The sequence below is a fragment of the Prunus persica genome, chromosome G6 (assembly GCF_000346465.2).
Source record: "Prunus persica cultivar Lovell chromosome G6, Prunus_persica_NCBIv2, whole genome shotgun sequence".
NCBI classification, from domain to species: domain Eukaryota; kingdom Viridiplantae; phylum Streptophyta; class Magnoliopsida; order Rosales; family Rosaceae; genus Prunus; species Prunus persica.
The window spans coordinates 19,376,367-19,652,412 of record NC_034014.1 but is presented as its reverse complement, the minus strand read 5'-3'; the positions used below and the strand labels follow the sequence as shown (position 1 = coordinate 19,652,412).

Genomic DNA, 276,046 nt, shown 5'->3' with positions numbered 1-276,046 from the left:
TAACAATTCCCAAAATATATTTGAGGAGTCCATAAACATATACACAAGCATAGCATCCTATGAAAACATAGAGAGTTAAAAACTCAAACAATAGATGCTTCTCCCATAGAACTAGCCATTAATCATCTGGCACGTGGTTGAAATACACTATGAGTAGTACAAAAATTTTAATGTGCGAATGACTCTCAAGCCTTCATGATTTGATTGAACAAGAATATGGTACACATATAATGCCACGTGCATCAATCAAGTAAGGTGCTGTGGAGGGAGCGGCAAGAGATTAGGAATAGGCAGAGGGAGGACCTGTCACCTATTCTATTGTGGATTTGACCTTTACCTGGTTCTATTGGCCAAAGAAATTAGGCAGATGTTATTAGCATTGTAATATATGTGTCATTGTGGTTGTTTTTCCTTGGACTTGCGTGCCATGCATATGCATGTAGTGAGATTTCAAAGCATTAGGTGATAATAAAGATGATGATGATGATAATAATATTAATTAATCTGCAGGAATGTTGGGTTGGTTCGGTTTCTTTTCTCCAATTGGGAAAACATGTAATTAAATATTAATTAATCAGCTAGTAAAACAGATTCCTCTTGCATGAGACCTCAGAACGATTAATTATACATATAATTAAACGATTAATTATACATATAATTAACGAAGAGTATACACATATGTAAATATATATTATCAGAAAGTACACATAAATAGTAAGTGATCATGCAATTAGAAACCTTTAGCACACATCTCTACCTAATTAATTAAGCAATCTCATTGAAAAAAGAGTCCTCAAGAAGAAGCTCAGACCAAGCCGAATTAGCCACTCCTCCAAAGCTTGAAGTACTGCAAGCATCTCCCATGGTGTTGCTTATCGAAGTCTCTGCCACCGGAGGAGCCATAGAAGTAGGAGATGGAGTGGTGTTTGAAGAAGAAGGAATGTTCCATGGATTGTTGGGAGAGTTTTGCCCTTGGCTCAAAACTACAGCAAATTGATCTTCAGCTTGGTTAACCATGTCCTTGTTGTTGTTCAGTGAAGGTGTTTGATAGGTTTGTAAGTCAGGCAAATGAGAGAAAGGGATTGAATTATGATCTTGGACTGGTTCGAAATTAGCTCCAGGATATTGTGGTGGGTTTTGATCCAACTGATATGAACAGAGAGAGCTCAAAAGATTGATGGTCTCCATGTCAGTGATATCATTTAGGTTGCTTGGGCTACCAGCTCCAAAGGAATTATTAGCAGGAGGAGGTTGGAGGAGACATTGTAGGTATTGGAGCCTAGCCATTTGAGCTGCTTCTGCTTGTAGTCTCACAGCTTGTTCATCCCAAGATGTGTGCCCTCCATGGTCCAGGAGCTCTTTCAAATTGACAAGAGCTAGAAGATGAGGCAAGCTAGAGAAGATATCGGTCCGAGGCCGGTGAGTCATCGGATCAAAACCCATCTGAATCAGCTTCTTCTTCAAATGGGTGTTCCAGAAATTTTTTATTTCATTATCCGTCCGACCGGGTAGGTGACTTGCAATTGCTGACCATCTTGTCAAGAACCAAAACAAAGAAGGGTAAGTTTATACATACATCAAGCAACATGTATTTTTTTTTATAATAATAAAAATGGATATATTTTCTTGCTAGATACCATATATTAGAAGAATAATCTACCTAATAATGATCTTGCTTGACCAACAATATATACTGTCTCAACATATACAACGTTATAGAGGATCTGATTGAGTAATAATATATGCCACAATATATAAAATAATTAAGTTTGTGAAAAAAAATAATATGAAGCCTACTTGTTGCCAAGGATGGAATGGAGGTTCAGAATTGTTTGTTCTTCTTCTTGAGAAAACTTCCCTCTCTTTATATCTGGCCTAAGGTAGTTTGTCCATCGTAACCTGCAACTCTTGCCGCATCTGTTTAAGCCTGAAATTATTTCAAGAAAAAAAAAACATAACCCAGTTAAGAGAGAGAGAGAGAGAGAGTTTTATGTTGTGTACATGAGAGGATCAGTACCTGCAAGTTTTGGAAGGGCTCTCCAGCTTCCATGGCCATTTTTCTGAATGTAATTCATGAGCTTTTGATCTTCTTCAGGGGTCCAGGGACCTTTCTTGAGGCCACTCTCATCACAACAAGGAGACCTTCCCATTTTCTTTACCTAAGAAGATTTGGTTGCCTCCCTCCAATCCAACCATTGATAACTCACCACTCTATTTATATACACCATCTTCTTGTCGCCTCCAATCACATCGAGGCTGACTGACGTGCTAGTCTCCTATTTGCTAGCAAAACAACTACACCCTTTTTCTTCTTGAAATGACAAATTTACCCTTCTCTGTGCTTCATAACTCACTCGACATTATTTTCGTCTTGACAATCTGTCTTGATATTGTCTTGATTAATCATAAGTGGACCATGGTTTTTTTTTTTTTAAATTTATTTTTCATTTTCATTTTTTCGTGGGGGGTATATGGCCCCACTGCAGACATATAGCGACTAAAACAGTGGTGATAGAATTGCCATAAAAAAAAAAAACATTACTCGTCAATGATGAGGATTTTATAATTCGTAGTGTGCTTGATTCACCAAAGCTTGCTTTGATAGTCTTGGGCTACGACAAATTGGAAAATGTCACATGAGCAGGTTATAGCTTGAGCACCATTAATCTTGGAATATATTTTGATCATGTATAGTGCGGCGGCTCTCCCCTTCCTTGAATTATATTTTGAAAAAAGACATATATATATATATATATACACATCAAGCAAAAAAAACAACTTTATATATTTGTATTTAATCTATGAGGAAACATAAAAAAAAAAAAAACGAAAAGAAGCAAGTCGCCCACATATCATATATCCATTTAGTGTATTTATCACTAAGTTCCGACTACTTTCACTAATAAATAAACAGAGTTTGATGTCTAGATGCGGAGAAAAACTAATTTCTTGCCACATACAACACATATTCTGATTTAATTAGGCGATAGCCTGTCAAATTCCCCACACAATTTTTTCTCTTACATTTGGTCAGCCTAATATGACTATCCAATTTCTTCCATTTTTGCTTCTTAACAGTCAAAATGAGGAACCCGATCTAAGTGTGGGAAATGGAGAAAAGAAAAGGAAAACAAAAGAAAAGAAAGGGGTGAGCAAATTTATGAAATTAATGTATTATTATATAAGTGGCTGAGTAGCTAGAAGTCAGCAACAAGGAACAGGTGGCACGTCATCGGTGGTTGGAGGAACTCATTCCATGCACGCAACGAAGAAGAAGGCCCTTATTTCGTCATTGATTGCAGTGCATGGAATGGAACTTGTCATAATAATTATAAACTCACGTATAAAAAAGAAGGAATTAAATTAATGGGGGCCCTCTCATTTCTGAAATATTTGGCCAGCTTACGCATGAGCTCAACTCAAATATATACCCACTCTCCTATCCATTTGCCTTCACCACCTTTCTCTATCTCTATCTCTCTCTCTCTCTCTCTCTCTCTCTCTCTCTCTCTCTCTCTCTCTCTCTCTCTCTCTCTCTCTCTCTCTCTCTCACTTTCTCACTTTCTCACCGGAAAACAAGAAAAAACCAAAGCTTATTATTAAAGGGGTTTAAGTACTACTTTAGTCCCACTTAGATCACGTTGGCCCAGATTAGCTACTAAGTTTTTTGGTGTCTTTAATTCATTTTTATCTTATTTTATTGCTGGGACAATGGATAGCTTGCAAGCTCCAGCCAGGTTGTGCGAATAGATTAAAAAAGAAGTTCTACAGAACCATAATTAGGTGAATTATTCTTCGTTATTGGGATAGGTTAGGATATAATGTAAAAGAAAGAAACTGAATTGAAAATGTTAAGATGGAAGATAACAATAAATAAAAGAAATATATAGATATGGGATATTTATTTATTTATTTATGTTAAACGATAGAATATTATTGATGTGAAGAAACTAATACAAGAAGTCTAAATTCGTATCAAAGGCCAAGGGAGTTTTTTTTTTTTTTTAATTTTATTATTATTTTTTTAATAAATGTATATATGCATGGTATGCATATATACAATATAATTTTACCCATTTGAAAAACATTGTCAAACATAGCCTAAGTACTTGTCTACCATAATTAATGGTATCACCCACTGATATAAAGTTTTGGACCAACTAATGAGCCATATACATGTGGTGACAAAAAGATAATTCCAAAACCGGATAAGAAACTTAAATATGAATGTTTATTTCCTAATTTCGAGATATTAATATGCCTAAAATAGATACAAGTTAAGGTTCATATATATAATTTTATTTTTTCATCACACCATTTTTAACTGTTATTTTAAACTATTCATATTGAAAACCCTAGTCTCATCTTAAAAAAAAAAAAGAAAAAAAAAAGGAGCATCTTTGCTCACCACTTTAACCCAAGATGTATGCTCACTACCATTCTTAACACTTGACATGTGTTTATAAGCATAATCATAGTCACATAAATCAAAGTAAAAAATTAATCATGGTTATGCCTATGGATACGTGTCAAGTATTAAGAAAGATAGTGAGCATACACATTAGATTAAAGTGATGAGCAAAAATATTTCCTGGAAAAAAAACATCTCTAGCACCACATACCTTAAGGGGGGAGGAGGTGATTGTTCCTTCTCCTCCCATCTCCCCTCTTCCTCCCCTCCTCTCTGCTTTGATACACAAATCCTCCTTCCCTCCCAAACTTTTCTCTCTCTTGTTCTGTCATCTCCTTCCCACCCACCTCACCTCCCCTCCCTTCTTACCCACCCATCCCCTCACCTTCCCTCTCTTCTCTCTTTTTTTTTGTTGCACATATAGAGTTCGGGCTTTTGATTTGCTTGGGGACAACGTGGCTGCCTTTGTTGGTTTTACTGGGTCATTTTGTAGATCTCGAGTTCCAACTCTTGATTTAATTCGTGTGTTTTAGTTTTTGTTTGTAACAAGTGCATCAACCTTTTTTGAGTTTGTTGTGTGTTCGTAGTCTCTTCTTGTAATTTTTTACTTGTGAGAGTTTAAAGATTTTAGTTTGCAGTCGTAGTTCTATGTGTTGTGGTCTATGCCCAACTCTTACAAGCTTTCAACTTTTTTGTCGGGATTTATTTGGCCCTTTATGGCTATGTGTAGAGGTACAATTGTGTGCCTGAGGTTGCCGATGGAGTTCTCCGTATGTGGATTAACCCTTTATAGTTATTGTGGTTCCATATTTGTAATAAGATTGTGTGATTATCTGTATTTATACTGACTTTGTGTCTGAATTAAAAATGCAATCTATTGTCTTTATCTATATTATAAAATAAAATAAAATAAAAAAAACCGCCCATACTAAATAATATCGAAATATATGAGTTCTAAAGCAAAAGCATTAATTTAACTTTATCTTTCTCCATCATATATGAGTTCTAATCCTGAAAATTTTTATATCTATAATATATCTTAGTATTTTTGTTATCACAATGAGTCTGACAATTTAACACTAGTTTCTGTTAATTATTCTAGTATTATATGGAAATTGCAGCTCGACACAAAACGAGGGCAAAGCGTGTATTTGATTTTCTTTGTGATAAAAAATAATAAAGGTTTAATCTTTATTGAAAGAAACGGGGAACCTACGTACGGAGCAAGTGATGCAAAAGTAAAGTAGAAATGCAGCCACCCCATGTTCTTTTTAATTTTTCTTGGGTTGGAGGAAACACTGTTTTCTAAAGAGTTTCAGATGAGACAATACCGAGTTATTTACATATTAATGTGCATTATTTTTAGCAACCCTAGAGAAACTCCCCTAGTAGCCTCCTAAACTTTTTTTCATTAAAAAAATAACTAGGTAAGCACGAATCATATTCTCCCGAACCCACGACAAGATATATCAGAAAAAGCTTTAAATCACAGTGGATTTTAATGATTGAAATTAATCATAAGGTGATCTTCATGCAAAAGCAAAATTAGAAAGAAATAGATTAAAAAATATCTTTGTTGTTTGTTCAAAATACTTACACAGAGAAAGGGACATATGGATGGATGTGACCCCATTTGACCAGTGAGTTTGTTAGCCAAGAAGTTGGTGCGGCAAGCGCCCTAAATTCCACCACTTTGAAACCCTAAAGACATCCTTCTTTAGTTAACCTCGATGAGAATGCGTCAATGGCATTTGTTAATGCCTTGGTCGTCCTCTATCCTTTGTCCTGTTAGGAAAAAAAGAGATTTCATTGCAATTTTCACCCAAGAGGGAAAGGAACATGCATGAGAAAGATCAGTACAGGTGAAGAACTAAGTTATTAAAATCGATGAACCTCACGAGGAAGGCATGTCTTCGCATTGGTGTTTCTACATATACGAATTAAGATGTATAAATATCATTAATTACCAATAGATTAAAACCCTTTATACAAACTAATCCGATGCCCGCAACCTTTAATTTCTGGAACTGCTTCAAAATTGATCGGTTCTATCTAATTCAGAGTGTTTGATGAGAGCCTTGTACCAGATGGAAAGGATATTTTCCTTATGAATCTCCCTCAACCATGGGCCAGTTAATTAAGGTTCTTGCTTCTTGCGAGTGGGTTATACCTCAATTAGTTGAGTTTTTCCACCACCACCCATCTACGCAGAGGTTACCTAGTGAATATTTGTGTAAACCTCCTTCATCCAATCGCTTGTACATATACTATGTAAAAATTCCAGGCATGTATATTATACTATTTTGTAAAATACGTACGCATTTAAGGATGGCACAATAACTAATTTCAAAGGCTTCTCGAGGGCAAAAGAATATTAAACTAAACATGTTTCTTATCAGTTAAGCGATCGAGCTATGTTAAACCTAACTCACAGTAGACATTATAATTATCAAATTATCATGACCACGTACGTAGGTCAAAGCAATAAGGACGACAAGTCCATTAAAATTTTCTTTGTCTTTCTTTCCCCCTCCTCTGACCTCATTTTGCTGTCGGTACAAGTTTCACTCCTAAAAGGGTTTCTCGAAGTTGAATTAATAACCCTATGAACACTAACACCATCTTCACGAAAGCTAGCAACGAAAAAAACGATTTTTTTCTTTTTTAAAACAGAGAAAATAAAAAGATTGCTTCTTGAATTCAACTAAGGTTCCTTGTCGGGTGGACCATCACATATCATTATAAATCTCACATCAGAAAAGAAACTAATTTGAAACGAGGCAGCTGGTTTGATTACATAAATAATTTAATATAGGTCTAGTGATGTCACCCAAACAGACCAGAGGGAGCAAATGTCCATTAGAAAAGATCATAGCTGTAATGTCAGCTAAACAACTGAATTGCTTGCTCTCTCAAGTTTCTACCCGATACATCTAAACTCGGACTTTCTATGCCCTCTCTCTCTCTCTCTCTCTCTCTCTCTAAGGCCACGTATGGCCATTTCCCATCTGTCTCTCTCTTCATTGCTACTCCATCTCCACAGTTAGGACCACAAAGCAGAAACCAGAAAATAATAAGAAGCATCGATCGCTTCCATTTTAATAATCTACATGCAATTTATAGTCGTTTTAATCGCATGCAAGACATTAATATTATGAATCATTGACGACGGATCGTTTGGTTTTTCGAAAGATCCAGAAAGGAAAGGATTTGACCTACTTGAAATAATTGATGTCTAGGTTTTCCATCAACATTTCCTTTCCCTTTCGCTCACATAGAGTAATATAGTTCGTTTCTAATCGAAGAAAATAGGATTATCAAATAGATATCCAGTACACACATCATGTAATTCATATAGTGACAGTCCGTTTAATTAATATTATGACCAAAGGAAATAATTAATAAGAAAACTGCTCAAGTTAGAATTACTGATGCTTCAAGAATTCAACAAAGACCCATTCGTCAGATTTATTTATGCCATGAACGAAGAACACAGAAAAGATCTCGACTGCAAGATGACTCAAAACTCAGCTGTTAATTTCTGTCATGTATTGGCTATGGAAAACCTAGCTAGAGCTATATTATTAGTGGGGTTTCGAGATCGTCATCTAATTGTATTAGTTGTGGTTGATCTCCTTCCTGGTAATATGAAATCTTTTTTTTTTTTCAAAACAAACAAACTGAGATTGGCCACCTGAGCTTGTGGGGTTTCGATCTCTCATCTTTCTAACATTGACAATGACAGTTAGAATAGGTTTTGTTAAGTGCTTGAATTAACAAATAGAGACTGCACCAGAGAAGCAACCACGATTGGTTCCTAAAAAAGAACAACCTCCATTACGTCTAGTACACGTGAATGCCAATTGAGCCTTCATCGAACAACAACTTCACTCATCTTTTCAACCATTTATACCCCAACAACCCTAATACAAACCACAAAAGCTTATGTGGGGTCTCGAAATCTATGCTAATTTCATCATATCTTTACCGTTTGAATGACAAAATTACGTGTCGAACCCTAGGTTTTTCTTTCTTTCATAATTGTGTTCTTGTGTAACCTTTGAACCCTATTGGTTTTGACTCAAGCAAGGGCAGTGTGTCATCACCTTTTTTTTATAAGATGCCTGCATTACTATAATAAGAGACTCAACATAGAATATGTTTTCTTCCTAACTGATAGTCTCAGACAAGGACCCCATTTCTGCGTTCAAATTTATAAACAATCTCGATCAACCATTGCTGAATTCTTCTTCATCACTCCTCACTTTCATACTTTCAAGGCATCCAGTTTTCTCAACCATTATGCCTAACATTGTGGAATATAATATCTATATATTATATTGTCATGAAGTACTCTACATATATTATATTGTCGCGATGTCAATCAAAAACAAACATTCACACATGATTCCACACACTCAATGGTCTGAACAGACGATGTGCATGTGTGTAGGATAATTTTATCTGACTTGATATATACCATATATCAATCTAAAAACCATTAACCATATGGAATTTTGCATAAATGTTTGGTCAATCATGATCATGGACCATTAACTAGGTGAAATTACGTATGGATGTACAAATTAGATTATTAATTTAACAAATTAAAATGTCAAACTATCAACAATAAATCATTTCCATGCACATATATCTATATGAGTATAGCCTAGTCACATGATCTCCTTATTCCAATCGAGGGTAATGAAACCTTTTTCATCTCACATATTCTTGGATTAAAAGTCAGCGAATCACAGTAATACACACACAAATATATACATGTGCTTTTGGTGAGCATGAAATTCATGTTCATCAACTATTTGATCAAACCCAACAACGTTTATTGAAAAATAAAAGTCTATAGAGAAGATATGGGAACATGAATCCAAGATATTTTTTCATATATATATACACAGACGATACAGGTAAAGATGTATGAGAGTTTGGAAGGAAGTTGAGGTTCCACTCCAAAACCAATAGGCAATAGGAGGAGAAGCCCAACACCTTATAAGCCTTTGCAAGGTTTTCAGACTTTCCAAACATTCTCACAATAAGTTTAACCTTGCACCTTTGAACTCTTGATGACCCTTTAACCTTGGACCACCAGCGCTATTAGTTCAACATTTCCCCATCTTTTTCTCTTCTTCTTTTTTAAGGGTTAGGTTATGAATTGAATTCATGTTATCTATCTATCGAAAATCCAACGAACATAAAGATAATGACACAGATAACATATGATCATCTATATCTAATATATGGGGTGGAGGAGGCGCAAGAACTATAATGATGATGTTATTTATCTATTACCTATATATTACTACTAGTACTACATGGTTTGAGTTTCTTAGGGCTTCTTCAAAGAGTATAATAAGAATTAGGATTTACACTGCATGGAGCTGCATGCAGGAAAACCCTAAAAATGACACAGAATCGCTGCTGGAAAGGAAATCAACATTGAAAAATATGTACGAATAGTATCTTTTAGCTCAAAACATATACATGGACTGCAATCAATGCTACGACTGCTAATCTTTGGCGGGAAAAGGAAAAACTCAATTCTAAATTGAGGAGTTTTAATTTCTTTTTCTTTTTTTGTTTTTGTTAATTTCAGTTCTTTTTAAAGTATAAATTGCTAGTGTTGTACTTTAGAAAAGTCAACCCTTTTTTTTATTATAAAAGTATTGGACAAGACCAACACATGCACGTCGCATATAGAACCCTTATCTTGTCGCCCCTCCCAAACTTGCATATCAACTTGTATACGAGCACAGTTGAACCCTAAACCATGAAACCGATGATTGTGTTAGACACTAGCTGCAAGGTGCATTAATGTTGCGTAACTTACATACATAGAGGCTCTAGGGGTGAGCACAGCTCAGTTTGGTTCTCTTCAAACCAAAAACCAAATCGTGAAAAATTACTGGTCCACTTCAGTTTGATTTTGCACAAAAATTGCCATTTGATCTGAACCTGTCCAAGAACGGTTCAGTTCATGGGCTCACGACCATTTGATTTTTTTATTTATTTAAATTCTTGTGTTTTCCGAGCATAAAAACAAAAACACAAGAGACGGTATATTCAACAATGAAATCCATCAAGCACACACCCTAGTTTAAGAAACGATATATACGAGCATTTTCAAAACCTTACTATAGAATCACGCAAACACACCCGAGGTCAGTTGGTTAAGAGCATTTACCCATGCACCTGTGGACCTACCATCCTAAATTCGATTTCCCCCTTTCCTGAATATCGCTTTGTATTATTAAAAAAATAAAAAATAATTGTACAAGTTATAACCATTTGGTATTTGCACAGCTTGAAATCAACAACGGAGAATCTGAAAACAAATTATTCATGGGTGTCATAAATAGTCACACTAAACATACTTTAGAGCCCTAATTGCAATGCAACCTATGAGTTGGATCGGCCATAGAGGCCCAATAGCAGACTTGTCCTATTCCTATTGGAGAGCACAGCCCAGGAACACTAAATACAACAAATGGACAAACGCTTTTACGAAAAAACAAAACCCTTTTACAAACAAACAAGAAAGCCTTAAGAATCCATTTGACCAACATGGACAAACACTAGTGGTTCCTGTGTTTCAGTGATTTCTCAAAATCAGAGAAAAAGTAAAAGTAAAAACCCTTTTCTCTCTTCTTTTAAGGTGTTTGTCAGTTGTCAAAAACCTTAATTTAAAGGCAGCACCAAAAGAACATGTACTTCCAAAGAAGAAATGGACATATAAGAACTAGTACTATGCTTCAAAAGAAAAATTCCACAACAGGATATGTCAGAAACACAAATCCAATTTCATTTACACAAAATGTGGAAGGATAGGATGTAGAATTTGCTAAGAATTCATGCAGATATAAGCTTATCATCTAAGTATCCTGGGATGCATACAACTAACTCGATCCTCTCATCAAAAATGGTGATCTCCAAGGAAATGTGGAGTGCAAAGGTAAACAAGAAAATAGCTTTGACAAGAAACCTCTATATTCTAAGCTCTTCAGTTTCGTAGCATCAGGATCAAGATAATATATACATGCATCTAACAATCAGGCTTCAAAGTATAAATGGATGTAGACATACCTTAAGCATTTCATTAATCCAGGGAAGTCTCGATCTTTTCACACTCCGTACGAAAAACAAGCATGGAGCTAGGCAATGACCATCGAAGAATATTGTATCAGAAGATGATGTAACAAGTCTAAAAACAAGACTGTAGGAGAGACAGGGAGGGAGGGAGAGAAAGAGAGAGATCACCATCAAGACACCAACTAGCTCTCCTATAAATATAAATATCTCAGTTGATTGGTTAAAAGATTAAGACAACTTAGTCAATGATTGAAAAGCTTTCTGCATGGAAAGCTTTAAGTCACATGATATATATATGGAGTAGGAATAGATTACCATCATATAGATCTGCCCCATGAATATATATACCAGATGATTGGCTATGATATAAAGAATCTAGTCAAAGCTCTAAATTTTCTGTGCAAAGCTGATAATCACATGGTTGGAGTGGGTAAGATTGAAAAGAAGTACCAGACCAAAAAAACAAAAATAAAAAAAAGAAGAAGTCATTATTAACAGATAAAGGTATGAAGGTATCCCCATATGCTTTGCCTTGTCATCTCTTTCTTATATACTATATATAAGACATAAGTCTATAATTACAAACGGCAATTCATATTATGAGGACCCACGTGTGTAAACATAGACCTCACAATATATGGTGCTTACTTTGCTACCAAAACTAAGTTAGACCATGTCTTAGAAATTAAAATACACATGTTAAGTACTTGTAACTTCTGCTAAGAGACAAACTAGGCATAAGCTGGAAAGCTTTGCAGAGTTCCAGATTATGACTTTGTTATGTGGAAATGGCAGAGAAAGTTAATGCTGCCAACCCCAACTTTGACAGTTCTGAGAGAGGAATCATTAAACAATTAATCAAATCCAGATTTCACTTTTCTGGCTCTATATAATATCCAAGACGGTGATCAATCCTTCAAAAGCAAAAAAGGAATCTTTGACTTGTTCTTTAACAAATCCATGTTTGGTCAAAATTCCAGCACAAACTACTATTCGTTTTCCACGCAATCAATTCTTAATTGGAATGATAGGGCTGAACCTAGCAATATTCCAAACGGTATACAAGACCAAGAATGAAGTCAAAGAAAGCGTCAATGTCCGTTGTCATGCTATCAACAGCCTAGCTGCTAGCCAGGACCAAACACACAGAGAGAGAGGGGGTAAAATGGTCATCCTCAAATTTCTACATTTTTTAAAATTGGCAGATAGATTTCAAACTATGGAGTCGTCCCTGTCAAATCCAAAACAAATTTGGAGGCCGTGTTTTCCATCTGATTCAAAAGAGTACATGATATATAAGCATTAAGAGTCATGCTTGAAGCATTAGACACCAAGGCAGACAGCTAGCTGTCACATATGAATAGAAGCTCATTACCTACTAAGCAAACACGATTCACGTTTGGATTATTTGATTTAAAAAGTCAACAAAATAGGTTTACATTCAACAACAAAGTGGACTTTGTATTTGATTCCAAGATAAGGTGTAACCAAAGACACATTTAGATAAGAGGATATATTACTACAAATACAGTAACCTCTTTGAGATTTTGTGTAATAACACATGCATCCCCGTAGACTAACACTTACCTCCTTGATCTAAATCGTTGTGAACATTACAAACTTACTCCAATGCAAGGTTTCTCTCCATTGTTTTTGAAATTATTATTGTCATTATTACATGCCGCATTGGAGAAGTATATTCTGTTTGTTCTTAACAAAATCTCAGGAATGCCACTGCAATTTACTCAAAAATATCCAATCCTAAGTCGTAAGAGAAGCTAGTTATAGAAATTAAAAGGAAAAGTAAATTTGAATAACCAGTTCTCACATGCTGACTGACTGACAATTTTATGCAGTCAAAATAAACCACATTCTTTCAGCACTGTTTATGCAGTCCTAATACAATCAGAGTTTGCACTGTACAACAGAATCATGAAGCATCCAATCCAATGAGCATAGATGCATTTCCTAGAAGTTTAGCAACTACAAAATTTCTGCATATGAGTCATGATTTCATTAAGTCCATTGGGACTTTTCTGTAATTCCTATACAAGAAGCTAAGATTGCTAGTCTTCCATTATTGTCTCGAACATGGGACAGATCTGATGTTTATTAAGTGGAAGAGTATAAACATAAATCCCAAGAATTTAAGCAACCAAATCGAGCATCAAAAGAATAACCATGCATTCAGTATATACTGTGCATAAGCGTTCATACTGTCATTACTAAATTGCCATCGCACAGCAAGAAACTTCCTATTTGCAAAGAGAGGCACTAGTTACTGAAACAACCAGAGTAAATAAGAAGAGCCATCTACAGAAGAGAAGTTAATTGACTCCAACAGGAAGTCATCTCACAAATATGCCCACTAACTTCAAGTCACCATCCTACCTTTTAGGTTGCTATCCACCATCTTAAGAGCACCAGAGGAAGTTCCCATAGGAAGGATTGTTGCAGGGGAAGGGAAATATCAAAAACCATTAAAAGCTCAATTGATAACAATGAAATTTTTTTCCTAAAAGAGAACCTTACAGACAATGATATCCACATTTATTCTGCTTGATGAAAATGAACTGGAGGTGGTTAATCAATCGGGAATTTATAAAAATTCAAAACGAAAGAAAAAGTATACTTATTAAGCAGGAACATATCTGAAAATTATCATACTTAAAGGAAAGAAATTAAAGTTTTTGTAAACTTACAACAATTATATCAGAAAGAGAAGTGAAATGTACAACAAGCTCAATTTATTCTATGAAAATTAATTCTTAAAAGGAACAGAACGTTAACAACTTTAATCAGTACCGATCTAGTAACATGATTCCCTTTCCACTGGATCTCCTTGTAAAATGTTTATCTCAAATAAGGGCAAATACAAAAGTCTGTTAAAATTCATAACGGACAAAAAATGGGTGTTCTATCAGGAAATGACTAACATTCAATGAGAAAGAAACTAACTTTAATTTACTTTTTTTTAAAAATAGTAAAATAACAAAGAAAAACAGTAACATGTGCATTAGAGAAGAGCGAAATTATATTTTGTCTAAATTATGTTACAAAAGAATCAAATCTGCAAAAATTATTTTTCATAAAAGTAGCACCAGTTTAGTGAGAACAAAATACATAGAGAGAGATGAAAAAAACCAAAGAAAGGTGAGGAAATCTAAAGGGGCTGCTACTATTCATGCTTCCCCTGTGAACTCTCCAATATTGGTGTCTTTTACAATCCCCACTTGTGCACGACAGTGTGTTCCCCAATCTAATTCAGTTTACTCAAAATAACATGTAAATATACACATGTATCCTCAACCAGTTCAAGGAAAACTTGTCTGTAACATGATGCAAAATGCTACACGGATCACTGACATGAGTCGCACAACAGTTAATATAAGCCTTTTCAAACTCAATATTGGCTTCTGATTTCCTTCCCCATTGCTTTACATCTATTTGTTATTTTTGGCTACTGATAAACCACCAGGATTCAAACTACACCTCACCTAAGTAATCAGCTTAGTGTGTCAAAAAAGAAAACTTTTTAATTTTATGCTTCGTGTTTACATGTCTAAACATCAATCAATGAACAACCTACACAACAGAAAATCCAGATTCCAGGGCATCAAACTCACAGCCAAGGCAATTTTTTTACAAAAGAAGGTCCCATATCTCCAGAACAGAGCAATAAAATAATGTATTTCAAACAGACATTTCAAATCAGCAATGAGATTGGCCTTTGTGTCTTTTCCTCACTACCCCATCCAGCATCAATCTCATCCACCAAGTTCCCACAATTTCACATTGCAACATCATAATCATCTTGGCAGCTAAATTCGGAATGACGAAAAATATAAAAATAAATAAGCAAAACACTTCAAAAAACAGGACACTAATCAGCAATCAGAGAAAGGTCAATCACATCCAATCCACTCAAGATTTTCATAATCCATATCTAAATACCAAATACAACAAAAGAATGTTACCTTTTACTCCAAGCACACACACTAGTAACAAACAAAATGGGTAACAGCCTAACTCTCCTCGGAATTTGAAATATCAACTAGACCAACTCTCTCATCCTCCGGCAAAATTGACCAATTTGGCGACTGAACCGCCCGCAACCAGAGGAAATCATCCACATTGCTCCAATTCTTCGTCTCCCCATCAAGACTGGCCTCCCTAAGCTCGTCCTCAATCCCTTGATAGCTCAAACAGTATGGCGCAAACCTCACGCCGCAACTGTCCTCAATTATAGGCCGGCTCCTCACCCTCAGATAAAAATCACTCCTTTTTGCATTGTGAATCCGAATTTGATGCGACGCCATTATAAAAACACATCTTTCAACCCCATCAATTAGAACCGAACCCGTTACAGGGCCTGTATAAACCTTACAGTTCCTTAATCTATGAACAAAAAGCGCTCTCACAGAACCTGTTAGCCTCACCTCACAGGAATCAAGGTCCGCAATCGTAAATTCTCCCAATTCCGATCCCTTAAATTTATGCACCAAAATCTCGCCTTTCTTGTTCCAAAAACCCGGGGACTCCGGAACCCTGAAACCGGGTTTCTCAGGTTTCTTCTCTTCCTCCTGCTCTTTGGATTCGAAGATTGGGTCTTTTCTGGTGGGTTTGTTCTTGAAAGCGAATTTCTTCTTGGGTAATAACTCGGAGCTCAAAATCTCGAGACTTTGCCTCAAATCTGATATCGTTTTGAGCGAGGACCGAACTTCGTACGAGGGTAAAAAATACGAGTTCTCGGCGACGAGCTTCTCGAGATCGGAGATGGAGGAGGAGATTTGGTCGAGCTGGGGTTTGACTTGAGTCGACTCGGAGAGTCCGAATCGACATTGAGCGAGTTGAGACTCGATGGAGCTCTTGGAGTTGGAAAAACGGGAAAGGAAGGTTGATGTGGACTCAAAGGAAGGAGAAGAGGACGAGTCGGACTCCGCGGATCGGCGGGTGAGTGAGCTGCCTAAGCGAGTTTGGTGACGGTTGGTGAGACGGTCGAGCATTGATTGGTGCTTCTTTTGGAGGGCTGGGTCCACATCTAGGGGATTAGGGCTAGACGAGAGAGCTGCTTCTTCTTCATTTTCCATCGATGGCAGCGATGGGTCTGATTGAGAAAGCTTAAATTTGCAGAATGAGAGAAAAAGAGGGACTTGGCGATTTGGCGATTTGGCGATTTGGGTTTTGCCCTTTTATACCTTTTCCTTTGGCTCCTTTTTTTTTTCCTTCCCTTTTTTAATATATATTTTCTTTTACAAATGTGGATTAAGCTAGCGTGGTCAGGTCAGTGAAGTCCCGCACCCAAAATCGAATTCCCCATTGTTTACATATGGGGGGAAAAATAAAAAATAAAAAATCTTATTTTATAATTTTACACCATTGTTTTCTGGAGAGTTGCGGTATATGAAGTTTTCTTGTAACCCTGAAAGATCATTTAGACTTTTAATTTCCACAACTATCGACCTTGGGACCGAAATTGCTTCCTAAAAAATTTGTGGTTGAGAACGAAAAATCATAACACTATGGTCCGAACCTCTAATAGGAAGTTACTCCAAATAAACAAGAAAGAAATATGGAACAGTAGCAGTAGATGAACAAGAATTACCTGCAAAAAAGTATTTCTGAAAGCGTTTAGCAGAAAATCTTAAAAGTGGTTCCGGTTCGTGAAGAAGAAGTCGAGAAAAGAAGGCATCAACTGGGACTTTTAAGAGAGACAAAAGTACAACACCACCCTACCCGCAACAGATCCATACTTCACAATGCCATTCACCATTTTAGGGATTAAAGAAGACATCAAATGGACTTGAGAAGAAAAAAAATATCACATTATCCTACCTACAACAGATCATTATAAACAAATTGTCTGAAGGAGCACTTGGGCAATGATTTAAACAAAAAAAATTCCAGATTTCTAATTTTCATGGGTGGACTACATGGTATTTGCCGGATACATATGGATCATGCAGCCTTCTCAGCTGCTTCTGCAGCTGCTTCTTCCTCTTGCAACTTAATCAATGACGGAGGTGGTCTGACAACAATGCTCCTCTTCCATTGTCGATCGAACTTCCTTGACAACCTCTTACCGATTCCCTCCTCAATCTCTCTTTCTCGTTTAACAGTGAGCAAGCGAGCAATCTACAAATCAAAGCCAACTTCACATAAGTACAATCCCAAGCTGATCCGAAACATTAACAAGGGTAGCCTCCCTAACAACCTCAAAAACTCAACATTTGCACAAAGAGATAGCAAACAAATAACGGAATTATAATAAACTAGCAATCTGTACTCAGATGGCATCAATGAATTGAAAATGCTGTGAAGACATCAAAACTCAAGCCCATTAGAAGTTGCAACTACAAGAAATAGAATCTAAGTTTTTTTTTTTTCTAAACAAAGGGCATGCTTAGTAGTTGTAGTCTTCTACACATTTTGCAGGGTGAACACTACAAGATGAAACCAAAACAAGAAACAAAGAGAAATGACAAAGAACCAGCAGCACAATGATCTTAGCCACAAGTATTTCCAACAATCTAAACATCATAAAGTTTATTTATACTATCAAATTCATAAGCTCCTTCAGATTTCTAACACAACGCATACCGATTCAATAAGCACTTTACAGTGAATTGGAATCTGGAAATCCAATGTTATCTAAGCCAATCTTAATCACTACGCCCTGACAATGAAAAATAATCAGAAAATTCCCATTTCCTTCCCCATCATTTTCTCTCCTAAAGCACTTTTTTTTGTCTTCTGAAAAGCTAAGGAAAATAGAACCCACATTTCATAACTGCGTTCAATCTATGAAAATATATTCTTTGAAGAAGAAATTTTTTACCCTTTTGCGCATTCGACGGAACTCGCTGGATGTGAACTCGTTGCGAGCCGATTTCTGGAGGCGAAGCATGAAGAGCTCACCTTTGAGCTCAACCACCTCCTCGTTGATTTCTTCGGTGGTTTTGGTTCTGATTTCCTTCATCTCTTCTTCTCTCTTGGCCATCATCACCACCGAAGACGACGAGCAAGGCCTCCGAAACGACGCCGTTGGGAGACGAACGACAGTGTTCGGGCAAGCGCGTTGGAATCGCAGGCCATTGAACGAGGACTTGGGGATTGGCGAGAGCAGCCTTGCCGGGAATGTAACCGTTGAAGATGGAGCTATGGAGATTGCGCCCAACATCGTTTTTCAGCTTCTCTCTGTCTATCCAGTTCAGTGCTTTTGGCTTTGGGATGTAGATAAGGCCTGATGAATTTTATTTTTTATTTTTTATTTTTTTGGGTGCTGCTTTGATTTGAAAGCGAAAAATTCATAAGTAAATTCAACCAAAATACTTTGTCAATGAAATTCCCAATTTAACCTTATAATATTTTTATTTTTAAATTCATCAAACCCACTGGCCTAGGTATGGATTGGTTCGGTCCCAGCGAGAGTCCAACTCGTTCATTAACCAATAATTTTTCGTTAAGAAAACTTTGGGCACCTAAAATAATTTGATGGGAAATCAATCCTTATGTCTTTTTCCTATATTTAATTTTGGCAGTAATTGAACAAGTTTGTTTAGTTTTTTAATTATACCCTTAAATTTAAAATCTGCAATAAATAATAAAAGAAAGCCAATAGTCTTGTTATTGGATAAAATTACGAACGAAAAAACCTTTCCGCAAACTTGAACTTGCAAACATTTCTTGAGAATTAAAAGAAATGATGTATCCTTACACCGAGGTTCTAGGTTTGATTATTCTCTCTTATATTCTTAATATCGCTTGTATTAAAAAAAAAAAAACAAAACAAAACAAAAAGAGAGGGAGTCGTCATTCAAGTGCTTGGGCTAATAATGGGTAAGTAGATGATATGAAAGCCCAACTGGGCCGGATTACTAATTTTATTTATTTTTGTTTCAGGCCGAATTGGTATTGAAAAGCAGCTTGGCAGAGCACGTGAACGTGATGAGGTGATGTGGAGTCAATATTTGCTTAATTTATCCAATTCTATTTTTATGTTTTTTCATGAATATTAAAATCAGTTTAATTTTACCTCCATTTATTTATCGATTTATTAATTTCGGTAATTTTCTCATTTCCGTTCGTTCCCCTTCCTCCTCTCTCTCTCGAAAATAAACTCAACCTTCATTCTTTCCAAGCTCAACTTCCGAACGAAACCCTAACAATTCAGACGCACAGAGAGAGAGCAAACCAGTTGAGCAAGCGACCTAGTTGTATATGGCATGCGAGTCGTTGAGTTGAATCAGGGAAAGAGGATCTGAGTGGTCGGCGATAATTGATATTGGGTATTGACTTGGTCTGATGGGTGCTGCGGGCTCCAAACTCGAGAAGGCTCTCGGCGACCAGTTCCCCGAAGGCGAGCGATATTTCGGCCTCGAGAATTTCGGGAACACTTGCTATTGTAACAGCGTTTTGCAGGTTTCGTCCTCATCCGTCAAATTGTGTCATTTCATTAGCAAACTTTTCAAATTAGGGTTTTTTATTTTATCGGTATGTATAATTCTGTGGTACAATGAGAATGACATGAAGTGTTTGCAAATTATGAGCTGTGATTGTTTCTAATTCAGTAATGGTTAAAGTTAACTTAATCGGATTGGATATCGTAGTTCAGTGGCTGATTTTTGTGGTTGTTCATGATCGTTTAGATGACTGCTTAGCTAGTTTAGCAAGTGCTTGGTTTGTGGTTGATGTTTTTCTCGCGTTCTTTAATAACATTAACAGTCAGCATCCCAAGGTTTTCGCTGACGTCAAAAAGTATGACCATTTTCTGCTTTGCTGTTCAGCTTTCCAGTGGCGGTTCAAAGTGTATTTCTGGGTTCCGGATGTACTTTTTGAAATGTTAGCGCATCGTGCAATGACATGCTGCTATTTTCTTTGTCTAAATGGATGCGCGCTGGGTGAAATCCCTCTTAGGCGCTCTTGTCTTCTCAATTTACTACAATTGATATTCTTTGGATTAAGATGGTTTCCGTAATTATTATATTTACTCTGTAAATTGAGACTCATGTATGAAGAGAAGAAAGTGTTTGTCAAACACAATTATGAGTGACTAGGCTAGGTACTTGGGCTGCATTTTAACTTAATATTGTAACTAAAATTCAATGTTCAGTTTAACCTTGGATGCTTCGGGAGGGAGTTCACATGGTCTTTCAACATATCTAATGTGTAATTGGGTTTTTGTTAGACCCTCAGTATGTTTACCACTTCTATCTTTGTTCCATGCATTCTGAAAGTATTAGTGCCAATATTTTTCAACTAAATATGTGTATTTTACTATTGGGTAAAACCATTACTTAAAATATAAATCAATGTCTTATCCTGTTTAGGTTGTTGGAATTCAATTTTCTAAAGTTATCGTCAATGCCTTATCCTTTTTATTTCTTCATGCAGGCACTTTATTTTTGTGTTCCATTTCGTGAACAATTGCTCGAATATTATTCCAGCAACAAAAGTACTGGGGATGCAGAAGAAAATCTCTTGACATGCTTAGCGGACTTGTTTACACAGGTAACAACTATACTAGATATGTATGGTACCTGCACATTAATTTGATCATCTCAGGTGGGACTTGCAATGTTAGGGTTGATCTTTGTATTTTTGTAATCTGTATGCCACTGTAACTGTACAGCCCTCCTTCCTCTGCTGTTCTGCCATGTCTAATCTATGGGAAACAACTGAGTTATCTGTTCCAGTTTCCCTAATACAGGAACGTTTATCTGGGGACTAACAGCTTTTGCTTTCCTGTATATGATCTGTCAAATATATTTTATCTTACCTCATATACAAGAATTGAAATGTAAGCAAGCCCAGTATATATGACTCTTGAGAATTGTGAAAAACAAATCTCGAAATATGTGATGCTAGTTTCCCAAATGTTTAGTTTTTTGTGCTGTGATCAATAGTTTATTATTTCTTTGTTGTAGATAAGTTCCCAGAAGAAGAAAACAGGTGTCATTGCTCCAAAGCGTTTTGTTCAGAGATTGAAGAAACAAAATGAGCTTTTCCGTAGCTATATGCACCAGGTATGTCTTTCCTTCTAACCACCAAAATGTGCTTTTTCCTTTGTTATGAAATTTTTCTAGAAATTTATGTCTGAACATTAAAAGATTTATTTGAATAATTGTAAAACAATATTATTAAGGATTTTAATTAGAAAAAGTATCACCATCATCTGTTGAAAGCTTGAGCATGAGCCTTATGGGATGAGTAATGCTAGTGTATCCATGGTGAGGGCTACCATTTGGCAGTTAAACTGTGATTGTGTGTATTTGAAGTGGCTGTGTATGATTGAATCATGATGACAATTATATGACGTGGTTGTGTATAATTGAACTGTTATGGCAATTAAATGAAGTGATTGTAAATCGTTATATATAGCTGGACCTCTTTCTATACCCTGAACTACGATTTGAGAAATAGCTAAAAACTCACAATTTTGAAGTCTCATCATTGTTGGCGTTTGTGCAGGACAGTTGTAATGTTGTTGCACATTTGTGAATGTTATACACAAGACCAGATTTTGAATTTGGAGATTTTACGGAAGTTCCATTATTTTGTATAATGGTTGTGAATGTAGTTGCAGATGGCCTTTGCTGATACACAAATTTATATATGTGATGTAATGATGATACTCTATCCCTCTTGGTATATCGGTGCATGTCTCCTTGTTGCATTGTTGTCAAATCTTTCTGTCGAATATTTGAAGAGCATGTTACTTTTTTCCTTGCTTGTTGATCAAATATCTTTCATTTCTCATTACACACAAATATAATGTTGCATATTAATAAATGTTTCTATCAATTTTATTCAGGATGCTCATGAGTTCTTAAATTTTTTGCTTAATGAACTTGTTGACATACTGGAGAAAGAAGCCCAAGCAGCAAAAAGTGATCAAGAAACTTCTTCACCTCCTGAAAAGATGGTAAATGGTCCAAAGAATGCTCAGGCCAATGGTTCTCATAAAGATCCCTTAGTTACCTGGGTACACAAGAATTTTCAGGTGATTTTGCTCTGCCAAATCATTTAATCATAGCAGTTTCCATGTGGTAACTTTTATGTACGTGTGATAATCCCAACTATATGCCTTTCTATTGCATGCAGTTTTTGTACTTTTGATAGTTTTGTGGTTGTATTTTTGAATTGATTCCTCAGTTATACAAGAAATGTTTTGGCTGAGATTAGTGGTAGTCTTTGAATTCATCAACTTCTCCTTTTATAAATATAACAAGAAGAGAAGGCAAAACCCCCAATGTTGTGGCCATTATTGACTGATTCTTAACTCGTTACCGCATTTTACATTGTCATACAATATCACTACTCTCTTTGGTTTTATTATTAAGAATCTCATAATTTTCAATTGCTGTTTGAGCCAGGGAATACTCACCAATGAAACGAGGTGCTTACGGTGTGAGACAGTGACTGCAAGAGATGAAACATTTTTTGACTTAAGCCTGGATATTGAACAGAACAGTTCAATTACAAGCTGTTTGAAAAACTTCAGTTCGACAGAGACATTGAATGCTGAGGACAAATTCTTTTGCGACAAGTGCTGCAGGTAGTTGTCTATCATTTACTTGCCTATGTTAATATATGATTTTCTGTTTTCTGTTTTCTGTTTTCACCTATAAACTGTGGATACCATCACCTGATACCATCAATGCTTATCCGGGTTCTAGCTTTACTAACATAAAGCTCTATGCATCTAATATATTGTCCCAAGAGTATTTTTGAAGTTCTGGGAGTTCAACCATAGAGAAATCAGAAATGAGCAGCACATGGCTTTAGGCTGTTGGTGCTGCTGCAATCAGTCTCTAGTACCCTTCTGCTTAAAGATTGACTTAATTGAGCAAAGTACGAAATTTTATTATGCAAAAGAGGAATTGAGATCTATCCTCCATTCCCAAAAGAGTAAATGCTAAGCAATTTGCTTGGCATTTGTTAACTCCTCAAATGATAGGAGCTGGTTGCCAGGTGTGTGTAATGGGTATAGATAATATTTATGAAGAAAGCATTGATTCAATTTTTTATTTATTTAGTAAGAATTCCCTTTTCCAGCCTGAAAGCTGACAAGGTAAGCTCTTTATTTTATGCAGCTTGCAAGAAGCGCAGAAGAGAATGAAGATAAAAAAGCCACCTCACATCCTGGTCATCCATTTGAAGCGATTTAAGTACATTGAGCAGCTTGGCCGTTACAAGAAGCTATCTTATCGGGTTGTATTCCCGCTTGAGCTGAAACTGAGTAACACGGTTGAAGATGCAGAATCCGAGTATTCTCTGTTTGCCGTTGTTGTCCATGTTGGAAGTGGGCCAAACCACGGACACTATGTTAGCCTTGTGAAAAGCCATAACCACTGGTTATTTTTTGATGATGAAAACGTGGAGATGATTGATGAGTCTGCTGTGCAAACTTTCTTTGGATCAGCGCAGGAGTATTCAAGTAATACAGATCATGGATACATCTTGTTCTACGAGAGCCTAGGCACCAGTAACAAGAGTTAAGAAGACGGCGTTGGATTTAAGATGGTTGGGTATTTCTAATCATTTGGACTTTTGCATTTCTTCTGTTTTGTGTTTACTATTTTCCTTTTTTTCTTTTTTTCTTTTTTTCTTTTTCCCCCTTTTTCAACCTGTGGGAAGAGCTGTCAAATATCAATGAGATGATGTGGGTTGTGAAAAAAAAAAGAGTATACTTAGGTGGTTCGCATGTACAGCGGATGGTCGAAGCACACCATCCTTTTTTCTTTCTTTTTCCTTTTCTTTTTTTTCACTTTTTTCACAATAAGGAAAAGGGTAGTGTATATGGTGAGAAATTTCAGACCGTCAGTATTCTTCACGGTTGAGAACATTAAACACTAGAAATGCCATGCAATTGGAATTGCTCATCACTATTTTTCTTCTTGTGAACCTTGTCTTTATGAGGCTTAGGTTTTGCAGGTGTTCAGGGGTCGTTTTTGAAGTAAAAACCTAGTACTTGATTGATGTAATATTCAAAATATTTAAAGTACCCTCTCGTGCAACATGGTTCAAAATAAGCCAATAATTTTGTAGTGTGTTTCCCATACAATCTCAGAGTGCACGGCTACGGTGAGGGTTTCTGTTCAAACAAGTTTGTATCTTCAAAAGTATAATAACCCAAAACCCAAAAAGAAAATTCTCAAATTGGAATCTCGAATGGTTTTTGTACCAGCCAGACTCAAAAGGCATTTTTTGACATGGCACTGATCTATACTTTACCTACATAGATGCCAGAAGGATGTCACGAGACGCGAGCTAACGAATGTCATGCACAACTTCTTCGAAGAAAACCCTAACATTTTAAATATATAATGAGCTAAAAAATAGCCCACCTGGTATCATCAAATATGAAAAATAGCCGTTAACTTGATGATTTATAACTTTAAAGTTGTTTGTGCCAATTTTTCGAAGATAGAAAGAAAATGAACTCTCACTAACGCCGAAATCACACAAAATCCATGATTTGAATAATTTTGTTTTATAAACTCTAAGACTGAAATATGAGTATTTGAAGAAACCGGATTTGGATCCACGGATCAATCCTCGAGTGCAAGTAGGAGCCCCATGATAGATTTGTAGCACTAGGGCCATATTTCCATGGCTATGGCAAGGTGCTCTTACAACATTTTTCTCAGAACATTAAACGGGAGGTGAAAAAACAACATGCAACGCAATGAGGTGGACAAAAATTAACAACATAAACTCATTATGTTTAACTTTCTTAGATAAATAAATTTTCTAAACATATACAAGAGCATTAAAACATGCTTCTAGACCACCGGTGAATAAATTAAATGCCAAAGCATGTACTGATACTAATGCACTGCAGATTTTACAAGAGGATATCATAGGGTTAACCAGAGATCACTATGGACCTGCTGTAGGCATGAAAATGTCTTCATCCAACAATTCTGCAAAATCTATGAGATCATCATCCATATCAGCTCTCCCTTCTGAACTATTCGCAGCACTATCACATACCACCTGCAATGTCATTGAAATTAGAGAATTCATTCAACAAAAAACAAATGCTTTATAGCCCAAGTGGGCAAGAAGAGAGGCTCTTCTTTACCTTGGTTTCCTTTATCTCAGTAACAACATTAAGTAGCCGACGGTATTGATCTCTTGCTTCAGGATATTGAACCATGGACTTCACCCTAGCAAGGGCCTTTTGCAACCTTTCCTCATTTTGCTTCCTTCCTTCTTTCAGTAAATCATAATCATCATCCTTCGAGGATGAAACTTGTATGCTGGGGCCCTCAATAAGTGGCTCTGACTTGAACCCACGCAATCCACTTCCTTTTCGTCTCCAACGCAAAATAATCTTCTCTACAATTCCTACGGACCACACTATCTTTCTGTAGTTTTTCCTCACCTGGTGGCCTCTTACATGAGCCTTTTATCAATAAATTAGAAGTTAGATTTCAAGACTGGATTTGAGTAAGGAACAATGCCTATGTGAGAAATATGGGGAAGATAAAACGCCTGAAAAATTGAAGTAGACCACAATCCTTATTAACAAGAGAATCATGACAAATACCTGAATTTTGACAATACGTTGTCGGATTATCAAATAGTCTTTTCTACCCTTCCAACTACGGAACTTATTTTGAATTCGTATTGCAGCAGCATCAACATGCTCATCACGTTTCCCTGGCTTATGTGACTTCACTGCAATGAGTGACAGTGCATGTTCATCTGAAATTCCAAATTCATTGCCACCATATTCTTTCAACTGCTTCCTCTGAAAAGATTTTACCCTGAACACTTGATGAATACGAGCAGCAGCTTGGGTGGCATTACAGACAGCAGTTAAAGTATCCCTCAGGGAAAGCCCATCCGTTAAATCCCCATTCCCGATAGGAGTTGCAATTCGTTCTGAAACTGTTTGTACTGCATTGGCTCCTGAAATCCCAGCATTATTGCCTTCCTTGATGTCCAAATTAAGAGATGAAAGGTGGGCGCTCAAAGCAGATTCTGCAAGATAACCAGCAATTCCTTTGTGGCCCTCTGCAGAAGCTAGGTCTGCAGGTGTTCTGCCAGTAGGGTATTTGGTACTTGGATCTGTTAATGCTCCGGGAGCTGCACCAAGAGAGATGAGGGAAGCAACTGTGCGTTCTCTGATATTAATTACAAGAAAATAAGGAAACAAAACACGTTAAAATCAGACAAAACTAAATAAATAAGTCAAGAATGAAGATAATATCTAATAAACTGAAAGAAAGAGTTTATAAGGTGCTCACCTGCCACAAGAAGCTGCCCAATGAAGAGCCGTCCATCCATTCACATCACGAAAATTGACACTGACTCCGGCAGTTATTGTGGGCAGCAAGACCCAATCATAGCCAAGAGCTGCTCCAAAATGTAACACACCTTGGCCATCCTCGTCTAGTACACTAGGGCCTTTCCCACCAACAGCCAGCTTCTGTAAGAGCCACACATGCAACTTCTCTTTAAGTAGCTGATGAAGCAACTGCTCCTCTACTCTCTCCGAGGAAAAGTCTTCATCTGAGGTAAGCTGTAGCATCCTGTCCCACTCACCATTGTCATTTTTCAGCAATGAATCAATTTTATTGATCAACACCGAATTCTCTGCCAGACTGTTGGGATCAAAAGTTGGAGACGTAGAGCTTAGAGACAACAATTTTCCAAACCGCATACTAAGTATATCGTTTGTGCAGCCACTGTTATCATCTTTAGCATCATAATCCGGAATTTGGCCAACTCGGTATTCAAATTCCCTCACTTCACTACACGCTAGCCTATTGGAACATGTCACATAGAATGGAACCCTCCCAGCCTTATGGACGGGTGTATAACAACGAAGAACACCATCTGCTATAACCTCAGCACGAACTTCAACTTCCCCAAACATACATGACCATTTACAAGCTTCTGCTTGTTGACTCTTCAAGAATCTTCCTGTGATCAGAACCTGCACAAATTGAGGACTAAATGAGACAATTCTGTGATACTTGAGAAACTAAACTAGAATATAACTCTTACACAAAAGTACAGCTCTCTTTAAATCCCTTGGTTGTTTCCCACCAAGATCAGATGATGCATTCAAAGATGTATTTGATACAGTTGCAGGGAAGATTAAATTATACATTACCTTGATTTCAGAGTTTTCATATGCCCAGTTTGGTGAAAAATCAATAATGCTAAAGAGCTGGTCTTGGGAAAGAGAAGGCCCCAGCATATAGCTATCCAAGCGTACTTGCAGGGGAACACTGGACTCATCAACCCCATTCTCACTTTCAACAGTATCCCAGTAGGTCTCAGAATTGGACTGTGTTTGTGTGTCATCCACATCTCCAAGTTCTCTACTCATCCATCGGTTGAAACTGTCAAGCTTCTTCAAGCCTTCAGTGAATGGGCCATCTAACAAAGGCTTTATAGCAGAAGCGTGATTGGCTTTTCCCTCTATGGTCTCATTTCTCTTTGAAATGGACTTTAGATAATATTCTTGCTCAGTGGTTGAAGGCTGTATTTGAAGGTCATTTGGTATAGAATAATCATTTGTCTTATCAGAATTCATATGGCAAGGCGCTAGAGAATTGAGTAAATTAGCAGCATTGAGTCCTTCATGGAAGCTGGAGACATCATCTACTGTATTTGAATGCAAGTTCCGATCCATAAGCCAGCTGGATGAACATGATGAGTTTTCTTCCAAAGTCTGTTGGAAAGTCAAACTAAAGTATGAACAAACAGAAAAATTTGGAAAGACAAAAGTAATCCATAAAGGAGAGCACTACTAGTGCTCCCCATTAAACGTGCTGCAGGGGTGCTAAGTGTTGGAAGGGGAACCCAAATAGCGCTCCCCTCCATAAACTGTGTATTCTGAGTATGCTTATATAACCAACTATTGCATATAATATAATTATTTAAATTACCAGTACCAAGCTACACAATTTTGAAATCATTAGGTAGGATTTGAGGACTTTGGCAACACTTCCCATACCTAATTACATTGATAATTTTCATCAATTTATAATTTCATTCAAAATAAGTTCTAGAAACTTGGCAATATCAGAAATAATTTAAAAACTGACATCTCAAAAATTTGTTAGTAACAGTTTGAAACAACGAGACATCAAATATTTGTAGAACCCCCTGCCTAATTAGGTTTGACCATGTGTATAGCTTTCTTATGCATAACCAGAATCAGTATAACTTGCTTCCATGATCTTTAATATTGTCACTGTAAATTAATTCTAAAAATATAAAAACTCAAAACTGTTGAGAAAATATCTTTTATGGTGAAACCATATAAAACAAATTCCATCACCATCTATATCTATCCATGTCCCACCAGATTTCACTTGTGAATGAAACATCAGATTCCCAGACGTATCTACCATCCTTAAATACACATGAATTTGCAATTCCATAGCCCTAGAATTAAAAAATTTGTTGCCAGCATTAAATGTGTAAGTAACTTATCCTTACCTGCCAACCTTGTTGGACCCTTGGTTTACTCTCACACATCTGCTTTTTCTCAAAACTGTCTGTGAAAAGGTGCCCAAGCATCCCATTTTCTTGCTTAGAGATAATCCCCATCGTATCAGAATGTGTTGCTGAAAATGATGGCTGAAAAGACAAAGACTGAAATCCAGTAGCACTGTTTTCCAGGGCAGCCTCCCATAGCGAAGAGTTAAGATTTTTGGTGGGCTCATAGTTAACACCAGCATCATTACCATCTTCCCTCTTGTATGCTTGAGTAAGTGAGCCAAAATTCACCCCAGGAATGGCTGACAATTTTTCTTGATAATTATCTGTTATCATACCATGAAGTTGGTATTCCATTTAATTCAACAAATAGTAGCCATTTAAAAGCACTCATCCATTGAGACGGACAGATTTTGAAATATAAGGAAAAAAGTTTACTTGAAAACGACATTGGATAGAATGCATCAGAGAATCCAGCATTGATCTTCTCAGCCTTAGGCTGTAGTAATTCGAGAAAAGGTTGTAACCGGGAACTTGCTTGGTGATCATATGCTGCACCATATACCAAGTTAAAATATTGATAACAAGAAGAAATATATATAATGTGCAGCTGGAAAATGAATTAAAAGGTTTAGTTCCTGCAAAATATTTATAAAAATAAAAGGAATTTTGACAAACTGCAGAAAAAGAAATGTACAACTCACCTGATTCAGCATCTTCAAATTCTGATGCCTGAGCACTACTCAAGCTTGTTGTATCTGTAGCTTGGGAACGCATTTGGAAAGTATTTGGATTGAAACTAGAAGAAACAGAATTTTCCATCTCAGAATTGAGTGCAATTTCTTCAGTTTCATGGGAATAAGGAACAGCTTCTTCAGTTCCCTTAGTATGGTTAAAGTTTGTCCTATTTCCCTGAACAAGTTATAAAAATAAAAGTGAATACCCAGAACATGGATATCCATTAGGAAAATAAAAAATTAACACGGTAATGAAATTAAGCTTGTATATTCATATTAATTTGTAAGCACATTAAGGCCTGAATCACACAAATGACAACAAGAAATGCACAAGTATCCTATAGTCAAACACTAGATAGCATGAGTGTAAGAATTAAATCCATGAATCAGATATTTCAGATTGATTTGGATTTAAGCAAGTGGACCCACTTTTACTAAAGCCCTTGAAAACTTCTCATTTTCTTCAGATGATGATCCTTTTACACTAAGTGCCTACTTTATCAGCATTGATTCAAACATGGATCACATCTTGGATCCAATTATTAAAAATACACTAGGTTTGTATAACATCGTCAGTTTTACCTTGAAATGGTATAACGATAACTCCTATGTTAAAATGATAATAACATAAAGGGTGGAAGGATCTCAATAACTAAATGGGAAAACCACAAGAATGAAACGATAGAATAAAGCATGACCTTAACTTCCCGGTAGTGGACGAGAACTATGTGTTGCAGATCCCTGCAGCAATGACCAAGTAGGTCAGACATGCAAATAAAATTTCACCATTATTGAATCATTAGCATATGAGACTAAATGTTCATGTTCAAATGAGCAAGCAGTCATGGGAGCATGCCTGTACATGCAAACACATCCACAGAGAGAGAGAGAGAGAGAGAGAGAGAGAGAGAGAGAGAGAGAGAGAGAGAGAGAGAGAGAGAGAGAGAGAGAGAGAGAGAGAGATATATATATATATATATATATGCAAACTCCTAAGGCTTGAGAACAGAAATCTTTGATAGCAAAATACAAACTCACTCTTCAAGCATCCAATAACTGCGTCTTTGGAAATTTTCATTTTCTTCTCCATGGGCATAGTAGCAGTGCAACACATCAACACTTCCGGCCTGAAAGAAAGTCCAATATTATTCAACAAATATAACTAGAAAACAAAGGATTCCTAAACAAAGTAACTCTCGATGCAAGTTACAAAAAGTTGAGAAATCTTTAGTATCTAAATGTTATCACCTACCTAATGAAATTCTAAACCAAATTTCTTTCCCCACTGTTTTCCTAAGCAGCAATTTTATTCAGTTTGGTATCATTGCTTCTATGTACTTAATTTTGGCATTAAATAAGGGCGCAAGTGAGCTGCAGTAAGTTGAGCTTTGGACTGCACAGACTTGGCTAGCAAGATTTTTGTTGAACTGAAGCCTAACACCAGCCTTGAGGTTCAGCCCAAGCTTGGCTTTCTGAGAAATAAGAGTTTGAACTTAATTCATTGACTTTGATGATCCCATAATGGAGTGACCTCAATCTTAAATTCACCAAAAGACCTTCATGATACTCACACTCACAAGTGGACGGGCTGTTTGCATCCCTAACATCAAAGTTTATTGTTTTACAGAGAATTCGTGAATAATATAATCGCATAACCCTTATATACTTTAAATTTAAAACCACAATCTTGATTCAAATTGTAGTTTTTGACATTCAACATGACTGTTTTTTCCACATCAATCTTATCCCAGAGCTCTTCCTCCCTATGTAAGTTTGGTATCATTACTTTCCATCTTATGTCAAAATCCTTGGGTCATACAATAAAGTTACCCGAACAAAGCTCTTCAATATGCTCCAATCAAATTTCAAGCGGAAATTTGGCGTAATATATTTATATGTGCCATTTAAAACCTATGACACCATTCTTTGATGATTACCTTAAGCCTCTCATGGGCTTCCTTCACTGTCTTTCCATCTTTTTTTTTCCTCCAGTTATGGCCATCCTTCCTGAAATATCTAAGCACCTTCCGATCAAAAAGAAAAAGTGATCCACCTAAAACAAATTATGTGTGTCAAGCCACAGTAGGTTTTCATACATACCCAAATAAAACTAAAAACAATACAATCAAAGCAAGACGCACACCATATCTCAGCATACATCTCATAAAATTTAAAATTTGTACAGTATATGCAAAGTAAATACAATTACAACTTCATGCAATGCTAATATATATGACCTTAAAAAAAAAGCAACAGTTAGCCTTTATGCTAAAAAATAAATGCCAGTAACACCTACAAAAATCAAACCAAAAACAATACAAAACACAACTCCCGTGCCAGACGACAATGCAAAAGAGACAACTCCCATGCCATGTTTCAGAATTTGATTTTTCAAAATAGAAAACCAGGCCTATCCAATACTTTATCACGTACACAAACATATAGTAATAGCACAGCTGCACAATCTCAGATAGATCATTGTGAATGCAGAGGAACTACCACACAATTTCTACATAACAATAAGCCATGTTTGATGAAAATTTTTACAGATTACTAGCAGTTGAATTGAAAGACTAGCTTCATTTCAAAACTTTTCTAAAGTGCTACATTATCATGTGGCGGAAAGAAGGGACTTCAATAACAATATTTATTGCCAAATCTAATGCAGCTGAAAAATCATACCCGGTGGCATACTTGCAGGCTCTGAAGAAATGTGAAATTTTTTATAATTTCGAAGAATTTCACATATTTCAGCCGGGCGTAGCCAGCGATGTTTTGCTTCTAAGAGTATCTGTGCAATATCTGCATCCATCATATCACAATTAATAAAAATCCATATAAAATAGATAATCATATTTTAATGCTTCATTCATTGACATAAGAAAACCACATGACAACCAAGTGAGACACACAGAGAGAGAGAGAGAGAGAGAGAGAGAGAGAGATGATTTTAGACACTTAAAGCTAAAAAAAAGATAGATAATTTACAGGATGGAGTCCTCTAGACCTAGAGGCACACTTGTGGACACCAACTTCAAATATAATCATCAAAAGGGTTCAGTCATCATGAAAAAGACCATTCACTCCACCCCCAAGCAGAAAATGTGATCTAAGCACCCTATTTATGGAAGCTGCAGGGGTGGGTTGGGGGGCCATGGCCAAACCTAGCTTTTACCACCTTCCTGCCTTTGCAATTTGACCCACCCCTCATGTCAATTTTAAATACTTCGACTCACCAACTTTGTTATATATTTCAAGATTACTAAGAAGGGTAAAGGACATGTTCGGTAGGTTTGTAGAAATGGACTTTAAGAATTTGGTAGGATAATTCAAGAAGGTGAAATAAAACCTACAATATGACTGACTACCAAAAGATTATCTGAAAAGATGAATGGATTGATGATAGTCTTTAGAAAATGTGAAAGGAGGATTGCTAATTTCTAGCTTCCTTAGGCTTAAGGAAAAAATAAGAAGCATGGAAGAGACGTTTTACCATGTCACACTCTCTCAAGCAATCTATTTGGCCAAAATGTAAGAAATAGCATTAGAGGGAACTCAAGTGCTAATCCAATGGTCAGCATCAGTAATAGACAATTCTGCTTGAGAACCTTGGTCACTCATAGTGACCAAATTTCCTGATTTTATTCTTGCGGACTCGGATAGTATGGACGGGTGAGGTACCTTGTCATTTCCTAAAGAATTAAGAGCAATTAGAAATGGCTAGCTGCTGTTGTTGATGCGGATGTCATGTCAGAGCTAGCTGCACTATTAAGCTGTGTCAGTGGTGAGTGACTACTTCTACTGCTTTGCATTAGGGATGCTGCTAAAGGATCTAAGAGCCTATGTTTTGATTAGGAGCTACGAAGCTTTCTTCTTGAATTCCTAATCGATGCCAGGCTGAGTTTTGCTGACTTAAATTTGAACTCTTGATTCAAAGTTTTATTAGTCCAACTCAAAACCCTTGAATAAGATTAGAATAGAGTTTTAGATAAGATGAGTTCGGAAAAGTTATCTTGCTACTTGATTGGTTTCTGTGCTAGCAGATTTTATAAATTCACTGCAGCTCTAGCCAATGATTTCCAATGAAAATTGAGATTTTTTTCCTCAAACTGAAGCTTCCTTCCAAAGGAAAATAATACCAAGTATGTGGTACTCAAGACCGGATTAGACTCAATTGTGACCCTGATTAGATGAAACAGTCTACACGCTGGCTGGAATTGAACACCGTGTTTCAATTCTCAATAGCATTTTCATGGCTTAGCAAAAGAAAAACTATAAATCAACAATATCTTGAAAAGAAAATAAACAAATATGTTTACTAGTAAAAATATCATTTTCCTAAGGAAAACGAAAGTAGCAAAGGACACAACAGAAAACCAGAATTCAACTTGGATCAAAATATTCATATAAACAAGTAACACATGAAAATGAGAAATAAATCACACACAAAAAAAAAAAAAAAACCAGAAAAAATGACTACAGAAAAACATAACTGACCCAACTGATTGCCAAGACCATAGCGCTTGGTATCCGCCATGAACTCGATGCGTGTTGTAGTCACTGAAATCCCACAACCAGAGCCAACTTGTATCTCATACATAGGCCATAGCCAACAAGCCAAAAAAAGTGACTGCTCTTTGATCTGAAGGGTGTGGCAACAAAAAGACAAAAAGGCTTAGCCTTTAGGGAATGATGAAAGCGTGTGATGAAGATTGCAAAAATAGAAGGAGAAATTTTTAGAGTGAGTTTTGGGAAGAAATATGAAAGGAAAGTTTAGAAAGAGAGTTCGTAAAGGAAGGTTCTGAGGAAGGTGAATGAAAAATGCAGGCACGAATGGAAAGCAGAGCAATTTAGGACAGTAATTATTTGACTCGTTACCACTCCACTCAGCCACTCAGTCACTCTTTTGTGTGTGAATGAGGACAATGACTAATTGACTATTTATTTTACTCTGTATGTTGTGTTGGGTTGTCAATATAATACTTGGCCCACTTTTTTTGACGTCAATCCTGGCTGGGATTTTTTCGTCAATCCGGGATTTTGCGCTTCTCTTTCCTTTTGTGCCTTTTCAAATTTATTTTTCTTTTCAAATTTATCTTTTTTGAATACCAATGATAGATTTTGGGATTTTCTTACACACATATTATCAAAAGTTATAGGAGTTCAAACTTGAAGTCATTGGTTTAGGACTCTTTTCTATTGTGCTAGACCCCGTTGGCAATATTTTTTTTCATTACTAAATGTACTAAAACTTCAAAGCAAAATCTATATTAGTTTAAGGGGAATGCATGCGTAAGCAACAACAAGCTCAAGGGGAATGAAGGCAGCGGCGGCGGCATGGAAGATCTGGCAGGACGGGAGAGGTCCTTGTATATATGTTCAATGGAGTTGAAGCAAATGGTTGTTTCTTACGTTAACCATACCATTGCATTGAGCGATTTGTTATCATCGTTATAGTCCTACCTTAGTCCCAATCCTAACTATTTTAGGAATTTTTCATTCAGAGACAAATGCTTGAGTTGTTTTAAAGGCAATAGTAAATTACGATTTATGGTTTCTATGGCTAGAGAGTATATTCCCGACTTTATGGGTTACAGTGTCTTCTGATCCAAAATTCTTTTTGCAGGCAATGTGAAACCCCATACCACTCGCCACACTCATCTTTGGTTTTTCAAAAGATATCCTAGCTCCTTATATGAGTGATTTGGACCAGCTCTGTATGAAGAAAATTCATGAGTATAAGACGGTGTCCACTTATCTTATGCAACTATGGGCCCTAGAATTCTTGTCTTCACCACTCTTCATTTTCCTGAGGTGCTTAGCTTTGACGTCAAAAAAGACGACCCACAATAGGAAACACTCGCCGTTCTTAGTCCTTTGTTCTCTAATGGTCCTTTTCCCTTTCACGGAACATATTTATTTGTGGACTATGACGAAGAGTCTTTCATGTTTACCTATCAGTATTATCTATGCTCACCTAATGAGATTATAGTATACACCGTTTCCGATGATGATTCTTCAGAAACAATCACAACTTTGCAGCTGCCAATTATTCTTGGTGAATTTCATACGCCGTATAATACTATAGTTATGTGCATGTATGTGGGCCAAAAGTATACTTTATAATCACTTTATTCTCCTGCCTAGCTACTTATTCCAACCTTAAAGTGATCAAGAGGATGTGGGTTATTATCTTAACATATGAACTCACACCCAAGATAGAAGTAGTCAAAAGGGACGTCAAACTTGTGGCTACTCACTTCTTTGTGCACAAAATTTAACGTTTATTTTCTTATAGTAGTGGTGGTATCATCATGTGTGATATAGTGGGGTTGATAATGGTAAGAAGTTGGTGAGGTGATGGTGGCATTAATGCTAGTGGGGTGGTCGCAATAATGGTAGTGGGTGGTGGTGGAGTGATGGTGATGACATTGGTAGTAGGGGGTGGTTATGGTGACAATCATGGTGGCGGTGGTGGCCATGGGAAGGTGATGGAAGGGGTGGTGAAGGTGGTGGTGACAGCGATGGTCATGGAAAGATCGCAGTGTTCGTGACGGTGAAGGTTGTGGTCATTGCCACGTCAATGTGATGGTGGTAGAGATGGTGGAGTTGTGATGGCATACATGATTATTTTATTGTGTTAAGACTCTCACTCTCTTGGAAGTTTAGAAATGACAACCATTTAGATTGAATTTAAAACTAAAATTATGAGCTCCAAATTCCATATTTTTTTCCACATGTAATTTCTAAATTTCTTTGTTGCTGCCATTTTAAAATGAACTAAAAGCTTGAGTTGTGTCCACAAACAAACCAAGGCGATCCAATCCTAGCTTGAGATTGAAAAAATCATTTGAGTTAAGTTTAGGCTGAATTGACACCGCTTGGTGTTGATTCTGATGAATTTAATATTGTATCTATGAAAAATTCTTTCCAAAATGGGCATCTCGTTGTTTGTGTGGCTTCTATGGTTTATGATCTCTCTTTAACATTGAAGCAAAGGAATTTCGGTTTAAGGTTTATGATCTCTCCTTTGGGGGGTCAATCCTGATTACTGAAAGGGTTAGAGAGCGTCTGTTTCATGTGTCCCTCGAGCTTAAGTGTGCGAATTGGTTGGTCAAATAGTTGAAGGTGCTATTGGAAAACAATGATTTGTGTTTTTTCCGTCAGATCAAAGGAGACTCATATCAGGTGTGGGTGGAGAAGCTTCTTAACGGGAAGGGTACTCACATGCGACGGACAAAATGTGTTTGCGGTGTTGTCAAGTCAATGGTTGTTCCTCAGGGTCGAAACAACTTTGGTTGGGCTTTGATGAAAGAAAACTTAGAGGTCATTTTGATTGGGCGATCCACCTCGAACAGAGTCAACCCATCAAACGACTTTGATTGCATTATTTCGTGCGGCAATGACAGGGTGTTTGGCAAAACTTACAAGGAGGCGGTAGAAAATGTGATTGGAAAGGTTTCAAACAACAACTCAAGGGTGAATTCCGTGGAACCTCAAGTGACTGATGAGGTCTCTGGTTTTCCCTGGGGCAAGTGTGGTGGTTTGTGAAAGACAGGTGGTTCACCAGTCTTGGAATGACATTGCAAAGGCTGTATCTGGTTGGCTTGAGAAAGAGGTTGGGATTTTCCATTATCAGAATAACAGAGCTTTCTTTGTTTGTGATAATATGGAGGAAGCTCAGTGGCGTGCAAGGGTGGGAAAAGTATTGATGGAAGGGTCTTTTGACTTGCTTCTGTATTCTTGGAAATAAAGTCTGGGAAATAATTTGAGGAAGGTGGTGAGCAATGGGGGATGGATTGCAATAACTGGACTACCACTCCATTGGTGGTCCTTAAAATTCTTCAACCGAATTGGTGAGGCGTGTGGAGGGTTAATTGAAGTTGACTTGAGGACTTCAAACTTTGCGTATCCGATTAATGCAAAATTAAGAGTTAGAACTAATGAGATTGGTCTCCTTCCTAGCGACTTGAGAATTGCAAATGACGGCGAGGTTCACTTCGTCCAAATTAGGCCATTGTCGCCGGCAATCCATTCTCATCTCAAACCTAAGCCTCATCTTGCCGATCGGCGTCATGGCCTGAAGATGGCCTCTGATTTTTCCTTACCCACTGGGCGACGGTTTCTGACGCACGAGCAGTCATGTCATGGGTCAAGAAAGGCTTATAATTTCGGAAGTGACATGGTGGGTGGGGTTCGAGGCATTGAAATTAGAGGCATGGGGAACCATTCTGTGTCTCCTCTGGGCAAGGGGGAGGCCGCGGAGGAAGAGGGATGTAGGGAAGTGGGCATTAATGAGATGGGAAGGAATTTGCAGATAGGAAACCACGATAAAGCAGAATATTTAGCTAGGGGTCAACATGAAGGTATTAGGGGTGCAACACACATGCGACAGCTTAAAGTGGGTGGGCCTACTATGGCGGGGAGAAAGGTGGGCTTTCCTGTGGGTTCAAAATTTTTGACTGGGCCATGTGGTTTCAGGGGTTATGAGGGCACGACATTAATTGGGGACTGTTCTTGGGATGTTTTATTGGACATACCCAATAACTTTGGGCCCATACGTAATTTGGCTAAAGGGGGAGCTCTTTTGGGCTCAAACTTGGTTGTTGGGTCATTAGGTTAAATGGCTGCTAATTCGAGTATAAATGATATTGCTAGACAAAAAAATAAGGGCATTGTAGTTCTACCAACTTGCACCGATTCTATCTCTATAGGGGACTCGACTTTTTTCTTAAAGTATGGAGCTTCATCTGTCGGGGGACGACATCGGAATAGGGGTGACTCCCAACTTCGAATTGAACCTGTAGAGTATGGGGGAGATTCTAAGGCTGGGTCTTTCAACGCTGGAGTCGAAGACGAGGGTAAATCTTTTTACCAAATTATGTCGATTTTGAAGTTGAGGAGCTGTCTGCGTCGGACTCATCTGAAAGCATCGACATGTCTTCTGAAGATGAAAGGAAGAGAATGGATGTTTTTGAGAAGGACCCTGGCCTTCTGGCTAATTTTTTCGCTAATCGCGCCATCCCCATGGGTGAACCGAGTAAGGAGCAAGAGGTGGACTCTATCGGTATCGGCACCCAGATGTCAAAATCCATGAAAAAGCCGAAACTAAAATACTGTAGACGACAGCCAGATCGTCATAACAACGACAAAATTGGAGGGACAAAATCGAGGTGCTTGTTGTCCAAGTTGAATATCTCATTGGTCCCCCTCAAGAGAAACCTTTTCTAAGGGAACGGTGGGAAGAAGTTGGACTGTGCTGCTACTGGAGGTAGCACTAAGGCAAGGAAAGGTCGTGGGCATCCTGAAGTTGTTTAATAAAGATCATAAGTTGAAATGTCAGGGGGCTTGGAAGCAGGTCCAAGAGGTTGGCGTTGAAAAGTGAGTTAAGGCGTCTTAAGCCTGATATTGTTATCTTGCTTGAATCTAAAAAGATGGTGGTTGATCATAAGTTGGCTGCTTCTGTTTGGGTGGACAAAATTTAGACAGTGGGTTTTCTCCCCCTCATGGGGCAGTTCAGGGGGCATCGTTGTTTTTTGGAATACGTAAATAGTTTTTATGGTGAATTCAGTTGTGGAGGTGTTTTCGGTTTCAATCCAAATTGAAGAAATCGTAGGGAATTGTTGGTAGCTTTCCGGTATTTATGGTTCTTGCAAGCAGAGGGACAAAAGAAGTTTTTGGAAAGAGTTAGCGGACCTTTATGGTCTGTGCGGAGACAATTGGTGTCTGGGAGGGGATTTCAACGTCGTTAGGTTTAATTCTGAGAAATCTAACGGTGGAAGAGAAACAGTGAGTATGCGCGATTTTAATGGTTTCATACAGGAAACAAACCTGCTCGAACCTCGTCTACTAAATGCCTCTTTCACCTGGTATAATCTCTGAGTGTGAGTTGTTTGCAGAAGGTCAGACCGTTTTTTATTTACGGAAGGTTGGGAGAATTCGTTTTCCTTGGTTCGGCACAAGGCTTTGCCTAGGATTTTTTCTAACCACTACCTTATTGAATTGGATACTTCTAAGCTAAAGTGGGGTCCAGGGCCTTTTCGGTTCGAGAACTCTTGGTTGGAGCATTCGAACTTCAAGAGATTCCTTAAAGATTGGTGGAAGGAAGATCAAATTTTTGGCTGGGAAGGCTACAAAATTATGACTATACTCAAGTTACTAAAAACAAAGATGAAACTCTGGAGCAAGGAGGCAATCGGAAATATGGAGACTGCTAAGAGGGAGGCTAAAGTTAGATTGGCGGCCATTGATTTGCAAGAGGAGAGGGATGGTTTGGATGATGAGCTGAGAAAAGAGAGGGAGGATCTTCAATTTTTGGTGGGGGACATTATTTACAAAGAAGAAGTGAAAGAGAGACAGAGAGGCAAAGTTAAGTGGGCAAGGGATGAGATGGTAATACCAAATTTTTTCATATGATGGCCTAGGGTTATAGGAAAAGAAACTACATTGAGCAGTTGGAGAATGAGGACGGTGTTTCCATTGAGAATGAAATCGAGATTAAGTTGGAGGCTATTAAGTTTTTCAAGAATCTTTATAGCAACAATGACGAAGTAGGGTGGGGAGTGGAGGGTCTAAATTGGTGTCCCATTAGCTCTGAGAGGGCTGCTTGGGTCGAAAGGCCCTTCGAAGAGGTGGAGGTTTGTAATGCTGCGTTCGATTGTGGGAAAGATAAGTTTCCCGGAGAGGATGGGTTCACTTTATTTTTCTTTCAATCTTGTTGGGATATTGTCAAAGGTGATCTCATGAAGGTAATAGAGGACTTATATAATTCTGGAATTATCAACGTGGTCACTAATGAAATCTTAATCTGTCAGATCCCCAAAAAGAAAGATTCTGCCAAGGTTAGGGATTTTAGGCCAATAAGTTTGGTGACAAGCTTATATAAGGTGGTGTCTAAAGTTTTAGCTACAAGATTGAGAGAGGTGTTAGAGGAAACAATTTCAGCTACTCATGGAGCTTTTGTGAAAAATAGGCAAATTCTGGACGCTGTTTTAGTTGCTAATGAGGTTGTCTTGAAAGCCATGAAGCGGGATAAGGTGGGTTTGGTCTTTAAGATTGATTTTGATCATGCTTATGATCATGTAGAATGGAAAGTGGTCGATGAGGTTATGGATAGGAAGGGTTTTGGTGGGAGATGGAGGAGTTGGATTATGGGCTATCTGCAATATGTCAATTTTTTTGTCATGATCAATGGTCGGCCGATGGGCAAATTTTTGGCTACTAGAGGGGTGAGACAAGGGGATCCGTCATCCCCCTTTTTGTTCACTCTAGTTATTGATGTTTTGAGTAGGCTTATGGAGAAGGCTCAAGAGTTTAACTTGATTCATGGTCTGTCTACTGGAAGGGACAATGTGGAGGTTTCTCCTCTCCAATTCGCTGATGATACTATTTTTCTTATCGGGGATAAAAAGGAGTACTGGTTTAATTTGTTGGGCTTATTGGATTTTTTTTGCCTTATCTCCGGCTTGAAAATCAATAAATCTAAGTGTTCTCTGTGGGGATTAGGCGCAGTCCTTCTTACCTCAATCGCTTAGCTGGTGGTCAGGGGTGTGCTGTGGGGGACTGGCCTATGAAGCACTTGGGTCTCCCTCTCGGTGGTAATTCCAGAGCTATTGTTTTTTGGGACCCGGTGCTCGAGAAGATTCAAAGGAGACTCCAAAAGTGGAAAAGAGTATTTCTCTCTAGAGGGGTAGGTTAACGTTGATACAAGCTATGTTAAGTAGCATCCCTACTTATTATATGTCTCTGTTTAAAATGCCAGCCAATGTTGTTAACAAATTGGAGAAGCTTATGAGATCCTTTTTATGGGAAGGTGTGGAGGAAGGAAAGAGGGATCATTTGGTTAAATAGGAGCGGATGGCTAATTCTAAGGAGGAAGGTGGGCTTGGTGTGGGTTCTTTGGAGGAAAAGAATGAAGCTTTGCGTGCTAAATGGTTATGGTGCCTCCCCATGGAACCTAACTCTCTTTGGGCTAGGGTAGTTAAAACAAGTACGGGTCAGCTACTAATGGATAGGATGCTAATCCCGCTACTACGGTTACCGCTCTTAACCCATGAAAAGACATTTCGGCGGGTTATCAAACTTTTTTACAGTGCTGTAGATTCGAGGTGGGAAATGGGAATAGGGTCAGGTTTTGGGAGGATAGTTGGGTGAGGGAGGGGTTGTTAAAGGACTCTTTTCCGCATTTGTTTGCACTATCTTCAAAGCATTCCTTAAGCATTGACTGTTTTGTTGATTCTCAGGTTTTTCCTCATAATGGATTTTGGGTTTAGGAGAAATTTGAATGAAAGGGAGACTGTCGAGGTGATTAAGTTGCTGGAAATTCTGGAAGGCTTTAGATTGTGTGCTTATAAAAGGGATAGGAGAAGGTGGGATCTTGAGGAGTCGGGATCTTTCACTTGCAAGTCCTTTCAGTCATTTTTGCGCAACAAGGGGAGGGTTGTGACCTTTCCTCCTTTCTCTCTTGTGTGGAAGGCCAAGTCTCCCCCAAAGATCAAAATCTTTGTTTGGTTGGTGGCGCTTGGGAAAGTTAACACTTCGAATCTTGTCCAAAGGAAAAGACCTTTTATGTATCTGTCTCCCCATTGGTGTGTGTTGTGTAAGCATTGTGAAGAGAGTGTGGACCATATTTTCTTACATTGCCTTTTTTCCTTAAGTCTTTAGGGGCTTTTGTGGAGGGAGGTTAGGACTGTTTGGGTGATTCCGAAAAGGTGCTCTGATTTCCTTTGTTCTGACTTTGTGGTTTGGGGAACGGGGAAGCGCGTTTCGACCTTATGGGGCTGTTTGGTCCACTCTATATTCTGGAACATTTGGATGGAGCGTAATATGAGAATTTTTGAAGACTATAAGGGAGTGGGAGTGAGTGATCTTTGGGATAGAGTTAAGTACTGGGCAGCTTTGTGGGCTTCTGTTACAAAAGATTTTAAAGACTACTCTTATTCCACTATTATGAGGGATATGGCAGCTGCGGTTATGTGAAGGTTGGGGGGTGTGTTGTTTGTGGTTTTTCAGTTTTGTTCCTCCATGTTAGTTTGGAAGGGGACAATGCGTTTGTTAGTTTCTGTGTTGTTTTTGAACTTCAGTTGTGGTTGCCTTATCCACCTCCATGTTCGTTTGCTTAATAAACTTCGTTTCTTCTCAAAAAAAAGTTTGGGCTTGAAAAAATTCATTCGAGCCAAACTTGAGCATATTTCTAGCTTTGTTTGAGCTTAAATAAAAGCTCGTTTGGGATTGCTTCTCTAGGAAGCACTTTTACTTATAATCACTTCTAACAAAAGCGCTTTTATTATAAAGAAGTTGAAATTTTCAAAAAAAATCAAATTGCTTATTGGAAAAGCAATTGGGATTGCTTCCTGATGAAGCACATAGTAAATGCTTATCCAGAAAGCACTTCTATGACCCAAAAGTACTTCTATAACCCAGAATCACTTCTAGACTAGCCCTTCTAGAAGCACTTCTAGACGCTGTTAGTCACTTTGACAAAAAAATAACGTCGCCCAGAAAGCAATGCGATTCAAGGCAATACTCAGAATTTTTGCTTCCAGCAAGAACATCAATCAATGGGTATCTAAAAAAATGTTCATGTGATTCTAGAAATTGAAAAAGCTCTGTTGTTTGCCATTTGCTTTGTTAGAAATAACGTCTCCCAAAGACCAAAAACCATTGCAATCTTCTATCCAATAAATTCACACCAGAAAGAAAAGAAGACCAATATTTACGTTTTTCATTACCCTTCCAGCCGAAAATGAACCACACCAACTAAGAATTCCAACTTTTAGACCGGGAAAAGAAAAAAAAAACTAAGAATCCCAACCTCTATACTATTTCCACAGCAGAAAAAAGACACAAACCCTTTTCTTCAAACACCTCCGTTATCATACTCATGGATGACAACCCAACCACCCTAATACTTCGCAATTCCCACAGCTCCAAAAATCAATCTTTTTTGTCAAACACACGCGCCTTCGTCCTCATTGCAGGGAACCCAAAAGCCCTCCGATTTTACTCCCTCCACGCCAAACCCTTCTCATAACCCAGTACCATTCCCATCCTCATCCCAGAAAACCCAAGATCTCAAACAAGCTCATCATGACGATATTCCATAATCAATCACAATAGCAATCAATTGAGTATTTTCATTATATTTCGGCTGATGACTAAAGCTTCCTAAGGAAAAAATAAAGAGATTTTCTATTTAAACCTCACACTTCTCTTAGTTCACCCCATGTTCTAAGTTCACCTCAACTTTTAATTTAAATTTTCACAATTTCTAAGAAAACCTCACTATCTTCCCAAACTACCTTTAAATACACCACAAACTGAAAAAAATAAGAACTAAAAGAGATTTTATATTTAAACCCCACAAATTTCTTTGTTCCCAACAAAACAAACACAAACAAATGAAACCCCAAATCCGAAATTTAATACTTTCTAGAGAAAGAGAACAGTTTTACCTTTCTCTAAGAACTGTAACTGGAATTCTAACACTTGGGTATTGTTGAGTTGAGAGAGAGAGAGAGAGAGTTTGTAAACAGGAAGTTGAAAGGAGGCTTTTAAAACTTAATATGAAGAGTGGTGGGGTGTGTGTATAGAGCTACTAGGGTTAATTATGAAGTTGGATGACCTTTTTTGTCTTTTTACACAATAATAAAACTTACAGCTTAATGATTTAAGTATTAGGGTAAACAAAGAGAAGTGCGGGATTTAAATAAAAAATCTCAAAATAAATAAATAAAAGAAAGATCAAGGGAAGAATGAAGAGAGCGATAGGCAACTAGAGATGAAGATGAAGATGAAGTTTTTTTTTTCTTCTGTCAAAGTGACTAACAGCCAGTTTGAAAAACAAGAAACAAATGTATTGCAGCGGATGTGGCACACCCACAATCGTTCGATTAGTTAAATGGTCCAGATTTTATGAAATGTGGCAAAGCCTCAGTTCCGACTTCATGATTCATCAAAAATAAAAATAAAAATCTTCCTCAAGGGGGAAATAGCGGTTAGTAGTAGCAAACAAGTCGAGTCTCTGTGTGTGCGCGCCTCTCTCTCTCTCTCTCTCTCTCTCTCTCTCTCGTGATAAAGTCTCAGCCTTTGGCCTGTGGAGCGATGGCTTCGGCGGCAGCCGGGCAGATAAACACCGAAGAGTTACATTCATGGGGATCTCGAAGCGTCGACTGCTTTGAGAAACTCGAGCAAATTGGCGAAGGCACTTATGGGTCAGTCTCTCTCCCTCTCTCAGCATTATCGTTCTTTTCTTTCAAAGAGCAGAAAAATTGAAACAACGTGCACCGCTTAATGATGAATTATGATTGCCCTTCTACTTCAATTAGGAATTTATGTGCAAATATTTCATAATAATTGCCAGATATGTTTGTTTATTAATAACTCGGGAACTCTACCGTTTAAAACTGTAAAACTGTGTAGATTTTATGTTCTCGGTGCTGAAGAATTGGCCTTTCTGTTGTTCTTGCTATAATGATGGTTCTTTTCTTTTCTAGTTTACTTCTTTGTCATCAGTAATATTTTTTCACTGATAATATTCTTGTGCAATTAGTATTATAGAAAGTAGGAAAAATATAATTTCAAAAAGAAAAAAAAAGGAGGAGCGTAAGAACATTAGTTAAATCTTGATCCTTAATTAATAAAATGGGTTAGAAGTACTCATATATTAGTTTGTTGTGGTGGGGGAAAAAAGTCTTTAAATAAAACAATAGTGATGTAATAGAGAGCACATGATGTCACTAGAAAAATTTGCATTTCATTCTACTTTTGTTAGTATAAATGATGCACTGGATGTAAGGGTTTAATGCAGCTTAGGTAAGGAACGAGGAGTCCTAGGGAGGGAGAACTGTTTTTCTTTTTAATTTAAAATCTTGATCTTTAATGGTGGGATTGGTAATAATGTGCATTTTGGGATTCATGGTGGCTCGAGAGGTGGTTCTTTGAGTCTTTCTTCTCCCACTCATCTTCAATGGAGATGAAGGATCATGTTTTGCGGTCTCTGTAGGAGTGGACAGAGAAGACACTGCCTTCTTCCTTTCGGCTCCGTTAGACTTCTTGCTTTCTCTCTTTTCCCTTTCTTTGCAGGAGCATAAGTAAAAGCACAAATTGCGCAAGTTTTAATGGTTCCACTAAAATTGTAGTATGTTATAGACCCCCCTCCCCAAAACACAGAAGAAGGAAAGAAGAAAGATCAAGTTTCTATAAGTTTGAGATTATTTTAGGTGGGGGCGGCCAAGGATGGTATGGGTAGATAGATTTTGAGGAACCCAAAGTAAGACATATTTTCATGGTCAAACAGTGTGGAAAATTATGTTTCTTATGAACAAAAATTAAATTTCTTTCACGTAATGAAACACTAGTATCCCTGTGGTTTTTCTTAATCCTGAATTAATTGAGTTACTTTTCCCCCCCCTGGATCGTGTTTTCTTTTGCAGTCAAGTGTTCATGGCCAGAGAAACCCGAACTGGGGAAATTGTTGCTTTGAAAAAGATACGCATGGATAATGAAAAAGAAGGGGTACTGTTTCTTTAATTTACCATGTGTTCTTATTAAATGGAGAACGGTAGTATGTTTCAACCATTTTGATTAAGTGAAACTACGGGTATTTACACATGCACGCACAACCAGGCACACTCCCAGACCTATTTGCACACACATGTTCACATCTTATAATAAATTTTATGGGATTTTTGCTTTGTTTATGTAGTTCCCAATTACAGCAATCCGGGAAATTAAAATTCTGAAAAAGCTTCATCATGAAAATGTTGTTAAGCTGAAAGAGATTGTAACTTCCACAGGTACTTGAATTTCCATCGTTCAAGAATTATATTGTATCACAATTGACAAATATGTAACATTTATATTGGTTCTGTTTGCTCATACCTTAAATAACTTTTTCTGTCTTCAAGGTCCTGAAGGGGATGAGCAAGGGAATCAAGGTACCAAAAGCTGTTACATGAAATCTTAGTCAGTTGTGTGTGTTACATCTGCGTGTCTGTGATCCATTTAATGTCATCTGGTGACACATGCTTTGAGAGCGTCACTTTGTATCAAAATTTATTGTAGGTGGTAGTTCTTCTGACATGTGTTTTGTTGATTACAGATGGTAATAAGTCCAAGGGTGGCATCTATATGGTTTTTGAGTATATGGATCACGATTTGACAGGCCTTGCTGATCGTCCTGGACTGAGATTTACAGTTCCCCAGATAAAGGTATAATATATTCTTACAATTTTGGAGAAAGAGAGTTATCTGTTACATCAAGTACCTTACAGTTTTCTCACGTTTTATTCTCAAGTGTTATATGAAGCAGCTATTGACTGGGCTACATTACTGTCATGTTAATCAAGTACTTCATCGTGACATCAAAGGTTAATCAACAAGTTTATCATCTCCTTTCTCAAATATGATTATTAGTATTGTGCACCTGGAGCTATATCAGAATAAAGCCTATTCTTGCAGGTTCTAATCTTTTGATAGATAATGAGGGGAAGTTGAAGCTAGCAGACTTTGGGCTTGCAAGGTCCTTTTGTAGTAACCATGAGGGAAATCTTACAAATCGTGTCATAACTTTGTGGTATAGGTAAGCATTTACTTCATAATTACCATTAGAAATTCACTTTGCTAAAGCATTGATTCTTTCAAAGAGTATGCCTGATGTTTAGATAGTGCATATAACTGATATAATTGGAGCAGGCCCCCAGAGTTGCTGCTTGGAGCCACAAAGTATGGTCCAGCTGTTGACATTTGGTCTGTTGGTTGCATCTTTGCTGAACTTCTGCATGGAAAACCAATTTTGCAAGGAAGAAGTGAAGTTAGACATCCTCTCCAATTCTTCTCCACTCTGATAATTGGTTTTAGAATTGATGAATTTACCAAATTTTGGCTAGTATTGCAAAATGAAGTCTGATGTCTTATTTAATTTACTATGGATTGCGTCAGCTTTTATTTTCAAATATGTTGATGAAAGAAAGAATTTTTCTGGCGTAATCTAAGGTTCAATATCTCATGCTTTTTAGAAAGGGAGCTGATTTTCCTACTCCTCTTTTGTCCACTTGCACTCCCTTTGTTGGAAATTGTATGTTCCCACTCCTCTTTTGTCCATTTACACTCCCTTATTGGAAATTGTATGTTATAGTAAAAAGTATTAAAAAACAAAAGGGAGTGTAAGTGGACAAAACCGGAGTGGGAAAATCAGCACCCTTTAGAAAATATGCATTCTTAATCAAATATTGGTTGAGGGGCACGTGTGCGAAGGATGTGTTGTGGAGCTTACATCCAACTTGTCTCATCCTATATGGTGTAGAAGTTAGTGCTGTACCCTATTAGAGACTGTAGCTATCCAGGAATGGCTGTTTTATGTTTAAATTTTTTATGTGGCTAGTGATGAATATGTGGTTGGTTTAGGAGAATTTGGTTTTTCTTTTTGTTTTTGTATTTGTATTTGGTGGTAATTGGTGTATTAGACATATTTATGAAATAATCACAAACAATGACAACATGGACAAATTATTTCTTGAGGCTCAGTTTGTAGTATTTATTTTCTTCATATTTATTGTAGCCTGACCAACTGAACAAAATATTTGAGCTCTGTGGATCGCCTGACGAGATCAACTGGCCTGATGTGTCAAAAAGTCCTTGGTATAATAACTTCAAGCCAACAAGGACCATGAAAAGACGAGTCAGGGAAATTTTCAGACAGTAAGTAAATGATTGATGAGTTTCTCAAGTATTATGATTGAATATTAATCTGTCACAAGCTATTTGATTCTGTTTGTTAATTTGTTTTTCAATATGCTTCCAGTTTTGACTCCCATGCTTTGGATCTATTGGACCACTTGTTAGCTCTTGATCCAAATCAGGTACTACTTGAATTTTACATATTTGTTCTTGCCATAATTTTATTATTTACTAATATACTGGAGTCTAGTTTTGTTTAAAATTCATTCGAGGTTTTTTTATATTTAAATATATCAGCTACACTAGCATGATTCATTTGTCACCTTTCTTTGGTTTGTAACCTGAATCCAAATATATGCTGCCTCAAACAAATGATTGAGCTGAATACTTGTTTGAAGACTATGTATGCACATTGTCAGGATGCTTCAAGGAAAGGAATATGATTGTATATTGACAAACACTATGGCACATCACTAATAGTAAATCAAGCTTTTTTGTCCTTGTTAGCTACTATTTTGGAGGAATGAACTTGATAATGCAGATTGAGCAGACTGCCACTTCTGCTTTTGCAGTAAGGGGCTAAAAATATTGGGTGCTCTTATGGTTTTTCCTGCTTATCTACTTGTTTCCTTCTATGTAGAGATGGACTGCAAAGCAAGCACTGGATGCAGAGTATTTCTGGGCTGACCCTTTACCCTGTGATCCGAAGAGGTGTGTTTTTTTGTTTTAAATTATCTGCATTTCCTTTGAGTTTGCTAGATCACATGGTACATTCAAATAGGTGTCCAACCTATAAACAGTTCTCACAGTTGGTGATAAAAATCCAGTTGTGTTGTGCCTATCGTGGATGACTATTCGTACTTTACTCCCTTTTGTTTACATCTCTTTTGCACTTGGCTTCCTATAAATTAGCACATTTAAGCGATCGTTGCTCATCACATGTGCATCACCAACCAGCTTTTAGCCTAATACTTGTCTCCTTTTCTGAAAGTGGTGGCATAGGGTTGGGCCTGTTATGGTGGAATTTGAGGGGTTGTGGTATTTGGGTCTCTTCTGAAATGTGTATGGTTCAAGGCTTCTCTTTGTATTTCTATAATATGTTGAACTGTGCTTATCTTGTATCGTACAGCCTACCTAAGTATGAATCATCACACGAATTCCAAACAAAGAAAAAGAAGCAGCAGCGGCGGCAAACTGAAGAAATAACAAAGGGATCAAAGTCACAGTATTATCATAAGCATTATCGCCTGCCTCCAATTCAACATACAGGGCAAGCTCCTCCACAGTGGTACGGGCCCAATCATCCAATAAACGATGCTCAGCCCCCATTATCAGCTGGACCAAGTCACCACCACTACGGAAAACCGCACGGTCCTCCTGGAGGTCCAAGCAGGTACCCTCCTGGAAACCAGGGTGGACCTTACCACCTAAATCGCGGAGGTCAAGTTGGAGGTTACAGTGGTGGACCATATCCACCCCAAGGACGAGCTCCACCATATGCTGGGAGTGGCATGGCGGCCCCTAGCTCTAGAGGAGCCCCTGGTGGTTATGGAGTCGGTCCTCCCAACTACTCCCAGACTAATCAATATGGAATTCCTGCTGCTGGTAGGGGTGTTATTATCCGAAATCAACAGTATGGTCGGCAGTAGTGACAGTGGACACTAAGGCTCTGTATTAGGACATTATATGTCGCAACAGAGATGGTTACAGGATTGGAGTTGTGTTAGGCTAACTGGTAGAGTTAAAATTTGACATAAACAAAATCTGCCGTTGTACATTCTTTTGGGAGGCATTTTTGTTCCCTCATTTACCTCCAACGGTTTTCATGAAATGTTAAACCGAACTGTAGAGCCTAACCATGCCAGCAGGGTTGTGCTTTTAGGAACCCAATCTGCTGGTTTCAACTAGTTTATGCCTGTAGATAACCATGCTGCTTTTGTAAGAGTCAAAGTTGTCAGATGCTCCATTTTCTTTGTTTTTCTTGGTTATTGTTTCTTTCATTGTATAAACACCTTGTTTTCCGATGTTTTATTGCACTAGTTAGAATGGATGAAGAAACCTGACATCGTTAATAGATTGACAAGTCTACTCTCTACACACCCTTATCGCTCATTGATAGAGAGAGAACATCTCGAAGTGACTAAGGTAAAAGAGGTGAGCTAAATGTAGAAAAAATACTGAAGAAAACACAAAGTTGTCCAACCATAACAAGCTATCTTGCATTGTTACCGTCAAAATGATTAACCAAAGAATGCCCTCCCTTAGCCGCATCCAATCTCCCCTTTCTCCTTGCTGACAACCAATGGCAAGGAAGCTAGGGGGAAGGTGGCCACTGCCTATCCACCCATCTCCCCCTTCCTCTCCTCCTCTCCCTTCCTTCTCCCATCTTTTCCCTTCTTCTTATCCCTCCCTAGATAACCTAGATCTGTTTGGATCTAGGTCTGTTTATGTATGTGTTAGTTTTGTTTGGTTGTTTTTGCAGTGTTCTAGGTGACTGATGTTGTCTATGTCTTGGCGGTGGCAGCAGTAGTGTACTAGTGATGTTGGGTTGTATCTCTCCTTGGGAGAGTTGTGCTATCTGGTGGCAGATGTTTTGTCTTTGTTTCGACGACAACGATTGCAGTGACGCTGGTGGTAGTTGTTGGATTGTGGTTCTTTCTCTATTCTGCACCTACCGAAGAATTATGCTTGGTCATAGGAGTTTTCTTTGTCAGGTTCTAAGTTGACGTGGAGTGCTTCTCAGGGGTCCTTTTATTGTTGTTTCTATGTTTATTCATCCATGTTCTCTCCTGGTTTCTGTTATGGCATGCCTTGCAGTTTGTGTATGTGTCAAAGGACTATGATTTTGCTCATAGACGGCCTCTTTTGACAGTTGGGATGTTTTGCAGTCCTCTCATGTGGGTTTACTATGTTGGTCTCTAGTTGGGGTTCTCTTTTCCTGTTCTGTTTTGGTTTTGTCATGTTGTATTGGACTCTCCTGTTAGTCCAAGACATGTATGGCACTCTTTCCTACTCTGGAATCTGTCCCATGTGGTCTCCTAAGAAGGTTTTAATGAAGCTATTGGTAGCATGTCGGTTTTTATATGCCTTTTTGACACATGAATGAAATCTTCTTCTAAAAAAAAACAAGTTATCTTGCTTTGTTCTACCGACTATAGCCTATATCTTACACCTTTTAGGTCAATTAGTGTCACAATCAGGCCGGGGCAAGTTGAAAGTGGATTAAAGCAAGTCCCAACTTGATCGCATGAAAATGACCATCAATTTGACAAATAATTTACATAACTAACTAACAAGGGCCACATTGGCATGAATGAAAAGTTTACTAGTACTTAGAACGAGATTGAGACTTCATAGGGCAGAGTAGAACACGACCTATAATTCGGGGGCATTGCTCAATTTTTCAATTAAACAAAAACTATTACCGAATTTGTGTGTTCGGCATTGGGTATCTCCTTTTAGGAAATGAAACAAGTAATATTCTTAGTTAATTATAGAAAAATATAAAAGAAAACACAAAAAGTTCTCCAAGCATATAAGCTATCCTGCTTTGTTCTATCATCAATATATTCCTATAAATTTTGCAAAAGTTATCAAACCATATAAACTATATCTTGATACAACTGGAGTTTGTCTTAGGCTCGTTGTTAAGAAACAAGCCAAATTTGAGCTTTCTGTGTTGAAGTCCACTTTAACTACATTGATTTTCTTTTGTCTCAACTGAACCACTCTTTGCACTTTTCAGATGCCAACGGAGAACTTATGGGGGAAAAGAAAAATAGAAAACGAAAGGCGAAATTTTCTGTCCGCTTGTGCCTGCCTTGCGCGTCAGGATAAATTTCTTGTCTCATCTCACAGCAAAGCCAACCGAAAACATTGTGAAGACCTCCTTTGAAAATGCATGCCTTTTTTTTTTCTTTTGGTTCTTTTCCAAGTATCAACAAAACAAAACATGGAAGAAAACAAAAACAAAAACAAAAGTATTCATTCCCAACCAGTCAACCTCGACAAGAACCTCGGGTCCTTGCTATTGATTGAAAAATATTACGTGGACTCTACTTTGAGAAAAATCTTCATGAACTCGTATACAAGATAACTGATTGCAGCTGATGGTAAAACCTGCAGAGTGACGACAAAGAAAAATGTTAAGAAACTCATAATAAAATGATGTAATGACAACTGCTCAACTACTCTTAACAACCAAAATAAAACCACATCCACATTCACTTGCTCTTTTCACTGGGTTAATTTCGTTTTAACCCCTCAAGTAGACACTTAATTTGACGTTTATACCTCATCTTAGACAAAAAAAAATTACTATTTCGTATCCGAAGTTTGGTTAGTTGCAATGGTACACCTCTCTAATTATAATTTCAACACAATTAATTACACAGAACCCAGAAGCGTTTCCAACTAAAGAATCGTCAGAGTACCATACCTGCAATAGGCTTGGTGTTAGCCCTGCATAAAGAGCAGGTACACCTCCTTGCTCAACAATTTTCACACAAGTTGCAAATGCACTTAACTTAGTTGCTCGAACTTGCAATTGAAGGTGTCTCCTCACAACTTCAAAAGGATATGTAGCAGCTTCAGAACAAGCTCCGGCAATTGCCCCATACAGTAATGTTCTAATGGGACCTAACTCCAGTTGTTCCAAAGCATTCAGTTTCTCACCTTCTTGTTTCATGTGTTGGATTCTTTTCCTCCCTTCAGGTGAGTGCAGATAAGCCGATTTTAGTATATCATAAACACCATAGAAAACTGCACCTGAAGGTGCCATGCTCACAATAGAGGGTAGTAAACCCTTGTAAAGAGAAAAGAACCCTTCAGTTTGGATCATGTGGCGGAAAGCACCAATTACACCACCCAAGGCTTCTCCACCAGGTGCTACCATCTTTGTCCTGATCTGAAATAATTGAAATTTTACAATGTGACTTGGCTTGCAATGCCACTGTAAAAATTGTTGACAAATACCAGCTTTTTAATCTATAAGAGCTGGGGCTCCAAGCAATGGCCACCGCAAAAACATTATTTCATTCAAAATGGGGTTACCAAAACAGTTTACATGGAAGCCAACGCAAGTAATTTTTTTTCAGGTGCTATGTAAAAGACGAAAGAAAGGCTTGCTCCTACTGTATATCCAAATAATCTTTGAGGTTTGCTACATAAAATAACACTGAATAAAACTCAACTGGTTTCCATTAAACAATATATGCATCCACCTCAGGGTCTCATTGGAGAATTAACCTGTGCTAAGGCCATGCCCCTGCCAATTTCTTCTTATTATCCCATTTGAGTAAATTTGGATTGTTTCTCGTGACATAATTTTACGTCTGACGAAATCAGTAAGAGATAAGGGTGATTCGCGCAGCCAGCTGACTCCTTTTCAATAGAAAGGAAAAGCTAAACCAACCCAGCTGGCTGGTCAATCTCAAAAGAGAAAAAATGAACACAAAAATTCGAGCTGGAATGAATGCCAAGGTGTGGAAACTCTAATGTGATACACACAGATACTGCCCCTCCTGCACACACACACACGCATGCTCACATTCTTCTTTCTGGCTAGAATTTATTAAAAAAACCAGATTAGAGTTCTCAAGTGCAAGCAAAAGAACTTAGGTCATGAAGACTCTCAAGGAGTGATCTATAAAAGTGTGGATTATGGTGACCTCCCATCCTGCACATTGCACTAACTGTGAAGTACAAGAAGAAATTAATTTGAACACAAAAAATTGGAAAAAGGCACCAGGAAAATGTATGCTCATGGGATGAAATTAACTGAACCAAATAGCAGTAGTAAGTGGCAACATACAGTGTCCATAGGTAAGCAGAGCAAGGTAGCGGTAATTCCAGCGGCAGCACCAGCAAGAAACCTCTCATAATTTGTGGATTCCTCATTCTCAGACAATTTCATCAGATGATTTCTGTAAGTATCATAAGCATAGAAATTGATAGCCTTAAAGGGTGCTGTGCGAAGAATATTGACCAAGTTTCCTTTCCAAAATCCTTTCAGCCCTTGAGAAGCTGCAATCGTCCTGATGAGCTCAAAAAGGTTCTTCTGTTCACCACGAACTATATATTCCAGCTTTAGCCTTTCAAGAGGAGCAACAAACGTCCTAATACACCGGCATCCATAGGGGCAGGTGAAACACCAAAAGTTTGAATGTCAGTGCATAAGCAGAAGAGAAGCATATGATGTACCTTTTAGCCAATTCAAAGCATAACCAATAATTCAGAGCCACAATCACAAAGAAATCATAATTGGACGCTCCTTTTTAGTTTCTTCAAAATCAAAGGATAGGAGAGAAACTGCCAATTGGGTTTTAAGATTTCCATCATTGAGGACTCAAAGATATATAACCTGGACCTAGAGTTAGTTCTTCATATACTCATATATCTATCTGGGTTAGCTTAAAAACAGAAGCTTTCCTTTCATCTTTGGAAAAACCAAGACTTTACATCTACTCTTAATCTCATAGTCTCTGCCAATTCACAAATAAATGCAAACAGTCATTCACCCGCCAAAAGAAGAAAGAATTTTTTTATAAAATGTAATTGTTTTAGAGAGAAGGAACCTGGAAACCATAGCAGCAACAGCTCCAGACCAGAGATGCTTTGTTGTGTTCATAGCACCTGATCCCTTTCGTACAGTCTCACTCTCACCCTTCTCGAACACCACGACGGCCTCCTCCGACGAAATACTTGTATTCCCATTTTGCCCCAAGACTTGCCCAGATTCCCCAACACATCCATCGTCACCATTCCCTTCACTCCGCTTTATCGACAAGCTCACAGAAAAGAACAGAGCACCGCCACCTCCTCCTCTCAAACCTCTAAGACGCACCGTTTTGCCACGGCGCGTGAAACTGAAACGGGTCTTGGGGGGAACCAAGGAGAGGAAGGAAGGAGGGACGGTGTCATTCGGTTGGAGGAACAGACCACCGAGGAAGAGGGGACCGGGATCGGGATCGGGATCGGAGGGCTGGGATTTAATGAGATGGGTGAGGCTGAAGTCCAGTGGGTGCATTTCTGGGGACATGAAAACGGCGTCGTAGAGTGGAGGTGGGGTTGCGGATGAACGACATTTAAGGGTTAATAAGAGAGTGGAGAATTGGGGACGGGGAAGAAGCTTGAAGAGGACGAGAGAATGGAATATATATTATTTGCAGAGGAGAGTGACATATGGGAGTGAGTTGGTGATGGTGGATTTTGTGGGTCTTGACTCTTGCTTGCTGTGCTGCTTTTGATTTTGCTTCTGCTTTTGCTGCAGCTTCTGCTTCTGCTTCTGCTTGGTTCCCATCGCCTTCATGCAGCCGCTATCTCTCTCATCATCGCAAAATTCACATGGCTTTTTAGTTTAGCTTTCATCGAGCTTCTGCTGTTTTTCAGCTGCTCTTGTTTGGACGGTTGCTGCTTGCACAGTCTCTCCTTTCTGTTTATGTTTTTTTAATTTTATACGAAGGGACATTCTATTGTAATCTAACTAGCGTGCGTCAATTGGTTTTTTAATTTTTTTTATTATTTTATTTTAGAATTAAGAAAGATAATGGGTAATTGTATTGCATAAAAAGAAAAATATGACTCATTATCTTATTTTGTGTTTTAATTTTAATTTTAATTTTTTTTAATATATAAAAGTGTGAATTTACTATATTATCTTCATTTAAATAATAATTTCAATCATTAATCTTTGCCTTATGGTATTTTGAATGTTTCACAATTCTCATCCTTTTACTTTATATATATAGATCTCAACTTAAGATAGGGGGATTCGAACTCGAGTAGGGAGCACATCAGCTCTAGTAAACTTGGCTGCCCTTGTTTGCTTATGTTTATGTTTGTTTAAATGACTGTGATGGTATTCTAAGTCAATCATGCATTATTTTGTGTTTTATTTTATTTTATTCTACTTTTTCATATGGGAGTACGTAATTTGCTTAAAATATCACCAGTGTTATGTGAGTTATTTTCCTCTTAAGCACAAGTTGTGGTATTTCAACACATTATTTACCAATGTGGTCTTTAGCTCAGTGGTAGAGCTACTAGCTTGCAAGCTAATGGCATGCGGTTTGATCTCTCATGGCACAGTGCGTGTGTGTGTGAGAATATCCCATCTTTCCCTTCCTAATTATGACAAAAAGAGAAGAAGATAAAAAACACATTATTTTCATACTTTTTTTTTAAATTCACATGGCATTATAACGGTGAATTTATAGGCCACACATGCATGTTACGGCAACATACTAATAGGATGATACATGTAGAAAAAAGAAAAGATAAAGGACTACGATAGTTTAGGAAACCTCATAGACGTTTTGAGATAAATAAATAAAAAAACCCTTTGAAAAATTAAAAACAATAGCATGATATTCACATTTATTACTAATGATATGTTCTGTATGTTTAATTAAAAAAAAAATCTTTTGAATGTATATACACAAATATAATACTGATCATGGCTTTTTGATGGACTTTTTTTTTCCATGAAAAAAATAAAAGAGATTCCACATTCAAAATCTCCCGTTCTCGATTAGGGCAAGAAAACACACTCACAGAAAGTGCAAGATGACACATAAGGAGTAGGAGTAGCATTGGTGTACCTTGTATGGTATCATATCATGCTTCATATTCACCTTCTTCACTTTACTTACTTTAATATCTACTATTTAGATACCAATAAACATAGATGGTATCTATCTCTACTATATATGGATCATTTCAGTTCTCATTTGTATACTTTGTTATTTTTTTAATAAGTGAAGGGCCAAAGGCTAAACAAAACAAACTGACTAATAATTAGTTTGTGTCGGACAAAACCTCTAAAGATCTTAAAACATTAGACAGCACGCTTCATTTAGGGAGCCTCAAATAACCGACTGAGCTCCAAACTAACTCCAAGTTTGTCATTGGCAACAAAGTTGCCTTCTCTTGGCATACTCCTCCATCCACAACTCTATTTTTATGTGTTGCATTTGAGTTAAGAAAGAAAAATAAATTTTAAGGGATTTGTAGTTGAAGTGATTATAAGTATTTATCTTTGCACTCGAGGTCCTAAATTTAATTCCCCTAACTCTAATATCGCTTTTATAAATAAATAAAAATTAAAGACAAATAAATCCTTGTCATTTCAAGTTACGATCTAGTTTTTTTAAGGACAAATAAAGGAAAATTTTTGTTAGAAATAAATTAGGGTGGTTCAATCTTCACCAACTTGCGGGGCTTGCAAACAAGGACAGAGTCGTGTTTGGGCTTGACATGGCCCTGGACCCCCAAAATTTTTCCCATATAATATAATATTTTAATGTTATGCTATGGTATATTACAGAAAATGTTGTTTTACTCTTATGGCCCCTCCAATATAAGCAACTCTTGAATTTTGCTCTCTTTTTCTGTTTTTTGTTCCTTTTACCATTCTTGGTGTTTTAAAAAATAGGCAGATTTACTATTATATGAAATGGACTTTAGAAACACACTCAAAACTCATTTATAACATAACAGAAAGGTTTTTAACTTCTTTTAAATTACAAAAACTGCCATTGATTATTTAAAACAAACTCAACCCAAAAATCTCATAAAAAAGACCAAAACAATAGGGCATCAAAGTAATTTAATAATTAAAATTAAATTCAATAGGGCTAGTTGTCATTTTTTTGGTTTTTTTGGGTTTGTTTATGGAAATTAAATAATGTAGGGTTTATTTATAGTTTTAGTGCTAAGAATGAGTATATGACTAAATATCTCTAAAAAATATACCTTGTTATGTGCTTTGAACATTAAAATATATTCTTTTCATTAGAGCATTAAGTTGTGCCACCCCAACCCACCCCCCAAAAAATTATAAATTCTAGTTCCGTCCCTCTCTGCAAAGATGAAATTGGGGTTCTTTGTGTTATCTATCCAAAAAAAAACATAAGTTGCCTGCACTGCAGACGTAACGAGAATTATGCTCTTATAAGTGGATGTATTTTATATGCAACTTGTAGCTCTAGAATATGTTCACCTCTCAATGCCTCAATGCCTCTTTTAAGACTTTTTGTGCCCAATAAGTAGTAAAGCATGCATGCCCAATACAAAGGACAGTCCTACTAACTAAGACACGACTTATATCTATGTCAAGGGCCATGTAATACAAGCCATGCCAAGCCCATACTTCTGCTGGAATGGAATATATTCTGCCGGAACACATCTCCATCATCCATCATCTTAATCCCACACCTCTATAAAAGCCAAGACACCCCATCCAAATCCAACCCTCATGTTATCCACAAACAAGAAGCATCTCCACTCTAAGAAAATCTCCAGTTTTGAGTTCCCTTTTAAACATTCTTACCCATGCATGCACCCATCCGAATTTAAATCCCCAAGCATTTTAGAGTCTGTCAAGTATAGCCATATTACTAGGATGGCAACGGGCCAGTTCAGGGACAGGTATGACAATATCATTCTTATCTCCGCTCTCCATCCTCGATAAGAATTTTCAGGGAATCTCCGTCCCTGTCCATGTTTGGAGATTTCCCTCAAACCCACCCCGAATCCTTGATTTTTTTTGCTTTTTAAAAAATTTTTTTATCCTACATTATAAAACTAATTTCACCTTCTTTTTTTTGTTGAGAAATTCTGTGATTACTTTATAATTCAGGCTTCAACCAAAAAAGCCACTAGCCACAAATGATCATTACAATAATTGAGCGATCTAACATCAAAACTAATTTCATCTTAAACTATCAATCACATTTAATTGACCTATAAAATTCAACTCAAGTACTCACAATCATCTCAATTCAATTTTACAAAACTAAATAAATATTAAGTTATATATTTATTGATTATATTATATTATATGTATATTACATAAACATAAATATATTACGTATCGGGCACGGGTTTGGAAATGGGGATAACAATACCATTCCCAACATATACCCAATTGAAAATTTTTTAAATTCAGGAATCCCCGTACTTGCCCTCGATATTTCCTCAAAATCTCCCCCCGTTAGGACCAGGAACCCAATGGGAGTTGAACTCGACAAAAATTTGTGCCATCCCTACATAATCCTCACCAAGGCCGAAGCCCATGGAAGGGAACCATGTCAAATTAATTATCCATCTTAATTCACCCATCAGAATTTAAATCCCCAAGAATTTAGAGTTACTATCTTATTGCTAGATTGCATCATCAACCAAGCCAAACTTAAGTTGTTGCTCAAACCCAAACTTAAGTCACCATTGCCAATACCCACGGACTTGTCGTAAACTCCAATCCAAGCTTGAGTGGTCGAAAATACTTTGGTGGCTGGCCGGAAGACTTAGAGGAAGAGTGGCCGGACACCATTTTAAGCCATTGCAAGCACCTAAGCAAAGCAACCCCAAGAGCCGCAACAACCACAAAAAAATTAATCTTCATTAAGGATTACCTCTTATTGTCCCCTTCTATTGAGAACACCCTTTAGGGTTCCTTACGAATTTTTTTTTTCAACGATCCAAACCGTTCATTTTTCAAGTCTTCATTCATAAATCATCCATGCAAAAAATCAGGTAACTTGAAAATCATTAAGGCATCTAGTTGGGACCAACTCAATAGACGGACACGATGCTTCAAGAAAAAAACTATAATAACAACTATCTAATTAAGTGGTCAAATGGTTTCGAATTCAAGTGAATTTTTACAAAGATGATCTTTGAGGTAATATCAAAAACTGGACAGTTTAGATCATTGAAATACAATGTCTGGTGAGCTCTAGAAAGATGTCCCTCAACTGTGTGTGTATATATATAGGCTAAGAGATTGTATAAAATTGTGAGCATGCCACTATTAGTAATGCAAAAACCCTAATAAACTTGAAGGAATAATAAAGTAACTTGCACACCAAGAAACAAACTTATAATCAAAAGATTATATAGTGAATGGGGAACTCGTTCAATATTAGTTCTTTTCTATTCCTGAAGACAAATGAAAACTTAAATTTCTCTAATACAATGAAAAGGAATAAAACAACAAATAAGAAGTAATCAAAGGATGAGACCGATGGATCTGATTAGAAATGGGACCACTACCACCTTAGAGAACTTTCTGGATTGATTTGAGCACTTGGGAAGACTTGGTGGCAGTTAGAACTTGCACTATACTACTGTGCTAGCTAACTATTTTAGTAAGAAATCATACACATGCAATCCATATTTCATATATATATGTTTCTGTGCTTATGTAGTGCTTGAATTCTCATTGACCTTTTAATAAAAGTTTGCAATCAGTTCTATCATTCAGAAATCAAATGATGGACATACTTGGTGCTATACTTCTTGTTGAGGTTGGCTCACATTGGATGCAGAAGGAACGAAGGAAATAAACAGACAAGGGGTTGCAGACCTAGTGACTGGACTCTGGCGCTCAAGTTTCAGAATGTCAAAATCCTGATGTGCTCAAGCTCCTGCTTGATTAATTTCTGAATCCAATAAAACTCCTCAAAATCCAATGAAAAATGATCCTACTCGTTTTACGATAATTTTTCATTGAATTTTGGGAGTTTTAGGTTTCCTATTCCGTATATGATTTTACTACCTATAAATAGGCATGTTAGTGCTAGGGTTTTTAAGGGGCATCAAATTGGATTTGAGCAAGGGTGAGCGAAAAGAGAGCTAGGGTTTCTTGTGAGAACTAATGGGATTCTTCATTATAACCAAAGTTGTTTTTGTATACTAGTAAATTTCTTGGGTGGGTCACCAAGAGGGCATAAGTACAACGCCGAACCTCTATAAATTCTTGCGTTCTCTATGTGTTTGCTTTACTTTGTGGCTGTGTGTTTGCTTTGTTCTCGTGTGGCTTGTGTGTGTGCTTGCCGGTTGTGTAGTACATCAACGATAAGGTCTTAGAGTGTTTTCGCACAACACTTGTTTCATAAGTGTGGTCTAAAATGAATCGTTGGGCTAAAAAAAAGGTAGTTAAAATGAAATCTTGAGCCTCTACATTTACATATTGTGCATTTACACATATTTGACTTAATCTGAATCGTCACAAAAATCCAATGGTTGAAGCTCAAGCCACGTAAGCTACACTAATTTTAAATTATTATTATTTTTTAAATTAATGGCTAACTCCGTTCCATTATCCCTTTTACCAATACTTTGGCTCCCGATGCTCATTTTTTTTTACCTTCCAAAAAATTGATTTCAATTCATTTGTGAGTCTTTTTGGAGCATCATATCTCTGTGTAGAGCAGCCAAAGAACCTTATCGCCCAACAAAATTAACTTGGATAAGAGAGGGAAAGGGAGAAAACATAGATAAAAAGAGGCGAATTAGAAATCCTTGAAGAATCTTTTGGACTTAGGTGGATCCACAATTCAAGTCCATCACTTCTCAATCAACAATAAATTATTCTTTCCTTCACCATTCTCCGTCTTTAAATTAACACTAAAATTAAATTAGCTGATGTGGCTTGCTTTTTATAATTGAATTATTGTAATGATTCATATTAAACGAAATGCGTGTAAATATGTAGGTTCGTAATTCATTAAAATATATGATATACAAATTGTACCTTTAAAAAATAATAATAATAAAAAGAAAATACAGGTTGGCATTGACGCCATTCATGAAAGTTGAAACAACCAAGCAAAAGGAAGTCCCATAATTTCGAAAACCACATCCAAACATGATTGTATGTCGAAGATGATCATTAATTCCCAGCAGCAGAGCAAAACCACATAATCACAAAACATTAGGTACCAGCACACTCACAAGAGGGCGGGTCCCACTGCTCTATGCAACAGCCCTACACAACAATGTCCGCTACCCAATACTCTCTCCTATTTTAGACTTCAGCGCCGTACCACGTCGCAGTCACAATGTCACCGCCTCAAAGGAGGGGAGCAGGGTGGGGTGGGACCACTGAAATAGTTAAAATGAGCCCGTGACTGCCTCTAGTCCTACCTGTGATTAACTTTTTGTCTGAATGTCCGTGCCATGCCATCAAACCTTTTCCCCACTTTTAAGCTTCACATGCGGCTAATCTTTTATTTTTTGGTTTTACATATAATAAAAGAGTTAATTATATTTTTAGTCACTAAAATTTATTTCGAAATTAAATTTGAATTTCATCACTGTAATTGCAATAATTAACAAATTTAGTCCCATATTTCAATTCTGTTAATTTGCTTAATTAAAAATATTTAATATGGAGTTAAAAATAATTAACTTAAATATAAAAAAACATAAAAAATTAAAAATGTAACAACAATTAAAAACCCCACACCATTAATCCGACCAAACTCCCCAGCCGTCACCAACCCCCAACCCATACCCAGCATCTCCGCCGCCCCATCCTTCCTCTTCTTTTCCACCATCCCCACCTTCGTTCCCTACACCCATCCCTGTTTTTACTTTTTAATTTTTTGTTTCTTTTCCAATTACAGTGTAGATCATAGATCAATTAGATATACCCAGATTTTGAATTTCTTTGTTCAACAAAATCCTCAGTTCATAGCTCAATCAAACCCATTTTTTCTTTTTGTCAAAATTTCGATTATTTGTAGCTCAATTGTGGACCATTTCTCTCAATTTCTGATATGGACGAGTTTGGTGTCTTAACCGAACAATATGGGTTGCAGCCCCAAGGAAAATCGGCTCCAATGGCAGCATCCAAACGATCCACAAGCACCAATGGCACCCAAGCCTGGAGTTCAAACAAAGGGAAATCGGGGGGATGGGGTCTGGGTTGTTGGATTCGTTTTGGGGTGGGGTGGGGGTGTGTTGGGGGGTTTCTATGGATGATTTTTTTCTCTCTCTTTTCTGTAGTTGCTGGGGTTCTGGGTTCTGCCGATGATTTTTTTGTTTTCTCTTTTTTGTAGTTGCCAGCTAGGGTGGGGGCAGGTGGTGGTCATGGGAATGGGGGGAAGCGTAGAGGGGAGGGGGAGAATAAATCGATGGGGGAGAGGAGAGAGAGTGGTTTTTTGATTTTGTTTTGGTTTTTAATATTTTATTTATATTTTAATCAATTTAAAATTATAAAAAAAAAAAAACAAGAGATCTCTAATGCTACATAGACAGCTAACTGAGAAATTTAACGAAAATCATAACGGCAGAATTATATTGTAATAAATTTAAAATATTGGGATATGTGATTATAAAAATTAAAAAAAAATAAATTAATATGTCTTAAGTATGTAACTACTAATATTAAATTATAATTAATTCTTTTATTTATTAGATTTACTAATATTTTTATGTGAAGGACTAGTAGCTGGAAAAGAAAAAAGAAAAGAGAAAAGAGAAAAAAGCACTCCTTCATCCGATGTAAGTTGTAACGTTAACTTCTCGCTCTGTGTGAAATTGTGAAAGTGTTTAACTTCTCTCTGGAACACAATCTCTCTGCAATGGCTGTAAATGCCTCCGACGAGGTAAAATCCCTTCACTTTATCTTCTATTTTCCAAATGAATAATCTCATTTCTCTTCTGCATTGCGAAGCTTACACTGTCTTTGAGTTTACAGACTCTTGAATTTGAAGTTTTGCTCACTACATATGCTCTTCCTGTCCAATTCGACTTGCTTCTAGGTTCAACTTCAAACTGTACGTTTTTTCTCTTACTAAAAAATTTAACTTCGAAGGCGGTAAAAAATTGGTCTTTTCAACTAACAATCTCGCTAGAATTTTAGATGCACTACAAAATCAAGCGCATAATTCTAAGCCTTTCTAATTTTTCATCACCCAGCAGAATCTGGTATCTGTTGGGTTCATGAATACTAGCTCATTGACTCTCAGTTCACTAACAATGGTTCAATTCAAGGCTGATTGTCTCCGAAATGAAGTGGGTTTCGTTGAAACTGCATTACAACTCTGATTTTCTGATGGGCTTCGTTGTAGGCATCGGTATCGAATGGGTTTAGAGATGTCCCCTTAACCCTTCTTCTTTCTTCATGCGGATTGGTGGAGATTTTTATGTTGAGCTTTCTTTCTTGGTCAAGACTTAGCTAGCTGGTTGATAGAGACTTTTATTATACTGTTGGTGGACTGATGGATAATGCTATTATATTTTCTTCACTTCATTTAGTAAGTCGTTTTATTTTCAATGAAGGAGAAAAGAAATGTTAGTAGAACTAGAGTAGTCTTTACAAGTCATGGCGTTGATACCCCTTTCTAATCAAAGGTTGCTTACAGCTTTCCTAAATTTTTTTGTTGAGCTTGAAATTCGGCTGTTCAACTTTTGAATTGCAAGTCAATGTCGTCTTTCTTTAGTATTAAGATTGTCTTATATTATTTTTAGGTACCTAACCTATCAATAATTCAGGAAAAAGTCTCCTAGCTATATTATTTTGAAGTTAAATGCTTGCATTCATCATATAGAAGCGGTCTTGTTCCAGTTTGCAGTTCCAATCAATACCATATGTTAAATGTCAAATTTTATTTTGAGGTACAGTTTTATGCATGCATGAATCTAACACATACATTACTGGCCGGGAAAACCTTACATCCAGGGAAGTGTGGATCAAAGTTGCAGCATACCTGTTAGCTGTTCAAATTTTAAATTGCTAAAGCAAACTATTAATGAAGTCGACCAGCATTGCTCTCTTGGTATCTCTCTCTCTCTCTCTCTCTCTCTCTCTCTCTCCCCTGTGCTAAAGAAAAAAAGATAATTGTAGATAATTAGTTCATGTAAGCTCTGTTAGCTCCTTCAATATTTATAATGGCATTTCATTCCAGATATTTTGCCTCTTCTTTTAGAGAAGGCTCCACTTCCAGCAAAGCTGAAATGTCCCTTTCACAGCTCACATGTAAGTTTCCACCTTCCAATATTTAATATTGTGCTGGAATAATTTTAGGCTTTTTTTTTTTGTGTGGAAGTTCTGCTGTTTTGATTGCAAATTTAATGCTTAAACACGGAATACATACATAATTTCACACCTATATACACTAGTCCTTTCTAGTGGGATCCCGTTTTCTAAGAAGTACACAGGATAGCATCGTTGGGTCCATCCCTGAATGTGGTCCAATGATCTGAACCATCTAAATTTTGGATCATTAATTAGGGAGCATCCATGGAAAAAATTAGTAACTGGTAAAAGTTTGACCATTTGACTATCATGTTCAGTGTTTATCTGGAACACATTGGGTGTCTATTTGTTTGATCATATTTAGATGACTTAATAGTTCCTGGTTTGGTTATTATTATTTTATTTTATTTTTGTTTTTTGTAAGGTGTTCCTTGAATAGGGTTTTAACGAATGGATGATTTGGATTATTAGACCACATTGAAGGCCTCCTTATAAGTTTTCTACATATGCATATATTTTGTGCGCATAAATACACCTACTGCTGTATGACTTTGTCTAATAATTTACATTAGAAATCGAAAACGTGTGTACAATTTGACATTGAACTCGGTCTGGCTTTCATTTATTCAACAAAAGGGGATACATATCTATGTGTATGACTAATTGACGTTTTCATCTTACACCTGGATAGGACCTTTTGACTTAACTCACCTGGATACATTAATAAAGTCATTTTTATTTATTTATGGATTCTCCATTACTCTTTCAGTTATTACTATTGGCTCCTACTTTAGACCCATTTTGGTTATCGTTAACTAGTTAACAAAACATCAGTGGTGGTTTCAAATAAGACTTTTCTGTTTCAAGTTCACAGCATTTTGAAGTCTTCTGTTGTGCAGGCCCCAGATGTCTATAGCATTTCAATGTTGCCCGAAGAAGGCAACAGTTTACGATGTGCTTCAGTATTGGGCTATTTGAACTTTTTAAAAGTTTATAATTCATCTAAAAGTCAGATGTGCATGGATGCTCAGTCGAGTTGCCAGAACGGCATTGATTCACAAGCAAACATGGCAGATTCTCATCCCCCATGCATCATTGAGATAGATCTTGAGAAGGGATGTATTCAAGCACCAGAATCTGAAGAGGAAGCTATCGAAAGTTTGAAACGTGAGGGTTTACTCACTGTAAGTTACAAGTGGTCATCTTTTAATGGTTTATCCTTTATTTATCTAGAATAAACTGCAAACTAGAGATGTTCCAAAAATTTCTTTTCATACATTAATTTCCATCACTTTCGACATTTTCTGTTTTCTGCTATTTCTAATTTTAATATCAGTGGGTTACAACACTTTCAGAGGGTGTTTCGCAGACAGGCAAGCCTAAAAGTAGGTGGGAAACTTATGCATCTTCTATTCAACCATGGCACTTCAAGAGGTGTGTAAGATTTGTTCTGTTTGTTTCTAAATTATTATGTTGTTTGAGTCATTATTTTTCCGTACAACTTTGCAACCAAAAAGAATATAATGATAATCCCTGGTGATAAGTCATAACATATAGATTCTTGTACCGAGTTTCCATGTACCTTGTGGGATGCCTGTTAAAGAGATTTGGGACTTATTTTAGCCCAACTGGAGCCATAATGACTCAGTAACAAGTTCAATCCTGAGTGAACTTTAAACTATTCTCATTCTCCGTTTCAACGGCATTCTTCTACCTTTAAAAGTATTTGACCTGAACTTTAAGATAGAAAACCTAGAAGGTCTGACCAGAAAAAAAGAAAGAAAAAATCTGGATTCTATGTTTTCCTTTTATTTATTATTTATCTTCTCTAACACGACAATATTTTGAATCTTCTGGGGTTTTCTGCTTAAGATGCATTTTGCATAAATATAATAAATTTTTCTAGAAGCATTACTTTGAGGCTCTGTCACTTTTATCTAAAAGATGGATGACTTGTCCACAGAAGTCTCTCTCACTAATATGTTTACACTTTTCTACACTGTGAATGAGAAGTTGATTTGATTCTCATATTTTCAACAGATAACCCAGTGCCTGAGAAAGTTCATGAAACACCAAACAACCGGTGGAGAAGATGCAAACGCACTGCCTCATTTGATTCCAGAAAAGTCGTTTTCCTGTTTTCAATCTTGTAAGTAGTAAAATAAACAAGCTGCTACTAATATAATTTTTTTTTTTTTACAATTGTGAAATCTTTCTTCCAGAATACTATGGATTTTATGTCATGAGACTTTTTAAACAAGAAATTGACTTGATCAGACAAACTGTGATTACCAACAATGGGATGAGGAACAATGACATATAATGTTTTAGTTGGATTGATGTGAATTCTAAACTTTAATGTTTTACATTGACACACTTTCAGTAGAAATCGTTATAGTCTCAAGTTAGTACTTGATTTGATCTGACACTTTGTAACTGTCATGAACAACAGTAGGATGGAGAATGGTGGCTTTTTGTCATAGGGTTTAATTGATGTGAATATTAAAATTTTCAAATATTTCAAATTAAACTAGTTTGTTGAGTGCTCAGATTCCATTCTAAGTATCATGCTTAATGTTCAGGTCTTCATTCTTCACATAGGGTATAGTGTGCAGTCACCAAGTATCATAATGCAGCAACAATTAATCTAAACTACTGAATCTTATCATGACATAACTTAAGACTCTAATGATTCACCAACAATTAATCTCAGGTCTCGTATAGTCATCTTATACAGTCACTAAGTATCAAGATTCAACATACTGGGTCTTAATTCTTTCTAAGTGTCATGTTTAGATTAATCTTAAAATTAATTTAAACCTATTTGACTAGTTATTGGTTTCTTTGGAAAATCAATTTGGGGTACTATTCTTTATGTTTATTTTTTCAAGAATATCAATAATCTAGTAAGAAAGACAAACAAATGTACCAGAAAAACTTTTGGCAAACTGAAAAGAGAAGCCAAAGTATTCACCTTTGGCCTGAAGGTGGCTCAGCCCCTGAACATGATTACATCACCAACTACGTACACTGTCAAAACTTCATGTCCTTCATTTGGGAATTCTGCAAAACCTGTTCAGTGTCTCTAGTTCTTTCTACCAAGTTTGGTGCCTAGAAAGCAGAAAGGGACTACATGGCAGCCAATTATGAAAAAGTTTGGCATCAGAAACAGGATGCTTACCACTAAAAATGTAAAGCTGAACCTGTGCCATTTATAATTCAGTGAGCAGGAGAATTGCTAGAAATAGAGGAAGATAAAGTTTTGTGAGTGAAGCCATGATGGTATGTTGAAGATTACTGGTCAATATTTGGTTGAAAGAGTCAATATACTGTGTTGTTTTTTTACCTCCTGTTTTTGTGCAGTGTGTCTGCTTTTGATGTTGAGCTTCAAATTTCAAAAATTGTGCAAAAGATGGGATGTAGGGACAAAACACGATTGCAGTTTTTCGGATGAATCTGAGAGATATGGGTAGTCAGTATCAGTAGGATGGTGTGGAAATTGCTAGTAAAATTCATGGTCAACCAATTAAATTAGGGACAGTATATTACAGTGGGATTGTTGTGCAGCATGCAATAAAATCCAGAATACTAGAACCAGGTTCCCGATTTACCCAAAATTTTAGCTACAGAAAATCTGATTCTTCTGGGTCAAGTGCTTGCTAATTGGTGCTCTCTGTGTAAGGCACCAACAGATTCTGTGGCCCTTCTTTTGTCTACTGTCCTATACCTGGACTTATGGACCTTCATCTTTTGCATGACAGTAGTTGGGTGTTCTAGCTCTAATAGTGATGTGGTTTGGAATTGGCCTGTTGCCTGCGTGAAGAGGCGGTAAAAAGAGTAGTGGAAAGTTTTCCCTCTTTGCATCGTTTGGTGCTTGCTATTTAAGTGGAATAGCAGAGCTTCTTTAACTTGTTTCTTTTTTCAGTCAGGTTCTATTCTTTCCTTTGGTTTATAATCTTTTGCATTCAGCTTTGTGTTGGCTGTCACCTTTTCTTTGGCTTGGTACTAAGTAGGTTACTTACCACAGAACGAAAAAAAGGAGCAAAACATCAGGACATTAGATGTGAACTAGAATGGGAAACTGCAGAAAGTTATGGAAAAGAGGTAGGTTGCAAAGGAAGACGTGCATAAAGTATGGTAATCACATGATACATCTCCAGTAGTTGAGATGATGTTCATTTTAATCTAATGCTTCATCTTCGTATTTGACGCTGGAGGATATTAGTACTTTGTAACAAGATTTAGTCATTCCATGTATTTTTAAGTTTGGTTGAGTCATGTCGACAGAACTTGGCATTCTTGTTTGATATTTTTAATGTGTTTGGTTATTCTACTGCTTTACTACAAGTGTACAAATTGTGCTTTGTGGTCTGGAAACTAGATCACCCGTTCCACAAATGGCAATTGCTTTATTTTTGTTCCAAAACAAGTAAACAAACCTGAATTCCAAAGGTTAAAGAAAGGTGTGCTTCATTTTTAAGGGTCATGATGCTTTTGTTGAAACTGCATGTACAGATACTGATATGCCTACATTTATGTTCGTAATATATGTTGTAAACCCAGGAAATTTGGTTTTCCTTTTCTTCTCTATCGTTTTTCTATGAATGACAATCATCAATTTCTGTTTTCCAGGTCAAGTTTGGGGACATTGGTTTTGATATATCTGACATTGAGAGTTCGGCAGAGTGCCGATGGTTTCATTCATGTCTAATTCGCTGCCACCTCATTCATGCTTCAAATGACTTAGTTGCTGTTGTGTCTTGAGGGCTACTTCTGAATTAACCTTCTTTGTAATGTAAATATTTGGCATTTTCTGGTGTCTTCTGTATATGGGTAATTAGCTTGTGTTGTTGTAATAATGCTATGTGGTTTGCAGCTATTGAAAGCTGATAGCAGACTTTTTAATTTGGATAATCTCCCATCTTGTTTAGTGTTCAAACCGATAAAAGTACATTAATGGGTTTCTGAAAGAAAAATCTTTGGATTTCTTGAAAGTAAAAACAAAAAAATCTTTGATTTCGAAAACTGGTTGTTGTATTCCCTTCACCCCACTTTCGATAGCAGTGTTGGTCAATTTAGGGGTAATATGGTCATTTCAAGTCCAACCCCATCACTCATACTAGTTCAACCATTCCCACTCCCATTACCACTCGGTACTCCAACCTACCATTCCCACCACCACTAGCGAAGAACAAAGAACAAAGGCAAAAATTTAATATGGCAGCTTTGTCCCAATTTCTAAAAACAAACAACAAAGGCAATGACAGGCAAAATGAAAAGTAAGACGGTGTTTGGTATCCTAAGTTCCTAACCACGTGGGGAACTCAAAAGTTTTTATTTTTCTTAAACAATTTGAGCAAGAGAGAAGACATGAAAAAAATTATAAATAAATAAAAAAACCATACTTTCTGTTCTCAAGTATTGAGTTTGGCTTTTTACTTATGTGGATGGAATGGGAGTAACTTTCTCCATATAATTACTTATGTATAATTTATTTTATAATTGATCAAATTAGTGTTTTTATTAATCAAAGTATTTTTGAGTTTTTAAATGTTTTATCATTCTCTATTTTTTGCTTTATATTAAACAAACGCAATAAAATGGAAGAATTGTGAATGCAAGCAACCAGCAATGGCGACTTTGAGATTTTAGAGGCCTTGTGCCAAAATAACAAGAGGACCTCCTAAAATAAAGTCTTTCACGAACAATTATAAAAAAGAATCAAAGTCTTGTGATCATCAAATTACTAATTATCAATAATCAAAATAATAATAATAATATACAAAATATAGTTTTTAAAAAAAAAAATTGAGAATTTGAGAGAGAGAGAGTTGAGTGGTTTATTTTTTAATTATTATTATTTTTTTTAATCAAGGAAAGATAACTTTATTGAAACAACAATGTCAGGGATATGAAAAGTAAAAACCGGACTTCAGTGATGCAACAAGAGAGTTGAGTGGTTGAAGGGTGAAACTTGGAAAAAAAAAATGATACATGCGGTTGGAAAAAAAATTATAATTGCATACAAAGTTGTATGATGGAGGTCTCAACATGAAAATCAATATTAAATAGGAATAGGAAATTCAACATTAATTTTATTCTATTAATATAGGAGAAGCCAAAGGAATAGATTCCAATATAATAAACTCACATTAATACAATAATATTTATTATGGAACCCAGCTTTTCTTATTTTGTATTGAAAGAAAAATGAAAAGTGAATATTAATGTTATAAAATTAATATCATTACTAAGCTATAACAACATATTAATATAAATTAATATTTAATATGAGGCGCCTTCAAAGTGGGGCTTTGTGCGATCGCTCGCTTTGCTCCCCCAAGAACCATAAAGATACACAACTCTTTTCTGTTCACTTCTTCCCTTGATTATGTTTGACTTAAAAGTAAAAAGGTTCAAGTTTTCTCTTTCGTTGGTTTCGCTTTCGCAGGAACCATAGTGCACTCCCATTAGAGAGCACGATGAAGATGAAGGGTCTTTTAGGTAATCAATATCCAAAGTCAAAGCTAACGTACTGCAAGTTCGCCGCCGAAATAATTCGTACAAGCATAAATGGACGTTCATGTTAGGATTTGTACCTATCCACGGTTCCGTTAGACATAAAAGAGGAGGAGGAGAGGGGCGGGGGGGAAATCGAATTCTGTTTGTTAGCGCATGGCTCTGCTAACCATCAACCATTTCCTTTCTGTGTCTATCTGTATCTGTTTGAAAATCATTTGGGGAACATTTTGCATGTTCTAAGGGGATAAATATGGTCATGGAAATGTAAGAAAAATTCAAGCTGTCATTTAATTTCTAGTAGGTTAGAACACAAGAGTTGCTACCTTCAGTTTCCTATGAACACTGAAAATTGTACGATTACATAATGGAACAGAAAGCATTAGATCTATGTCGCTAGATCACTATGTTGGCTGAATTTGGATTATGCTAATTGCTTTCTCTTTTTCCTTTGAATAATGAATAGCCGGCCACCTAGCATGCACACCCTCCTTGCTGCTCTGTGTGGGATGAATTAGTTGTCGGCTTCAGGTTTACATCGACCATGTCTTCCTGTTTTGTTGAAGAAAGGGCTTCCATCCCTGGTAATGCAGCAGCAATCTTGCGGAATAAAGGCTGCAATTTTGCAAACATAGTAGTCATATGAAAAACGTGAGCAACCAAACCAAAACAAACCAAGAAACACTTGCATAGATATCATGTACCTGTACTTGGTAGAAAAAGTCCTAGTAGGAAATATACCAAAAATAAACTATATATATATATTTATGTAGATTTTCCGTACAATGCCCATCACACAGTTAAATTTCATCTTAAGTTTATTTATTTTACCTTGATATTAAATCCTGCTTTTGCACTAGTTTCAATGAACATGACTCCAAATTCACGAGATTTGGAATCCCCTTCCTCTATAGAGACTTGTCTGTTTAATCAACAAAACCACAAGGTCACAACACTTTCAAAATTGATAATGAGAATAAATGAACTATTGTGTTTAGTTTAACTTTAATTAACTGAATAAACTCAACAAATCACTAACCATACTTCTATTCATGAATTCCACTGCACTGATTTCCATGATGGTGAAACAAAAAGTAAAAGGAAATGCATTACAATGGAATATTTTCTCTGCATTGTTTCTTATGCTTGCAATGAGGGCTGAGTCAAGAAGTTCAGAAAAGGTAATAAAATACAGCAGAAATTGTTGGAAGAAATGAAGATGTTGCAAATGCATGTATTCAAGACATTGCTCATGGGATGCATGTATTCAAGACGTTGCACTTGAACCGCAGTTTAACTAAATCCGGACGTCCAGAAAATAAAAGGATTTTGTGTATATGTAGATATATATATATATATATATATCCCAGATAAATTGCATGGTAATAACAGGAATTTTATTGTATTACAGAAACCACGACCAAAGGTGTCCTGTATTTCTTAGTGTCTTCACTATGAATGGTAAAGGTTCACTTACAGAAGAAAAAACTTATCTCATCCATGTTTGATGAGGTTTTGGGTCTATATAGAACCAAAGGAGATACATATGTCAAAGTGCACTAAGATGGATAGAAACTGAAATTATTAATCAGCACAAGTACTACATTTTTGTTTGCACAATAAAGAGGAGGGGGGTATTAGTTTGGTGCATTCCTCACCTTTTATCAACGAGATCAGTTTTGTTCCCCACAAGCACGATAATGACATCAGTTCCTCGTTCTGTTCGTACTTCCTCTATCCACTTATTAGTGTTCAGAAATGACTGTCTATCTGCATGCGACAATTCAGTCAGGAATTTGGAACACAAAATGTCTGTACATGGAGTAGAGATTAAGGGTTGCATAAATATAAATGAAAATTTCATGTTGTAAGGGCTATGTAATGAGACAAGAGAGCAAATGTACACGGATGTGCACCCATGCATACAGAAGCAGAAGGAAAGAAATGGTTTTCTGTCTATTTAATTTCCAACCATCCATTTCTTTTTCCTGTCATCGGAACAAAACTGTTTAGTGTTTACTAAAAAAAGGGATGAATAATGACAAGAGTTTTCTAGTTTTCAATTAGAAAATGAATTTCATATTGAAAAAGGAAACTTTTGAATTTACAAAATGATTCTAAAAGGCCCAACTTCTCTTAATCAAAACTCACTAGCTACATCATAAACAATCACTGCAACAGAGGAATCCCTGATGTAGCTTGGAATGAGACTCCTAAATCTTTCTTGCCCTGCAGTATCCCTGTAAAGTTAAAAAGCCATGTTTCAGGAGGGAAAAAAAAAAGATAAATAGCAAACAAAAGAAATATATACATCATGTACACAAACATGAACTCACAAATCAACAAGTGTGTAGCAGTAACAAGCCCTAAAGTTTGATCTACCAAATGGTCATCAAAAGAACCATGAAGCAGAACACACACCTTTTTCTGTTGAACTTTGTATAAATAAAAAATGCACTAATTGGTTTACTAATGGGGAGCTCTATTCTTTCAAGCAGAGTTGCCATTCACTTTTTGACCATAGATGCACCACAATGAAGATCTTAACCATTGTCATAATCAAGATTTCAGCCCCATGCAAGCTTAGTGTAAGAAAAACTTAGAAAACTTGCCACCTTCCCCCCAACTCTAATAAATTTATCCAAATTGCTCCTCAAGATAATTTCAGAATAGAAAGAAACAAATCATTTTTGTGATCCATATGGATGCGATGCAACCGCCGACTCACTTGTAAACAACAAACAATTGGATCAACCTCAAACAAATTGACACCCACCCGCCCACACACACACATATATGTATATTGTCATTAAAACCTTCATCCTAATTCACTACAAAACCATTTACTTAAGCAACCATAAATCACAAGGAACCTGGATGCATCCTTACCAAAGCTGCAAACGAACTGTCCGATCTTCAAGGTACATCGTTTTCGACAGAAAATCAATCCCAATCGTAGCCTGCAAATCCAATATACCCAAAATCACACAAAAGAAATTAAAATTGGGCGATCGGAACAAGAACTCACCCAAATAGAATGAAATGATGAAGGGGATGGAAAAAGACCTGATAGGTGGTATCGAATTTGTCGTACATGAAGCGGGTGATGATGCTGGTTTTTCCGACGGACTGATCGCCCAGGAAGACCAGCTTGTATTTAGCCAGAGGAGACACCGTCGCCATTTTCAAGATTGTTCAGCTCCCTCCCACGTTTCCTTCTTTTGTGGATGTTTGGATCTGAATCTCAGAAGAGCAAAGAGGAAAATGACTTAACGCTTTTTTTTTTTTTTTTTTTCTCTTCTTCGTTTTGCCTTTTTCGTGTTTTTGAGTTCAGCGTTTTATATAGGGTGCCGAGGAGAAACCGCCAACCACAACGAAGACCAGCAAAAGTCAGATCTTTGATATTTGGTTTGTGCCCGAATTTGCCCCTCTCTTTTTTTGAAATTTCGGCCGTGTCTGGCATTACCTTTTGTTTGATTTTTTTTATATAAATTTACAATTGTCGAGATTTTCTTAAATAAAGTGAAAACTGAATGAGACTAACACCAAATTAAAATTAAACATATTTGGTCAAATCGCAGTTTGAAAAAGTTATTGAGTATAGTAGGAAAATGGTTCATGCATTCCACAATCAACTTCACATGCCCTCATGTATTTGTACATGTAGGATACAGAGCTAGTTTTGTATATGTGGGCGGCTGAATCATAACAATTTTTGTGTAAGACACCCTTAAAACTACAGTTCTACATCTTAAATTGATATGAAATTATAGTAGTTATATACGCACTCAAGAATGTTTTATGGGGATCCTCCCTCTAAATTTTTGTTTGAATATTTTTTTGAGGGCTGAAATGAAACTCATGTGACCGTTGCAGTTAAAAATCCACCCATAAAAAAGCGAGTCGCCCCTCCCTCTTTTAATTTCTTATTAATTTTCTCTCTCTCTCATCCTTCCTTTTCCATCGAATCCTGAGAGTGGGGAGGAGGTTCTGAGACACCAAGGACTCGTAGATGGTGGGAGAAAGTGTAAGAATCGGAGGATGTTGGAGGCTAGCAGGTGTTACAGATGAGGTCGCCTCTTATTACTTTAACAAGCCGTCAACGGATTTTTGTTACATTATTTCATAGAGAAGTCATAGGCAAAAAGCAGGAAAAACATTTCTTAGAATGAAAACCAATGTTAGCCTTTATGTCTTTTCAATTTTTAAAAAGAAATCAAATTTGAATCTAATCTACCCGTGACTTACATATAACAACAAAATAATAATAATACATAAGTCACATCAACACCTTAGACGAAAAATTTGACAAACTTCACAAGTTGAGGTAAAGTAAAATATGAAACTTCAATTTAAGGGGCGAGTTGAATCAAAGTAACGTTCACAGGGCAAAGTGAGATTCCGGACATTTTTCCTCAGGACAAAACATTAATTAAGCATATGCCAAGGTTCTCTTTCCAAACCTTCAATTCTTGAGCTCAAAGAAAGGTCATGTGTATTTTACACCAACATGTGCATGGATGTGTCACTACGCGTCATGCATGCACGACAAGTTAGGAGCACATGCACAAGTACAACTCATCCACGAAAGTGAAATCACAACACACTAAAGAAATAATACACAAGTTAGGAGCGCATGCACAAGTAGAACCTCAAACACATAAACATACAAGGGATACCTGTCAAAAATCACATTACACTTAAAAAGAAAGAAAATTTTATTCAAAATTTCTTCAACACAGTTACTGTATTATTCAAAATCTCGTCACCTAATACCAAAAACTAAAAACAAAAAAATGGGCAACGAAACTGAGCCCAATAAAAAATGACCTTAATTTGCATATCAGTGATCTCAAGTTCGAACTCCCATAACACCTTGATAGTGTGTGAAAACTCCATCCCCTTTATAGTTTAGGCCATCGCTATTCACCAAAAAGAAAAAAGATCTCGTCTTGAAAATCCATAAGGATAGCTATATAGTATTGTCCGCATTCAACTAAATCTGTCATAACCATTTACAGTAAGGATAGCTATAGAAAAGGGCAATGCTTTTGTGGATACGCGTATTTGGTTTGGGAATTTTTCTGAGGAGGTGTTACATAGATTGTGTTGATTTGTGTGGGTTAAAATTCCATCGAGGAAATATTAATCCAACTTCTTTCGCATTGTTCTAGAGAAGTGTCATCCACATGCAACATTAGTACTAGATGTTACATCAACTCATACTTAATTATTCTTTGTGACCAAGAGATACACAAAATTATGTAAGAGGATTGTCTATATTCATAACCACACAACCACCTGTTGGTTGCTTCCATACTTACATGGCCGATAACTGACCTCTAAGAATAAGAGAGCCCACATTCCATGTCTCTTTCATAACACATTCACCAAATTAGTCTCGTGTCACAATCAGATGATGCAACAGTTAGAGGGCACTCCACCAACCCTCTTAAGAGTACATTGATCACAACCACAGACTCACTTCTCATGCATTTATTCAGATCACATCCCATTTCTTATATCATGTTATTCATCCAAAGGAAGTGTCACTCAAAAACATATCCAGCGAAGGAGTCAAGTCACCATGAAGAAGTCTCAAACTCTACCACAAACTCCTGAGAGCGATTACGAGGGCACTCAAAGACAAAGCATCGTAATTCCTTCCAAACACATCACCATAGCAAATACCTTCGAAAAGAAAGAACACTCCTGGTACAACTACAATTGCATCATAGAATTGGCAAGAAACCCAGTTTTATCATTAAAGATCTATACTATACTGCTCCTAGAGAAAATCTAGGCTAAAATATTATTTCTTTTGCAGAACATTCAATAACAACAGATTTGTGCACCTCCATATCCTATTCAACTGTTTCTCATCCCTCTCACTCTTTATTTTGGTGAATTCATGCAGGTTTATCACTTCTCATGTCTCAACAGACCTAACAATTCAAGTTCAAGATGTCACCTTTAACGTTCACAAGGTAACTACAGAGCAAGACAACACATACTCAATAAGTTGATACCTAAAAGAGCTCATAAAACTTTGCATACAAGAAGTTTAGAGAAAATTGCAAGCAAAACCAAACTTCTTACATAATACACAATTCCAGTACAAATAAACATAAACAACTTATGATCATAGTTATTAACAACCAGAAATATTAAGTTCATCACATGCCTTCAATTTATGATCATAGTTATTCTAATAGAGATGCTAGGTTACATTCAAGATGATGTTTTTCCCAAAAGGAACTGTTATTTGATCCATGTATTATAATTCAGAACAGATACATACACCACATGCAAGAATTTTCCAGTGAATTAACCAGTACGTCCTGTCATCAAGGTACACTGAAACAACAGAGTACTTAGGAACCCTCCCTTTCTTTCTCCTCTGTTGAATATATCTTTGTGTGGTTTCATAATATCAGAGCCATTTATTTTCCTCTTCTACATCAAAGCAAAACTAACCGTTGAAAAGCACATTTTCAAGTGAAGCAACTAGACTGTTCTCTTTCTCCCTTTCTGCTTGACCATGGGACAGTCATAACTCTTTCCTAGTATCAATGCCTATAACTTATGTGCCAATCAAGGTTAAAGTCAATCTTAACAGTACACGCTACACAATACTCGGTGCTTAAATTGAATCAACCAATTTGTTATTTTAATCATAATGTTTATGCCTTCCTATTTTGCACATACATAATGCATGCCATATACTTTATAAAAGAAAATTATCTACAAAGAGAACACACAAACCCAACAATTATAAAGCAATGATAGGTGACTGCATCACTTCCTACATTTGGACTTCATACAAATTATTGACATACTTGCACACTAGCTTGAATGCCACAGCATGAACTTTGTCTTATGAATTCAATTTTGTACAGTACATTTCAGAGGAACTAAATAATAATATGCAACAAGGGGAAAACACACGTATACAAAGTACTCAATTGGTTCCTGTTTCATTTCTATTTCTTTTGACAGTATCCCTTGATATCAAAATGTGGCTACATTGGTCGATTGGAATTTCAGCCTTCAATTTCAAATTTTGGCTATGACCTCAAGCTTGAAAGCTTCCCAGGTGGATCGGAAACCTTCGAAATCATTTTAAAATTTTGTTATGGTCTTCCAATGGACTTGAACCCTAACAACATAGCACCACTAAGATGCGCCTCAGAATTTCTAGAAATGACAGAAGATCTTCAAGATGGAAATCTCATTTCTAAGACTGAAGCTTTTCTCACATTTGTAGTCCTTTCTTCGTGGAAAGACACCATTACTGTACTTAAATCTTGTGAAACTCTATCTCCATGGGCTGAAAATCTTCAAATTGTCAGAAGGTGCTGTGACTCAATTGCTTGGAAGACTTCTAAAGTAAACATTGTCGGAGATACAGACTGTCAAGAAGGCTGGTGGTTTAATGAAGTGGCTACCTTTCGAATAGATCATTTCATGAGGATTATAACAGCAATAAACGCAAAGAGTACAAGACCAGAAGTTGTAGGTAAATGTATCATGCACTATGCAGAGAGATGGTTGCCAGGCATGAATGCGGAGTTTGAAGGACTAAGAGGATACGGGTTTGGAAAAAATGACCTCCAGTTCAGTATATTGAGTAGGAGTAAAGAGGAAGGGGGTTACGTACACAGCAAGGAGCAAAAAGCAATTATTGAAAGCCTAGTGAGCGTACTTCCTCCTCAAAATGAAGCTATTTCATGTAAGTTCTTATTGAGGATGTTAAAGATGGCCATGCTGTACTCTGCATCACCAGCTTTGATTTCAGAGCTTGAAAAGAGAGTGGGGATGATGTTAGAAGATGCCAATGTGAATGATCTGTTGATTCCTAGTTGCAATAATGCAGATCAAGGGAAACTAGTTGAGTGAGTATTCTACATTCTTTATTTAGTCAGATTCAACAACATAATTACAATAGAATCTTTGAAGAAGTCAATTGATAACCAACACTCTTGTTCTTGTTAATTTTCATAATGTGTAGTACAGTTCACCTGAAGAATGCACAATGCACAATGCACGACACTGAAGTCGTGCAAAGGATTGTGGAATATTTCTTGATGCATGCACAGCAAGGACAGCAACAGAAGACTGCTAGAATCAATGTTAGTAAGCTGTTAGACAACTACCTAGCAGAGATTGCAGAAGACCCAAACCTCTCCATAACCAAGTTTCAAATATTGGCTGAATTACTGCCAGAAAATGCACGGACGTGTGATGATGGTCTCTACAGAGCCATTGATACCTACCTCAAGGTTACTTTTTCACCCGTTTCTCTAGTTTACACCTAAAGCAATTTATAACCTAAAATCTAACCCTTTTTTTCAGACCCATCCTTCACTACCTGAGCATGACCGGAGAAGGCTATGTAGAATAATGAACTGTGATAAACTATCGCTTGACGCATGCATGCACGCTGCACAAAATGATCGACTGCCTATGAGAACTATTGTCCAGGTAACATTTAAGAATCACACAAGAGGTTAAAACATAAATTTTGTATCATTGGTCCCTGCTGAAAATTAGTTAAAGATTTAAAGATATTTTTTTTTGAATAGAATTAAAGATTTTAAGATATCAGTTATATCCTTAAGGAATCTAGGTCTTTTATCAAGACATATTTAGTGGCTTGCGTTTGAATTAAATTATAAAGATACTTATCTAATAACAGGAAAAAGAAATGCAACCCAAGAACCTCTACCAACCACAAGCTAAGGTATTTATAATTTATACGCAGCATCACAAGGACACTTTTTTTTTTTGAATAGAAACATTTTTATTCAAATGAAAGATCAAAACAAGGCCCTTTAGCACGCAGGTTAAAAAAAAAAAACACTAGCCGGTGAAACAGACAAGGCCACTCAACACATAAACAACCAACCAACCATAAAACAAACCCTTAAGATACTACAGCCAGCAGATTGCGCATAATTATAGGATAGGGTACATCCTTAAAGGCAGGGGAAGTTGATGCCCAAAGGGCAGCCCAAAACTTCACTCTATCCCATAACTCTGCCACTCCCACTCCCTTATAATCCTCAAAAATTCTCCTGTTACGTTCCATCCATAGGTTCCAAACCACTGCCTGCATCAGACTTCCCCAGAGAATTTTGGCTTTCTTTCCCCTTCCCAAAGCATCAAATCTGATGGAAAAAAGTTCAAAGCAGCCTTCTGGTATTACCCACACCGAGTTAACTTCCTTCAATAGTGTCTCCCACAACTTTAGAGAGAAAGGGCAATGAATCAGGATATGGTCCACGCTCTCCCCTGCCTTATTACATAGAGCACACCAGTGAGGGCTAATGCACAAATAGGGACAACGTCTCTGTAATGTATCACCTGTATTTAGTTTTCCCAACACCGCTTGCCACACAAAGATCTTAACTTTCGGAGGAGTCTTGGCCTTCCAAATTTGAGTGTACGGGGAGAATATCTCCCCCTCATCACGATTCTGAATATGAGAACAGAAAGAATGACAGGTGAAGAGACCAAAGGGGTCAAGCTTCCATCTTCTCTTATCCAATCTGGAAGAGAACACCCTCACACCCTCCAATAAATCCAGCAATCTAGCCGCCTCCGTTATCTCCAATTCATTGAGATTCCTCCTGAAACCGAAATCCCAACTGAGAGGGAACCCATCTAAGCCCGTAAAAGAGGAAATATTGTGATTTTGCTTTCTGGATAGATTGAAGAGTCTAGGAAACACCTCTTTCAAAACACCACCCCGGCTCCAATCATCCTCCCAAAATCTGACCCTAACTCCACAACCTACCTCGAAAACACAGCCTTGAAGGAACAAATTATAGCCGCTAGAAATGTCCCTCCAAGGGCTGCGACAAGATCCCCGAGTCGCAGGTTTAGCATCCCACCCATTTGTATCCATTCCATAAATACTTCTGATCACTTTATGCCAAAGAGCATGAGGTTCGTTAGGAAACCGCCAAAGCCATTTTGCCCGCAAAGCCGCACTCCTAGCCCTCAACGAACCCACCCCTAACCCTCCACAGAATTTTGCCTTGCCCACAACCTCCCAACTCACAGCGTGGTTTCTTTTCCCATCCAAACCTTCCCACAAGAAATCCCTCATAAGCTTCTCAATTCTATTGGCTACTCCAATGGGAATCCTGAAAAGGGACATGTAGTAGATCGGAATACTACACAATACAGCCTGAATCATTGTGAGTCTTCCCCCTTTGGATAGGCAAGCTCGCTTCCATTTTTGTAATCTATTCTCCACCTTTTCCACAACGGGATCCCAAAACTTTATCGCCCTAGGGTTCCCACCTAGGGGAAGACCCAAATACGACATAGGCCAAGCCCCCACTTCACATCCCCAAGCCCCAGCCAGCTCATTCAGCAGCCCATCATCCAGATTAATGCCAACTAGAGAACATTTTGATTTGTTAATTTTCATACCCGACACAAAACAGAACAGTTCCAGAATTTGAAGTAGATTATTCCAATACTCATCTTTATCCTCTATGAAAAAAAATGGTATCATCGGCGAACTGAAGGTGGGACACCTCCACCATCCCAAGCCTTGGGGAAAGTCCATGGAACTTATCAGCATCTTGAGCTTTCTCCATAATTCTGCTTAACACATCCATCACCAAAGTGAACAGGAACGGGGAGAGCGGGTCTCCTTGTCTCAGACCCCTAGAGGCACGAAATTTACCCCTTGGTCTTCCATTAATCATCACAGAAAAATTAGCCGTCTCGAGGCAACCACGAATCCAGCTTCTCCACCTGTCCCCAAATCCTTTTCTAATCAAAACCTCATCAACAAATCTCCATTCCACGTGATCGTAGACAAAGATTAATGAGAATAAAAAAGGAAAAAGATTAACTATTACTACAGACTGTAATAAGCCCCCTTTTTGTTGTTGTGTAGCAGTATTTTTTATGCACATTGAATTCATACTACAAACACATAGCCAAATTCATCCAACAAGGAGTAATCCCTAGTCCCCCAACCCCCAAAAAGAAACAAAAACGAAAAATAACTGAAAGACATTTATGGCCCTGTTACGGTCTTTTTAGTAAAAATCACTAGAAAAATGCAATTGCTACAGATAAAGTATGCAAGAGCAACCTGAGGGGCTAAACTACAATGGAGATCACAGTGGAATCTAACCTCATTTCACTCAGATATGTGCTAAATGGCAGGCATTGTCACATAACTTCAACCACCTAGATCACATGGCCCCTTTTTTGTTGTGTAGCAGTATTTTTTATGCACATTGAATTCATACTACAAACACACGGAGTAATCCATTAGTCCTCCAACCCCCCAAAAGTAACAAAATTAAAAATTAACTCAGAGACATTTATGGCCCTCTTACGGTCTTTTTAGTAAAACCACTAGAAAAAATGCAATTGCTACAGACAAAATATGCAAGAGCAACCTAAGGGGCTAAACTACAATGGAGATCACAGTGGCATCCAACCTCATTTCACTCAGATATGTGCTAAATGGCAGGCATTGTCACATAACTTCAACCACCTAGGCACTAACCAAATAAAACGCTGTGAGATAATTTCTGCAACATAGAATAAAAGCCTATAACTTGCCCTTAGGCTTTGGGTTAAGTGATAAAGACGTGAGATGCGGCAGGGCAGGGCAGGTCTCAGGTATGAATAATTGCTAGAAATTGGAAGGAAATAATTTCAATCTCCCACCAAACATGCTAGAACCACATATCGTCTTACAAAAGTTCGTCTACACTTTGGAAAAAAAATCACTTAGCAACTGGAGAATTCATACTAAGAGTTTTCTAGCAAATTAGCATTACACCAGCATCATACAAAATTGGTAGAAAACAACATATAATTATAAAAGTCAATCAGACTCTTACAAGAACTCAATCACTTCAATCTTGTATGGTGCCAGTTTGGACTGCTGTATATTAATGGTTACAAAAACGTATTAATCATTACTTAACTGTTCCCTGACCTTCAAATAACACTTATGCCCTTGCTCCCCCTTTTTATGACACCAAAAAATTTCAGAAACCATAATGCTTCTGAAAAATGGATTTCACAAAGGCATTGCTCTCAAAAGGGAAATACAATTAATAGAAGATAGACCCTTAACTTAAACAGATGTAAAATCCTCACAAAGGCATACACAATTAACTGAGCATTTAAAGACCATTTCATTTATCAAACATGGACCCCTTAATCTCAGTGCCAACCAGTATGTGTTCCGTCAAAATTGGCATTTCTCACTAGAGGATGAGAATATGAAACATGTGCAGGTGCTTTTCTCAGAACAAGTAAAGATGAGGACGGCGATGCAAGAGAAGGAATCACAAAGTGGCAATAACTCTGAACAGGAAGGGAACCACTCATCAACAGATGCAGAGATTAAGAATCTAAAAGCAGAACTTGAGAATGTAAAGATAAAGATGGCAGAGCTGCAGAGTGACTACTCTGAGCTGCAGCAAGAGTACGAAAGGATAGGCAGCAAGCAAAAGAATGTGTCGGGTTGGAGTTTGGGATGGAGAAAAATTAAGAACTCTTTCCATGCAAAAGTTGAGGGCAATGAAACTGGAGAAGGCCAACAAAGACCCAACCCAGCTGGCAGAAGACCGCCCTCCAGACGAAGGTCATCCATGTCCTAAATTATATTAATCTAGGAAGCCAAGACACCCCACACCATATGAGAGTTAAGCCTTTAAGAACACCATATCAACTGTCTTAGGGATAGTTGATAGTTTGTTATTGCTTGCCTATCCATAATGTATACACAAAAATAAATAAAAAGTAAAAAATGTCTGTAGTTTTCCTATTCTTACACATTAATTTTCTCTAAAATAATTCTGCCTCCTATAGAACGTCTGGCAGACTACATCCTTTGCTACAACTACAAGCCTACAAGCTTTCAACAATAGGTCACACGAGATGCTCAAGCAGCAACAAGTTTCTTCAGTCGAATATAATTAGAGGACAAACAACTTTTATGCTAAACTTTTGGAGGAGTACTTGGTCATTTTTTCTGGTTACATTGATTATCAATCAAACAAAAACAAAAAATTCGTGCATGTCACATGTCATAATAATCCTATTAGAGGAGATAGGAAACATACTCAATGCAAGTTTCCAATATGCTTCTATCCTCAACAATTTCAAACTTCACAAGTACTAATCACATATGAGCTTGCACAATTATTGGTAAAATAAAAGATAACAACCATAAATATTATACTATTCTGCTAATTGAAAGCTAAATGCTCCAGTCCTATTGAAAAGTCTTCAAACATGGCCACAAGTTTTCACCAAACTTCAAATATCATAAATTTCAAAATCCCAACAAAAAACATAAACCCAGTTCCAAAAGTCTTCAAACCTGCCTAGCGAAACCTCATGGTGCTCCAGGGAAATTTGGCCACACCGTCGCCGAAAACAGCAGAACCCTTGTCGTTCTTAACCCTCCAAGGTTCCTCCTTGTCCTTCCCGTAAAGCCAATGCTTCTCAGTTTCACCTTCTTCGACGACGCTGGACTTGGATTGCTTGCTCGTCTGCTTCCTCTCCTGCTCGACGACTCCAATAGGGTAGAGGTCCTGAGAGAGCGAGAGTGGGTTCTTGAGCGTGACGTAGGCCTTCTTGTAATTGGGTCTGGCGAACAATAGGCCACCGCGCTTCTTCTTCTTGCCCTCCATGTTGAGCGTACGGACCTTTTCGACCTGGAAGCCGTAGAGGGATTCGAGGACGCGCTTGATTTCGACCTTGGAAGCTGATGGGATGGTTTTGAGAGCGATTTCTCTGATGTTGGTGAAGTTGGTGGGCATTAAGAGCTTGATGGGTAGGTTTGCGAAGTGAATTACCCTCCTCCCCAATCTACTTCCCATGACTGATTTTGTTTTCTGTCTTCTTGGTTCCCTTCTCTGTGATTTTGGAGAGTTTTTTGGATTGATTTTGATTGATTTTGAGAGGAGAGTGGAGATGGCGCTGCCCTGCCCTTGTGTCAATTCTTCACTTCCTCACTCGGTTGCCATTTCTCTTGATGACCACGGCACTGGGCCGGGCCTAATTTGGTGATCGGCCCTAAAACTAAATCCGAATCCGATACGAATTTTATTCTTCAATTAAATACAAAAATTCTTCATTTCTTCTTTGGAGAAATGCTACAGTTAGGTTATCAATAGAGCGTTAGTTGGATTGACCTAGGTCTTAGTGTGCTCCCAAGTAGTCATCGATTCAAGCTTTTATAACACCTGTGTGTGAGTTCCCCTTTGTCCTTCCTAACTTTGACAAATAAATGAATAAATAAATACATATATTTTGCTATAGTTAGGATGGGCAATGGGTAAGCATTAGGTGTTAGGAGGTAGTTGTGGTAGTGTTGGTGGAGATAATGGTGGTGATGGGAATCCGGTAAATTGGCAATTATGTCCGGCGTATTTTATTATCATTGCGGACTTCATTGTCACATGAATGACCGTACTACTCTTTCTTCCTTCTTACGATAACTCACGATGTTACCGTCTAGGAATTTTTAATCCAACACCTTGGACGGACACAACTCCTTTCTCTTTTTTTTTTTTTCTTGTATTGGATTGGATAAAATTAGGGGTGGGCATCGGGACCGGAAAACCGGAACACCGAACCGAAAAGGTGAAAAAAAACCGGTTGACCAAAAAAGCCAACAAACTGGACCGGAACCGGACCGAACCGGTTCCAACCGGTTCCGATTCTGGTTTTACATCTCTCCGCACCGGACCGGACCGAACCGGACCGGTCATATATTTTATATTTATATTTTTACAAAATTTTAAAATCTAATGCCATTTTTTAACTTTTATAATCACTAATTTTCCAAGTTCAACTTCAAAAAATTTCTAAATGTATGAATTGGATTATTTGTTCATTTTTAAGCTAAAAAAATAAGTTATTTATTATAATTTTTTTATTAAAAAAATTTAAATATATTTTTTTTATAAAAAAATTAAAAAAATAATAAATTAATAATCCGGTTCAAAATCGGAACCGGTCAGAACCGGACCGGAACCGGTTAGAACCGAACCGGCCGGTTTTCGAAATTTTTTTTGCCTAAACCGGACCGAACCGGACCGGTTAAATAATACCGATTTCGATTCCGGTTTGAGGTGAGAACCGGACCGAACCGGACCGCGCCCACCCCTAGATAAAATCAAAAGGGTAAATTACTCAAATGGTCCTCAAACTTGTATGCGATTTACATTTTGGTCCATAAATTAAATTATTAGTCCAAATGGTACATAAACTCTATGTTAATCGCCCATTTGATCCAACCGTTACATTTTCTGTGAGTTTTTAACAAGTCAACGCCAGTGGTGAGGTCTAGGATGGGTATATGCGTCTTTTTAAGCCTGAAAGGGTATATGCGTCTTTTTAAACCTCAATGTCTTCTCCGATTAGCCAAAACGTCGTATTCAGTTCGTGAAAAAGGAGGTGCAAAGGCAACAACAGAGATTTTGGAGTTGTTAGGGTTCCTATTTGGGAGTTTTGCGGGAATTTCTGGATTTCGATCATTATGGATGCTCATCACTAATGGAGTTTGAGTTCCGTTGCGGTGGAGAGAATCCCAAATATGCTAAGGGATTCTCTATCTGTATTTTATATTCATCTTGTTTTGCAAATCGATGCTTTTTGTTTGCAAGTGTGTGGTCCAAGGTCAGTTTCTTTATGTTGAAAAGATACTCTGGCATTTTATTTCTTTATGCTGGGATTGACTGCAAAGTATAGGTTTTTATGTTTGGTGTGGTCCCTTTGTTGTCTACTTCACACTTAATTCACTATTAGCATTGAGTGAAACGGTAAAAAAAATTAAAACCCTAAACCTGTAGCATTAGATAAAGGAGATGTGTGTGCAGCTAACTCTGAAATTTGATATGTACTGTTTACAGCTATCTCTGACAGAGTCACTCTTGAACTACACCATGGGGGTATGTTTGAAAATGGGGTTTATAAAGGTGGTAAGGTCTGTTATTTAGATAATGTTGTTGATGACTTTCTATCATTGCTGGATTTAAGGAAGATAGGGAAAGAGTTGGGGTATATAATAGATGTTTCGAAAATTGAGCAAAACTATGGAGATTAGGTATAGAAAGGCTGGAGAAAATGATGGTAACATATTGGAGCTTTACCTCTGATACTAAAGTAGTTGAAATGGTTGGATGCATGCCATGTAATAGGGTTCTTGTGTTGTACTATACAGATTTGGAAAATTCGAATGGTAATGGGCTTAGGAGTCAAGCATCTGCTGCATGGCCTAGTTTGGATAGTGCATAATATAACTATGATGCAGATGTAGAAAATGATGGGAAGGGTGTCACATCACATGACACTCTTTCAATGAACTAGGGGATGCAAATGCATATGTAGAAGTTGGAAATGAATGGGAAAATGAGGTTGCAGCAACTGAGAATGGACAGGAAAATAAGGCTGCAGCAACTGAGAATGGAGAGGTTGGAAATGAAGGGGAAAATGAGGAAAATGATGCAGAATTTGTGGATAGTGATTATGAATTCAGTGAACAAGAAGATGAGGTGCCTGTAGCTGAGAATGTGGTAGTTGGGGGCCCAAGTGGTGAGCCCAATGCAGGTGAGAACATTGGGCCTACTGTTCAGGCCAATGCAGGTGAGAATGTTGAGCCTACTGTTCAGCCCCATGGACATGAGAAAGTTGGGCCTACTTATGATGCTCCAGGAGAGGTTTCATCAGATGGTGCTAACACATCGGATTTGGACACAGGAAGTGATGAAGAGGATCAGGATCAAGGTAATGGTGAGGAAAAGGGCAAAAGAAAGAAAAAGAAATTGCCAAAGTTGAAAGAGTACAGGAGAGAGGTGGATTTAAGGAATCCAGAGTTAAGGATGGGAATGCGATTTGCAAACAAAAAGGTATTGAAAGAAGCTATGGAGGAGTATGCAATTCTACATGGTAAGTTGATAAAATAAAATAAAAATGACAAAGTGAAGCTCCAGGTAGTATGTATGGGAGGACTGAAATGTCCATTTTATTTATATGCTTCAAATATAGATAAGAGTGAATCTACATTTGTAATCAAGACTATGAGCCTAGAACACACTTGTGGGAGGGTCGACAAGTTGAAGTATGCCTCATCTAAGTGGCTTTGCAATAGGTATTCTAAGAAGCTGAAGAGAGACACAGACTTGGATGTGAAATCATTGCAAGAGGATGTTTTGGAGGATTATTGTATGAATGTCACAAGACATCAAATATATAGGGCCAAAAAGAGGGCCAAAGTAATGATTGAGGGGAGTTACATAGAACAATATGCTAGGTTAAGGGATTATGCAGAGGAATTGAAGAAGGCAAACAAGGGAAGTACAGTTATAATTAAAACTGAACAAGTGGGGGGCCAAGCTATCTTTCTAAGGATGTATGTTTGCTTCGCTGGTTGCAGGCAAGGATTTTTAGATGGATGCAGACCAGTTATTGGTGTTGATGGGCGCCACGTAAAAGGTACTTATCCTGGCAAGATTTTGATAGCAGTTGGGGTGGATGGCAACAATGGCAGTTTCCGAATTACTTATCCGGTTGTTGAGATCGAAAGCAAACAATCGTGGATCTGGTTTCTTAGGCTGTTGATTGAAGATCTAAAGATTACAAATGGTTTGTTATATGTGTTCATTAGCGACAAGCAAAAGGGACTCATACCTGCAATTGAGACTCTACTTCCAACTGCAGAGCACAGGATGTGTGTTATAAACTTATGTAATAACTTTAGATCATCACACTCTGGTCTTGCTCTAAAACACATATTGTGGGCTACAGCAAGAGCCACAACTATGCCTTGGTGGGAAGCAGAAATGGAAAATATGAAACAATAGGATGAGGAAGCGTGGAAATGACTCAGTAAGAGACCTGCAAAGAATTGGAGTAGATCTCACTTTGCTATACGGTTTAAGTGTGATCTGTTGTTGAACAATCTTTGTGAAAGTTTTAATTCAGCAATAGTAGATGTAAGAGATAGTCCATTTTGACTTGCTTGGAGAGGATAAGAGTTCTTGTGATGCTTATGATGGCAAATAGAAGGGCTGCATGTCCGAAATGGAAACATCCAGTTGGGCCAAGAATCTTCAAGATAATTGAGAAAAACAAGTTAGATGCCTCCACATGCATTCCTCGACTAGCTGGCTTGCAAACATATCAAGTGACCCACATGTATGGTGGAGAATTTGTTGTGGATCTTAGGGCAAGGACATGTTCTTGTCGGAGGTGGGATTTATGTGGGATACCATGTGGCCATGCAATTTCTGCAATTTTTCAAAGGGATGAAAGCCCAATTGATTATGTGTATGAATGTTACAAGCCTGCAACTTATATGAAGTCTTATGAACCAATGATTTATCCTATCCCTTCAATGGATCAGTGGGCTAAATATGGGCATCCTCCAATACATCCCCCAAATATTAGGGTACAGCCAGGAAGGCCCAAAAATACTAGGTCCAAAGAACCTGCTGAAATTCTGGTACCACCATCACCCCCACCACATCCAATGCCTCCAAATTATGTTCAACCAAGAGACAAGCTTAGAAGACTTTTTATTAAGATCACATGTAGGAGATGTGGTCAAAGTGGCCATAATAGGGCAACTTGTGACAGACACAGCTCAGAAAATCAACAGGTAATTATTTATTATGCAAATTTAGAGTTGTTACATGTTTTGGAAGTAATAATTCTTTGTGCTCTTGCAGGTAAATGCATCTTTTGCCCAAAAAGAGGTCCACACTGAGGGAGGGACAGTTAGAGTGAGGGGCAGAGGACGAGGAAGAGGAATAGCCAATAAGGCTCCAGCTGTTGCAAAAGAAGTTGCTACTTCTTCACAACAAAGTGTACGTTTTTTGGGGTATTTTTCTTCAAATATGTTTCACAAATCTGTAATTTAGTTGCGAACTTATATTGGTCTTCTTTGTTTAGGTGGCAAGAGGTATAAGAGGTTGGCCAAGAAGTATGCTAAGAGATATGAGAAAAAGGTTGGCTAGAGGAACAGGAAAAGCTAATGAGGCTCCAGCTGTTGCAACTGAAGCTGCTACTTCTTCACAACAAAGTGTATGTTGTTTGAAGTTTATTTTTCAAATATGCTTACTTATTTTTTTGCAATATAGTTCAGAACTTATATTGGTCCTCTTTCTTTAGCTGGCAAGAGGTGTGGGAAGAGGTTTGCCAAGAACTATGGTCAGAGGTTTGGCAAGAGGGGGCACATTCAAAAGGACTGCTATTAGAGGAGGAACATTCAAAAGGGCTGCTATTAGAAGAGGAACATTCAAAAGGCCTACAGAAGTTCTATCACAACCATAATCATTCACAAGGCGGGGGGAATCATATATATTTTGTGTAATTTGGGATGTGGATTTTGTTCAGGATATGCATTTTGGTTATGTAAAGGCCTTGCATTTTGGCTTACAGTACAAACAATAGGATCATAGCTTTTGGGATGTTATTTTGTGGATTTACATCTTCTGGATTAGAGTTACACTCTGCCTTTTGATTTAGGTTATGTAATTTGGGATGTAATTTTATGGAATCACAGCTTGTGGATTAGAGTTAACTCTACATATTGGTAATGGAATTGGTTTATGCTGTGCAATTTGGTTATGGAATTGGTTTTTGGCTATGGGATTGGTTTTTGGTTATGAAATTGGTTTTCATTTATGGAATTGGTGTGGTTTTGGTTATGGAATTGTTTTACCTAAAATATTCCACAAACTATTTCATAGCTAACAAACACCACATTACATTCATACCTATAATCCCATTACAAACCTAAAAGGCCATTACAGACCTAACATTCATAGCTAAATCTTTCTACTCATCACCAAAATTACAAGCCATTCAAAGAAATGATGTCTTCTAAGCAATCCAGGAAGCACTTCCTTTCCTCTTGGACATGTTTCATTATCCAGCCATTCAAAGAAATGATGTCTTGTTTGGCTATTCTGCACATCATTTGTTGCACACAATCAATCAGAGCCCAGCACACCATTCAATTCTTCACTTAAACATAACAAAACCCTTACTCTATCTTACCCGATTTTGGTCGCATGCCTCAAACCTTCTTCCCGGGTTCAGATCTGTCCATGAAGTGCGCCGTTTAATCTTCATCCCACAAAAGCAATACCGATTGGATCGAGTTGAATTTGTTGAGCTTTCAGACATCGCAGCCTTCGTTGAAGAAGAAGGTGAATTCCTCTAATGACGCCTTTGTCGCTTCAAGAATTGGCTATTCTACATGGTTTGGACGGTTTTACCCTTAAATTTGACGACAACATTGACAGAACCTAACGGTTGGATCAAATGAGCGATTAACATAAAGTTTATGTACCATTTGGACTAATAATTTAATTTATGGACCAAAATGTAAATTGCATACAAATTTAAGGACCATTTAAGTAATTTACCCAAATCAAAACCTAATAACTTAACACATTACCGCCACCCTACCTCGCCACTTAGACTAACCGTAATGGCCTTAAACACAACTCGATGGACCCTTCACTACTAGGCCTGGGCACGGTTCGGGTCGGGTCAAATTTTGGCCAACCCGCGAGCCAAACCGAAGGAGAGCTCGGTTCTCGAGTCGGGTCGGGTCTAAGATGAAACCCGAAAATGGGCCAAACCGGCAATGGGCTCGGTTCTCGGGTCGGTTATGAATTCTTCTCGGTTTGGGCTTGGGCCCATTTTTTCAATTTTCCAAAAGCCCAAATCTTATTTATTTTAGGCCAAAAAAGCCCAAATCATATTTTTTTAGTAAAACAAAGCCCAAATCCGATTTCCTTTCAGCCAAAACCCTTTTTTTTGTTGTCAAATTGCCAAAACCTATTAAATTCTTATGAACAAGCCCAAAACACTTTTTACTTCTCTTTCAAAACCTGAAATTATGTAAATTCAAGCTATAAAAATCCATCATTCCAATCTAAGTTTCTAAACTAAATAAATCTCACATACACACATTCAATTCAACCAACCAACCAAGGAAAGGAAATATAATCTCTTACAAACCATTACAAAAAATAATACACAAACCAAATTAAACTTATGACATTAAAGATTACAACCCATCACAAAAATACACATAGAGATAATATCCTTGCAAAAAATCTGCTGCATCCATTCTTTCAAAAGCCTTCACAAAGCAACCTACACAACACTTAAAAGAATTAACACAAAGTTTCACCATCAACAAATCATAATTAAAATAAGATGCAATAAAAATACCTTCCAACATATCTTAATCACACTAAGAAGGGAGAGTCTTATTCAAATTTGTCATGGATGTTTTACTCCCCATTTCTACAAAATATAATAAAATAAATCAAACCAATTTGAGTTAGAACACATAAAAATAAGAAAATAATCGGATTCAAATATACTTATAGAAATGAAAATATTACCCATTTCAATTGATTCATAGAACTCCATCTCCTCAATGCTTGGCACATATTGCAATGAAGCTATATCTTCGGACCTTATCCAATTTTGGGAACAAATCAAAGCCTCAACCATCCAATTTACAAAAACAGATTACAAAAACAGATTACAAACACAGATTGCAAACACAGATTTAAACAGATTACAAACACAGACTTAAACAAAAACAGATTATAAAAACAGATTACAAAAACAGATTACAAAAACAGATTATAAAAACAGATTACAAAAACAGATTACAAAACAGATTACAAACACAGATTGCAAACACAGATTTAAACAGATTACAAACACAGATTTAAACAAAAACAGATTACAAAAACATATTACAAACACATATTTAAACAGATTACAAAAACAGATTACAAACACATATTTAAACAGATTACAAAAACAGATTTAAACAAAAACAGATTACAAAAACAGATTTAAACAGATTACAAAAACAGATTTATACAGATTACATAAACAGATTTAAACATATTACAAAAACAGATTTATACAGATTACAGAAACAGATTTAAAGAGATTAGCAGCAGCAACGAATATTTACCTCCATTTAAACAAAATTTTCCAAACTTTCAAAGCTCAGAATACCAGCAGCAGCAGCAGCAGCAGCAGCAGCAGGAGGCAGCAGCAGCAGCAGCAGCAGCAGGAGGCAGCAGCAGCAGCAGCAGCAGCAGCAGGCAACAGGCAGCAGCAGCAGCAGCTGCGACGCTAAACAACTGTGAATGAAATCAAAAAAAGGGTTAGGTTACAAACAAGCTTCATTCGTTCCATAAACAAGCTTCACTCAAAACAGCAACAGCAAAGATAGATATACATTACAAAAAGTAAATCATATGGGGACACAAATGAAAGACTGAAATGAACTTAAGTGCAATAAAATAGGGTCCAACAGAAAAGTATGAATCAAAAGAGAGCAGCATAGAAAAGCATAAACGAAATCAAACAAGAATGTTCCATCCACATATCATATTGGCCACCACAGTTTTTGCATCACATGTAGCAATCATCATTGAGCATATGATTTAATATGATAGTCCAAGAATGTGCTTTCTCATGTTCTTTTGTTTATGATTTGGCGGTTTTGTAGTTCACATTTGAATGAAGACCAAACCATTTAAAACCTTTGTTAAATAAGTGAGAGTGTATCATCTCCATTTATTCTCAACAGACCAGAAAATAGCTGTAACTACATTACATTCGGCTCATACAGATTTCCAAAGATTTTGGTTGTGTTCCGACAAGGAATGAGAGAGAGAGAAAGACAGCTAGTCGAACCTAGTCGGGAGGGTGACATGTTTTATTTACATGGGCGTTGTATGCTTTCTCATGTGCTTTATTGTTCTGGAGCTAAGTTTAGGAACCAAAATACCTACAAAGAGGAATCCACATGATAGTAGATTAGATGAAGAGGTGCAAAGTAGCACGACCCTTTTGGCCTGAATCACCTATTGCTATATATATATATATATATAACTGATAAGAAAAATCACAGATAGAGGAGTAGAATCCAATACAAATAAGAAGTTCGGTGCCACTGGGTTTAGCTTCCCCAAACATCCATGCAAATGACAGTGCCATTGTTGCAATCAGAACCGCGAACACTGCTTCCAGCTTCCTCACACCATAATTTTCAAGAAAAAGAAAGATGAAACTGTAGCAAGGAAACAAATGAAATTATTTTCGAGTTATCAATTTTAAAATAGTTGCAAGTTCAAGGAAAAAAAAATTTGGTTCAGTTCTAAGACAATGCAGGAAAAGAAAGAAACTACAAGCTTGGACTATCAGAAACTTTATTCTTTTGAACCTTAAAAACTGAAAATTAGTCAGCGAGAACTAATAAATCTATTCGGCATGGTTGAAATGAGCTTCACTTTCCAGAAATTAAATATTTTTAAATCTTGGATTTTCCAGGCAACCAAGCAGAATTCAATCCTTCACTTTGAATAGACTCTCAAATTCCTGATTTCAAACAACACTACATCTTTCTATAAACTGAACTAAGTCAACTGGCTGACTAAGAACTTCAAATCTTTAACACAACTACAGAAAGCGCCGAAACCAGTGGCCCTCTGAAAATTGTGAAAGAATCAAACATACTCATATCAAAGAAAAGCCACAGAAATTGCTTGCACATTAAATACCAAAAATCCATACATCGAAAGTAAAGCCATGTGGAGCTGATGATATAAAAATATGTAATTCTAATGCACACATTCAATTTTAAGCCACAAATAGAGATTGAGACAGAAATATTTATACCTTCAATTTTGCCTATTAATCCAAACCTACAGAGACTAAGCACAACTACTGCAAAATTAAGAACAAATTGTGTTAATTACAACAGAATACCAAAATTTCAAAACCCTAATAATCTACTAAATTAGGGAAAATGAAAACAACTAAGAATTCAAACCAAATACATACAAATTACCTTAGAATGAACCAGAGCCCTCCAGAATTTACAAGGATTCGCTCCAAAAACCAATAAAATTGGATGATGTTTGGTTCGGTTTGGAGAAAGAGAATGAGTCTCGCGCGACTCTAAGAGACTTAAAGATGTGAAGAGTGAGAGAGAGCCAAGGGACAAGTCGAGAGAGAGGCAGAGAGAGAGACAGAGAGCCAAGGGACGGCGGCCGATGAGGTGAGGGTTAGTCTCAGATCGGGAGAGAAATAGTGTAGGGTTTCGTTTCGTGAGTGAGTGAGAGAGAGAGAGAGAGAGAGAGAGAGAGAGAGAGAGACGGCCGAGTGAGTGAGAGAGAGTCTGAGAGGGTTATTGAAAAAATAATAAACAAATAATTGAGAGAGGTTCTAATATAGTGCAAGCAGACCCACCCAAAGTTCTTATTTAAGCCAATGAGACAACGCCATGTGTCAAATGCATATATAATTAAATAATAGTCGGTTCGGTTCAGGTCCAACGGTTCAAAAAATTTTAGACCCGAAGCCTGAACCGAAGTCAACGGTTCGGTTCAGGTCCAGCGTTGACTTTTTCGGTTTGGTCAAAAAAACCTTATTTTTCGGTTTGATTTGGTTTGGTTCGGTCGGTTTGATCGGTTTATCGGTTTTTATGCCCACCCCTATTCACTACTATGTCAAGAAGCAAAAACAGCGGCAGTCTGAATTGTTATATGGTCGTGGGCCTTGTGGGGACACTTCGTTCTAATCTGAAGTTTCATTTTGTTCTAATTCTATTCGATATCCAGGTACATACTCCACAGAAGCAGAATCTTGCAATGATAATTATCACCCAAAATATCTTCATGTATCAATTGTACTATTACAACAAGAAACAATTACAATTACCTTCATATCAATGATTGTGAGGCAGGTCAAAGAGGTCTTTCACAAAATTAAAGACCCCATTCAAATGTTTAAGCCACATACAATGCCCAATTGCATTCCTTAACTCGGAGGTAAAATCTAATAAATTTCCATAACTCTCTGCCATCTTGGCATCTACCAGTTCCAATAAGTCCAACCATTTAAAGCCCTTAGTGACAAGGGCTAAAACAACTCCGCCGATGTTGCGAAAGGATTTACAGTTCTTTCCTTTTAACTCGGTATGGATACTTCTGGTATATCGAAATGCTGCTAACCACAAGAGGAAGAGCTACGAGACAATACAATGAAGGTGGTTTCCCTTCAAAAATGAACTGCAACAAAGCCGTAACAAGAAGTGCAGAAACAATGACGAACCCCTGCAACCATTGTAGAAAAAGCTTCTGCAGTAAGTATATTTAGAACTGAATTGGCCTTGCAAGAACAAAAAAAATGTACAAGAAATTCATGTAAAGATGGAAACAAGTTATCTTCCCAGCCATGGTGAACAAAATGATCAGTCAACAACACAAGTGTATGCCAAAGGATAGATTGATCTGTATATTTTGTCAGATTTTAAAACAATTATCAATGAAGGTTAGCATGAAACTTAAGCACTAACAGGATCAGATTCAGCTGCCTTTACATGTTCCACAAATAAAGCATATAAGGTAACCTGGCTATTTTTTCTTAAAAGTACATGTTCATTCAAGCGGTCAAGCATAGGAGTAAATCAATACGCCATTTAGGATTTATTTTTTCTTCGCTTTCAGCCAGTCTGTTTGCAACAAAATATCAAACAAAGCTTATAGTGAACTTGAAGCCATCTGATAATAACTGCTCTTGTTATCCTTAGTTGTTAACTTGCCTTTTTAACACCGCCGGCATAGCTTGTGACTAGACCAACAAGAATTCCACCAAGGGCATTGGACATGACTGGGATCTGGAACAAGGACAAAAAACCAAAAGAAACTATTTGTAAAGGCACACCATAACCCATGCAACATATAGTAAACGGAGAAGAAATTACATTTTTTTTCTTTGCCAAGTATAATTTGCAAAAAAAAAAAAAAAAAAAAACATCAATCACCATCCAAAATACAATTCTTTACAATATTTATCAAAATTGTATATCTTCTTATCTTGGCGAAGTGGGGTGTTTCAAATACAATAGAAAAGTAAACCCCAGCATGCACCATTTTGCTTAACATCTGACAATTGTCGCCCACCAATATAATCATATGATAAGATCAGTAAGTAGTGTTTTCAAGCAGACTCAAGAATTGTGTTTTGAAAAGACCATGCAGTTGCTTTATTACAAGCAGATGCACGCAAATAAAGAAAGCAAATAAAATAGGAAAAAGACAGCACCCAAGAAAGAAAGAAAGAAAATGGGAAATAGAAGCTGTGCTGATGGATATCTAAATGACAGCGGACCAGAAAGGAGCAGCATGACCTTCCAAAATGTTTTCCTTTAGATATAAACCATGAGCTGAAGACAAATAATAATTTACTTAATATGAACTAGATTGTGTTGTCTACCTTCCAAACTAAACAATGGCTGTGGTGGTTTTGTTGAGTATGGAATGGGAGCTACTAAGCAATTAAAGAAACTCCAAAGGAGTCAAACCAATATGCAAAAACTATTGGAAAATGTCAATAGCATGATGATCATTACCCAAGTCATTAGAGTCCATCCATAAAAAAGGCCATGCTTTGCAATAGCTTCTCCATCTGGAGACTTAAAGGTACTAGCCAACAAGCATAAACTTCCCACAATAGACATCTCTACAGTCATCAAGTATGATGAGTGTTTCTTAACCTGTAATATAAAAGGAGGCCAAAATGATCGGAGAACCAAACAAACAGACTACAAAATAGTCCTTCAAAGTTCAAAACACAGAAACTGAAATGTTTTGCTAACCTGGGATGCCCATTGACACAAAGTGGATGCCAAACCTGAGAGTACAGAGGCAACCATGACGGGAATAATCCCATTAAACAATATTTGGTCAGAATTGCTAGCACTAGACCCTTTTTTGGAGCCTTCCCCAAAACTTAAAAGAATGGCTGCCAGAATCAACAAGAAGAGAGCCCCAATTTGTTGGATTGATTGCTTCTGCCTACACATGACAGATTGCACCCAAAATCAGTCTAATGGGTACAGTGAGATGCCTCAGAACTCTCAAAATTTTGTCTTAATTAATTTGTTCATCAAGTGTATTCAGAATTGCAATGGTACTGTAGCCTCATACCACAATAAAATCACTCTAATAGGTACTGTCAGATGCATCAGTACTCTTAAAAAAATTATCAGAACTAGTTGATTCATTAAGCATATTCAGAGTTACAACGTGTTGTAGCCTCATACCTCAGTATCAAATATGTAAAGAGAGCAGTAAAAATAATTTTAGTCTGGTTGAGCATTGAGAAGGTAAGTGAATCAAGGTTCTTGTAAGAAATCTGAAGCAAACTATTTTGCAGTGCATAAATGGCAGCGGGAAGGCCCGAAGCAGTTAAGGCACCAACCAAAGTCCACTCTTTGTACACTTTCTTCAAGCTACCGTCTCTTGCCATGAAAATTAGGGCACATACAACCTTGGCTATCTCGCATGTCAGAACAGACGACGTTACAATCACTTCTCTTCTGTAAGTACCAATCACATAAAATACATTCCAATTTCAGACAATATGCTCTATAATTGATGATTTTCTTATACAAATTTGAAGGATCAAGGCGTTGAAGTACCTGGTGCAGCGTTTGGAGATCAGGGGCTGAGCTCCGTATTGCAGAGTGAGTAGAAGAGAAAAGAGCCAAACCCTTGAGTTCATTTTCTCCGAGCTCCGCACTGGAGCTTTGTGCTTGGTGGCCGCCATTTTTGGCGACCTTGAGAGAATTGTATTTTGGTTCTAGTTTGGGGAAGAAGACCCGGCGCTGTTCCCAGTGAAATGGCGTCGTTTCAGAATACAAGGTTCTACTTCAAAGAGCATTTACGAAAAGATAAGTACGAAAAAATGGCGTCGTTTTCACAATCCATGACTGCTTTTTGACCAAAAATACTCCATGACTTTTCTTCTTTTTGTTGGAGAAGACATTTTATTCAAAAAAATGTTTCATAACAAATGCAACGGATTGCCAGGATCCACAACCCCAATGTGAAAAATAATACAAAGTCCTTGTTCCATTACTTGTCAATAAGCTTATGTGACGGGACAATTCATTGGACTTCCTTAGTCCATCTGTTGTATATTAGTTTAGAAATTTTTATTCACTTAAAAAAATAAAATAAAATAAAAAATCAACATTTCTGTTTTTTTGTTTGTTTTGTTTTTACACTAATACGTTGTAGGCTTTTACTTTGGATGTCAATTTTCAGGTAACGCTACCCTCTTCTTTTTATTATGCTTATATGTTTAAACATTGAGGACAATGTTAGTATTTGGTTGGGGGTGGAGACGATGTGTTTATTGTATTATTTTCTTGTTGCAATATGTTAGTTTTTCTTTCGTTTTTGTTTTTGTTGTTTGTTGTTTGTTTTTGTTTTGTTTTTGTTTATTTTCGTCATTTATTTTGAAGAAAAAAAAACTGAAAAGTGTGAAGAAAAAAAAATTGTTTATGAGTGCACTGTGTTGTTTGTTTTTCATAGTCTGTTTGTGACAAGATTACATTGCACTTAGATTTATTTGATATTCATGAATGATTTTAAGATTGAAAACATATGAACTATATGATAATTATCCCACTTTTGTGTCCTTTCATTTATTTCTAGTTAGTGGATAATTCATGAGTTATACTCTAACAATTTACACAAGCACACTAACACTTTTTGTGGGGTATAAAGTTAAAAACCAATTGTGCTTAATTTTGTGTCTTAGGTAAACTTGGATAACCTTGCTTTTGACTCATCTTTGTTTTTTTTAAATTATTATTATTATTAGTGTTCTATTCAAGCTTCTACTTAGTAACCGGGCATCTTGTCTAATTAGCAGTGAGTGTTTGCGTCAAACGGTGAAGTTCTGGGTGTGAATAATTTTGTGTGGCTAATTTAGTTTCGTAACCTTTTTAACTCGAGTTAGTAAGCTCTTAGAGGTGTCTCTATACCTAGTGCCTTAAAGCCTTTTTCGTTTGAGAGTCGCTAGCCTAACACTTGCTATATGGGTTAATTAGAAAGCTTAATGGAGCTAAGCATTGCACAACCCACATAAAGAAAAAAATAGTATATTAAAATAAAAAATTAAAACCTTGGTTTGTTTCTTGCAAGGGAGTTTGACAACTCTTGAGATCAAAAGGTTGGTGTGATTGGAATTTAGCTAATGCCACTCAATTGTGTTGGTTCACTTTACACCAAAGGAAACATGTGAAAAGTTTATAAATGATTTGGACTTCGAGGTGGGATTAACTTGAAATGTTAAATAAGTGTTCTCTCTTTTAACGTTGTTCATGAATTGAAAATTTGGACTTTGTGCTTTGTCCTTTTTGTTGGTGACAGATGCTGAAATTATTTTTCAAATTTTATTTTATTTCATGTTTTTGAATAATTGTGCTAGCCTCATACTTGATGTTTGTGGGTATCATCCCTGAAAACCCTCACGAGACTATAACTCGTCCTTTATGGGTAACCTAAGGGTTTAAAGGTTTGTTGTATATGCTAAATGCAATCGTATCCCGCTAAAGTGGCTTAGCTGTTTTAGTTGTTTTTATTTATTTTATTTTGTCATTTTTACTTAAATTTGAGTTTCTTTTAGTCGCTTGAATTGCTAGGGACTAAACAATAAGCTGGTTGGGGGTTATGATGAGAGTCTCAAATTACATATTTTTAATATTATTTTGGAGACTTTATAATATAATTTTGGCTTAATTATAATTTCACTTGTTGTTACATTTTATTCTCACCAACTGGATTTATGAATTCTTTGTTTTAATCTGGTGAATTTATCTTTTGTAGGAAGTTGAAAAGCCAAAAGATGAAGACATACATTTGTCCAAGTTCAAGCCAAGTGTGAAGAGAATTGCTGGTGGATTTTATTGAAGAATTGATTGTGGGATTATTGTGATTATAAAGAGAAGTAAAGACGGAGAAGAGAAGACAAAACCGTTGAAGCTAAATAGTCTATTTCATGTCATTCATAGCCATTTAACGCCCACTACCTCACCGTTATTTCTTTTCCACTAACTCTCCACAATCAACACATGTTTAATCCAATTAATCCCTCACTTAAACCCTTCATTACCCATCACGAATGTATTAACTTCCCACTCACCTCATTGACTACTATAAATCACCCATCAACTTATTTGGCAAGGGGACCACAATGACAGATTTCTTTATCCATTTCATTTAAAATTTAGTTTATGTTTTCCTTTGTAATGAGTTGCTAGAATTCTAGCTAAGACTAAAGGGAATATTCTTTGAGTAAGTTTGTGAATTGTTCTTTAATCCAATATACGGTATGAATTGCTAAATTCTTTTATTTTTGGTTGTTCAATATTTTCATATCCTTTTATTTTGATTGATGTTAAGTACTACTATCTTTTCATTAGTTCAATTATATTTTTCTCATTGTTAAGAACTGACTTAGCATGTTTTTAAATTAAAAGAGTAGATATTAAGCAATTTTATTTTCTAAACAATCATTAATAAAATATAACTTGAAAAATTAAATTGGTTTTAATTTCTTTATCTTCCAGTTAAAGTTTCTCAATGATAATTTTAATCGAGTTATAATTTGGATTAAAGAGCATGAAACATATTTTGTTTAAAGAATTGAACATTGATGCCTTAGCATTTCCATTATTGATATTTCATTTTTAAACTCAATTTCCACAACAATCAAATCAAATTACTTTTCCATTTTGCTTGTCACTTTTATTGTGGTACGTTTAATTATTTCTTTGTGTGCAGATATTTGCCTACCTATTTCTTGAGGATACGATACTTGGACTTCCAAGATTATTACTGCATGTGACTACTTGCATTTGGGTAGACGCAACAAGTTTTTGTTGTTTCTTTAGCCTTAGCTAGAGTTCTAGCAACTCATTACAAAGGAAAACATAAACTAAATTTTGAATGAAATGGATAAAGAAATCTGTCGTAGTGGTCCCCTTACCAAATAAGTTGATGGGTGATTTATAGTAGTCAATGAGGTGAGTGGGAAGTTAATACATTCGTGGTGGGTAATGAAGGGTTTAAGTGAGGGATTAATTAGATTAAACATGTGTTGATGGTGGAGAGTTAGTGGAAAAGAAATAACGGTGAGGTAGTGGGTGTTAAATGGCTATGAATGACATGAAATAGGCTATTTAGCTTCAACGGTTGTCTTCTCTTCTCCCTATTTACTTCTCTTTATAATCACAATAATCCCATAATCAATTCTTCAATAAAATCCATAAGCAATTCTCTTCACACCTAGCTTGAACTTGGACAAATGTATGTCTTCATCTTTTGGCTTTCCAACTTCCTACAAAAGATAAATTCACCAAATTAATACAGAAAATTCATAAATCCAGTTGGTGAGAATAAAATATAACAACAAGTGAAATTATATTTATTAAGCCAAAATTATATCATAAACTCTCCAAAATAATATTAAAAATATGTAATTTGAGACTCTCATCAACAATGTCATAATCACATTTAAAAATTACTCAATTGATTACTCATTTAAAATAATACAAGTTTGCAAAGAATCTACTAGTGTAGTGGTTTAGAGGAATTGTTCCCCCAAGTCGAGTTCGAGTCCTAAAATCCTTATGGTGTGTGTGATTTTAGTATGTTATCGGCCATCTCAATAGGAATAGTACTAAAAAAAAGTCCCTCGCTCCACAACTTGAAAAATGGTCCATAAATGATAGCTTACTTGATATTATTATAGTCGAATCTACTATGATTTTCTTGTTGGCAAATCCTTATTTAGTTCAAATTTTGGTTCCTTATTTATTTAGTATTTTGGTTACTTACTATTCATTTAGTCATATTATAAATGAGATTTATTTCCTATTGTAATTTAGATTTATTTCTTATTTTATTTAGGGTTGTACTTTCTTATAAATACCTCCATATTGGAGATGAACAAATATGAGCATATATGAATATTTGCGTAAGAAGTACAGACACGGATACAGATACGGTGATACAATATGACACAGCACAGGGATACGGCAAATCTCCAAAAAGTAGGATATGATACGTCATGAATGCGGCAATTAAAAATTTATATTAAAATATAATAATAACAATATATATAATTTAAAACATATTTTAATTAACATAAAAAATTCAAATTCATTAACCAAATTCAAATTTAAACTATAGAAAGAAAAAAAAATAGAAGTCTCAATCAACTACAATATTTGTAATGTCTTCTCCGGTAAATAAAGCAACCTCCAATGATGGTTCACCAAGATAAAGGTTAGCAATTTCAAGCATCTCAACAGCTTCTTCACCCAGGCTATCAAATCCATCTCCTCCAATACCCCACATTTGATAGTAACACCTTCTTTGTAGCTTGGGTTCTTCTTTGATAACAGACGAAGATTATTATGCACAAATACCAAGTCTTCAGCTCTTTGGGGTGTTAACTTGTTTCTTCTTAAAGAGTGAATGAAACTATATGTACTCCAATTTCTTTCACAACACGAGGAGGAACAAGGTTGTCCAAGTAGCTTCAAAGCTATGGATTGGAGAGTTGGTGTTGAAGCTCCATGAACAATCCACCACACCATTAGTTCCATGTGGAACCTATCATTCATAGCATCAATAGCTCCAAAGTCATCTAAGCACATTGAAAAAAAGGCATACTCCACATTGATATCTCTTCTAGCTCGGTCATTTGAAAAGTATTTCTCAAGAGATTTTTTTCTTTCCCTTGTAATCTCGACATCTTGGTGTGGAGCAACATGGCTAGGATCCTCTTGCAGCCATTCTGGACTATAAAACCTAAAAGTAAAGTATGATATTATTTTATAAAATTATCACAATTTGAAAAGTAAATTTCAAATCCTTTAAAAGGAAATAAGCACATAATACTTACCTAGGATTTAAAGAATGTGCCAAACAATGAAGTGGTGTGCTACTCTTAGTCCATCACTCCACTAAAATGTGATACACCACATCAAAAAAGTTGATTTGTTTATGCAGTTGCTTGTGTTTTTTCCTATAGATAGCTGCCTTCACTTTCTCTATCATGGTATCTCACCACTCATAAACCAAGTGAAGAGAAGGTTTATCTGCGTCAGCCATTCTAATCACCTCATATATAGAAGCTGTAAAGGAAAGTATATAATCAATATTATCCCAAAGTATTCATCCAATATATTTTCCTTCACTGCTCTTGCTTTGCCAACATCATCCTCTTTATAGAAAGACCAGTTTGGACTAATCATCATTTGTTATAAACCTTCCTTTACTTCCTTAAATCTTCTAATCATCACAAGTATAGAGGCAATCTTGTTCCGCAACGGAGAGCATCTTCGATTTGCAGTGGTCCTTATACATAACCAATCTCATATTATGCCTCACAATGTTTATGTACCCAGCATCATCAGTAATGACTGAAATCCAACTACATTGATCATACCAATCATCATTTAGTTTTGGTGAATATATGCCCTTCAAAGAAAGATTGAGTGTGTGAACCACACATGGTGTCCAAAAGATATTGGGATATCTAGCCTCAACAAGTAATCCAGTAGCTCTACAAACTGGCGCATTGTCAGTGATTACTTGAACCACATTTTGATAACCAATTTCCTTAATAAAGTCGATAAGAAACTTGGCAATACAATGTTTGTCCTTGTACTCTCCCTCACAATTAATTCCCTTCAAGAACATAGGCCCGCTCTCACAAGTTTCTATAACGTTAATAAGGGGTCTTCTTTGCGAATCTGTCTACCCATCACTACACACACTTACACCTTTAGTGCTCCATGTACCCTTGATTGGTTGTAAACACCGCTCAATGTGGCTATTCTCTTGTTGCAAAAGAGTAGTTCTTAGTGCATTATAACCTGGGGAACATATCCTTGAAGCGTAAAAGCATGAACATAGGAGTTCCGATAATATGGATTCCTTGCGTGGAGGAAGGACAATCCACCTGTATAAAACATCCTTACAACTTCAGCATCACATTGTTCTCTAGCCTCCTTTTGAAAAGCTATATCAAGGGGCCCATTGATTCCCTTTCTCTTCTTTTGCTCAACATTAGACACAGAAGAACAAAGTAAATAATCAATATTAGGCAAAGACACTTGTCTTGGAGCTGCACTTTTCAATCAGTATTCACATTCTCTCACAAGTTCTTTCATTTCTGCAAAAACTTCATCAGTAACCTTTTTGCAAGATGCAATCCCGTTTCCCAACATTTTCGACAAATGAAACTTGACTTTAGAGTAGGAGCTTTTGTAAGATTTATGACAATAATTGCATTCAAACATAGTATTTCCTCCTCATTTTCCTAACTTATCAAGCCTTTTAACATACTTCCACAATGGAGCATGATCATTTACCTCGATTTTATTATTCTTAGTAGGATTAACATTAGCACTTGCATTATTATTCGGATGACTCATGTTCCTGAATATAAATAAAATTCAACATATTAAATATAATATTATTAATTTACCTAACCACAATTTTTTTTTAAAATTCAAATTGCTCGTCACGTGGAAGGGAGGGGGTTGGTTTGATTATGTACTAGCTGACATGTGATACCTGCAAGTTCACATGTGATAGCTACAGACATGAAATATAATAATAATATAAATTATGTGTTGGTTACATACATGTAATATAATAATATATATGCAAAGTGTTGGTCACATAAGGACAAAAAGTGTGAACATAAAGAACCAAAAATAGAGAGAGAAGTGTAAAAAAGTTGGACCAGGGAACACATATCAGAGAGAGAAGTGTGAACATACCGACGACCACACCAAAAACACAGATCAGAGAGAGAAGCGTGAGAAACAGACAAAATCAAAATTCACCAACAATCCCACCACCACCACCACACTAGATGAATTCAAGAACCTGGGCTTCTTTTATATGGGTGAAGAAGAAGAAGAAGAATTGATGATGAAGAAGAAGAATCGATGAGTGGTGGCGGTCGACTTTGCTTATTTATTTATATAAAGAAGAAGAAGATCAGGAAAAGATCTTCAAAGTTTCAAAAGAGGTAAGGTAAACATCCCATGTTGTTCAAGACTTCAAATTTGTGTCAAATTCTAATTTTTTCTGAAATTTTTTCCTAAAACATATCCTAAAATTGGGATACCCGTATCTGTCTTGTCAGATACGCGTATCCTTTCATCATTGACCGTATTCGTTGACTCGAATACGTATCCCACGCGTATCTATGAGTATCCATTACGTATCGTATCCCCCAACGTATCAGATATGGGATATGTTGGTTGAGCTGCGTATCTGTGCTTCTTAGATATTTGCCCTACTTTGTTTGACATGGTCAAGGCAATGAAAAGTGAAGCAGGCAAAGACAACGTTAACGGCAGTAACAGCAGCCACGAACGACAACAGTAGCAGAAAACGGTAGCGAAAAATTCTTCCATATCAACTTTAGCTAATTCACACAGATACAATTTCTCTTCACTTTCCCTCTCCCCATAAAGAAAAAAGGTCGTCAGATTTAAGAAATAGACAATATCTTCATGGGAAGATAAACATATCATTTACACTCCCCCTCCCCTCCTTGAAGAGGAGTGGAGGAGAGCACTTGAATTGTAAGGAGAACGTAAGCACAAGTCACAAGAGAACCAGACTCTGATATCATGTCAAACAAAATAGGGCAAATATTCAGTTAGGCTCATATCTGCTCATATTTGTTCATCTCCAATATAGAGGTATTTATAAGGAAGTACAACCCTAAATAAAATAGGAAATAAATCCCATTTATAATATGACTAAATAAATGGTAAGTAACCAAAATCCTAAATAAATAAGGAACCAAAATTCGAACTAAATAAGGACTCGCCAACATTTCTTTGCCACGATTTACTTGACTTTTATTCTCCACATGACACCTCATTTAATTTCAATCCAAGGGTTAAAATAGTTTGATAAATCACATTTTTTTAAAAACGGAATTGATGAAGTTAGACAAATAATTGTTTGAAACAAAAAACCTAACTGCCTAAACAATTAATGTGAAACTTGTTTTAAAACAAAACAAAATCCTAATCTCTCCCTCTCTCTCTCTCTCTCTCTCTCTCTCTCTCTCTCTCTCTCCAAATAATTAAATAATCTATTTTTCCATGTTTGCCATCCAATTTGAGAAGATGAAGAAGATTGCACTCTCTAGGTAGATTTTTAATTTTGTTGAAGAAAGAAATGGAATATGAGACCATCTAATTGCCATTTCAATTTTACAGTGAGCTGATGTGATTAATTGCAAGTGGACAATATCGCTCAAATTAATATAGTGGTAAATAGAGTATCGTTCTAACAGTGATCAAGTTAATCAATTAAATACTAGAGTGATTTATTCCTAATTATATTTGAATTAAACGATAAAAGAATTATGATGATTAAAATCTAAATAAGAAAGTAAAATAAGAACATGTAAACAATGTAAAAGATGAAACCAAAGGATGATAAATCACTAGGACACCGATTTCACCTAGTTAATCCCACCCAAATCCTTCTATCTTGTTAATCCTAATTTAGCCAACATGTTGATAATCGTTTCCCGGAAATTCTTACCGTCAACCCACTCTGTTTTTAGTAATAGATTTAGATGGCTACGAATCCATTAAGATTTGTAGAAAACACTAATGATTACACAAATCATATACCTATTCTTTCGAGTGGCTATGTAATTTATGGTACTTGTTACAGGAAGCTTTTTATTAGGCATCTCCTTCTAGTCTTAACCTAATTCTTCCAATCATGTAATTAGTGGCAAATTAATTGAAAGCATTAAGAATGGTAACAAGCACTCAACACGTATAGATAAATAAAATTAACAATATCAAAGAATTTAAGTATTCATAGTTAAGCTATATCATAGCCCTAATAAAAGAAATTAGTTCATGAATGACTTATTGAGAAATATGATGGTTGATGAAGACATGGAAGGCACCGAATTCTCCAAGTTGAACACGAAGATTGAGCAAGCTCTCTTCATATTCTCCTTAGGGTGTTTCGGCTATGAGTATGAGTGTGTAGGAATTTGATGGCATAGCGTTCTCTCTAATAGTGGCCAAATCCCCTTATATATAGTTCTCCTTGAAATCCTACTTATCTAAGTTATAATTACAATAAAAATAGGATTCCTACTAATCTAGGGTCTTCTTGATTTCTCATTGTTTGACTTGGTAAGACTTGAACCATTTTGAACTAGGAAATTTGACAACATTCCTTGTTATGAAAGGAATGACTTGGCTTCTTTCCAATTAATCTTCAATCTTCATCTTCTTGCCCCTTTTTAGCTCAATTTCTCCTATTCCACAAATCCTTCACAAATCACACAAAACAAATTAAACAAACAATTTAAATCAAGGATAACAACAAATAAATAGGTAAAAGATGTACAATATATATACGCTTATCAAATACCCCCAAACCGATCTTTTGCTAGTCCTTGAGCAAAATGGGAAATTAAAATAATTTAAAACAAACAAACAAAGCAAAACTACTTTCACAAGTAATCTCGATGGCACTTAGCATGTGCCACAAGCCTTTAAACCTCTAGGTGTCCATAGTAAGAAGAGTTGTGTCTTCTAAGAGTTTACTAGTCACAATACCCACAAACGCTCCGTGCAAAACAAATTCGTTAAAGCAGTACTGTCAACAAACTAATAATAACCAATGAATGTTCATCACAATTCCAAAACTAAAGTTATGTCATTACAAATAAAATGCATCATGGTGTAAAGTGTAAAGCCAATACTCCAAGCCTTTTAACTTAAAGATAACCACGCTCGGCGTGTGTACAAATTCTCCTCGATTCTAGGCCTCACTAGATAACACTCAATTTTCACACAGAACCTAGGGTTACACTTACCCTGCATATGTGAATGAAGTTAGGTAAAGAAATCAACACATAAGACATATATGCATCCAAAATGAATAAAATGCAATTTATGGAAATAGATCACATGGAAATGAAATGAAATACTAAGAACCATATATAATGTACATATCTCCATTTCCGAGAAAGACGTACCCAAATATCCATTAGGTCTTTACTATTGTTGTAATGTAAGGCTAAGTTATGGGTTATGGGTTATAAAAGAAATGATAGGGAATACTAGAACTTGAGACATACCAAGACATTTATTTTGTTATATGGCTTGGCTCTTCAAATTTACTTCAAAAAGGCATTTAGGATTATTAATATGCTTTACTTTCTGGACTTTAACTTTGAATGCAAATTTTGTTGTTGTTGAACTTTATGCATATATTTCCTCGGTATATGCCACCTCTTTTGTTGATGTAGAGTTCAACCTTCATTCTTGTCCTCACTTGTCATGACCTCTCCCAAGTTATAGGGTATGGCTAAAAATAGGGTGAAAAGGGTAAGGAATAATGTGGATAATGAAAGAAAATGTTGAGTGTTTGGCATCAAAAGGGTTGGTGGCACACATAAGGGTTGGACATAAGTTTATTTAGTGTGTAGAACATGCATAGCCTAACATCATCTCTTAAGGTCCATTCAACTCAAAAGTGAAAGTATAAGATGAATCCTACAAAAGAGAGATTAGTTCTTAATATTCAATTCAAAAGCCTAATTGAGATCAATCTAAAAAAGAAAGAAAAAAAAACAGTGAATAAGAATTGTAATGACCCAAACCTAAAATTCATATTTAATTAGTAATTTATTATGCGGAAAGACAATTTTGCCCTTGGACTAAATTATGAACTCAAAGTTGACTTTTTGACCGAAAAAAAATTTGACAATTCCACATACACCGTTGCGTAGAGCACGACGAAACGAGTTCGTAGACACGAAGTGAGCTCGAATCGGAGTTTTAACGAAGAAAAGACGATTAAAATATCATGAGGGGCAAAACAGTAAATTGGAAAATCAGAATTTTTATAAACCTCAGTTTCTTTCTCTCTCTCTCTCTCCCTCCTGTCGCGCGACCACACCCCCCTAGCTGATTTTTTCTTTCTTCGCCACCACCATGTCTGGCCATCAATTCCGTCGGCACCGGTCCCAAAAGAACCAGCTCGTCCTCCTCTACACGCCTCAGCCCTCAGCCGCTCCACTTGGCCGCTGCCGTCGCCGGAATTTGCAGAAAACCGATCGGTTTGGTCAAAACTTCAAACCGTTCGTTCTCCTCCAAATTTGTCGAGTAAGGTATGGATTTCTACCTATTTTCCATGCTCTACCTGATGGTTGGGTAGGTTTGCGTTGATTTTCATCGTAGCTAGCTTAGTTTTCAAATTGAATATTCGGCCGACTTTCGGCCTCTGTGTTCGGCCACTTCCGGTCAGTTTAGTATGTTCATATGGTATTTTCTAAACTTTGTTTTTGGGTCCACTCACCCTTTTTGTTGTTTTGCGCCCCCAGGCAGTAGACGTGCACAGGAATCCACCACCGGGCCACTTCCCATCTTCCGCGCCTTTCTTCTGATGTAGGATTTGTATTTTGTACAAAGATTCACTTCTTTGTAAATTCGTAGTAGTCGCTCTGATGTTGTGCCCTAGACTGAGATTTGAACTGTTGGAATGTATATATACATATGCTGGCAGTTGGTTGTATATATGTATACTTGTTTGGCAGGTGAAAATGTTTTGGTATTGAGCCCGTTACAAGGGAAACTTTGCCGGTTTTTCGGTAGAAGTCAACTTTGTTATTTTATCGTGTTTTGTATAAAAGGACAAATAGGTCATTGGTGCCCGACATTTGCCAGGTGTCGGACACGCACAGGGTCTGACTAGGATTCCAAATCGGAATTTGGAGTGGGTCCTGTCAAGAATAATCTCAAATACTCTCTCAAAGAATGACAATTCGGCTTAAGCATCTAACAAGGGTAGTCTCCACTATTTTTCTACAATCATCCAAATATAGCTATCTTGTCTGTTGATGCCTAAAATTGGTTCAACAGAAGATGACCTCTTTGAAGTCGAGGTCGGGCAATTCTTCCGGACTAGGTTAGCCTGACCAACCAAGTTGTCTTCCAGAACCTGTAAAACAAGATAGCTTCAGTGGGTGACACCAGTGTGGTGCCAGCCAAAGACTCTCCAATGCTTAAATCAGTCAAATGTTTGAGAGTAAAATTGCACAATAAGTTCTAGTGCTTAGAATAGCATACCTTTCATAAAGGATGACCTTAGTCTTTTATATCATCCCAGACTACCTAATTCTTCTAGAAGTGGAACTCTAGAGCAAACCAGCTCTCCTCAAACTAGGACTCCGGTACAACCTAACCCTCCTCGGACTAGGACTCCATTTAGATAGGGGTCTTGGTGATCCCAAAACATCCCTACTTCTTTAGGACTAGAAGTCCTTTGAGTGAACACCACTTAAATCAACCTCATTCGCACTAGGCCTGAGCTCATGGACCAATGGGCCCACAAGCCCACACGAGTCAAGGTCGAAAAATATATGGCTACCGGGCTCGAGCCCAACCCAACCACTAACATCGTGGTCTGGCCCAACTAGACTACTAATACAGTGCTCTAACCCAGCTCGACTACTAACACCGTGCTCTGGCCAAGCTCGACCACTAACACCGTGCTCTGGCCTAGTTCGGCCCAAAGGTATTTTACCTCACAAACAGAAGTCTCCCAAGTCCCCAGACAAGAGAGTTTTGTGTGGGGAGTTGCACTTTGATAATTTGGTCGAGCTGACAATATTAAATCGTATCATAATTATTATTATTTTGATAAGTCACAGATCAGCACCAGGAGTTTCCCAAGTTTCCATTAAAAACAAGCTTGGAAAAAGGACTTGGTTAGTGGCAGGGAGAGTAAGAATTTAGCGCGAAAGAGAATAACAAAACCTGATGCTTGCCTCGTCTCACATTAACTACCGTGTGGCTGCTCACATACAATTATTGTAGTTTTAATTGTATAGCTGATATTGGATTTCGGACTTGGTGTCTCTTTGAGAATAATAAAAGATGATGCTTGAAAATATCCAATGGTGAGGGACGCCACATGTCAAGGCATTGGTGGAGAACTAAAATTGAGTTTTTCAAGACAAAGCCCCATTTTTTAAATAAGAACAACCCAAGAGCTCGGGTCAGACCACAAAAACAAAAAGTAAAAAATGAAAACATACCGGCTCCCACCCTAGTTGTTATTTGGAGAAGAAGGGAATGAAAGAATAACAGCGCAGTTGAAGGACAAAGTCTGAAATTCGATACCAGCAACACTAATACATCCAGGGGGTAAGATCTCATTACCATCCCATCTTTTATTTTGTAAAAAAAGATGCATACTTTCCTTTATTATTATTAAGCATGCGTGTCTTCTTGCTGTTTGGTGGAGGCCATATATGAATTAACAAAATCTAAAACTTTAACCTGCTCCAGTGACATTTTGTAGGAAATCGATGTGTTCTTTTATATATAAATATAAATATATATTTGATGAAATGTATGAGAACCAGGTATGAATTGGATATATATATATATATATACTCGTGCGTATGTGTGTGTGTACATATATTTTTGAAAACCCACGTATGAGAACCCAAACCCAAATGGGTAGGTGTGATAACTAAAACGCAAGAAAGAAGTCCCCAGGCATATGTAAACATGGAGAATTTTATGAATTGCTGACTTCCTTTTTTTGTCATGGAAAATGCTCTTCGTTCATGTTTGTTGTTGCCTTTTGTTATGAAGATGTCTGTTGAAGTAACCATAAACCAAATAGTTCACTACCTTGTGATATTAGGAGGCCATGTGTCTTGATATGCTAAAAAATTCTAGAGTTTTGTCCATCTTTATGTGACTATGTAATGGAATTAGTCTCTAGAACAAGGGGTTGTTCTTCATTTTTCCTCCTTGGAACCCCCTGTACCTTAAATTGTTGACATAGCGCACTTGTGCTATTGAGATCTTGGTATCTCTTGTTCCTCTCTTTTTTTCCTTTTTTTTTTTTGGGGTGGGTATGACTCAAATATATATATGTGAGTTGTTGGGCCCCTGCCATGTGCTTCATATGAACCCCCATACGCCTTGTTGCAAAAAACCAAGTGAAAAAATAGAATTTCTAAATAAGCACAAAGTCCAATATATGCTATTGCATCATTTGCCCCGTCGTCAGTTTTGTCATATTGGTGTGTCCATATCTGTAATAACCCAAAACAAAATATCCTAAAATTAGTATTAATTTATTCTAGCGGAAAGACGACTTTGTCCTCACCTCTTTAGAGGGAGAAAAGTTGACTTTTTGACCGAGAAGGAATTTGGCAATTCCACCTACGCCGTTGCGTAGAGCTCGACGATACGAGTTCGTAGACACGTGGCACGCCCAATTTCGAATTATAACTAACGAGAAAAGGTCTAAAAGCGAAAAGGACGTAAAAGGAATTTTAAATTTCTTATTGCTACAGTATCCCTACAGTACCCGAACCCTTTTTATTTTTCTCTCCTTCTTCCGGTTCGAGCAGCTTCAGCCATTCTTCTTCTTTTTGTTTTTCGACAGTCACTGTAGCAACAGTGACTGTTCAACTTCCAAACCACAAAATTGACATCGTCGTTCACTGGATGGCCACGCTACCTTCACGAAAAATGTTCATCTCGTCCTCCTCTATAAAACCCACCCAAGACCCGATCCAATTGGCTACTGATGAGCTCGAATCGAAGCTAAGAAATGGTGAGGCTTTTTCGGCTATATTTTTCCATTTGCTGGCGACTCCGGCACGAAATCCGTCGAGCCAGGTATGAAACTTCGTCTACTCTTGGTACTCTATCCATTTATGTAGGTATTAGAGATCGATTTTGAAGTTTTACCCATATTATGCCGACGGTTTCAGCTTTGTTCCGGCTGGTTCCGATTAGTTTTTGGTCTTGGTCCAAGAACAAAAGTGACTCTAATTGATGTCCTGGACCTAGGGTAGGAATCTTGGCAAGCAATTTGGAGTTTATCCGGCCGCCGGAGTTTACTCTAGACACCCACTCGCTGCCGGCGCTTGTGGCGGCGTGTGGGCAGCATAGTGGATTACATTTTTGTCCTAAAATGATCTCCTAGTTGTTACGAGCATGTAGGATTTTGCGGATCTCAATTCGGAGTCCGTTTGAGCCCCGAACGAATTTTCCATCATATACGATTCCCGGGTACAGTGTCGTCTAGCCGTTGGATCGCACCCCATTTCTGATATGTTGTTCTACATTGTTTCAGGATAGCGTAGGATTCGACGGATTGCAAATCGGAGTCCCGGATACTCCGGAATCGCGAACCCTGGGGCTAGGGTTAGGATTTTAAGCGATAGCGCGATTTTGGCCAATCCGACCGTCCATTTCGGACCAAACTCGCAGGACATGGGTTTTACACAGTGAGGAACCTCTAGAGAATCCCAGATCGGCCATCGGAGATCGTGGAACCCACGGGGTTCGGGATCGGCCGGTCTAACAGTTTATCGCTTTGTAAGGTTTCCGGTCTTTTAAGGCCATTCTGGACATAGAGTTGACTTTACAATGAGAGCACGTATTTCTAGGAGCCGGGGGTCAGGGTATTTAATTTAATGTTTTTATTGAGCAGTTTAGTAATTGAATATTCATGGTTAAACAGGCATCAGAGGCCAAACTGAACCACAGGAGGGACCTTCAAGAGGTCCAGCTAGCTCGGACCAGCAGTGAGTGGACCTTTCTTTTTTTAAATAATTTTCTGAATCAGTTTTATTCAGTGTGATTTATTCCTATGAATTTAAAGATTCCTTCTATACATTGCTTAGCTGATTTTGCTAAAGTTATTTGGACAGCAGACTTTGAGATTTATGATTCAGAAATATCTAGCTCAGATTTTATCAGAATACAGAGGATATCAGATTTTATCCAAGATAATTATTTTAGACCACCATTAATTATAGAAAGCAGAGTTTGAGTTTTCTATCAGATAAAAAGGGCAGCACAGTTATAGATTGAATAAAGATTCAGTTATTCATTAGATCGTTCAGAAATATTATGATAATTATATTTCATATTTTCTCAGCAGTTAATATTTTCTTAAACCACTGTGGATACCCGGTTACAGAAATAGGTTGCCGTCAAATAAGACGATGTCTACGGACATCCAGATTGCCTTCGGTTTATGTTGCCTTCGGATATGATGATGTCTACAGACATCCAGTTTACTTTCAGTTACGTCAGTGCACTTGACATTTGCCTCACGAGTTTTGGGGACGCCCGGACCGTGAGTGCCAGGATTGCGGATCAGGCTGACTACGGTCTCCTGAATCCTGCCAGTTTGCGGCTCGGATACACTATGTGTCGCCGAGACCTGCCAGGGGAATTGACAGATTTACAGAGGATTTGACAGTTTTACAGGGGTACACCTAGGTGGTAGTTTTAAAGAAATTTCAGTGCTTTTATGCAAATATTGATTTCAGTGATTTTACTCAATATTTCCTTAGTATTGAGCATATCCTACATCTGGATATATATATATATATATAGATGTATATATTATGTGAATGCTTGAATTTACCCTAATTCAGTGCAGTGCAGTTTACATATTCAGTTTAGAGGAATGTCAGTGCAATTATGCAAATATTGATTTCAGTGATTTTACTTGAGTTTCTTAATATCGAGCAGTAACGATATATATATGTTTACCTAAATGCTTTGGACTTATCATAATTCAAGTGCAGTTTAAATATTCAGTCGTATGATTATCATTATTTTTACAGTGGGGGTTATTATGTTCATATACTGTTTTCTAGAACTTTATTTTGGTCCACTCACACTTTGAAATGTTTTGCGCCCCCCAGGCAGTCGAGTGTGCAGGAATCCACCACCAGGCCTTCTCCTAGCTCCCACGCTACTTCCAAGCTGTAGGATTTCTTGTAACCTACTTAAATTCTTGTAAACAATTAGTAACTGCTCTGATATCTGGTTGGATTAGATAACCAGAACTGGTGAATATTTAGTTACCCTATTCTGGCAGTTGGTGTGGATTTATCAGTTTGTTTGACAGGTGGAAAATTTGGGTTTAGTCAAATTACAGAGGAGTCTCTGCCGAAATTAAAGCAGAAGTCCAGAGAAAGTTTAACCATATTTATCTCCAGGAAGGGTAATGAGGTCATTGTGCCCGACAATTGCCAGGTGTCGGACACGCACAGGGCTTGGCTCGAATTCCAAAGCGGAAATTGGGTCGGGTCCTGTCAATATCATTTTCATCATGACTGAATGATAGGTTTATTGGTGCAGGTAGACACAAGCAAGGGGTAGGAGAGCTCATCGCGATTTATCGACGGGGTCAGAATCTAAAAGAAATAAACCTCGCCATTTGAGTTGGGTAAGTCCCCATTCTATAACACGACCTAGTGTATGCGACGTGCCACGTAGATGTCTGAGTTGGGTAGTTCACGATTTAGGATGGAGGATTGGAAAATAGAATGGGATCCAAGAGAGGAGAGCGAAGAGGGTGATGAGGATGGAGAGGTCAAACTAGTAGGAGTGGGCGGTCTTGTTGATGACGAGGTAGATATGGAAGACGAGGCGGTAGCACAGAGAATAGGTCAAATATAGCATTGATAAGGTAAAAAATGAGATGACTGAGGGTGAGCTTGAGAAGTTGAGGTTAGAGTATGGGATCCCAGACACAATAGAGTAGAGGTTGCCAAGGAAGGAAGAGAAGGCAAATGACTCGATCTTCATACATCCAGGGTTCTTTGAGTGTAGGTTTAGGTTGCCCCTCCACCCGATGTCCATAAATTCCTTAGAATCTTAGGGTTGGCTCCCACGCAGATCAACCCGAATGTCTATATAGTATGGTTGAGCATGTATGTGTTATGAAAGTAACTAGGGCTTGGTGAGCCTTCCTTTGCTCAGTTTGCCAACCAATATTATCTGAAAAAGTATCCAGGTAGCACAGGGTGATGATATGTATGTGCTTTCATGAATATAGGAGGTGCCTTGATAACAATTAATCCTTTAAAGAAAGCTTGGAAAAACAAGTAATTCTTTGCTTCCAAAAATTGGGAGTTTAAAGAGGATGATGTGGGCTCTGGTGCTCGAGTACAGACGTGCTTCTGTCGAGCAAGTGGGTACTTGCATGTCATGTAGGTCAACATGTTTTTAATCAGTGCACCTTTGTATGATTGGTTGACGGTCTCATACACGGTGTATATGAGGTTTTGCAGATATGTGAGCTATATCTTCCATTCGGGGTCAGAAGTTGGAGCAAATTATGAGAGTCCAAGCTGAGAATAGCAGCATCGGGAGGTTGGGCAAGAGGTTGACCACTCCTTCCATACTTGTAAAGTTCGAGCTCGCATCCTCCTTACCAAGGTAAGGTTTTTCGTATGCACTTTCCCTATTGTAATTTAATTTGATAGTCAAAACCTGGTGTATGTTGTAGGAAGTATTCACCAAAGAAGAGGGCAAGAAATCTGGGCTCTAGGCTCGCAGAGTCCTTGAGGAGAGCTCTTGAGGAACAAAGAAAGGCAGAGCAAAGAAAGGACGGTGGTGGAGGCAAGGTTGGCCAACCTACAATTCCCATGGATGGTGATCCCGATCCCCTTCGAGTCATCCCTCCTAGCACACCTTCTTTACAACCAACCATTGTGCTCAATGGGGATGGTTCCACGGAGAAAGACAGAGATATGGACACGTCGGCAGTGGAACTTGGTCCCAAGAAGCGAAGGGTAAATAATGGTGACATAAACCAACACCAGGCTAACTTTTCAGGCCTGAGGATCCACTCGGCCTTCACCTTATTCTTTAGGACATGTCAGCTTAGCATTTGCAATTCTAAGCTTGAAGGATTTGAGGGGAAGTCCCATAATGGAAAGATAAATATGACTTTGCAAGCCACGCTAGAGGTAATGCTTGTTCTCATATGGCTTTTCTTGAATTAATATTCACATCCCTCACTCTTTCTCATTTTTCTTATATATTTTTATTTTTAGGCTACTTGCCTCCAATATCATGCTTAGCTCGAGACCCATGGCCTTCTCCAAAAACGGAGCTATGAGATCAAGGAACTAAGGAAGAAAAATGAAGATAGTGACCTTCTAACAGCCAAGCTAAGGTTAGTGGTTGACCTCGAAATGAAGAAAGTCAGTGATGCTAAGTCCGAGTTGAAGAGCATGGCCAAGAAGCATGCCAAAGATCTTGGTGTCATCTAAGAGCAAGTGGCCAAGCTTATTGGTGAGGTGGCAGAGCTGAGATCAACCAAGGATAAGATGATCACAGAATTCAAGTCTTCTGATGAGTTTGAGGGGCTCAAATCAACTTGCTGAGATGAGGGATTTCAATCTTACATGAAAGCCATAAGGGGCAATAATTTGAACATATTATATTACAAAACGATCAATTTTTGAAATTACCTAGTGATAGAAATTGTCATGTAGTGCAAATCACATTCTAAAAGATTCCGAATTTTGTATATAAAAAAATGTGATTAACCATAATATTGAATAATAGACATATGGTCATAATAAAGTATTTACTTGCTTTTCTTTGTCTTTGCATTATACATTAATTAGATCTGCGTTTTTAAGTTATGTTTAGTTTGCTCACAGCCGGTCGGCAAATGCATTGCAAACGTGTAATTGCATGACGGTGATGCAATGCAGGAGTGACTGTGTGTTTTTGGTTTGTGGAGTGTTGTTCTTCATCCGGATTACCCTTAGCTGCAGCCCCATCCTCATCCTTAACCCCAACCTCTTTCTCTTCGATCCAAGCTTCGTCTTCATTCTCCTCTTCATCTTCTTCTTCTACTTCCTTTTTTTCTTCATCTTCCTCTTCCCGTTCTTCGTCTACTTCATCTTATTCTTCCTATTCCTTATCTTCTTCATGCTTTTTTGGTGTCACAATTTTGGTCTTTCCTTTTCTAACTATGTCATGTTTAAATTTTGTGCGAAACTCCTACATACAGGAAAACATTGACATATATAAATAATCAATTTTGTTCAATTTTGTTGTGCACACAAGTGATGATGGTTTGCATTACAGAGTGTAACATATTATTTAAAATTGCAAAATTAAACATCTTATAAATCGAATGGGGCAATGGAGTGGTCTGCATCATCAGCTAAGTCATCTTGACGAATACCCGAACTTGCAATGGTTGCCCCCGTTGTGTTCTTCAATATCTCATATTACAATATAACATCGTTCATGTTTATTCTTAGTATGTTATTTCAATATAACATCGGTGATATTTGTTAACTTAATGAAATCACTATGAAATGAAGCTGAACTGACTCACAAGCTCTTGTCGTAGGTGCCTGATCTCTGTGTTTGCTTCCAATGAAGTTGAAAATAGTAGGGCATTCAACCCATCATTAAGCTTCAAAATCTTGGTTGCAACTTCAGCAGTTATCTATATTCAGGCACATGCAATTACAACAATCACTACAATAAGCCATCAATTATGAATAACTTATGCAATGAAAACTACTTACATGCGTTACACCATCAGGTAATGGTAGAATCAGGGCTATTTTATCCACAGGATATCTTCACAAGTTTTCTTCCATTTTCGGCAGCCCAGCATGGTATTCGCACTGACCATGGTTGAGGAGAGACGTTTCCTACCCTTATATTGGCACCTTTGGGAGTTCTATGTTGTCCTTCATGAGGAATTAAGGTAGCATATTAGGTTTTTGAAAAATTATATCAATTTAATGCAGGAAGTGTAAGTACATAACACGTGTTTAGCGTAGAACGTGCCGCTTCACGTAAGTCCTCATAGCAGTGGTACCTTATGTACTCATCTCTGTACAGGGCATAGTCGGATGAATTTGCAAGCCATTCTAAAGCTGGGTACCCATTAAGTGCTTCCTCGACTTCTGACTCATCAGTGAGCTTATAATCGGAAAGCATTGTCCTCGGCGGAATTTTGGGTACTCGAGGTTCTGTGATGCCTAAACTTTGCATTGCAACTTGCTCTCCTAAAAACCAGGCTGAACTAGCTGGTCCCTCAAGTAGGATTCGTTTACAAGTTACCGTCATGGTATTTTTGACTTCTTCTGGCATCTCGGATACATTGGTTCCCCATTGGTTCCAATTTACCTACAATACAAATTGGTTACCTTTGTGTATGATACATTTTTTCGGTAATAAAATCTCGGTTCAAGAGTCAAGACTTTATACCTGATCATTTGTTAGATGTCGCATCATCACTCTAAAATGTACCAATTGATGGTGTAAGTCTCACTTTGCTTTTACACCTACTTACCTCAATGTTCGAGGCCATGTGTTCACAGTCCCACTGAGTCTTGATAAAGCAAACGGCTTTAGGTACTCGCAAGCCCATACCTACACAAAACAAGTATACAAATTAGCAATTTAAGCAAAAAAGTATGTTGCACTTTGGGGACATTCAATTCGATTACATTAACCTCCCATGACCTCCAATACCCGCACATGCTTGAGGACTTGCCCCTAGAACAAGAATCCATTGATTTATACAAGCAAGCCAAAGTCGCACCACCCTAGTTGTAATTACCAATGTCTGAGACTATTTCCAGACTGAGGGTGCAGTGCATACTCACGTATTGGCTCTTATCATTTAGGAATGAGGAGCCAATCAAGTACAGTATAAATACTTTTGCAATTTAGTATGCTTCTTTATCATCTTTCGGATTCTTCTTCCAGTACGGGGTGGAAACGCTTTCATACGGCACTCTCATTTTGCCTGCATTAGGTCTGCAATTGGTTTCTCAAACAATTGAACTAGCTTGTTCTTATTTTTGTAAATCTCCAAGTCATACTTTAATCGCCTCCCACCAACATGCAATCTTATGATTGCTGCGAAGTTCATGGGGGTCATCGTCATCTCTCCAACTTCATCGAAGTGGAATATGTGGGTAGTGTCCCACCATCTCTTAGCTAAAGCCCCTTTTCTTTTCATGGCCCAATATTGACAAAAATGGCAAAAAGCCAACTTGTTTGACCTTCACTTTCAAAGTGTCGTGCATAGCTATGTTATACCATGTAGCACACTTGTCATTGTTTCCACACTCTTTTATTTATTTTAAAGTAAGCTGCATAAAACATAAAGGGTTTAGTAATCTCAATTTGATTGTGACTCACTTAATTACAAATTATTCCAAAGTGAGAAATGCGAATTGTAAAATAAAATAAGAATACCTTGAAGGAGATATGTTCCTCCAAATCCACGTGAAGCAAGGGTGAACAAGGATTTCGGTCCCTCAATATGAACACACGTACCCCGAACACCCTAGTACCCATAGGACCTGAGATTCGTTTTGTTGGCTTCTGTTTTTTCGAGCTTGAGGTAGCCACTGAAAACTTACTTTTCATAGGCTTTGCAAGTGTGGTCTTCCGCAGCCAGAAACCTTCATGAGATGCTCCAACCTCAATAGACTTGTTCTTCGTCCTCATTGTCGCTTGGAATATCCTTCAACCTTAATACAGTAACAATAACTTTGATAAACATGTTCATACAGGAAAATAGTTTATCATTGAAATGATTGGTACAATATATTTTTTGGGCAAGCAGAGCATACTTTGTTAATAAATGTATATTGGCATTATGCATGAATTAGCAATATTAGATAAGTATGTGACATGATATATCAAGCCATTATTCAAGATTTATCTTTTCCTTTCCTCATGTCCCTCACGTTGAAGTTTGCCTCGGCGTTGGGGTCTGTCGCATTGACAATCTCCATGTTCTTAACACCAGTCTTCTAGCCTTCGTTGTCTTCCTGTATGGGTCTCATCGGCTTCTTCTTCGACCACCTTGTTCTGATCACAAAGTTCGTTAATGTCTTTCCTCATCTCTTTCAAGTAGGTCTTGATGTTAGATAGGTGATTAGATTTATTTCTCTCATTCTTAGGTGTAGTAGGGGTGACAAGTTTGTTGTGGCCGGACTTTTGACTCATGATGTCAAGTAAGTGGTTGTTGTCTAAAAATTTAGATGAAAATCAAGAAGTTGATTGCCACAGAGAGCGTCAAACTGTTGATACCTAAAATTGGTTCAACAGAAGATGACCCCTTCGAGATCGAGGTTGGGCAATTCTACCGAACTAGGTTAACGTGACTAACTAAGTCATCCTCCAGAACTTGTAACACAAGATAGCTTCAGTGGGTGACACTGGTGTGGGCCGGCCTAGGACCCTCCGATGCTTAAGTCAGTTGAGTGTTTGAGAGTAAAATTTCACAATCGGTTCTAGTGCTTCGAATTGCATACCTTTTACGGAGGATGACCTTAGCCTTTTATATCATCCTAGACGACCTAATCCTTCTAGAAGTGGAATTTCATAGCAAACTAGCTCTCCTCAAACTAGGACTCTAGTATAACCTATCCCTCTTTGGACTAGGACTCCATTTAGATAGGCTTTTTGGTGATCTCGAAACATCCCAACTTATTTAGGACAAGAAGTCCTTTGAGTGAAAACACCACGTATGCACCGAGCCTGAGCTCATGGACCAATGGGTCCATAAGCCCACAAGCCACAAGCCCAACCCGACCACTAACACTATGGTCTAGTCCAACTCGACTACTAACACCGTGCTCTGGCCCAGCTCGACCACTAACACCGTGCTTTGGCCCAGCTTGGCCTAAAGGTATTTTACCTCACAAATATTATCCATCAAAATACTTGAAGTATGGTTATGTGAAGTGCTATGGAAGCCATGGAAATAGGCTTGGAGGTCTACCTGAGCTGATTGTGTTACCCTATGTCACGCCCTCAAATTGCTCGATCATTTGCCTTAGAGTAGGAGTGATGCTCGACGCGAGGAAAAAGAAGAAGCGCTGGTAATATATATATATATATATATATATATTAACTCTATGGTAAAACGACGTCGTTTTGGCCCAAGAATTTTAAATAAATAAATTAAATTAAATTAAAAAAAACCTGGCCAAAACGACATCGTTTTGGTCTAGGTGTTTAAAAATAAACCCATCAGTATCCCCCCCATCCTCCTACCAAAACAAAATACCCGATAGTATACCTAACCAATCCCAAACCCTCCAAACCTTAACCCCCAATCTCTCCTCTCACTTCAAACCCTTAAACCCATCTTCTTTCCCCCATTTCCTGCCTGTCGCATCCGTTCGCATTCGTGTCCACCGCCTATTGTGTATACCCCTTTGAATTGAAATTGAATATATGGCTTGATTATATTGTGTTACACTATGACCCCAAGAGACAAGATTCATGGATTTGTCACTGAATAAGACATATGACTACCTTACAAGTATAACTGAGCTGACCACCTTGCATGCTTGACCATACGTCGCATACCCAATTTTCAAGTCACATAATGGGTCAAACACCACTTGCATGCTTGATCGTACGTCATATGACGAGTGAGCACCTTGCATGCTAAATCTACACATTGTAGCCAACTCGAGCATGTTGTAAGCTTAATCTCTAAGTCACATGATAGGTGAACACCAACTCGCATCCTTGACTGTACATCGCATGTTGAGCTGAGCACCTCGCATGCTTAATATCCATGCCGTAGCCGACCACAGCACCTTGCATGCTAAATCCATGTCATAACCAACCCTAGCATGTCGCATGATCAATCTCCAAGTCGCATGAAGGGTCGAACTCCACCTCGCATACTTGACCGTAAATCGCATGCCAAGCCGAGCACCTTGCATGCTCAATCTCTGCATCATAGTCGACCTGAGCACTTTGCATGCTTAATCCTCAAGTCACATGACGGGTCAAACACCACCTCACATGCTTGACCGTACGTTGCATGTCGAGCTGAGCACCTCACATGCTCAATCTTCAAGTCGTAGTTGACCTGAGCACCTTGTATGCTCAGTCTCTACGTTATAGCTAACTTGAGCGCTTTGTGTGCTCAATCTCTATGTAACATGTGGATCTAATCACCTTGCATGGTTGATTCTCCAAGCAACAAAAGCTTCCCCCTTCCAAAATACAGGGTGATTGCCTTCACCCACAATGATTTTACTTAAAGTTCCCAGTTGAACTAGTTCTCCACTAAGAACTTTGGGCTCGGGAGACACCGTGTATGTCGGCTCGCCTCAGTACCACATCCAACCTCTCCCATCATAGTTAGAGAGAGACAACAAAGTCCTGCCATGATTAAAGTGAGATGGAAGAAAGGGTAATCCCTGATAAATTAGTATGTAGTGTGCCACATAACATACATCATCATCACACTATCATTACATTCATCCTCATCATATGATAATTACATACATCTTCATTATGTTATAAATGTGATATCGCATGTGTGAACTCCATTAAGGCTCGCCTCGCCATCAAGACTAACCAAGACTCGGCTCTCCATGACTCGAATCTCCATCGGAAGTTGTATAGCTTTGCCTGACCACCAACAATTTGTATTAAGGTTTCATGAGTCACAACATGATATTCGGCTCAGCCAACATGATTGACTTGGAAGTTCCCAGCAAGAACTCATTCTCAATGAAGAACTTGGGGGCTTGTTGATATAGGTACCTGGTCGGTACCAGGTGCCCTTAGCTACCTTGTTAAGCCTTACTTAGCTCGGGTCGGTATGCTTCACGTAGTGACTTCTCTAGGCTAGCATATTTCAAGTTCACTAGGTACTGGCAAACCAAAAGGTACCACCCAATTCACTATGTGCTAATAGACCATAAGGCACCACCCAATTCATTATTGCCTTTGACCTAACCAAGAGTTTTCAGGCCTATTCAACCAGGTAGTTTCAGACCTATAGACGCTCGCCAATCGAGACCAACACAACTTGGCTTACCATCGAGATCTACCAAGGCTAAGATTTCCATGACTCAACTCACCATCGAAAGTTGTATAGCTTGTTTGACAGCCAACCATTTGCAGCAAAGGCACATGACTTACAACAAGCTGTTCGGCTCGACCAACATGATAAGCTTGAAAGTTCCTAGTCAAGAACTCGTTCTCAATTAGGAACTTGAGGGCTTATTGTTATACATAAATGGTTTGTACCAAATGGTCTTGCCTATACCTGATGGCCTAGCCGAAATATCCTACCTGAGGTATGCTACCCTTTTCAATATAGCCTAGCTTATATGGCCTAGCCAAAATGTCAAACTCGACCAATATGGCATACTTGAGCAATATGTGCTAGCCGACCATCATGTACTAACTGACTCCTAATGCCTTCGTTATGTGCTGGCCACCACGCATGCCTTTGACAATAGATTACCACGTACGTCCTGACATTTCACCAGTCCACTACCCTCGATTGCCAACTGATGAGCTATTGGTCCTAACAGGCCCATGCCTTCCCCACATGCCCAGCTCATACTCCTTTAAGGATGACCCACGCTTATTCCACTTGCTCATTAAACAATGGCAAGTGGCCCTCATCTTCTGCCTATATAAGAGAAAAGATCCCTATCTAGAAAGGCTCTCTCCAATTCTCATCCCCATGGGCATATCCGGAGACGCCCAAGCTCTCATTCTTCCTATTTTATTCAGGCTCTCAAGCCTCTCTATGTATAATTTAATACTCATACATCATAAACACCAAGCTCTACAGTGGACGTAGCCCTATTCATGGGCGAACCACTCTAAATCTGTGTAATGTGTGAGATTGTCAATATCCTCTAAGGCCTGTGCTAAATCACCCGTTAACAATCACCATTAGTAAGAGAAAGTAAAAGTTCTAGCAAATTTTTATTTTTATGTTTTATTTTTCAAAAGTTAAAGGAATTTTGTGATTTTACAAACAAATATGCATGAATTTATGAGTCTCCATTGCTTAAGAATAAAGAAAGTTTATCAAAGGAAGACGACATACCTATAATAGCTCCTAAAAATCTCAAATCACAAATAGAATGGATTTGAATTGATTTCGACATGAAATACGAAAAATCTAAAAAATTGACTTTTAGTGACGAAATCTGATGAACAATCGTCGCTAAAACCTTTTAATGACAAAAAAAAATCTTCAAATTTCTGGGCAAACAATAACTGGTTTTAAAAAAAATAGTTTTTAGGCCACATTTTTTAGCTTTAAATCTTCTTAAAACGTCATGTACACCACCTGAGACCCCCAAACCTGAGTTAAATCATCATAATAACTATTCTAAACATGTTGGTGGCTTCAAATTTAACTAAAAAACATCAACAACAAAAAAATAGGCAGAAAATCTGATTTTGACCAAAATAAGAACATAATAAGCTCTTTTGCTATTTCTTGGGCTTTAAAGTCATCTAATGACCAAAACAACTTTTGTAACACATATGGAGCATGTTGCAATTATCTTTGGGCTAGAAAAAGTCCAGAAATGTTCCTTGAAACACAAAATCTGTTTTTCTTTTTCTTTTTTTTCTTTTTGACTCAAAACTTAAAACAAAAACAACAAAATTCCATACCCCTAAACCTAAATGAAGCATTGTCCTCAATTTTGAAAGTAGATGCATGTGAAGAGTATTAAAGGCATAGAGGGACGGAAATAAAGAAATAAAAACGAAAATTAAGGAACGAAGGTACCTAGTTGGGTTGCTTCTCAACAAGCGCTTAGTTTATAGTCCGCAGTTCGAATTTTTGAAGACGATCACCCAGGATCATGGAGAGCGAAGGTCTCCTTTTGTGGATTGAAATTTGTTTTCAAGTATGCCTTTAAAATGAGGGTTGGTGTGGCAATAGTGCTTGGAATGTGCTTCCTCTATATCAAAGATAAGGAAATCAATAGAAAATATTAATTTGTCAACTTTGACCAAAACATCTTCGACACCCATTGGATATTTAATCGATCAATCCACCAATTGCAAAGAAACTGTGGTTGCTTTTGGTTCTCCCGAACCTAATTTCATGAACACAGAGAGAGGCATTAAGTTAATACTTGCACTTTTTTCACCTCAGTATCTAAGTCCACAACTATTTTGATGGGTTTTCCACTTCTAAGTGTGATTGCATTCACTTGTTCCTTTGGATATGTTTTGGTGGTATTGGGCAAGGAGCCTTGTCGTGTTCCCGATAATATATTGGCTAATTGGTCCACTTGTACTTCAAGATTTCATATGAATGCAAATTGATTTTGCAAAATGGTATCGGTTTTAGTTCTGAACTGAGCAAGAACATCCTCCAATAATACTTTTTTTTCTTGCAGTTGAAAACTCAACGGTGGTCTTTGTACATTCTAATTATTACTCCAAGACAAATTATGGTGCCTTTGCCATCCCGAATTATACGTGTTGGAGAAAGGATCATTGATGGGACGTCGATAGGTATTCACCATGTTTGCATGTTCTTGCAAAATTTTGAAAAATCAACTCCATGAAGACAAGATATGGTGGCGTGACAAGGAACATCACAGATGGAGGAAATCTCTTGTATTGAAACTCTCCCATTCATAGCAAGCAAGACGTCCAATTTAATGGTAATAGTGTCAACCTGCTCTTTAGAAGCAAAAGCATTAGAATTACCAATTTCAAAAACTCTGACATGCTTACCTCTCGCACCAGAATGCTGTGTTTCGATAGTTAGAATATCAAAGTAAGTTTGGCATTCAATTGGTGTCTTGTTCTTAATAGATCCACCTGCATAATTTTTCATTGCAGCCTTATTTGAAATGATTAGTGCCTTATTAAAAATACGCATGAGAACTAGAATAGGCAAACCATGGTGAAGACATTGTTTAACAAATTATTGAACCGTTCCCATGCCTCAGAAAATGACTCATCTGCCTATTGAATGAATTGCATGATTTTATCCCTAGTGCATCAATTTTCTGAGTTGAAAAGAACTTTTCCAAGAACTTGTTCTGAATCTCCGTCCAGCTAGTCAATAATCCAGGCCTCAAGGAGTTCAACCACGTCTTTGCTTTGTCTTTCACTATCACGCCTTAACCCATGGATTAACATAAACTTGAACTAAGACGTGATTCACATCTTAATAATAGAACTAAAATGTGAATAACACTAAAATAAATAAATGAATATTTCACATTGAACCTTTTAGCAGAAGTAACAACATTACTCAAAACTTACACCACTACAATATTATACAAGTTAAAACTACTCAAGATTTCACTAAAAGAATAGTTCATTATTCAATCACATGTTATGTACACGAAACACTCTATAGACAAGCCAAGTTCATCTCAAATCCTATATTTAAGGTTCCATACCTGCAAAATTTGTTAGGGGGTGAGCTAAACCACAACTTAGGAGGGACATAAACATTTTCATGGTAAATTGATATAACTAAATTGAGTGACATGCAATCACTCAGTCAATTATCACATCAATAATAATAATGCATGAATGCTTTTCATCTACTCCTGTTAATTCATATAACTAGACAAGCATACTTGAACGTCTCATACCATGCTTATACCATTTGGTCCTAAATGCTTATTATATGAACTAACCCCCATCTAAATCATCCCATATATAATTCCCATTTTGTTAGTCATATTATCTAACTCCTTGTCACCAGTCCCGCATCACCCAATAAAAACTATGTGCACTGTGGGATCTCTGAGATCTGGCACTTGCCAAGAGTTAGACTCAACTATACAAAGGACTATTTTCATTACCCTCTTTTCCATCATTAGTTCCTCAACCCAATAACTCCCCATAATTTTCATGACATGATATAAATATGCCTTTCATTTATCTCATGTATTAAAATATAACCACACAAATATTGATCAAATAATCAACAATTTAACACCCAGTAACAAAGAATATCAATTAAACTGTATACAACACATAAAACAATGCTAAAAAATTTTAAATCAATCAATCCCTGTAAAAGCCCCCCAAGAAACCCCCTACCTTGACATCAAAACTTTTGCTAGAATTGTAAGACGACTCCCTAATTTCCACCGCATTCAGACTCAAACTCTCTCTCTACTATTTCACTCCCTTTCTTTCTCTCTTATTGTTTTCCCATGCACGCCATGCTTTTCAAAATGAAACAATTGCACTCCTATTTATACCAAAGGAATGTAGGCTACTACTTCATTCTTATTGGATGATGTAATTGACGGCTACTAAAAGATAATAACATATATACTTATTGTCCAAGCAAAACCTAAATATCTATCAAACCTTTTGTTCAAACAATTGTATGTAAGTAGAGGTGTCAATAGGATGAAAAACTAATGTGCCACCTCCAGCTTACATGACGCCACACTTAGTAAAATGTCACGCCAACATACTTGCTGTCCACACTTAATTCAAACACATTCTAACCAACAATTATATGTAGGCAGCACATGTTTTGACAGCAAAAAATATATATTAACTATTGGAAGACTTCAATTCACACACAATGACTTGGATGAAGATAAATATACATGTATCAATAACACTTCCATCTTCTTTAAAAAAGTAGAGACTCATTTTATCTTTTATTTACTTACCCAACCAAAATTTATCAATACACCCATTAGAAAAATAATTTAATAAAGAAAATAACAAAGCAATTAAATATTATAAACATAAATTCCATTTATAAAAGTATAACAACTATATATATAAATAAACTAAAAATTAAGAATATCCAACAAAGCTCAATGTACTACTATAACAACTAATCAAATAAAACTATATATGTAATCAATTAAAACATATATACATGTGCCATACGAATGTCAACTAAATGAACTAAGAAAATAACTATTATTTATATATAATTACTATAATTTAATACTTATCAAAGTAATTAAAAATAAAATATTTAACCTTCTTAAAAAACCTTTAAGAATATGGATTCTCACATTCAATGTGTAGGGAAAGACTTTCATCCTAAGATGTTCTTCAATGACTCCCTCTATCAAAGTCATGTTAGAAACCATGTTTAAAATATCTCTAATATAAGCTAAAGGATGTTTAGAACTTAATCCATGTAAAGAAGGCATCATATTAAAGTGGATAATAATTCATAATTCCTAGCAGTTGCAGGGAGAATGATGCTTGAGGGTGACATCCACATTGTTGGGATATCAAGGTCTCCCCTTGTTGATTCTTCTTTTTTCTATCTTCTCATTGTCTCCTACGAATTGCTCGAAGCTTTTGTTCAATCTCAAGTTCCAATTTAACTAGTTGGCTAATTGAAGAGCAGGTACCAATCATTCACGATATGCTCAGAAATTAAGTTGTTGTACCTTCTTTCTTCTTTCTTTTCCATGCGTTGTTTCCTTTTTGCTTTTTGTTTCTTTTGATATTGTTCATGGTATGAAGTTAAGTCTTCATGTCCTTTTCTTTTTTTTTTCTTTTTCTTTTTTTAACGAAATCAATTTGAGATAAAGAAGTACTTGAATTTTTTTAAAAAAAAAAAACTAATTAAATATTCAAAGTACAACTAGAAAATAAATTGCATTAATATGAACAGACTAAGTCGGTCCCCGACAGTGGCGTCAAAATTTGATGTGATTAATAGCAAGTGGACAATATCACTCAAATTAATATAGTGGTAAATAAAATATCGTTCCAACAAGGATCAGGTTAATCTATTAAATACTAGAGTGATTTATTCCTAATTATATTTGAATTAAACGATAAGAAAATTATGATGATTATAATCTAAATAAGAAAGTAAAATAAGAACAAGTAAACAATGTAAAAGATGAAAACAATTATGATAAATAACTAGGACACCGATTTCACCTAGCTAATCCTGCCAAAATCCTTCTAGCTTGTTAATCCTAATTTACCTAACATGTTAATAATCATTTTCCCTGACCTCACCAATACTCTCTTCTGAATTATATTATTTGTGTTCCTTACCGTCAACCCACTCTATTTCTAGTTATGGTTTTGAATGGCTAAGAACCCATTAAGATTTGTGGAAAACACTAATGATTACATAAATCATATACCTACTCTTCCTAGTGGCTATGTAATTTATGGTACTTGTTACAATAAGCTTTTTTTTTATTAAGAATCTCGTTCCGGTCTCAACCTAATTCTTCTAATGATGTAATTAGTGGCCAATTAATTGAAAGTATTAAGAAAGGTAACAAGCCCTCAATATGTATAGATAAATAAAATTAATAATATAAAAAAATTTGAGTATTCATAGCTTTCGTAGCCCTAATAAAAGAAATTAGTTCATAAAGGACTTATTGAGAAACATGATGGTTAATGAAGACATGAAAGGCACCGAATTCTCCAAGTTGAACGCCAAGGTTGCGCAAGCTCTCTTCGTATTGTCCTTAAAGTGTTTGGGCTATGAGTATGAGTGTGTAGGAATTTATGGCCTAGCATTCTCTCTAATAGTGATAGTGGCCAAAGCCTCCTATATATAGCACTCCTAAAAATCCTACATATCTAAGGTATAATTATAATTATTATAAAAATAGAATTCCTACTAATCTAGGGTCTTCTTGATTTCTCCTTGTTTGACTTGGTAAGACTTGAACCATCTTGAATTAGGAAATTTGACAACATTCCTTATGATGAAAGGAATGACTTGGATTCTTTCCAATTAATCTTCAATCTTCAATCTTCAATCTTCATCTTCTTGCCCCATTTCAGCTCAATTTCTCCTACTCCAGAAATCCTTCACAAATCTCTCAAAATAAATTAAACAAACAATTTAAATTTAGGATAACAACAAATAAATAGGTGAATGAGGTATAATATATATATATAATATACGCTTATCATGAGCCCTATTTTAAACTTTTTGTGTAATGGCTAACCATTAAACAATGATGATTTGAGAATATGGGAGCTAAAGAAGAGGTTAGCTAATTGCTTATTTCTTTTTCAAATTTTTTTGGGTTAGGCATGGCATTTGCTCATATGTAGTAGAAGGTTGATCAATTTTGTTTTTACTCCACACGCATATGCTGCCCAAATCTTTTAAGAACAAAATAAATTTTTTTTTTCCAGTATAATTAAACGTTAAAGCATAAGACCCATAGAAGTTAGGAGAAGGAGAAGAAGAGGAGAAAAAAATGGCATTCAATTTGTTTCCAGTTTTTTTTAATTTAATTAATATGTGTTGCGATTGTTTTAGCCCTTAGATGAAATATAAATGAGGTGTCATGTGGAGAATAAAAGTCAAGCATATCATGGTAGAGAAAATCATAACAAAGGATCCGAATCTCACTCATTTGCCATGACAAAAGGCAAGAGGAGGCAAGGTCAGTTACTATTCATGTGAATAGTGCCCACTCTAGCAATTTTTTTTTTTAATGCATTTCCACCCATTGTCGTGGCAACCCAAAAACAACCACTATTCACATGAGATATGAGAAGAGGAATTTGTATGGAGTTTTGGTGTGAGAAGTGAAGAACATGGCTATGTATTTATAGAAAAAAAAATTATGGTTCATTAGGGCTTTCTCCTTGCTGCTTACAAGCAAGTGGGAGCAATTTGTGCATCTCGACTGGCTGATAACTTGATGAAAAATGCTGGGGAGATTGGATTATGAAACCACCCCCAACCAACCATCCTCCCCCCCTAACATTGACCAAATCAAAATAAAAGAAATGATGGTTGCAATTTTTTATTTAATAAAAGCAATATTAGGGAAGGGTGGAATAGAATATAGGACATCGGGTGCGAAGGTAAATTTTATTAATCACTTGGACTATGAACCCTTTGCTAAATGATGGTTACTATTGAATATGTAAAATATGTCGCTGAGCAGCAATATGCTAAATTCAACTTGACTTTGGCACTTAGGTTGGAATTGGAACTAATTTTACCTTCAATTTTTGACATTCAATGTTTAATTAAAACACTAGTTTTTCTATTTATTTTATTATTGACATTCAATGTTTAATTAAAACACTAATTTTTCTATTTATTTTATTATATCTAGATAGCTCGATGATTCTCGATTTGGTTTATTTTTATTTTGTAAATATGATATTTAAAAAGTGACTTAGAGAATGAACAATTTTGAGTGGAATGAGCAAAATAAAGAACAAAGTACAAACAAAAAGGTAACCAGCATTCCTCATAAAAGAAAGCATTTGATGGTTAAACTTTTCTTTATTAGGGTCCACATGCTATGCTCAATTTTTTTTTGTAATTTTATTTCATATACCTAATTTTCCTTATTATTATTACTACTATCATGTGCATTATTATGTCAAAAAATAGAGAAACCTAGTTAGATTTAGGGTTCATTTAGCAGCATTAAAAAAAAGTCTTTCTATTGTGTAAAAAATAAGAAAGAGTTTTCTATTCACACCAAACTTATCACGTTGAGGTCACTTTGAGAAGACATCTCCCTTAATTTTTTTAAAGATAATAAAATGAAGATGGTGTATAAGTTCAGGTGACATAAACTCTTCGTATTTCTAATGTAGTAAAATATAGCATTTCGCATCTAATCATCTCGTTCGGTAATGTTTTCAGAGAATGTTTTCTGAAAATATTTTATGAGAATGAAAACTAGAAAATGAATTTGCATTTTCAGAATTCGAAAATGCGTTTGGTAGATTAATTGAAAAACAGATTCATAAAATAATAATTTGTGAGTTATTTTTCAAGTATAATTTTTGCTAATTTCTGTCCTATTTTTTATTATTTAAAATTCTGATATTTTAAAGGCTAAAATTATTACAAACAATGAAAAATGTATACTTAGAGAATAATAATGTATAATTAAAAAAATAATAAAAATTCTAATTTTAGAAAAGCCTATATAATAAAATAATATTATATTTAGTTTAAAATAAATATGATGGTTTTATTATAAAATTAATATACAACAATGAAGTGGAACGAAAAAACTGAAAAATTGAAAAAAAAAACACACAAATGGAAAAAAATGAAAAAGAAAAAAAAATCAGACCAACCAAAAAAAAATTAAAGCAATCAAAACCAATACATTGGGTAGAAAAATGAAAACAATAATTTGATGTTTTCAGTTTTTGTACATGAAATTGAATTTGTTTTCAGAAAATAATTTCAGTGAAAATGAAAACGAAATACCAAATGTGTTTTTTGATTAAAAAAAATAAAACCGAAGCCTTGAAAACGTTACCGAAGGGAAACTAGAATCTAATGAACAAATGAACGCCAAAGAATTTGAATCTGCCGTCAGCAAATTTCTAACCACGTTTTAACAGAGAAAGAATCTGACTGCACTAGAATCTTTCTTTTTATTTTATTTTATTTTATCAGACTGCACTAGAATCTTAGATAGGACAGTTGTGCAGTGTCTGTCAGTCAGCTCGTCAGAATCAACGGCCGTGATCAAAGTTCCAGTACTTCATAAGATCACGCCAGTCCAACTTTCTCTCCGCAGCCTCCACTTTCACACTCTGCCTTTCCATTTTCTTTCCTCTTCCTTCTTCACTCCATCGACGACGACGACGACGCCATGTGTGGGATTCTCGCAGTGTTTGGCTGCATTGATAACTCTCAGGCCAAGCGCTCCCGCATCATCGAGCTCTCGCGCAGGCACAGCATTTCTTTTTGTTGGTTTTAATTTTAATTTTTTCATTCATTTTTATGATTATATTTTCTCAATTATCTGTGCATTTTCGTTTTAGATGTTGGTTTTTTTTTTTTCTTCTTTTTTTCAGCGTGAGAATTGTTTGCATGCGTTGTGTTTAGGTTGAGGCATCGAGGGCCTGATTGGAGCGGGTTGCACTGCCATGGAAATTGCTATCTGGCTCATCAACGATTGGCTATTGTAGACCCTGCTTCAGGAGATCAGCCACTTTACAACGAAGACAAGACTGTTATTGTCACTGTATTCTCTTTCTCTCTCTCTCTCTCTCTCTCTCTCTCTCTCTCTCTCTAGCATTGTGTTGTCGGTGAACTTATTGATACAGCTTGCTTCGCATTCTGCTTTATAAAACTTCACTGCAATTCAATTAATGGGATTTTTGGATAGGATGAAAGATTGAAATTTGCACCTTGGTACATTGCAATGAAGGACCTTGTAATAGATAGCCCTAACTACAAATTCTCATTCTGTTCCAGAACCAAACACAAAATAAGTTTGATTGTTCCAGAACCCCTTTTATAATATTTTTGGTTGTTGGTCTAGGGAAATTTAAAGTATTACGTGTTCTAGTCACAACCCTTTTATTTCAATCTTGAATGGGCAACCATAAATTTGTAAATACTGATTACTTTAAATACCCAAGACAGCTTTCCTTTCAGTGGTTTTTAGCGTGCCATTCACAGTTCAAATTTTTGGTTGTTCTTTATTTTTGTGATCTTATTTTTTTGTTGTATATTTTTGCTTTTATCTAACTATGTTGACATAAACTTCTTCTCGAATGTTATGGGAGCTGTGCCTTTAGGTTAATGGTGAGATATATAACCATAAGCAATTGAGAGAAAAGCTGAAGTCGCATCAGTTCCGAACTGGCAGTGACTGTGAAGTGATTGCGCATCTTGTAAGTAATTGAACTCTTACTTGAGATCTGGTAATCCATGCTTAAATGACTTTCTTTTTATCGGAATTAGAACAAAAATGGTTGCATATTTTGCATTTTCTGTATTATTTTTATATTTTGTCATGATGATGCATGAGCAAAGTTCAAATTTTCTGAAGGCTTATTGTCTTTGAGTCTCTTTGACATGGTTGATGTATTAAGTGTCATAAGATGCCTTCAGAATTCATAGTGTATTACTTTGGATCTTTCGATATTCATTTAGCAATTATCCTATAAAAGGGCTACTTTGTAAGGTTTTAAAATGATAGTGAAAGAAAAAGTTATTGTGAATGTCTGTTCGTATTTTCTGTATATTCTAATTATATTTTGCTATGATGATGCATGAGAAAAGTTCACATTTTAGTAAAGAGAGTCTTTCTAGTTTCCTATGTAATAAATGCAATTTTCTGAAGGCTTATTGTCTGTGAGTCTCTCTCACATGATTGATGTAGTAAGTGTCCCAAGATGCCTTTAGAATTCTTAAGTGAATTAAATTGGATCTTTTGAGATTCATGTAGCAATTAGCCTACAAAAGGGGCTATACTTTGTAAGCTTTGGAGTGATTCCAAGGTCCCATTGGTGTGATGCCGGAATTTTTCTAATTTGTACTGGACACCTTTGGTGCAATGCCAAAAGCCAGTCTGAGTCTGGATCTCTTTTTTCTTCCTATATGTTCTTGTTGTCCTGCATCACTTGAACATTTATCTTTGACAGTATGAAGAACATGGGGAAGAGTTTGTGGACATGTTGGATGGCATGTTTTCCTTCGTCCTTCTTGACACGAAAGACAACAGTTATATCGCTGCTCGAGATGCAATTGGTATCACCCCACTTTACATGGGCTGGGGTCTTGATGGTATGGACTATGTCAGTTTCTAAAAGAAAACAAAAATTAACTTTAATGTTTAGTCTACCCAAATTTTCTTTGACTGTTGCTTTGATTTTTCGTTCCTCCTGTTGTAAAAAAAAGAAAAGCTTTGTTTCTCAAAGCAAACACAAATTAGCTTTGATTTACCCAAATATACTCAACTGTACCGACCGAAAAAATGTTATTTGCTTGACTGTTGCTTTATATTTTTCTTTGCATTGGACAAAGTCTTTGTGTTTTTCTTGTTATATTGTGTTCTCAGTCACAGTTCACATTTAAGCCTTCATCATTAACATTTAACTTTCAATCATTATTATGTTTAAGCTTTGAGTACTCTACAGGCAGATATTTAATGAGTACTGATTTCTTTACAGGATCAATTTGGTTTGCTTCAGAAATGAAAGCTTTAAGTGATGATTGTGAAAGATTCATATCTTTTCCTCCTGGGCATATTTACTCTAGCAAGCAAGGTATGTATATGCTGAGCTCTTGTTAGCATTAAAGATTTCTATTTATGAAATTATGAAAGTAATGGCTTTGTTAGTCATCAACATTTTCATAAAAATCATGTGAAATCTGCATGCAGCTTCCTCATGTAATGTCTTTTTTCCCATTTTAAAAAGAGAAAAAAAGGAGAAGAAATGATTCTGTTATACTTCAGCAACTAAAGGTATTTTGAAAAATAACAAGGGTTTTGACATATCTTTATCTTTATTGTTTCTTTTTGTATATTTGTTTTGGATAAGTTATTACCTTCAGAAAGTTAAGAACTTGTAAACTTTTGGATAAGTAATTATCTTCAAAATTTAAGATCTTATAAACTAAGTGTTGTCTTTTTATATTCGTGTAACTTGAATTTAAAAATCATGAAGTTGTGTTCCTTAAACTTTTTAGATGTTGTATCCACTGTAATTTTATTTATCCACAAACTTATATGTCTTCAGGAGGGCTGAGAAGGTGGTACAACCCCCCATGGTTTTTGGAACAGACACCATCAAGTTCTTATGATCCAATAGTTTTACGTAAGGCTTTTGAGAAGGTATGCACTGAACCTATACTTGTTTGCATTTATGTTTTAATTATTACTTTTAATCAGGTAGCAGCAATTAGTTTGTAATAAATCAAACTCCATTTTTGCATTTTTGTCATTTGAGAACTGTGCATTTGGTTGTTTATGTTAATACTGGGTGGGTTGAGATGAGTCTAAAAAATGAGATTTTGATTTATGCCAGTTTTTCCCATTCCTAATCTTAAGTCTGGGGAGTTGCTAACTTGATGTGTGACTCTGCCAATTGGGTGCTGACTTGAGGAACTTGTTTGCGTTTGAACATTGAGGAAGGGTAGGTAACATTGGGCTCCTTTGACATTTTTTCTAGTCCTCCTTTCATGGTTAGCCACTTTGGCAACTGGATTCTGTGAAATCAGAATCAGAAATTAAACTTGCGTCCAATCTCTGTGCAAAATGTAATAGAATGGGTAATCCTTCATTTGCATTAGCAGCCTAATTGTCCCATACAAGAGAAACTGTGTCGTTGGTCAGCTAGCTGAAAATAGAAATATGATTTTCTTATTTTTAAAAATAATGAGACTAACATATAAATGATTTGACCGGAAGACATTACCCCCCCTCTTCTCTTCCCTTCTTTTTTATTAATTTTTTGTTTGTATTTTGTCTGTTTCAGTTATAGAAATTTTTGTCATATACTGATGTGCAAGTATTTATAATGAAAAAGATGCCAGCATTAGTCTCAAATTAAAATTTAAGGCTAGGAATGGCATTCAGATATGTGATTTGTTCATATGGATTCAACAACCAGGTTGTAGGACAAAGTGACCTCTGAATCACACTCTTATAGCACATTTAATGTTTAGAATTTCTAACTTCATATCCGTTATTTATTTTTTCTTGACATCATGCAGGCTGTGTTTAAGAGACTTATGACAGATGTACCATTCGGTGTTCTTTTGTCTGGAGGACTGGACTCATCACTTGTTGCTGCTGTGGCTTGTCGCTATTTAGCCGAATCAGAAGCTGCATGTCAGTGGGGATCACAGTTACACACCTTTTGCATTGGCTTGGAGGTCGAAACACTTGTCTCTCTTTAGATAGCCAAACTTAGTGCTTACTCAATGTAGTGCTAATATCTTGTTTAGATAGCCAATTGTGATGCTTTGCAAGTCCTCCTCCCCCTTTCTGTTTTTCTTTAATAGTGCTTGTTTGGATGATGCCAACTACAACATGTCCTCACTTTGTGAACAAGAGATGTCTATTAACATAGTTCTTGAACCTCAGGTTGCCAATTTGTTTTCTATCGGTTTGTAAACTTGTAGACATGGATTTCCTGTTTGAACAAGTATATATTACACCTTCTAGTCAAAGAATCATACACGGGTGGGCTTCTTCTGTTGCTTATGCCAAATGACATCAAAATGTCACTGGTAAAAAGTTGTACACCCTGTGTGATGAAGGCAGAGAACGTGACAAGTTTAAATAAATAAATGAATGTCTTTGTTATAGATGTTCAATGACCTTTCTGATGCAAATTTTGGCAACGGACAGCTTTTGATGTGTTTTCCTGGAATCAATCTTTTACTGGATTTTATCTTTTCTGAAATTTTTTCTCTACATTCAAATGATACATTTTCAATCTTCAGAGCTCTCCAGATTTGAAAGCAGCAAGAGAAGTTGCAGATTATCTTGGGACTCGTCATCATGAGTTTCACTTTACTGTACAGGTAATTGAAGGATGCAAGAGAGGAACTTTCGTACTTAGGCTCAAGGGTATATATTAGGTTTATTTCTTACATTTAAAAATCATGTAATCTATTTAGTCTTTAATTATTAAAATTGAGGAATAGCACTGTGTTTAATTACTGTTCCAAAATTTTATTATCTTTAGGTATTTAATGATTTAGGATTGCTTGTAATAGGCTTCACACTTCTGGTGTATTGATTATAAACACAATTGCATTTACCTCGTCTATCCCCTCATTCTACTTCTTCCATAAACTCCTGTCTTTCTCTTGCTTTTCTTCTATTTTTTGATTTCAACATCAATGGACTCGAGGAAACATTGTCATACATTAGTAATCCCAGGACAGAAACAAAGATCTACATTCATCCCAAGAATCATACTGATAATTTGTTTCTTTTCTTTAATGTTTCAGGAAGGAATAGATGCTCTTGAGGAAGTTATTTACCATATTGAAACATATGATGTGACGACTATCAGAGCTAGTACACCCATGTTTCTTATGTCTCGGAAAATTAAATCTTTGGGAGTGAAAATGGTTCTTTCTGGGGAAGGTTCAGATGAAATTTTTGGAGGTTACTTGTATTTTCACAAGGCACCAAACAAGGAGGAATTTCACCAAGAAACATGTCAGAAGGTACCCCTAAAAACTCTCTCCCTCTCCCTCTGGCTGTTTCTTTTCTGTTTTATTTGAGGGAAATGGTAATGTACTTTCAATATTGCTGGATTTTTGTTTTACTCGTTTGCAGCAATTATGACTTGTTTTTATTTTTATTTTTCGTATTTAACTATTGTGACTACTCAACAGATTAAAGCTCTTCATCTTTATGACTGTCTGAGGGCCAACAAATCAACGTCAGCTTGGGGTGTTGAGGCTCGAGTGCCCTTTTTAGATAAAGAATTCATCAATATTGCCATGGCCATTGATCCAGAATGGAAAATGGTATAGCACTTATTAATGTTGGTGTTTCCCCTCTATTCCCTAATTTTATATGCATATAATTGGAGGTCTTTGGCATACTGCTGCCCATCCATAAAATTCAGTGTCATGGCTCAAGGAAATGAGCTACTACCTGGGTTTTTTTTCATAGTATTAATAAAATACACATCAATTTTCCCAACACAGTACAGGTCCTTGTTTTCCCTCTTCATATTTATTTCTTAAGCGCCATGACCTTTGCATTTGTATTATGGGTGTTCTGTCATTTATTCACCCATTTTATTTTCATTCTTAGGTGAGACAGGCATCTTGATGTTCGTTATTTGTTTCAGTGTATGTAACACAGATTTTGGATGATCTCTGGCCAGTGTTTTGGATTATAAGATCAGAGAGTTACTGCTATGAAATTATTGGGATTGTGTTGGTTGTTATTTTAGCTTTTGCCAATTTATCATATCAAACTAAAAGTTCTTATTGAGTTCCTACATCTAAGCACTTGCATTTGTAACTGCAGATCAGGCCTGATCTTGGGAGAATTGAGAAGTGGGTCTTACGCAATGCATTTGATGATGTTCAGAAGCCATATTTGCCAAAGGTTTGTAACTTTTTTGCTTTTATGCCTTACATGGTTATCGTTTTGCATATTTTGTTACTTTTTTTCTTGGAAGAGTTTCAGTAAGGTGTCGTGTATTCAACTTGCATACACAATTTGGAAATCTTCCAGTGCAGATAGCGAGAGGCCTGGTGCTTGGCTATGTAATGTCAGTCGAGTGGCCTCTCACAGTCTGCAGTGTGGAGTTCCATGCCCTATTTGTGCAACATATACCTAACTTTAATTTTACCTTGTATTTTTTGGGTTATAGCACATATTGTACAGGCAGAAGGAACAGTTTAGTGATGGTGTTGGTTACAGCTGGATTGATGGCTTGAAAGATCATGCAAACAAACAAGTATGCATCACCTTAGCTCAGAGTAATGATTTTGGAGGGAAATGTTCTCTTGCTAGAGAGTGTGCCATGTTATGTTACCATACTGTCAATTTGGACTATTGATTAGGCAGCTCCTATCCGAATGTGCGTTTCAAATTGATAGTTTGACAACATAACATGTCAAACCTCTTGCAAGAGAAAATTAATTTATTTCTGGCTTATTTCGTGTTGCAATAATTCGGTTTAGAGTTCTAACTGTACTTTGTTCAACAACCCATGGCATCAAACATTAGAGATACTTCTTTATCTGCATATAATTAATTATCTTTGTTTGCCTGTATCTGAACAGGTAACAGATGCCATGCTGACGCATGCTAGTTTCATTTACCCTGAAAATACGCCTACCACAAAAGAAGCATACTACTATAGGACTATATTTGAGAAGTTCTTTCCAAAGGTAAGATACAAGTTCTACAAGAAGCGAAGGAAGGGGACCTGGCTACATGAAAGAAATATATTCACTCACATTATCATTTTAGCTTTCTTGCATTTCTTTATTTATCATGGAGTAGGCGAATGATTTCTCTACATGCTCTTTTCTAGTACTAAGAAGGCGAATAGTATCCGATGAAACCATGATGGGCATGCCACTTTCTTTGCTCTCATGTTTTATAAATCTAACTTGATTAAAATGGAACATTGTTTATTTACGTGAGTATGATCAATTTGCCATTTCTGAACAGAATGCTGCTAGATCAACAGTTCCAGGCGGCCCAAGTGTGGCATGTAGTACAGCAAAAGCTGTGGAATGGGATGCAGCATGGTCGAAAAATCTCGATCCATCTGGCCGTGCTGCACTTGGTATTCATTCAGCTGCATATGAAGAAGCAGTGGATGCAAAGAATAAAAGTTCGCTGAGTGGCTCTCCTAAAAAATTACAAGGGGTTGGAGAGAAAGCTGCTGCAGTTGTTTGAATCGAACTCTATCAAGTTTGTTACGCCGCACTTGAACACACGACCAGACTTTGTTCTAGTTAACATCTTTAGCTATAAGGCATTGTTAATTTTTACTTTTCTTGGGTGGTGTTGGTATGTAGTTCATTTCCCATCAGTGTCATTCCTGTCCTTTCTCAGGCTTCTTTTGTAGATTACAGATTAACTAGTTAACTGGTGCGGTCTCTTTTCATACATGCGGATTAGTTCAATTTTCTTGTTAAATAGTTATATCTTTTAAGTCTAATTCTATAAGATCGTATATTTTGGCATTCGTTTTTCAGATGTGTATTCCAGTACTATTGTTAGTGTTTATGTTTTTGGATCTACATGTCTATAGCAAGGGGTTTTTGGAGGTTCCTCGTAAGTTTTGTTTTTTGACATTAAAAAAAGTTATAACTGACCAACAATTAAGGAAGTAAGAAATAATTAAAAAAAAGGAGTAAAAAATTCATTGAAAACTAAGAGGAAACATCCTTGAAGTAGTAGGAAATCCTTAACCAACAAAAAGATAAACCAAAGATTAAAAAAAAAAAAAAAAAAAAAGGGAGTATCCGTAACATGAGATTCAATCCCTAGACTCTTGGCATTAGAAACACTTTCTATTTCTCACTTATACTTTTACGTCCAAAGTCACATGATTCTCCAGTCTAACGGCCGCTGGCATGATAAGCTACTCGTCAGCAGAGTCTAGAATGCTAATTGGCGCGAATTATACGCAAACATGATCCAAGAGTGCATCTTCTTGTACACATTTATTACCAACCAGTACAGTATTTGGTATTTACAATCACTATCTAATCAAAAAGGTTGTACAATGCTTAGGTGTTGATTATGTACATTGAGGGACCTGTCTATACAAACGTAATAGGAAATTGGTTCGCAAATACAAAAGACTAGACATCAGTCGCAAATACAAAAAACCAGCTACAACATTTAGCCTCAGCTAAGGTGATGATGCTAACCACCATAGAAAAATTCGGTCCAAATAAAGCATTCACCATCGGCAAATCCCAGGTGCCTCCATACGGCTTAGAGCAAGTACTTCCTCATACTTAGTAGCATATACAAAGCCCCACAGCTGCATTGCACAAAAATATTCGTCACATTTCATCTCTTTTCATTTGGAAACAGTGAGAAGTCCTTGTGAAAATTATGTACCCGAGGGACCATGTGCATGGGCATATATGTGTGTGTAGATGAGCATACGTGCGCATGTGAGAGAGAGAGAGAGAGAGAGAGAGAGAGAGAGAGCACACCTCAACTTCTTTCACCTCAAAGTCTTCTGAGTGTGCAAGACAAGGATTCCCATAGGTTTCCGAGAATGAACTTGATCCACTCAATCTTATAGACCATATAACAAACATTGAACAAGGTTACAAATGCATACAAATTTCCCTCTTTTAACTGAGGGCTCGCTGAATATAAAATATCTAAGGAAAAAATATATTTTTTACAAAAAATTAAGAGGCAAAATTCTCACAGATCACTGTCCAAATAGAGTGCAAAATGACCACCACCACCAATTGCTAAAAAGTCAGTGGAGCACAATGTGAAATAGCGATTTGCACCTGCTTAATTCCAGAATATTTAGTTAAGTATCTTCCAGGTATTTTTAAAAAAGTCAAGAAAACATAATATTTACCATATGCATAATTCAAATGCATATTCAAGTCCCCCCCAACAGAAAGAAGACAAGCATCATGTGGTATTTGAAATGGTATAGTTGGAAACTTAGCCTTTAGCATGTTCTGTACAATGGGTTACGTGCAGCTGCTTTTAGAACCAAAGTGTCAGATCATTATTGGCCATCCATTAGGATCTGGACCAGATATAATGCATAAAACTAAGAATACCATAGTTAAAGAAAGCAATCACACAATACAACTGCTACATCAGAAGAATGAAAGCAATAAAATGAAAATTTTATAGTACATTTATTACGATGTAATGCAAATCTTAACCTGATAGATGTTTCATGAAGATTGCATTCGTTCAAAATGCTCTACTACTACTTCACAGGAACACCTCCTTTACTCTAATCAAAGCTGAAGTACTAACAATAAATTTTACCCTAATTTCCAAACAATATGGAGGTGGGAAATACATATTTTTAATACATTTAACCAGATGACATTTTTCAATTACTCCCTCCAAGAATATTTACTGCAAGCAAAAAGTATTGAGTTTATTTCTCTATCTTTTATAAATATCAAAACCATTTTTTAAGGCATGAAAAAGACCAAGCCTACCACCTACATAAGTTCAGAAACTGGAAGCAAAAAGGATAAATTAGTACCTGTAGGGCGAAATATAACAGGATTTCCAGGTGTAGTTGTGAAAACAAATGTATCATTTGTTCCCTGTTTAAAAAGTTGGCATGAATACAACATACATAGAAGGAAATAATTGTGGATGAACTGAAAGCCAGTATGAGTTTCAGCAGGACCTGATACTTCTTGTTGGTTGGTCTTAGAGGGGCCTCCACCAAGCCACCAAAAACTGCACCTTTACGGTCTCCAACAACCTGAACAAATATTTAAAATAAGTAAAAAAAATTATTTTGGATTATATGCTTCTGTATAAACTAAAGCATAACAAGTCTAAGAATTTGATAATCAGTTAACGACACAATGCAAAAAAAATAAATAAATAAATAAAGGAAATTATTTGATACACTTTTCAAAACAACGGAACTCAAGGATTTTAGTTACTAATTGTTTGCTTTGTGTCACATCCTCTTGCTTATTAGATGATTTATATCATATAAGTTAATCTAAAAGGTTGACCTGACCATTAGTTGAAATCATTGGTGCTAATAGTCTGGTTAACAATTACCAGCAAACTGGGGCCAGGCCAAAGCACGCTTCTTCTGTATAGGCTTGACAATGATATGCCATGCCTCCATGTACTGCCAGACACAAGGAATACATTGGATGGTAAAATAATCGTGTAGTAAAGATTAATTAGAACTTTCAAAAGATCTAATTGTAATTGTGCAAATGAAAATTCATGCGTCTGCACCTATACAGTAACAACCATTTCCGTCCTTGAACAAGTGCTGGCATTGAAGCATAAAGAGCAGTTCTAGTTATTTCTGTAAGAAGTAAAGAAGGTTCAGAGATGTCTGGGAGATCAACCAAAGCCATAGGCTTTTCGGCTTTCTGCATATGCCTCATCTCAACTCCAGTAAATTCCAAGTCATTCCTATCATCAACTTTCACGTCAGGGTTACCCTTGCGTTCTTGACTCCGATATCCACCAAATCTCGCAGCTTGATAGATAACTTTACTAAGTGACTGTTTCCCCTTAGAAAGTAAACTTCTCTTTCCACCATTTCCTTTGATTGCAGAATCAGATGATGGGTTACTCCTATCCATTTCATTATCAATTTTCTCATCTGCATTTGTATTAGTATCTTCAGACTCTGATGACAATAGAGAGTAGAGGAATGCACTAAAGGATGAAGTGTCAGGCCCATCAACTACATTAACGGGACTCTCTTCACTACTTGATTCATTTTGACTTCCTTTGGACTCATCCTCATCTTCCTGTGGAAACGAGAATTACATAGTCAGGGCTCGGAGAACTTCTTGTAAAATCTAAATCTAACATGATCTAGTTCAATAGATGTGAACAAAAAATATATTCATCTATATTAGTTATGCAAACTCACAACCTGATGTTTTCCAATAAATAATAAACTGCCTCCATATTATTCCAAACTGAATGACAAATATAGGAACACAAAAGCCAATTAGTGATCCTAATTAAAAACTGAACTAAAATTTTCATGTATCTAAAAGTTCTAATCATTAGTAATGAATTTCAGTTCTAAGTGCAAAATTCAATCAAAGCAAAATCCGATAAAAAATAAAAAGTTCCCACAAAAAAAACTCCAAGAGTAGAACTCCCTGAATAAGCACATATAGCTCCAGAACATAAAAAAATCCAGGAAAACCCATATACTAAGCTAAGGACAGACATACAGCATGAATTGGGTTTGCACCCAATGAACAGAATACTAATTACCAGAACTTAAAGAAACACCAGACCAATTACATCGTAAAACAAAAACCAATAAACAAAATAACCCAGAAAGCATTTCAAGACAGAACCATAAAGAATAAAGAATAAATAGACAGGAAAAACTTACAGCATGAGGAGGAGGAGAAGAGGTTTTGGAGGGTTTGTCAGAAATGGGATTGAGCAAGACAGTGGTGAGATCAGATACAAAGTGGACTGCCTTGCTCCGAAAAGACCGTGGCCTACCCATTTCCAAATTTGCACTCTATGTATCACCAATCAAGATCAAATCCCAATTTCCCACCACTCATGAGTCGTCCCAACCCAACCCTTCAGCTCATTTTCTCTGGACTTGATTGATTGATTCTAACTAAATATTCCCACTTTATTGTTTTTGTTGTTTTGGCTTTTATAAAACCAAATCAAACGTTCTCTTTCTTCTCCGGCCAGTTCGTCGAAGTCTCAGCCAAAAAAAGAAAGGAAGCTTTCTATGAAAGAGAGAGGGTTTTTGGATTAATAAAAGATAGAAGAAAGAGTGAGGTCAAAGCTATTTTCTTTTCAAACTTTGTTGGGCTCACTGGTCAGGGGTCACCTAGCAGTTTGTTAGCACCAAGTTTTAGCAGTTACCAAAAAAAAATAAAAAAAATAAAAATTTCCAAAACCATATTGGGGAAAAGACCCGAGATGCAGGCTAAATAATTTTAATCACTTCAACTACAATCTTATTGCAAAAGCAACAAGGTTTTAGCATTTGGTGAGCCTCCTAACTCGGCAAACTCGGTGAGTCGATAGAGGTGAAGTGATGGTTTTGAATTATAAAAAAAAACATTATTTTTAGATATTTATAGAAGGTGAGACTTTTCAACAACAACAAGGACTTCATGGCCCAATGGATAAGGCGCTGGTCTACGGAACCAGAGATTCTGGGTTCGATCCCCAGTGAAGTCGTTCTTGGTTTGTTCAATTTTTCCTTCTGTTTTTTTTTTTTCCGCTTACAAACGCGGCGTTTCGTTGAGTGAACACGTGGTAGACAGCTACTGCTACGCGGCAGTAGGCAAAAGAAAACGTGGAGCCCAAAAAAGGGAGATGGATGGATATACGGTGCATAATTGTGTTATGTGAAAAAGACAAAGAGAGAATTAGATGTATATTGTCATGCCAAAAGGCTAAAGAATAGTTACCATTGCGCGGATTTAAAATTGAATCACTCCGTTTGGGAGGATTGGATAAAACCATGAACATCCTTTGCGCTTTTTATCTTTTTTACTTTTTCACTTTCATTTCAATCCCCTCTCCTACTTTTACAGCTCAGTCCTCAGCCATAAATTTTGCCACATTACATTACACTGCGCCAGGACAGGAAGATTGCCTCAAAATTTAGGAAAACAGTACGTGTAGCTCCTGGGATAGTGACAACATGAACTGAGGTAGCACATTGTAAATTGTATTGCATTTGGACTGAATAGTGTACGTGTACATTATCCCTGTCACTGCCACTACCACTACCAAACATCATCATTGCCTTAATAATTAAAAGACAAACAATTATGGGCGGCACTTTGACGATATTCTTCTTTTTACTTTTCATTTTTTCATTTTTTATTTTTATTTTTATTTTTATACAATCGATATTGAAATATCAAACTTATCACGAATAAATACTCTTATCCACTTGAGTTGTAAAAGAAACCACCGTTACAACTTATACGATGGTAATAAAATGGAGATTTCATGTCAATTGAATTCTATATAAGGACCAGGCTCCGCACTCTCTTATCATTGCCCTCTTACTCTTCTTACATACACACAATTAAGAGACAGAGAGACAGATAGAGAGAGAATGGCGACTCTCAGAGTACCAGATGTGGTTCCTTCTCCAGTGGAAGATGCTGAACAACTCCGCAAAGCTTTTGAAGGTCTTTTACTGATCGCATCTTCTTAGACTCAGACTAAATTAATTTTACTGATCACATCTTTTTGGTGTTTTCTTTGGAGCAAATGAAATTTGATCATTTGGTGTTTGACATGACTTTGTTGCTGATGTGGTTGATCTTCTAAAGACTAAAGTTGGTTTGATCCATCTGCTTCCATATTGTTCTACTTTGTAAATATGTGTTTTATGGGTTCTTATGTTAATGTGATAATGATCGGGATGTGTTTCTTTCTCTGTGATCTTTTCTTTCCATTAGTAAGTTAGCATCAGTTTTGTTGAACCAATCTTTAGATCTAGATCTTTTTAATGATTATCTTGTTGAGCCAGTTTGAGGTTTACTATTGACTAGCAAGTATTTGATGTCTTTCTTATAATCTGATATGGTTGATCATCTAAAGTTTGATCTGCTTTCATGTTCTCTTACTTTGTATCTGTTTTCTGGGTTCTTTGTAAGTATTTGTTTCTCTCTCTTTGATTTTAAATTTCTTGGGATAATTTTTGTTGGGTCAGAGTATTAGATCTACAACTTTTTTAAAATTCTTTAACCAATATTTTTGTTTATTTTAATCTTGACTAGTTCATGCTTTCTTTTATATGGGATTTGCATAAAACTCCATTTACTTGAAAGGGATCATCAATGAAAACAGAGTTGGGAGAATAGAAGATGATGAAGAAAACTGATGCTTGATGTCATAGACCAATTTGAATACTTGGCATCTAGCTGCACATTGAGGCATTTAAACAAAACTGCTCATATTAATTAGGGATAGAGGTTGAAGATTTGTTGAATTATCAAGGCACTTTTATGGTTGTATTCTGAATCATCAACTTGATTTTCGTTATCTGTGTGCAGGATGGGGGACAAATGAGGCGTTGATCATTTCGATATTGACTCACAGGAATGCAGCTCAGAGAAAATTAATTCAGCAGGCATATGCAGAAACTTATGGGGAAGAGCTTCTTAAGTCACTGGACAAAGAGCTCTCAAGTGAATTTGAGGTCAGATTTGGATGCATTATATCTCTCAGTTGAATACTGGTTTTACTTTTAATTTTGTTTTCAAAGGTTTACTGCTTGAATTTCCTATTTTGCTGCATAACCAGAGGGCTGTGCTGCTGTGGACACTGGTCCCTGCTGAGCGTGATGCATTTTTGGCTAATGAAGCTACAAAGAGGTTCACTTCAAGCAACAAAGTGCTCTTGGAAATAGCTACTACTAGGTCTTCCCATGACCTGTTGCTGGTAAAGCAGGCGTATCATGCGCGTTTCAAGAAATCCCTTGAAGAAGATGTGGCATACCATACATCTGGAGACTTGCGCAAGGTACAAACCTTCAACCTCCAAACTCATTCTTAATCTGATTGTGCTCTCAAATGTCAAGTTGGCTAGTTGAAACCGTATCGTCTTGATCTTCTATTGTATCCAATTTCTTGTATTGAATTGGAAGTAATTTGTTCAAACAGCTTCAACTACATTGCTGCCTAGAATTTCTTTTTTCTTCCTTTTGCTCTGATTGTTGATTCTGTCACAGCTTTTGGTTCCTCTTTTGAGCACTTACCGATACGAGGGAGATGAGATCAGCGTGCCCTTGGCGAAGAAAGAGGCTAAGATACTTCATGAGAAAATCTCAGACAAAGCCTACAATGATGAGGAGCTCATCAGGATCCTCTCTACCAGGAGTAAAGCACAGCTGAATGCAACCTTGAATCACTACAACAACGAGTTTGGCAATGCCATTAACAAGGATTTGAAGGCTGATAAAGATGATGAGTTCCTCCTGTTACTGAGGCAAACAATTAAAAGCTTGACCGTCCCTGAAAAATACTTTGAGAAGGTTCTGCGCCTGGCTATCAACAAGCTCGGGACGGACGAAGGGGCTCTTACTAGGGTTGTCACCACCCGGGCGGAGGTTGACTTGCATCGCATTAAACAAGAATATCATCGCAGGAACAGTGTTCCTTTGGACCAGGCAATTGTTAAAGACACTTCTGGAGACTATGAGAAGTTTCTTGTGGAACTGGTTGGACATGGAGATGCTTGAATCCCACAATGTTTTCTTCCATGAGTTGTTATCTTTTCCTTCATTGGATGCTTCTTCTTCTTTTATGGTTTTGTGTGGACTTTGTTCAATAAATCTTGCTAGTGCGGTGAGTAAAGATTATGGATGGACTTATTTTATATAATTTATGTGCATCTTCTTTTGTATTTTTGCTAAAGGAGTTGTGTTTTATGTTCTATTATATATATGATAATGTTGGACTTCTCTTTTTCCCATTTCCCTTTCATATTTTATTTTGACCAATTTAGGGATATATTGGTTTGGAAACCAATACAATTTTGAATTTAATATAAATTGGATTGTGATTTTTTCAATTCGATACAATTATATTAGATGTTTAAATGCAATTCGATCGGATCGAATTGGATTGAATTAGATTGAATTGGATTAGATTTGAATTGAATTGGACCATTCATATCTGATTTAATATAAATTGGATTGTGATTTTTTCAATCCAATACAATCATATTAGATGTTTAAATGTAATTCGATTCAATCGAATTAATATTGAATTGGATTGAATTAGATTGGATTGGATTGGATGATTGGTTTAATGGAAAGGGACAATAATAAAATGGGAGAATGGCTGCAATCACAAGCAAGTTATTGAATGGGTGGGGGGGCTCTGAAAGCACATGCAGGATAAGCAGGTGTTTCAGGAGACGATCTAAAAATGGGTCCGGTCTAGAATAGAAAGAAAAGAGAACTCTCAATAAGCTGAAACTAATCAAGATCAATAGGAAGGCTAGTAATTTATTGACAAAGTTCATGCGACAACGATCTATATGGAAGGGCATTAAACATTTATCTTTAAGTTTAATCTAATTAAAATATTAATAGACGTAAATGTAAAATATAAATGAAATATCATAAAAAATTATTTTGATTATATAATATATTAAATAGTATTTCATTAAATGACTTAAAATATTCATAACTTTTTTAATTATAAATATCTACAAGAGCAAAATAAACTGAAAACTAACCATATTGGATTGGATTCTCATAAGTAAATCAGTCATCCAATCCAATCATGTCTTTTTTAAAAATTATGGATCAAATTCAATCCGCCAAATCATCAAAATTGATTGAAATTTAATTGGATTTAATTGGATTGAATTGGTTAATTTAGATGGATTGAATTAAATCTTGTACACCCCTAGACCAATCTTGAACACGAAAAATGACAAATCTCAAAAAATTGTAGTAATGATCCCTGGACTAAGACCAAACTTTACTTTTCATCATTCATATTGTTAAATTGTTACGGTGATATTTCAATTAGATCTCATGTTGCATCATTGGTCTTTCCGTCAACTTAGTTAAATTTTCTGTCAAAATTAAGGGCAAATTGGGACATTCATAATTTCTCTCTCTCTCTCTCTCTCTCTCTCTCTCTCTCTCTCTCTCTCCTGTGCGCTCTCCCTCTTCCCCCGATGATTTCTTCTTCCATCATTCCCCCATGACTACCACCTGCAAGCTCCAACCCTCAAACCTATCCCACAAGCACAGCCACCCTCTACCGTAGCCCGCAATCCCAGCACCCATGAACCCAAAACCCCAGCCCCCTTCCTCCACCCTAAATCTGGTCAAAACAGAGAAGCAGAGGGTTGATGGGTATCTAGGTGGGCCGCTTGCATTGTTTGTCTCCTTAGTAGGAGGATGGATCGCTTTTCATCACCTTTTGGGTTGCACTGAAGATCGCTCCTCATATAGGTTTCGATTTCATATACCTAGCTAAGTCATGCTTGGTTGATGAAGAAATAGAGAGGCCATTCTTTTTTGGGAGCCTAATATATCAAAGCGGACTGAGATCTCCAGAAAAAATAAAAAAAATCAATGGATAAACAACCAGCATAATCCAACAAGCAAAATTTTATTAATTGACAAGAAATTTGGGGCTGGGAAGAAAATCAAAGGGAATGGGAAAGCTGCATTAATTCTTTGGAAAAGCCCGAATCTCTGTCTTTAGCTTTCATTTTTCATTTTTTTATTTTGAATCGGCGCTGGAGAGAGAGATTTGATTTATTTTTTAAATTTTTTGTGTGAAAAGACATTTTTGTCGATGCCAAGCCATGTCATCATTTTTAGTGAAAAAGTTGACTAGATAATGGAAAGGATAATTTCTAAAAGTGGAGGCATAATTAAAGTACCACCGTAATAATTTAACAATATGAGGAACGAAAAGTAAAGTTTAATCTTAGTCTAGGAACAATTACTATAATTTTACCTTAAAAAAATAATAAATTTATAATAATATATATATATATATTAATAAAAAATAAAATATTGATGTTCATACTCCAATTTCATATGCCATATATAGTTTATTAATTCAAAGCTTTCCATGTAGTTTATTATATCTGTAAATATATATATATATATATATATATTAGCTGGGTATGAGTTAAAAGATTTTTTGTTGAAAGTTTTTAAATAATTGGCCTTGAGCATCTCCAAGGAAGATGTCAAATACCAAACATCAAATTTGATGTGGCAATTTAACATAGAGTATCTCCAAGGGAGATGTCAAATACCAAACATCAAATTTAAATTTGATGGCTGATGTGGCAATTTGACATTTGCATACTTTTACACTCCACCCGATATGTCAAATAAATAATTATTGTAACAATCAAATCATTTAAGATAAAGAAGAAACAAAAAATAAAAAAGGAAAATAATAAATGAAAGTAATAGCCACCTATCAAGTAATAGCCACCTATCTTTAAAAAATAATAAAATATTCATTTAACATCTTGCTTTTGGGATGTCAAAAATAACATCTCAACCTCTAGCATTCATTCCACATCAGTTTTGACACATCGGTCGGAGTGATGTGAGATGTTATTTCTAGTTGTTAAATGTCTATGTGGCACGTTTGACACATCAGTTGGAGATGCTCTTACATAGCTTTACACTCCATCTGATGTGTCAAATTAAATTATTATTTTATTACATTTTAGTGTTGATTTATTTTTAATTAAAAAGAAAAGAAAAGAAAAAATAATAAAATATTCATTTGACATCTTACTTTTGGAATGTCAAAAATAACATCTCAACATCTGGCCTTCATTCCACATCAGTTTTAACACTTCGGTTGAAATGATATGAGATTTTATTTTTAACTATTAAATATTTATGTATTACTTTTGACACATCGGTTGGAGATGCTCTTAGCCCATTAAAACCCACCAACATGAAGAGGCAGCGAAGTACCGAACAATGTTGGCCAAAAAAAAGTTTTGAACACCGAACCTAAGCCCAGTCGCGCGAAGAAGGTTCAACAGACAAGGTTGCAGAAGGAGGGGAACGATTTTGGGTGGCCGTTTGACGAATTGAAGGTGTTGATGGATTCGGACAATGCAGATGTGAATCTCAAGGACGATTTGGATCTGATTGAGGAATTTGGGAACGATTTTCATCTGATATGAAGAATCTGATTCGGGAAGCTGATGAAATCTGGGAATTGTAAGGTAAGAAAATTATGCACCATCAAAGTAGGCATTGTCTTCTTCGCCAGGTTTTAATTTCAGATTAATTGTCATACATTTTGCTTGTGAATTTTCTCAAGCAAACCTGAGTTTGTACTTCCTGCTTAAAAATCATGTTCTATCTTTTTTCTTTTTCCCCAATTTCACTGTTATATATGTGTTTGTTTAACTTTAAAAATGTCTCCTAGATACACCCATCTGGATAGGATTGATTCCTGGAAAGAAAAAGAACAGAAGATGTGAAGAACTTACTCATTTTAGTTTCATATAAAAAGGAACACCATTTCTATTTTGGTATAGGGCCTCCTGTATCTTACTACTGGCACTGACCACGATTTCTTACTAAGGTTTGTAGCTTGCATTTTTCTGTAAATAATTTAGAAATTGAATTTTTTTTGTTAAATGCCAGACCAAATTTACTTTGCTGCAATTGATTTGTTGCTCCCATGAGATTCTGAATTATATATCCTATGTTTTTCATTGTTTCGAACTTTATGTTTATCAGTAACCGCTTATTGAAAAAATTAACCCCATATTTATTGGCAACCGCAGTTGCCTTATAGCTTACATATTGTTTTCTAACATTTCAGTGTAATGAAGAATAGTGAGAGTGTAGACCACTGATGGCCAAAGAACAGAGAAGCTACAAACTTATATAATATCGTTCTTCTAAGACATCAACTCCTTGCTTCTTTCTATGTTAAACCATCTCCACCATGCACTAAGACACTTTCATTTGGTTCCGCTACTCTCATGCAGAAAACATTATTACACTCCAAGCCAGATCTTGTCTTTCTCTACCACCACAACGCTGTGCACACATGCCTCACCAACTTACCCTCATACTGACCTCCTCACACTCAGCTCCAATGTCCAAACCCTTCACCAAACCAAGCAAGTCCATGCTTCTGCTCTCCTCAATGGTTTACTTCCCCACAGTGTCTCTCTTTGCGCCTCCCTCATGCTCAGTTACGCCACTTTCAAATACCCGGAAACCTCTCACCATCTCTTCGAACAAACAGTTCATCGTTGTCGCACTGCTTTCTTGTGGAACACCCTCATACGGGCTTATTCCATTGCTCAAGTTAATGATAATTTTCAGACTTACAATCGAATGGTTCGAAGCGGTGTTGGACTCGATGATCATACATTTCCTTTCGTTCTCAAAGCGTGTTCAGACCTTTTGGACGTAAAAAAAGGGATGGAGATTCATGGGGTTGTGTTTAAAGTGGGCTTTGATTTTGATGTTTTCGTTGGAAATACACTTTTAATGTTATATGGTAGTTGTGGGGATATGAGAGATGCAAAGAGGGTGTTTGATGAAATGCGTGAAAGGGATGTTGTCTCATGGAATACGGTTATTGGTGTGTTTACAGCCAATGGGTTTTTCGTGCAGGCACTTCATTATTATAGAGAGATGAATTTGGGAATTGGGTTTAAGCCAAATCTTGTTAGTGTCATTAGTGTGTTGCCGGTTTGTGCAGAGTTGGAAGATGAGCGGATGGCGATCCAGATTCATTGCTATGTTGTGAAGGCTGGTTTGGATCTTCTGGTCACTACTGGAAATGCATTGGTTGATGTGTACGGGAAATGTGGGAATGCGAACGCTTCAAAACAAGTTTTTGGTGAGATAATTCAGAAGAATGAGGTTTCTTGGAATGCTGCTATCACTAGTCTCTCTTACATGGGGCATAACATTGAAGCCTTGGCTACATTTAGATGGATGATTGATGAAGGGGTTAAACCAAACTCTGTCACAATTTCTAGCATGATACCAGTGTTGGTTGAACTTGCATTTTTTGGAGTTGGTAGAAGACTCCATGGTTTCAGTATAAGAATGGGTATTGAATCGGATGTCTTCATTGCCAACTCACTAATTGATATGTATGCAAAATCAGGCCGTTCAAATGAGGCATCCAATGTTTTCCAAGAGATGGATAAAAGGAATATTGTTTCCTGGAATGCTATGATTGCTAATTTTGGTCAAAACAGGCTTGAGTTGGAAGCCATTGGACTTGTGAGACAAATGCAAGGTCATGGTGAAATTCCCAATTCTGTCACCTTCACAAATCTTCTTCCAACGTGTGCTCGGTTGGGTTCCCTTCATTATGGAAAAGAAATCCATGCAAGGACAGTCCGCATGCTATATGCCTCCGATTTGTTTGTCTCCAATGCTCTGACAGACATGTACGCAAAATGTGGCCGGCTAGATCTTGCTCGGAATGTATTTGACATCTCCCTCAGGGATGAGGTGTCTTATAATATACTAATAATTGGCTATTCTCAAACTACGGATTGCTTAGAGTCTCTGAATTTGTTTTCTGAAATGAAGCTTGTGGGAATGATTCATGACATTGTTTCCTTTGTGGGAGTTATATCAGCTTGCGCAAATGTAACTGCAATCAAGCAAGGCAAAGAGATTCATGGGTCATTAGTAAGAAAGCTTTTCCATACTCATCTGTTTGTTGCAAACTCACTTTTGGATTTTTATACCAAATGCGGACGAATTGATCTTGCTGCTAAGGTCTTTGACCGCATTCCAAGCAAGGATGTAGCCTCTTGGAATACTATGATTTTGGGGTATGGAATGCTAGGTGAGCTTAACACTGCAATCAGTCTTTTTGAAGCAATGAGGGAAGACGGTGTAGAATACGATTCAGTTTCCTATATTGCAGTTTTGTCATCTTGTAGCCATGGAGGGCTGGTTGAGAAGGGGAAAAAATATTTTGAGGGAATGCAGGCACTGAATATAGAGCCGACAGAAAAGCACTATGCTTGCATGGTTGATCTCCTTGGCCGAGCTGGCCTTATGGAAGAAGCAGTAGAGCTTATTAAAGGCATGCCCATTGTACCAGATGCCAATATTTGGGGTGCCTTGCTTGGAGCATGCCGAATCCATGGGAACGTAGAGTTGGCTAGTTGGGCAGCAGACCATTTGTTCAGGTTGAACCCTGAGCATTGTGGGTACTATATACTTCTTTCAAACATGTATGCAGAAGCTGGGAGATGGGATGAGGTAAACAGGGTGAGGGAACTGATGAAATCAAGAGGAGTGAAGAAGAACCGTGCTTGCAGTTGGGTTCAGGTTCAGGACCAGGTGCATGCTTTTGCAGTTGGAGAGAGTCTGGAGACATTAAATTCAGATAGTTGGATCGTAGAATCTTAATATGTTTTTGACATTCAAATTAAAGTTTGACGGATTGTGCTGAGAGGATAGCAATTTAAACTTTCAAAAGGAGTTCAATTCCATCCAAAGATGCTTCATCAGCTCCACCTCAAATAATCAACATCCAAAATTTTGTGGGATCACACACTTAAGAGACACAGAGAGAAAGAATGGCGACTCTTAGAGTACCAGATGTGGTTCCTTCTCCAGTGGAAGATGCCGAACAACTTCAGAAAGCTTTTGAAGGTCTTTTACTGATCACTTCTTCTAAGACTCAGACTAAATTAACGCAATCTTTGGAGCAAATAAAATTTGATAATTTGGTGTTTGACATGACTTTGTTTTCTGATGTAGCTGATCATCTAAAGTTAGTTTGATCCATCTGCTTCCATATTGTTCTATTTTGTAAGTATGTGTTCTATGGGTTCTTATAATGTGATAATGACCAGGATGTGTTTCTTTCTCTGTGATTTTTTCTTCAATCAGTAAGTTAGCATCAGTTTTGTTGAATGAAAGTTTAGATCTAGATCTGTTGAATGATTATCTTGTCGAGGTTCACCATTGACTAGCAAGTATTGTCTTCTTATAATCTGATATGTTTGTAAAGTGATATCCAAGGTCTTGGCTTCAAGATTGAGGGAGGTTCTTGGAAATACTATCTCCCAATCTCAGGGAGCCTTTGTCCAAAAGAGACAGATTCTAGATGCTGTGTTAGTTGCAAATGAAGTTGTAGAGGAAGTCAGAAAACAGAAAAGAAAAGGGCTGGTTTTCAAAATTGACTTCGAGAAAGCATACGACCATGTGGAATGGAATTTCGTAGATGATGTGCTGGAAAGGAAAGGCTTTGGTGTCAAATGGAGAGGCTGGATTATAGGCTGCTTGGAATCTGTCAACTTTTCCATTATGATTAATGGAAAACCAAGAGGAAAGTTCAGAGCCTCTAGGGGATTAAAACAAGGGGACCCGTTATCACCATTCCTATTTACCTTGGTTAGCGATGTTTTAAGCAGAATAATAGAAAGGGCTCAAGATGTTAACCTAGTACAAGGAATTGTTTCTGGTCATGATCAAGTGGAAGTTTCTCACCTCCAATTTGCAGATGATACCATTTTCCTTTTGGATGGCAAGGAAGAGTATTGGTTAAATCTGTTGCAGCTGTTGAAGTTGTTCTGTGATGTGTCTGGGATGAAGATTAATAAGGCTAAAAGTTGCATTCTGGGGATCAATTTTAGTATTGAAGCTCTGAATAACATGGCGGGCAGTTGGGGATGCGAGGTTGGTTGCTGGCCTATGGTTTACTTGGGTCTTCCTCTCGGGGGAAACCCAAGAGCTCTTAATTTCTGGAATCCAGTAAAGGATAAGGTGGAGAAAAGACTTCAAAAATGGAAGAGCGCTTGCTTATCCAAAGGTGGAAGGTTAACGCTAATCCAAGTGGTTTTGAGCAGCATTCCTTCTTACTATATGTCACTGTTTAAGATGCCTACAGGAGTGGCCGCCAAAGTAGAACAACTTATGCGTAACTTTTTATGGGAGGGTCTAGAAGAAGGGAAGAAATGTCACTTGGTCAGGTGGGAAAGGGTGACTAAATCGAAAGAGGAAGGTGGTCTTGGAATTGGCTCTTTAAGAGAAAGAAATGAAGCCCTCAGAGCTAAATGGTTGTGGAGATTTCCACTTGAAACCAATTCGCTATGGCATAGGATCATTAAGAGCAAGTACGGAATAGACTCAAATGGGTGGGATACTAAACAGATAGTTAAGGTGTCTTGCAGGAATCCTTGGCTAGAAATTTCGAAAGGGTATAATCCTCTTCTTCAATGCTGCAGATTTTCTGTTGGAAATGGGGAGAGGATCTTTGGCTGAAAGAAGGGATTCTAAAAGATCTGTTTCCTAGACTCTCTTCCTTGTCTAGGAGAAAAAATCAAAGTATAGCCCGTTTTGCTAACAATCATGAGATGCCTCTCAATTGGGATTTTGATTTCAGAAGGAATTTGTCCGAGGCTGAAATAGCAGAAGTGGTAATACTTTTGGATATATTGGGGAAGGTGAGATTATACGGTTCTAGATCGGATCGGAGATCTTGGGAGATTGAGGAGCAGGGTTCTTTTTCCTGCAAGTCTTTCAGGTCTTTTCTTCTCTCTACCACTAGGGATGTCTTCCCCCCTTTCAGTTCAATCTGGAAGGCAAAGACTCCGCCGAAAATTCAATTTTTCGTGTGGCTGGCAGCAAATGGCAGGATTAATACTTGCGATTGCATTCAAAGGAGGCAACCAAAGATGTGTTTATCCCCCTCTTGGTGTGTTCTTTGCAAAGAGAATGCAGAAAACATTGATCAGTTGTTCATTCATTGTTCGTATTCCCTAAAATTATGGTGGAGGATGTTGGGTGCTCTCGGAGCGGAGTGGGTGATTCCTAAAGGGTGTTTTGAGCTCCTTAGTATCAATCCGAGGATTTCGGGGAAGGGGAAGAGAGCTGGAATCCTTCGTGATTGTCTAGTTCATGCTATTTTCTGGAATATCTAGATGGAGCGAAATCGAAGAATTTTTCAGGGTCATATAGGAGTAAGGGTTGAGGAATTATGGGACAGAATTAAATTTTGGGCATCCCTTTGGGCTTCGGTTTTCGGGGCAGTTCAAGGACTATCACTACTTTATCATCATGAGAGACATGATGGCAGTCGTAAGATGATTTTACTGAAGTTTTGTGTTTTTCGTGTTTTTATACAGTTTTTTTTTTCAATCTTAGTAGGTCAGATTCTTTATTTTTTGGTCTTCTTGTTTGATCGAGGATTTTTCCTCTTGATTATCAATACAATGTTTCTATTCAAAATAATAATAATAATAATAATAATAATCTGATATGTTTGATCATCTAAAGTTTGATCTGCTTTCATGTTCTCTTACTTTGTATGTATCTGTTTTCTGGGTTTTTTTTGTAAGTATTTGTTCCCTTCTCTTTGATTATTGTTTGAATTTCTTGGGATCATTTTTGTTGGATCAGAGTATTAGATCTATGTCTTTTTTTTAAAATTATCCTATTGTGTCAGTTTGAGTTTCACTATTGACTAACAAAAATTAACAAATACTTCAACTAATATTCTTGTTTATTTACTCCAATCATTATGAGCAATTACAAGGCCTTGGTGCTTAAGTAAACTACTTTAATCTTGACTAGTTCCTTGCTCTGGAATTTATTGCTAATATAAAAGAGACAAGACCTGGTACTTGAAATCCTTATCTGATTCATTGACATCCATCCTAAGCTTTTCGTTAGGTCCAATTCTTTTATATGGAATTTGCACAAAATTCCATTTACATGAAAGGGGTCATCAATGAAAACGGAGTTGGGAGAACATATGATGAAGAAGAAAACCAATGCTTGATGTCATTGAGCAATTTGAATACTTGGCATCTAGCTGCACATTGAGGCATTTAACCAAAACTTCTCATATTAGGGATAGAGGTTGAAGATTTGTTGCATTATCAAGGCACTTTTATGGTTATATTCTGTATTATCAACTTTATTTTTGTAATTTGTGTGCAGGATGGGTGACAAATAAGGCGTTGATCATATCGATACTGACTCACAGGATGCAGCTCAGAGAAAATTAATTCAGCAGACATGCAGAAATTTATGGGGAAGAGCTTCTTAAGTCACAGGACAAAGAGCTCTCAAGTGTTTTGGAGGTCAGATTTAGATGCATTAAATCTTTCAGTTGAATACTGGTTTGTTTTTACTTTGAATTTTGTTTTCAAAGGTTTACTGCTCGAATTTCCTATTTTGCTGCATAACCAGAGGGCTGTGCTGCTGTGGACACTGGTCCCTGCTGAGCGTGATGCATTTTTAGCTAATGAAGCTACGAAGAGGTTCACTTCAAGCAATAAATTGCTCTTGGAAATAGCTACTTCTAGGTCTTCTCATGATCTGTTGCTGGTAAAGCAGGCGTATCATGTGCATTACAAGAAATCCCCTGAAGAAGATGTTGCATACCATACATCTGGAGACTTGCTCAAGGAGGTTCCTGCTGAGCCTGATGCATTTTTAGCTAATGAAGCTACAAAGAGGTTCACTTCAAGCAATAAATTGCTCTTGGAAATAGCTACTTCTAGGTCTTCTCATGATCTGTTGCTGGTAAAGCAGGCGTATCATGTGCGTTACAAGAAATCCCTTGAAGAAGATGTTGCATACCATACATCTGGAGACTTGCTCAAGGTACAAACCTTCAACCTCCAAACTCATTCTTAATCTGATTGGGCTCTCAAATGTCAAGTTGGCTAGTTGAAACTGTATCTTCTTTATCTTATATTGGTATCCAATTTCTTGTATTGAATTGGAAGTGATTTGTTCAAACATCTTCAACTACATTGCTGCCTAGATTTTCTTTTTTCTTGCTTTCGGATTGTTGACTCTGTCATAGCTTTTGGTTCCTCTTTTGAGCACTTAGCGATACGAGGGAGATGAGATCAGCATGCCCTTGGCAAAGAAAGAGGCTAAGATACTTAATGAGAAAATCTCAGACAAAGCCTACGATGATGTGGAGCTCATCAGGATCCTCTCTACCAGGAGTAAAGCACAGCTGATGCAACCTTGAATCACTACAACAATGAGTTTGGCAATGCCATTAACAAGGATTTGAAGGCTGATAAAGATGATGAGTTCCTCCAGTTACTGAGGCAAACAATTACAAGCTTGACTTGCATAGCATTAAACAAGAATATCATCGCAGGATCAGTGTTCCTTTGGACCAGGAAATTGTCAAAGACACTTCTGGAGACTATGAGAAGTTTCTTGTAGAACTGGTTGGACATGGTGATGCTTGAATCCCACAATGATTTCTTCCATGAGTTGTTTTCTTTCCTTCATTGGATTCTTCTTCTTCTTTTTATGGTTTTGTGTGGACTTTGTTCAATAAATCTTGCTAGTGCTGTGAGTAAAGTATGGATGGACTTATTTTATATAATTTGTGCATCTTCTTTTGTGTTTTTGCAAAAGGAGTTGTTTTTGGCAAAAGGAGTTGTTTTTGTGTTCTTTATATGATAATGTTGGACTTCTTTTTTTCCCTTCTTTTTCCTTTTCATATTTGATTTTGCTTAAATTATACCTTTTGACCAAGTGAACAAGAAGCTCTCTCAAGTGGCCTCTATGATAAATGCTTTCTTTCTTAGCCCTGCATTGAGGTTGAGGTGCCAAACCAAAATCTCTTTCAAAAACTAGCACCTAGGCATTGAGGTTGGGTTGAAGCCATGAAACATTATCAATGATGAAGATAACATCCTGGCTCATAACAAGGTCTTGAGTCTTGACACAAGCTGATGCTGCTCTGAGCTTTTCAAGCACGATAATATTCTCAATTAAACCACTCACTTAACAGCACCCATAGTTGGTGCACAACTATGTGTCGAAACTGCTGAGGTTATTAATCTTTTTTAATCCTCATTTTCGTTTAATTTACCTATTCTACATAACCACACATGCATCACACTCCAATCCCAAAACCCGGATCTAGGGCCTCTCAACTTTGACCCGACAACTCAACTTTGGTGTTCAACCTTGGACCTAGTCCAAATTCTGGGACCCTTGAAATGGCGTCGGGACTTCTATACCCTAAATTCACCACTAATTCATTCTAACTTTGAAAAAAAAAATCTACAAGCTTTATAACATGCACTTTCATTCAATAAGCTAAAAAATGAAATTACGATATGGGACTCCCCACCTTGAGCAAGTGGCCCACTTTGTTACCCGTCAAGGACTCTGCAAAAACTCTCAAATTCACACATATGGCACTGACATGTTTACTAATCCGTAATTGTATTAGGAGAAATTGAATTGATGATGAATTGAATTGAGGAGTTGGATTGAGGAAAATTAGATTCTGAATCCCTATTGAAGTTGTGTACTAAACATATGGAATTGGAGTAGGAATGACATTAATTACTAAAATGTCCTCGTTGTTAGGTTAAAATGAATGACAAATTTTAAAATTTTAAAATTGTATGAGGATATAATGGGTAAAAAAGATGAATTCATAAAGAGTTAATTCTCCGTGAATTAGAATACCACCTCCCACAAAAAAAGAATTGAATTCCTCCAAAATCAAAAAGTCCATTCCTAATTTTGTTTTTAATTCTTTGATGTGAAGTAAACACATGAATTCTCTTAATTGGAATTCAATTCCTAATTGGTAAACACACTAAAGATAACAAATATTAAAAACTAAAAAATTTATAAATAAAAAATTATTTGGAAACTGAGAAAAGTTACCAAGCAAAGTTTCTTGGTTTCAACTTTTTACAAGTGAAAACTAAAATGGTTATCAAAAGAGGCCTTAATTTACTGAGATATCTCTTATTCACCCTTTTCAACCAATATCAAAATCTTCAGACCAAAAAATAAAATCCATTTCAAAATCAAGATTTGATCCAGATTTTTCTTGGCATCAAAGAAAAGTGCAAGTTCCCTAAATTATCATCTAATTTATAAATAAAATGGGTCCTGGAACAAAGTAAACACAAACTTGATACAATCAAGATACATAAACATGTTTGTAATAACCCAACTAGCCGAACCTCTTGCATTTTTCTACTACATTTCATGCCCTAACGATGTATATAAATGTATCGCTACCACTCAGTCTCACACCCACCACTTCAGAACCCAAAATGGGTGAAGGGTTTACATGTCAGAACACAGAGTTCACACTAGGATATGACGAGACCAACTTTTATTTGATGATAAAGCAGAGTAAAGAAGTCAGAGATTATGAGTTACACCAAGGCAATGCTGCTCTCTCCACCAGGGGGCTTGCGAACACCACCCAGATAGTCTCTGGATGATGCCTTTCCATCAGCAAAGATGTCGCTACCGTTCATCTCTCTCAGCTTAGCCGTGCTTAGGGGCTTTTCAGCAGATCCTGGAGGAACATCTCCCTTAAATATATTATTTCCTGTCAGCTCAGCAAACTTCTGGTTATGTATTTTCCTTGAAGTCTTGACAACAGGTTCCTCACTGAACATGATATTACTCTGACCTCCAGCAGGCTGCATTACCGAAATGAATTCAATAATAAATTTAAGGAAAATGTTAATTTGCCAATTAGTATAGCATTATACAGCAGAGTAATATCAACTTCGATTACATGAAAATGTTCTCCAGTAGGCTATGTTGCTAGGCTATCACTTTGAACCATTGATCTAATGGATTCTTGTTAGGGCACCCGGTCCAAATTAACAGTTTGACAAAACTAACATGCCAGACTATTTGACAAAAGAACCTCAATTATTGTTTGAAGGTGATCCAGATTGAGAGTCTAACAATATTACATATGAAGGGAGAACGGAGAACATTCAATTGCATAGCTCAAGACTATAATTATGGAAGTCCGATTTAGTGTTGTAATCTCTAATTATCCAAACTATCATAACTGGACCTGCAACATGAAGATATAAATGAAGAAAATTCATCCAAAAATAATAAACTCACATTTGAAACTTTGACAGACGTGCGTAGATTTCGGGGAGCAGGTTCTCCCATGTCTCTGGTTTCTCTAGTTTCCAGGGTGTGCGCGGCAGCCACAGATCGAGGCACAGTTTCAGGAGGAGGACCAAAGATGTCATTTCCAGTGAGCTCCTTGGACTTGGCATTTGATATATGCTTGTTGGACTTCGAATCCGAGTCTGATTGCAATGTCCCACTCAATTCACGCTGCTTTGCAACCTCAGGAATGGTGATCGGCTTCTTGGGTGTGACATGTTCATCAACACTGAATGATATTTGACTAACTCCATTGAGTGCTTGCTGGTAAATACGAAGCCCTGTTTTGTTACTAGCATCATTAGATTCTGGTGCAGCATTGTTGCCTGAACCAGCAGCAAATATGCCATTACCAGTAATCTCCTTCAATTTATAGCCTGAACAAGGCTTCCTGAACCACATTTCATCTGAGTTTTAGATGTACAAATCTTAATCACTAACCCTGTAGTTGAAAAAAAGTACTGATCTTTTTTATAAATAATATCTGGATCTAAGATGGGTAAACTTGGGAATTTGAATAACAAATTTTGGGTTGCAAAATTTGCAATGCATGTATTTATACACATGCTAAATTAAGATGACATGAACACAGAATAATCAAAGTCAACATTTTTCTGATCAGAAAAACAGAAAGCTTGTAGCTTTGGTTGAGCAGCTTGCACAGGCTATATGGGTATTTGCAGAAATTCATAGCAATGAAACATGCATTACTAGATCTGACTTCACAAAATAGATCTTACTGTTTGTTGAGGCTCTGAGCTTCTTCATCAGTGATCTGACCTCCATGGAGCACCTTGCTGATTCCATCTGACGGCTGAAAATACACCACGTAAGCTTCCTTAATTTACCAAGAAAGAAAAAGGAAGACAAAAAATTGACTGAAAAAGTGTTTTCAAGTGAAAGTGGTAACCTGATGAGAGCGGTGACCGGAGGGGGCGGTGGCGGGAGAGTCGGACTGTGGGACCTCTTTCCACGTCAGCATATCGGCAGTGTCTCTGCGAGGCTTTCTCACTGGTGTGCTTCTCTCCATTGTTAGTCTCTCTGTGCTCTCTGTGTCTCCTGTTTTGTGCTTTCTTTTTCTTTCTTCTTTGGCTTGGGTTTTGAGATAATTTTTTAAATTTTGAATGAACGAGGAAATAAATAAATAGTAAAGTAAAATCCCATATTGTCATTTCCGAAACAAAGAGAACAGAAAGATCTCGGATGTTGCAACATGCGGCCCACTGGGTTTTTAGAACACGTATTGCAGTAATCTACGGTTAATATACGTACACACTAAATGGGTGGGTCCATCCTCTGGAGCAATGAGATTGACTTCAGTTGAACTTGCTCACATGAATACGAATATGACACATGGAATTGTTTGGAATTGCTTCTAAAAAGATTACAAATACTTTCTCTTTTCTAGGTTGAGAAATTTTTGAGATTGAATTTATAATTCAGTTAAAATACAAATTAGCTATAATAGTCATTATAATTATAGAGAAATGTAACATCAACATTAAGACAATCTAGTGCGCATTCACAAACGATTACACATGATCGAAAAAAACTCTGGCATATGCATTCCAACTAAGATTTCAAACTCAACACAACTAAAAATAGATAAATCTTGGAAAAACCAAGCCATAACAATACAAATAAAAACTCTCACAAAAGAGAGGTGAAAAACTCTCATAAATAAGATGTGAAAATTACACAAAACCTAAAGAGACTTTCTGCAAGTTATTCTGAAAATAAAGAAACTAAACTGGCCATATTGCAACCCCGTTGTCACAAAGTCAACTCATTGTACGCAAGTACCAAAATATAACAGATATGCACCAATTGACTTTCCTATTTAGCAAATACAACAGATGCATCGAAAAAGGATACGATTGTAGAGATCTGTTATATAATTATGTCATAAACAAGTCAACAAAACAAAGAGAGAGACTATGTGGGAGGGGGAAGCAAAGAGGATGAGAAGAGGAAGAGATGGAGAGGAAAGGAAAAAGAGAGGAAGGGTACAAAAAACATGGTAGTCACCACCCCTTGAGGGGTGGTGGCTAGGAGTTTTCTCTTATGAATGCAATACTTGACTTATGGGTATGGACTTCACTAAGATAATCTTCAATGCTATAGGGACTTAAACCCAAATTTTCTCCTCCCAAATGCTCATCTATATGCAAAGCCTCAAACAAGTTTTTTCTTCAACCATGCAATCTCAAAATTTGAATCCCTAGTTTTATTAATTTGTTGACCATTGTTTTAACTTCATTATTTTTTTATTTATTATTTTTTTGAATTAATTTTTTTCAATGTTCGTTGATGCGTGGAACCAATCAAAGTGCGCCGATCCTATTCAACCATTCCTCAAGGGTGGACATGGTCTTCAGGTCGTACTTATGTATGTATCTGTCGTATTTGGAGTGGCCAAGTACGATGGTGGATAGCTCCGATTTTCCTAAAAAAGGAACATAAATAGGTCACTGAAGAGGTGATGGTGGGTTCACTAACCACCCTCCAATGCCTAACTCAATCTTTCTTCCATAAAGAAGGCTTTTAAAGTATTGTAGTGTGGAAAAAGTTCAAATTACATTTTTAGGTGGGAAGTACTCCTTTTTATATAGGAAAAAATGGGACAATTGAGTTATCTTTTTCCGATGTGGGACTATTAGGTCATTAATGACATGGCATCATCTCATTGGGTGATCTGTGATAAGTAGACGTGTCATCCTTTCCCTTTTTTGAGGACAACATGCGTCAGTTGGATATGACGTGGGCCCATTCTTGCATTTTACTCCCATGTGCAGTGCGCCTAGGTTGTGGCCTCATGGGCTTCAATTGGGCATGGCCGACCTTTCTTGACCTCTTTTGGGCCTCTTCATGCATGAGGTAAAGCTTGTGTAGCCTATCAACCTTTCGGGTCCATCCACAAGTCATTTTATAGTGAGAGCCTTATTAAGGCCCTTAGATGAGGTCCTATCTCTTAATTATTTGATCAAACTAATCAATTTAATCCAACGGCTAACCAATTTCATCCAACGGTTAAGAGATAAAGCCTCATCTAAGGGAGGCCCTCACTATAGAATTCTTGCAACAATATTATCTTAATTTATTTTTATTAATATCTTAATCTAGGAAAATTCAAATATCAAAAACAAAATTTTATTTCATTAATATGTACAAATAGGTGGATATTTATAAAGTTTGGGATAATATTTTAGGTATAATATGATTTAAATTAATTAATATTTACATTTTGGCTATTGCATGTCAATTTGGACTGTTCATTTTTTTCTTTTACCGTTAAATTTATTGAGATTTTATTTTGGCCGTCTAATGGGAGGTAGCCATGAGGTTTTCGTTCCAAAGAAAATTCTACTTCGAAATTTGGTCGTCAGATCACAATGGCCAAATCATTCCAACAATCAAACAAAGTTGTAGAAGCGCGGATTGTCACTAACAAAAAAAATGCCCCGATGGGTTTTTCTGCTTCTACTACCAGGTGGGCTCTACTAGAGGTGTCAAACGGGCCGTGCCGGGCCGGCCCAACCCATTTAAACTCGTGCCTTTAATGTATTCGTGCCGTGCCGTATCGGCCCATTTAATTTATCGGGCCGTGCCGTGCTGGCCCATTTAGTAAAATCATTGATCCCAGCCCGGCCTAAAGCCCAAGTCCATATTAAAACGGGCCGTGCCGTGCTTGGGCCGTGCCCGTGCTCGTGCTCGGGCCATACTCGGGCCCAAGAACAAGCCCATTTAATTTGAATTTTTTTTACTTGATTTTTTTTTTCCCACTAGATAATTAAAATTATAAACATAAAACATATAACTAGAAGCAAGGAATGATGAACTATTTGAAAACATTAATAATCAAACATCCAAACAATATGAAAAAGGTGGAGGGCAAAAATGTGGCCTCGTTAAAACCTTGCCTTAAAAAACCCCCAAAGGAGGAAAATCCGGTCAAGGAAAAAGAGTACCACTACCCTCCCAAATTACACAAAAAGGAAAATAAAATTAATCTAGGACACCAGGTAAAATATCAGCATTTGTCATCTCACGTTCCTGCATCAGTCAACCAAAAAAAAAATTAATTATTTTATGGAGTAAAATAAGATACTTAGAGCATCATAAATCTTCAAAAAGACATGTAGTCTGATCATCAACATGCAAACCTGTAATTAAAGGTGGATCTGGCCCTCGTGTACTATGCAATATAGCAGTCCCAGATAACACAGTGATGAACCCTCAAAGTTTTGACGCTATGCTGGTCACGCTTTGACCAGAATAATCCTACCAAAAGATTACATACATTAGATTTATAACAAAGACTCACACACAAACACAACATGTTCATGTGATGATACTTTAAACATTATTGCACTGGCAAATATTGTAAAAGAGGTGAACATAGCATAATAGATAGGAGAAACAATTGTTGTGTTGAAAGTATCCAATGCCTGCAACCACACCAGAGTGAGAAACCAGCTAAAAAGTTCACCCGATTTCCAAGCTAGAAGAAATTAACAAAAATTCAAACTTGGAAAGACAGATCTCGCTAAAAAAAGTGGAACTCCAACCATTATTTAAGTAGGTATTTTGTTTGCTTAATAAGTTTGAGTATCAACATACAGCAAAAACAAAGTACCAACCTCAACAAACTTCATTAAGGGAACTTGTGCTGTCATCTTCAAAATATGAGAGATCTTCATCTACAAAACTTTGAGTTCGAAAATCAGCATCTTCCCAATCCTTCAAACACATAAGTGCCTCGCATATTTGAGGAGTAAGCCTCGTCCTATTTTCGTCCAGCACACGACCACCTGCACTAAAAGCAGACTCCGAAGCTACTGTGGACACCGGAGTTGTTAGTACATCACGTGCCATAATGAAAAGCACAGGAAAGTTTTTTTCATGTGCTTTCCACCAATCCAAAATATTGAAATTATTTCTTTCTTCCTCAGTCATAAATTCAACAAATTCAGTATCCAAATACTTAAAAACTTCAGTACGAGAACTTATTACACTCTTTTGTTTTCCTTTGCTAGCAAGCATACCAAAAATAGATGCACTACTAGATGAAGATGAACCAAATAAATGAACAGTTGGAGCACTTTGTGTAGCTATTGTACCAACACTATATTTCTTCTCATACAACAAATAAGTATCATTGAATGTCTTCTGAATATTGGATATTGTAAGTGGTAAACTAATTGATAAATTTCTTGAAATTTCAGTCAATATTACTTCCAAACCACTTACTTTAATTCTGGGATCCATTGTTGCACCAAAACAAAAAGTATAAGGAATCTCTGTCCAATACTTTTTATATTTAGTTTCCATTTGCTCACAAATATTTGTAAAATTACATGTAGTATCAAATCTGTATTTAGCAAAGGTAGCACTAATTGAAAATAAATCATGAAGTGCAATAGGAGATGTCGGATAATAAACACCAGAACAGTTACACGTAGCATCATAAAAAACTTTGAAAAAGTCCACCAAAGCAAAGCATACATTCCACTATTCATCCCTCAACAGATTGTCATTCATTTTATTATTGTAATACAAATTGATGACATTGGTGTAACCTTTACAACTTTTAAGCATGTGATAAGTTGAGTTCCAACGAATACGGATGTCTTTTTTCAATTTTATAGGTTTCAAGCCATGAGACATACAAAGGTGAGCAAAGTCTTGCTGCCTAGAGCTACTAGAAGAAATATAACCAATAGCATCCCTAATCAATTGAAGCTGGGTTTGAATAACTTTTAATCCATCTTGCACCATTAGATTAATTATATGACATACACACCTCATATGAAAAAAATTTCCTCCGTAAGGAGGATGTAAAACATGTTTAAATTGCTCAATAGCAGAAGAATTATTGGAAGCATTGTCAAAAGTAATAGAAAATATTTTATGAGTAATGTTATACTCCTTAAACACATTCATCATAGCATGAAAAATAGAACTACCAGTATGTGGAAATTCAAGAAGACGAAATGCAATAATTCTTTTCTGCAACAACCAATTTTCATCAATATAATGGGCAGTAACACAAATAAAAGGCAAATTATTACCACCATCCCACATGTCAGAAGTCACAGCAATAGAACCCTTTAAATTAGAGAAAACATTTATCAATTTTTTCTTTTCTTCATTATAAAGTTTCACAACATCACTCCTATTAGTATTGCGAGAAACTTTCTTAAATTCTGGTTGCAAAGCCACTTGAACAAATCTTTCGAAACAACGATTTTCAGCAAAACGAAAAGGCAATTCAGCACATGCAATAAATCTAGCTAACTCAACTCTCATTTTAGCTTGAGAGTACTTAAATGAAGAGATTCCAGTATTTGCAGATAGTTGAGACTGCCTAGCATGATTATGACCATTTTTTTAAGACATGCATTAAAATGCCTATGAAGATGCCCAGTACCATTTGTAGTTTTACAAGTCAAAGCATGTTTGCAATAAATACACACAGCCTTTGGAAGAATAGTCCCATCATCAAGTTTTTGGTCACAAACTTTAAAATGTTTCCAAACTTCAGAAGTTTTTTTTCTTTTTTTAACCTCAGTTCGATCAATGTTTTCTTCTTGAGTGTTTGATTCAAAAGGCATATTACCATGCATAGGTTGCTCCACATCATTAGAGGTTAAGTTATTCTCATTATTAGGCATGTCATCAGGATTAAGATGTTCAAAATTATTATCATAATGCTCACCAAAATCAATATAATCTCGAGGATCCATTAACAGAAAAAATAAATAAAAATAAAAATACCTCCCTTGGTGATTACAATAGAATTTCACGCCCTCAAATACTTGTTAAAAATGCACACCTCAGAACGTTGGCTGCATTAAAAATACACACATCAGCAAAACAAAAACAATATGTTATAGTTCAAGATTTACGATTAAATCAATGATAGCATCCCACAAAACAATATGTTATTGTTCAAGCTTGTTAACATCTAAATCCTTTAAAAGTAGCAACACATTCATAAACAATTGGAACACATAAAGGAAAACAGAAACACACAAGTCCTACTCAACTTTGGTCTGTAATACCAATTTATTTTCTTTTGGGGTGTCGACATTGAATATGTTTTCCCGCTGTTCATGACTAATTATTAAGAGTAAAATTTGTATCGCATTATTTTAAATAGAAAATTAACAACAATGGCACTGGAAAAAGAAGAAGAAAGAGAATGGCAGTTGCATGTTCTCTCTCTATTATTAAACCGACATTCCTGTGTGTAATAGGTCAACAAGATGAAGTTATATAAAGATGGGAAGAATAATAGAAACATTCTTATTATATACAAAAAGAGAGAAACGTTCTCTTAACATTGCTTGATGCATAAATCAAATCAAATGGTGTTTGATCTGCAAAATGTTTCATTCAATTATGGGCAACTACTATTATCTATATCAATGAATTCAAGCAAAATTTCACTATATACAACTCTCTATCCGGCTTTCTGTCAAATTTATTCTCAATGGGGTTAATGTGTTGAGCTTTTTATACATAATCTATTAATTATATTGAGCTTTTATACAAGTCCTACTCAACTTCTATCTGTAAAACCAATTTGAGCTTCTTCTATCTTTCAGATTCCAATTAACAGACTCGGTATTATGATCTTTTTGGGGTTAATGTATATAAGAACTCTCTCAAAAAGACTAAGAAAAGAATGTTTGAAAATCCAAACCAGATACTTACCATTCAATTGGATTGAATCTTCCTTCTTGTCTCCCAATTTGAACATAGAAGGTAAAATCTGCAAAACTCACACCAAAAAATCAAAAAATTTAGACTGTTGTCTTTGATAAATAATTAAAAAATAAAAATAAAAACAAGCTCAGACCCTACAATCAATGTTTCTCACAAAGTTTGAGCAACCAAACATAGAAACTATACGGTTAAAGCTCTTACCTTGTAAATCCAATTCTGTAGTATCAGAGAAAGCTCGTAAGCCGCCAAATACAAGTATCGCAACAGTAACAGCACAAAAGAATTGATCGTTCGCAAGCTATTTAGATGCCTCCAACACAGGTTTTGGGTTTTTATGATGCTATATGGATCTTCCAACACAGATTTGGGGTTTTTATAATTGGGGGTATTTCCTAAAGATTTATGATATATTGGAAGACGAAGAGGAGATGCAGAAATCGAGAGGAAGAGGAGGAGACGCTGCTTTGTTTTCATTGCTTCTTCACGAATCACGCACGGCTCCTAGAGTCTAGACGCTTTGAGTTTGAGTCCAACTCCAACTCTCCAACTCCAAATCTATTTGTTATGTCATCAAGGCTGGGTGGTTGTTTGTCAAGTGTTTTTATTAAGTCACTTAAGTCTGCCGGTAAGTAATTGGTCATTGCATCAATTTTTTATATTTTATATTTTATTTTATTTACTTGCTGTTCCAAGTTCCAACTTGGTAGTGAAAAAATGCAGTAGATGATTTAAGTGGGCTCGGGCTCGTGTCGTACTTGGAGCGGGCTCGGGCTAAGCCCGTCTCATGTCGGGCCACGGACCGGCCCGGTCCATTGGACCTTTTTTTAAATCCCAGCCTGGTCCAAGCTTTCGTGCCGTGCCGAGCACGACCCATTAATATTCGTGCTCGTGCCGTGCCGTGCCTCATTTAAATGGGCTGGACTCGTGCCGTGCTGGGCTGGCCCGACTCGTTTGACACCTCTAGGCTCTACCATTTAGTTCAGGCTGAAATGAGGTCTGATATTTAACTCGCTCAGAGCAAGTCCACCGCAAGGTCTTTTGCTTGGGCAGGACAAGGCCTAAGTCCACAAATGGTTCCAGCGTGCAAGGGCAAACTTAGGCAAGGCGTGGGACCCACCAACCCAGACAAGCCCACAGGCAAGTCCAGCCCGTGCTGCTGCCTGTGCAAAGTGACACAATGCTGATGTCATAAGGACGTCAGCAACCAATTTAAAAAATTAAAAAAATTAGAATTTTTTTAAAATTATAAATATCTAGCAATTCTTTACTTCCCACACCAAAATTCTATACAAATTAATCTTCTCATATCTCATGTGAATAGTAATTGCCCTTGCCTATAAGGGTGGAAACAAAATTGTAAGAGCTACCACTATTCACGTGAAAACCTTTGTTTTGCTCTTGCCTTGTCCTTCACCATAGGGGTGGAAGTGCTCTCAAATGCATGCATTAGAGACTCTGGGTTGCATTAAGGACATTTTTCCCAATTTGGTCATATTTTGCCCTAATTTGTTTTGCGAATTTGGATTGATTCAGTTTCTGGAAAGATCATCCCCCAAAAAAAGGATCGAGACTGGCCCAAAGTTCCAAACCAAAACCTCCACTAGTGGTTTTGGACTGGGTTGGATTCTCAATTTATGTTTTGGGCTTTGTAAACTTTTCTTTTAGTAGCTTTGTTGTGTTTTTGTTTGATTCCGTTTCTTCTCTTCCATCGAGACGCACCGTAAAGTTTTTTCTCTTTTCTTCCCAGATGAACGAACGCAGATGTTCAGCTGACTGTAAAATCGAAAATTCATTTTAGACCCAAACCCACAGATGCCACAACTTTCAGCGGAAACTTATTTCTCATGGCTGTTCTAGTTTCATTGACTGGCGAGACCCAATTCATTCACAGTCTCTGTGCAGTTGTAGTAAAGGGTCATTGGAACAACATCTTGAAACCCAAGATTGGTTCTAGCCTCAGCTCAGCAAACATTCACCAGGTACTTCTGCAACTCTCACTCCATGGCTATGGCCCTTCTCCTTCTTGGGCTTTCTTCAAATGGGTTCAATCAATTCCCACTTACAAGCACTCCTTGCAATGCTGCTGGACCATGATTCACATTCTCACTGAGCACAAACACTTCAAACCTGCACAGCAACTGCTTGAAAAAATTGCTTTTAAGGATTTCTTGTCATCACCGATGGTTTTGAATGCTTTAGTTCCAATCCAAGATGACCCAGAAGTGAATTCACATGTTTTGAGCTGGCTTGTGATATTTTATGCAAATTCTAAGATGAACCAAGATGCAATTCAGGTTTTTGAGCACATGAGGGTACATGGGTTTAAGCCCCACTTGCATGCTTGTTCTGCCTTGTTGAACTCTTTGGTTAAAGATAGGTTGACTAATATGGTATGGAAAGTTTACAAGAATATGATCCAGGCCGGGGTTGTGCCGAATGTTCACATATACAATGTGTTGATTCATGCTTGCTGCAAATCTGGGGATACAGAGAAGGCAGACAGTTTGGTTGGTGAGATGGAATTGAAGTGCATCTTTCCTGATCTTTTCACATATAATACGTTGATATCTCTGTATTCCAAAAGGGGTATGCACTATGAAGCTTTGTCTGTTCAAGATAGAATGGAGAGAGCAGGAGTTAGTCCTGATATGGTGACTTACAATTCTCTTATTTATGCGTTTTGTAGAGAAGGTAGGATGAGAGAAGCTGTAAAACTTTTTCGCGAAATCAAAGGTGCTACTCCTAACCATGTTACATACACGACATTAATTGATGGCTATTGTAGAGTTCATGACCTGGAAGAAGCTTTAAGATTGTGCGAGGTAATGAAGGCCAAGGGGTTGTATCCTGGAGTTGTTACTTATAATTCAATTCTCCGTAAGTTGTGCGAAGATGGCAGGATGCGGGATGCAAATAAACTTTTGAATGAGATGAGTGAAAGGAAAGTCAAACCTGACAATGTCACATGTAACACATTGGTTAATGCTTATTCTAAGATAGGAGACATGAGGTCTGCTGTGAAAGTGAAAGAGAGAATGTTGGCAGCTGGATTGAAGTTGGATGAGTTTACATATAAAGCACTCATTCATGGATTTTGCAAGGTGCTAGAGATGGAAAGTGCTAGAGATCTTTTATTTAGCATGCTTGACGCTGGATTTTCCCCTAGTTATTGCACCTATACATGGATTGTAGATGGTTACTGCAACAAAGGGAATGAGGAAGCAGTTATACGTCTACCAGATGAGTTTGTTAAAAAAGGTATTTATGTTGATGTCTCACTGTACAGGGCATTAATAAGAAGGTTATGTAAACGAGAAAGGGTGGATAGTGCTGAAAAGATTTTCAGTTTTATGGAAGAGAAGAGTATATCAGGAGACAGTGTTATATATACTAGTCTAGCATATGCTTACTTGAAAGCAGGAAAGTCAAGTGTAGTTTCAGTGTTGTTAGATGAAATGTACAAGAGGAGGTTGATGGTTACACGCAAGATCTATAGATGTTTCAATGCATCTTATGCCAGTGATAATGACATCATACGTCTATTTTGGGATCATATGGTTGAGAGAGGCCTAATGTCAAAAAATGTTATTAATAAGGAAATGCAGCAAACGTAAATGAACGTCACAGATGTATCTTTTCATGCTATAGCACAAACCTCTCCGCTTGTCTTGAAAGGTGTTGGAGACTGTTATAGACTTGGGCCATTCAAATGCACATGCGCTCCTGGAGAAGCTAAGAGACAATGGTAAGTGCTTGTAACAGAGTAGTTTTGCTGGTCATGTCTGGGTTTATGTTTTTCACTTGTTGATAACCAGGAAAGTTTATGGTATTTAGTCATAAATGTTTTAGTGGGATTCCGATCAGGTAACAATCTTGTAATGCTTGTTTATCTATTGGAATAACCCTATATGATCTGGAGTAACTAGGCGGAAATACTGATTTTGCTTTTGGTTTGTCATGGCATGAACACCACTAAGCAGAGTGCTCTGGTCTACTATGGATGGGGTGTTTGAATTACTATCTAAGAGAAGCCATTTTGGGCTGTGGTTAGACTCCGTGGAAATGTACATCTTTGCATGAGTGTGGCAATTGACTTGAAGTGTTGCAATGCATCGAGTTGAGGTGTAGGCTGAACATCAAAGTATGAAGAATGGGTGCCTTCAACATCATATGTGACAAAGTGGATAGATGAATTGGGAAATGTACGGAAATGCTGAACATGACCAAGCCGTTTCAGAATCCATCATCTTGCAGGTTTAAAATGACATACGTGGGGGCGCTTCTGGTTTGGCATGTGTGAAGCACAAGTTATAAATCCTAGCTACATGGTGCAGTGTTTATAGGTTATTAAAATTTCTGTATCTTTTTATTCATTAGATAATATATAGAAGGAAAGGGAAAAGAAATTAGAATTGGTAGCTTATGAACTGGGAAATGTTTAAGTCATTGTCCTTCTCATTACTGATATGCCAAACAAATAAATAGTGAATGTTTTCAAACAAACCAATTATGGTTACAGTCTCTTTTCAGAGAAAATTTCCAGTAACATTTCAGTCCTAGAAGAAAGTGGGTCAGTGTGATACGAATAGGAAAACAAAAAGAAGTGAAAAAAATTTGTCTGTTCTCTTTGTGCCTAAAAAGCCTCCAGGGCAGCTGCTAGTGCAAATATTTCATAATCTGAACAAGTGCAACTGTGACCATGACCCTTTTCACAACCGCACTCATCCCACTTCTTCATCCTTCTGTTTCTCTGTCTTCTTTTCTCCAATTCCACATGGTCTGCTTGAACTTGAACCTTGATTCCTACTTGTAGTTTAGGTGGTTTGACGCCTTCAAGAGCATGCCCGCTTGTTGAAACCACTGAGACCCACTGGTTCAACTCCATGTTTGGTGACTCAAGGACTTCCTTCCATTGAACCTCTGCCCTTCCCAAGAGTTGTGACCCCCCAATTCTGCCAAAAACCGGCACAGTGCTCCTCCAGCGGAGCTCAAAAACTATGCTTTCTTGCTTTAGGCCCATGGCGTCCGTCTCGCTTCCAGAGCACTCCAACGAGATGGACTCGTTCCAAACATGGTTAGACTTGGCAGAGATTTCTCTAGTGTTGAGCCTAATTCTTCCCTTGTTTCCTGCTGAAATATAGTATCTAACAAACAGGTTTCCTGTGGTCTTGAACTCAATGTTTTTGGCTTGTATGATCCTCAACTCACAGCTGAGAGAAGAAAACTGTGATGAACTCATTATGTATGTGTTTGAGAGTAGCTGTAGAGAGAGAGAGAGAGAGAGAGAGAGAGAGAGAGAGAGAGAGAGAGAGAGAGAGAGAGAGAGAGAGAGAGAGAGAGGATTGATGGATTCTTTGGTGAAGAGAAGTAATGTGGCTGGTTGGTTATATATAGTGATATTGGAGGGAAGGTGGAATTGCTTTTTGAGGAAGCTGCTTTTATCCATTAAATTACTAGTGTGATTAGAGTATATTATGATGAGTGAGCAGGATCAGAATGGTATTATTTTAGTGTTATATGGTTCATATTGGGGGATCAATGAGAGATTGAGTGGAAGATTTTGATGACTTATTATAAGCCCCTTGAGATTCTCCAAGAGCTGGATATATTCATAAAAACGACCCTTGCAAGTTGAAACACTAGTGTTGGCCTACAGTGCATATAAATTATGGAGTGCTATGTGGGTTGTTCTTCCACTGCAAGATCATTTTAATTTCTTGGTTGGATGCTGCAAGATCATCTTTACAAAAACAAAACAAAAACAAAAACAAAAATAGAATCACCTAAGTTATCTTATTATGGTGATTATTTCGGCCAAATTAAAGCATTGAGCTCGTGTATTTATCTAATTTCTTATTTCGGCCAGTGGAGTATATCTCAATTGGTTGAGCTCTTTCACCTTCACTTATGTGGAACATCCAATGAATATTTGTGTAAAACTCCTTCCCCAGTCATTTTTCCATCTCATTTCTCATTTCGTCATTCATTGGAGAGTTGACTCCACAAAGTGTTTCCTCAAATATTATCCACTATACTTTGGTCTCCAAATTTTGTTTTGTATCATAAAACGATAGCAATGCAATGGGATAAGGATGGAGAGATGTATATGAATAATGGATGAGAGCATCACAACCATTACAACTATGAATCTGGACTGGACATTCGGGTAACTACCAACGTGGTCTAAATTCATGGTTTATCAACATCATCTTTTGTTGTCAGATTATATTCGTCCAGTTGGTGATCTCTTTCGTGGGGGCAGGGCAACAAGAAGTGTGTATCTTTTTATTACTTGTTATTTTGGATAAGAAACACTAACTTACTAACTTACTAGACTTATGATATATATGCTTACTTGCTTATAATGGAGGAAGTTTATATGAATTGAGAAAGTTAGGAATATGGAAGAGAAGAAATAAGTTCAGATCAACTACTCCACCCTAACTCCTCGCAATATGAGTAGAAGTTAGAACTCACATAATTTTTGCTGCTTATGTGGTAGTAAACGAGGAAGCATGAATTACACCCTAATTCCAATACAGAACTCGATCATAAGTGCTATATCCTTCAAAGGAAAAAAAAAAAAAAAACTTGATCATAAGTGCTTTTCTACATCAAAATTTACCACATTCCATAAAATAAAATAGAAATTACCATATTCAATTTGGATCGTACGTGGAAACAAAAGTCTATTTAGTTAACGACTGTATGACAGCACAACATGTCAAATAATCTCAAAAGTCTATTTAATTAATGATTGTATGGCAACACAACATGTCAAATAATCCCAAAAGAGAAGTTGCCCCACACACACACATAATTCAAGTAATTGTGCTTAAACTCACACATCAATATTCATTCTAGTCTCTTATAAAAATAATACAAAGAATTCATTCTAGTCTCTTATCATTGGCTTTGGACAACTTCAAAGATCGCCTTAGATTGTCTAGCCAACTGGCTTGGGTTTGCCACCGAGAACTGATAGTGCTAACTAAATACTTCTATAAACGTATCTACTTTGTTGGACCATTTGAAGTTGTACAAGTTGAGAATAATAGAGCACCATACGATGAACTTGAAGTGGACAAACAAAACCTTAAGAAAATCTAGTATCCTAAAGTGCAAGAACATTTTACTTTACAACGCAAAAGGCTTAACGGGAAGGACTGCATTCCCTTGAAAATCCTGATCACGATCCCCACTTTACTTTTGTTATATAATAATAGGAGCTTTGCATAAAGGAGATCTGAGCTCTTGATCCTTCGGATTTTAAAATAATGGGGAAATTGCCATGGTGATCAATGGTTGAAGTGTTGGAGGAAGAGAATATGGCTCACACGTAGGAAAATGATAGTTATGTGGTTCTTAACTTATCTTCATCTTCATATTAAGATCAACTCAATCTATGGTACTTTCCCTTTCCTTAATCAAATCCAATCTAGGCCTCTAAAATTTCCTTCCTTGAACAAAGTGTTGTATTTTGAACTCACCCACCAAGCCTAATTTACAAGTTAAAACTCTCAACTTAAGGCGTAACACTCCTTAGCAAAGGTGTCAAACAAGTCGTGCCATGCCGTGCCGGTCCATTTTAATTTGTGTCATTAAGTTATTCGGGTCGGGCCGACTCATTTAATTAATTGAATTGTGTCGCGTTGGTCCATTTATCAAAATAATTGATTCCGGCCCAAAACCTAAGTCCACATTGAAATGGGCCGTACTCGTGACGTCCCATTTAACTTGAATTTCTTTTTCTTTCTCTTAAAAAAAAATAAAAATTCATGTTACCATATTAACTTTATACCAAAAATATATATATTCATACCTTTCTTATATGTAATATGGGATTAAAAATTGAGGAGTTATTGTAGTATTTATTTATTTATTGAGGATTTATTATAGTATTTATTTAATATGAAAATTTATGATTTGTTGGAAGAAGAAGCCACCAAATCAAAGTCCATATATGCATCGAGAGGGGAAAGAGGCTAAGATATGAAGCACATAATAAGAACCAATTCTATTATTAAAAAAATTAAAAATCTATTGATGATACTTTTGCTGAAAGAAAATAATTAAATAAAAGACAATTTTAAAAAAAAAAAAAAAACAAACAAGAAACTGGGCTTGTTGCGAATATTGTAAGCAATTCATGTTTTTGTGAAACTTTGCAATACGAAAGGTTGAAAATGGTTTGGTTGTTGGGTAACTTATTAGCTGCTGCCACCGCCATATTAGGATACAGGCTTTGTCCTTGTCCTGGTGGTTGTTGCTTCGCGTCTCCACTTTTGCTTATGGTTTTGGTTCACTGCATTCTATTTACCAAAAAACGATAAAAAGTTGGTGCGCCATAAGTTGGCGGGTTAATTTGCTGGTATAAACACTTTTTTTTTTTTTTTGGCTGTGCCCACGCGGTTTTTATATTGTCCCAGAAAACGAAAGAGTTACCCTAGGAGTTTTGATAAAAAATAAAACGAAAGAGTTATTTTTATATATGTGTGGTATGCATTATAAGAAAATGTAAAATAAACTACACGTAGATAAGAGCAAATAATTTTTAAAATGATCATAATAAAGAATGTTTAGAAAGAACTTAAACAAAGAACAAAAGCGTATCGCCAATAAGATTTACTCTCTCATGGTACCCGCTCGAACCTCAATGATGGTAATTGAGCTCCTCCCCCTCCCCCTCCCCCTCCCCCATAACGTAGATAGCTGAATTTAAATGTACTGTATGTGGGCATGATTAAGTTTTGCTTTTTAACAAAAAGGAAAAAAGAAGGGCACCATATGGAGCATATAAAGTAAAACTTATAATGCACTATATGTGGAGCTTTTCCTCCAAGAAAGGAAAATTTTGGCCACGTAATTAATTAGAGTGAAAACTTGTACATCCGGCCGCTAGTGACAGTAGAACAATATAGAAAGATAGCTTCATATCATGTCAATCGTTTTTAGGGGAAAGATATTGAACCTACCCCACACTTGAGCTTTCAATCTTGATGATGAATTTCTTCACCACATAATATTATTTGTAGCCATCAAATCCAAAACTAAGAGACACAGAGTTTAATTTCTTCTCTCTACTATCCAATTAATCCACTGCTGCTGCTTCTTTTTCTTTGTTGTTGTTTTTCATGTCTTCGCGAAAGCAGGCACCTCCTAGTTTTCCATGGACGGAGGGAGAGAAATACAGCAGCAACAACAACAACAACTCCAAATTCAAAGAAATATTTTACTACTTCTTCACCCTAAACACTATTCCCTACGTCCTTGTCAGATGCTGTGCTCTTCTTTTTCTCTTTCTATCCGCTTCTTGGCTTCTCCTTCTCCTCCTTTGCTTCCCGCCCACAACAACCACCACTTCTTCAAACGACGTCGTCAGAGAACAAGCTCAAGTTGCTGAACCACAATCGCCATTCAAAATCCCCACGTGCGACAAAAACATGTCAGTCTATGTATACACTTTGCCGCCCCAGTTCAACCTCGGACTCCTTAGGCAATGCAACAACCTAAGCATAAAGGCCAACATGTGTCCCGCCGTTGCCAATTCCGGCCTCGGCCAGCCACTTAATTATTTCCGCATAGGGCACTCCGCTGTCACTAGTAGCTGGTACACCACCCACCAGTACACGGCGGAGATCATATTCCACGCGCGACTACAGAACCACCCGTGTCGCACGCAGGATCCCGCACGCGCCTCCCTCTTCTACGTCCCCTTCTACGGCGGCTTCGACGCTCTAAGCAAGTACCGTGAAGCCAACCTCACGGCCCGTGACGAGCTGACGTTTAGCTTGGTTGACTACATACAGGCTCAGCCTTGGTGGCAGAGGAACCATGGTAAGGACCACTTTATGGCCCTGGGGACGGTCGTATGGGATTTCATGCGAACCATGAGCAACGCCAGTTCCTCCTGCTCCTCCTCCTCCAAAGTTCGTACGCCCGGTACCCTCCTAAAGCTACCGGCCGCCGAAAACATGTCGGTGCTGATCATAGAGAGACATCCTTGGCAACCAAACCAACACGGCATCCCCTACCCTTCCTATTTCCATCCGTCCACGTGGCGGGAGATGGCGGCGTGGCAGAGGAAGATGAGGCTGATGGAGAGGCCCCATCTGTTCTCTTTCGTCGGTGCACGCAGAAAGAACAAGGCGGCCATCAGGAACGAGTTCATAAGGCAATGCAGTGAGTCAACTCGGTGCAAGCTCTTGAACTGCGAGGGGCCCGACGGGGCAAGAAGGTGTTTGCAGCCGAGGGAGATCATGAGGGTGATGACGCGTTCTCAGTTCTGCTTGCAAGCGCCCGGCGACACACCGACGAGGCGGTCGACGTTTGACTCGGTGCTTGCTGGTTGCGTGCCTGTTTTCTTCTCACGTCACACGGCTTACAGTCAGTATGCATGGTATTTGCCTGGAGAAGCAAGCAGGTACTCGGTTTACATAGACGAGAAGAGCAGTGCGAGTAGAGGAATAGAAGAGGAGCTGTTGAAGATTTCGAGCAAGAAGGTGAAGATGATGCGTGAAGAAATTATAGATTTGATGCCAAGTCTCACTTATGCGCATCCAAATGCCACTGATTTTGGGTTTGGGGATGCTGTGGATGTTGCACTTGCATCATTGGCCAAGCACATTGGTGAATTAATTAATTAATTAAAATTAGTACCTTACAAGTAATAATAAAATAATGTAGGACATATTGTTAGAATATATATTTTTCATCACTTATATTTTTTTTATTATATAGATTGTAATTCGTTATCAAGTTTTGTACATGTGGTGGCTATTTGGCTAGCACATCATTAAATAAGTGGGCCCTATTTGTGCCTCATCATTATATTCAATGAAATTTTTTTATTTTTTTTTATAGAAATGTTGGGATTGCATTAATAATTCCGTTCAAAAAGTCACTATCACAAAAGTCATTACAATAACGGAATGATCTAACATCAAAATTAAGATAATTTAGGACTTCTCCATTAACGATCACGCACGATCAGAGACACTTTGACATAAACATTCCAACTAAGAATGCAAACTCAAAATAATAATAATAATAATAAAAAGAGCTTATTATGGAAAAAAAAAAAAATTTTGATTAAACTTGAAGAAAAAAAAAGTCATAACAATATAAATAAAACTCTCACATAAAATAAACAAATTAATTCTTTAATGGAGTTAATGGAAATGAGCAAATCGAGATTCTGTATTCTCGAAAGATAAAGTGAGGCAAATGTGTTTTAAAGGGATATCAATAATTAAGCCTATATGCCATAACTAAAGTGGATCCTAAACCTTTGTAACATATGCACGATGATGTTGTCAACAATGAGATTTGTAAATGTGATTCATATATATGATTCAGGACTGCAAGTCTTTTATTTTTAAATTTTATTTATTTATTTTTATGCAAAAATTGAAATTACAAAACAAAACTCCTAGGACAAGAAAGCCCAAAAAGGTCAAAATAAAAAAGAGAACAGAATGACAAAAGAAGCCCAAGCTCCCCAACTAACTTGCGATGAGAGCCCATGGCCCAGCTCGCAGTGAAGTTTACCTCCCTAAACACATGTTGGAATCGAACAGAAGCTATAGAAGAGTTAAGGTGCCAGATATCTTGAATGATTTGTTGGATACTCCAAGGGAAAATAACTTTTTTGAGGACACTGTCAATAACAAGTTTAGAGTCACCTTCAACCACAATTTGACCCCAACCTCTATCAATAGCATCATCGAGACCATCTTGAAGAGCAACACTTTCAACCACATTTATGGAATTTTTACCAATGTTATTGGCACCAGCCAATAACACATGACCATCATTATTCTGAATGAAAAAACCAATGGAAGCTTGAGAATTAATGACATACCCATCAAAATTAATTTTAATCCAAGCTGTAGGAGGGAGGTGCCATTTAATCACTATAAGGATATCATTTTTCTTTTTGACCAAATGGTTAAGCTGTTCATATGCCTGATGAAGGACTTCGTGCAAATAATAAAGAGATAGGGAGAAAGGGGATCACCTTTCCTAATACCTCTAGAAGGGACAAAGAAGGCCTCAGGGTTGCCATTAAGAAGAATTGAGAAGGAGGTTGTTGAATTATGTCGCACTAGTCAACATTGAAACCAAACCTAATTAAACAAGCTCTTATGTAGTTTCAATCAAGGAGGTCATGAGCTTTCTCAAGGTCTAATTTAAGTGTCATTGCACCCAAAGAACCTATTTTCCTTTTAAAATCACTAAACAATTCATGAGTGTTGAGGCCCAAAATATCCAAGGTTGGGCTCAAATAAATTTCCGGCCCAGTGCGACACCTTATTAAGAAAAGACCCGGTTCGGAGCAAGCAAAATTCGTCATGCACACTTGCAAGAGCCACGACCACATGTCATGCCAAATAAATTTAGAATCCGTCACGCTAAGAATTGAAATGAGCCTATAAAAGGCACTGGATCTACAAGCCTATGCTAATTATCCCGTCAAGCATCATATCCCTTTTCAAAGACGATAAAATTCAAGCACGCCAAGCGACATGCAATGCCAACCGAAAAATCATTATTTTTACACCTAGCCACACTACAAGCTTAAGTGGGCCCAAGCCACGTAAATGCTCGGCGCTTGCTGAGTGGGTTGTGTTATGGATGGTAATAAGCATTCATGAGGCCCATTGATGAGCCGAGAAATGGAAGTTTTGGGCTGCTTGGGAGCCTCAAAACTCGAGCAAAATTCTTGAGCTCAAATACGTGGGTAAGCATAATAAGAGAAATAGGTAGCCCATTCCCTTAATAAAATAGCCCATCACTTTAGGAAGTTAGCCCATTCCCTTAGTGGGTTAACCCATCACCTTAGAAAAGCCCAAGCAACCAAAGAAAATATCTATAATCTCCAGCACTTAGCTGAAAGCAAGAGCCAAGATGAAAGCCAAAATATCCATGTATGTAAGTTACTGGGAGGCTTCAGCACATGGGCAAAAACAAACATCAAGGTAGAACACCCAAAGAACCAGGGGGTATTAGCATGCGCAGGTTGCTAAGAGCAGAAACACCCTTCAGACCAGCGCCATTACCCATTTCTTTCTCCCACCAGCTTTTGCCATGGAAGAGGGAAGGAAAGAAGGTGATGAGGTAGCCAAAAATGGGAGTTCATTACTAAATCAGCTGCAGGAAACCCTTAGAACTCCCAAAAATCTTGTCTTTGTGTGTTTGGATAGAGGAAGATTTCACAAAATGGGATAGGTCAAAGGAAGAGAAGAGAAATGAAAGGGGATACTTGGCAAAATTAAAAAGAAACCATTAGCGTTTCTTGGAAAGGAGGAGCTTATAGTGGCTATAAAAGGAGGTACCTCCTACCCATTAAACACAACCACACCCACTACTTCACGACTAGCTACAACCCACATCCAGAGAGCAAGCATTATCTCTCATCTCTAAAGCCCTGCAATTTCGTATCTTGTTCCTCCATCTCCTCCCATTTTCTCTTCTAGCAAGCTATTCCATAGTCTAACATAGCTTTTGTTAGGCTGCCGGAAAATTACTCAACACACTCATTGTTCTTCCCATATCTCTTTCTCTCTTCAACGAATACTTTCAAAATACTCTTCTCCCCTTACCTTAAACCCCTGTTTCTGATAAGAAATCACAGCCCTCTCTATCTTTAATGCTAAACTCATGACTGCTTTGCTTCTATGCCACAAGCGTCTCATGCCAAGCTAAGTATTTATCTGTAAGCGACTGTTAGTTTTGCTGGTGAAGGTAACCAAGGTGCTTCCTAAGGCTCAGCTACCCTTTCAAAGCATTCTTAGGGTCTGATTCTTCAACTTAGACCCAGGGGTAATTTTCACACATTTGGCTCTTTACAGCAGCCCAGGCTCGCAGTAGCTGCCGAAACGAAAAAGCTCCTACAATGAGCAATTAAGATATTGTCACAAATAGACCTCCCAGGTGCAATGGCACCTTGGTTTGGAGAGATGCACTTAGAAAGGATGGGCCTAAGTTGTAAACCACATTGCAGAGACTGATAGGCCTAAAATGATTTACAACTTCAGGGTTGTCAACCTTAGGAATCAAAGCAATGTTGGTGTGGTTTATGGGGTTGAGAGAAAAGTTATTCACAACGAAATCCTTAACAAGCTGAATAAGAAGGTGCTTAGTCTCAGCCCAGAACTAATGGAATAAAATTGCATGTAAACCATCAGGGCCAGGGGCTTTAAGAGCGCCGATACTTCTAACCGCTTCAAAGACTTCCAACTCAGAAATATCAGCCATAAGCTTAGAGTTGTCCTAGCTAGAAATACCAGGTTCAATCACACTTATAAATTCCTGGATATTAGAGCTAGCAATAGGGTTTGACTATGTAAAAATGTTTCCTAAAGGTTTCAATGAAAACATTTCCCAAGAAGGGAGGCTTAATCCAACTACCTTGATCATCTTTAGTTCTACTAATTTGGTTTCGTTTTCTACGAATGGTGGCTTGAATTTGGAAGAATTTTGTGTTTTTGTCACCAAGCTGGAGCCAATTTACCTTAGCTTTTTGGGCATAGAACATTTCCTCTTTCTTAAGGAGGGTCTTGAGATTGGAGTTGAGCTATTTATCCTTGTTGATAAGGAAGGTTGAGGTAGGAGAGTTTGCTAATTAGATTTGGATATTTTCTAAGTGGTCTTGGGTTTCTTTTAGTTGCTGGAAAAGAATCCCGAAAACCTCTGTGTTCCACCTCTTCTATGAACTTGGAAGGTTTACAGCAAGTAGAAATTTGTTGAGCTAGATTTCCTACATAAGATGGGGACTAAGATTGATTGACAACTCAAGGGAAATCAACATGGAAAAGCTACATGGCTTCCATCCTAAAAGCTTTGTGAACTCTAGTCCTAGGATTAGAACTGGTTAAGATAATGGGGCCATGATCAGACCTGGGCGTTGCAATGGTTTTTTTTTCTAGAAATCCGACAGCCCTTGTTTTTTTAGCAAAAAAATTCGAAATTCTTCCTAAAAAAATACCAAAAAATACTGTAATTTTTCCCTATAAATACCTATCAATTGTATTCACTTTTAATACCAAATCTTCATACAAACTCTTCTCCTTCCAATTTTTTTTTTCCATTCCACTCACATTTTTCTACTAGTTTTCATTTGTATCAAAAAACAAATGGCCTCTTCTGTTGAAGCTGGAGGCGCTTGGTCTACTGAGGAAGATATTAAGTCTTGGGTGAAAGTTAGTCATTGCCCTATAGCAGGCAATGAGATGAACTTTTCTCATAAGTGGAAAAAATTTCATGAAGAATTTGTTGAAAGATCCGGTTCGGCTCGGACGGAAATGGCCTTACAGTCCAGATGGAAAATTTTGAATAAAAAGTTAGGGAAATGGAGGGATGCCTTGGCAAAAGCTAGGAACAACATTCGAAGCGGTCAAAATCTTACCGATGAGGTAAAATATTTATAATTCACATATATTCAATTTAATGTAACTTTTTTTTCTAGCATATTTTTTTTCTTGCATTTCTAATTTATTTATATTTTGTTGCATAATCTTTTTTTTTTTTTTTTGCATTTGTAAATTTTTTATATTTTCTTCCATATTTATTTTTTTCTTGCATAATCATTTTATTTCTTGCATTTCTAAATTGTTTATATTTTGTTGCATAATCAATTTTTTTTTCTTGCATTTCCAAATTATTTATAGTTCCTTCCATATTCATTTTTTTGGTTGCATTTTCAATTATTATTTTTAATAGACTACAAGCACAAATGTGGTTCGGTGCCACAAGGCAAGGCAAAAAAAGTTTCCAGAGTCACAAATGTTGGAAAATTGTGAAGAATTGTTTGAGATTCAAAATCATTTGCAATGCTTCTCCAGTTGTGTTGAATGAGACACCGCTCCACGATTCGCTGAACACCGATTCGCCATTGGACTCCCCAATGGATCAAGACTCACCACTCCCACGTGCACCGAGACCTATTGGGAGAAAGGCGGCAAAGGCGAAGAAAGGAAGCACTTCGAACAATGAATGTGCACAATTTTTGGAGCAAGTTGCTAAGAATAGTGCACTGAGACTTGAGGGAGACTTGAAAAGAGAAGAAGCGGACAAGGCACGACATGAAGTATTTGCAATTGAAAGGCAGCAAGCACAATTAAAAGACATGGAGGATAAAGAGATGAAAATCATGGCTATGGATACCACCCATATGTCTCCTAAAACAAAGTCCTATTGAAAGATGGAGCAAAGGGATGTGATGAGAAGAAAACTTTTCGATGACGACGGACCAAGCAATACGGATTGGTTAAATGATCAAAACCACTACGTTGGATTGAAAGATTTGCCATATGTATTAAGATTTGTTGTATTGTTTCCCTTTTATTCAATAAAGAAAGCATAAAATAATATGACTATTTATTAAAAATATTTGCACATGAAAACAAAGATTAATTAAAAACAAACCTTATTTTATTGCAAACAACACAAAACAAAGCATAATTAAAAACAAAGCATAATTCCAAACACACCACACACAAAATAAAACATAATTCCAACCACACCACACACAAAATAAAGCAAACTTGAAAACGAAGCATTAATCTTGACTTCAATCATTGTGATTGCCTTTCATCTCCCACAAGTGCTCAATCAAGTCAACTTGACGCCTTTCGTGAACATACGAAGATTGCATTTCCTGGTAACGATCAAGCATGGGGTTGTTGAATCAACCATCCCAAACTAACTGTTCGTGCTCCAATGGATATCCATTTGGTCCAATTGGCCTTTCATAAATCATTGTCAAGGGCGTGTTCATTGGATCCGATTTGAACACCTCTGGAGCATCATAATCATACTCATCCTCCACAATCATGTTGTAGAGGATGATGCAAGTCATCATAATGCTCCGCAGCACATCCTCATCAAACATCCGAGCAGCACCCCTAATAATACCCCAACAAGCTTGCAAGATACCGAAACACATTTCCACGTCTTTCATGTAACCTTCTTGAAAGGCAGCAAAGCTTTTTTCCTTCTCAGATTGGGGATTTGTAATTATTTTCATGAATGTCGTCCACCTAGGATAAATTTCATCGGCAATGTAACACCCCGACTCCAAATTAAATGTTTATTTTAATCGATTTAAATAAAATTACGAATTTACCCTTGAGATAGGGGTAAATCAGTCACTTTCTTCTTCGGAAGGATTTTGGAACCACGAGTGGTATTTCTAGGTAGATGGTATTGAGACGAATTCGTAGACACGCAGTAGGCTTGAATCGGGATTGTAACGAAAAAGTTACGGGCAAAATAGTGTCAGTGGCAAACTTGTAAATATTTCAAAAAGGGATAGAGTAAAAATCAGATTTTTCAGTTTTATCTCTCTCTCTCTCTCTCTTTCTCCTGATTCTCTCTCTCTCCCGCGTCCCTCTTCCTCCTCCTCCGATTTGCAGACGCAGAGCCGCCGCCACAGCCCACGGCCAGCCCCGAGACCGGACCCAAAACAACTCGCCAGACCTCGCCGACGTTCCCCGACCCATCTCCAGCCGCCCGCCGCCGCCTCGTAGCCGGAAAACACGGATTTCAGGCCGATTCTCGTCTGAACTTCCAGTCGCCCGTTCTCTCTCCTCCGATCACTATTTCAGACGGGTGAGGTATGGTTTCTCATCCATTTTTCGAGTTCTAGCTGATGATTGTATAGGTTTTGATCGATTTTGAGTCTAGAAAACTGATTGGAAATCTAGGTTTTTGGCCGAATTTCAAAATGAAATTCCGGCCAGTTGCCGACCGAATTGGAGCTTCTCGTAGTTGAATGAAGTGATCCTGACCTCGAGTAGAAGCTAGGGTAGGAAGGGTGAGCTCGGGTGTGGAGTTTTTCCGTCACCGGAATTACTCTGCACACCCACGCGCTGCCGGCGCGTGTGGCGGCGCGTGGGCTAGTCTGGTGAGAATGTAAATTAACCCGATGAGATCCTTAGGTTGTCACGAGCGCATAGGAATTCGCGGATCTCGATTCGGATGTCGTTTGGCTATCGAACGGATTTTCGCATATTGTGCGTTATCTGGGTTCGATAGGTTCCGACCGTTAGATCTTTCTCGAATTAAAATATGTTGTTCTAGGAATTTCTAGGACCGTATGGGACTTCACGAATTCTGAATCGGAGCCCCGGATGTTCCGATTCAATAATGCAAAGTTTGCGGGTTAGCGATAACAGTAAAGTTGTGAACGCTTCCTAAACCTGTAATAGAACCTTAGGATACCTTCTTCAACGAGCACGTATGGGGAATTTGGGGAGTTAAGCTTTTAATTTGTAATTTCCGCTTAGACGTGATTTTTATATTAATTAACGGTTCGTATCTCGAAATAGGTATTTCGACTGCACGCACGCAGCAAGCAGGACCTTCACGTGGTCAGGCAGCGAGGGAATACTTGTGAGTGGACTTTGTTTTAATCATGTGCCTGGTTTTAATTGATGAAAGATTTTGCATAATGTTTTAATGGCTTATGGATTTTATGTATATTATATTCATGAGTTAATTTTGATGGTTGTATAGCAATTGGCAATATATTGTGAGATTGGCATTTTGGGTTTTGAGAGTGTATTTTATATATGGATTGTGGGGAAGTATATTTTGATATATATTCTTTTTAGATGAGATAGTTGGGTTGTTGGAGGGTGATATGGAAGAATGTGATTAGAGAGAAGTTGTGTGAGTACACTACGTAAGTACCTTCCCCAGTTACTAGTCTCACTCGCGGCGTTGGATGTTCCGGCGGGTGAGACACTTTCCGTATGCAGCGTTGGATGTTCCGGCGTACGGAAAGACTGTGTATAGAGTTTAGGGTCATCACCATGGCGTTGGATGTTCCGGTGTGTGATGATCCAGTCTGCGCGCGTAGGACATAGTTTGAGAGCTACACATGGCGTTGGATGTTCCGGTGTGTGAGCTTTGGAGTTTCGTCCCCCGGTTGGACCGCTCATCCCTAGACGTAGGATAGCACCTGGAAATCCTGCGGACTAGTCAAACGATCCCCCAGTTGGATTGTTTCCCCCGGTACCTAGGTGGTGTGATGAGTATATCGTATAGCTATTTATAGTTATTTATATATATTTATATGTATAGTTGAGTGTGTAAGGAATTATAGTTTGTTTAATAGTTTGACAGGAGTGGTAAGTTTGAGAGAATGGGGTTCTTTTTGAAAGAGATAACTGATGTTTTTAGATGAGTTTTACTGAAGCATGTTTTGAGTAATTTCTTATTGAATTGTGAACCTGCATGACTTGAGCATTATTTTTACATGGTGGGGTTACTATGTTGTTTTTAACTGCAAATCTGGTTTTTGTCCACTCACATGTTTTCTGTTTTGCGCCCCCCAGCCAGTAGTTGCTCTTGGAAGTGCGAGTGGTGTACGAAGCTCAATCGGTGCATCTTTCTAGTTAGGAACTGTGTAAATTCTTCTACTCAACTGTTATTGTAATCTAAATTCAGTAGATGCTCTGTATTGCCATGATAGATTTTACTTGTGAGGCCAGAGGCCACTCTAGTATGACTTGTAGTTGTATGAAAGCATGCTGCTGGTTGGGATTATTTTTATTTTGTGTGGTTGTTGCAGGTTGAGTAAATTTTGTTGGGATTGTTTATATTACAGGGGAGACTCTGCCAAAATTTTAGTAGAAAGTCTCGATTACTTAGTAGGTGGGCCCGGCATCGGGATGATGTCGGATCAAAGACGGGGTCCGCTTCAGTTTTGGGGAAATTCCGAGGCGGGTCCTGTCAGGCAAGGTAATACGCACCAAAGTATACGGTGTTGTTGATTTGGTACGTGACCTGGGGGGAATAATCTCGCAATACATCGTTGAACACTGGGGATTGACCAAGCACATTGAGGTCATTCTGAGATCCGACAACTCCGAAGAATGCATGTCAAACCTAACAGTCGAATGAAGCTACGGTTTATACTTTTTTGGCCCTTTCGATTCCCATAGTCTTCTTGCCAAGCAATTGGGCAATTCTTCCACTGCCAGTGCATGCAATCGATGCTTCCAATCATTCTTGGGAAACCTCGAGCCTCAGCTTTTTGTAGAAGCCTTTGCAGGTCCTTAGGCATAGGTTTGTGAAAGTACTCCCTCGTGTACAGATTTTCTACTGCATCACAGAATCTCACCAAGCACTCTAGGTGATTTTCCCATCCTTGCAATCTCATCCACCTGCTCTGCAGATGCCCTATAAGCAATCATCCGCAAAACAGCTGTAAGTTTTTGCTCTGGGAGAATACCCAAAACTCCAACAACATCATACTTCTGAATGAAGTATGTGTCATAATTACAAATATCAAGCATGATTTTTTGGAACAAATGTTGCTGCATTCTATATCTCTCTCGAAACTTAGAAATAGGATATAACGAATTTGAGATAAAGTAATCTTCCAACAGATTCTTACACCGAGATTGCCTACGTCTGTCCACATTCAGGGCACGACGACGGTGGTGTTGCCTTGATTGATTAAGCATGCACGCCGCTACAAGCATTTCTTCCTCTTCTTCATCGACGTCGGGATCTTCCTCAGCACGTCTGCGCCGGATTTCTTCCTCTTCTCGCTGTTGCCTCTCCAACACCCTTCTCAAGTTTGACATTGAGAGTAGAATATGTTTTGTAAAATATGAGAAATGAAAGAATAGATAAGATATGATGTGAGATGTATGAGTTGATGGTGTAGTTTTATAGCGGGATTCGGAAGATAGAGATGACACGTTGGGCAATTTTAGAGGGTGAAAATCTTATCTGAAATATGAGATTATAATTATTATTTTTTAAATATCTGAAAATCTTATCTGACATGGGACACGTGGTGTAATTTTAGAGGGTGAAAATCTTATTTGAAATATGAGATTATATATATATATATATTTTTTAAATATATGAAATCTTATCTGACATAGGACACGTGGTGCAATTTTAGAGGGTGCAAATCTTATCTGAAATCTGATATTATAATTTTTTTATAATAAATATCTGAAAATTTTATCTGAAATAAGACGCGTGGCGACCAAAAATCTCATTCTAAAATCTTTTCTGAAAAATGATGGACACGTGGCAACCAAAAATCTTATTTGAAAATTTAATTCGAAAATTTTATCTGAAAATGTTATTTGAAATTTTAGGTGATAATTTTATAATAAATAGTGACACGTGGCAACCGAAAATATTATCTGAAAAGCTTATCAAAATTAATGGTTTAAAGTATTTTTTTTTTTAAAAAAAAGGAAATAAAGTACAATGAATAGTATTTGTCATTGTCCTAGTCTTTTGGGGTAGAACAAAAAAAGACAAAGCTGCCACTATTCACGCAAATAGTGACAACCCTTGCCTTAGCCTTTTAGGGTGAACTTGCTCTAAGATCTTGAGTTTCTTATAAGTCAATCTAAAATCTTATAAGAAACCCAAGATCTTAGAGAGCAATTAATGCAAACAATTAAACATAAGGTTAAGAGAGAAAAGGCATCCCCAATTACATGCATTTTGGGCTCTAAATTATAAAGACAAGCCGAAGCTGTTTCTATATCCATGGACCTGGATAGAGCCCTAGTACATACGCGTGGCTCACCTTGCTAGCTACTAGGGGTTATGTATTCATTTATTTATTTATGTCTTGTGTGTTTATTATTTAATTATTTCCCCCAATCAAAGATACCTAGCTTGTACAACATGTTCCGCGAACCAACTCTTTTTTTTATATAATTATATTCCTTTTCCAAAGCCTTTTTTTTATTTATATTATTTTGTTAAGTCGTTTCGTTTCAACAAGTTATAACAGGCCTGACAAATTAGGATACGCAGGAATGTGAATTATGTACTAATCATTCACTAATCATGCCTTATCTCACTCTATTAGTTTGGTCAACTCCCTGAAGCCTCAATTACCTGTACTCAATTTCACCATTTTTCATCCATCATGCTATAATTTTCTCCCTTAATTTAATTCATTTCATGATTCTAAAAAGACTCGTCTGCCATTTTGGATTATGGATATGCTTTTTCAATATATATATGCATAAAGTTTATCAGAAGAGACTGAGAATTGCCTTTGAAGATTTCTTTCTTCAAACTGGATATCTAAGGGAGTTGGCTTAGGATACCAGTTCTTTGTTAAACTAGTAGGATTTATCTTACTCCTTAGTCTACTGAGTTTGAGATTGTTAAAGGCATTTTCTATTTTTGATATGTTACTGGAATCAGTATTAGCGTCAATGGGTGACTCTGTATCTGTTTAATTCAAGACAAAAGGATGACTTTCATGTGCTTGGATGACTTTAAGGGTAGAGGATGACTCTGTTTTGAGTTTTTCTTTGACCTGCGTCAATTGTTCAAGCATTTTCTCTATTTTCTTCATCGTAGGGGTTGTCTTAAGTGTTTGACTGGGTTTTAGGTCTTGGAATTTGACTAAAGGTTTTCTTTCTTAGGTTGGGGTTCACTTCTTTTGTAAGTATTTTATCAAATTTTGTTTCTATTTTGTCTAGCTGTTTTCCTAAAATTATTAGGCTTTGATTTGTATAATTATTTTGCTCAACCAATTTTTTATCATTTTGTTCAGGAATTTTAAAAGGATTGGCAGTGATTTTAGTATTTTTATGATCAATAATTATCGTTTCTACTGGGGGATGACTAGCTATGACTTCTGTGTTGTTTTCTCTTTTCCATTTTTCTTGCGTTAAAGTTTTTATTTCTTTTTTCTGTTGGTAAAGGTTTTCAACAAAATCGAGATATAAAATTTCTAATTTGGTTTGGAGCATGTAAGTTTTCCATTCATTAAAGATTTGTTGTCTCTGATCTTTACTTGGATATGTTGTCCTATATTTGTTGCGTCTTTCAACATTTTCTTTTGACTCTAGGTGTTTGTCTAAGATTTTCCAATGTATTTTGAATTCTTTATTGAGAGTTCGTAATTGATTGTCTATTAGAATGGCTTCGGCTTCAAAATCAGTTTGTGTGGAAGAACTTGGGGAATCTGATTTCTCGTCTTCTTTGACTGGTTTCTTACCATAACAAGGATGGTTGACTTGAGAGATTTTTCTTAAAGATTCTAACTTTAAATCAATTAATATTTTTTCTAACTCCAAATCTCTTTCCAGGGTAGAAGAGGAGGCTGCGAAGGAATGTCTTGCAGGAGTATGTTTAAAAGATTGACTAGGTGTTGGGAGTTGTTGTATCTGTATTGAGGACTTGGGGGGCTGGTTACCAAAGTTTATTTTTACCGTACCGTCTAAATATTGTTGAATGTAGTCTAGATTATTCAAATTATGCTGAATAGGAGTGGGTTGATTTTTCTGTTGTTAGTGTCCAATCTAGGGGTAGAGTTACTTCTGACCACTTAATTGTATGGGGAACTCTTATATTAGCATCGGCTTTACGATTTTGAATAAGCAAGGTTTGGTTTTTTGGACTTTTATTAAGAGCTTGGAAATTCATATTAGTTCCTGTGACTTTATAATAAATTCTATAGACTAAGGCTAAAGGTTGGGTACCTGGTAAGACTTTATACCCTAAAGTTTTGATGTTTAACGTTAGAGTTTTTAATATGTGAGGATCACTAATGCTTGCTGTGTAGTCTGGGTAACAGTCAAAGTGAATTGGACCATTAAACAAGCTTGACTTTATTATTCCTAGAGTACTATCACTAAAGTTGGTAAATCTGGCATCTTGTAAGCAAAGTAAAATAGAGGCATTTAGTCCTAATCTGGTAAGAGGTTTTATTGCTACTTGGACTAGGCCAATGTGAAGGAAATTGTTTCCATCACTTTTGTGTTTCTTTATTGACTCAAGGTTTAGCAATTGACATGTTTCGTATTCTTTACTCAAGGCATAGACTTGTTCGACTATTTTCACATGGGTTGTAAAAAGAAAAGCTAATAATCCTATAACAGGTTCAAAGAATCCTGAAGACTGAAGGGTTTTCTCTCTCTCCGCTCATGCCGTATCCGCTCATGCCTCTCTTAGAACTTATTGTTTGTATTGAGAGAAAAAGGAACAATATCCAGGAAGACACTGAAAAGGTTGCATAATTGAATAGCAAAGCTTCAAACACAAGGTAGAATAACCAGTTATTTGGACAAAATGAGAAACAAAATATATATATACAGTCCCCTTATATTGTTATTTGAGGGACGCCCTTTAGGGTACCTTACAATTTTTTTCCCAATGATCTAAACTATCTATTTTTTAGATCTTCATTCATAGATCATCTTTACAAAAAATTAGACAAATCGGAAACCGTTTCGACATCCAATTGTGTCTTACAAAATCAATAAACACGATGCTTCAAGAAAATGCTAAAATTTCAATAACTTAATTGAGTGGTAAAATAATATCGGATTCAAGTAATTTTTTGTAGAGATGATCTTTGAATGAGTATCTACAAAATAGACGGTTTGGATTAGTGAAATACAATCTGGAGTGGACCTACAAGGGGTGTCCCTCAAATAAGCATATTTGAGGGATCCCTCAATAAAAGCTCTATATATATATATATATATATATATATATATATATATATATATATATAATAAAGCTGGTGTCTGGCCTCAGCTGACAAAATAGACCAACATAACACAACCTTCATACATTTATTGATATTCATGCGGTAAACCCTCGACCAATTAGAATCCCACAAGTAGATCAAACCAATAGCAGATCAACCATTTATTTGCCTTGAACCTGCATCAAACGACTGAGAATTTCTGTTTCTAAAAACAAAATTGTCTTCTCGTCTCTCTTCTCTCTTGCTGTTTCAGTTCTTCATGTTTTCCGAAAAGCAAAGACCTCCCTCTCTAACCAGGCGCGGTGGCTTCCTTTTTCTCTTTGTATCGGCTGCTTGGCTCGTTTTTTGGTACCCGTTCACTGACGTTAACGTTATCCAACAACAACATGAACATCCTCTTCTTAACAAAACCCAACACGACAACCAAGTCAACAAATCACCATCCGCAGCCACCACGTGCGACAAAAACATGTCAGTCTATGTATACCCTCTGCCGGCCAAGTTCAACCTCGGCCTCCTTCGCCACTGCCACAACCTCAACGTGCACACAGACATGTGTCCCCACGTCGCCAACTCCGGTCTCGGCCAGACAATTTCCAGCGGCGGCTGGTTCGCCCACCAACCAGTTCACCGCGGAGATGATCTTCCACGCACGTGTGGAGAACCATCCCTGCCGCACGCGGGGATCCCCGCGCGTGCCCTCCCCTCTTCTACGTTCCATACGTAGACGGGCCGCCTCACCAAACAAGTTCCGCGAACGTAACCTGACAGCTCGTGATGAGCTGGACGTCAGCCTGGTTGACTTTATCCAAGCGCAGCCTTGGTGGAACAGGCGCAATGGTAAGGACCACTTTATGGCCCTAGGGAGGGTCGTACAAGATTTCATCCGAAAGCCGAACGACCGCGACTACGGAGCCGGCCGCCTCCTAAATCTACCCGCAGTGAAGAACATGTCAGTGTTGATCATAGAGAGACATCCATGGCAAGGAAAGAACCAGTACGGCATCCCTTACCCTTCGTACTTCCACCCGTCCACGCGTCAGGAGATGGCGTGGTGGCAGAACAAGATGAGGAAAGTCCGGCGGCCCTACTTGTTCTCCTTCATTGGCGCCCCCAGAAGGAAGGCGGCTATCAGGAACGAGTTTATAAGGCAATGCGGCGAGTCAACTCGGTGCAAGCTCTTGAACTGCGGGACTCCTGACGGCCGCAGCAAATGCGGCGAGCCTAGTGAGGTGCTGAAGGTTATGACCGAGTCTCGGTTTTGCCTGCAGGCGCCCGGTGACTCGTTTACTCGGCGGTCAACGTTTGACTCGGTGCTTGCGGGTTGCATACCGGTGTTTTTTTCACCTCACTCGGCTTATACTCAGTATGGGTGGTATTTACCTGGAGAGAGAAGCAGTTACTCGGTGTTCATAGATCAGAAAAGCAAAGCGAGTGAGAGAATAGAGGAGGAGCTCATGAAGATTTCGAGTAAAAAGGTTAAGATGATGCGTGAAAAGCTTCTAGGTTTGGTCCCAAGTCTTACTTACGCCCACCCCAATGCGACTAATTCTGGGATTGGGGACGCGGTTGATGTTGCACTTGTATCATTGGCCAAGCAAGTCAACAAAATCATTAACTAATTTTATTTTTTTTGAATTTTTTTTATGGGAAAGGCATTGAGTAGTTGTATGACATATAATAAAACATTTCTTTTCTTTTTCTTTTTCCAAATTGTTTCTGGGAATGAATCAATATTTAATTTCCCTCCTCCTACTTCTTTTAGATTTATTTTAAAGTTTTAGGGGTATAGTTTTCATTTCTATATTTAATTTCGACTTAAATATTAAAATAGTCCCTGTGTTATATTTATTTGGCCAATTTAGTCCTCGTGTTTTCAATTTGGCTAATTTAGTTCTCGTGTTTTATTTCGTTAACTAATATTGTTCATTCCATCAAACTACCTCTATGTCATCTTCTTCTCCCATGCTGCCGCCACCACAACAACTAGCAGCAGCGGTCCCATTCTCTCTCTCTCTCTCTCTCTCTCTCTCTCTCTCTCTCTCTCAGCCTTTAAGAGCACCTCCACCCCAAAAGACAAGAACAAGGCAAATGCAAAGAAATGGCATACACTATTCACATGAATAGTGACAACGTTGCCTATTTTTTATTCCACCCTAAAAGTCTCTCTCTCTCTCTCTCCCTCTCTCTCTCTCTCAGCCTTTAAGAGCACCTCCACCCCAAAAGACAAGGACAAGGCAAATGCAAGGAAAGGGCATACACTATTCACATGAATAGTGACAGCCTTGTTTTTTTTTATTCCACCCTAAAAGGCAAGGGCAAACACTATTTACTTTAATTTATTTTTTATTTTTTATACTTAAACCATGAATTTTGATAAGCTTTTCGGATAAGATTTTCGGTTGACACGTGTCAATATTTATCATAAAATTCTCACCTAAAAATTAAGATAACATTTTCGAATAAAATTTTCAAATTAAATTTGGTGTGGCAAGTGAATAATATTGGTAGGTATGTATAGAAAAAAAATTCCAGAATTTTTTGATATTTTTTTTTTAAATTTTTTATTGAATGGAGTGCAACGTTCAATAATGAATGCTGATAGTGAAAGAATTTCTAAATATTATTTAAACTTATAAAAAAATCTCTAATTATTTAAGAAACATAAAATTTCAATTTAAAAATAAAAGATCAGTTTTAACACCATAATGATTAATAGATTAAAAAGAAAAGGCTTCTAAAATGGTCCCTGTGTTTTATTCGGTTGGCCAATTTAGTCTTTGTATTTTTAATTTGGCCAATTTACTCTCTATGTTTAGCATCGTTAGCCAATATAATATCCAATCCGTTAAACTTTTGTTAAAATATTAAGAAAAAAATATAAATATTTGAATTCAGTTTTAAAAAATAAAAATAAGGTGTAAGAGCTAAAAGAAATTTAAAACTAAGGGACATCACCATTCTCTTCTCTTCTCTCTTTCCCCCAGCCACTTAAATCTTCCCACGTACTCTATCACGCAGTCATTGCCCCACCCCCCCTTCCTTCATTGCTAAGCAGCCCCTCCCCTTCCCGACCTAAAATTAATTTAATTTTTTTATTTATAGGTTTTCAAAAGAACAAGAAACAAAAAAGGATTTTCATGTTTATTTATCGGCAATTTTAATGTAATAGGCTACAGTGGCTAATAGTGGTAAACAAAATGACTACATTGGCTAAATTGAAAACATATTGACTAAATTAGCTGATGTGATTAAACACATGGACTGTTTTAGTATTTAAGTCAAAAGAAAATGTATACGTAATCTGATGGTGGTGGGTTGGGTGGTGGTGGCAGATGAGAGAAAGAGATTGGGTTTCCTGATTTTTTATTTATTCAAATTTTCTTGTTTCTTATTTTTATTCATAATTTTTTAGGGAGTTGATTTTTTCACTCCCCATTTGTTCAACAACATGCAAAGAAGCCGAATGGATGAGAAACTTGTTGTTTAATATAGAGTTGTGGCCACAACCAATGTCATCAATTTCTTTGTATTGTGACAGTGAAGCTACATTTTCTAGAGCTTATACCAAAGTGTATAATGGAAAATCTAGACACATTAGCTTAAGACATGCGTATGTAAAACAATTGATAATAGATGGTTATCAATATAACGTATGTAAGGTCAAATAAAAATTTGGCAAATCCATTTACTAAGGGACTCTCTAGAGATATGGTAAAAAGTACATCTAGTGGAATGGGGTTGAAACCTTTTACTTAAATTACCAGTAATGGTAACCCAACTTTGCCTAGAATATCACTACACCAAAGTTAAATGGGTAATAACAAGTTACTGATAAGTGATTTGAATAAGCACTGAATAAATTTATATACCCTATTCCAGATGCTTAATGCATACTGCTATGATACTTACTGGAATCTATAAAAATCCCACAACGTGGGACGTCTAAACACAACTAAAATCAATCTCTCTCTAACTCTTCTTCTCAATATATCATATAATTTTTCTGTAGAAATTCTAAGGGAATTTTAGTTTTTGCTAAACTCTATAATCCCAATCTTTGTTGTATCATGTAAGTGATTTGTCTGGAACTCATTAGCAAACTCTATTGAGGGTGGGCAAATATCACTTTAAGGAAAATGTACCAAATTTTCTGTCTATTCTCAACTTAATTTCGAACAATTCGATTATTTAATTTTGCTTTGGGCTTGGATACTTCGTCCTTTTAGGCCCAAAACCTTGCCTCAATGGGCCATTACCATGTCGTTTCATTTTGTGGGGCCAAAGGGGAAAAAATAAGGTATAAACAATTGTATGATGAATGAGAATTAAATTTATGAGCATTAGTATGTAAGTTATTTTGGAAAGGATGTTCATCCCTGAGTATTTTTGAGTATATATTCTATAGAAACGTTTGGGTTATATTCAATTACTGTCACTAATATTTATGTTCATGATGATAAAATGTTTGACAAACAAAGTCGAATCCACAGAGTAGGACACGTAAACCCCCGGAATCTTCCATGGAAGCTAGGTGGTGTTTGCTGAAATGCCCCAAAGAGAGCCGTTTTTAAGAAAATAGTATGTTTTGGCCATTATTCCTGCAGTGCCGGTAGCCTGTTAGCCTGTTATGTTCTGTTTATTTGTTTATTTGTATTGAACAAAAGAAGATCAATCATTCCATTTTCAATTATTTCCCAATCAAAGACAACTTGCGCAACATGTTCCACGGAAACTCTTTTTAAAATCATATTCCTCCTGCCCCTGCCCCAGCCCCACCTACCTTTTTTCTTTATTTCGTCAAGTTATGGTTGTCGCCACCATGTATGTTTATTGCGAGTAACCGCTCTCACAAGATTAGGACACGTAGACGCATGCATCTGCTTTTAAGTCGTTGCCTTTTGTCTCATTCAAGTTGGTGCTGCCACACCACACCACAGCTTCTTAAATTTCTTCTATTGCGATAGGACATAAATGCCCTTGCACCACCGTCAAGCACAATGTATGTGAAAGTAAACAATCTCATAAAAAATTAAAATAAAAACAGTCACGAAAATAAAAGAACTGTTTTACCATGAATGAAGGCGTTCTCTGACGGAAACGGAACAATAGAGAACCTTCATTGTCCGTCGGCCCCACCACTTGACCTTTCTTAATTAATTTCTCACCAAGATTGCTGACCACTTTGCCACTTTGTGCCCATGCATCAACCCAATCAAATACCTTTGATGCTTCTTTTTCTTTTTTCTTTTTCCTTTCATTTTACAGAAACGCAGAGTCTTCTCTCTCTCACTGCTACTTAGCACTCACCAAGTCTCTCTCTCTCTCTCTAAAATTTTAAGTATTGCCATACCTTCTTCTTCTTCATGTTTTCAAGAAAGCAAATCTCGCCTCTAAATACTCCATTGGAGGAGGAGAAAGACAAGTACTATTATTCAAAATATAACGAAACCCAATTCTCCCTCAACAATCCCAATTTAAAGTTTGCTGCCTTAGTTTTTATCTTCCTATCTTCTTGGCTTCTTCTTCTTCTCTTTTGGTTCCCCCCCAAAACCACAAACAATGTCGCTGTTCTCCATCTCGCTCACAAAACCCAAAACGCCGAAACCATCAATCTCGCCACCGCCGCCACAAAATCGCCGTTCAAGGTTCCCACGTGCGACCCAAGCGTCGCAGTCTACGTGTACCCTCTGCCGCCCAAGTTCAACACCGGGCTCTTGAGCCGCTGCAAAACCCTCAACGTGTACACCGACATGTGTCCCCACGTGGCAAATCGCGGCCTCGGCCAGCCCCTTCCCAAGCTTGGCTCCCCCGCCGCCTGGTTCGCCACCCACCAGTTCATCGCCGAGATGATCTTCCACGCACGTGTGGAGAACCACCCCTGTCGCACCCTCGACCCCGCACGTGCCGCCCTCTTCTACGTCCCGTTCTACGGCGGCCTCCACGCCTCCAGCATGTTCAAGGAGGCCAACCTCACCTCCCGCGACGAGCTTGCCGTTGACCTCGTTCACCACCTCCAGGCGCAACCCTGGTGGGGGAGGAATAGCGGTAGGGACCACTTCATCGCCCTGGGGAGGACCGCGTGGGATTTCATGAGGGCCACCGACGGTCCGGATTTCGGCGCCAACTCCCTCCTGAACTTGCCAGCTGTCAAAAACATGTCGGTGCTGACCGTGGAGCGGCACCCCTGGCAAGGCTCAAATCAGCACGGCATACCCTACCCTTCCTACTTCCACCCCTCCACGTGGCAGGAGATACTAACGTGGCAAAACAAAGTGCGGGAGATGAACCGGCCAAACCTGTTCTCCTTCATCGGCGGGCCCCGCAAGGGGTTGGAGAAGGCGGCGATCCGGAACGAGTTCATACGGCAATGCGGCGAGTCGACTCGGTGCTTTCTCATGAACTGTGGCCCCAGTGGGGCCAGCAAGTGCCACGAGCCGAGCGAGGTCTTGAAGGTTATGACCGAGTCGACGTTCTGCCTGCAGGCGCCCGGCGACTCGTTCACTCGTCGGTCAACGTTTGACTCGGTGCTGGCCGGCTGCATACCGGTGTTCTTTTCGCCGCACACGGCGTACACGCAGTATAAATGGTTTTTACCGGAAGAGGTAAAAACGTACTCGGTTTATATCGACGAGAAGAGCCCTGCGAGTAGAAAGATAGAGGACGAGTTGTTGAAGATATCGGGCGAGAAGGTGAAGGCGATGCGCGAGAAGCTCGTGGATTTGATCCCGAGTCTTACCTACGCGCATCCGAACGCCACCGATGTTGGGTTCGGAGACGCCGTCGACGTGACGCTTGCGTCGCTGGCCAACCACGTGAGCAAAATGATGAATTAATTCAATTAAATTTTTGGAGCTGCGAATTGGATTGTGTGCGTGTTGAGTTTGGGAGAGATGAACAGTATTGGGACGTAGAAGGTGGAGGTTCAATGAATTAATTGACCTTTCCTTTTTAGCCTGCCGACAGTCCAGTTCTCCATTACCCGCCGTCTTTTTCTTATTTTGTAAAGAACATTTCTATTTAATTCTTCAGAAATTAAAAAAAAAGAATTAATATTTTTTTTTAATTAGTCACATATTTGTATTGATTGAGACAGAATACTTTCTCGTCAACCGATTATACTATTGAAGTACAATTTTAAAGCTTGATCAAGCGATTATATTGTTGAAGTACAATTTTAATGACGAGTTTGATGATAGGACTTCGATTGTCTGAATGTATTTTTCTTGAGCTACAAACTTTTTGCATTCGTTACTTTTATTTAGAAGTTGAGTGTCTGAATGTACTTTCTTGAACAAAATGAGTCTATTGGCATTTAGCCTATATTTACATTTTGATGGAAGAATAAAGTAGTGATTCAAATTTCATAAATGAGTCTACTTGTGAAGAAGTTTTTATATATATATTTTTTATAAATTATTTTTTTATATATGTTAAACTGTAATTCGACGGAATGAGAAATATCTGCTTATCGAAAAAGAGTATGTGAAACTGTTAAAAAATTAGTAAGGGAATCAAGTGAAATACACAAGGCAACAAATGAAGATATTTTATTATAACAAAATAGTTATACGACAAAGAATTGGACAGTGGCTAGAATCTCTATTTTATCATACAAAATAAGGAGAATAATGGGCGGCGACAAACGCGGCCCCTCCCTTCCACATATAATAAACTAAAGTCAGAAATCGAAAAACGTGTGTAAAATATAATTCACAAATGAAAGAAATATATATATATATATATATATATGTGGATTATTGGGCTTGCAATTCAAGAATCTCCTGGATGATGTTCAAAAACATGCATCCAAAACGCAACAGCAGCACAAAGCAGCACAGCATCCCTTCCAGAAGCCATCACCTTTTGACTTAGTTTCTACGGCTCCATGTCCATGGGGATTTGGGCCATCTCTTGTTGGATAACCAGCAGGTGGTGGGGCCTGCACAAAATAAGGACTTGGAGCTGTGGAATGAGGTGGGGGAGGGTATGCTGCGCCGGAGTTATTAGCTGATGAGCTCATGATCTTTGAATATTAATATTCAGACAGAGAAGAAAATAATGAAATTAAGGTAGAGAAGTATTTGTGTTTTGGTTATTTTGGATGGATAGTTGATGAGATGAAGCGCAGCTTATATAGCAAGAAAAGCAGATGAGAATTGTTGGAGTCGTTGTTTCTTAGAAGCTCGGTTGACACGGCGTCACGGCGTGTAGCTTTGTTTATGTGGCGAAGACAAATCACAGCACAAGACTGGCACACGGCAAAAGCCTACCATAAGGCTTCTAGAACTATTCTTTCTTCTCATTTGCCTTTTGGACAGGCAGGTCAAATTACCTACGTTGGAAAGAGGAAACATATTACTGATTCCTTAGGGTAACCAAATAATAATGGACTTCCAAATAATCTCAGTTTTCTCAATTGATGTTTTAAATGATTCAACCTCCCTCTTGAACTTCTATTCTGTGATCAAGATTGCCTTATTTCTTTAGTTTTCAAATAAAAATAGTTAAATCAGCTTATGTGACATGAGTATTTTGATAAATTTAATTATTAAAAATTAAAATTTCAAATAAAAATAAAAAATGCTTGAATTATTTAACATGTTTTAAAATATTTAAAATAAAAATAAATTAGGAATAACTTTTTAACAATACCCAGTAGTCCTTCCCAACCCCCAAACTCAACGGTATCGTTAAACCCCTCATATTCTCTCTCTACCGTTAAACAATGAAAGAGCAAGATTTTTTATTTCAAGTTTTTTTATTTAAATAATTAATTAAATCATGTTTTATTTATTTAATAATATATGTGGACTATGTGGCATCATATGAGTGAGTCTACATAGCACATTTATTGCCACGTCAGCTAGGGGTGGGCACTCAAACCGGCGAATTGGAAATTCGAGCCAAACTGCACCGAATCAAATCGGAAAAAAAAATCGAGTTAACAAAAAAGTCAAAAATCGAACCTGACCGATTTGGACCGGTTTTGGTTCCGGTTCCATGTCTTCAAAAACAGACCGAGCCGAACTGAACCGATCAAATTAAAAAATATATAATTTTAATATATATTTATATTTAATGCTATATTTTTAATTTCACAAAATATATATATATAATATTTATCCAAGTTCAATTTCAAAATATCTCTCTTTTCTAACTTTAATATTTATTTTTATATGAAATTGAATAATTTGTTAATTTTCAAGTAAAATAATAATATTTCAGTTGATAATTGTATTTTAAAAAATTAATTTTAATTTATTTATAATACTGTCCAAAACCGAACTGAACCAAACCGAATGAATAGTATCGGATCGATTCTAATTTGAGGCAAAAACCGGTCCAACCCTAACCGTGCTCATCCCTAACATCAGCAGTTAACAGAAAGACTAACAACATGTATGACAGTTGTAAGAAAATAAACTTTGTGTATGCGACTGAAAGGAAAAAAATTTGATGAGTCGAACTCTAAAAATAGATAAACTTTACCGTAGTAAAGTGAAAATTACCCAACTATTTAATACTCACAAAAACTTCTATCTTTTATTTGAACAAATTAAAGAATTTTACTATACAAATAATGCAACAACAAGAATTACATAATTGAATAATAACGTAAAAGTTACAAAAAGTGAGGAAAACATAATTCACAAACGAATTAATGATGAAAATTTTGTGCTGCTCTGCATATGAACAATATAAAGCCTAAGTTGATCTTCAAACTTCATGAGGTCTCGGTCATCAAATTGTTGGAGTGGTTGTTTCTTAGAAGCTCGGTTGACATGTTGTAGCTTTGTTTATGTGGCGAAGAAAAATCACACCACAAGATTGGCACACGGCAAAAGCCTACTATAAGGCTTCTAGAAGTATTCATTGTTCTCATTTGCCTTTTGGACAGGAAGGTCAAGGTTCCTACGTAGGAAAGAGGAAACCTATTACAGATTCCTCAGGGTAGCCAAATAATAATGGGCTTACTTAACACAAGAATTCTTCTTTGACATGTCTGCACTGCAGCCCTAGTTTTAAGTCCTCGATGTCTATGCCGATCGGAATTGATCAAGTACGGATACTCTCGGAAAACAAAAACGGATTATGGCACTATATTTCTTACACAAGTTTTGACATTGATTTGATCAATTTGAGACAAGGCAAAGGGCTTTATTATAAAGCTACCACAACTATATTCTTGTCCAAATAGGTACCTACTGTTCAAAATAATGAAAATTGGGGTTTAACACAAGCATTTTTGTTAGGTATCAAATGATGCCTACTCATGTGTATAGACTGTACAGAAGTTTAAAGTAGCACTATACCTACCTACTTTAACCACTTATACGGTTAGCAGATTTTCAAACCACACTCAAAAGTATGCGATTAATCTCTTTTGCGTTCACGGTGGTAAATACACCTCCATAGGCTTGAAGTTTTTTGCCAGAATCAAATTTTATTACATAGAAGACAAAAGTTAGTTACAACAAAGTAAGCTCCACAAAAGGAATTCGACGAACTACAACACAAGAAGGCATAAAACTTAACGAGGACATAAAGCCCAGAAAAGCAAAGTGCACACAGAAGGCAGTGAATATGGAACAGGGAAATGCCACACCACCCATTTCCAAACAGCAGCACAATCAACACAAGCACACACCCACTGGAGAGGAACCAATAACCAATGCTCGAGACAGAAAATGGTGGTGGACAAGCCATCAAAGCTACAAAGAGCGCTACCATAATCCAAGCAATAAGTGACATAAGCACTTTAAAAGCAACCCCAACTGCATAAGAGTCACCAAGGAAAGGAGACCCTCGTGTGGTCAAGGCGCTGAAGATGGTGGTGAAGGGAAGGTGCCGAGAAATAGCCCCCAATGGTAGGAGGAGAAAATGCATATCAAGCACTAGAGGCTCTTACAAGTAAAAACTAGAAGAGAATATTGATCAACACCACAAACGGGTTGAAAACAAAAGCAGCAAAAACGGCTGAAGAGAACTGCACAACAATCTTGGTCACCCCGTTTGCCACTAAATCACAGATAGAGGGAATCACAGATTTGAAGTAGTTTTCCAGCATGAATCAAATCTCAAATCTGCAAAAGAAACAAACAATGCAAAAAAACCATCGGCAACACACCAATGGAAACAATAAAGCAATTGCAGCGGCCACAGGGGAAATCACTCAAGCCACTGAGACACAAAGGCGATCCCCGGACAAAAATAGATCCAGAATAGGAGCAGAACAACGAAACCACCTATTATGGGTCAAAGCAAGATAATATGAGTTGGAGGCAAGCATTACATACCAATAAAACCAAGATAGGTAGACCCAATCTGATTACAAGATTCGTAATAATAGAGTTCGATTATATGTGCATCAGAGTCTCTGACATGATTTGATCAATCACATTTGGAGGAGCTTTGGAGATGGTGAATAAGGTTGACAGTTGTTTTAATCCTCCTTTTTTTGTTTCAATTATGTTGTGTGTTTTTTCTAGAATAAATTATATTTGTGAAATTTCAATTTTTTTTAGGTCAAATTAGGGGTGGGCATCGAGACCGGAAAACCGAAACACCGAACCGAACTGGTAAAAAAAAATTAAAAAAAAACCGGTTGACCAAAAAAGTCAACAAATCGGACCAAACCAGTTTCGATTTCGGTTCCAGTTTAACACGGCACCACACTGAACTGGACCGGTCATATATATATATTTGTTTATTTTTACAAAATTTTAAAATCTAATGTCATATTTTAAATTTTATAATCACTATTTTTCCAACTTCAACTTCAAAAAATTTCTAAATTTCTAAATATATGAATTGGATTATTTGTTAATTTTTAAGCCAAAAAAATAAGTTATTTATTATAATTTTAAATTAAAAAAATTGAAAAAATATATTTAGTTTTTGAAAAAAATTTAAAAAAATAATAAATTAATAATCCGGTTCAAAATCGGAACTGGTCAGAACCGGACCTGAACCAATCAGAATCGAACTAGCCAGTTTTGAATTTTTTTTCATAAACCGGACCAAATCGGACCGATTAAATAGTATCAGTTCCGGTTCCGATTTGAGTTGAGAACCGGACCGCGCCTACCCATAGGTCAAATTGTTTGAAAAATTAAATTATGAAATTATTTAAATATGCTCTTAAACTATTCTTAAACAATTTAATAAAGTTGTAGACTTAAAATTTAAGTGTGAATGTTGGGGGAAAAACAGTTTGAGTCCGGACAAAACCCAAATAGTTACTTTTTTAAGGTGGAGAATTTGGGTTTATGACCAAATAGGTTGGAGAAGGCCTAAATAAGTTTTCACCCTTGTTTCGTAAGAAAAAAAAAAGGTATCTAAGTAAGTGCACGGTAGAAGTATCGGGGCCGGCCCTGACTTTTGGTTGGTCTTAAGCGATAAATTAAATGAGGCCCCTTCCTTAATATACAATAAAGCTTAATACAAAAAGATTTTATTTTATTTTTTCTCATTCATTCTTTTTGATTTAAACATAGTAATGATCATTCTAACAAAGCAAAAGTACATGAATCATAAAAAATAAAAATCATATTTAGGTCCATGTATAGTCAGATAGCTTCTAACATTCAACAAAACAACCTATTCTTTGACGATAAGTTCTCAAGTATCTTCCTTTTTTTTTTGGGCCGAAAGGTGCTAATTAAACCAATAAAGAGAATCAACAAACCACCTAACAAAAGATAGCGGCCAAGCCCCAACAACAAAAAGCAAGAACAAAACTCAACAGAGGCCAACAGATAGGGTTTAGGGTGGGAAAAAATAGTTTGTTGGATAAGAAAAAATATAAAGAGAATATGATTACCTTTTTAAATTCTCATGTTTCTCTCCTCTTGGTCACCATCAATCTCGAAGACAAAGATCAAAAATGAAAAATTGTAAGCTTTTCAATGAGAGATCGATTCTTAGGATTACAATATGAGAAAAAATGGATGACAGAAACTAAAAATAATGGATGGATTGAAAAGAGATTGGGAAAACATAAAATAATATAGTGGTGGATTAAATAGAGAGTATGTTCTTCTATGGAGAAAGTAGAAGTAGGCATTGCCTGAAAAAAGAGGAAGCGTGTTGGGATTTCTTCTCAGAAAAAGAATCGTGTTTCCTCATTTAATTTCGTGTGTGTGTGTTTTTTTTTTGTTGGTAAAATTGGACGTTGGTGTAATATATATATATAATATATAAATTTCTAGGGCCCTCTTAATTGGACGCTGATTACAATGCTACTTTTGGCTACAATTCTGTTTAGTTTTTACGTACTTCAAGTCATATACAAAAGCTCATATTTAAGCAATACATATAACTTCATAGAAGTTAGAACAATAATTAAATGCTAACAACCAGCTGCTATCTAACTCTTAAACAAACATTAACATATAGCAGATGGATTTTCTAGAAATTTTAAAACTAGTTATGGAATTTTCAAAATTAATTCTCAACACTCTGATGTTGTATTTGTGTTTGTTTATCAATTGTGGTATCGGATGATTGTATGCTCCCACATAATCAACTCATGACAATGTATATGTACTCGCCATACAGCTAGCTTATGCCAATTTGAACCATTCATCAACTGAATACAGGAATGCGCGGTGCTACATGTCAAACTATACTTAACACTTCATAAAAATAACTTGAAGTGTCTCTTTTTATTTGAACAAATTAAGGAATTTTACTATAAGAATAATTCACAAACGAATAAAGAAATATATGATTATTGGACTGAATTCAAGAAGAATCCCCTTGAGAATATGATGTTCAAAAACAGGCATCCAAGAGACAACAACAACACAAGGCAGCACAGCATCCTTTCCAGAAGCCATCACCCTTGGACTTGGTTTCTACAGGTCCATAATGAGCAGAAGCAGGATTTGGAGCATCTCTTGTGGGATAACCAGCAGGTGGCGGAGCCTGCACGTAAGAAGGTCCCAGTGCCGGTGCTGTCGAATAAGGTTGGGGATGAGGGTATGCTGCTGCTGCTGCTGCTGGTGAATTAGTCGACGATCCCATCTTAGTTGAAAAATAAGATAAGTAATTGTAGTTTGGGTTTGGTTTAGTTTGATGAATGAAGCCCCATTTTATACATGAAGAAAAGCATATGAGAATTGGTTTCGTTTCCTAGAAGGTTAATAATTCTAGTGCGTCTTAACGCGGGGTGGCTACACCGCGTCAAATCCTATACGCATATGGAGAAGAAAAATACAAAATGTTCTTTGTTCTCGTTACTTTTGGATAGGGTGGAATGGAAGCTACATAGGAAAGAGCAAATCACATTATATAGTCAACTCATGAGACGATATCCAAGATATTATATAAAGTTATATTAATTTTTTAAGTTTTTTTTTTTGCCGTCATATTTTCATTAAGAATTAATTTCATTCATGTTTTATAATTATCTAGGGTTCAGAATAAAGAGAATACTACACCAGCAGATCCTATCTAATCTGTCAGCCCTATGAAATCAGCTGATCCCATTACATTAGTCTTAGAAGCCTCCTAACCACAAGCGCGACATTCATCAGCCAGAATGATTGATTGTCAATTCCTCTGTAATATATGTAATTGATTGGACTTACCTTATAACGTTAAGTTTCTGTAAATAGACTTGAGAAAGTCTACCCCATGTACCAATATTTATACTGCAGATAATACAGAGAACTATCACTGGATTGTGGCAATTATTCTTAATCTCTCTGTTCTCATCCCTCTCTCTCTTCCTTTTCAGTTCATTTTCTTATATGGTATCAGAGCTCTTCGGAGCTAACCCTCAAAATATCGATCCTACCCAAACCAATGGCCGACACACCTAAATCTGGAGAATCAAGCAATATCAATATGTCAAAACTGATTTCTGAAATGTCAAAACTTTCCTCACCTCCATTCTCATCCCATTCTTTGCCCACCTCTTTCAATATCTCATCATTGTTCTCAGTTCCTATGGATCGCACCAACTACTTGAGTTGGAAATCCCAATTTGAAGATGTATTGGAGATGCACGGTCTTGCAGCAGTCGTCAAGAACAACACAGACCCACCCAAAGTGCAAGAAGATGGATCTGTGCACCCAGAGTTAGCCAAGGATAAACTGGTCCTGAGTTGGATCAAAGCGACTTCCTCCTCTTCCATCAAGACACTTCTCATCCCTTGTACCACTGCTCATCAAGCCTGGACCATGCTGGCCAAGCGCCTCTCACCTCTTGCTAGTACCCGTGTACGGATTCTCCGAGACCAAATTCGCACTCTCAGAAAGGACAACAACACAACAGTGACTGATTATCTCAATTATGCCAAATCGCTCTTTGATTCCCTCACACAAGCTGGTGCTACAATGGTGTTTGGGCCCAAATTCGGCACGCCCAAGACCAGAAGGCAGACCCATTATAAAATTGCCTGCCCAGCCCAGAGATTTGAGAAAAAATAAAATCCAAACAGTTTGGGCTTCACACCAAAAACGTTGGAAATAAAGCCTCAGCCCAAAGAAAGCCCAGATGTGGAAACTTTCGAAGACACACCCACGTGATTGCCTCAGCTTTGGAAAAGTCAGCAATATCAACTAAAATTTAAAAATGTGAGAGGGACGTCTCTGAAACACTGCCAATTGAAGATCAAAAACCCATCTGTGTTCAAGATTTTGCTCCAAATCAATACACCATCTCCCAAGAAATTCACGGATCACGCTTTCTAAATTAGAACGGGAAACAGGGAACCACTCAGAAAATACAAAAGAAAAAGAGCCAAAACCGCCATAAAAAGCCCACACAGACGGTGGCGTTGGTTGAATTAGAAAGCTGCCACCCAGAAAACCAGGGAAGGGACTGTTTTTAGGAGGTGACTGCTCAGAACCTATCTAAAAAACCCTTCTTACTTTACATTATAAGAGATCTTTTTGCCGCCCATTGTTTAAAAGATTAAAAATGACCTCCTTAGGAGGATCTCTTATAAAAGCGAAAGAAGGCAAAGAAACAGGACACTCAATTCATCAATCAATCAAAAAAAACAAATAAGAAAAAGTTCACTTGGATCCCAAGAGAAAAAAACAGCTTTAGATCAGAATCCCAAAGTTCAGACTTAGAAAATAAGTCTTCTGAAAACGAGATCCTTCTCGTTACAAATTTGGTTCAGCAAAAGCCAAGACAAACATAGTTTGAGTTTTTACCAATATGAAAACCTCAACAAATTTTACAGCATAGTTCCAGCTTGCTAAATCCTCGAGAATAGCCACTTCTGTCCCTTCAAACTGAAGAATTCCTGCAGTTCTGCCCGCTCAAAAGTCTCCCAAGGCTTGAAGTAGATTGAAGCTCTGCCAAAATTGAACTTTGGTATCGATTTACAGCTGAAGCCAAGCAGCCAAAGTTGTTGACAGCACAGTCCAACACAGACATACCCAATCCAGCCCGGATCAGAAGTTTCTACCTAGGCAGAAATGGGATTCCAGCCATCTTCTTGTCTTTCTAGGGTTGATTTCTCCCTTCTTAATTTTGTAAAAGGCAGTTCTGCCTGAAACAGTATTTTATTATTATCTATTCTGGCCAGAACAGCCATTTGATACTGAGATAGATTATGAAAGTCCTCACCAGTCTGAGGCAAGAAAAGAACTTACTTGGGAGATATTCCTCACCCAAATTCACAATCCTTTGTTTTAGAAGTCAGTAACTTGAGGCGCAAGTTATCCAATCTAAAAATAAGTCTGCTAGAATTTACATTGCTAGCAGTGGCACGCTCGCACACCAAAGAAAGCTGACTTGTCGACCAACAAGTGGTCTCCAAGCCAGTGGGGAACTTCGCCCTTCCACCTCAGGAGTAAAACACGAAAACGGGTGAACAATTTGGCACGCCCGGTGGGATTTCTCAGTATACATGCTCTGACAGAATCATTCACAGATTTACAAACACCGGAAGATCTGGTCAGAACCCACACCAGATATGGAGAAAAACAAGATGGTTCTCAGGGAAGGCCTCGAGTCAGAAGAAAGCGATGCTAGGCAATCTGCCCACGGCAGTACAGGAAGTAGACGTTCCAGGACTGGCTCCAAAAGGATGAATCAAATACAGGAGTCAGTACTCCGACAAGAAATCACAGTGCAAAGGAGCCAGGACACTCTCAATAACATGACAGCCAGGATGCAATGGCAGGTTAACAGACAGTTCCGGAAGGACCGAGAATCCGCCATGGCCAGAATTTCAAACCCGGATCCTATACTCCAGCAGTTAGATCTCTCGTATGGCCCTCCGCCGGGATTAACGTGGCCATACCAGGAAAATCCCCTAGTTGCACAGATGGCTGGAGTGCCAGACTACAGAGAAATCCAGGCTGGCCCGAGGGAAGGAGCCCTTCCTAATCAAGGACATGAAGCCCCAGCTCAACCAGATAACCTGGCACTGGCTCAGAACCAGCCAGAACCTCAGCCCGTTCCACCTCATGTGGCCCCACATGATCAACCTTTGGCGCTTCTGCCTGAACCACCGGCAGTATTGCCATATAGACCCAGAAGGATGGACCCTAATCCATTCCCTCCACTTGCAAGAGGGAGGAGAGGCCGAGGAGGGAACCTTTTTGCTAATCATGACAGAAATAGACCAGGGGCAAACTGGAGGAATCATCCAGAAGTCGAAGAGCAGGAAGAACACAGGGAGGAAGTTCCACCCAGACCACACAGAGCAGAACCCAGGTTTGATTACGTTCAGCCAGAGCAGGGACAAAATCTTCCCCCCGTCAATGCTCTGAATGACATAGGAGCATTGCAAAGAATGATCAGAGAAATCATGGAGCCCGAGGCTAGAAGGGGGGAAAGGCCTACTTACAGAAAGCCATACCCAGCTTATATCGATCAAATACCGTTGTCTCCAGGTTTCAAAGTACCAAACTTCACTCTGTTCAATGAGGAGGACCCCCATGCTTCTTCAGTTGAACATATAGGCAGGTTCTCCGTCCAATGCATAGCTATCGAGAACAACCCTCTGCTGAAACTAAGGCTTTTCGGCAACTCTCTCTCTGGACAAGCTTTTACCTGGTACACCAGCCTGCCAGCTAACTCTGTTCAAACCTGGGAACAGATGGAAAATGTCTTCCATGACTACTATTACAGGATTCAGCCAGAAGTCACCATCAGTGATCTAGCTGCCCTCAAGCAAAGTGAAGATGAACCGGCCCAAAATTTCATAACCAGGTTCAGAAAGCTCAAGATGAAGTGCCGAATCCCCATGGAAGAAAGACACTTCATCCAGATGGCCCAAGCCGCCCTTAAAATCTCTCTCAGGAAGAGGTTCGACGGGATATTATTCGGAGATCTGGCAGAACTGGCTGATAGGGCATCCAAATATGAGGAGTTACTCAGGGAAGAACATCAAAGGAGGAACTCCTCCAAAGGTACATACTATAAAACCCCTTCTTCTTCAGTCCACCTGATCGAGGTGGAATCACAAGAAGATGCGGAAGAATCAGAAGAGAAAGAGGTTTCAGTGGCGGAAATGGCAAAACTAAAACATCCCATTAGTTGCAAAGCCCTCACAAAGCCACCTAAAGACCAAAAGCCACCACCATTCACAGGAGGATTCGTTCCAAACAAGCCAACACAAAACAAGGTTTACTCTTTTGACTTAACCAAGGTTGATGCCTTGTTCGACGAAATGCTACTGCAGAAGGCAATAGAAACGCCTCACAAAATACCGAAGCCAGAAGAACTCAAGGGCAGACAGTACTGCAGGTGGCACAACTCTTGGAACCATTCTACCAATAGTTGTGTGGTTTTCAGGAACGTGATACAAGAAGGGATAGCGGCAGGAAGGTTGAAACTGGCAGAAAAACCACCATCGGTCACAACGGATCCTTTTCCTCAACCTCAAGTCAATATGGTCGACTTAAATTGGCCAGAACAAAGGAAAACCGAGCCAATCACAGATGCTGGTTGCAGCAGAGGCAGAAGAGTCATAAGGGAGACCAGTCAAATACCAAGAGCGACCATCTCGGCTGGGGTAGTGCTCTGCAGTAGGTGCAAATGTGAAACAGAGCTAGAGGTGGTTCTAGACAGACAAAATCAGCCCACACCTAGTGTCTTTGACAGGATTGGAACCTCATCCCGAGACAAAACAAGGCAGAAGAGCTGTCTTAGGCCTACACAATATAGCGAGAGGAGGACGGAGCAACCCAGAAAGGAAATACCAGTCAAGACACCCGGAAACGAAAAACCCTTGGCAACGATCATAGAAGGGAGATGGTATTCCGTAGGAAGAAGCGGTAGACCGACTCTGGAGCTGACCAGAACTCAGAAAAGGGGAATCCAGAGGCAATACTGCACATATCTTAGGAGCCAAGATAATACGCAGGTACGTTCACAACCCAGTTCTGCCAGGAAAGGAAAGAATCCTGAAACACTTCCTCAGACAGAACAGAAAGCCTGCCAGTCAAGGGAATTGCTGAAAACAGAACCACCAGCCAGGTCTCCTATCCATGTAGCCTCGTCGTCCAGCAGTCGTCCTGACACCACGCAGACACCAAAGAAATCCGGGTCTACCCCATTACAAGGAGAAGACGACTACACTGAGGAATATGAAGAAGAGCAATTGGACTATGAACCTTCTGCAGATGATCAGAAAGAACCCCTCGAAGTAGCAGAACAGGATGACTGGGCGGAAGAATACGGGGAAGAATTAATGGAATTTGGTGAAGAATTGGATCCAGAAACAGAAGCTTTTGGGGCAGAATTAGAAGACCTCCTACAGGGTGATCTGGGAATTAACATGGTATTCATCGTACCAGGGAAATTCAGGGCTGCCGAAGGACAAGAAAGCACTCTGGAAGGAGATGTTTTCTCTCAGGAAAGCTTTGAATGTAGATTGGCAGAAGCAGAGGAGCCACCAGAACCACAACCAGAAAACCCCAAGGCAAGCAGAACAGCCAATAAACCAGCTACAGAGCAACCTTGTTTCGCCAAGCCAACCAGAGAAATGGCAAATCACCTCAGACCTTTGTTTATAACGGCAAATCTTGGGGGTATTCCTATTTCCAAGATCATGGTAGATGGAGGTGCAGCCATTAATCTATTACCCCACAGAATGCTGACCAAGTTGGGCAGGACAGAGAAAGATCTGATTCCAACACGATTGACCGTCACCAACTTCGCTGGGGGCATCACCAAAATACATGGCATCTTAGATGTGGATGTCATAGTCGGAAGCAAAGAGTTGAAAATAGCATTCTTTGTTATAGACACTACTTCCACCACCTACAATGCACTACTTGGCAGGGATTGGATTCACCAGAGCCTTTGTATTCCTTCCACCCTCCACCAGCAGTTAGCACTATGGAATGAAGAAGGCTGCATGGAGATTATAGAGGCCGATCCACGGCCATTCCTGCCCTCTGCCATGTGCTTTGAAGCAAGGTATTATCATGATGACCTCGGTCCCTTCACTTTCCTCGGAGTCAATCAGAACGGCCGCCCACATGGTGTCACGGCCCAAAGACTCATTGAAGAAGGTTTAGCCAGTTCTCTAGAGGACTGGAATAGACCTTTTTATTCTGAACTTCCAGAACTCTGATGTTTAGTCCCAATCAACTGGACAAGGATCGAGCTGCAACAATCCGATCCATCACAAAAAGATTGTTGATATACTGGGGAGAAAGGAGGCTTTTCATACAGAATCCAGCCATCAATATGGCAGAATTCACCCATGAAAGCACAAAAGAACAAGAGGAGGAAATTTTACAGGAGGAAATATTAGATTTTGCACCAGCAGCACTGGATGACTCCCTGCCAGAAGTAGAGGATCCTCTACAGGAAATAAACTTAGGGACAGAAGAGGATCCAAGGCCTACTTTTATCAGCACACTTTTGAAGGAGCCACTCAAGACTGAACTCATGGCACTTTTGCAGGAATTCAGAGATTGTTTTGCCTGGCATTACCACGAAATGCCAGGGTTGGACAGGCAGTTAGTAGAGCACAAGCTGCCAATTAAAGATGGCTACCTTTCAGTCAAACAGGGCAGAAGAAGAATGTCTATGGACACAGAATTAAAGGTCAAAGAAGAGATAGAAAGGCTGCTCAAGGTAGGATTCATCAGGCCAGCCGTCTATGCCGATTGGTTAGCAAATATTGTACCTGTTCTCAAAAGAAAAACAGGGGCAGTTAGAATCTGCGTGGATTACAGAAATCTGAATGAGGCATCTCCTAAAGACGAATATCCTATGCCAATGGCAGACATGCTAGTAGATGGAGCTGCTCATAACCAGATGCTATCCTTCATGGACGGCAATACAGGTTATAACCAAATTATGATGGCAGAACAGGACATCCACAAGACAGCCTTTATGTGTCCAGGACATATAGGTGCTTTCGAATATACTGTAATGCCCTTCGGTTTGAGGAATGCAGGGGCCACCTACCAAAGGGCAATGAATTCTATTTTTCATGATATGATAGGACATTCCTTGGAAGTATACATAGATGACGTGGTGATTAAATCCCCTGAGGAAGGAAACCACGTAGCAAGCCTAAAAAAGGTATTCCTAAGAATGAGGCAACACAAACTAAAAATGAACCCCAAAAAATGTGTTTTTGGAGTCTAAGCAGGAAATTTCTTAGGATTCTTGGTCCACCAGAGAGGTATAGAGGTTGACAGAAATAAAGCAAAATCCATCATAGAAGCTCTACCACCTCGGAACAAGAAGGAACTTCAAAGTCTCTTAGGGAAAATCAATTTTCTAAGGAGATTCATATCCAATTCTGTAGAAAAAATCCAACCTTTTTCTCCCCTGTTAAGGCTGAAGCAGGAACAGACATTCAAGTGGGAAGAACAGCACCAACAGGCTTTCCAGGAAATAAAGCATTACCTCTCAAACCCACCAGTTCTGTCCCCGCCAAAAAGAGGCAGACCACTAAAGCTTTATGTATCTGCATCAGAAGTATCCATTGGAAGTCTTTTAGTTCAAGACAACAAAGAGGGAAAGGAACAAGCAGTCTATTATCTAAGCAGAACATTAACAGAAGTAAAGAGAAGGTATTCCGCAATAGAAAGGCTCTGCCTGGCCTTGTATTTTACTGCTGTAAAGCTCAGGCACTACATGCTGCCACATACTATCTACATCATTGCCAAAACAGACTTAATCAAATACATGCTAACGAGACCAATGCTGAGAGGCAGAATTGGGAAATGGACTTTGGCTTTGACAGAATTCACCTTCAGGTATGTCCCCCAGAAAGCTGTCAAAGGACAAGCTGTGGCAGACTTCTTGGCAGATCACCCGGGAGAGGAAATTGAAAACATGGATTCCTTGGACATAGCAAATGCAGATCTACTAACTAGAGCTCATGTTTGCCTTAACAATCCAATCGACTCGATTCATCTCACACCGTGGAAATTATATTTTGATGGATCAAAGACAGATAAGGCTTCAGGAGCAGGGATTGTTCTGGAGGAACCATTAGGGGTCAGACATTGCTACTCCTTCCAGCTAGATTTCCAATGCACCAACAACAGGGCCGAGTATGAGGCTTTGATTATAGGGCTCGAGATGTTAGTAGAATTAGGAGTCCAGTCCGTGGAGATCTTGGGAGATTCCATGCTTGTCCTAAAACAGATTGCTGGAGAATATAAGTGTCTGAATCCTTCTCTGGCTGTATATCTAGTAGCAGCTAGAAATCTGCTAACAGAATTTAGAGAAGCTACTTGGGAGCACATCCCAAGGGAGGAAAACTTTGCAGCCAATGAACTGGCTCAGGTGGCATCAGGCATACAAATGCCCGAAGACTGCGTCCAAAGGATCATCAAGATAGGAAGGAAAAGTCTACCATCTGTTTTTACTAGAGGAATGGAGATAGAAGTCAACTCTGCCTTGATCACTGAAGATGATTGGAGGGAGCCTATCATGACTTACTTACGATATCCCACTCTGCCCTCTAAGAAAAGAGTCAGAATCATGGCTACAAACTACCTCATATGGAATGAAGATTTGGTCCGAAAAAGTAAGGATGAGGTACTATTAAGGTGCCTCGGGAACACAGAATACATGAAAGTCATGGGAGAAACCCATGAGGGGATCTGTGGAGCTCACCAAGGGGGAAGGAAGATGTGCTGGTTAATCAGAAGGTATGGCTACTTCTGGCCAACCATGATGAAGGATTGCATCAACTATTCCAAAGGATGTGAGGCCTGTCAAAGGCACGGCCCAATCCAGCAGGCCCCTTCGGTTCCCATGAACCCAGTAGTAAAACCATGGCCTTTTAGGGGATGGGCAATGGATCTCATTGGCAAGATCTATCCAGCCAGCAACCAGCAGCATTATTTCATTATTGTTGCTATAGACTACTTCACCAAATGGGTGGAGGCCAAGCCAGTAAAAACCACAACATCTCAAGAGATCATCACCTTCATAGAAGAACAGATCATACAAAGGTTTGGCATTCCAGAATCAATCACAACTGATAGGGGTTCTTCTTTCATATCTAGGGACATGCTAGATATGGCAGAAACATTCAAGTTCAAACTGCTTCAATCTACTCCTTACTATGCTCAAGCTAATGGACAGGCAGAGTCAAGTAACAAGGTGATTATCAATATCATCAGAAAAATGCTAGAGAAGAATCCAAAGCAGTGGCATGAGAAGTTGTCAGAAACTTTGTGGGCATACATAACTTCAAAAAGAGAAGCAACTGGGATGACCCCCTATGCTCTAACCTACGGCCATGATGCAATTCTTCCCATGGAGATAGCAGTCCAGTCTCTTAGAATTGCTCACCAGCACGGTCTCATTGGGGAGGATTACTCTCAAGCCATGTTGCTGGAATTGGAAGAATTGGATGCAAGCAAAATTGACACCCTCAACAAACTCTTAGCAGGAAAACAGGCTGTATTAAGGGCCTACAACAGAAGAGTCAGAAACAAAAGTTTTGAAGAGGGAGAGATAGTCTGGAAGGCAATTCTGCCCCTTGGAGCACACATAGCTGGATATGGGAAATGGTCACCTACGTGGGAAGGCCCTTTTATAATTAACCAAATCCTCGGAATGGGGGCATACAGGTTGCAGGACCGAGATGGAGTTGTTCATTTTGCCCCAATCAATGGTAAATGGTTAAAGAAGTTCTATCCAACCATGTGGGATTCACAGGCTGTACAAACAGATCCCGGGATAGAAGAGGAACAAGCTTGACTTTTCTTGAAAAGAATCTTGCTTAGATCTGTTTTTGCTTTAAAGTTGTTTTTGTTTTTACTTTCAAAGCCGTGTCCGGTTATTGCATCAAGAATAAATAAAAAGCAGTAAAATGCTTTGAAAGCTTATATAAAAATAGCCACCTTTGCGGCAAATTATTCGAATAATAAAAGGAAAGAAGAAGCTAAAATCCTAGTTTTCTAAGAGTCTCCTGCAGGTTCGCTTTCTTGACAGAAAGCTCTTTCTGGAGCAGCACCCCCTGGTGAATTGAAGCCTTTGCAATCTCCAAGGTTGGCCTGGAAGCTGCAACCATACTTTGCACAAGGAAAGTGGCCTTAGTTTTAGAACTCAGTCCAGCCCCAAGCCTGCTCTGCACCTCCCTGCATTCTGCCAGTTGGTTTTGGAGCTCTTCAATCTGCTTCTCCAGCTTGTCCGCAGTGGCCCTGGCTTCCTTGTATCCGGCCACCATCTGATCCAGTTCTGCTTTCTGCTTTCCAAAATCAGCCAGGTTGGCTTCATGAGTGGCCTTGCAGAATTCAGAAGTCTTGAAAGTAGGTCTGAGATCCTCATAGCGATCATGCAGATTGAGCACATCTCTGGCCAAGCTTAGGCCCATCTCAAGGATAGGTTTTGGAGCCATGTTCTGTCTGTGAAGCAGGTCCAGGTCCTTCATCAGCTGATTTAAGGCTTCATTGTCTTGATCAAACTCCAGCTCATTAGACTGCCAGATTTTCAACCTCTCCATGGCCTCCTCCACTGCCCTAGATTTTGCCTTGCCTGGAGGAGAGCTGAGTTTCTCCAGTCTGTCCAATTAGGCATCCAGATCCATGGCTTCAAACTCTTCGAGTTCTGGATCAGCAAAAGAGGCCGTGGCAGATGATCCTGGAAGGGAATGAATGGGCATCTGCAAGAAGAAAGCATAAGGTAAGACCAGGCAGAAAGTGGAAAATAAAGGCCCAAAGTTATGAAAACTTACAGCAACAATAGGAGGCTTCTGGGGACTGGTAACCGCTGCCAGGACGCCAACAGCTTTAGGCACTTCTACCTGAAAAGGCTACAACAGTTAAAAATAAAGAATAAGGCAGAAATGCAGGAGAGTGTGGACAGATAAGAAAAAAAGTTACCACAACCACAGGGGCAGCGGCGGTTGTTTCCACTTCAGCCTCCGGAACCACAACAGACAGTTCTGCCTGATCCACAGGCTCTGATGCAGACCGTTCCGCCTGATCCTCAGCCACTGGAGCGGCAGTAGAATGCTCTGCCTCGGCATCCTCAAATAGGGCTAGTTCTGAGCTAGTCAGCTCAGCCCTTGGACCCCCTTGTTGCTTGTGCGCCGAGGCAATGCTCTCTGCAATCACCTCAGCAGGGATCTCCTCCTACAAAACAGGGGTCAGAACGGAAGAAACAGGGCAAGAAGGGAACTGATGCGAATCACAGAAATAAAACTTACCTCTCCTTCCACCACTGTCGTTTTTTCCTGAGGCGTTTCTTCCAGCTCTTCCAATTCTTTTTCCTGCTCCACCTCCTCAAAAGCCTCTCGCAGCTCTTCATCCGTCCCGGAGGTAGTGGTGGGAACTGCTGCCGTTTCTTCCACGACGACATACTCCTCCTCACTCCTCTTTTTAAGTTTTTTCAACTTGGTAGGAGGAGGGGAAGGACTTCCAGCTGCGCAGAACGAAAAGCAGCACTAGGGAAAAGGAGGCAAGACAGAATAAATTTAAAGGGAATGATTGGAACATCACGAGCCTACCTGAAATGCCGGGCCGCGTGGTATTATCCAAAGGAGGGGCAGGTCCTTTCCTTTTTCTCCTGCCAGAAAGAGCGGCCTCGGTAGGTGTTTGTTCTGTCTGGACCTCATCGCCTTCATCTGCAGAGGGGAGCTCCAAGTCCCCGGCAGCAATAACAGAAGAGACTGCACCAAGGCATTAGACGTTAGAAACCAATCCAGCAGGAAAAGACAGAATAGAGTTAAAAGAAAAGACTTACCAATCACTTCTCCAGCATGAACAGACTGCCCACCTACGCTAGTCAAAGAAGGATCTGATACAGGCAGAATAGACATTAGAAATCAATCATCAGGACAGAACGAATCCCAGACAGAATCAGAAATCTACCTTCTATAATTTGCGCGTTGATATCCTTGATAGTCTGGATCATATGCGTCTTGGCATCCCCATCCGCAAAAACGACCCAGTTTTCCCAACCATCGAATAGCACCTTGAGGGCAGTGACAGAAGCAGGCAGACTTTGGAATCTGGCTTTCCACCATGCGTTAAAATCGGCAGAACTGCAGGAATTCAGCTCCCACGAGGGATAGAGGGCATCCGTGCTGTTGTTGATTTTGTTCACTGCACACCGGGCATCCTTGTGCACCTCCAGGTCATCTGCATCCCTCCAAGAAGAGGCCCGGTTACAACTCCGATATGATTTCAGCGGAATGAGTTGGGGACAACCAAGCTGCCTTGCGTAGAAGTTGGGATGGTAGACTTCTGCCCCCAGATGATAGTTTGGAGGTTTGCCCCCACCATGGGGTAGATCTCTGGGCAGAGTAATGCTCAGAAATTTCCTCCTGAAATCTGTTCTGGCAGCTTCATCTTCTGGCTCCTTCTCAAACAACCGAAATCCGGTCTAGAACCAAGGATAGGTCCTCCTGATCACCACTTGCCACTGAGCTGCCGACCTCTTTATACAATGCCTGAAGAGCATCAAATACTCCTCAATAGAACGCTTGGGCACTTCTGCCGATATCAGAGGAAGAGCCAGGACTTGATCTTCAGGCAGAACTATGTCTGGGAACCTTATTTCTGGAAAATAAACCTGCAGCCAGATCTGGATCATCCAGAATGCGCCCGGGGCTGACAGGTTCAATGGGTTCTCCAGGGTGGCAGTGTGCAGATTCCTGAAAAGGTGAGCCAGAACTGTAGGCCCGAGCCCCACATCAGTGTGATTGTGGAGTGCTTCTGTCAAGTGTCTGTACTCTAGCAGAACTGCAGAAGACCGATTGGGGAGAACGAACCAATTCAGCCAATACAGAAGGAACAACATATGTTGCTGGTCCTTGTCCTTCTCAGCACTGAATTTCTTCAGATAGTTGGAGAAAGAGCAGTTCTGGTTGATCACGGCTGGAGGGATAATAAAAAGGGTGGCCACTTTCTCTTGATTCCTCCGCCTGTGATAATCTCCAACGGCATCAACAGGCCTACCATGGGGCCTGAACCCGAAAATCTGAGCCATGTCCAGCAAGGTTGGCGCCATGGGACCCACGCAGAAGTCAAATGTATTGCTGGCAGAATTCCAGAAGCATAGGGCAGCAGCAAGCAGATTCTCATCTCTGTTAATCGATTGTTTGGACAGAAGAATGGCGTCATAAATCCCAGCTCTCCTCCAGTGACCCCCATATCTCGGGAGAAGTCTATCAATCCAGCCTGCCCATTTGACCGGACTGTTCCTCACCTCACTGGACGGGAAGGACCGGCTCAAATTCTTGCTAACCCAAGAATAATAAGCCAGGGCAGAAGAGCTCTCAAAACACAAAGGAGCCTCGGCATCCTTTTTTAGCAATTCTGCCATCTCAGCTGGAACAGGACCAAACCAGTGAGGCCCTAACACCAGGGTATTCTCGAACAAATGGAGGACATTCTCGTCCAGATTCTTCTGGGCAAAGGGATGAAGCTTGCTCCTGATTTCTATCGCGTGAGCATCAATCCCGCTCCCAGTAATATAATCGGGAGGAACTGGAGCGGAAGAAGACTGAGCGCGGGACCTTGGGGAAGACATTTCTGATTCGAGGGAAGAAGCAGAAGAAGGGGAGGTCTGAAGAAAGCTATGGAGATCTCGAAGAAAAAGCTCGCAGGAACAAGAGTTGGAAGGTTTAGGGTTTTTCTTTTTCAGAAGCCATGAGTTTGAATTTCTTTTAAAAGAGGGGCTCGGAAACGTGGGAAGAAGAAGATGGGACGACACCTGATGATTATTAGCTAGTAACTAGCTAATAACTAGCCGTTTTCCCACGAACTCTAGTTCGTAGCAGGCAAACGTGGCAGACGTGGGCGAAAACACGGAAGAAACTGGCGCGCGAATTAAATGGCAAAACATTAAGTCTGAAACCGTTCCAAAACGATTCAGACTTAGGGGGCATTGTTTGGGCCCAAATTCGGCACGCCCAAGATCAGAAGGCAGGCCCATCATAAAATTGCCTGCCCAGCCCAGAGATTTGAGAAAAAATAAAATCCAAACAGTTTGGGCTTCACACCAAAAACGTTGGAAATAAAGCCTCAGCCCAAAGAAAGCCCAGATGTGGAAACTTTCGAAGACACACCCACGTGATTGCCTCAGCTTTGGAAAAGTCAGCAATATCAACTAAAATTTAAAAATGTGAGAGGGACGTCTCTGAAACACTGCCAATTGAAGATCAAAAACCCATCTGTGTTCAAGATTTTGCTCCAAATCAATGCACCATCTCCCAAGAAATTCACGGATCACGCTTTCTAAATTAGAACGGGAAACAGGGAACCACTCAGAAAATACAAAAGAAAAAGAGCCAAAACCGCCATAAAAAGCCCACACAGACGGTGGCATTGGTTGAATTAGAAAGCTGCCACCCAGAAAACCAGGGAAGGGACTGTTTTTAGGAGGTGACTGCTCAGAACCTATCTAAAAAACCCTTCTTACTTTACATTATAAGAGATCTTTTTGCCGCCCATTGTTTAAAAGATTAAAAATGACCTCCTTAGGAGGATCTCTTATAAAAGCGAAAGAAGGCAAAGAAACAGGACACTCAATTCATCAATCAATCAAAAAAAACAAATAAGAAAAAGTTCACTTGGATCCCAAGAGAAAAAAACAGCTTTAGATCAGAATCCCAAAGTTCAGACTTAGAAAATAAGTCTTCTGAAAACGAGATCCTTCTCGTTACAAATTTGGTTCAGCAAAAGCCAAGACAAACATAGTTTGAGTTTTTACCAATATGAAAACCTCAACAAATTTTACAGCATAGTTCCAGCTTGCTAAATCCTCGAGAATAGCTACTTCTGTCCCTTCAAACTGAAGAATTCCTGCAGTTCTGCCCGCTCAAAAGTCTCCCAAGGCTTGAAGTAGATTGAAGCTCTGCCAAAATTGAACTTTGGTATCGATTTACAGCTGAAGCCAAGCAGCCAAAGTTGTTGACAGCACAGTCCAACACAGACATACCCAATCCAGCCCGGATCAGAAGTTTCTACCTAGGCAGAAATGGGATTCCAGCCATCTTCTTGTCTTTCTAGGGTTGATTTCTCCCTTCTTAATTTTGTAAAAGGCAGTTCTGCCTGAAACAGTATTTTATTATTATCTATTCTGGCCAGAACAGCCATTTGATACTGAGATAGATTATGAAAGTCCTCACCAGTCTGAGGCAAGAAAAGAACTTACTTGGGAGATATTCCTCACCCAAATTCACAATCCTTTGTTTTAGAAGTCAGTAACTTGAGGCGCAAGTTATCCAATCTAAAAATAAGTCTGCTAGAATTTACATTGCTAGCAGTGGCACGCTCGCACACCAAAGAAAGCTGACTTGTCGACCAACAAGTGGTCTCCAAGCCAGTGGGGAACTTCGCCCTTCCACCTCAGGAGTAAAACACGAAAACGGATGAACAATTTGGCACGCCCGGTGGGATTTCTCAGTATACATGCTCTGACAGAATCATTCACAGATTTACAAACACCGGAAGATCTGGTCAGAACCCACACCAGATATGGAGAAAAACAAGATGGTTCTCAGGGAAGGCCTCGAGTCAGAAGAAAGCGATGCTAGGCAATCTGCCCACGGCAGTACAGGAAGTAGACGTTCCAGGACTGGCTCCAAAAGGATGAATCAAATACAGGAGTCAGTACTCCGACAAGAAATCACAGTGCAAAGGAGCCAGGACACTCTCAATAACATGACAGCCATGATGCAATGGCAGATTAACAGACAGTTCCGGAAGGACCGAGAATCCGCCATGGCCAGAATTTCAAACCCGGATCCTATACTCCAGCAGTTAGATCTCCCGTATGGCCCTCCGCCGGGATTAACGTGGCCATACCAGGAAAATCCCCTAGTTGCACAGATGGCTGGAGTGCCAGACTACAGAGAAATCCAGGCTGGCCCGAGGGAAGGAGCCCTTCCTAATCAAGGACATGAAGCCCCAGCTCAACCAGATAACCTGGCACTGGCTCAGAACCAGCCAGAACCTCAGCCCGTTCCACCTCATGTGGCCCCACATGATCAACCTTTGGCGCTTCTGCCTGAACCACCGGCAGTATTGCCATATAGACCCAGAAGGATGGACCCTAATCCATTCCCTCCACTTGCAAGAGGGAGGAGAGGCCGAGGAGGGAACCTTTTTGCTAATCATGACAGAAATAGACCAGGGGCAAACTGGAGGAATCATCCAGAAGTCGAAGAGCAGGAAGAACACAGGGAGGAAGTTCCACCCAGACCACACAGAGTAGAACCCAGGTTTGATTACGTTCAGCCAGAGCAGGGACAAAATCTTCCCCCCGTCAATGCTCTGAATGACATAGGAGCATTGCAAAGAATGATCAGAGAAATCATGGAGCCCGAGGCTAGAAGGGGGGAAAGGCCTACTTACAGAAAGCCATACCCAGCTTATATCGATCAAATACTGTTGTCTCCAGGTTTCAAAGTACCAAACTTCACTCTGTTCAATGAGGAGGACCCCCATGCTTCTTCAGTTGAACATATAGGCAGGTTCTCCGTCCAATGCATAGCTATCGAGAACAACCCTCTGCTGAAACTAAGGCTTTTCGGCAACTCTCTCTCTGGACAAGCTTTTACCTGGTACACCAGCCTGCCAGCTAACTCTGTTCAAACCTGGGAACAGATGGAAAATGTCTTCCATGATTACTATTACAGGATTCAGCCAGAAGTCACCATCAGTGATCTAGCTGCCCTCAAGCAAAGTGAAGATGAACCGGCCCAAAATTTCATAACCAGGTTCAGAAAGCTCAAAATGAAGTGCCGAATCCCCATGGAAGAAAGACACTTCATCCAGATGGCCCAAGCCGCCCTTAAAATCTCTCTCAGGAAGAGGTTCGACGGGATATTATTCGGAGATCTGGCAGAACTGGCTGATAGGGCATCCAAATATGAGGAGTTACTCAGGGAAGAACAGCAAAGGAGGAACTCCTCCAAAGGTACATAATATAAAACCCCTTCTTCTTCAGTCCACCTGATCGAGGTGGAATCACAAGAAGATGCGGAAGAATCAGAAGAGAAAGAGGTTTCAGTGGCGGAAATGGCAAAACTAAAACATCCCATTAGTTGCAAAGCCCTCACAAAGCCACCTAAAGACCAAAAGCCACCACCATTCACAGGAGGATTCGTTCCAAACAAGCCAACACAAAACAAGGTTTACTCTTTTGACTTAACCAAGGTTGATGCCTTGTTCGACGAAATGCTACTGCAGAAGGCAATAGAAACGCCTCACAAAATACCGAAGCCGGAAGAACTCAAGGGCAGACAGTACTGCAGGTGGCACAACTCTTGGAACCATTCTACCAATAGTTGTGTGGTTTTCAGGAACGTGATACAAGAAGGGATAGCGGCAGGAAGGTTGAAACTGGCAGAAAAACCACCATCGGTCACAACGGATCCTTTTCCTCAACCTCAAGTCAATATGGTCGACTTAAATTGGCCAGAACAAAGGAAAACCGAGCCAATCACAGATGCTGGTTGCAGCAGAGGCAGAAGAGTCATAAGGGAGACCAGTCAAATACCAAGAGCGACCATCTCGGCTGGGGTAGTGCTCTGCAGTAGGTGCAAATGTGAAACAGAGCTAGAGGTGGTTCTAGACAGACAAAATCAGCCCACACCTAGTGTCTTTGACAGGATTGGAACCTCATCCCGAGACAAAACAAGGCAGAAGAGCTGTCTTAGGCCTACACAATATAGCGAGAGGAGGACGGAGCAACCCAGAAAGGAAATACCAGTCAAGACACCCGGAAACAAAAAACCCTTGGCAACGATCATAGAAGGGAGATGGTATTCCGTAGGAAGAAGCGGTAGACCGACTCTGGAGCTGACCAGAACTCAGAAAAGGGGAATCCAGAGGCAATACTGCACATATCTTAGGAGCCAAGATAATACGCAGGTACGTTCACAACCCAGTTCTGCCAGGAAAGGAAAGAATCCTGAAACACTTCCTCAGACAGAACAGAAAGCCTGCCAGTCAAGGGAATTGCTGAAAACAGAACCACCAGCCAGGTCTCCTATCCATGTAGCCTCGTCGTCCAGCAGTCGTCCTGACACCACGCAGACACCAAAGAAATCCGGGTCTACCCCATTACAAGGAGAAGACGACTACACTGAGGAATATGAAGAAGAGCAATTGGACTATGAACCTTCTGCAGATGATCAGAAAGAACCCCTCGAAGTAGCAGAACAGGATGACTGGGCGGAAGAATACGGGGAAGAATTAATGGAATTTGGTGAAGAATTGGATCCAGAAACAGAAGCTTTTGGGGCAGAATTAGAAGACCTCCTACAGGGTGATCTGGGAATTAACATGGTATTCATCGTACCAGGGAAATTCAGGGCTGCCGAAGGACAAGAAAGCACTCTGGAAGGAGATGTTTTCTCTCAGGAAAGCTTTGAATGTAGATTGGCAGAAGCAGAGGAGCCACCAGAACCACAACCAGAAAACCCCAAGGCAAGCAGAACAGCCAATAAACCAGCTACAGAGCAACCTTGTTTCGCCAAGCCAACCAGAGAAATGGCAAATCACCTCAGACCTTTGTTTATAACGGCAAATCTTGGGGGTATTCCTATTTCCAAGATCATGGTAGATGGAGGTGCAGCCATTAATCTATTACCCCACAGAATGCTGACCAAGTTGGGCAGGACAGAGAAAGATCTGATTCCAACACGATTGACCGTCACCAACTTCGCTGGGGGCATCACCAAAATACATGGCATCTTAGATGTGGATGTCATAGTCGGAAGCAAAGAGTTGAAAATAGCATTCTTTGTTATAGACACTACTTCCACCACCTACAATGCACTACTTGGCAGGGATTGGATTCACCAGAGCCTTTGTATTCCTTCCACCCTCCACCAGCAGTTAGCACTATGGAATGAAGAAGGCTGCATGGAGATTATAGAGGCCGATCCACGGCCATTCCTGCCCTCTGCCATGTGCTTTGAAGCAAGGTATTATCATGATGACCTCGGTCCCTTCACTTTCCTCGGAGTCAATCAGAACGGCCGCCCACATGGTGTCACGGCCCAAAGACTCATTGAAGAAGGTTTAGCCAGTTCTCTAGAGGACTGGAATAGACCTTTTTATGCTGACTTCCAGAACTCTGATGTTTAGTCCCAATCAACTGGACAAGGATCGAGCTGCAACAATCCGATCCATCACAAAAAGATTGTTGATATACTGGGGAGAAAGGAGGCTTTTCATACAGAATCCAGCCATCAATATGGCAGAATTCACCCATGAAAGCACAAAAGAACAAGAGGAGGAAATTTTGCAGGAGGAAGTATTAGATTTTGCACCAGCAGCACTGGATGACTCCCTGCCAGAAGTAGAGGATCCTCTACAGGAAATAAACTTAGGGACAGAAGAGGATCCAAGGCCTACTTTCATCAGCACACTTTTGAAGGAGCCACTCAAGACTGAACTCATGGCACTTTTGCAGGAATTCAGAGATTGTTTTGCCTGGCATTACCGTTATTATTTATCCATTGTATATGATAATACTCGGTTCACTTGGCTCTATCCATTGGCTAAGAAATCAGAAGTTCTTGCTACATTTGTTCACTTCAAAAACATGGTGGAAAATCGTTTTAGTTCTAGTATCAAACAACTGCAGATTGATGGTGATGGAGAATTTACTAGCAAATTATTCCTAACATTTTTACGTGACCATATTCCATATCACATCAGATCTCATGTCCATACACTCCCCAACAAAATGGAGTGGTGGGAAGGAAACATCGGCATATTGTTGCGATGGGCCTTTGTTTGTTGGCCCAATCCCGCCTGCCCCACAGCTTTTGGGTTGAAGCCTTCTCTACTGCGGTTTTTCTGATTAATCGCCTACCAACTCCTCAACTTGACCACATGTCTCCTTATGAGAAATTATTTCAACGGACACCAGATTATACATTTCTCAAGAGTTTTGGTTGTGCCTGCTTCCCTCATATGGTGCCATACAACAGGCATAAATTATCTTTTAAATCCGTTCCCTGTGTATTTATTGGCTATGATGCTCATTATAAAGGCTATCGTTGTCTTGATCCTATTTCAGGTCGCATTTATATATCCCGGAATGTGATTTTTGATGAGACAAGCTTCCCCTACCAGCAACCTCAGATTACACCTGCCGCTAGTCCACACTTGCCTCTCAGTTTGATATTGGGCCCAGCCTGGACTCTTCACAAATCAACACTTCTACAGGTCCAGCCCAATCTGCCCCCATTATTCTTGACTCTCTATCAGTCAACCCCTCCGCCAGCCCACCTCCATCTGATCCTACACAATCTGACCCAACACAACCTTTCTCCCCTGCTCCAACAGACGTCGTCCTTTCATCGTTCTCCCACTCCCAAAACCAATTGGCATCGCCTCTGTCTCCCTCGTCGCCATTCAGCCCTACGACCCCAGACTCCATCACGGACGCCACAAACCCATCACCCGAGTCGACACCGTCCTCTTCCCCTCTTAATCCATTCACTCAATCTTCTTCCCCCCTTGACCCATCTCTCCTTCCTAATTCTCCAGATACACCAAACCCTCCCCAAAAGTTTAAGAGCCTCAAGTCCATCATCCCCTTTGGTCCTGCCCCAAAACCCTTGTACTCTACGACCCATCCACACTCCTTACCCCATGCTCTCTCTGCGGCCTGCTCTGATCCCATGTCCTTCGAACCAACAAGTTTCACACAGGCTTCCAAATACAGTCACTGGCAAGCTGCCATGAAGGATGAATATGATGCCCTCCTGAGGAATCAAACATGGTCTTTGGTGCCAGCAACCTCTCAAATGAATATTGTGGGATGCAAGTGGGTTTTCAAAGTTAAACGGAAAGCCGATGACTCTGTTGACCGCTACAAGCTCGCCTTGTTGCAAAGGGATTCAATCAATAGGAAGGATTTGATTATGAGGAAACATTTAGCCCCGTCGTTAAACCGACCACCATTCGCACTATCTTGTCTCTTGCTATGTCTTGTAACTGGTCTCTTCAGCAGCTTGATGTTCGAAATGCCTTCTTGAATGGGTACTTGCAAGAAGAGGTGTATATGAAAGAACCTCCTGGTTTTCATGATTCCTCGTGTCCTCAAGATGTATGTCGGCTCCATAAGGCTCTCTATGGCCTTAAGCAGGCTCCCCGAGCTTGGTTCCACCGCCTCAGTGCCTTTCTTCTTGATCAGGGATTTGTTCACAGTCACGCTGATGCATTACTCTTTATTCATTGCTCCACTTCCTGCACCGTCTATGTTCTTGTATATGTGGATGACATCATTGTCACCGGGTCTGACCCTCAAAGTGTCCACCAATTTCTTGATCAACTGTGCTCCACCTTTGACAGTCACCGAATGGGTGAGCTCAATTTTTTTCTTGGCATGGAAATTTCTCGGTTTCCCGATCATTTATTTCTTTCTCAAACCAGATATGCAGTTGATTTATTGACACGGTTTAACATGACTGACTGCAAACAGTGTCCTTCACCGTTGCCCTCTGACACTCGATTGTCCTGTATGGATGGTGATCCCTTATCTGATCCCTCTACCTATCGGAGTATGGTAGGTGGCCTTCAATATCTTACTCTCTTGCGGCTTGATATTTCCTTTGCTGTTAATCAGGTATGTCAGTTCATGCACAACCCTCGTTCTTCTCATCTTCAGGTTGTCAAGCGCATTTTTCGGTATATCAAAGGTACAGTTGAGCAAGGTCTTGTGTTTCACCGGTCCAATGACTTTACTTTACGCGATTTTTCTGATGCTGATTGGGCTGGTTCTGTTGATGATCGACGGTCTACCACTGGTGCTTGTATTTTTTTTGGACCTAATCTTCTCACATGGACTGCCAAGAAACAGTCTACTATTTCTCGTTCTAGCACTGAAGCTGAATATCGTGCTCTTGCCCACACTGCCGCTGAAATCCGCTGGTTTGGTTTCTTGTTTCGTGAACTTGGTATTCCTCTTCGCTCTGCCCCTTGCGTCTATGTTGATAATCTCTCTGCCATCTATATGGCTGCCAATCCTATTTTCCATGCTCGCACCCGTCATATCGAGATCGACTATCATTTTGTTTGTGAACTTGTTGCTCGCAAAGCTCTTCACACCTTCTATGTTCCCTCCTCTCATCAGCTTGCTGACATTTTCACCAAAGGCCTTAGTCGCGAGCGGTTTTCTCTTCTTAAATCCAAGCTCAATCTTCGCGTTGCTCCGTTACGCTTGAAGGGGGGTAAAGAGAATACTACCCCAGCAGATCCTATCCAATCTGTCAGCCCCATGAAATTAGTTAATCCCATTACATTAGCCTTAGAAGCCTCCTAACCACAAGCACGGCATTCATCAGCCAGAATGATTGATTGTCAATTCCTCTGTAATATATGTAATTGATTGGACTTACCTTATAACATTAAGTTTCTGTAAATAGACTTGAGAAAGTCTACCCCATGTACCAATATTTATACTGCAGATAATACAGAGAACTATCACTAGATTGTGGCAATTATTCTTAATCTCTCTGTTCTCATCCCTCTCTCTCTTCCTCTTCAGTTCATTTTCTTATATAGAAGAGTGGAAAAAGAACCTTGACTTACCGGTGTTTTGAAATCTTATTAGACGTATGCATACCGTGTATTAGGATACACTGTATATCTATATCAGGTCTGAATAGCCGCATGCACAAAGGTCACAGTATACCAAAATATCAAAGTGTGTGTATCAAGAACAAAAGCAAGACCTCTGATAGAATATATTTCTTTCTCATTAGGCCTTGTGTTTGTAGGCAATTGAATACATCTAGGCCCATGTCTCCCCAGTTTCACATCAAACTAATCTGTACAACTTGCATAAATACAATGTCCATTAGCTAGATCAATAATACTTAGATTGCTTCTAATTATTTGCAACAGACAACCAGTAACATCCAATCTCCCTTTAAACAGAAGAAAAAGAAAAAAGAAAATAATATCAGTAGTATCTGGACCTGACCTCCTCCACAATACTAATACTACAAAACATGCCAACGGTGGAGAAGAAATAAAGGCACCAGAGTGTCGTGGTTGGAGTGAGGGATGGAACATCCTGGCCTAAAAACGAACATATCCTGAATGAAACTACCGAACAAGACATCTTCCAGATGAACCAGTCTCGTACGGGATAAGGAGGATCTGGTCGATGTCGCAGGAGGCTCCAGTTTCAGTGCCGTGGAATGTAGAGAACCGTATGCTGCTCTGTAACACATCTTTGAACAAGCTATGAATAGTAAAGCCTCTTCAAAAAGTACCGATCCGGAGTGTATATGCTAAACCAGAAGTATGCGACGGAGAAGAAGAAGATGATGAAAATATTGGAAGGAATAACAAATCAAGTACTTAAAATGGCAGCTTTCGGTCATTGACATTTATCGTACGCAGGTAACAAGAAATAGACGATCGATTAGCACAAAGCTGACCACGTTCTCTACTAGACTACAACACAAAGATTTTAAAATTTTTATGATACAAAACAAATTACCTACGTTTCTTATACAATCATACGTTTCGTGTTGCACACACTCTTGCTAGCTTTGCTTTGAGGTGTAACGACATTACTATTTGGGAGGAGGAGGTTCGTTCTTGCCCAATACCAAATCATGACAATAACCAAATTCTGGGATTTCTATAATTAATTTTTAGGCTTATTTGTTGAAATGCCTTATGTGGTTTTCAATTAGTCTTAGTTTGCCCTTTGATGTTTTAAATGACTCAATCAGCCCCCTGAACTTCCATTCTGTGACTAAGGTTGCCCAATTTCGTTAGTTTTCAAATAAAAATCGTTAAATCAGCTGACATGACATGAGTATTTTGATAAATTTAACTATTAAAATTTCAAATTTCAAATTTAAAATAAAAAATGCTTGAATTATTTAAAATGTTTACAAATATTTAAAACAAAAATAAATTAGGAATAACTTTTTAACAATACCCAGCAGCCCTTCCCAACCCCCAAACTCAACTGTACCGTTAAACCTTCATATTCTCTCTCTCTCTCTCTCTCTCTCTCTCTCTGTCTCTCTCTCTCCATGTCCTCCCCTGTTATGTTTCTCATCTCTCCCTCTCTTTTCCTGCAACTCAGATTTAGAGGATAGAGTGACGTCGGAGAAATATCTCCCCCAAAATGTACCTTGTTTTTTCACATAACCAAAGCCAATCCAAAGTCCACCACTTCCCAAAATTTACAGAACTCCCCAATAAATAACTCAATAAAATTAAAAATAAAAAGGGAGAGAAATAAATACCCAGTATGTGGGTGATGAATGATGAGTGATTGAAGAGGAAAAGAGGAAGGGGTGTCTGGGTGATGATGATGGAGGATGAGTGATTGGAAAGAGAACAGGGAATGGAGGAGAGAGAGTGAGAGAGAGACATATATATATATATATTTTATTTCAAGTTTTTTATTTTAATAATGAATTAAATTATGTTTATTTATTTAATAATATATATGGATCATGTGGCATCATATGAGTGAGTTTACGTGGCACATTTGTTGCCACGTCAGCAATTAACAGAAAGACTGACGATATGTATGAAAGTTGTAAGAAAATAAACTTTGTGTATGCCACTGAAACGAACAAAATTTGATGAATCGAGCTCTAAAAGTCAGTAAACTTTACCGTAATAAAGTGAAAATTACCCAACTATTTAATACTCACAAAAACTTCTTTCTTTTATTTGAACAAATTAAAGAATTTTACTATACGAATAATGCAACAACAAGAATTACATAATCGAATAATAACGCAAAAGTTACAAAAAGTGAGGAAAACATAATTCACAAACGAATAAAGAAATATATGATTACTGGGCTGAATTCAAGAATCGCATAGGATCATGATGTTCAAAAACAAGCATCCAAGAGACAACAACAACACAAGGCAGCACAACATCCCTTCCAGAAGCCATCACCCTTGGACTTGGTTTCTACAGGCCCATGATGAGCGGAAGCAGGATTTAGAGCATCTCTTGTGGGATAACCAGCAGGTGGCGGAGCCTGCACGTAATAAGATCCGGGCGCCATCGAGTAAGGTTGGGGATGAGGAGGGTATGCTGCTGCGGAATTAGTCGACGAACTCACTTTAGTTGAAAAATAATAAGCTGAGTATTTCTAGTTTGGGTTTGGTTTGTATTGGATGGTTTGATTTGATGAATGAAGCCCCATTTTATAGGTATACATGAAGAAAACCAGATGGGAATTGGAGTGATTGTTCATTTCCTGGAAGGTCAATAATTAGTGTCTTAACGCGGGTGGCAACACTACACCGCGTGCAAATCCAAAATGTATGTGGAGAAGAAAAATACAAAATTTTATTCTTCTTATTACTTTTGGACTAGCCAGTGGAAGCTACGTAGGAAAGAGCAAATCATATTATATCCAACTCGTGAGAGGATATCCAACATAGTTGGCTTGGAAAAAAGCTTGACTTCTTTTTAGAGGTGTCAAAAGGGGCCGTGCCGGGCTGGCCCATCCTGTTTAAACTCGTACTTTTAATGTTTTTGTGTCGGGCAGGACCGGTTCATTTAATTTATCTGGCCGTGCCATGCCGGCCCATTTAGTAAAATCATTGATTTCGGTCCGGCCCAAAGCCCATGTCTATATTGAATCGGGCCGGGTCGGGCCGAGCTCGTGCCATATTCGGGCCCAAGAACCAATCCATTTAATTTGATTTTTTTTCACTTGATTTTTTTTTTCTACTAGATAATTCAAATTATAAACATTAAAAGTATAATTAAGGGCAAGAAATTATGAACTATTTGAAAACAATAATCAATCAAACATCCAAATAATATGAAATGGCGGACGGCAAAAAGTGTCCAACTCCACAAAGTCCACTTCATCTTTTCATCTTTAAACAATTTATTATTTTATATGTGAAAAAATGTCTTGCTTTGATTATAAGAGAAGCGTATATGTCATATGTACTGATTAGATATCAAGTCCAGTGTTGTTTAATTAATTTGTAGTTGATATGTTTAATTAATTAAGGACCCAAGTAATTTCCCTAAAATGAAAGACATAAAATATATATTTATATTATTAAAAAAAAACATATAAATAATGATATTATATGTCAAATTATTGCATTTTGACTTTTGAGAAAGAAAAAAATGTTAAGTGGACTGTGCTTGGGCCATGCTTGGGCTCGTGCTTGGGCTCATGCCGTGCTTGAAGCATGCTCGGGCCAAGCCCGGCCCATGTCGGGCCATGGGCCGGCCCGGTCTATTGGACCTCATTTTTTGATCCCGGCTTGGCTCAAGTTTTCGTGCCGTGCCAAGCACGGCCAATCAATATTCATGCTCGTACCATGTCGTGCCTCATTTAAACGGGCTGGGCTCGTGCTGTGCTGGTTCGGCCCGTCCCGTTTGACACCTCTACTCCTTTTAAGCTCGAGTTGCTTCTCAAAACAAAAGGGATTTTGACACTTGTCAATTTTATTTTTAAAATTCTTTTAACTTTCTTTGTTTTGGAATTTGACATAATTTGACATATGTCAAATTTTCATTTGCCTTGAGGATGAGTTCCTCCTTAATTTTAAAGAGCCAAATTTTTCGCCTCTGGCTTTCTAGAAGTATTCTTCAAGATGGTTTTTTTTTTTTGGGTCACATTTTCATCAATAATTTCATTCACTTTTTAGAATTATATATCTCTAGTGTAGGCATGGGCTTAGCCAAGTTGGTTAGAACAGACATACTCCCCACTCTGCACCCAAGTTCGAATTCCTCTCTCCGTAATTTAGATTATATTGAAATAAATGCATTTTGAAATCCGATGGCCGAAAAAAAATACACTTTTTGACATTTTACCTCATTATGCATAGTTTACATTTCAGGTTGAATTTAATTAATGTTATGTTTAATTTCAAATTTTTAACGTCATAAAGCTTTTCTATTTATTTTTTGCATTGGAATTTGTTGAGGCCCAAAAAAAGTCCATGGTTGGACCCAAATAAATTTTCGGCCCAAATACGATAATTTATTAAGAAAAGTCACATATCAGAGTACATGAAGGCCAGTCATATACAAGTCACAGCCCACGTGCTAAGCTAAATAAATAATTTGTCATGCCAGGAATTGGGGTAAGGTTATAAAATACAAGCCCATGCTAAAATAAGCACCGTGTCCCTCTCTAAGGACAATAAAATTAGAGCGTACCAAGCAACATGCCAGGTCAAGCAGGAAATTATTATTTCACACCCAACCACGCTACAAGCCTAAGTGGACCCAAGCCACTCAAATGTCAGGGGCTTGCTTGAGTGGGTTGTGGTATAGATGGTAATAAGTTGTCATAAGGCCCATTGATGGGCCAAGAAATACAGGTCCCGGGTTGCTTGGGAGCCTCAGAACCCAAGCCCATTTCTTAAGCCCAAATATATGGGTAAGCACGAAGGAGAAAAATAGCTCATTACCTTAGCCCAAAATGGTCCATTAAATTAACCAATATAGCCCAATACTTGATGAGATTAGCCCATTTATTTGGTAAGTTGACTTGTTATCTTAGAAGGCCCATACAATTAGAAATGAGAAGCAGCAAAAGCCTCAACCCCTTGCTGAAAAAATAGAAGCCACGAAGGGAGCAAGATGTCCACATATGCAGAGCTGCTGGAAGGCTCTAGCACATGGGAAGGAACAAGTTCCATGCACAAAACATCCGAAGAACCAAAGGATATTAGCGCGCAAGCTGCCAGGAGGAGAGGCACCCTTCGAACTAGCATGTATATCCATTTGCTTTCCTTGATCAGATCTAGCCATGGAAGGAGGAAGGAAAGAAAAAGTGAAATAGCTGAGAATGGGAGTCTCCTACTAAAACAGCTGCGGGAAAGGGCCTTGAGCTCCCAAAAATCCATGATTTTGTGCAAATAGACCGAAGAAATTTCACCAAGATGGGAAAATTCAAAGGAGGAGAGAAGAAATGAAGGGAGAGATTTGGCCAAATTGGATAGAAACTATAAGGGTTTCTTGGAAAATGTCAGCTTCCAGCGGCTATAAAAGAGGCCTCTTCTACCCAACAAGCATCAATCACATCCAGAAAGCAAACTTCCTCTCTTACTCCCAAAACCCAGCAATTTCGTGCTCAACCCATCCTTTTCCCTTAGTTTCCCTCTTGGCAAGCTGTTCTAACACTTGACAGAGCCTCTGTCAAGCTGCAGGAAAAACACTCAAGCCACCCGTTCCTCTCTTTCCTTCATGCTCAACCAAACCTCTTTGTAAAATCATTTCTCTCCCACCTTAATACCACATCTTTCCCCTAGGAATACTTAATTTTCTCTTTAGTGCTAAACTCATGACAACTTTGCTCCCATGCCACAAGCCTCTCATGCCAAGCTAAGATTCTACATGTAAGCACTAAGAATTCATCTGTAAACAACCATTATGTTCGTTGGTGAAGGTAACTAGGGTGTTTCCTAAGGCTTTACTATCCTTTCGAAACATTTTGGGGTCTGATATTTGAACTCAAACATAAAGGGGAAATTTCAGCCATTTTGCTCTTTACGGCAGTCCAGCCCATTTATAGCTACCGGAAGAAAAAAAGCCCCTACAGAATTCATCTGACATATTAAGGAAATGAAACATCAATCATTGTTTTTTGTTTCGTATTATACTAGTTAAGATTGTTGGGTTAAGCGACATGTCCCACATTGGGAATGTAAGTCTCTATAAAATATCTTTTATATCATGACTGATGGGGATCGGGATCCGGAGATAGGTCACCAACCACATACACGAATACTGAAATCTAGGTCTAGTACAAACTCACATATATCGTAGGCTTGAATCAAAGGGCTACCTCCCTCATACTCTCTGTCGAGACTCCCATGGCTTAGAGTGTCGATGCGAGCTACTCGATTCAGATAAGGGTTCACGCATCTCTACCCGTCAGAACTCTTACCTATCTGGGTTTGAGCTTCAATGCGAGCGATGCATTCCGTAAGTTGCCGTAGCATCCTTCTAATTTCCTCAATGTCGTTGTAGTTGTCAACAAGACCCTCCACCCAAAAACCTTCCTGATAAAGCAAATCTTGAGCCATAGATCTGATACCAATTGATGGGGATCGGGATCTGAACATAGGTCACCAACCACATACACAAGTACCGAAATCTAGGATTAGTGCAAACTCGCATATATCGTAGCAAATCTATACCACAAATAAACTATTTCATTAATTATCAACATCAACACCCCCCCTTCCCCAACAACTATTACATTAGCCTTATTTATAGGCTTTACAAGACTTGGGCACCAAGGCTACTTGGTCCAAAAGTAAACTAATTAATTTATAAAATCACACAAACACTACTACAAAAAAGCAAAAAGACGACGGTAAATCACCGTCGTGTATTTGGTTTTTCAATGGTCGTGGAATCCACCGTCATCTTTTCCCTCATAAACCACGACGCTAAATAACCGTCGTTGTTAAACAATACAACGTCATCAAAAAATACAAAACGACGTCTTTGTACTGCAAAAAGATCTAAAAAAAGCAATCGAGGATGATAATAGACGACCAATTCTCTAAAAACACCGTCGTTAAAAAGGGAAAATATGACACATATTAAGAGAACAAAGCCGCAAGATAGACATACAACGACGACACTAAAAATACGCCGACGTTAAATATAATTTTCACGACAATAAAAAATATGACGTCTTTAAATACATTAGAAGACGACGTTATTGATACCTACTACGTCGCACATATAAACACAACCGTCGTACAATTAATTTTCCACTTCGATTTTTCGATAAAAGATGACGTGGAAATAGTTGTCAGTGTCATTATTTACGACGTATGTGTTTCTATAGTAGACGTTGAAAAACTAAACAACGTCAGTTACAAATATATGAGAGTCGTATTAAAAAATTTATACGTCCTATTTTCAGAAACAAACAACGACCATAAATATTAGACGTTGTTAAATACAACAACGTCGGAAAACAATAAAAACAGACGTGTTTAGTCTGCTAAAGTTCTACAACGTCTCTTATTTACAAAAAACCGTCGTGAAATAAATTTTCCACTTCGATTTTTCTAAAAAAGATGACGTGGAAATAGTTGTCAGTGTCATTATTTACGACGTATACATTTATATAGTCGACGTTGTATTTATATGTATTCATTACTCACGACGCACTTAATAATATAGACGACGTTGAACGTCTAAACAACGTCGGTTCCAAATAAATGAGAGCCGTATTACAGAACATATAGACGGCGTAGATTATGATGGGAGCCGTATTACAAATAACGTCGTTTAATTGTTATTAGACGGCGGTTATAATGAATTTCCGTCGGAATTAATTTCGTTCCTCTTCGTTTATAAAAGAACTTGCGACGTGGAAAATGTATGATGACGTCGTATTTTTTAACGTTCAGATTACATATCTCGTTTTTTAGACGTCGGTATTATGGGATTGGAGTCGTGTTATTTTGAATTACATGGCGGTTCTTTATCCTTCACCGACGTGATATCCTGAATAATTGCTTCACAATAGCGTCGTGGTTCTTCATTGTTACGTTGCTTTAAGACGTCGGTAAATATGCTGAATAACTGATTCACAATAACGTCGTGTTTTATTTGAACGTAGAAAGTGAAGAAATCACATTACAATATATTACAAAATTAATGTCATACACTGCCAATTACATAAGCATCATTCAATCCATATATCTTCACACCCATCTCGAATATTTTGACCGCCTAACTCACCTACCAGTTCATCAAATGTGTCAACATTTGGCATCCCTCTAGTAAATGGCTCACACTCAATTATCACATCACCTAATACTTCATCACCAATAACATCATTATATTCTCTACTAGGCATTGATAACACTACCGACCAACCACGATGCATCGGGTCGTCAACAAAAAATATTTGTTTGACTTGAGAAGCCAAAACAAATTGGTCATTCCTATGTCCAATTTTACTCAAATCTACAAGGGTAAATCCAAGTTCGTCGACTACAAGACCAGAACTATCTATCCAATCACACCTAAAGACTGGGATTGTAAACTTTTGGTAGTCAAGGTCCCAAATTTCTTGAATGACACCATAGAAACCCATATTTGAGAGAATTGGGTTTTTATCCTTGGCACTAGCAACTTGCATGGTATGTGCAAGTAAATAAACTCCACTATTTTGAGTTGTCCGCACATCATCTTGTGCCTTGATATTGAATTTAATACCTTTAATAAGATAGCTCCTATATAATGGCACTGACATGTTTGGACCAGCTGCTAGCCACCTTAAATTTTCTGATACGCCATGATTGTCTTCCTCAACTTCACTTTGAACCTGCAAATTAATCATATCTTAATTCATCCTAACATATAAATAAGAAGAAAATTAAAAGAGAAATACGTTATTGAACAACATATACCTTGAAGCGTAGCCATTGAATGAAAGTGCTATTGTGCTTATCCTGCAGCCACTTTGTTCTCTTTCTAAATTTTGGATAAGCAGTCTTGATGTGGATCATATGTTGCCTACATGACACGAAAAATTCAAGCATTACGGTCCCAAATATATAAGATAAACAACAGAGACGACGGGTTTTAATCAAAAACAGACGTATTTGGCATATATAGACGACGGATTTTCAACAGACGTCGTCTATTATACGTAATACAAACGACGGTTTATGAAAAAACCGTCGTGTATAAGTAATACAACGACGGTAGTTTAAAAACACCGTCGTGTAATCGTCGTCGTACGCCTTAAAATTCGTCGTGTCTCAGTTTATTTTCAAGAACACAAAACCCATTAAGAACACAACATATATATGAAACCAAGCAAGAAACCAACATATACATGAAACCAAGCATGAAAACAATAAATCCATTCCCAATTCAACATAACATAGGGTGATTAAAAGATACGACAAAATTAAATCCATTCCCAATTCAACATAACAGATAATGTAATCCATGAACCCATTAAACAGAAAATCCATGAACCCATACCTATAAGCATTGGTGCACTTTGCACCTTCTCCAGAGCGGAAAATGACAAGATCAAATAAAGGTGTCCTTTTGCTGGAAATCATTTGGAAGTTGGTGATGTGTCTTTTTGTGTTGATTTCCAGCAAAAGTACACCTTTGTCATGAACCCATTAAACAGAAAATCCATGAACCCATACCTATAAGCACATTATTAACAGATCGCAAAGCATATACCTAAAACCCTTTAACAAAACAACCTAATATCATTCAATGAATTTACAAGGGGAAGATAGGGTTTGTACTTACAGGTTGGACGAGCTCACAGATTCGACGAGCCTGGAGAGTGCAACTTTTAATTAGAGCAGAAGTGAGAGAGCGAAATGTTATGTCGCGTGAAATCTGAAATTTTAGGTTTCAGGGATCAAAGTATAAGAATAAGAGCCAAATCTAAAAAAATTTAGGTCGCGCGAAAATTTTTAGAGCGCGCGCGTTATAAAACGTCGAAAGAAAAACCAAGGCGAAAGTTCTACAAGTACCGACGTAAATTTAATATTCCACGACGGAAACTTCATTTTTCGGATTAAGAACGTAAGGCCGTTCATTTTTCGGATTAATTTTAAATTTATTTTGAATTTTTTATATAACGACGACTGAAAAACCACGTCGGTGTTAAGAAATTAAAGACGTTGTAAATTATATAAACCGACTTACATATTAAAATAACGTCGTTTAAAGCGTAAACCATGTCGTATGTTTTACTGTACGACGTAAAATATGTATTCCACGACCCAACCACCGTCGTTAAAAATTAATACACTAAACCCATAAAATTAAATTATACAATTTAAAAAATTAAGTTTATAAAAGGTTTTATGGTTTTAAAGCCTAACATATAACATAGACTACCCAAAAATTATACTTTAAAAATAAACCCCAATAAATAACAACCCTAATCTCTAAACCCTAGACTCTAAACCCTAAACCATAAAACTAGAAGTGATTTTATGACTCATCAAAACAATTTTATTTTGGATGGTCATTTTAAATTTTTGTTATTCAAAATGAATTTTTTCAAGGTTTATGTGGAAGAAAATATATCAATGACTTCATAGGAGTTGACTTTTCAATTTTCTGATTTATTTTATATTTATTTTGAATATTTTGATATAAAAATAATAAAATATTCTTACCATACAACAAACCACGTCGGTGTTAAATAAATTGTAGACGTTGTAAATTGTAATAGACTACTAAGTCGTTAAAATGACGTCGTTAAAATGAGAAACCACGTCGGTGTTAAGAAATTAAAAACGTTGTAAATTATATAAACCGACTTACATATTAAAATGACGTCGTTTAAAGCGTAAACCATGTCGTATGTTTTACTGTACGACGTAAAATATGTATTCCACGACCCAACCACCGTCGTTAAAAATTAATACACTAAACCCATAAAATTAAATTATACAATTTAAAAAATTAAGTTTATAAAAGGTTTTATGGTTTTAAAGCCTAACATATACCCTAGACTACCCAAAAATTATACTTTAAAAATAAACCCCAATAAATAACAACCCTAATCTCTAAACCCTAGACTCTAAACCCTAAACCATAAAACTAGAAGTGATTTTATGACTCATCAAAACAATTTTGTTTTGGATGGTCATTTTAAATTTTTGTTATTCAAAATGAATTTTTTCAAGGTTTATGTGGAAGAAAATATATCAATGACTTCATAGGAGTTGACTTTTCAATTTTCTGATTTATTTTATATTTATTTTGAATATTTTGATATAAAAATAATAAAATATTCTTACCATACAACAAACCACGTCGGTGTTAAATAAATTGTAGACGTTGTAAATTGTAATAGACTACTAAGTCGTTAAAATGACGTCGTTAAAATGAGAAACCATGGCGGCTATTTAACTATACGACGTAAAATATATATTTTACGACTTAACCGCAGTCGTTACATAAACGTCGTCGATTATACCCTGAACCCTTAAGAAATTGAAGATATTGTAAACCATTAACGACTCAATTGTTCAAAGAACGTCGTCTAACTATTTTTTTACGTCGTATTTGTTTAAAACACGCAACAACAAAATACGACGGTTATTGACTTTATTAGGTCGTTGGAAAAGTATTACACGTCGGTTAAGCAATTTGTATGTTTGTTTTTTTTTTTAATTTAAGAAAACCTCAACAAATTTTTACATTACATATTATAGAGAAAATTGGTACATTATACATAAATATCAAGTGTTCAATAATTGCCCTGTTTAATAATTTGGAAAACAAACTCTGCCCATTCATTCCGGACTTCATCAATGGCTTCTTGGGGGTATGAAGCTTCCTGGTTTCCCTTGGCATACTGCATAAACAATGACTATTAGGGTTTATAAATAAAAAGAAATTCAATCACAGACGACGATATTTTTCATAACCGACGTAGTATATCCATTCAACGACGTAGTAAATCCTTCCATTTCTTGGAAGCAGAAGCTAAAACAGAGGTCTTGCCCCCTTGGCCTACGACAAAAGCCATGTCAACTGCTTCCCAAATCTGCTCCTTTATATCCTTGGGGATTTGGGACCATTTCTTGTCCACAAGTGGGATCCTGGAGCGTGCCAACACACCAATATACGACTGCATCTCAATATGTGCTTGGCCAACACCTTTCCCCCTTTTATTGTACTCAACAATTGGCCTCAGTTTCTGAAGCTTTCTCTTCACAACACGAGGCATTGTGCTCATACCTCGACCAGTCCTTGAATCATCTGAGATTGTTGTCTGGCTGGTTTGTTCTGTCTCAGCAGATGATGAAGCAAACTTCATCTTCTTCGAAGACTTCATCTCCTTCGAAGACTTATCTTGAGGAGCTACCATTCCAAGCTTCTTGGAGCCAGAATCCTTAGTTTGTTGTTGAGAAACCATTTTAACAGACAAAACTGCAAGTGAAAATATTTCAGGAAAACATTAAGAACACAAACGACGGTATTAAAAAAATACGACGTATGATATGATTTTAGACGACGCAATGAAATAATCTCAGACGTAATAAATGTTTAAAACCATTATTTATATAACGTCGTGGTATATATGTTCACACGACGTCAATAGTAATACACCGTCGTGGTAAACTATTATTTATATAACGTCGTGGTATTTATGTTCATACGACGTCAATAGTAATACACCGTCGTGGTATTAACATTCACACGACGTAAAACAATAAGATATTTTGTCGTCTATATTAGATACCAACCCTAGTTTCTTTTTCTTTATATTTTATCAAATAAGGGAAAAACAAAAACCATTGTTCAGCGAAATCAAACCTGCAATTAAACAAGCATATAAAAAAAGACTATTATTTTAAAAACAACTTTGTCAATTTTCAGACGACGCTAGAACAACTGACGAACCGTCGTGGTCTACCGTCGTCTTATTTAGTTGATGTAGTTGTCTTCAAAGTTGGAAACTTTCTCTCTTTGTCTGTATATTTTATCAAACTTGGAAAGAAGTAAAACGATTTTGGCCATAAAAAAGGTAAAAAGATTTTTCAAACAAAAAACGTATGAGCATGCAAAACAGTAACCAAAATAGTGAAAATGAAAGCTTACCTTTTGCGTGCAATGAAAGCAAGAGGAAGATGATCGATGTTTAAGTTCAGAGACGACGAAGAAGACGAGAGGAAGACGATGAGAAACTCTGACAATGCTCTGACAAGGAAAAAAGACGAAAAGGTTTCTCTGGGAGATTGAAATTTTTAATCGGGTTTGGAAACAGTGCATGTGTAAGTCGAAAAGTTGCTTACATATAAAACCATTTCAAAAAAATAATACGGCGGTTACATTTAACTACGTCGTTTTTAACTAAAACGACGCAATATTTTTCATTCGACGTGGAATCATTTCATTTAACGTCGTTAGGTTTAATATAACCGACGTGGATTTTAATTTTTAAATTATGAATAGAATTTTTTTTCCCGTGACCTTTCAGTTTATTTTTCAATTACAGGGCGTTATAAATAGAGTTTTTTTTCCGGAGGAAATTTAAAACGAAGGAAATTAATATTCTGCAATATGTAAAGTTTCTTTTTTGGATGACAGATTTAAATAAAATAAGAATATAAAAACAACAAATGTGTAAGTCAAGTAGACGAAAAGTTGCTTACATATAAAACCATTTCAAAAAAATAATATGGCGGTTACATATAACTACGACGTATAAATTACAAAATACGACGGTACATTTAACTTCGGACGTGGTAAATAAATACGACAGTAGTTTGTAGGTACCGTCGTAGTAAACTCAAAAATTAAAGTACATAAGTAATAACTCGCGTCATGGTATATTATTTAACACGTCGTTTTTATTAATTTACCGACGTGGATTTCTGTAATATACGTCGATCATACCGACGTTGATTTTACAATTTAAACGGCGGTTTTTTTGTAAGGACCGCCGTTGGTTTTAAAAATTTATTCTATAAATTTGTCGCTTTCATTCATTTTCGGTTTACATTTAAGGTTCCAAGTTCTTCCTCTCTCAGTCTCTCATGTCTCAAAGATAATAATTTGGATGTTTTCTCAAAGAGAAATTGAGCTTACTCGCATCAAATATATGTCCACAAGAAGAAGCTTGTCAACTAGCCTTCTCACTTCCTTGATCAAGCCTGATAGGACACTTAGTGCTTCTGAATACTCCTTGCTTTCCATCAAAAGAGATGCAAGCCTGGCCTCCACTCGCTGTCGAAGGAAAGTTCGCTTCTCAGGGAAATCTGAAGATCAGATGTGCCTGATCCTCTGCTTGATTTTCTTGCCTAAGAAGATCCATCGGATTTATTGTGATAGCCTCTTCCTTTATCCGTAGAGCTTCAGAAGAAGAAGATGGGTTTCAAGAATGCGATAAGAATAGAAATGGCTTCAGATGGCCTCTAAAGCATGAGCAATTGAATCAGTAGTTTCTGGGAGATATGATGAAGACATTGTCAATGCTTTGAACTACACAAGTCCTGCAGAAAGATATGTTAAAGAAACTGAAACAACGGCGGTTTTCTGTTCTACCGTCGTCTTTTCTCGTCGTCTATATTAAGTTACGATGGCGGTAGATTTATAATTACCGACGTAGATTATTTTGTTAAACGTCGTTAAGTGTACTACAACCGACGTGGATTTTAATTTTAAATTATAAATGGAGTTTTTTTTCCCGTATTCTTTCAGTTTTAGTTTTCAATTCCAAAGCGTGATAAATAGATTTTTCTTTCCCGAGGAAATTTAAAATGAGGGAAATTAATGTTCTAGAATTTGTAAACTAACACGACGCAATATTTGCAAATCTGTGTCATCTGTTAAGATTATGATGTGGAACAGAGTTCCATCTGGTAAGATTTCGTAACCCTTGGGATCTCAGACAAAACTGATTATGTCGGCGGTGTTCTATATAAACCGTCGTGGTTATTTCAATTCTTGTCATTAAGTAGATCTACCGACGTAGGATATGAAAATCAAAGAAAAAAATTGTTAACAAAAATTCTTATTAAGACGACCGTTAAAATTAAAGGTACGACGTATAAAATGAATAAATACGACGATAAATTTTATTGTACGATTTAAAGATAACGTAGTAGAACTATACGAGAATGACGTCGATATATTTATATTTTCCGTCGTTGTAAATTAATTTAATACGGCGATATTTTGTATTTTAAAGCCGTGGATTTGTTTGTAATTATACGGCGTCTTATACGAAAACCTCGTCGTCTTATTTTATGAGTAAAAACGGCAGTTTTTATTGAAATCGTCGTCTTTACTTTCTACGTCGGTCGATTCATAACTTCTGCCGTTCTTTGTTGGCATTGATTTTACACTGCGGAAATCTGTTTCAAATAGACGTCGGTTGTTTAATTATGTACGTCGTTGTTTTTGAACAGCCATTTGAAACTCCATTTTTTAGTTGTCTAAGGTTGTATTACACGACGGTGTTTTTAGAACCGTCGTCTTTTTATAAACCACGACGGTTTTCACTTAGACCGTCGTTGTTTTCTGGTCGTCTTTCTCACTTTTTGTAGTAGTGAAATAATAAAAGATATCTTAAAACTACCTAAGTAAGAAAATAACAATATATCATGAAATAACTAATTAAATGCTAAATATCTATCTTAATCCACCCATATGCTCTTGCATCAATGACCAATGTCCCAGTTGATTCTATACATGTGACCCGCTACCAAGGAAAAAAGAATTGCAATAGCTAAATTATGGTGTGAGTCAGCCATGACCTCCAATTACTAGATCTAATCCTCTACAAAAAGTAAAAAAATTTCACATATATTTTGACCACTTCAAGGTGAAAAATGAGGTTGCTCCCTCGTTAGAACTAAGATAAAGTTGAGCCAAAAGATCCCGATTCAAGATAAATTCATGGAAGATTTCCTTATATTAGCTGCAAATGAAGAAATTTTATTATAAGAATCATTATACAATAAAAAGAATTGGACAATCGGTACGTAGGATCACTATATGGGAAATCGACATGGTCCTTTCCTCATAGAAGTATAACAACGGAAAAACTGAAATAAATGTGTGTAAAATAAAATTCACAAATGAAAGATATATGTGGATTATTGGGCTCTCAATTCAAGAATCTCCTGGATGATGTTCAAAAACATGCATCCAAAACGCAACAGCAGCACAAGGCAGCACAGCATCCCTTCCAGAAGCCATCACCTTTTGACTTTGTTTCTACAGCTCCATGTCCATGGGGATTTGGGGCATCTCTTGTTGGATAACCAGCAGGTGGTGGAGCCTGACCCGGCGGTGTAGAACAAGGTGGGGGAGGGTATGCTGCTCCGGAGTAAGTTGATGAACTCATCTTTGAATAATATTTCTAAGGGCCTTCAAAGTATTCTATGGAGGTAGAAGAAGAAAATAAAAGAGAGATGCTAGAAACAGAAGGGAATGAAAACAAAGTGAAAACACTTAGCTGGGTTTGGTTTGTTGGGTAGATGATAGATGAGGCGCAATTTATAGATCAAGAAAGCAGATGACAATTGTTGGAGTGGTTGTTTCTGGGAAGATACGTATTTGATATCTTACTAGTGTCTCTTACGCGGGTGGCTACAGTGTACCTATGTGGGGCAGTTCAGACCCCAAAAAGAAGAAATAAGAAAGAAAGAAAGAAAACAAGACTGCTAAGCAAAACGCAATGGGCCCTATTCTGTTCTCATAATTACTTTTGGAGTGGACGACCTCCGTAGGAAAGAGCAATTATATTATGGAAAATACTTCCCACCATCCCCGTTAGTAAAGAAGAAGTTTCAACATTTATGTCGATGGCAGTTTGATATATGTGTAGAAGTTTTTCTTTTTGTGTTTTTTATGAATTATTTTTGCACATATGTCAAATTATAATTTGCAAAAAGATTTTTATCACAAAACGTCTCTATGTTTGCGAAACTATCAAATTGCATCGTTAAAAAAAAAATTTGTATCACCTATGGTCCTTAACATTAATATAGGTGCTCTTAAATAGTTCATTCGTCAAAAAAACCGTTAAATCCCTATTTTATAAGGGATATAATCGTTAAATCAATTCCTTTTGACCTCTTCAAAGCTTCAGACCCATTTGCCACCAATTTGGAACCATTTCCCTCCATTTCTTGTTGGGTTTTTTGCTAATCAACAAATATCTATTTTTTATTATCTACAACTTCACCTTTTATGCTTCCTGGGTGCTTGGATAGCACCTTAGTAAAGTCGTTCGTCAAAGAGATTGCTGTTTCTATAAAGTCGTTCGTCAAAGAGATTGCTGACTCTAAGTAATCAAATTTGAGAAGGAAAGTTAGCACAAACAATGTAATGGACCAATCACACAAGAAGGTTGTTATTAATCAGCAATAACAAACGAAGAACACTGAAAAGTACAGGCATTCAAGCATAAATCATAAAGATCGCATCACACATCAATCATCAATGTGCCAAAACAAGAGCAAAAAGAATAGAGGGGGCGGGGGTCTTGAGAGGAGACATTTACAGGGAATTCTCACAAGCTCTCATCCTATAAAAATAGATGGAGCTAAGTCCCTTGCCTCAAGTATTTAATAAATAATTTTAGAGCAACCATTCATCACAGGAAAGATTTCGAACTAAATAAAAAGCAACACAGAATATAACAGTCCAAGAATATGGTGAATAGGAGAATTGAGATTGTGATACAAATAAGTTCTTAAACAAGGCATATCATTCACAGCACAAGAAGTTCAAAGATTGTGATACAAATAGTTTGACTTTTTGACTTTATTGTATGGTCGATCAATACGCCGCATGGATGGTTGGGATTTTATCTATCCTTGTATATATAAGCCTTAGGCTTTTGTCTTAAGCAAAGAATCTGAGAAATACCCAAAACTGTCTAAGAATTGCACCATAGAAGTTTTACTCAAACAACTACTCCATCTTCCTCTGTTTTTCCTTCTGAAACTCTTCCTCAAATCTTCTATTGTTTATCTATTATGGTGGCAGTATCAAATCGAATGACATAAGGGTTCTATTATTGTATGGATATTAGATTGAACGGCCAATATACATTTTCCACATGTTTGGTCACACGTTCTCCCACGTCATCAACTGATGACATTGCATACCCCACCCAGCCTAAAATACAGTTAATAACTTCAGAATCCGAGTTCATGTTTTCTTTCTTCTTTTCTTTTTTTTTTTTCAAGCGAATTCGTGAATGTACAGTGTTAATATCATAACGTGAAACTATTTAATACTCACAAAAACTTGTCTCTTTTATTTGAACAAATTATAGAATTTTACTATACGAATAATGCAACAACAAGAATTACATAATCGAATAATAACGCAAAAGTTACAGAAAGTGAGGAAAACATAATTCACAAACGAATAAAGTAATATATGATTACTGGGCTGAATTCAAAAATCACATAGGATGATGATGTTCAAAAACAAGCATCCAAGAGACAACAACAACACAAGGCAGCACAACATCCCTTCCAGAAGCCATCACCCTTGGACTTGGTTTCTACAGGCCCATGATGAGCGGAAGCAGGATTTGGAGCATCTCTTGTGGGATAACCAGCAGGTGGCGGAGCCTGCACGTAATAAGATCCAGGCGCCATCGAGTAAGGTTGGGGATGAGGAGGGTATGCTGCTGCGGAATTAGTCGACGAACTCATTTTAGTTGAAAAATAATAAGCTGAGTATTTCTAGTTTGGGTTTGGTTTGTATTGGATGGTTTGATTTGATGAATGAAGCCCCATTTTATATGTATATACATGAAGAAAACCAGATGGGAATTGGAGTGATTGTTCATTTCCTGGAAGGTCAATAATTAGTGTCTTAACGCGGGTGGCAACACTACACCGCGTGCAAATCCAAAATGTATGTGGAGAAGAAAAATACAAAATGTTATTCTTCTTATTACTTTCGGACTAGCCAGCGGAAGGTACGTAGGAAAGTGCAAATCATATTATATCCAACTCGTGAGAGGATATCCAACATAGTTGGCTTGGAAAAAAGCTTTGGGTCCTTCTCAAAATAAATGGGTTTTTGACACTTGTCATTTTCATTTTATTTTTATTATTTCTGATATTCTTTTAATTTTTTTTATTTTGAATTTTGATAAGTGTCAAAATCCCATTTGTTTTGAGAATGCGCTCCTTCTTAGTTTTAAAGAGCCAACCTTTGTGCGTCTCGCTTTCTAGAAGTATTCTTCAAGATGGTAACCTCCTTAGTTGTTTGTAGGTTAAAGCCAAAACAACTTAGCAGTCACTTGATATTTGTCCTTTACAAATAAATTATAGTTTCACACCTGGATAAAAACTTTTTACATTAAATTTTTCAGTTTCTTTTTTTGCCGTTACATTTGCATCAATGATTTCATTCACATTTTATAGTTATATAACACTAGTGCAAGTAAGGGCTTAGCCAAGTTGGTTAAAGAAGATGTGTTCTCTATTCTGCACTCGAGTTCAAATCTCCCTCCTTATAATTTAGATTAGATTGAAATAGATTGTACCAAAAATAACATTAGTGCACACGTGGACACATGACTTTTATTATACTTTTTGCAATTGTATTTGTCCAAGAAATTGTTTTCCATATCTCTATAATGAGATTTTAATACTCTATCAAACTGAAGAGCACATATAAGAGCATCTCCAATGCAAATATATAAAAATAAGGATGTAAGTGACTTTTACATCTTCGGTGGTATCTTGATTGGAATATTCCAAGATGTAAAACCAATTTTCAACCTGAAATTTACATTCACCCACTAGAGAGGTAAAATGTCAAAAGTGTATATTGTATTTTTTGGACCGTCGGATTTTTTTTCCTATTGAATTTAATTAATGTTATGTTTAATTTTAATTTTTTAACGTCATAAAGATTTTCTATTTATTTTTTGCATTGGAATTCATCCGACATATTAAGGAAATGAAACATCAGTCATTGTTTTTCATTTCGTATTATACTAGTTAAGATTGTTGGGTTAAGCGATATGTCCCACATTTGGAATGTAAGCCTCTATAAAATATCTTTTATATCATGACCAATGCTTCAGTTGATTCTATACATGTGACCCGCCCGCTATCAGAAAAAAAGAATTGCAATAACTAAATGATGGTGTGAGCTAGCCATGAACTCCAGTTACTAGATCTAATCCTCTACAAAAAAAAGTAAAAAATTCCAAATATTTTGACCAATTCAAGGTGAAAAATGGGGTTACTCCCAGTAGAACTAGGATAAAGTTGAGCCAAAAGATCATGATTCAAGAAAAATTCATGGATGATTTCCTTATATTAGCTGCAAATGAAGAAATTTTATTATAAGAATCATTATACAATAAAAAGAATTGGACAATCGGTACGTAGGATCACTAAATAGGAAATCGACATGGTCCCTTCCTCATAGAAGTATAACAACGGAAAAACTGAAATAAATGTGTCTAAAATAAAATTCACAAACGAAAGATATATGTGGATTATTGGGCTCTCAATTCAAGAATCTCCTGGATGATGTTCAAAAACATGCATCCAAAACGCAACAGCAGCACAAGGCAGCACAGCATCCCTTCCAGAAGCCATCACCTTTTGACTTTGTTTCTACAGCTCCATGTCCATGGGGATTTGGGGCATCTCTTGTTGGATAACCAGCAGGTGGTGGAGCCTGACCCGGCGGTGTAGAACAAGGTGGGGGAGGGTATGCTGCTCCGGAGTAAGTTGATGAACTCATCTTTGAATAATATTTCTAAGGGCCTTCAAAGTATTCTATGGAGGTAGAAGAAGAAAATAAAAGAGAGATGCTAGAAACAGAAGGGAATGAAAACAAAGTGAAACACTTAGCTGGGTTTGGTTTGTTGGGTAGACGATAGATGAGGCGCAATTTATAGATCAAGAAAAGCAGATGACAATTGTTGGAGTGGTTGTTTCTGGGAAGATATATATTTGATATCTTACTAGTGTCTCTTACGCGGGTGGCTACAGTTTACACCGTGTATCTATGTGGGGCAGTTCAGACCCCAAAAAGAAGAAATAAGAAAGAAAGAAACAAAAAAAGACTACTAAGCAAAACGCAATGGGCCCTACTAAGAAAATACTTCCCTCCATTCCCCCGTAAGTAAAGGAAGAAGTTTTGATATTTATATCAATGGCAGTTTGAGACGTGTGTAAAAGTTTTATTTTTTTGCGTTTTTTATGAATTATTTTTGCACATATGTCAAATTATAATTTGCAAGAAAAAGAAATATCTTCTCTGAGATAGTGGCACTTTCTAGAAGTAATTTTTTTCGCTATAATCCTAAAGCTGCTCATGAGGTGGGAAGAAAAAGCATTCCTCAACAGTGTTAATCACTCACTAATCTCATGATGAAGATTTTGATCAGCAAGAATTTAAAAATATCAAATTCTAGGCTTATGTTCATACCAAAAATTGAAGATGAATGATGCTTCGGATTGAAGCTCATGATGAGCACTGGGTGCTTTCTTTCTCATCTTATACTATTTATCCTCAAAGTAGTGTTTATCCCAAAATTCCCCGAGCAATAGGCCGAAAGGTTGTATTAGTTGCGAGCGTTCCACTATTAGTACGAAAGAAAGCATAATAGAAAGATAAATCAAAGGAATCAGACCTTGTTAGAAGAGAATATATGACAAAATAGGCCAGGAAATGGAGATCAAATTAACATCATCAACTGAAGGAACTGATATGACAGCAAGGTGAATTAATTCGAAACCATTCATCGTGTAAAAAAGAAAAACCAAGTAAAGTAAACTAGAAACTCAAATTACATATAGATGAAGTTCAAAAGCAAGCATCCAACAGACAGCAGCAACACAAAGCAGCAGCACATCCCTTCCAGAAGTCATCACCCTTGGACTTGGTTTCTACAGGTCCATGAGCAGCAGCAGGAGGATTTTGGTCATCTCTTGTGGGATACCCAGCTGGTGGTGGTGGGGCCTGTACATAATAAGGTGCAGGGTGTGCTACTGTGGTCTGAGTAGTAGCTGAACTCATTATCACTAAAGTAGACGATGGAGAGAAGAAAATCAAAGTGATGAAAAGAATGAACAGGTAATTGGGCTATTGAGAAGATGGCAGATGATGAATTTATATAGAGAGAAAAATTAATTAAAGCAGCTTAGAATCGGAGTGGTTTGCTGCTTAGAACTCAGAAGGTCGGTAATATTTTTGGTTGCTTTCACCGGGCGGCAACAACGCGTACGTACGCAGGGAAGAAAAAATAATAGGACGATTACAACAAGGCAAATGACTGCCGCTTTTTTCAATGGGCTTCGATGTGTAACCAATCAAGGGCCACAACCCCCAAATTTCCTTTCTTTTTTGACTCCATCTGAATTATATTTATAGGTATAAAAAGAGATGGAGATGTATGAGAAATTCCGTGACACCACCCCCCAAGTTTTATAATCAAAATTCGCTCACGTTATAATGGATTGGCCTCTCAACTTGAACTCTCACAGAAAATACTTTAGCGCGAATGCATATCACCAGGTGCTACTAGTCATATTTGAACCACATATAAAAAAGTACATATTAACAAGCTTTGTTGAATCTAAACCGGATTATTTAGCTCGGCAAGTTTATGTTCCTTATTAGTTAAGTACTGTATAGATCAACCCTAACATATACGTGCCAACTTCATATTGATCAATTCGAGTTGTGTACTTACAACGTCATGTTAAAATTATCACGACCATGGCAACCTCTAAACTATGGTGAGTGTTCTAGCAGCCAAATCTTCAAAAATAAATAAAGACAATGATAACACTTGAACATTGCACCAAGGATGCGAAACAGTGGCGGAGCTGCCATGGCAAACCTCCAATATACTTACTCAAACATTATCATGCACATCAACGTTAATATTGTTTGAACGAAACAAAAGCATTGTTAATAATGCATTCCCCATTATTAAAAATTAGGACGTATTCAGTCGCACGCCGTAATACATTAAAAATAAAAAATAAAAAATAAATTCATAGCATATAAATATCAGTTATTAACAATACACACAAAAAATATGTTGTAAACATCAAGTCGTAAAAGCTCCATACAATGATAACAATTGAGCATTGCTCCAAAGATCCGAAACAGTGGGGGAACTGCCATGACAAACCTCCAATATACTTATTCAAACATTATCATACACATCAACATTAATATTTTTTGAACCAAAAAAAAAAAACATTGTTAATAATGAATTCCTCGTTATCCTGAGAATATAACCGTAATTTTCAACGTCTAGTACCTAATTATTATTGAACTTCCACTAGAACTTAGAATTCTGAAGATGCACATGAATTTTTATTTTTTTTTAATCAATGTGAGTGTGAATGAGAATTTCCCGATGAATATTTCATTATCATTGATACAGTTTATATACACACTTTAGTAGAGATACAAAAGGTAAGAAATATGAAATACAATCAATTACAATTAATCAGTAATTAGAATCAATGACAGCTATTATCTAATCAAGACAATGAAGGAGAAGATCTTGTGGAGGAATTGGAGGAGAGTTGACCGGGCTTGATTGCTGCACTAACACCCCCCCGCAAACCGGACGGGCAAGGCCTGACGAGTTTGGTTCGTAGGAGATGATGACGTGGTTTGTGAAGAGGTTTGGTGAGAAGATCGGCAAGTTGATCAATGGAAGGGATAAAACAGACCCGGTGGCTGCCTAAGGAGACCTTTTCTCGTACAAAGTGATAATCGAGCTCGATAAGACGAGTACGAGCGTGAAAAACGGGATTGGCTGCCAAGTATGTGGCGGAGAGATTGTCGCAGTGTAGAGTGATTGGAAATTGGAGATGAACGCCAAGTTCGACGAGCAGATAAGATAACCAGGTTGTCTCGGCACAAGCATGGGCTAAGGACCGATATTCAGATTCGGTACTGGAGCGGGATACTGTGGGCTGCTTTTTGGAACACCAGGAGATCAGATTGTTCCCCAAGTATATCAAGTAGCCGGTGGTGGAGCGGCGAGAGTCGGGGCAACCGGCCCAATCGGCGTCAGAGTATGCGGTCAGTCGGGCGGGAGAGGACTGAGGACAAAGTGTTAACCCAAAATCAAGAGTCCCTTTGATGTAGCGCAAAATACGCTTGACAGCGATCATATGAGAGGTGCGGGGAGCGCTCATGTATTGTGCGGCGGTGTTGACCGCAAATGCCAAGTCAGGACGTGTGATGGTTAAATATTGGAGACATCCCACAAGTTCACGATAAGAGGTGGGAGAGGACAACAAGTCACCATCAGAGGCGGAAAGAGATATTTTGGCTGCCAATGGCGTGGAGGTGGGCTTGCAATCCAGCATATGACTTCGTGTGAGAAGATCATGAGCATATTGTAGTTGAGAGAGATGAAGACACCCATTGGAGGTGGTGACCTGGAGACCCAAAAAATAGCTGAGGGCCCCAAGATCCTTAATTTCAAATTCACAACCCAAGGCAGAGATAAATTGCTGAAGAAATCCAGAATGACTGCCAGTGATGACAATGTCATCAACGTATAACAAGAGGAAAATTGTGTGGTGCGCATGATGATAAATAAAAAGAGAAGCATCCGCCCAACTTTGAGTGAATCCAGTAGAGAGGAGAAAAGTGCTAATGCGATGAAACCAAGCCCGAGGAGCTTGTTTGAGACCATATAAGGCCTTATGGAGCTTGCAAACATAGTGAGGCCGAGTGGGATCCACAAACCCGGGGGGTTGAGTCATATAAACGTCCTCATCTAGAAACCCATGGAGAAAAGCATTCTTAACATCAAGTTGGCGGAGAGACCACCCGCGAGAGACTGCTAGACTCAGAACGGTACGAACGGTGGCGGGCTTGACAACCGGACTAAAGGTTTCAGTGAAGTCAAGACCCGGTTGTTGGTGGAAACCTTTGGCAACCAGACGAGCCTTGTAGCGTTCAATGCTGCCATCAGAGTTCCGCTTAATCCGAAAGACCCATTTACAGCCAACTGGAGCATGCAAGGGGGAAGGAGGAACTAGAGACCACGTATTGTTTTTAAGGAGGGCGTTGATTTCTTCGGTCATGGCAGAACGCCATTCTGCATGTTTTTGAGCCTGAGAGAAACAAGTAGGTTCGTTAGTAACACCAACGGAAAGTAAACCATGAGGAAGAGGGTACCGCACGGTTCCATCAGTGCGTGTTTTGGGTTGAATGACCCCAGCACGGAGACGGGTGACCATTGGATGAGAGGGCGGTATGGCAGCAGGGGCATGCTGGGTGGGAGGAGAGGCCAATGTCGAAGATGGAGAGGCAGGCGGGTCGAGAGAAGTGGGGAGGTCGTGGTCGGCTGGACACGGGCCCGGAGACTGGTTGAGGCTGGGGCCTGAAGAGATGTTGGAATCTAGAAGGGGAGACGGGCTGGGTAGTATATCTGGGCCTGGTGGAAGGCTGGGGCAGGGCGGACTTGCAAGAGGCGAGGATTCAAGAGAGGGAGTTGGGCCAGAACTGATGGGTGCTGGCGCCAGCAGTGGGCTTGAGCTGGAAGGTGCGGATGGTGTGGTTGGATTCAGTGGAGCAGGTAGCAGGCCCAAGGGTAGGATGTCAAGATCAACCGTAGTGGGGAGGGAGTTAGGGACAACCTGTGGAGTCTTAAATGGAAAACACATTTCATTAAATATTACATTACGAGAGACATAAACCCGACCAGTGTTTGGATCAAGACAACGGTAACCCTTATGGTGAATACTATAACCGAGAAAGACACATTCGATGGAACGACTCATAAGTTTGTTAGGAACATAGGGACCTAGATGTAGGAAACAGGAGCACCCAAAAACACGAAGATGAGAGTAGGATGGAGGGCGATGAAAGAGAACAGAGTAAGGAGTGATCCAATTGAGGACCGGTGTGGGGGTCAAATTAATTAAATGGATGGCAGTAAGGGCAGCATCAGCCCAAAAACGATAAGGGACTTTGGATGTGACTAAGAGAGTACGAATCATGGTAACAATATGACGATGTTTACGTTCAGCAAGACCATTTTGTTGAGGTGTGTGAGGGCAAGAAAAGCGTTGTTGAATACCACGAGATTTACAAAACTCAGAGAAGGCAAGATTAACGTATTCGGTACCATTATCACTTTGTAGAAATTTAATAGAAGAGTTGAAAATATTTTGAATCATGGCTGTGAAGGTTTTGAAGTGAGTGAAGACCTCAGATTTATTTTTCATGGGATATATCCAGGAATAGCGGGAGAACTCATCAGTGAACAAGACATAGTAACGGAAGCCACTCACAGAAGGAATAGAAGACATCCATACATCAGAATGAATAAGATAAAATAAAGAGGGAGCATGATTTTGATTTATAGAATATGGTAATTGAGTAGACTTGCTAAGAGCACAACTCGTACAAAATTCTTTATTGAAGGGAGATGGGGATCCTAAGTGGGAGCGGAGTTTGGAGAGAACTAAAGAAGACGGATGACCGAGACGGTTGTGCCAAGTGGAGGAGGAGACGGTGATGAAGGCACGAGGAACAGAAGAGGCGGAAGCGGAGGACAGCGACATGGGGTATAGCCCATCCTTACAGGGGCCCTGAAAAAGGAATTTACCAGTATGTATGTCAAAAATGCGATAAAAATTTGGACCAAACACAAAGAAGACATGATTATCTTGAGTAAAACGAGCAACAGAAAGAAGATTTTTTGTAAGGTGAGGAACACCAAAGACATTACGGAGAGAGAAAGGAGAGGAACCAAGGGAAATGGGAAGATTACCAGTTTGGGTGATAGGAAGGGAATCACCATTGCCCATGAATACTGAGTTATTACCATTATAAGATTGGGGCTGCTGAAGGGTAGAGAGTTGGCCCGTCATGTGGTGAGTGGCACCCGTATCTGGATACCAAGTGGGGTCATGGGACTGAATCATGTGAGCACCAGCAAAAGGTGGAAAGGTTTCAGGCCCAGAATATTTGTGAGGGCAGTGAGCAGCAGCATGCTGAGTTGTAGAACACGTGGAGCACCAATTTGGAGGAGATGGGCCAAGGATTCCTTGTTGATTCCAAGTGGGTCGTGGTGCAGAGCCACGAGGAGAGTGAGAACCATTCCAAGGGTTGTGCCAAGAAGGTGGGGGGGCCAAGATGTGTAGGATAATGCCATCGTTGAAAACCACCACGACGAGAGCCACCACGAGAGAAGCCACGATGACCACCGTGGCGCCCACCACGAGAACCACCGCGCGGATGGGAGGATCCGTGAGGAGAGGTGAAGGAGCCTGGCTGGGAAGGAGGGTGAGTGGTGATGAGGGCTGTGCTATTGTCTGCGGAGGCCGAGGAGCGAGAGGTCTGGTTTTCAAAGACCAGCAGACGAGAACGAAGGTCTGTGAAGCTTGGAAGAGTGGGTTGATTCAGGATGGTAGTGATAAGCATGGAGAAGTCAGAACCAAGGCCACGGAGAACAGCCGTGACGAGATCTTCATCGGAGACAGGCTTTTGAATGGAGAAGAGGGCATCGGCAAGAGATTTTGCATGGTTGAGATACTCATCTATAGTTTGAGATCCTTTGGTCATGTCATGAAGTTGGAATCGAAGAGTGGACGCACTGGCAAGATTGCGTTGGGCATAATGGTTCTGTAAGCACTCCCAAACTGATTGGGCAGAGTCATGACCCACGGTTAAGGAGAGAACAGCCGGAGATAGAGTTGTGGTGATGTAGCTGACGACGAGTTGGTCTTGTTGATACCAAGAGAGAAAATCAGGGTTAGACTTGGTAACAGTGGTGGTTGAGGAGGGAGTGTCAGGGGCAGCAGAAGGAGTAGTGGTAGTGGAGGTGATAAATTCAGATGGGGAAGGATTTGAGCCATCGACAAACTTCCAGAGATCATGACCGATGAGAAACGACTTTATTTGGCGGAGCCAGAGAAGGTAATTGGAGGCGTCAAGTTTGAGAAAGTGGGAGGTGTTAGGGCCGGGAAGAGAGGAGGCCATGAGGATCAGAAAGAAAGAAGAGGTGACTTCAGTGGAAGAATTGAAAGGCTGATACCATGTGAATGAGAATTTCCCGATGAATATTTCATTATCATTGATACAGTTTATATACACACTTTAGTAGAGATACAAAAGGTAAGAAATATGAAATACAATCAATTACAATTAATCAGTAATTAGAATCAATGACAGCTATTATCTAATCAAGACAATGAAGGAGAAGATCTTGTGGAGGAATTGGAGGAGAGTTGACCGGGCTTGATTGCTGCACTAACAGTGAGTCTCATGTTTGTTAATAGTGTGCGAGGATACCTTCCAATTTCATCATTCTTAAGAGCACTTCTAGCAATTTGCTCTTTGCCATGACGCAAGGGGGGAGGAGTAGGGCAGCCACTATTCATGTGAATAGTAGCTGCCCTTGCAAAAAAACAATGTGTGTTTCCAGCAGTTGTTATGGCAAAGGGCAAATACTATTCATTTTTTTATTTTTTTCACAAAAGTGGCTACCCTTGCAATAAAGCAATGTGTGTTTCCAGCAGTTGCTATGACAAAGGGCAAATACTATTCATTTATTTGTTTTTTTCACAAATTTTTTTGCCTAAACAATTAATTTGGATAATATTTTCGGTTTTCATGTGTCATTTTTTATTATATAAAATTCTCATCTCATATTTTCAGATAAAATTTTCGGTCGCCACATGTCCATATTTATTATAAAAATGAAAATTGAACAAATGAATAAAATTGAAAATTGAAAGTGAATAAAAATTTGTGTACAAAGTGAAAAATAGTTGAAGGAGAAGAAAATGTATAAGGATTTGGTGTTAAAAACGAAGAGTATTGGTATGTATTTATATAAAAAATTCATTAATTTTTGGGTATTTTTTTTATTGCACAAAAATTGGCTGTCATTGGATTAGGGGAAAAAATCTGATCAAAGTGCCCAAAAGCTGCCACGTGGCTGCTAGCCGTTGACAGTACTGTAGCGGCGCTGACGTCATTCAAAACTCGGGCTAGCCTCCCCCGTAGGCGAACCCAGTATGCTAGGGTCTACCTGTTGCCCGGGCCAGCCTCTGATTTTTTGGCCCAAACACATCCTCGAGCTATGATCACTTGATACGTACTTTCAATTTTCTCATCCAAACGCCATATAACCATGAAGTCAAAATTCAAGTTCTGCGATCCGCGACTGCATATATGCATTACAAGAATCGAGTACCATGAGTGCAAGGTGCTGACAACTAGTTAAATTACTTCTGTAACTATTTTTGGTGAAATAAAGAACAATCACACTAACGACAAAAAAAATTGCCAAGTAGTAGCATCTAATGAGCATCATCCCAAACCCTGAAACCCTGAACCTGAAGAGAAAAAAGAAAAAAGAACAAAAGAAAGACAGATGTATATGATATTGGAGTGAACAATGGGGTTTAAAAACAGCAGCAGCAACAGAAGCCAGCAAACCAACGCTTCCAGAATCCGCCATCCTTCATCTTGGTGTTGGTACGTCGATGAGGAGGAGGGGGAGGAGGATTTGAGGCTCTGTTTTGGGACAACGAGCAGGTTGTTGTTTTGAAGCCCACAAGTAAACAGGCTTTGGTGGTGTAACCCACTTGTAATAAGAAGGTTCAGGGTATGCTACTGTGAATGCAGTACTTGAACTCATCTTTAAACAACAGGAAGAGGCTCTTCAAAACCCGATAGGTCTGATCTGATCAAAACAATGGAAAGAATATTGGGGAAATACTAATTAACTTGCTGGGTGATTGGGTTACTAGTGGGATGAATTTGTAGACACAGACGAATTAAAGGAGGTGAGAATTGGTGCCGTTTAACGCGTCTACTTGCTTTGGGGAGAAGTAAGTCGACATTTCAAGTACCACTAGGACAAGGAATTTTGTTTTTGTTTTTGTTTTTTTTGGGTGTATTTACTAGAATTACTTTTTTTTATTTTTATTTTTTTTTTATACAATCAAGAATCCAAATTACTCTCAAGTAATTTAATATACAGAAATTGAGGGTACTTTAGTGCGGACTTACTGTCCTGACCAACTGACATAACCCACGTATACTAGAATTACTTTTGTACACATAAAATCAGTAAAAAGGCCACTATCCAGTAATTAATCTTCCTATTTTACTCTATCGTGTGAAAAAACGAGATGGTGTGATTAGTGAAGGGACTACATCTAATTTCAAAATGTTTTTTAATTGATTTTTTTAATTATTCATATTAATAATTTTCTGAATTATTTATTAATAAAATTCTTAATTACAACTTTATCCTTGTATAAATTGCTTAAAATGTTCGACCAAAAAAAAAAATTACTTAAAATGACTGACAAAAGAAATTGGCAACACCCAAACTTTTTTCACAGTTAAAAAACCTAAAGAAATGTACTTTTATGATGATGAGTTTGAGTGAGAAGCTAAAACTCAACAAGGATGCCCTTATTGGTCTGTTGATGAATAATAAAGGGTCTATCCCTCGGGTTGCAGATGTCTCGGAACACTAGAAAAAGAGGATTGTTGAGTATTTTTCTTTCTGAGGCCTATGATCTGCTTGTTCAAATGTTTCCTCATTCCTAAAGTTGAAAGTTAAAACTCCCACTTCCATTATGCAGATACACCAATAAGTCTCTGTAATACCTTACACAAAGTTGTTTCTATGCTTCTTGTTGCAAAGCTACAGCGCATCACTCGTAAAATTTTCCCTGGAATAGATGCATATGGACACTAACATGAAAATACACACACACACACACACACAAAAAGGGTTTTGAACATTTGATTTACTCAAAATGGTGTAGGATAGAGGTAGCAGAAGAAAATCACAATTGCCATTCAAATGCTGATGGATGGTAGTTCAAAAGTCAAAACAAAAACCCCTGAAGTTTTATATACACAACCCTCTTAAATCACTCAAAGCTCCACACTTTCTAAACTCAACTCTCTCTAGACTTTAAAACCTTATCTTTTCTACACTTGAAATTTTACACACAAAAAAAATTGAGAGTAACATTCAAAATAAGCACATAACAACCTTAAATATTTGACACAAATTGACCAGAATATGTTTACTTTTTCAGCATTCTTTCAGGACAGATTATGAAAATTGCTGTTGAAACCTCTGTAAGGCTAGGTGATCCTGAAAATGAAATCACTTCAATCAAAGCTTTGTCCAAGTTTCCATTCTGTTGCTGTCGCTGCATTGTGCTCACGTTTGATTGGTGATCACCACATTTAAATTCATGGCTCATCTTCCGCAAGCTGCACATTGTATCCATGCTTTAGGTCTGTAACAAGTCAAGGTTTCCATGTAAAATGTTTAGACGTTCAAAGATCCAATATGCCCGCATTAAAATACAGGATGGTTTTGCACATGTTAACCAAAGCTTAAGAAGGAAAAGGTAAAAGGTTGACAAAAGAGTATATGACAGTCACAATAGGGAGTCAAGATCAGCTAGCAATGGAAAGTTGAAAACAACTCAATACCATCAGGAATTGACTGAACTTTATGACTCCAAGGTGAACCCTTTCACAGCGTAAAATTTTAAGTAACAGGTTTAAGTTTGACCAATTAATGGATATGGAAATACAAATTTTGATAAGTTTACAACTATTTATACATAATATTCTATCATGATATAATCTCAAAGACTAAACTTTATCAAATATCTATCCAGTATTACAAAGATATGAACAAACAATTATCAAACTAGAACTAACTCTCGCAAGTTCCCATTCACCTACAAGCAAGATTACACGAATGGGCCAACTCCAAAAGCTTAAGCTGTCAAAGAATGGGCCAACAATGTATATCAAGCTCACAACTACAAGATCCAAAAGTATAGATAGAGAGAGATATGCATATATCCCTCAATAGAAGGGGACTATATATACACAGAGAGAGAGAGAGAGAGAGAGAGAGAGAGGGGCAATTCACAGGAGAAATTGGAGAGAGAATTAATCCCTGGCTTTTATCTCCTCACAAGATCAGCAAGAGAGGTAGAATGAGGGAGAGAAGTTTGTGTGTGTGTATGCTGACCCCTTGTGGACATAAGTTTGTGTGTGTGCATGTGGCATAGTATAGCTTAATTATTTTTCTTCTTTATTTTCAAAGGGGGGCTTCATGGTAAAATCAATGTGGGTATGAGTTGGATATGATATACACATGTATAGTTTACTAACCAACTTGGCCCGCCCATTACACCATCTACACAAAAATCACTGAATGCGTAAAGGAAGCTTCATTGAAGAGATGATCTAGGCACTAGAAGGGATGAAACAAGAATATAACTCATATATTACCAGGACCAGGGAAATAAAGGAACTAATGAAATAAAGGTGTTAGGTGGTGGAATATTTACTCCAACCTAATGATTGTATTCCACCAATACTATACAAAACAGATTAAATGTTTTATACCAAGTATTGAATATGTTTAACGGTACCTTTCATTGAAGACTTATCATATTTCTCTTTCCTCTCATCATCATTCTTCCATTCACTATCATCATCATCCTCATCATCATCATCATCATTGCCCATTTCATCTCTTCCATCATTTCCTATATCGCTCTCACTTGCTGTCTCCCATTCGGAATCATCGGTCTCTCGGCCATAGATGTCACCAGCATCACCCTCACAGTGGACACCCCCATGTTTGATAGCTGCCTCTCTAAATAACCAAGCTGCACGCATCTGCTTTTTAACCAATCGCTCCGCATAGTCAGGAACCTTATTTTGCCTCAATGAGAGATCAGGATCATTTGACTGAGAGCACTCGTTTATGAACAGAATGGCATCTAACAAACTCTCTTTTGCAAGCCCAAGCATGTCATAAGCCTGTGCTCTTCTCCAAAGACTTTTGGCATGACGGTTCAGTGGGTTGTGAAGACAAAGTGCACGAGTAGCATCACTAATAGCTGCCAAGGGCTGTTGCAACAGAAGATGACACTGTGCTCGATTACTGTAAAGAACAACTCTCTCCTTTTTGGATCTCATTGGACACAATGCCAACGCTTCTGAGTACTTTGATGCAGCTCCGGATATATTTCCTGATGAAAATAATGAATTTCCTTCGAGCTTGACCACTAGAGCTGCTGCCTGTTTAATATGGAGATCCTCTTTAGGCATATTCTTTTCCCATTTCAATCTCTGTCTGGAATTCAACAGTTCCTCAATCAATTCCTTCGTTCTGTTACTGAAAGAGTTGCGTCCTGTCCCTTGTGACTGGACACATTCCTCAAGAACATTAACAATGGAATCTCCAAGCTTCTTGTGATCACCCAGAGTTGTAATCTCCGCAAGGTCAACAAGTGCGGGTACAGCCTTATCAATCACCTATATAATGGTTTAAGTAGCATTAGGTATGGTATACATTATGATGTCATACCAGATATACATACTACAATAATAGGTTAGTTTATGAAGTGAAGTATTCTGAACTCGTGCATACAAAATGTAATAGGACAATATTTACAAAATCTTTTCAAAGAAGATGATCATAATTACTGAAATTGGAGAGAAACTCTGAGGACAACTCTTCCACCAATGAGATTTACAAAAACTTAAACAGGACAATGCAGATCTGCATAACTTCTGCTCCAAACCGAAGGTAATATATATGATGCATCAAAGCATTCGTGAAGGAAAAAAAAACACTTGATATGATATGACCAAAAAAAAAAAGTTAAATTACTGGATAACAATTAGGAATATCAATCAGAGAAGTTGGATTTTCCATTACAAAAAGGGCTCATCAATGGCATACCAGTATCATGATGTGCATATAATAAGAAAACTAAAAGAAACAGTAGTGTATGCACTATGCAGGACCAGATGAAGAACCACTAATGTGGAAGATACCTTATGACATGTACTAGGGTCTTGAAGCAACCAAAGAAGACAATCAATAGTCATATACTGCCAATCATCTGATGACCGAGCAATATTACACAATGATTCGATAATACCAGGACAGCTAGCAACAGGTCCTCTACCCAACTTATGATGGCAGATTGTTCTTAATAAACCAATACCAGCTGGTGAGTTTTCATTAACAAGCCCACCCCACATGCCAGGTAGTTTTGTTAAGAATTCAGGCTTGCATATGGTAGGAAGAAACTCTGGTTTAAAGGCAAAGCAGTTAATAAGCTGGAGGGACCAGCATTGTAACTGACTTGCCCATTCTTCTGCCTTTCTGGACTCCATTTCAACACCTCCCATACCGCGGGTGAGCAGATCACAATGATAGCTTAACCTTCTGTCAACATACTGGTAAAAATGAGAATAAACGATTTCTAGTGAGCTCATTGCTAGTTGAATGGAAAGCTCAAGAATTTCACCATGACTTGCCACAGCAGGAAAAGTGCTGGCATAGGTAGCCAAGTGCCCTAAAGCTCGAACTGCAACTCTCTGTTCTACCCAAGTTAACCTTCCTCTCAAAAGTTCAACTAAGGGAGGAATTACCCCAGCATGCACAGCACTTTCTGCAAATTCTTCCATGTTCATGGTGTATGACCCAATAATATGGGCTGCATAATAAGGAATGTATATATTCTGGTCATGAGAAAGCCAGCGACGATTCTTTAGACCCTTCCATATTAGTGCAGCCATACATTCAAAGATGCCAAGCTCGATGAACTCAGGATCATTTGGATGTGCCATGGCAGTGTTCCAAAGGCCACTGATAGGGAGAACTTGTCCATCGTCATCCTGTGCAGGAAGCTCTCTAAAGAATTTCAGAATGCTTGCTCTTCGCTTGCTTGGATTCCCTTCCTTCATGACACAAAAGAAGCATCCTGGGTATGGACAGTCAGAAGACACTTTATCCATGTTCGGATTACAACTTAAGATCATACAAAGCAGGGCAGGTCAACCCTTCATCTCTTAGCTGAATCAAATTAACTACACGAACAGAGAACATAATTAACATGTTAGCTTGGCATCGATCGGAAAACATACAGCAAGCATAATATTAAATCATAAAATAATTACTGCAGCAGCGAGGAGAGGTTATGTCGGTCAAATAACTCTCTTGTTCAGGTTGGTGCAATAACTCACTTGTTCAACTTTTCCTCATCTCATTTCAATTGGAATAATATCTCAATTCCCAATTCCTAAGCCTATCTTTCTCCATATTGTTGTTCATTAAAATTTGCATCTTGGTTAAACTTTTGCAAACCATTTACCACCCCACATTTAATCCTAAACCCTAAAGCATAACCACAAGACTATCGCACTTCAACTCCAAGGAATTCCACTGTACCATTAACCATTCCACTCACTCTTCTATTCCACCCATCCTGTTAACCATTCACCTCCCTCATTCTTATTAACTCACAATACCAAGCCAACAAAAATAAAATTTAATAAAATAAAATCCAACAACAATCTGAGATGGCAAAAGCAATCAATCTTTACCAATAAGTAGTGAGTATCAATTCTGAGAACACCCTTGTCACATTTCTCAATGTTCCCAACCTGACATTTAAATATTTGATATATACTAAGTCTTGATCCTACTAAACCTAACACCCATTAGCCCTGTAGGCCTCTCTGAAAACCAATAATTAACATGCTACTAAAGCCTATATAGCCTTTGCTTGTCGTACTTGAAAAGTAAATGTAAACCACTTTATGCCTTATTAAAGTAATGAATTTTGAAGTCCAAATTCAGAATCAAGTTACAGAGTGACAATTCCAGTACAAACAATCCGCAAAGGTACAGCCTTTTAGTAAACAATTAGATCTAAAACGAAAAACAAATGGTATTTTCAAATTGTTTAATGAGATCCCAACTCTAGAAATGCCCCAATCATAACGAAAACAACATGCGGAAGCAAAAACAAAGGAGGAGGAGGAAAATAGATACCTCTGAGAAAACCTGTTCTGTAGAGATGAGTGAACACTTCAACAATGAAGTAGTGACCCTGAGCTACAATGAGAAAATGGGTAAGAAAAAGAATCCCAAAATGATCTTTGGGTTTCGAAAAAGCCGATTGCTTTTGCTCTTCTTTTTCTACTTCCGCTGTAGGCTAGCCGAACACGAAGAGAAGAAGAAGAAAGGGAGAGAGAGTGGAGAAGAGTGGAGCTGGGAAATGAAAACGACGCTGTTTTGGAAAGGGGTTTTGATTCGGACAGCGAAGAAGACAGATTGCACTGTTTCAAACTTCTAAATTAATAAATCCAATTCACCCGAAAATATTTTGACTTCCAAATTGAAATGGAATGAATACGTATCGGCTTCGACCACGCGCGCTGTTTATGGAGGGTGGGGCCCAGTTGAGGGGCTTAAGAAAGAGCGCGTGAAGATGGCAACCACATTTCGCTCGAGTGTTAATAGTGCGGCAAGAAGACAGAAGTGGAGGCAAAGACTGAAAGATTAACAGAGTAAACGTGGAGGTGGGACGGTACATTAAATTTTTGCTTTCATTTTATTTGGTGGGGTGTGCTGCTGGTCCCATTTCCTTCCACGCCTTGTCCTTTTTGCCATTTTTTTTGAATTCCTAAGGATTCAAACTTGGGAGACTTTGGAAAAGCAAAATTTTAAAAGAAGCCAAAATGGACAAAATTGCCCTTATTTATTTTTTGATTTCCTAAGGAATCCTTTACATTTGCATGTCTTTGGTTTGAAAGTTGAGAGGTTTTTCTGTCTTTTTTGAAAAAGCTTTGGCTTTTTCCAAAAGTGAAAGTTTTTTTATGAGTAAAACCTAAATTTACTTTCAAACTTTGACGACACCAAACATACCCGAATTTATCAAATTACATGTATCGTGTTTACTCATCTAGAATGGAAGAAGTCATATGATTTATGAAAGTTAGATAGGGTAATCAAGGAATGAGAATGAGATCATATACTTCTTAGTTAATCTTATTCTTGATTTTGAGGATATTTAATTATGAATTTTAATATAAAACTTACATAAGTTTTAATTTCATGTGTGTTAGTATACGTATGAGAAGTTAGGAATTAGAATCATTTCAAGACCCATGAGTTAATAAACACATAAGAAGCAGGAATTAAAACCATTCTAATACACATTCCTAATAAGTAAACATGTGTGAGAGTGTGATTGTATTAGGGTGGGCAAAAAGTAAACTATCTAAACTAGGGTTGAGCAACCACACCTATAAGTCTGGAATTGCACACTCCACCAACCTCAATAATGTGTTGTTTTTTTATCGACACAAAACTGACGAATGCTTCAATCGACTATGATCGATTCATTGGGAAATTGGTTCGGTTTGTTTGGTTTGGACGAGCAGTGACAACAGAGAAATGAGGCAGAGAGGAGGAGAGCAAGCAAGATCCGACTAAATCAGGAGTCTCCTCTACAATTCCAACAGAGAGAGAGAGAGAGAGAGAGAGAGAGAGAGAGAGAGAAGGGGGGAGAAGGAGCATGTATAGAGAGTTAGAAGAAGAATAAGAGAAGGCCAATCGACAGAGAAATATGAAGATAAGGCGTAGAGTATGAGAGAGACACGGTGGGATGTTATGGTGTTGAAGGTGTTTGGTTTGTGATCTAGGAATGGAAATAGGGAGATGCAACGTGGAGAATGTAGGTTTTTTTGGGAAAAAAGTGAGGTGTGGTTCGGTTCAATTATACCACCGAATTTGAAATCTTAAATCGAAATTGAACCGATTTATAGACATATTTAAAACAAAAAATCACACCAAATCACATCGGCCAATTCAATTCTATGAGTTTTCTCAATTTATCAGTCTCAACACGGAGCTCTAATCTAAACCATCAAATTTAACTATCATATATTTCTTAAAATTTCTTAATGTTTTACTATAATAAGTTTTTCAACTATTAATTTACGATAAAATGTTCCATTTGATGTATACACACACCCACACACAAAATGTGTTGGGGAAATTACAATCAAGAAAGTTTAAAAAAAAATTATTCTCTCTTCCAAGAAGCGCTTAGATATAATTAAATTGAAACGCATATAACTCACTCCCTTTTAAGGAGATTCAAGCTCATTGCAGTTTGGCAAAAACCACGAACTGGTGTGTCAGTATATGGAGAAGATTAGGCAAAGATTCTCAACGGTGATTTTAGTTGTAAGGTGAAGGTGGTCTTACCATTAACACGCCCGGTCCTTTATTTAGAGTCTTCTACAAAGGTACTGCTCAAGATGTGTTGACCGATTTCGTTGGAATTAAATTACTCCTCTTAGGTGAAGCAATAATGATGAAAGATAGAAACACGTGATGCATAACTTTACAATTTTTGGTGTGAGACACCTTTATGTTCACGAGAGCCGATATTTATAAAATTCAGATAATTGGCTAGCAAGGTAACCTAGGTCTGCATAAGTCAACTTCCTATTCAAAATTGATTACTTCACAAGATAAAACGTATCTTATGAACCAAAACATCCAATTTTCGTTCTCTCATACAAATCTTGAAAAAATAATAAATAAATTGAAAACCATTTCGACATCTAGTTATGACAACAACAAAAACAAAAAAAAAAAAAAATACGATGCTTTTACTGAAGTTGCCAATATGGTCTAACTCAATAGAAAATGGACTTAATTTGCAGAACATAGGTCTCCAGTTCGAATCACCACGGTATCATAGTTGTATGTGTGTTAGAATTCTCCTATATAGTTTAAACTATGCTTGTATTGAAAAAAACACTTAAGTTATAATAATTAATTGAGTTGTCAAATGTTTGAAGTTAAGAGATTTTTTATAAAAATATTTTTTAAAGAAATATCTAAAAAATAAGTTGTTTGAATTTTTAAAATACAATGTGGACTGGGTCCACGAAGCTGTCCCTCCCTCAACTAAAGCTTTATGTTTAATGATTGCAGCTAAAAACCAAACGCCAAGACTATAATGAGTGGAAAGTTATAAGGGGTAAGTTATAAGGGGTTCACTTTATAGCCATCAGATTAATCCAAGGGCTGGGGAGAATTGAGTTAAAGTTTCACAATTGGGTAGGTAAGGAACTCAAACCCGAATTGAATATCCAGCACGTCCAAAAAGAAGAAGAAGAGGGAAACACGTCCGAAAAAGAAGAAGAAGAGGCAAGTTCGAAGTTTGAACAGAAAGAACTCATCTCTCTAAAACACAGAGGTCTGAGATACCCAATGAAGGCAACGGCTAACGACAGTTGAAGGCAACGATTCGCCACTCCGTTCTCCAGACCCCGAGAAAGTATTTATTTGGAGTAGAAGGGGCAAATGTGTGGATTCCAAATCAGTGAAGAGGCGAAGCAGTGGAAGGGGAAGGGGAGAAGCTGTATTCGTTGGAAGTGGTAGGTTCCATTTGTGGAGCAAAGAAACAGAAAGACCCCACACAGACACCTTGCAATAACCAGCATTTGGTGAGTAATTTATGGAATTTGAGTTTAGGGTTAGAGTAATGGTTTTCCCCAATTTGTACCATAAATTTTGTTGGATTTGGCATCTCTTCGTTGTGCTTCAGTTGCATGTTAATTTTTGCTTAGGTATATGTTAAAAAAAGAAAGAAAATCAAGTCAATAACAAGTGAATAACATGTCAATAATGATATGAATAAGATAATGGTGTTGAATTGGAGGAGGCCCTCAAAACCTTCCACATTTGAAGCAGTGCATAGTGCAGATTAAGAAGAGGCGCTAGAATATATATATATATATATTTTATGAAGTAAATATGATTTCCTTTGTTACTAAATTTGCCTGAGAAACATTTGAACAGATAATAATAAACTCATGAATAGAACTGCAAAGCATTTGATGAGTAATGTAAGGAATTTGAGTTTAGGGTTAGAGTAATGGTTTTCCCCAATTTGTACCATCAATGTTGTTGGATTTGGCATCTCTTATTTGTGCTTCAATTGCATGTTAATTTTTGCTTGGGTATATGTTAAAAAACGAATGAAAATAAAGTCAATCACATGTCAATAACATCTCAAAACCTTCCACATTTGAAGCAGTGCAGAGTGAAGAGTACCTCTCTGGCACTAGAATTTATATATTTTGTGAAATAAATATTATTTCATTTGTTACTAAATTTGCCTATGAGAAATGAGAACAGATAATAATAAACTCATGAATAAAAGTGCAAAGCATTTGAAATGAAGGTTGATCTATGACGATTGTGGGTGACTGAAGAAAAAGGTAGAAAGAAAGAAGGATGTGGCAATTGCTTAGCAAGCAGATAGCAGAGTACATGCTTTGCTTTGCTTCCTTCCACTATATTTCTTATTTATTTATTTTGGGTTGTGTATGAGATGACAATAATTGTCATGTGTGTGAAGTGCAGAACTTGCCTACATTGCTGCACTTCACACGAGTATGGATCCATAAATAAAACACGTGAAATTGTTTGTAATTCACATAATCATTGCATTAACAGGTATTTGCACAAAAATTGTCATATTGCTTTGATGATGTTAAAGCCTGTGATGAGTAATCCATATGCTCATGTACTTTGTAAAAGTTGTAATGTGCCTGGTTGACTAGTTGTGATTGTGCAAATACGTGGTAGTATATATGTTCACGTTATTTCACATTGTATTTGAGGAAATGGGATCCAACGTGGAGCTGGTATGGCCAGAGGCAGAGGTATATTCGTCACGGGTGAACAACTGCTCACATGCAAATTCATCTCTAGCTGCAATTCGAGCGAAGTTGAGTGCGGAACAATTAGAACAATTCAAGACATCATGCTTTGGCCATCTTCTGAATATAGATAAGATTCAGTTTAGCGGACAGATTGTGCATGGGGTTGTGTTGCGTAGAGTAGCGGGGCAGGGTGTGAAAGACTTGGATGGATTGAGTTTCTTATTAGGGTGTGACGTTGCTCAGTTCACTCGTCAGGATTTCTGTTTGATCACAAGGCTTCGTTTTGGGGAAGTGCCTGAAGTTTCCAGTGGAGAGAGTAATGAAATCAGACTTCAGAAAAGATATTTTATAGACGAAGGAATTACATGCAATGCTTTAGAAGAAGCATTTGTGAGGTGCACAGAGGAAGATGACATCTACAAGCTAGCTCTTGTTTACTTTGCTGAGTTAGTGGTTTTGGGAAGGGACAAACATTTGAACATCAATCTAAATTACCTGACCCTTGTAGAGGACTTGGATGCGTTCAACAGGTATCCGTGGGGTTCGGTGTCCTTTGACAAAACCCAAGACAGTCTATTTTCTGCACCAACAAAGTATGTGAAAAGCTTGGAAAATGAAGAGGGAAGAGGGAAGGGGAAAAGTAAGGTAACGGGAACAAGCCGGAGAAATGAGAAGGGCAAGAAGGATAAGCATGGTGAAGCGCAAAGGAGTGGCTGGAGTTTTAAAGGTTTCACGTATGCTTTCCAGGTACATGGTAATAATGTTCATGTCAGTTATGTTTTGTTTTTCTTTAAAACATAAATAATGACTTTTGTCCTGTGAATTGTGTAGATTTGGGTATATGAATTAATTCCTAGAATGGCGGACCTGAATTACTGCAAGGTTGTTGATCCGACCGCTGTCCCGCGTATTTTGCGATGGAGAACTACTACGTCTGTTCCAGAGATGAGAAAGTTGAACAATTATTTTTTCCAGAGCAAAGAGGTTTGGTTTGCAGCCCTTAGAACTATTGATAAGATTGAATGAAATTATGAAGTAGAATGATTTAGTATGACTCTTGTCTGTATTCTGAAACAGTCAGTTCAGTTGCGGGCGCTATGTCCAAGTGAAGAGGAAATGAGACAGCCATATTGGAGTTGGCCACAGGATCGCCCTGCTGTTGTCTCGGCAGAGTCAATTCCTTCTTCATGTGGTGATCTTGATGAGTTGAACAAGGTGGTAAGCTTGTTGAGGTCCGAGTTGTTTCAAGTAAAGCGGGAAAAAGACGTCCTTCACTTAAAGGTCATACGGATGGAAAAACTGTTGGACCAATGTTTAGGTCCTCAGTTTGAGCAGGAAGTAAGGAGGGACCTAGCTTTACTGAAACAGAGGACGAATCGTTGTGTCGTCTCACATCTATTTAAGGGATATGGGGAAATGGATGACATTCAATGGGATGAAGGGCCAAGTAACAGAAATGAGGGAGAGGAAAAAGAAGATGAAGGGATTGAAGGGGGTGAAGGGCCAAATAATAGAAATGAGGGAGCACATAAGGAAGAGGAGGGGATTGACGGAGAGGAAAAGGAAGAGGAGGGGATTGAAGGAGGTGAAGGGCCAAGTAATAGAAATGAGGGAGAGGAAAAGGAAGAGGAGGGGATTGAAGGGGGTGAAGTGCAAGGAAAACCAAGTGAGGTAGATGAAGGGCAAAGGAAAAGAAGTGAAGGAGAGCAAGTGCAAGTAAAAAGTAGCAAAGGAGAGGAAGCCCAAGACAGAGCAGTGAGGGAGAGGAAGT

At 37.9% G+C, this 276,046-nt stretch overlaps 26 protein-coding genes, 3 long non-coding RNA genes, 1 other non-coding gene and 1 pseudogene across 47 annotated transcripts; 16 read left to right on the top strand and 15 right to left on the bottom strand.

Moving 5' to 3' along the window:
* On the bottom strand, positions 539–3,057 carry LOC18772081 (transcription factor MYB80). Its single transcript, XM_007207548.2, has 3 exons — positions 2,018–3,057; positions 1,798–1,927; positions 539–1,534 (listed from the first exon to the last, which is right to left on the bottom strand). The coding sequence occupies exons 1-3, from the start codon at positions 2,148–2,150 to the stop codon at positions 766–768; spliced, it is 1,032 nt and encodes a 343-aa protein (XP_007207610.1). The 5' UTR covers positions 2,151–3,057; the 3' UTR covers positions 539–765.
* Positions 5,923–17,125, bottom strand: LOC18772896 (tubulin-folding cofactor C). 3 transcript variants are annotated; one of them, XR_002272077.1, is made up of 3 exons: positions 15,493–17,125; positions 11,510–11,577; positions 5,923–6,196 (listed from the first exon to the last, which is right to left on the bottom strand). XR_002272077.1 is itself a non-coding variant. In XM_020566184.1 (2 exons), exon 1 carries the CDS (start codon positions 16,603–16,605, stop codon positions 15,541–15,543), a length of 1,065 nt encoding a protein of 354 aa, XP_020421773.1. In that variant the 5' UTR covers positions 16,606–17,125; the 3' UTR covers positions 5,924–6,196; positions 15,493–15,540. The 3 variants fall into 3 exon arrangements, 2 of the variants coding, with proteins under 2 accessions (XP_020421773.1, XP_007205440.1); XM_020566184.1 differs by lacking the exon at positions 11,510–11,577 and having other exon boundaries at positions 5,924–6,196; XM_007205378.2 differs by lacking the exons at positions 5,923–6,196; positions 11,510–11,577 and adding an exon at positions 14,621–15,336.
* LOC18772371 (50S ribosomal protein L29, chloroplastic) lies at positions 17,200–18,807 on the bottom strand. Its single transcript, XM_020566185.1, has 2 exons — positions 18,354–18,807; positions 17,200–17,650 (listed from the first exon to the last, which is right to left on the bottom strand). Exons 1-2 carry the CDS (start codon positions 18,693–18,695, stop codon positions 17,474–17,476), a joined length of 519 nt encoding a protein of 172 aa, XP_020421774.1. The 5' UTR covers positions 18,696–18,807; the 3' UTR covers positions 17,200–17,473.
* Positions 19,568–24,413, top strand: LOC18775057 (ubiquitin carboxyl-terminal hydrolase 3). The gene is made up of 6 exons (XM_007205326.2): positions 19,568–19,936; positions 20,909–21,025; positions 21,442–21,540; positions 22,329–22,517; positions 22,891–23,072; positions 23,611–24,413. Exons 1-6 carry the CDS (start codon positions 19,820–19,822, stop codon positions 24,014–24,016), a joined length of 1,110 nt encoding a protein of 369 aa, XP_007205388.1. The 5' UTR covers positions 19,568–19,819; the 3' UTR covers positions 24,017–24,413.
* LOC18773983 (calmodulin-binding transcription activator 3) lies at positions 25,212–34,550 on the bottom strand. Its single transcript, XM_020566022.1, has 13 exons — positions 34,219–34,550; positions 32,404–32,523; positions 31,659–31,774; positions 30,760–30,848; positions 30,420–30,462; positions 29,689–29,896; positions 29,423–29,536; positions 28,985–29,310; positions 27,648–28,211; positions 26,776–27,467; positions 26,073–26,652; positions 25,605–25,928; positions 25,212–25,516 (listed from the first exon to the last, which is right to left on the bottom strand). The coding sequence occupies exons 1-13, from the start codon at positions 34,319–34,321 to the stop codon at positions 25,400–25,402; spliced, it is 3,396 nt and encodes a 1,131-aa protein (XP_020421611.1). The 5' UTR covers positions 34,322–34,550; the 3' UTR covers positions 25,212–25,399.
* Positions 44,413–50,473, top strand: LOC18772223 (cyclin-dependent kinase C-1). Of its 2 annotated transcripts, none has more exons than XM_020567121.1 (12): positions 44,413–44,933; positions 46,155–46,236; positions 46,427–46,517; positions 46,629–46,658; positions 46,823–46,932; positions 47,033–47,090; positions 47,182–47,302; positions 47,416–47,533; positions 48,281–48,420; positions 48,524–48,581; positions 49,040–49,110; positions 49,529–50,473. In XM_020567121.1, the coding sequence occupies exons 1-12, from the start codon at positions 44,824–44,826 to the stop codon at positions 50,046–50,048; spliced, it is 1,509 nt and encodes a 502-aa protein (XP_020422710.1). In that variant the 5' UTR covers positions 44,413–44,823; the 3' UTR covers positions 50,049–50,473. The 2 variants fall into 2 exon arrangements, with proteins under 2 accessions (XP_020422710.1, XP_020422708.1); XM_020567119.1 differs by having other exon boundaries at positions 47,018–47,090.
* On the bottom strand, positions 51,923–55,946 carry LOC18772762 (probable mitochondrial adenine nucleotide transporter BTL3). The gene is made up of 4 exons (XM_007205166.2): positions 54,975–55,946; positions 54,212–54,515; positions 52,838–53,305; positions 51,923–52,518 (listed from the first exon to the last, which is right to left on the bottom strand). Exons 1-4 carry the CDS (start codon positions 55,436–55,438, stop codon positions 52,444–52,446), a joined length of 1,311 nt encoding a protein of 436 aa, XP_007205228.2. The 5' UTR covers positions 55,439–55,946; the 3' UTR covers positions 51,923–52,443.
* Positions 62,448–70,143, top strand: LOC18772852. Of its 9 annotated transcripts, none has more exons than XM_020567354.1 (8): positions 62,448–63,794; positions 64,260–64,445; positions 64,871–64,967; positions 65,097–65,167; positions 66,052–66,351; positions 66,523–66,601; positions 67,208–67,316; positions 69,800–70,008. In XM_020567354.1, exons 2-8 carry the CDS (start codon positions 64,410–64,412, stop codon positions 69,876–69,878), a joined length of 771 nt encoding a protein of 256 aa, XP_020422943.1. In that variant the 5' UTR covers positions 62,448–63,794; positions 64,260–64,409; the 3' UTR covers positions 69,879–70,008. The 9 variants fall into 9 exon arrangements, with proteins under 9 accessions (XP_020422943.1, XP_020422941.1, XP_020422940.1 ...); XM_020567352.1 differs by lacking the exon at positions 64,260–64,445 and adding an exon at positions 63,951–63,965; XM_020567351.1 differs by lacking the exon at positions 64,260–64,445 and having other exon boundaries at positions 62,448–63,793; positions 64,852–64,967; positions 69,800–70,143.
* On the bottom strand, positions 71,953–75,014 carry LOC18774792 (ras-related protein RABH1e). 2 transcript variants are annotated; one of them, XM_007205849.2, is made up of 6 exons: positions 74,753–75,014; positions 74,576–74,646; positions 73,838–73,926; positions 73,345–73,456; positions 72,518–72,608; positions 71,953–72,301 (listed from the first exon to the last, which is right to left on the bottom strand). In XM_007205849.2, exons 1-6 carry the CDS (start codon positions 74,867–74,869, stop codon positions 72,161–72,163), a joined length of 621 nt encoding a protein of 206 aa, XP_007205911.1. In that variant the 5' UTR covers positions 74,870–75,014; the 3' UTR covers positions 71,953–72,160. The 2 variants fall into 2 exon arrangements, with proteins under 2 accessions (XP_007205911.1, XP_020420591.1); XM_020565002.1 differs by lacking the exons at positions 74,576–74,646; positions 74,753–75,014 and having other exon boundaries at positions 73,345–73,674; positions 73,838–73,923.
* On the top strand, positions 76,069–84,578 carry LOC18775076 (BTB/POZ domain-containing protein DOT3). 2 transcript variants are annotated; one of them, XM_020566362.1, is made up of 7 exons: positions 76,069–77,401; positions 77,604–77,673; positions 78,686–79,581; positions 79,698–79,968; positions 80,042–80,170; positions 80,385–80,429; positions 83,971–84,578. In XM_020566362.1, exons 1-7 carry the CDS (start codon positions 77,274–77,276, stop codon positions 84,334–84,336), a joined length of 1,905 nt encoding a protein of 634 aa, XP_020421951.1. In that variant the 5' UTR covers positions 76,069–77,273; the 3' UTR covers positions 84,337–84,578. The 2 variants fall into 2 exon arrangements, with proteins under 2 accessions (XP_020421951.1, XP_007207903.2); XM_007207841.2 differs by lacking the exon at positions 80,385–80,429.
* LOC18773175 lies at positions 84,780–85,709 on the bottom strand. The gene has a single exon (XM_020566363.1). The coding sequence runs from the start codon at positions 85,561–85,563 to the stop codon at positions 85,066–85,068; it is 498 nt and encodes a 165-aa protein (XP_020421952.1). The 5' UTR covers positions 85,564–85,709; the 3' UTR covers positions 84,780–85,065.
* On the bottom strand, positions 91,645–93,876 carry LOC109949967. Its single transcript, XR_002272296.1, has 5 exons — positions 93,705–93,876; positions 93,115–93,188; positions 92,939–93,013; positions 91,751–92,860; positions 91,645–91,659 (listed from the first exon to the last, which is right to left on the bottom strand). It is a non-coding gene; the product is annotated as an uncharacterized LOC109949967 (long non-coding RNA).
* On the bottom strand, positions 96,378–99,642 carry LOC18774143 (CMP-sialic acid transporter 5). Its single transcript, XM_007205473.2, has 6 exons — positions 99,228–99,642; positions 98,850–99,125; positions 98,403–98,601; positions 98,157–98,300; positions 97,347–97,421; positions 96,378–96,858 (listed from the first exon to the last, which is right to left on the bottom strand). Exons 1-6 carry the CDS (start codon positions 99,353–99,355, stop codon positions 96,697–96,699), a joined length of 984 nt encoding a protein of 327 aa, XP_007205535.1. The 5' UTR covers positions 99,356–99,642; the 3' UTR covers positions 96,378–96,696.
* On the top strand, positions 114,035–119,052 carry LOC109949536. 4 transcript variants are annotated; one of them, XM_020565372.1, is made up of 6 exons: positions 114,035–114,329; positions 115,180–115,243; positions 116,378–116,904; positions 117,517–117,899; positions 117,970–118,432; positions 118,520–119,052. In XM_020565372.1, exons 4-6 carry the CDS (start codon positions 117,799–117,801, stop codon positions 118,544–118,546), a joined length of 591 nt encoding a protein of 196 aa, XP_020420961.1. In that variant the 5' UTR covers positions 114,035–114,329; positions 115,180–115,243; positions 116,378–116,904; positions 117,517–117,798; the 3' UTR covers positions 118,547–119,052. The 4 variants fall into 4 exon arrangements, with proteins under 4 accessions (XP_020420961.1, XP_020420963.1, XP_020420960.1 ...); XM_020565374.1 differs by having other exon boundaries at positions 114,037–114,329; positions 117,752–117,845; XM_020565371.1 differs by having other exon boundaries at positions 114,037–114,329; positions 117,752–117,899.
* On the top strand, positions 134,697–142,679 carry LOC18772592 (asparagine synthetase [glutamine-hydrolyzing] 2). The gene is made up of 14 exons (XM_020565955.1): positions 134,697–134,925; positions 135,082–135,220; positions 135,780–135,875; positions 136,629–136,770; positions 137,157–137,252; positions 137,727–137,821; positions 138,703–138,864; positions 139,438–139,518; positions 139,951–140,172; positions 140,344–140,478; positions 140,990–141,070; positions 141,339–141,425; positions 141,754–141,861; positions 142,148–142,679. The coding sequence occupies exons 1-14, from the start codon at positions 134,846–134,848 to the stop codon at positions 142,376–142,378; spliced, it is 1,755 nt and encodes a 584-aa protein (XP_020421544.1). The 5' UTR covers positions 134,697–134,845; the 3' UTR covers positions 142,379–142,679.
* LOC18772550 (TLD domain-containing protein 2) lies at positions 143,112–147,095 on the bottom strand. Its single transcript, XM_007205574.2, has 8 exons — positions 146,553–147,095; positions 145,421–145,947; positions 145,235–145,307; positions 144,846–144,923; positions 144,696–144,759; positions 143,880–143,967; positions 143,656–143,740; positions 143,112–143,477 (listed from the first exon to the last, which is right to left on the bottom strand). The coding sequence occupies exons 1-8, from the start codon at positions 146,670–146,672 to the stop codon at positions 143,394–143,396; spliced, it is 1,119 nt and encodes a 372-aa protein (XP_007205636.2). The 5' UTR covers positions 146,673–147,095; the 3' UTR covers positions 143,112–143,393.
* TRNAR-ACG lies at positions 147,298–147,370 on the top strand. The gene has a single exon. It is a non-coding gene; the product is annotated as a tRNA-Arg (tRNA).
* Positions 148,131–150,628, top strand: LOC18775159 (annexin D2). The gene is made up of 4 exons (XM_007205530.2): positions 148,131–148,338; positions 149,209–149,354; positions 149,459–149,677; positions 149,886–150,628. The coding sequence occupies exons 1-4, from the start codon at positions 148,263–148,265 to the stop codon at positions 150,393–150,395; spliced, it is 951 nt and encodes a 316-aa protein (XP_007205592.1). The 5' UTR covers positions 148,131–148,262; the 3' UTR covers positions 150,396–150,628.
* Positions 160,692–161,890, top strand: LOC18772589 (annexin D2). The gene is made up of 3 exons (XM_007206822.1): positions 160,692–161,282; positions 161,515–161,635; positions 161,736–161,890. The coding sequence occupies exons 1-3, from the start codon at positions 160,692–160,694 to the stop codon at positions 161,888–161,890; spliced, it is 867 nt and encodes a 288-aa protein (XP_007206884.1).
* On the bottom strand, positions 163,527–165,742 carry LOC18773597. Its single transcript, XM_007205571.2, has 4 exons — positions 165,514–165,742; positions 165,344–165,417; positions 164,553–164,994; positions 163,527–164,110 (listed from the first exon to the last, which is right to left on the bottom strand). The coding sequence occupies exons 1-4, from the start codon at positions 165,631–165,633 to the stop codon at positions 163,838–163,840; spliced, it is 909 nt and encodes a 302-aa protein (XP_007205633.1). The 5' UTR covers positions 165,634–165,742; the 3' UTR covers positions 163,527–163,837.
* On the bottom strand, positions 168,221–169,456 carry LOC109950046. Its single transcript, XR_002272395.1, has 3 exons — positions 169,244–169,456; positions 168,767–168,884; positions 168,221–168,656 (listed from the first exon to the last, which is right to left on the bottom strand). It is a non-coding gene; the product is annotated as an uncharacterized LOC109950046 (long non-coding RNA).
* LOC18774703 (pentatricopeptide repeat-containing protein At5g38730) lies at positions 173,847–176,837 on the top strand. Its single transcript, XM_007208193.2, has 2 exons — positions 173,847–176,079; positions 176,315–176,837. The coding sequence occupies exon 1, from the start codon at positions 174,179–174,181 to the stop codon at positions 175,946–175,948; it is 1,770 nt and encodes a 589-aa protein (XP_007208255.1). The 5' UTR covers positions 173,847–174,178; the 3' UTR covers positions 175,949–176,079; positions 176,315–176,837.
* On the bottom strand, positions 176,770–177,658 carry LOC18775116. Its single transcript, XM_007207752.2, has one exon. It carries the CDS (start codon positions 177,571–177,573, stop codon positions 176,968–176,970), a length of 606 nt encoding a protein of 201 aa, XP_007207814.1. The 5' UTR covers positions 177,574–177,658; the 3' UTR covers positions 176,770–176,967.
* On the top strand, positions 181,193–183,434 carry LOC18774443 (probable xyloglucan galactosyltransferase GT17). The gene has a single exon (XM_007208172.2). The coding sequence runs from the start codon at positions 181,469–181,471 to the stop codon at positions 182,978–182,980; it is 1,512 nt and encodes a 503-aa protein (XP_007208234.2). The 5' UTR covers positions 181,193–181,468; the 3' UTR covers positions 182,981–183,434.
* Positions 189,893–191,704, top strand: LOC109950013. Its single transcript, XR_002272354.1, has 3 exons — positions 189,893–189,952; positions 190,667–190,730; positions 191,678–191,704. It is a non-coding gene; the product is annotated as an uncharacterized LOC109950013 (long non-coding RNA).
* LOC18772117 lies at positions 196,873–199,276 on the top strand (annotated as a pseudogene).
* Positions 201,661–204,516, top strand: LOC18772071 (probable xyloglucan galactosyltransferase GT17). Its single transcript, XM_007205057.2, has one exon. The coding sequence runs from the start codon at positions 202,203–202,205 to the stop codon at positions 203,670–203,672; it is 1,470 nt and encodes a 489-aa protein (XP_007205119.1). The 5' UTR covers positions 201,661–202,202; the 3' UTR covers positions 203,673–204,516.
* Positions 232,202–233,539, top strand: LOC109949718 (uncharacterized mitochondrial protein AtMg00810-like). Its single transcript, XM_020565826.1, has one exon. The coding sequence runs from the start codon at positions 232,202–232,204 to the stop codon at positions 233,537–233,539; it is 1,338 nt and encodes a 445-aa protein (XP_020421415.1).
* On the bottom strand, positions 249,611–252,347 carry LOC18774293. Its single transcript, XM_007205024.2, has 3 exons — positions 252,215–252,347; positions 251,789–251,856; positions 249,611–250,090 (listed from the first exon to the last, which is right to left on the bottom strand). The coding sequence occupies exons 1-3, from the start codon at positions 252,345–252,347 to the stop codon at positions 249,863–249,865; spliced, it is 429 nt and encodes a 142-aa protein (XP_007205086.2). The 3' UTR covers positions 249,611–249,862.
* On the bottom strand, positions 264,515–269,847 carry LOC18772198. Of its 2 annotated transcripts, none has more exons than XM_020566396.1 (4): positions 269,576–269,847; positions 267,568–268,608; positions 266,151–267,042; positions 264,515–264,992 (listed from the first exon to the last, which is right to left on the bottom strand). In XM_020566396.1, the coding sequence occupies exons 2-4, from the start codon at positions 268,558–268,560 to the stop codon at positions 264,946–264,948; spliced, it is 1,932 nt and encodes a 643-aa protein (XP_020421985.1). In that variant the 5' UTR covers positions 268,561–268,608; positions 269,576–269,847; the 3' UTR covers positions 264,515–264,945. The 2 variants fall into 2 exon arrangements, with proteins under 2 accessions (XP_020421985.1, XP_007208440.1); XM_007208378.2 differs by having other exon boundaries at positions 264,515–264,966.
* Positions 272,927–275,617, top strand: LOC109949717. Its single transcript, XM_020565824.1, has 5 exons — positions 272,927–273,051; positions 274,234–275,022; positions 275,107–275,259; positions 275,353–275,493; positions 275,594–275,617. The coding sequence occupies exons 2-5, from the start codon at positions 274,237–274,239 to the stop codon at positions 275,615–275,617; spliced, it is 1,104 nt and encodes a 367-aa protein (XP_020421413.1). The 5' UTR covers positions 272,927–273,051; positions 274,234–274,236.

Coding starts and splice junctions, on each gene's coding strand:
- LOC18772081 (XM_007207548.2), bottom strand. CDS start 2,150: ATGGGAAGGTCTCCTTGTTGTGATGAGAGTGGCCTCAAGAAAGGTCCC. Junction 1,928..2,017: donor AGCCCTTCCAAAACTTGCAG/GTACTGATCCTC, acceptor AAATAATTTCAG/GCTTAAACAGATGCGGCAAG. Junction 1,535..1,797: donor CATTCCATCCTTGGCAACAA/GTAGGCTTCATA, acceptor GTTCTTGACAAG/ATGGTCAGCAATTGCAAGTC.
- LOC18772896 (XM_020566184.1), bottom strand. CDS start 16,605: ATGGAAAATGAAGAAGAAGCAGCTCTCTCGTCTAGCCCTAATCCCCTA.
- LOC18772371 (XM_020566185.1), bottom strand. CDS start 18,695: ATGTTGGGCGCAATCTCCATAGCTCCATCTTCAACGGTTACATTCCCG. Junction 17,651..18,353: donor TCCGTCGAATGCGCAAAAGG/GTAAAAAATTTC, acceptor TTTGATTTGTAG/ATTGCTCGCTTGCTCACTGT.
- LOC18775057 (XM_007205326.2), top strand. CDS start 19,820: ATGGGTGCTGCGGGCTCCAAACTCGAGAAGGCTCTCGGCGACCAGTTC. Junction 21,026..21,441: donor TAGCGGACTTGTTTACACAG/GTAACAACTATA, acceptor TCTTTGTTGTAG/ATAAGTTCCCAGAAGAAGAA. Junction 22,518..22,890: donor GGGTACACAAGAATTTTCAG/GTGATTTTGCTC, acceptor TGTTTGAGCCAG/GGAATACTCACCAATGAAAC.
- LOC18773983 (XM_020566022.1), bottom strand. CDS start 34,321: ATGTATGAGATACAAGTTGGCTCTGGTTGTGGGATTTCAGTGACTACA. Junction 30,463..30,759: donor AGTTATTGGATGCTTGAAGA/GTGAGTTTGTAT, acceptor TCATTGCTGCAG/GGATCTGCAACACATAGTTC. Junction 26,653..26,775: donor TGGGCAGCTTCTTGTGGCAG/GTGAGCACCTTA, acceptor AATTAATATCAG/AGAACGCACAGTTGCTTCCC.
- LOC18772223 (XM_020567119.1), top strand. CDS start 44,824: ATGGCTTCGGCGGCAGCCGGGCAGATAAACACCGAAGAGTTACATTCA. Junction 46,237..46,426: donor TGGATAATGAAAAAGAAGGG/GTACTGTTTCTT, acceptor TTGTTTATGTAG/TTCCCAATTACAGCAATCCG. Junction 48,421..48,523: donor GTCAGGGAAATTTTCAGACA/GTAAGTAAATGA, acceptor ATATGCTTCCAG/TTTTGACTCCCATGCTTTGG.
- LOC18772762 (XM_007205166.2), bottom strand. CDS start 55,438: ATGTCCCCAGAAATGCACCCACTGGACTTCAGCCTCACCCATCTCATT. Junction 54,516..54,974: donor GTTGCTGCTATGGTTTCCAG/GTTCCTTCTCTC, acceptor CCGGTGTATTAG/GACGTTTGTTGCTCCTCTTG. Junction 53,306..54,211: donor TCTGCTTACCTATGGACACT/GTATGTTGCCAC, acceptor CAATTATTTCAG/ATCAGGACAAAGATGGTAGC.
- LOC18772852 (XM_020567351.1), top strand. CDS start 63,771: ATGGCTGTAAATGCCTCCGACGA. Junction 64,968..65,096: donor CGACCAGCATTGCTCTCTTG/GTATCTCTCTCT, acceptor ATTTCATTCCAG/ATATTTTGCCTCTTCTTTTA. Junction 65,168..66,051: donor GTCCCTTTCACAGCTCACAT/GTAAGTTTCCAC, acceptor AGCATTTTGAAG/TCTTCTGTTGTGCAGGCCCC.
- LOC18774792 (XM_007205849.2), bottom strand. CDS start 74,869: ATGGCGACGGTGTCTCCTCTGGCTAAATACAAGCTGGTCTTCCTGGGC. Junction 74,647..74,752: donor AATTCGATACCACCTATCAG/GTCTTTTTCCAT, acceptor TTGGATTTGCAG/GCTACGATTGGGATTGATTT. Junction 72,302..72,517: donor AAGCAGGATTTAATATCAAG/GTAAAATAAATA, acceptor GCAAAATTGCAG/CCTTTATTCCGCAAGATTGC.
- LOC18775076 (XM_020566362.1), top strand. CDS start 77,274: ATGAAGAAGTCTCAAACTCTACCACAAACTCCTGAGAGCGATTACGAG. Junction 77,402..77,603: donor GAAAAGAAAGAACACTCCTG/GTACAACTACAA, acceptor GAATTCATGCAG/GTTTATCACTTCTCATGTCT. Junction 77,674..78,685: donor TCACCTTTAACGTTCACAAG/GTAACTACAGAG, acceptor TTCTTTTGACAG/TATCCCTTGATATCAAAATG.
- LOC18773175 (XM_020566363.1), bottom strand. CDS start 85,563: ATGGGAAGTAGATTGGGGAGGAGGGTAATTCACTTCGCAAACCTACCC.
- LOC18774143 (XM_007205473.2), bottom strand. CDS start 99,355: ATGGCGGCCACCAAGCACAAAGCTCCAGTGCGGAGCTCGGAGAAAATG. Junction 99,126..99,227: donor ATCTCCAAACGCTGCACCAG/GTACTTCAACGC, acceptor TGGTACTTACAG/AAGAGAAGTGATTGTAACGT. Junction 98,301..98,402: donor TGTGTCAATGGGCATCCCAG/GTTAGCAAAACA, acceptor TTTATATTACAG/GTTAAGAAACACTCATCATA.
- LOC109949536 (XM_020565372.1), top strand. CDS start 117,799: ATGAGAGTCCAAGCTGAGAATAGCAGCATCGGGAGGTTGGGCAAGAGG. Junction 117,900..117,969: donor CTCGCATCCTCCTTACCAAG/GTAAGGTTTTTC, acceptor TGTATGTTGTAG/GAAGTATTCACCAAAGAAGA. Junction 118,433..118,519: donor CTTTGCAAGCCACGCTAGAG/GTAATGCTTGTT, acceptor TTTTATTTTTAG/GCTACTTGCCTCCAATATCA.
- LOC18772592 (XM_020565955.1), top strand. CDS start 134,846: ATGTGTGGGATTCTCGCAGTGTTTGGCTGCATTGATAACTCTCAGGCC. Junction 136,771..137,156: donor CATGGGCTGGGGTCTTGATG/GTATGGACTATG, acceptor ATTTCTTTACAG/GATCAATTTGGTTTGCTTCA. Junction 140,479..140,989: donor TTGATCCAGAATGGAAAATG/GTATAGCACTTA, acceptor TTGTAACTGCAG/ATCAGGCCTGATCTTGGGAG.
- LOC18772550 (XM_007205574.2), bottom strand. CDS start 146,672: ATGGGTAGGCCACGGTCTTTTCGGAGCAAGGCAGTCCACTTTGTATCT. Junction 145,308..145,420: donor AAATGGTTGTTACTGTATAG/GTGCAGACGCAT, acceptor TGTGTCTGGCAG/TACATGGAGGCATGGCATAT. Junction 143,968..144,695: donor TGTTATATTTCGCCCTACAG/GTACTAATTTAT, acceptor GGAATTAAGCAG/GTGCAAATCGCTATTTCACA.
- LOC18775159 (XM_007205530.2), top strand. CDS start 148,263: ATGGCGACTCTCAGAGTACCAGATGTGGTTCCTTCTCCAGTGGAAGAT. Junction 148,339..149,208: donor ACTCCGCAAAGCTTTTGAAG/GTCTTTTACTGA, acceptor ATCTGTGTGCAG/GATGGGGGACAAATGAGGCG. Junction 149,678..149,885: donor CATCTGGAGACTTGCGCAAG/GTACAAACCTTC, acceptor ATTCTGTCACAG/CTTTTGGTTCCTCTTTTGAG.
- LOC18772589 (XM_007206822.1), top strand. CDS start 160,692: ATGCAGAAATTTATGGGGAAGAGCTTCTTAAGTCACAGGACAAAGAGC. Junction 161,283..161,514: donor CATCTGGAGACTTGCTCAAG/GTACAAACCTTC, acceptor TTGAGCACTTAG/CGATACGAGGGAGATGAGAT. Junction 161,636..161,735: donor CAGGATCCTCTCTACCAGGA/GTAAAGCACAGC, acceptor GAGTTCCTCCAG/TTACTGAGGCAAACAATTAC.
- LOC18773597 (XM_007205571.2), bottom strand. CDS start 165,633: ATGGAGAGAAGCACACCAGTGAGAAAGCCTCGCAGAGACACTGCCGAT. Junction 165,418..165,513: donor CCGGTCACCGCTCTCATCAG/GTTACCACTTTC, acceptor GTGTATTTTCAG/CCGTCAGATGGAATCAGCAA. Junction 164,995..165,343: donor GCTCAGAGCCTCAACAAACA/GTAAGATCTATT, acceptor AATGTGGTTCAG/GAAGCCTTGTTCAGGCTATA.
- LOC18774703 (XM_007208193.2), top strand. CDS start 174,179: ATGGCTGTTCTAGTTTCATTGACTGGCGAGACCCAATTCATTCACAGT.
- LOC18775116 (XM_007207752.2), bottom strand. CDS start 177,573: ATGAGTTCATCACAGTTTTCTTCTCTCAGCTGTGAGTTGAGGATCATA.
- LOC18774443 (XM_007208172.2), top strand. CDS start 181,469: ATGTCTTCGCGAAAGCAGGCACCTCCTAGTTTTCCATGGACGGAGGGA.
- LOC18772071 (XM_007205057.2), top strand. CDS start 202,203: ATGTTTTCAAGAAAGCAAATCTCGCCTCTAAATACTCCATTGGAGGAG.
- LOC109949718 (XM_020565826.1), top strand. CDS start 232,202: ATGTCTTGTAACTGGTCTCTTCAGCAGCTTGATGTTCGAAATGCCTTC.
- LOC18774293 (XM_007205024.2), bottom strand. CDS start 252,347: ATGGCGCCTGGATCTTATTACGTGCAGGCTCCGCCACCTGCTGGTTAT. Junction 251,857..252,214: donor TGATGGCTTCTGGAAGGGAT/GTTGTGCTGCCT, acceptor ACTGTATTTTAG/GCTGGGTGGGGTATGCAATG. Junction 250,091..251,788: donor TGACCAAACATGTGGAAAAT/GTATATTGGCCG, acceptor GAAGGCCCTTAG/AAATATTATTCAAAGATGAG.
- LOC18772198 (XM_020566396.1), bottom strand. CDS start 268,560: ATGATCTTAAGTTGTAATCCGAACATGGATAAAGTGTCTTCTGACTGT. Junction 267,043..267,567: donor ACCCTAGTACATGTCATAAG/GTATCTTCCACA, acceptor ACCATTATATAG/GTGATTGATAAGGCTGTACC. Junction 264,993..266,150: donor TGATAAGTCTTCAATGAAAG/GTACCGTTAAAC, acceptor GACTTGTTACAG/ACCTAAAGCATGGATACAAT.
- LOC109949717 (XM_020565824.1), top strand. CDS start 274,237: ATGGGATCCAACGTGGAGCTGGTATGGCCAGAGGCAGAGGTATATTCG. Junction 275,260..275,352: donor ATTTTTTCCAGAGCAAAGAG/GTTTGGTTTGCA, acceptor ATTCTGAAACAG/TCAGTTCAGTTGCGGGCGCT. Junction 275,494..275,593: donor TTGATGAGTTGAACAAGGTG/GTAAGCTTGTTG, acceptor ACCAATGTTTAG/GTCCTCAGTTTGAGCAGGAA.